Source organism: Spinacia oleracea, chromosome 3 (assembly GCF_020520425.1).
Source record: "Spinacia oleracea cultivar Varoflay chromosome 3, BTI_SOV_V1, whole genome shotgun sequence".
Taxonomy (NCBI): Eukaryota; Viridiplantae; Streptophyta; class Magnoliopsida; order Caryophyllales; family Amaranthaceae; genus Spinacia; species Spinacia oleracea.
Window position 1 is genome coordinate 976,400 of NC_079489.1, and position 236,409 is coordinate 1,212,808.

General features: G+C 35.7%; 23 protein-coding genes and 6 long non-coding RNA genes across 66 annotated transcripts; 15 read left to right on the forward strand and 14 right to left on the reverse strand.

The window, feature by feature from the left end:
* The first annotated feature begins 4,215 nt into the window (after window positions 1–4,215).
* LOC130469237 (uncharacterized) lies at window positions 4,216–5,514 on the forward strand. The gene is made up of 2 exons (XR_008929648.1): window positions 4,216–4,312; window positions 5,333–5,514. It is a non-coding gene; the product is annotated as an uncharacterized lncRNA (long non-coding RNA).
* A 5,330-nt stretch (window positions 5,515–10,844) lies between these two features.
* LOC130469236 (uncharacterized) lies at window positions 10,845–12,143 on the forward strand. The gene is made up of 2 exons (XR_008929647.1): window positions 10,845–10,941; window positions 11,962–12,143. It is a non-coding gene; the product is annotated as an uncharacterized lncRNA (long non-coding RNA).
* A 5,331-nt stretch (window positions 12,144–17,474) lies between these two features.
* LOC130469238 (uncharacterized) lies at window positions 17,475–18,773 on the forward strand. The gene is made up of 2 exons (XR_008929649.1): window positions 17,475–17,571; window positions 18,592–18,773. It is a non-coding gene; the product is annotated as an uncharacterized lncRNA (long non-coding RNA).
* A 685-nt stretch (window positions 18,774–19,458) lies between these two features.
* Window positions 19,459–34,490, reverse strand: LOC110782391 (uncharacterized). Its single transcript, XM_056841220.1, has 10 exons — window positions 30,491–34,490; window positions 23,195–26,897; window positions 22,933–23,007; window positions 22,638–22,805; window positions 22,127–22,529; window positions 21,569–21,632; window positions 21,366–21,472; window positions 20,984–21,233; window positions 19,900–20,067; window positions 19,459–19,804 (listed from the first exon to the last, which is right to left on the reverse strand). The coding sequence occupies exons 1-3, from the start codon at window positions 33,949–33,951 to the stop codon at window positions 22,987–22,989; spliced, it is 7,185 nt and encodes a 2,394-aa protein (XP_056697198.1). The 5' UTR covers window positions 33,952–34,490; the 3' UTR covers window positions 19,459–19,804; window positions 19,900–20,067; window positions 20,984–21,233; window positions 21,366–21,472; window positions 21,569–21,632; window positions 22,127–22,529; window positions 22,638–22,805; window positions 22,933–22,986.
* LOC130469233 (uncharacterized) lies at window positions 28,777–29,911 on the reverse strand. Its single transcript, XR_008929644.1, has 3 exons — window positions 29,758–29,911; window positions 29,393–29,492; window positions 28,777–29,251 (listed from the first exon to the last, which is right to left on the reverse strand). It is a non-coding gene; the product is annotated as an uncharacterized lncRNA (long non-coding RNA).
* Window positions 34,491–36,326: 1,836 nt separating the features above from the next.
* On the reverse strand, window positions 36,327–42,319 carry LOC110782395 (protein TPX2). Of its 3 annotated transcripts, none has more exons than XM_056838257.1 (15): window positions 41,851–42,319; window positions 40,457–40,600; window positions 40,095–40,233; window positions 39,761–39,899; window positions 39,516–39,613; window positions 39,350–39,434; window positions 39,204–39,260; window positions 39,014–39,072; window positions 38,731–38,809; window positions 38,571–38,636; window positions 38,423–38,485; window positions 38,239–38,298; window positions 38,055–38,099; window positions 37,883–37,974; window positions 36,327–36,819 (listed from the first exon to the last, which is right to left on the reverse strand). In XM_056838257.1, exons 1-15 carry the CDS (start codon window positions 42,017–42,019, stop codon window positions 36,801–36,803), a joined length of 1,314 nt encoding a protein of 437 aa, XP_056694235.1. In that variant the 5' UTR covers window positions 42,020–42,319; the 3' UTR covers window positions 36,327–36,800. The 3 variants fall into 3 exon arrangements, with proteins under 3 accessions (XP_056694235.1, XP_021842233.2, XP_056694236.1); XM_021986541.2 differs by having other exon boundaries at window positions 39,350–39,428; window positions 41,851–42,318; XM_056838258.1 differs by lacking the exon at window positions 36,327–36,819 and adding an exon at window positions 36,855–37,158.
* A 1,230-nt stretch (window positions 42,320–43,549) lies between these two features.
* On the reverse strand, window positions 43,550–44,218 carry LOC130469235 (uncharacterized). The gene is made up of 3 exons (XR_008929646.1): window positions 44,138–44,218; window positions 43,972–44,033; window positions 43,550–43,620 (listed from the first exon to the last, which is right to left on the reverse strand). It is a non-coding gene; the product is annotated as an uncharacterized lncRNA (long non-coding RNA).
* Window positions 44,219–49,686: 5,468 nt separating this feature from the next.
* LOC130469234 (uncharacterized) lies at window positions 49,687–52,674 on the reverse strand. Its single transcript, XR_008929645.1, has 4 exons — window positions 52,456–52,674; window positions 51,719–51,840; window positions 51,024–51,171; window positions 49,687–50,396 (listed from the first exon to the last, which is right to left on the reverse strand). It is a non-coding gene; the product is annotated as an uncharacterized lncRNA (long non-coding RNA).
* Window positions 52,675–55,048: 2,374 nt separating this feature from the next.
* LOC110782390 (cleavage and polyadenylation specificity factor subunit 1) lies at window positions 55,049–77,924 on the forward strand. 4 transcript variants are annotated; one of them, XM_021986532.2, is made up of 26 exons: window positions 55,049–55,533; window positions 56,601–56,747; window positions 58,750–58,903; window positions 61,587–61,722; window positions 62,123–62,268; window positions 63,038–63,133; window positions 63,314–63,366; window positions 64,586–64,717; window positions 65,309–65,360; window positions 65,500–65,619; window positions 65,797–65,931; window positions 67,003–67,131; window positions 67,285–67,362; window positions 68,093–68,233; window positions 69,059–69,153; window positions 70,791–70,987; window positions 71,077–71,846; window positions 72,369–72,449; window positions 72,533–72,598; window positions 72,700–72,777; window positions 73,482–73,712; window positions 73,849–73,977; window positions 74,136–74,309; window positions 75,501–75,686; window positions 76,816–77,201; window positions 77,545–77,924. In XM_021986532.2, the coding sequence occupies exons 1-26, from the start codon at window positions 55,220–55,222 to the stop codon at window positions 77,657–77,659; spliced, it is 4,341 nt and encodes a 1,446-aa protein (XP_021842224.2). In that variant the 5' UTR covers window positions 55,049–55,219; the 3' UTR covers window positions 77,660–77,924. The 4 variants fall into 4 exon arrangements, 3 of the variants coding, with proteins under 3 accessions (XP_021842224.2, XP_056694198.1, XP_056694199.1); XM_056838220.1 differs by lacking the exon at window positions 55,049–55,533 and adding an exon at window positions 56,062–56,171; XR_008929638.1 differs by lacking the exons at window positions 76,816–77,201; window positions 77,545–77,924 and adding an exon at window positions 74,699–74,990 and having other exon boundaries at window positions 75,501–75,639.
* A 12,926-nt stretch (window positions 77,925–90,850) lies between these two features.
* LOC110782394 (uncharacterized) lies at window positions 90,851–92,860 on the forward strand. The gene has a single exon (XM_021986539.2). The coding sequence runs from the start codon at window positions 91,145–91,147 to the stop codon at window positions 92,591–92,593; it is 1,449 nt and encodes a 482-aa protein (XP_021842231.2). The 5' UTR covers window positions 90,851–91,144; the 3' UTR covers window positions 92,594–92,860.
* A 1,998-nt stretch (window positions 92,861–94,858) lies between these two features.
* On the reverse strand, window positions 94,859–116,345 carry LOC110782396 (putative disease resistance protein RGA3). Of its 27 annotated transcripts, none has more exons than XR_008929642.1 (9): window positions 115,793–116,345; window positions 111,351–111,386; window positions 110,903–110,991; window positions 110,100–110,173; window positions 108,296–109,522; window positions 102,606–102,649; window positions 99,140–99,212; window positions 97,638–98,705; window positions 94,859–95,877 (listed from the first exon to the last, which is right to left on the reverse strand). XR_008929642.1 is itself a non-coding variant. In XM_056838245.1 (9 exons), exon 1 carries the CDS (start codon window positions 114,747–114,749, stop codon window positions 111,603–111,605), a length of 3,147 nt encoding a protein of 1,048 aa, XP_056694223.1. In that variant the 5' UTR covers window positions 114,750–115,786; the 3' UTR covers window positions 94,859–95,221; window positions 97,638–97,711; window positions 98,164–98,705; window positions 99,140–99,212; window positions 102,606–102,649; window positions 108,296–109,522; window positions 110,100–110,173; window positions 110,903–110,991; window positions 111,351–111,602. The 27 variants fall into 27 exon arrangements, 25 of the variants coding, with proteins under 25 accessions (XP_056694223.1, XP_056694221.1, XP_056694212.1 ...); XM_056838245.1 differs by lacking the exon at window positions 115,793–116,345 and having other exon boundaries at window positions 94,859–95,221; window positions 97,638–97,711; window positions 98,164–98,705; window positions 111,351–115,786; XM_056838243.1 differs by lacking the exon at window positions 115,793–116,345 and having other exon boundaries at window positions 94,859–95,869; window positions 97,638–97,711; window positions 98,164–98,705; window positions 111,351–115,786.
* A 1,089-nt stretch (window positions 116,346–117,434) lies between these two features.
* On the reverse strand, window positions 117,435–117,908 carry LOC110782233 (zinc finger A20 and AN1 domain-containing stress-associated protein 5-like). The gene has a single exon (XM_021986352.2). The coding sequence runs from the start codon at window positions 117,906–117,908 to the stop codon at window positions 117,435–117,437; it is 474 nt and encodes a 157-aa protein (XP_021842044.2).
* Window positions 117,909–119,451: 1,543 nt separating this feature from the next.
* Window positions 119,452–125,810, reverse strand: LOC110782397 (probable aminotransferase ACS12). 2 transcript variants are annotated; one of them, XR_008929643.1, is made up of 7 exons: window positions 125,095–125,810; window positions 124,880–125,008; window positions 123,016–123,173; window positions 121,607–122,835; window positions 120,605–121,095; window positions 120,274–120,334; window positions 119,452–119,751 (listed from the first exon to the last, which is right to left on the reverse strand). XR_008929643.1 is itself a non-coding variant. In XM_021986547.2 (4 exons), exons 1-4 carry the CDS (start codon window positions 125,611–125,613, stop codon window positions 121,983–121,985), a joined length of 1,659 nt encoding a protein of 552 aa, XP_021842239.2. In that variant the 5' UTR covers window positions 125,614–125,810; the 3' UTR covers window positions 121,340–121,982. The 2 variants fall into 2 exon arrangements, 1 of the variants encoding a protein (XP_021842239.2); XM_021986547.2 differs by lacking the exons at window positions 119,452–119,751; window positions 120,274–120,334; window positions 120,605–121,095 and having other exon boundaries at window positions 121,340–122,835.
* Window positions 120,275–121,878, forward strand: LOC110782234 (uncharacterized). Its single transcript, XM_021986353.2, has 2 exons — window positions 120,275–121,167; window positions 121,588–121,878. The coding sequence occupies exons 1-2, from the start codon at window positions 120,340–120,342 to the stop codon at window positions 121,690–121,692; spliced, it is 933 nt and encodes a 310-aa protein (XP_021842045.2). The 5' UTR covers window positions 120,275–120,339; the 3' UTR covers window positions 121,693–121,878.
* Window positions 125,811–127,616: 1,806 nt separating the features above from the next.
* On the forward strand, window positions 127,617–135,204 carry LOC110782398 (probable beta-D-xylosidase 7). Its single transcript, XM_021986549.2, has 6 exons — window positions 127,617–128,193; window positions 129,799–130,098; window positions 130,940–131,109; window positions 131,232–131,329; window positions 132,554–133,276; window positions 134,187–135,204. The coding sequence occupies exons 1-6, from the start codon at window positions 127,699–127,701 to the stop codon at window positions 134,843–134,845; spliced, it is 2,445 nt and encodes an 814-aa protein (XP_021842241.2). The 5' UTR covers window positions 127,617–127,698; the 3' UTR covers window positions 134,846–135,204.
* A 3,576-nt stretch (window positions 135,205–138,780) lies between these two features.
* On the reverse strand, window positions 138,781–143,076 carry LOC110782399 (ATP-dependent Clp protease ATP-binding subunit CLPT1, chloroplastic). The gene is made up of 6 exons (XM_021986550.2): window positions 142,761–143,076; window positions 142,634–142,669; window positions 141,978–142,087; window positions 140,481–140,660; window positions 139,944–140,071; window positions 138,781–139,190 (listed from the first exon to the last, which is right to left on the reverse strand). The coding sequence occupies exons 1-6, from the start codon at window positions 142,982–142,984 to the stop codon at window positions 139,155–139,157; spliced, it is 714 nt and encodes a 237-aa protein (XP_021842242.2). The 5' UTR covers window positions 142,985–143,076; the 3' UTR covers window positions 138,781–139,154.
* A 660-nt stretch (window positions 143,077–143,736) lies between these two features.
* LOC110782274 (pathogenesis-related protein STH-21) lies at window positions 143,737–145,001 on the reverse strand. Its single transcript, XM_021986391.2, has 2 exons — window positions 144,719–145,001; window positions 143,737–144,200 (listed from the first exon to the last, which is right to left on the reverse strand). Exons 1-2 carry the CDS (start codon window positions 144,906–144,908, stop codon window positions 143,905–143,907), a joined length of 486 nt encoding a protein of 161 aa, XP_021842083.2. The 5' UTR covers window positions 144,909–145,001; the 3' UTR covers window positions 143,737–143,904.
* A 2,417-nt stretch (window positions 145,002–147,418) lies between these two features.
* LOC110782275 (major allergen Mal d 1) lies at window positions 147,419–149,478 on the reverse strand. Its single transcript, XM_021986392.2, has 2 exons — window positions 149,174–149,478; window positions 147,419–148,059 (listed from the first exon to the last, which is right to left on the reverse strand). The coding sequence occupies exons 1-2, from the start codon at window positions 149,361–149,363 to the stop codon at window positions 147,764–147,766; spliced, it is 486 nt and encodes a 161-aa protein (XP_021842084.2). The 5' UTR covers window positions 149,364–149,478; the 3' UTR covers window positions 147,419–147,763.
* Window positions 149,479–152,170: 2,692 nt separating this feature from the next.
* Window positions 152,171–156,340, forward strand: LOC110782400 (protein YLS7). The gene is made up of 4 exons (XM_021986551.2): window positions 152,171–152,416; window positions 152,709–153,522; window positions 154,468–154,742; window positions 155,211–156,340. The coding sequence occupies exons 2-4, from the start codon at window positions 152,967–152,969 to the stop codon at window positions 156,024–156,026; spliced, it is 1,647 nt and encodes a 548-aa protein (XP_021842243.2). The 5' UTR covers window positions 152,171–152,416; window positions 152,709–152,966; the 3' UTR covers window positions 156,027–156,340.
* Window positions 156,341–156,485: 145 nt separating this feature from the next.
* LOC110782402 (protein trichome birefringence-like 18) lies at window positions 156,486–159,465 on the forward strand. The gene is made up of 3 exons (XM_021986554.2): window positions 156,486–157,000; window positions 157,888–158,162; window positions 158,493–159,465. Exons 1-3 carry the CDS (start codon window positions 156,628–156,630, stop codon window positions 159,306–159,308), a joined length of 1,464 nt encoding a protein of 487 aa, XP_021842246.2. The 5' UTR covers window positions 156,486–156,627; the 3' UTR covers window positions 159,309–159,465.
* Window positions 159,466–161,476: 2,011 nt separating this feature from the next.
* On the forward strand, window positions 161,477–168,352 carry LOC110782401 (65-kDa microtubule-associated protein 3). 4 transcript variants are annotated; one of them, XM_021986553.2, is made up of 13 exons: window positions 161,477–161,654; window positions 162,963–163,070; window positions 163,183–163,389; window positions 163,930–164,181; window positions 164,316–164,525; window positions 164,616–164,771; window positions 164,852–165,011; window positions 165,098–165,249; window positions 165,333–165,420; window positions 165,902–165,975; window positions 166,085–166,159; window positions 166,396–166,693; window positions 167,437–168,352. In XM_021986553.2, the coding sequence occupies exons 2-13, from the start codon at window positions 162,999–163,001 to the stop codon at window positions 167,889–167,891; spliced, it is 2,199 nt and encodes a 732-aa protein (XP_021842245.2). In that variant the 5' UTR covers window positions 161,477–161,654; window positions 162,963–162,998; the 3' UTR covers window positions 167,892–168,352. The 4 variants fall into 4 exon arrangements, with proteins under 4 accessions (XP_021842245.2, XP_056694238.1, XP_056694237.1 ...); XM_056838260.1 differs by lacking the exon at window positions 161,477–161,654 and adding an exon at window positions 161,858–161,994; XM_056838259.1 differs by lacking the exon at window positions 161,477–161,654 and adding an exon at window positions 162,076–162,440.
* A 1,184-nt stretch (window positions 168,353–169,536) lies between these two features.
* Window positions 169,537–175,162, forward strand: LOC110782403 (AT-hook motif nuclear-localized protein 7). Its single transcript, XM_021986555.2, has 5 exons — window positions 169,537–170,816; window positions 172,508–172,575; window positions 173,546–173,677; window positions 173,791–173,952; window positions 174,486–175,162. The coding sequence occupies exons 1-5, from the start codon at window positions 170,417–170,419 to the stop codon at window positions 174,810–174,812; spliced, it is 1,089 nt and encodes a 362-aa protein (XP_021842247.2). The 5' UTR covers window positions 169,537–170,416; the 3' UTR covers window positions 174,813–175,162.
* Window positions 175,163–175,737: 575 nt separating this feature from the next.
* LOC110782276 (uncharacterized) lies at window positions 175,738–177,070 on the reverse strand. The gene has a single exon (XM_021986394.2). It carries the CDS (start codon window positions 176,525–176,527, stop codon window positions 175,988–175,990), a length of 540 nt encoding a protein of 179 aa, XP_021842086.2. The 5' UTR covers window positions 176,528–177,070; the 3' UTR covers window positions 175,738–175,987.
* A 4,719-nt stretch (window positions 177,071–181,789) lies between these two features.
* LOC110782405 (peptidyl-prolyl cis-trans isomerase FKBP53) lies at window positions 181,790–187,050 on the forward strand. The gene is made up of 10 exons (XM_021986557.2): window positions 181,790–181,940; window positions 182,048–182,121; window positions 182,966–183,198; window positions 183,340–183,476; window positions 184,236–184,572; window positions 184,739–185,003; window positions 186,064–186,148; window positions 186,268–186,309; window positions 186,417–186,465; window positions 186,777–187,050. Exons 1-10 carry the CDS (start codon window positions 181,928–181,930, stop codon window positions 186,856–186,858), a joined length of 1,317 nt encoding a protein of 438 aa, XP_021842249.2. The 5' UTR covers window positions 181,790–181,927; the 3' UTR covers window positions 186,859–187,050.
* Window positions 187,051–188,485: 1,435 nt separating this feature from the next.
* On the forward strand, window positions 188,486–192,585 carry LOC110782406 (hypersensitive-induced response protein 4). The gene is made up of 5 exons (XM_021986558.2): window positions 188,486–188,868; window positions 190,278–190,398; window positions 190,501–190,592; window positions 191,487–191,583; window positions 191,991–192,585. Exons 1-5 carry the CDS (start codon window positions 188,674–188,676, stop codon window positions 192,359–192,361), a joined length of 876 nt encoding a protein of 291 aa, XP_021842250.1. The 5' UTR covers window positions 188,486–188,673; the 3' UTR covers window positions 192,362–192,585.
* A 5,162-nt stretch (window positions 192,586–197,747) lies between these two features.
* On the forward strand, window positions 197,748–198,816 carry LOC110782277 (uncharacterized). Its single transcript, XM_021986395.2, has 2 exons — window positions 197,748–197,917; window positions 198,036–198,816. Exons 1-2 carry the CDS (start codon window positions 197,858–197,860, stop codon window positions 198,654–198,656), a joined length of 681 nt encoding a protein of 226 aa, XP_021842087.2. The 5' UTR covers window positions 197,748–197,857; the 3' UTR covers window positions 198,657–198,816.
* Window positions 198,817–206,732: 7,916 nt separating this feature from the next.
* On the forward strand, window positions 206,733–207,942 carry LOC110782236 (uncharacterized). The gene is made up of 2 exons (XM_021986355.2): window positions 206,733–206,801; window positions 207,271–207,942. The coding sequence occupies exons 1-2, from the start codon at window positions 206,733–206,735 to the stop codon at window positions 207,940–207,942; spliced, it is 741 nt and encodes a 246-aa protein (XP_021842047.2).
* Window positions 207,943–209,991: 2,049 nt separating this feature from the next.
* Window positions 209,992–216,379, reverse strand: LOC110782407 (somatic embryogenesis receptor kinase 2). The gene is made up of 4 exons (XM_021986559.2): window positions 215,553–216,379; window positions 213,401–213,661; window positions 211,699–212,583; window positions 209,992–210,644 (listed from the first exon to the last, which is right to left on the reverse strand). Exons 1-4 carry the CDS (start codon window positions 216,004–216,006, stop codon window positions 210,154–210,156), a joined length of 2,091 nt encoding a protein of 696 aa, XP_021842251.2. The 5' UTR covers window positions 216,007–216,379; the 3' UTR covers window positions 209,992–210,153.
* Window positions 216,380–223,801: 7,422 nt separating this feature from the next.
* Window positions 223,802–225,886, reverse strand: LOC130469240 (ATP-dependent DNA helicase Q-like SIM). 3 transcript variants are annotated; one of them, XM_056838263.1, is made up of 4 exons: window positions 225,077–225,886; window positions 224,358–224,536; window positions 224,030–224,249; window positions 223,802–223,938 (listed from the first exon to the last, which is right to left on the reverse strand). In XM_056838263.1, exons 2-4 carry the CDS (start codon window positions 224,419–224,421, stop codon window positions 223,845–223,847), a joined length of 378 nt encoding a protein of 125 aa, XP_056694241.1. In that variant the 5' UTR covers window positions 224,422–224,536; window positions 225,077–225,886; the 3' UTR covers window positions 223,802–223,844. The 3 variants fall into 3 exon arrangements, with proteins under 3 accessions (XP_056694241.1, XP_056694242.1, XP_056694240.1); XM_056838264.1 differs by having other exon boundaries at window positions 224,358–224,525; window positions 225,077–225,884; XM_056838262.1 differs by having other exon boundaries at window positions 224,358–224,653; window positions 225,077–225,882.
* Between the last annotated feature and the right edge of the window lie 10,523 nt (window positions 225,887–236,409).

Below are 236,409 nucleotides of genomic sequence, written 5' to 3' on the forward strand. Positions count from 1 at the left end.
CACAGCACGTCCGGATCCGCCTTAAGATTGACCAACTAGAATCGCCCTTAAGGTACTAGAAAATTTCGGCACTTTGTGAGCAAGATGTGTTTTAGTTTTCTCTCAAAAAACTCACTTTTGAATACTTTGAAACTTGTGTATAAATTATGACCCCTAGGCCTTTATTTATAGAGTTATGGAAAAGGAATCGTAATCCTAGTAGGATACGAATTAATTGAAATTAGAATCCTACATGAATTCTATTTAATTAATTTATCCAATTAGGAATAGTAATTTAATCATACACTGACTCTTGCAGATTCAGGAATCACGCATGAGCACAAACTCACACACACACGGCAGCCACAAGGGCTGCCCATGCGCGTGCGAGCAGCAGCCCACGCAGCGCGGCCCACGCATCCGTGGCCTTGGCGCGCGCTGGGCCTGCCTTGCGGTAGGCCTGGGCGCTGCCTTGGCTGCGCGCGTGCTTGCTGGGCGATGGCCCTGGCTTCGTGCTGGGCCTTCGTCCGGCAGGCCTCGTCCGATGCTAATTCGTACGATACGCTTCCGATTAAATTTCCAGTTCCGGAATTTATTTCCGATACGAACAATATTTAATATTTCCGATTCCGGAATTAATTTCCGTTTCGAACAAATATTTAATATTTCCGTTTCCGGAATTATTTTCCGATTCCGGTAATATTTCCGATTCTGACAATATTTCCGTTTCCGGCAATATTTCCGATTCTGGTAATATTTCCATTTCCAATAATATTTTCCGATACGTACCATGTTTCCGTTTCCGGCAACATCTACGACTTGGATAATATTCATATTTCCGATACGATCCATATTTCCGTTTCCGGCAATATCATCGTTTCCGGAGTATTCATTTCTTGCCTGTGACGATCTTAGCTCCCACTGAAACCAAGATCCGTCGGTTCCGAATATTCATAGATGGAGTATTTAATGCCATTAAATACTTGATCCGTTTACGTACTATTTGTGTGACCCTACGGGTTCAGTCAAGAGTAAGCTGTGGATTAATATCATTAATTCCACTTGAACTGAAGCGGCCTCTAGCTAGGCATTCAGCTCACTTGATCTCACTGAATTATTAACTTGTTAATTAATACTGAACCGCATTTATTAGACTTAACATAGAATGCATACTTGGACCAAGGGCATTATTTCCTTCACCCCGATTCTGCAGGGGAAATGTTTGAAAGACTTTCTAAGGTCAAGCCACCGTATTTCAAGGGACAAGCAGACCCTACCTTCCTGGAAAACTGGATTAGGGAATTTGAGAAACTATTTGAGGCTGTGAGTTGCCCTGGGAGTATGAGAGTAAGTCAAGCTGTCCTATATCTAAAAGATGAAGCCGATTTGTGGTGGAAAGAAAATGGAAATAGACTAAGTGCTGTTGAGGGATTCAATTGGGATTCATTCATAGTTGCCTTAAGGGGGAAGTTTTATCCTCCTTTTATGAGAAAGCAGAAAGCGCAGGAGTTTATCAACCTTAGGATGGGGAATATGACTATTGCTGAATACTATAGCAAGTTTATAGCTTTATCGAGGTTTGCACCTGAGGTGGTAGCTACTGAGGAATTAAAGGCTCAAAGGTTTGAGCAAGGACTGACTGATGAAATTCAACTGGGATTAGGTGGAGAAACTTTTACTTCCTTAGACATAGTGTATGGGAGAGCTGCTCATATTTATGGTCTGCAGTCTAGAAGGGAAAAGAAAACTGTGGTAATTGGGGAAAAGAGGAAAGATTTTAATGCTGGGGGTAACCAAGAAAACTTTAAAAAGAATAGAAACGGAAATGGGAATGGAAATGGAAATTTCCAAGGAGGAAACAATCAGGGGCACCACAACAACTCGAACCCATCTGAGAGAGTGCATCATTGCAAGATGTGCAGTAACAATCACCCTGGTAAGAACTGCAAAGGAGAATTAGTGACCTGCAACTATTGTCAGAAAAGGGGACATAGGGAGTATGAGTGCTTCACTAAGCACAGAAAGGAACAAAATAGTAATGGAGGTGGAAACCAAGTGAGGTTTAACCAGTCTGGAGGTCAAAATTCAAAGCCTGGAGGGGCACAAAACAATCAAGAGAACTATAATAAGCCTGCAAATGATAACAACAACCCGAATAAGGCTCCAGGAAAGTTGTACATGATGAATCGGAATGAGGATGAACGATCTGCCGATATAGATTCTGGTACTTTTCTATTAACTCCGCGCAAGTTAAGCATTATTTAATTCGTGGTGACTTGTTCTTTTGTTTAGTCATCTGTTGCGAAAAGTCTAAAGTTAGTAGTTTTAGTGAAATAGGAATTTTGAGGATAGAATTCGTCGAAAAAGAATTTTGGTTAGCTATTCCCTGAGGTGAGTTACGAGGGCGTAACTCGTTTTCTTTAAGGGGGGTAGAATGCGATAGAAATTCGCACTTTTTACCTATTTTATGTCATTTTTATGCATTTTCATGCTCATTTTAGCAAATTTTACAAGTTGATGCAAAGCAAATAGATTCTCCGCATAAGAAAAGGTGTTCATGAGTAACACAAACAGCTTTGAATTGGCAAAAGAGTGCACATAGATGGCACAAGTACTTCTCTAGTAAGAATAAGTTAAAAGCTCTTGGGGAAAAGGTGGGAAATTTTGTGTCAAGTTTCGGGACGAAACTTCTTTTAAGAGGGGTAGATTGTAATCCCCCGTAAATTTATAAATTTTATTAATATATTTTAACGTATATTATTTATATTTAAATAGAATTTATGAATTTTAAGTAATAAATATATAATTAACGTATATTTATTTTATTTTAAGTACGTTCTAAATATTTAACGATTTTTGAACTTTATTATATTTATATATCAAATGTATATTTAATTTTATTTAAATATATTCTAAATATTTTAACGGTTTGTGCAATCAAAAATAATGTTTGAATTTTAAGTTGAAAAGAATTCGAATTACGAAAATCGATTGAATTTAGAAAACGATCATATTTCGGTTTTGGATTCGAATCCTAAAATTAAACTCCTAACTCTAGCCCAATTGGTGAAGCCCAAAGTAATAAAACCCAAACTACATACTCCCTTTCTCTTTTCCTAATTCACGTGAAACCAAAGAAGAAAAAAAAAAAAAAAAAAACGTGAAAAGCAAAACCCTCAGACCCTCTTCAAACTTCACGTAAAAACCCAAAAGCCTGTTGTACCAAGCCACCGCCGTTGTCCCAGCCGCCGCAGCCACCCGACCACCGTCGCTCCTCCTCCTCCTGTGCCCGGTAATTCCTCCTCCTCCCTCTCGTCTATAATTTCTTTCTTTCTCCCTTCTTCTTCTTCTTCTTCCCTTAATTAATCATGAGTTCTGTTTTGCTCAACCACCACCAGCGCTCGCAACCACCGCCACCTGGTTGCTGTTTCTGCGTCTACCCCGCGCCGCACCGCCTGCACCGTCGTTGTGGCCCTGCCCGCTCGGCCTGCTCCTCCCTCCTTCCTCCTCCACGCAAGCACACTCCCCTCGCCACCATCACTAGTGTCAGCCACCAGTTGCGTCGCGCCGCCTGTCCGCCGCGCCGTAGACCACCCGCCTGCTGCCGCCACCACTGCCGCCGGCCAGCAACCCATTCCCTCTCTTTTGGTTGTTTCTTAAACCCTAAGTTATTTAAATCTTTTAATTAAGTTTATTAATTTGAATTTATGCTCTTGAATTTAAATTATATGTTTCTATGATTTAACTAGAATTTTCAGATTTACATATTATGTTTAAATAATGAATTTAATAACGTTTTAATAATTTAAATTGCGTTTCTTGAATTTAAATTATAAGATTTATGATTTAATTGTGGATTTCAGAATTTTAGGTTTGCATAATTAAATTATTAATTTTCAGATTAGGTAATTGAAATGAAATAATGATTTTAATTATTAAAGTGTGAAATTTTAAGGTTTTTAATGATTTAAATCATAATCGAATGATTATATATTATTAAAGCTATTATTTTTATGATTTTAAGAACGTTCATTATGTTTTGTGGACGTTTGAAATTATTTTATATTGCTGGAAATTTTAAAAGGAATGTTTTATTGGAGTTTAGAACGTTTTGGGATCATTAGTTTAATAGTTATTATGCTTGGAGGTTATTTAGTTAAGTTTCGATATTGGGATGGTTCAAAATATGTTTAGGGTGTATTTAGAGTACTTTAGTATTGCTGTAAATTGTTGGATATTGATTGGGGAATTTTATTGGTTGTTTTTAGGCGGAGAATTCTCTGTAGGCGACTTTTGAGTTCGTTAAAGTGGCCTATCAGTTTGTTTACACAAGGTACGTACATACCTGTGTGCTTGGAATGTGTGTGATTTGTTGAAACCATATTGAAATGATTTATGAACTTCGTTATGTTGAAACGATTGAGGAACTTGGTTATGTTGAAATTGTTGATGAACTAGGTTATGTTGAAAGTGCATGTTTAATATTGTTGGATGGACATGTTAAGCATATATATTTCGTTATGAGAATTATAGCATGTTGGTATGGATGATTGATGCGAACATGTTGGTTGGGAACATTAGATTATTATATATATTGATTCAGATCGATTGTTCATTGTTCCCTTTTAGCTTTTCACTACTTTATAAGGGCCGAGGACCTTGTTTAGTAAGTTGAAACCTTATACCCATATAGAGGGGTTGTATCAGTATTAAAGGAAAGGTTGAATTAATTGGAATAAGTCTTGTGTGACGTCTCTGTGATCACTTGTTTAATTCAAAGATAGAAGAAGTTGCGTTTACTTGTTGAATATAATATTTATGTTTGATGAGTCATAACCAAGTATTAAAAGTTAAGTCATGTAAAGTGAACATGAGTAGCAATAGCTTTAGACTGTGCACGTCTAAAGTGACGGACAATCAGGAGTTGGGGTCATGGGTCGCCTATGGCTTTTTCTGGGGCCGGATTGATCACCGGTTCTATTTTTATTTAAAAGTCCCTCGATATCGCAGGTCATTGGGGTTTACGGAGTCGCGCCCGTACCTCGTCTTCCTTAGTGAAGAAGAAGAAGTTTCTAGTAGACAACTCAGTCCATTGACTATTTCAATTTAAATAATGTTAATGATACAAAAGTCTAGTTCAGTCAAACATAGTCTTCAAGTCAATATATCTTGATTATCCTTGCTTATGTTTTATTTAGTACCATGTTAGGATTGTTCGTTTAATAGAATCATGTTAGGATTATTATTGATTTAGTATGTAGTACTCAGCCTTGCTGATTACGTGCTTTTGCTTGTGCATGTTGATCATGGCTATGCCTTATTGATCCTGTGATGACCCAATCTTGGTGAGCAGTCTCTAAGGATCAATAAGCATTGTCCATCTGCAGGTTTGAAGATGATGCATCATTGGGGATCGGGATTAGAGAGCTTGTAGTTAGATTTGCTTTATTAAGTGATTTGGTTTGTTAACTTAAATTTGAAATTTGTCGTACTATTCGTATTTCCTTATTTCAGTTAAATGGGTTTTGGACTAAATCTGTAATCGATTATTTATAAACCTAAAGTTAGTTTTATGTTTTCCGCTGCAAAATTCTGAATAAGCCGTTACGTTTTCACACGGGCGATAATGCCTTGATAATTCTCTACGTTTTATATTAAAAGATTATTTTAGAAAAGAGAGAATTGTCGGGGTGTTACAAAGTGGTATCTAGAAGCTAAGGTTTTACTTTAATAAATTTTTAGGCGCCTAACTATCTAGTTATTTAAAATAAATTTCTTAAAAATCGAGATTCTACGTATTATAGTGTTCAAAAATTGGTACTTTTTTTTGGGGGGCCGATTTCCTTTTATCTTGTTTGAAAGTATACGATATTCCTTATTTACGTTCGAAATCAAATTATTTTTCAAAGTTAAAGTGATACTTTCGACATTTTATTTTTCTTATTATTTATTATTCAAACAAATAAACAAAAATAATATGAATACATTTTTTTTTAAAAAGGAGTTCAAATTTTTTTTTTAGTTGTTTCAAAAGTTAGAATTCGTTAGTTAGGAAATATAAAATCTTTTTCGAATTATTAACTTTATTTTCGAATTTATTCGCTACGCATTTCCTTAATTCATTTTACTTTATTTATTTTATATTTTTATTTATGTTATTACTCTACGTTATAATTTTATTATATTTTCGTTCTTTTATTTCGTTATATAAATGATTCTAATGCTTTAGTTTATGAGAGATGGGTAGTATAAGAAGGGCATATAAGATAGAATTATATGTGCATTAGTAGCTAGTCAATGATAAAAAAATTGATTGTTATGTATGTGCATGTGCTAATTGTTTAAGTGTTACATTTACATGTGCATAAAGAATTGTTTGATTCCACCAAACTTATTGATCACTGAACCTTGTTTATGTTTTGGCTGGAAAATCGTTAGTGAGACCTTGAATTTTTTTATTTCAGGGATAAAATGTTTCTTTCCAAGTATACCAATATAGGATCCTTCGAGAAACTTGATATAGAAACCCCAGATATTTATGTGAAGAAAATTGTGTTTGGATGTGAATATTATGCTAAAGTTTAAGGGCAACCTATCTTAATGAGAAAGGATATCATAGCAGCCACTATCATTAATTGCTTACCTAACGAATTTCCATACCTAGAACTCAAGGAAAAGTTTAAAGACATGCATTCTGATAATGGAACTCCAAACTTGACTAAGTATGGGACTTGGGATGGTAGATGGAAATATGATTCAGAAATTCTGACCACCATTATTGAAGCGGCAGAAAGTGGATTTAGAGACGGTAAAATCGTAGGGAGTCATGTTGGGGATTCAGTTACAGAAGAACCTATGGGAATAAGTGTAAATAATGACCTAGAGGAAAATGATGTAGCTGTGGAGAATGAGAATGTAGGTGTTGAGGCAGAGAATCCTAACCTAGTGGCCCATGAGCCAACCATTGAAATTTCTAGTGATTCAGATGTAGAACTCGAAAGTGAACAGACGGCAAATGAGCCTAATCAAGATGAAGATATGGAAGAAGATGAAGACCCTGAGGAAGAATTTGATGACCTTGAGATCTAAATTTCACTCCGCAAGTTTCAGGAGCAATGGGTAGGCAAGAGGCCACAAATATTTTGAAGTCATAAATAGTTAATTAACTCTTTTATGTTTTAAAGAATAAGTAGCAAAGCTACAACAGTTTAAGGTTAAAGTTTATTGAAGTTTGAAATGTTCTTTATTATTTTCAAGGATGTAATAAACCTCTATGGAGTTAGCAATAAAAGTTAAAGTTTTCAAGGAATTGTCCTTTATTCTATTTTGAGGATTCCATAATACTCCAACCTCTAGGTAGTACGTCGTGGATTAATTGTTTGCATACTCAATGTGAATTGTGGATCAATTTAATTGCCACAATAATATTAAATAATTTGAGTACATAAAGGAAGTGAGGACAAATCTAGACCCTCATGACCAATATGATTCAAAATGTTATGCCTTACGTGCAGTGTGAATGTCTTTCGTGAATTATTGAGGATGATTATTTTCCAATGATTATTGCATCTTGTAGACGATCGTTGCACCTTCATAAACGATTTTCGTGCCTTCGTAAATGATGTGTATTAATGTGAACATTGTTGGTTGAGGCGATCTTTATGGTCAATTCAAGTATTAAATTGTATGGGATAATGTATAAGTGGTGTTTCAAACCTGAAATAGAGTATACTAATTGCAGGTCGCGTTCTAGAATGGCCAACATCAATGATCTAGCTGCTGCGATTCGCCTCTTGGCGGAAAAGCTAACCCAGGAGAGAACTGAGCGCCCCGATTCTGCAGGGGAAATGTTTGAAAGACTTTCTAAGGTCAAGCCACCGTATTTCAAGGGACAAGCAGACCCTACCTTCCTGGAAAACTGGATTAGGGAATTTGAGAAACTATTTGAGGCTGTGAGTTGCCCTGGGAGTATGAGAGTAAGTCAAGCTGTCCTATATCTAAAAGATGAAGCCGATTTGTGGTGGAAAGAAAATGGAAATAGACTAAGTGCTGTTGAGGGATTCAATTGGGATTCATTCATAGTTGCCTTAAGGGGGAAGTTTTATCCTCCTTTTATGAGAAAGCAGAAAGCGCAGGAGTTTATCAACCTTAGGATGGGGAATATGACTATTGCTGAATACTATAGCAAGTTTATAGCTTTATCGAGGTTTGCACCTGAGGTGGTAGCTACTGAGGAATTAAAGGCTCAAAGGTTTGAGCAAGGACTGACTGATGAAATTCAACTGGGATTAGGTGGAGAAACTTTTACTTCCTTAGACATAGTGTATGGGAGAGCTGCTCATATTTATGGTCTGCAGTCTAGAAGGGAAAAGAAAACTGTGGTAATTGGGGAAAAGAGGAAAGATTTTAATGCTGGGGGTAACCAAGAAAACTTTAAAAAGAATAGAAACGGAAATGGGAATGGAAATGGAAATTTCCAAGGAGGAAACAATCAGGGGCACCACAACAACTCGAACCCATCTGAGAGAGTGCATCATTGCAAGATGTGCAGTAACAATCACCCTGGTAAGAACTGCAAAGGAGAATTAGTGACCTGCAACTATTGTCAGAAAAGGGGACATAGGGAGTATGAGTGCTTCACTAAGCACAGAAAGGAACAAAATAGTAATGGAGGTGGAAACCAAGTGAGGTTTAACCAGTCTGGAGGTCAAAATTCAAAGCCTGGAGGGGCACAAAACAATCAAGAGAACTATAATAAGCCTGCAAATGATAACAACAACCCGAATAAGGCTCCAGGAAAGTTGTACATGATGAATCGGAATGAGGATGAACGATCTGCCGATATAGATTCTGGTACTTTTCTATTAACTCCGCGCAAGTTAAGCATTATTTAATTCGTGGTGACTTGTTCTTTTGTTTAGTCATCTGTTGCGAAAAGTCTAAAGTTAGTAGTTTTAGTGAAATAGGAATTTTGAGGATAGAATTCGTCGAAAAAGAATTTTGGTTAGCTATTCCCTGAGGTGAGTTACGAGGGCGTAACTCGTTTTCTTTAAGGGGGGTAGAATGCGATAGAAATTCGCACTTTTTACCTATTTTATGTCATTTTTATGCATTTTCATGCTCATTTTAGCAAATTTTACAAGTTGATGCAAAGCAAATAGATTCTCCGCATAAGAAAAGGTGTTCATGAGTAACACAAACAGCTTTGAATTGGCAAAAGAGTGCACATAGATGGCACAAGTACTTCTCTAGTAAGAATAAGTTAAAAGCTCTTGGGGAAAAGGTGGGAAATTTTGTGTCAAGTTTCGGGACGAAACTTCTTTTAAGAGGGGTAGATTGTAATCCCCCGTAAATTTATAAATTTTATTAATATATTTTAACGTATATTATTTATATTTAAATAGAATTTATGAATTTTAAGTAATAAATATATAATTAACGTATATTTATTTTATTTTAAGTACGTTCTAAATATTTAACGATTTTTGAACTTTATTATATTTATATATCAAATGTATATTTAATTTTATTTAAATATATTCTAAATATTTTAACGGTTTGTGCAATCAAAAATAATGTTTGAATTTTAAGTTGAAAAGAATTCGAATTACGAAAATCGATTGAATTTAGAAAACGATCATATTTCGGTTTTGGATTCGAATCCTAAAATTAAACTCCTAACTCTAGCCCAATTGGTGAAGCCCAAAGTAATAAAACCCAAACTACATACTCCCTTTCTCTTTTCCTAATTCACGTGAAACCAAAGAAGAAAAAAAAAAAAAAAAAAACGTGAAAAGCAAAACCCTCAGACCCTCTTCAAACTTCACGTAAAAACCCAAAAGCCTGTTGTACCAAGCCACCGCCGTTGTCCCAGCCGCCGCAGCCACCCGACCACCGTCGCTCCTCCTCCTCCTGTGCCCGGTAATTCCTCCTCCTCCCTCTCGTCTATAATTTCTTTCTTTCTCCCTTCTTCTTCTTCTTCTTCCCTTAATTAATCATGAGTTCTGTTTTGCTCAACCACCACCAGCGCTCGCAACCACCGCCACCTGGTTGCTGTTTCTGCGTCTACCCCGCGCCGCACCGCCTGCACCGTCGTTGTGGCCCTGCCCGCTCGGCCTGCTCCTCCCTCCTTCCTCCTCCACGCAAGCACACTCCCCTCGCCACCATCACTAGTGTCAGCCACCAGTTGCGTCGCGCCGCCTGTCCGCCGCGCCGTAGACCACCCGCCTGCTGCCGCCACCACTGCCGCCGGCCAGCAACCCATTCCCTCTCTTTTGGTTGTTTCTTAAACCCTAAGTTATTTAAATCTTTTAATTAAGTTTATTAATTTGAATTTATGCTCTTGAATTTAAATTATATGTTTCTATGATTTAACTAGAATTTTCAGATTTACATATTATGTTTAAATAATGAATTTAATAACGTTTTAATAATTTAAATTGCGTTTCTTGAATTTAAATTATAAGATTTATGATTTAATTGTGGATTTCAGAATTTTAGGTTTGCATAATTAAATTATTAATTTTCAGATTAGGTAATTGAAATGAAATAATGATTTTAATTATTAAAGTGTGAAATTTTAAGGTTTTTAATGATTTAAATCATAATCGAATGATTATATATTATTAAAGCTATTATTTTTATGATTTTAAGAACGTTCATTATGTTTTGTGGACGTTTGAAATTATTTTATATTGCTGGAAATTTTAAAAGGAATGTTTTATTGGAGTTTAGAACGTTTTGGGATCATTAGTTTAATAGTTATTATGCTTGGAGGTTATTTAGTTAAGTTTCGATATTGGGATGGTTCAAAATATGTTTAGGGTGTATTTAGAGTACTTTAGTATTGCTGTAAATTGTTGGATATTGATTGGGGAATTTTATTGGTTGTTTTTAGGCGGAGAATTCTCTGTAGGCGACTTTTGAGTTCGTTAAAGTGGCCTATCAGTTTGTTTACACAAGGTACGTACATACCTGTGTGCTTGGAATGTGTGTGATTTGTTGAAACCATATTGAAATGATTTATGAACTTCGTTATGTTGAAACGATTGAGGAACTTGGTTATGTTGAAATTGTTGATGAACTAGGTTATGTTGAAAGTGCATGTTTAATATTGTTGGATGGACATGTTAAGCATATATATTTCGTTATGAGAATTATAGCATGTTGGTATGGATGATTGATGCGAACATGTTGGTTGGGAACATTAGATTATTATATATATTGATTCAGATCGATTGTTCATTGTTCCCTTTTAGCTTTTCACTACTTTATAAGGGCCGAGGACCTTGTTTAGTAAGTTGAAACCTTATACCCATATAGAGGGGTTGTATCAGTATTAAAGGAAAGGTTGAATTAATTGGAATAAGTCTTGTGTGACGTCTCTGTGATCACTTGTTTAATTCAAAGATAGAAGAAGTTGCGTTTACTTGTTGAATATAATATTTATGTTTGATGAGTCATAACCAAGTATTAAAAGTTAAGTCATGTAAAGTGAACATGAGTAGCAATAGCTTTAGACTGTGCACGTCTAAAGTGACGGACAATCAGGAGTTGGGGTCATGGGTCGCCTATGGCTTTTTCTGGGGCCGGATTGATCACCGGTTCTATTTTTATTTAAAAGTCCCTCGATATCGCAGGTCATTGGGGTTTACGGAGTCGCGCCCGTACCTCGTCTTCCTTAGTGAAGAAGAAGAAGTTTCTAGTAGACAACTCAGTCCATTGACTATTTCAATTTAAATAATGTTAATGATACAAAAGTCTAGTTCAGTCAAACATAGTCTTCAAGTCAATATATCTTGATTATCCTTGCTTATGTTTTATTTAGTACCATGTTAGGATTGTTCGTTTAATAGAATCATGTTAGGATTATTATTGATTTAGTATGTAGTACTCAGCCTTGCTGATTACGTGCTTTTGCTTGTGCATGTTGATCATGGCTATGCCTTATTGATCCTGTGATGACCCAATCTTGGTGAGCAGTCTCTAAGGATCAATAAGCATTGTCCATCTGCAGGTTTGAAGATGATGCATCATTGGGGATCGGGATTAGAGAGCTTGTAGTTAGATTTGCTTTATTAAGTGATTTGGTTTGTTAACTTAAATTTGAAATTTGTCGTACTATTCGTATTTCCTTATTTCAGTTAAATGGGTTTTGGACTAAATCTGTAATCGATTATTTATAAACCTAAAGTTAGTTTTATGTTTTCCGCTGCAAAATTCTGAATAAGCCGTTACGTTTTCACACGGGCGATAATGCCTTGATAATTCTCTACGTTTTATATTAAAAGATTATTTTAGAAAAGAGAGAATTGTCGGGGTGTTACAAAGTGGTATCTAGAAGCTAAGGTTTTACTTTAATAAATTTTTAGGCGCCTAACTATCTAGTTATTTAAAATAAATTTCTTAAAAATCGAGATTCTACGTATTATAGTGTTCAAAAATTGGTACTTTTTTTTGGGGGGCCGATTTCCTTTTATCTTGTTTGAAAGTATACGATATTCCTTATTTACGTTCGAAATCAAATTATTTTTCAAAGTTAAAGTGATACTTTCGACATTTTATTTTTCTTATTATTTATTATTCAAACAAATAAACAAAAATAATATGAATACATTTTTTTTTAAAAAGGAGTTCAAATTTTTTTTTTAGTTGTTTCAAAAGTTAGAATTCGTTAGTTAGGAAATATAAAATCTTTTTCGAATTATTAACTTTATTTTCGAATTTATTCGCTACGCATTTCCTTAATTCATTTTACTTTATTTATTTTATATTTTTATTTATGTTATTACTCTACGTTATAATTTTATTATATTTTCGTTCTTTTATTTCGTTATATAAATGATTCTAATGCTTTAGTTTATGAGAGATGGGTAGTATAAGAAGGGCATATAAGATAGAATTATATGTGCATTAGTAGCTAGTCAATGATAAAAAAATTGATTGTTATGTATGTGCATGTGCTAATTGTTTAAGTGTTACATTTACATGTGCATAAAGAATTGTTTGATTCCACCAAACTTATTGATCACTGAACCTTGTTTATGTTTTGGCTGGAAAATCGTTAGTGAGACCTTGAATTTTTTTATTTCAGGGATAAAATGTTTCTTTCCAAGTATACCAATATAGGATCCTTCGAGAAACTTGATATAGAAACCCCAGATATTTATGTGAAGAAAATTGTGTTTGGATGTGAATATTATGCTAAAGTTTAAGGGCAACCTATCTTAATGAGAAAGGATATCATAGCAGCCACTATCATTAATTGCTTACCTAACGAATTTCCATACCTAGAACTCAAGGAAAAGTTTAAAGACATGCATTCTGATAATGGAACTCCAAACTTGACTAAGTATGGGACTTGGGATGGTAGATGGAAATATGATTCAGAAATTCTGACCACCATTATTGAAGCGGCAGAAAGTGGATTTAGAGACGGTAAAATCGTAGGGAGTCATGTTGGGGATTCAGTTACAGAAGAACCTATGGGAATAAGTGTAAATAATGACCTAGAGGAAAATGATGTAGCTGTGGAGAATGAGAATGTAGGTGTTGAGGCAGAGAATCCTAACCTAGTGGCCCATGAGCCAACCATTGAAATTTCTAGTGATTCAGATGTAGAACTCGAAAGTGAACAGACGGCAAATGAGCCTAATCAAGATGAAGATATGGAAGAAGATGAAGACCCTGAGGAAGAATTTGATGACCTTGAGATCTAAATTTCACTCCGCAAGTTTCAGGAGCAATGGGTAGGCAAGAGGCCACAAATATTTTGAAGTCATAAATAGTTAATTAACTCTTTTATGTTTTAAAGAATAAGTAGCAAAGCTACAACAGTTTAAGGTTAAAGTTTATTGAAGTTTGAAATGTTCTTTATTATTTTCAAGGATGTAATAAACCTCTATGGAGTTAGCAATAAAAGTTAAAGTTTTCAAGGAATTGTCCTTTATTCTATTTTGAGGATTCCATAATACTCCAACCTCTAGGTAGTACGTCGTGGATTAATTGTTTGCATACTCAATGTGAATTGTGGATCAATTTAATTGCCACAATAATATTAAATAATTTGAGTACATAAAGGAAGTGAGGACAAATCTAGACCCTCATGACCAATATGATTCAAAATGTTATGCCTTACGTGCAGTGTGAATGTCTTTCGTGAATTATTGAGGATGATTATTTTCCAATGATTATTGCATCTTGTAGACGATCGTTGCACCTTCATAAACGATTTTCGTGCCTTCGTAAATGATGTGTATTAATGTGAACATTGTTGGTTGAGGCGATCTTTATGGTCAATTCAAGTATTAAATTGTATGGGATAATGTATAAGTGGTGTTTCAAACCTGAAATAGAGTATACTAATTGCAGGTCGCGTTCTAGAATGGCCAACATCAATGATCTAGCTGCTGCGATTCGCCTCTTGGCGGAAAAGCTAACCCAGGAGAGAACTGAGCGCCCCGATTCTGCAGGGGAAATGTTTGAAAGACTTTCTAAGGTCAAGCCACCGTATTTCAAGGGACAAGCAGACCCTACCTTCCTGGAAAACTGGATTAGGGAATTTGAGAAACTATTTGAGGCTGTGAGTTGCCCTGGGAGTATGAGAGTAAGTCAAGCTGTCCTATATCTAAAAGATGAAGCCGATTTGTGGTGGAAAGAAAATGGAAATAGACTAAGTGCTGTTGAGGGATTCAATTGGGATTCATTCATAGTTGCCTTAAGGGGGAAGTTTTATCCTCCTTTTATGAGAAAGCAGAAAGCGCAGGAGTTTATCAACCTTAGGATGGGGAATATGACTATTGCTGAATACTATAGCAAGTTTATAGCTTTATCGAGGTTTGCACCTGAGGTGGTAGCTACTGAGGAATTAAAGGCTCAAAGGTTTGAGCAAGGACTGACTGATGAAATTCAACTGGGATTAGGTGGAGAAACTTTTACTTCCTTAGACATAGTGTATGGGAGAGCTGCTCATATTTATGGTCTGCAGTCTAGAAGGGAAAAGAAAACTGTGGTAATTGGGGAAAAGAGGAAAGATTTTAATGCTGGGGGTAACCAAGAAAACTTTAAAAAGAATAGAAACGGAAATGGGAATGGAAATGGAAATTTCCAAGGAGGAAACAATCAGGGGCACCACAACAACTCGAACCCATCTGAGAGAGTGCATCATTGCAAGATGTGCAGTAACAATCACCCTGGTAAGAACTGCAAAGGAGAATTAGTGACCTGCAACTATTGTCAGAAAAGGGGACATAGGGAGTATGAGTGCTTCACTAAGCACAGAAAGGAACAAAATAGTAATGGAGGTGGAAACCAAGTGAGGTTTAACCAGTCTGGAGGTCAAAATTCAAAGCCTGGAGGGGCACAAAACAATCAAGAGAACTATAATAAGCCTGCAAATGATAACAACAACCCGAATAAGGCTCCAGGAAAGTTGTACATGATGAATCGGAATGAGGATGAACGATCTGCCGATATAGATTCTGGTACTTTTCTATTAACTCCGCGCAAGTTAAGCATTATTTAATTCGTGGTGACTTGTTCTTTTGTTTAGTCATCTGTTGCGAAAAGTCTAAAGTTAGTAGTTTTAGTGAAATAGGAATTTTGAGGATAGAATTCGTCGAAAAAGAATTTTGGTTAGCTATTCCCTGAGGTGAGTTACGAGGGCGTAACTCGTTTTCTTTAAGGGGGGTAGAATGCGATAGAAATTCGCACTTTTTACCTATTTTATGTCATTTTTATGCATTTTCATGCTCATTTTAGCAAATTTTACAAGTTGATGCAAAGCAAATAGATTCTCCGCATAAGAAAAGGTGTTCATGAGTAACACAAACAGCTTTGAATTGGCAAAAGAGTGCACATAGATGGCACAAGTACTTCTCTAGTAAGAATAAGTTAAAAGCTCTTGGGGAAAAGGTGGGAAATTTTGTGTCAAGTTTCGGGACGAAACTTCTTTTAAGAGGGGTAGATTGTAATCCCCCGTAAATTTATAAATTTTATTAATATATTTTAACGTATATTATTTATATTTAAATAGAATTTATGAATTTTAAGTAATAAATATATAATTAACGTATATTTATTTTATTTTAAGTACGTTCTAAATATTTAACGATTTTTGAACTTTATTATATTTATATATCAAATGTATATTTAATTTTATTTAAATATATTCTAAATATTTTAACGGTTTGTGCAATCAAAAATAATGTTTGAATTTTAAGTTGAAAAGAATTCGAATTACGAAAATCGATTGAATTTAGAAAACGATCATATTTCGGTTTTGGATTCGAATCCTAAAATTAAACTCCTAACTCTAGCCCAATTGGTGAAGCCCAAAGTAATAAAACCCAAACTACATACTCCCTTTCTCTTTTCCTAATTCACGTGAAACCAAAGAAGAAAAAAAAAAAAAAAAAAAACGTGAAAAGCAAAACCCTCAGACCCTCTTCAAACTTCACGTAAAAACCCAAAAGCCTGTTGTACCAAGCCACCGCCGTTGTCCCAGCCGCCGCAGCCACCCGACCACCGTCGCTCCTCCTCCTCCTGTGCCCGGTAATTCCTCCTCCTCCCTCTCGTCTATAATTTCTTTCTTTCTCCCTTCTTCTTCTTCTTCTTCCCTTAATTAATCATGAGTTCTGTTTTGCTCAACCACCACCAGCGCTCGCAACCACCGCCACCTGGTTGCTGTTTCTGCGTCTACCCCGCGCCGCACCGCCTGCACCGTCGTTGTGGCCCTGCCCGCTCGGCCTGCTCCTCCCTCCTTCCTCCTCCACGCAAGCACACTCCCCTCGCCACCATCACTAGTGTCAGCCACCAGTTGCGTCGCGCCGCCTGTCCGCCGCGCCGTAGACCACCCGCCTGCTGCCGCCACCACTGCCGCCGGCCAGCAACCCATTCCCTCTCTTTTGGTTGTTTCTAAAACCCTAAGTTATTTAAATCTTTTAATTAAGTTTATTAATTTGAATTTATGCTCTTGAATTTAAATTATATGTTTCTATGATTTAACTAGAATTTTCAGATTTACATATTATGTTTAAATAATGAATTTAATAACGTTTTAATAATTTAAATTGCGTTTCTTGAATTTAAATTATAAGATTTATGATTTAATTGTGGATTTCAGAATTTTAGGTTTGCATAATTAAATTATTAATTTTCAGATTAGGTAATTGAAATGAAATAATGATTTTAATTATTAAAGTGTGAAATTTTAAGGTTTTTAATGATTTAAATCATAATCGAATGATTATATATTATTAAAGCTATTATTTTTATGATTTTAAGAACGTTCATTATGTTTTGTGGACGTTTGAAATTATTTTATATTGCTGGAAATTTTAAAAGGAATGTTTTATTGGAGTTTAGAACGTTTTGGGATCATTAGTTTAATAGTTATTATGCTTGGAGGTTATTTAGTTAAGTTTCGATATTGGGATGGTTCAAAATATGTTTAGGGTGTATTTAGAGTACTTTAGTATTGCTGTAAATTGTTGGATATTGATTGGGGAATTTTATTGGTTGTTTTTAGGCGGAGAATTCTCTGTAGGCGACTTTTGAGTTCGTTAAAGTGGCCTATCAGTTTGTTTACACAAGGTACGTACATACCTGTGTGCTTGGAATGTGTGTGATTTGTTGAAACCATATTGAAATGATTTATGAACTTCGTTATGTTGAAACGATTGAGGAACTTGGTTATGTTGAAATTGTTGATGAACTAGGTTATGTTGAAAGTGCATGTTTAATATTGTTGGATGGACATGTTAAGCATATATATTTCGTTATGAGAATTATAGCATGTTGGTATGGATGATTGATGCGAACATGTTGGTTGGGAACATTAGATTATTATATATATTGATTCAGATCGATTGTTCATTGTTCCCTTTTAGCTTTTCACTACTTTATAAGGGCCGAGGACCTTGTTTAGTAAGTTGAAACCTTATACCCATATAGAGGGGTTGTATCAGTATTAAAGGAAAGGTTGAATTAATTGGAATAAGTCTTGTGTGACGTCTCTGTGATCACTTGTTTAATTCAAAGATAGAAGAAGTTGCGTTTACTTGTTGAATATAATATTTATGTTTGATGAGTCATAACCAAGTATTAAAAGTTAAGTCATGTAAAGTGAACATGAGTAGCAATAGCTTTAGACTGTGCACGTCTAAAGTGACGGACAATCAGGAGTTGGGGTCATGGGTCGCCTATGGCTTTTTCTGGGGCCGGATTGATCACCGGTTCTATTTTTATTTAAAAGTCCCTCGATATCGCAGGTCATTGGGGTTTACGGAGTCGCGCCCGTACCTCGTCTTCCTTAGTGAAGAAGAAGAAGTTTCTAGTAGACAACTCAGTCCATTGACTATTTCAATTTAAATAATGTTAATGATACAAAAGTCTAGTTCAGTCAAACATAGTCTTCAAGTCAATATATCTTGATTATCCTTGCTTATGTTTTATTTAGTACCATGTTAGGATTGTTCGTTTAATAGAATCATGTTAGGATTATTATTGATTTAGTATGTAGTACTCAGCCTTGCTGATTACGTGCTTTTGCTTGTGCATGTTGATCATGGCTATGCCTTATTGATCCTGTGATGACCCAATCTTGGTGAGCAGTCTCTAAGGATCAATAAGCATTGTCCATCTGCAGGTTTGAAGATGATGCATCATTGGGGATCGGGATTAGAGAGCTTGTAGTTAGATTTGCTTTATTAAGTGATTTGGTTTGTTAACTTAAATTTGAAATTTGTCGTACTATTCGTATTTCCTTATTTCAGTTAAATGGGTTTTGGACTAAATCTGTAATCGATTATTTATAAACCTAAAGTTAGTTTTATGTTTTCCGCTGCAAAATTCTGAATAAGCCGTTACGTTTTCACACGGGCGATAATGCCTTGATAATTCTCTACGTTTTATATTAAAAGATTATTTTAGAAAAGAGAGAATTGTCGGGGTGTTACAGTCAAGGCCGGAGTTTTTTTGTCAACGACCATAATAATCCGGCCAAAGATTACTCGTATTATAAGTATTTTCTCAGTTTCTATATTGTTGCAACACTTACTTTTTCACGTCTTAAAACAAAACAAAAAAATCAAAACCTTCTTATGAGGGTATAAATAAAAGCTTTAATTATTTTATCCGGTGGGTGAGAATTACGAAGTAGGAGTTATTATAGAGAATAAAGTGAGAACGTAAATATAATTGCATATAAAATAATTTTCTATTTATGGTGTGTTATAACTTGTAAGTATTGTGATATTTTCGTTTAGAAAAGTGCTACAAGTAAAAAGAAACGGAGTAAAAAGTTTTATTTTTCTACCAGATACGTAATATAAGATACCCTGTACAAAAATCAAACTTAATAGGCCTAACATCGTGATTATGTACAACGAGGAAGTTGAATCCTTGGAGAATATTGATGTGAATGCCTTAAGCTAATCTAGGATGCATGGTTAGCAAATTAACTCGTAGGACAATGAACACTTGCAGTAAATATGAGAAACAAAAAGAAAGAAGAAAGAACACAAGGGTTTACCATGGTTCGATCAATATGACCTACATCCACCCTACGAGACTTGGAGCATTTTTTTTATTACCCTTCAACTGAGGAACTTTTTACAATGGAAGAAGATCAAGGTATTGTAAAAAGATGAACTAGATAACAAGAAGGATCCTTTTTATGTGTGCCCCAAAAATACAAAAGGGAAAACCCAAAGCTGAAAACCGGAACAAACCGGGTTGAAAAAGGATCGTCAGAACTGGAGTTGTTGAGTAATCCCCCCACCTGAGGCACTAGATTCTTGTTGTTTCCAGCAGGGTAAGCAATATGCTGCACAAATGATCAATCGTAACCTATTTTAGAGCTTAACTAAAACTATATACAGATTAAACAGAGGTAAAGAGGATTAGAGGAACTCAGTCGACCTTGTATAGAGGAATTTGAAAGCTCTGATGATAGGAATAATGTATTTTTAGTGACTCGAATTTTCCATAAAGACCCCGAAGTCTGGAACATTCACAAATATTCCAGGAATTCTGAAGTACCTTCATTTCCAATCCCTGAACAAACCTCCAACTTCTTTGTGGATACAACTGTAACATATGCAGGAAAAAGTTCTTATTTAATGCAAGAAGCAAGCAGTTATTATGCTCCAATTTAGCCTTATACAGTGGCTGGACTACAAAACTATTGTCCGTGATGTATCCATGTCATGACTAACAAACAAAGAAACACAAGTGTTATTCAGTCCTCTTACAGGACTTGGCTCGTAAAACAAGGAAGAACAAAAAACGTTAAAGAGTCATTTTAAGCTACAGATTAGAGAAGCAGGGAACAGACTGATACGGGAACTTTATTTTGGGATACAAGGAGTTTACAATATAATCTACAACAAACAGCTAGAGTTTTTGTGTCACTACATTTTTTCTGTTTAGGAACAGGGCCATTTTTTCTGGAATATTCAGTAGTAAAGTGATTATGATTTAGAATGTATAACAATCAGAAAATATATCCTTCCAAATTGGTGCCAGCATTAAGGTTGAAAAACTTCCTAGAGGTAATACTGATTTCTAAGTGAGTCAATTGCAATGTTATGCTGTGAATACATATCTAGCTGACTGAAAGTTTACTGTGAAAAATGTAACAGATCCAGATCTGTAGTCTCACCATCAATTTACCAGGTGCACAAATACAAGCAAGCATTTGTGTAGTGACATTATGTGCCTGCACGTGTCAGATTCCCTTAGTCCACGAATATTACTGACCAAACACACAAACTTACTCCACTAATATTAAAAATCTAGATGGATCAGAATTTAAGAAGTCAATCACACGCCTAATAAAGAGGCCTATATATTTAGTTTCAATGCCACATTCATCGTCAATATGCGTAGGCGTGTAGCGCCCTGGACATATTTAATCACAGTCTATACAATAAAGCAAACGAAAAGGCCTCAAAGAAACCATGCTCATCAAAAGACAAAATACCAGTTGGAAATACTGTAATACCTCAAAGTGATGATTACTTTGAATCTCATCTTCATGCACTCTTCGAAAAAAGTTGGTCTAACGGAATGAATCATGGAACTGCAACGGAAAATGACAAAAATTTATGCAGTATATGGTCCTTAACTCCTTAAAATTAATCACCCTGAATTGATAGCTCATTACCAACATGGGAAGTTGGGAACACTAGTACACCACCAATTATGACATTCAAGGCAGGAACTCAAAGCAGTGAACTGCTGTTTCCAGTAAACTGCATACAACACAAATGATCCATTTCAGAAAAATGTTCATTGCACATTAATCAGAAGGAATGACTTATTCCGAGGTCATGCAGTAACAAAATTTAATTAAGAATAACTGCAGGTTTCAGAAAGTATCTAACCTTATCTGTAAGAATCTTCTAATGTTTTTCCATATATATAGAAGGTTTCAGACTTCAATATATGCCGTTTCCAGGGTCATAAGACCGTGTTAAGAAATAAGAAGTCACTGCAAACACCAGCGTGAGGAGTCAAATCTCAAACACAAACTCTTGTAACTTGAGCACTAGGCAAAATGATTGAACAGATTGAAGAACATACTTACTCAAACATGTATGGGACTGTAATAAGGAGGTATTGTTTGATGCATATCAACAAGCGCGGAAGACCTGAACATGATAGAAATATATGAGAATCGATTCCAGGTAAACAAGTCATAAAAAATAAAAATAAAAAATCAATTCAGTTGACATCGGGGGTATAATGTGTAGTGTTCTCTACAACCATGTCCTGATTGAGTTGCAAACAAAAAAATATAAGATGCTGTTATCTAGGTCAAATGAAAGATGATTTGAGCAAGAATAATTTTCTGTACATGAACATGACAAAGTTAGAGAAAGAGAAAATGAGGACGTTTTGTTTTAGACTCCGCAAACTATCATAAGTACATGATTATTTTTCTGCAAAAAATCAATGATAATACTTGTACAACTATTACAAAATATAACCTGCCAAAATGGTGCTTGCAACAATTAGGAAATCATGAACCATTATAATCTCAAGCATACTATGAAACATACACTATGAAATTATTTATATATTTAAGAAAGCAAAACACCTAAAAAGAATGCACGAGAACACAGATGCCGTCCAAGTAACTCACATCCTCAGGCACGTGAAACAGCCAACATGCACAGTGTTGCTTTGTTGGTCCCCGGTAAGTGTCCGGGTATGGATTCTAGTGAAAAACCGAAGCTGAAAACCGGAACAAACCGGTTTGAAAAAGGGTCGCGTAACTGAAGTTGCAAAGTGATCCCTCCCACCCTGAGGCACTGCAATTTCGCGTTTTTGCCACTGAGTTTTCAGTTTTCTTCTCATCTTCGTTACATTCAAGAAACACATAACAGTTTTCTATGATCAAAACTCAGAAGCAGCAACATCCATCTCATCGATTACATTGCTAGCACGCTTATTTCTAGCATGAGAACTGATATTAATGACTGTAAAGGCAGGAAGAGGAAGCACAAGATTTTTGTTTCCAGCAGGTTAAGCAATATGCTGCACAACTGTCATAAAAAATGACCTGTTTTAGAACTTAACTAAAACAATATACAGATTATAATTAAGGTACAAGTAAACAAAATTAAACAGAGGCAAAGAGGAACTCAGTCGACCTTGTATAGAGGAACATGAAAGCTCTGATGATAGGAATAATGTATTTTTAGTGACTCAAATCTTCCATAAAGACTCCGAAGTCTGGAGCATTCACAAATATTCCAGGAATTCTGAAACTACCTTCATTTCCAATCCCTGAACAAACCTCCAACTTCTTGTGGATACAACTGTGACATATGCAGGAAAAAGTTCTTATTAAATGCAGGAAGCAAGCAGTTACACAAGTTCATTCACATTAAGTAAAACACAATTTTTATAGGGAAAACTGAACAAAAAGACAAAACGGATTTTAACCTGAAGGTTGGGTGTGTTCAGGATCAAGCTAGTGTTGAGGAGAGTAAATAAAGATTAATATCTCCGACGTAGTTCCTGAGATATAGGGAAAATGAAATTAGTAGTTGCAGGTAGTTTTAAAAAATGGGTTGGAGTTGATTAAAGAAACAAAGAAAGAAAACAAAAACCAAATTCAAGATTGGAAACCTAAGGACGACGGTGTATATCATTCTAAGCATATAATAAAAACAAATTAAAAGAAATACTTTCTGCAGTGACTTACAATATCTTTGCTGGGGATGTGTTGAATTTTGTGATAGTCCTTCCCGTTGGGTTCTTCGCATCTTTTAATTAGGTCTAGACATTCTCTTATCACAAGTCTCTGAAGGGAGGTGAGGTTCTGCATTGCTTCTGGTAGTGATTTCAGGGCTTCACAGTAGGATATGGACAGGGATTGAAGAGATGATAAGTTGCTTATCCATTCTGGAAGGGATTTCAATTTATAACAACGGTGTAGATTGAGGGTTTGGAGGGAGGTTAAGTACTGCATCCCCATGGGAAAACTTGTCATTTTGTGAGAGCCTGTAATATCCAAACTGCGGAGGTTTTGAGGAAAGGATAATTCAAAATTGTCTGCATATCTCAATGTGAGTTCGTACAAGGCACTGAAATGCTTTAATCCTGTTCTTCCAGTTACTCTCTTCAGTTTATTTATTCCTTCTATGTAGAGCCATTGCAGAGAAGATGCGGACTTCTGAAATGCCTCCACAACTTCCAATTCAATCTCCTCATCACCGACTTCTGATTCAATCTCCTCCTCCTCGGAATCTGATTTAAGCTCCTCCTTTATGGAATCTATTACAGTTATTCTGAGGTGAGTAAGACAATTTAGGGCCAGTGATTTGAGATAACCAAGATTGTCTATTTCCACCTTCCGTAATTTGACATTGTCATCATCTTGTGAAGTTCCAGCACCAGCAGTGTTACTTCTTGTTGTTGATTTTACTATTATTTGCAATGCTTCATTGTTGTATTTCAATCCCAACTCTTCAAGGCTTGGACAGGGAGGAAATGACGTTAGACTCGGGCATTTAATGATATTCAATTTCGTGAGGCTTGGACAGGAAGAAAATGACTTTAAGTTTGGGCAATTGTCGATAACCAATTCAGAGAGGCGGGGAAAACTACTTGATCTCCTGTTCCCCAAACCCTTCAACTTTTCCAGACGCCTAAGTTTAAGTTTTTCAAGGGAAGGGAAGAATGTTGGTAATTCTAGTGTTGCTGCTTCTGTGTCATTGCTATTGCTGCTGCTTCTACTCTCCATGTACTCTAAGTTATACAACAAATAAAGTTCTAGTGATTTCAAATGAGGCAGTTTACTCAGCACTGGCATCTCCTGCAAATTCCTACAACACCTAAGCTGGATTTCGACAAGATGTGGGAGGGAGATTGCCCAATTAATCTCTGCTCTTCCCCATACTGGAATTGTTTTACCCCGGTAATGCCACACCTCTAACCTCTTGATATTTGAAGGTGGCTCTAGGGTTGCCAACACAGCTTCAGGGTTAACACATCCACCTTCTTTATCATCAAATCTAATAATAACCCTCGTGAGATGTTTCATGCTCTTCAAATACCCAGCTCCTCCTGTGTCATTCATGCCTTCAACTATTCTATACTTTGAATAGATTCTGATATCAATGGAGCCTTTTATTTCGGTGAGGCCTTTTAGGGCTTTCGGCTCATCATCACTTTGTTCCTTCTTACCCACCACAAAGTATGGTAGTACTCTAAGACTAATTAGCCTATCCATTCCCAATGGCATACCAATCAAAGAAAAACATCCCCTTAAATCCAAGTGTCTCAGTTTGACCAATTTGCAAAAATCTTTTGGCAACTCCTTTAAATCCCAGCAATGTTTTAAAAGAAGTGTCTGCAAATTATGCAGTTTTGTAATGGCATCAGGGAGCATCAACAGATCATTATAAGACAGGTTAAGATACCTTAAGTGCAACAACTTACCTATTGAATTAGGCAAATTTTTAACATCCGAATTTGACAAGTACAACACCCTAAGAAACATCCAATTGTCTAGTCGTGTATCCACCCAATGTTTTTTACAACCACCACTAATATATGAACGAATCTTATAGCTACATTGTGGACCTATATCGACATTACAACGCACATGACGGATTTTATCACACAAGTTATTTGTATTATGATCATTCACTACACATATTTCCTCCCTCCCCACTTCTTGGGCAACATCGTGCATCAAGTCGTGGATTTTAACAGAATAAACATCACCGTATTCATCATTCTCTACATCTTGAAAGAAACATCTCCGTAACAAAATTACAAAATGTTCCTCGGCAGCATCTTCTATACTTTGACCTCCATCCAACGGCATAACATATCCTTGTGCCATCCAAAGGTCAATCAACATCTCCTTCTCTATTTCATGATCCTTAGGAAACATTGCACAATAACTAAAGCAACACTTCAAGGAGTGTGCAAGATTGTGATAACTGAGCTTTAATATTGACATGATCTGATTATCACCATTGCCAATATGGGCTAATCCACTCGCTTCAAATGATCGCCACTTAACTATATCCTGACCAAATAAAAGACTTCCTACCACCTTTATAGCAAGAGGAATGTTGTAACAAATTGCAACGATCTTCTTTCCAATAGCAACTAGTTCGTGATAGTTTTCCTGCTCATGCCCTTTGTGAAAAGCCGACATCTCAAATAAGCGCCATGAACTCTCGTGTGACAAACCTTGCAACTTATAGGCTTGCCTTTCCCCTATGATAATTGCAGTCTTCTCCGAGCGTGTGGTTACCACAATCTTGCTTCCCCCTTGACCCAACATTAAGAACTTTTCCAAATAAAGCCACTTCTCACGGTCCTCATTCCATACATCATCAAGAACAAGGAAGTACTTCTTTCCCCTTAATCTCTCCTGAAATTTGTTTTGCAGCGATTCCATAGTAGAGTTACCATTAGGAACATCGCCAGTAACTAACTCCAGAATCTTACAAAGAATTGCTTTCACATCAAATTGTTCTCCGTCTTGATCGGAAACACAAACCCATAACCTCAAGTCTGAAAACTCACTTTTGACCTTATCTTCATTATACACAAGTTGGGCAAGAGCAGTTTTTCCTAACCCTCCCACTCCCACTATGGTCACGAAACAACAACCATCCTTAGCATTACGATCTAGCAACATATCAATGATAGCATCCTTATCCTTATCCCTCCCGATAATCTCCTTGGCATCTACGTAAGAACATGTTTCCTCCCTTCTCCTAATAATAGGTTTATAATCAACAATAAACCCAAATTTGGTATGCCTATCAACAATTTCACCCAACTGCTTCTTAATTTCCTTAACCTTATGAGACATCTTGTAAGCTTGATCCATCTTCTCCTTATTAGAAGAAAAGAAACGACGTACCTTTTTAGAGAATTTACCACCACCCTTGTTGTTGCCATCAATCTGTTTGAGCTCAGCAAGAGTGAGGAACTCATCAAACAAATCATCAGCATCGTAAACAACATCCTTAAGTTCTGCAATGTAACTCTGTTGTTCACGGGAAAGATCCCGCTTCGCCTCAGCATCCAAGAGCACATCCTTGATCGTCAAGACAGATTTGTTGAGGTCTTCAAGATGAGATTTGTAACCCCACATGTCACAAATCTCTTTAATGATCTTACTGCCCATCACTTCAATAAGTTTTGAACAAACCGAGTATCCGATTTCAGCCATTGGGTTGGGGGTTTTAAGAAAGATGAAGAGATGAATTAAGATGAGAAAACAAGATAAAGCAGAAATGAAAGGTGTTTGAGTTTTCAGAGAGATGAACAGGGAATGAGAAAACAAGATAAAGCAGAAAAGTGTTTGGGTTTTCAGAAAGATGAACAGGGGAGGATGAGAAAAAAAGATCAGCAGAAATGAAGGGTGTTTGGGATTTCACAGGTAATGAGAAAACAAGATGGAGAAAGTATTGAGTGTCTGAGTACTTGAGTGAGTGAGTGAGTGAGTTTAGATCCAGACAGTGTGAACTAAATGAGAGTACAACTCAATTATTACGTTCCATTATTACATTATATGATCAAACCAAGTGGTTACAAATACAGAATGGGCAATAATGGGGTGATATTTCAGTGAAACTATAACTATAAGCCATACGAAAATCCATGGTAGGGTACTAGGATAAGTAGATGACAATCTCCAATAAGTTTCCATGCAATAAATTGGACGTTTGAAAATTGATACTAGCAAAAATATAAACAAGTACTCTTCCAAACCCCAATGGCCCAATGTCCCCAAATGACAGAGACTTTACAAGTCGACATTGTTGACTATTGTTTGAAGGTACAAATTCAAGTGGCCAATACTATTATCTAGATAGGAATTTATTGTACCATGTTCCATTTTTCTGGACTATTTTTTTTGTTAATTGATTTAAAAACTAAGGGGTAGGAAGTTTCTACTCTAGTGTGTTAAGGTCTCAAAAAATTGCACCTTTTTTACCCGAGTTTTAAAACTTAATTTCATTTTGCTTCCCCGCAGTCATGTCTAAATAGGGACGAAAATTCGAACCTAAATATGTCCTTTGTCTTGATCACTAGGTCAATAACTCGGTTTTTTATTTCACTAGGCCAATAACTCGGTTTTTTTTATTTCTCGAGTTAAAAAGTTAAAAAAAACATCTAAACTTGATTAATTAGACACGGCGCAATTTACACTAAAGTTGGTTGATAGTTAATTAATTCATTTAGAGTTCACCAGACTCACAAACACAACTAGCATTTCAAGTAAAAAAATAATGTATACGGAAGTAACACTTTTTGTTGTAATATGTCACCTTAGCTCGGTTTTGGACGTTGATCATAATTTTCCGGCATTGACTTACTGCCCATGTGCCGATCACATGAGACCTTAACTGAAGCCTTCTCCCTCCTCTGCTTCATCTGCTTCCTTCTCTATCAATCATGGTAGTGCATCAAACTCCCACCAAACAAGTAACAATATTCCACACAGACATTTCATCAAACACCTTACATGCATCCCCAATTCACTTACATTTCCCTTAAAAATCGTCCGAGCTCAAACCCACAAACACATCATCATTTTCAATCTTATGTTTAATCAGCAACATGTACATGAAATCCAACCCCAACAATATAAAAACCCCAGAATTCTCAATTCCTTTTCATCTCAATAATCTCAATGAATTAAGCATAGATTATTTTCTGCACTTCATTCTCAACAAGAACAGTATATCCAATTCAGTAACACTGGATATTTTGTTTAGTTGTTGTGATTAATTACAGTAGAGAAAAGAAGGATCGAACATGATTACTTGATTTTGAATGATTTTGGATGAAAGGGGGAGAAAGAAAAGGAAAATAAAAGAGAAAGGAAAAGCTAGGCGCCAACAATAAGGAAGAAAAAATGGGAAAAAAAAAAGTTCATTAAGAGTCACTTAACCGGCACGTGAGGGTCAAGGCCGGAGTTTTTGTCAACGAGCATAGTCCGGCCAAAGATTATAAGTATAAGTAGCTTTTTTACCATATAATACGTTATACTTCGTATCAGATAGTTTCTCAAAAAAGTTAGTGAGTACTAACACATAAATTGTTCCAACGTAAACAAACTAGTCATATACGCACGTGATGTGTACGAGAGTATAAAAAAACTCAAAAATTATGGGTTTATATCTAATTGGAGATGAACATGGTCCGATTTGATGTGGTTTGAGACGAAACCCAAACCAAACCGCAAAAAACCCAATTAGAAATTAACTTGGAGAACATTTTCAGGATTTTCTATAAGCGAAAAGAAAATATAAAAGCGAGCTATGACCCATTCACTACTCGGAAGATCATCTTCCCACAATCTTTACAGAAATTTCTTAGGTTGGATACGGCTATATACGTTATGAGCAAGCTTATTCCAGATACGTTTAACAAATGACCAAAAAACTACATCAAAATAAGAACAAAAAAACAAGAATGTCGTCAATAAACAAGAAAAATTGCTGCTTCCCTCGGATCCAACTTAAAAGAGCTTGTATAACCAGCAAAACAGTCACTCTCAATGATTAGTCGACGCAAGAGTAGTTCCTTCCTCACCTTCAAACCCACCCCCATAGCACGGCTTTGGCCTCCGCAATAGTCAGTCTTCATCGCATACTTGAAAGTACTATCGCATACTCGTCTTCACCTCCTTACTCGTCTAGCAATGCTATCTTAAGTTATCATCAATATAGAGTCATTATCGACTGAAGCATGTATACATTTCTGCCAATCATTTGTAATCCTGAAACAGTTTATATAATGAAAGAAACAGATAAGGTATGTTACTAGAACATCTAGCCTAGACGAAGATACAAATTTGAATACAAACATAATTTGATCAAACAGAAAAATAAAAGTAAACGCATTGACATGAAAACTCTACCTAATGGTGTCTTTCTGTTTTCAAATTTCAACGGCAACCAAGGAATGAAGGCTCTGATGAAGATTTCTGATGACGTGCCATCCTTCTCTCGACTAATGTCCTGATTATAAAGATAATGTGTTTTTAGTAAATAAGAGTGATCTATGTGGAAATATATATCAGCATATTGTCTCCATGTAACAAGTTACTGACTTTCCATTTGAGGGTCTTATTTAGGGGTGGAGCTATTATATTTTGTGTCATTTTCAAGCTGTAGTGTGTTCTTGAACCTGGAATTTGAAACATAGTACGTAGTAATAGATTTAGGATATAAACAGAAAATCTTTCGATTAATAAAATTCAGCAACAGATTAAGGTTAACGAACCTTTGTCTCACTACTCTATGGGCTGTTGCTAAAACTGGTTCTTTTGTCTTTGCATAAGTGGACTTCAGATCAGTGGTTTCAGCCCCTTAACTAAAACAATATACAGCTTATAAGTTACAAGTAAATAAAATTAAACAGAGGCAAAGAGGAACTCAGCAGACCTTGTATAGAGGAATCTCTTAATCAGCTCTTCAAATAGCATGGCCGCCAAAACTTTTCCATTCTCGTATATCATGACAACAGGGTAAGGCCCTGTTCGGCAAAATTAGCAAATTAGCGGTAGCGGTTAGCGGTTGAGTAGCGGGTAGCGGTTAAAGTAGCGAGTAGCGGTGAATAGTAGCGGGTAACGGTTAGCTGTCAAAGTAGCGGTAACTAATATGAGGGTTCGGTAAAAGTAGCGGTTGATATTATAAAAATAAAAATAAAAGCAAGAATATTATTTAAAACTTTATTATAAATTTGTCAAACGCTACCCGCTACCTTAAACGCTACTAATTTTAACGTTTGACAAAAGCTACCCAACCGCTACCTCAACCGCTAACCGCTACCTAAATCGCTAGTTTACCAAACACTTACAAATTTTACAAGTAGCGTCTTAACGCTACCCGCTACCTCAAACGCTACCGCCGAACACGCCCTAAATGAAAATTAGTAGTTGCAGGTAGTTTAAAAAAATGGGCTGGTGCTGACTAAAGAAAAAAAGAAAGAAAACAAAAACCAAATTCAATATTGCAAACCAATGAACGATGGTGTAAATATTATAAAATAATATAAATAAAAGAAATACTTTCTGCAATGACTTACAATTTTGGGGATGTGTTGAATTTTGGGATAGTCCTCCCCATCGGGTTTTTTGCATCTTTTAACTAGGTCTGGACATCCATATGTATGAAGTATCTGAAGGGAGGTGAGGTTCTTCATTGCTTCTGGTAGTGATTTTAGGGCTGAACAGAGGCATATGTCAAGGTATTGAAGAGATGATAAGGTGCTTATCCATTCTGGAAGGGAATTCAATTTATCACAACGTATGAGTTTGAGGGTTTGGAGGGAGGTTAAGTACTGAATCTCCATGGGCAAACTTGTCATTTTGGGAGAGTTTTCAATTCTCAAACTGCTGAGGTTTTGAGGAAATGATACATCACAATCGTCTACTTTATACAATGTGAGTTCGTCCAAGGCACTGAAATGCTCTAATCCTGTTCTTCCAGTTAGTCTCTTCAGTTTATTCATTCCTCTTATGTTGAGGTTTTGCAGAGAAGATGCAGACTTCTGAAATGCCTCCACAACTTCCAATTCAATCTCCTCCTCCTCCTCGGAATCTGATTCAATCTCCTCCTCCACAATTATTTCGAGATGAGTCAGACAATATAGGGTCAGTAATTTGAGATAACCCAGATTGTCTATTTTCACCTTCCGTAATTTGACATTGTCATCATCTTGTGAATTTCCAGCACCAGCATCGTTGTCTTCTTCTTTTTCTTTACCTCTTGTTGTTTTTACTATTATTTTCAACGTTTCATTGCTTTGGAACAAGTCCAACTTTTCAAGGCTTGGACAAGGAGGAAATGACGTTAGATCCGGGCATTTCTTGATTTCCAATTCAGAGAGGCGGGGAAAACTACTCGATCTCCTGTTCCCCAAACCCTTAAACTTTTTCAGACCCCAAAGTATAAGCTTTTCAAGGGAAGGGAAGAATGTTGGTAATTCTGGTGTTTCTGCTTCTGTGTCACTACTACTGTTGCTGCTTGTACTCTCTATGTACTCCAATTTATTCAATTCTTCGAGATGTAGTGATTTTAGATGAGGCAGTTTACTCAGCATTGGCATCTCCTGCAGATTTCCACAACATTCAAGTCGGATGTCGACAAGATGTGAGGGGAAAATTGCCCAATTAATTGTTGTACCATGGTAATATCCTATTAATAACCTCTTGATATTTGAAGGTGGCTCCAGGGTTTCCAATACAACTTCAGGATTAACACATCCACCCTTATGACTAAGAAAATCAATATCAACCTCTCTGAGATGTTTCATGCTCTTCAAATACCCACCTCTTCCTGTGTCATTCAAGCCTACCACTATTCTATAATTTTTACTGATTTGGATTTCAATGCGGCCTTTTATCTTGGTCAGGCCTTTTAGGGCTTTCAGCTCATCATCATCACTTTGTTCCTTCCTACCCACCACAAAGTATGTTAGTTCGCTAAGACTAGTTAGCCTATCCATTCCCAATGGCATACTAATCAAAGCAGCGCAACCCCATAATTTCAAGTGCCTCATTTTGACCAATTTGCAAAAATCTTTTGGCAACTCCATTAAATTACAGCAATCTTCTAAAAGTAGTGTCTGCAAATTATGCAGTCTTGTAATTTCATCAGGGAGTATCTCCATTTCAAAATTACCAGACAGATTAAGATACCTTAAGTGCAGCAACTTACCTATTGATTCAGGCAAATTTCTAACATACGAATATGACAAATCTAACACCCTAAGGCACATCAAGTAGTCTATTCGTGTATCCACCCCAGGTTCTTTACAATGAACACTAATATACGAACGAATCTTATTGCTATACAAAGAGATTATTTGGGGACATATATCGACAATACAACCCACATGACGGATTTTATCACCCAAATTCTTTGTACTTGAAGTCACTACACAGATTTCCTCCCTCCCCACTTCTTGAGCGACATCGTGCATCAAGTCGTGAATTTTAACAGAATATATATCACCCGATTCATCATTCTCTACATCTTGAAAGAAACATCTCCGTAACAAAATTACAAAATGTTCCTCGGCAGCATCTTCTATACTTTGACCTCCATCCAACGGCACAACGTATCCTTGTGCCATCCAAAGGTCAATCAACTTCTCCTTCTGTATTCTATAATCCTTGGGAAACACTGCACAATAACTAAAGCAACTCTTCAATGAGGGTATAAGATTATGGTAACTGAGCTTTAATATTGACATAATCTGATTATCACCATTGCCAATTTGAGACAATCCACTCGCTTCAAATGACCGCCACTTAACTATCTCCTGACCAAATAGAAGACTTCCTACCACCTTTACAGCGAGAGGAATGCTATAACATTTTGCAACAATCTTCTTCCCGATCTCAACGAATTCATTGGGGTTTTCCTGTTCACATCCTTTGTGAAATGCAGAAATCTCAAACAAGCGCCACGAATCCTCCTGGGATAAACCTTGTAATTTATAGTCATGTTTATCCCCTATGATAGTTGCTGTCCTATCAGAACGAGTGGTTACTAAAATCCTACTTCCACTTTGACCCAACATTAAGAACTTCTCCAAAGAAATCCAGTTATCACGGTCCTCATTCCATACATCATCAAGAACAAGGAAGTACTTCTTTCCTCCTAATCTCTTTTGAAATTGGTTTTGCACCATTTGAAGTGAGGAACTATCATTAGGTTTCCACTCAAGAATCTTACCAAGGATTGCTTTTACATCAAATTGATCCCCGTCTTGATCAGAAACACAAACCCATAACCTCAGATCTGGAAACTCAATCTTTATCTTTTCATCATTATACACAAGTTGAGCAAGAGCAGTTTTTCCCAACCCTCCCACTCCCACTATAGTCAGGAAACTACAATCTCCTTTACCCTCATGATTTAACAACATATCAATGACAGCATCCTTATCCTTATCCCTCCCAATAATATCATTGGCATCTACATAAGAACATGTTTCCTCCCTTCTCCTAATAATAGGTTTATAATCAACAATAATAGACGCAAATTTTGTATGCCTTTCAACTATTTCATTCAACTCCTTCTTAATGTCCTTAACCTTACGAGACACTCTATATGCTTCACTTATCTTGTTTTTGCTAGAAGAAAAGAATGTCAGTACCTTTTCAGAAAATCTAGCACCCTTGTTGTTGCGATGAATCTTGTTCAGCTCAGCAAGAGTAAGGAACTCATCGAACAAATCATCAGCATCATAAACAACCTCCTTAAGTTCCGCAATGACACTTTGTTCTTCCTTTGTCAGATCCCGCTTTGCATCTGCAGCAAGGAGCACATTGTTGATCTTCAAGATTGACTTGTTGAGGTCTTCAAGATGAGTTTTGTAACCCCATGTGTCGCAAATCTCTTTGATGATCTTACTGCCAATCACTTCAATGAGTTTTGCAGCAATCGAGATTCCGATTTCGGCCATTGGGTTGTGTTTTCAGAAAGATGAACAAGTGAATGAATGATGAGAAAACAAGAATGAGCAGAAATGAAAGGGTGTTTGGGTTTTCACAGGTAATGAGAAAACAAGATGGAGAAAGTATTTAGTAGTGAGTGAGTGTGGTAATCAATGTAGTAGGATACTAAAATATTGCTAGTCTATACCAATTTGTTTCCCGTTGGTTTCCATCAGAACATGTGAAAATTCAAAGCATATTCCCTCCCCCCAGCACTCAGATGACAGTTTTTTACTCTAAAGGTACAAATAAAAAATGGGCATCACAAACAAAACACAAGGTCTTGTTTGGTGTACGTGCACCAGGGGAAAGGCGCCTAATCGGGACTGCAAGTGTTTAAGGTCTTGTTCTCTTTACTCGGTTTGGTTTTTAAAGTGTAATAAGTCTTGTTTTCTACACTATTCACACTAGACATTTGTTCATTTTTTGTGATTCCTATCTAAGAAAAATTGTAGCCATGTTTCTAATACGAATATGAAGTAAAAATAATACAGAGTATAAGTTCAGCAGTATACCTAGTGATGCTTGTTGTAATACGGTAGCTTTGCCGTATTCTGGCCATTGAGCAAATTTTTCCAAACCTGATCATGTGCTGATCTGATCCATGACCATAATGAAGCCTTTTCCCTCTTTTTTTCTCCATCTTCCTTTCTCTAGACATTTCATCATATTCCCACTATGCACTGATCGAATCCCCACAAATTAAGCATACACGTGAAACAACATTTCTCATAGACATTTCATCAAACACCTTATGTGCATCCCCAATTAACTTACATTGCCCGTAGAATTCATCCGAACTCAAACCCCATAAACTCCATCATCATCTTCAATCTCATATTTGATCAGCAACGAGTACATGAAATCCAACCCCAACAAAAAAGAAAATCCCAGAAATCTCAATTCCTTTTCATCTTCAAACCCATCTGTTTCTAATGAATTAAGCATAAATTATTTTCTGCAAATCGTTCTCAACAAGAAGAGTAATATCCAATTCAATAACATGGACTGCTTCGCTTAGTTGTTGTTGTAATTAATTACTTGATTTTGTATGAAAGGGAGAGAAAATGAAGGAATCTAAAGAAGAAAAGGGGAAACTACGCGCCAAAAAGAAAGGAAAATCGTGGGGAAAAAGGTTGATTAAGATTCGTGAGTGTTGGTAAGCGTTCGTGTAGTAAAGAAGATAATTTCTAAATAGAAAATGATAGAGGGTGAAAATTTGTTGCAATAATACAAGACAAGAATATTGAATAATGTACATGATGCTTGTAACTTTGTAAGGCAAACCAGTTAGTGACTTAGTGGTACGGGTGAATGGGTGATATCGCGGAGTGTTAGTTATAGTTCGATTAAATTTCTTTTACTTATTTCAATTTCACTTATAATTTTTTTTTTTTTTTTTGTGCGAATGAGCCGTAAGGGCAATATAAATTACAAATGGGGGCGGGGGATTCGAATCTGAGACCTATTGTACACAGGCCCTCAGTCTTAACCACTAGGCCAAAACATCATTGGTACTTATAATTTTTTTTTTTGTATATGCAGTTTAATTTGAGAATACTATGAATTTCATTATATATGCAGTTTAAGAATAAAATTGGTTAACCAACAACAGGTAAATTAAATTTTGAGTAACTTACATTATTTTTGTAAAACTTTAGTTTTTGTACTATTTTACTTATAGCTTCGAAATTTTTTAAGTTAAAATTGTATATTGAGTTACAAAGTCGAAATATAGTTTGGAAGAAAAAAAACACATATTTGATTAGCTAAAGGAAAGCGCAATATTATTATTTTTCTATTATTTTCTTGGTATATTTAATAATTTTATGTTTGTTTTAATGAATAAAAATGGAGAAAATAAATTTTTTCATAATAAATTGTTACTCAAATATATAAATTTTGGCATTAAATTTTATACATACATCAGAACGAATTTCTCTTTTATAATTATTTTAGAGTTATATGTTGTATTGTTGGAATAATGGATAAAACTTTGTATTAACATGTGAGAGGTCATAAGTTCGAGGATGCATGACAACATTTCTTTTTTGTGATGAAGTCATGTCACTTGGCAAGTCATCACGACACATGGCAAGATGACATGGATTGCCTTAGAGTTATAATTATATACGAAGTATATATAGATATAGATTAGGTGTTAGCTATGGATGATTTTTATCAAGGATTTAAGGTAGTCTGTTACGTTATTGAACTTTTTCGTGTTCTTAAGTGGGCAGGATTAGTTACCATTGCATTACATAGTTGCATGCTTGCATATATCTACTTAATTGTCGTAGTAGTCTAAGAATCAAGATTTTATTGCAAACTACTCCGTACAAGATAGAAAAATAAGAGCCATGGGTGATTTTATTGCAATGGTCATCTAAGATATGGCCATGTTGAAACTACAAACACCATCCTCGGATTCCTCACAACCTCGATTAAAACCCAAAAATAATAAAAATAAAATAAAAAATAATGGCTAGTTAATAAGTAATTCAGTATCTCTAAGTGGTGTGCCTCAGTTATATTTGACACACCCTTGGTGAAAGTTTAATTATGTACAACATAAATGGAAGATTTGGTTCCTACAAAATTGGTTTCAACTTTCTACTTTCAAGTTAAATGGAGTCCATTTACAACATTTACTGAGAGACCGCCTAAATCAAAGTCATATGATGCTGAGCACATTGGTGGTGAAGCAAGGAACTCGAACGACAGCATAAACAAGCCATCTATAAACAATTACAATGATATTCCTTATTCCAGCAGAACATGATCACAGCATATATAAACAGATTTCTGATATATAACTTCAGTGAATTGCGAAACTCCTGCAGAAATTAGAGCAGGAATGTTGTAAACATGTAATAGCCTGATTACAGTAAAAGAAAAACATGTTTGTAACTTTGTATGGTATAAAGAGTAATGCCAAAGGTTAATCAACTCAATTAATACATAAATATATAAAGTAATACAGTGAATAAACTTAATTGAATACAGACATTAGTTGACTTTTAATGAACAAATCTTAATTTCTTTAGTTGGGTGTCCTATCTGGTGATTGTTTGGTTGACATAGAGTTACTTAGGAGTTTTGAAATTCCTGGGAAGTGATGCTGTTAAGTTGACAATGTAAGAGGGAATTCCCGTCCAGTGGAGGAAGTCGCTTACCTAGGCCCAGAAAACGATACTCTATAAGAATTACAACTTCATTGGAACAGTTTGTTTGAAAACAAAAATGAAGAAACTGGGGGAGTTACTGACAATTCGTTAGGGACATCACGAAACCAGATACTCCCTCCGTCCCATTTTCTTTACGTATTCCATTTCGGGTGTCCCAAAATATTCTTTACATTTCCTTTTATGTTATCACATAAATGCATTAATATTCTATCAGAATTTGTATTAAGGATTATTTTAACCAATTAAATTCATTGGGTTATTTAATCTCTCACACTTTTCTATTGGGACATTAAATCTTTTCCATTTTTCCAATGTCAATTTTTTTTATAAAAGTGAAAACATTATAAATAAACGTAATTTGTTTTGTTTAAATAAAAAAATAGAAGAATCTCAATTGTACATTAATTAGTCGTTAAATCACGTGTAAAATACCCAACGTAAAGAACATTTTGGGACAGAGGGAGTAGATAAGAACATGTATCACAGAGAATCACAGAGACCACTAATGCAAAAACATTTCGGACCCAAGTCTCCGCGACAACCCCCTAGAAAGTGGAGACTTTACCAGCTAAATTAGCATTTACTGTGTTGTTTGGATCATGTTGATTCAATGCAATGAAATGTCAGCAACATTCCCAGTTTTAAAAGACAGTAAAAAAAACTAGAAATGAACTTTTTGCACAGCGTAAATTTTGTTTGTCTTAGTTCTTACCTGGGGTTAGTGAGATGATTTCTAATGTCTGTGATCAGCCTCCTCCCGTTTCCAAAACAACTTGTAGATTTCCCAGTCACTGCATTTGCATTCTGGAATGCCACTTCAGAATGTAAGAAAACGATTACCAGGCAAATATACAATTAACAACATATTGAAAATGCTGGTATACCTTGTTTTCCTTTATGTTGGGTAATGATACATTCTTCTTCAGAACCTTCAAGTAATAAGATAAAAGGGGAATAAATAAGCTAACTCGAGACAATAAAACGAACCACGAGTTGGTAAGGGTGGCCAGCAAGTAGTAGAATAAAATTGAGAAATGAATTCCCCTCTTCAACAACCAGAACAGATACCTTTATCTGGATAGGTTGTTCGTCAAGTGAAGAAGTACGATTTCCAGGAATCAGAGAAAGCTGTCAATATCATAAAATAAAATAAAAAAGCATGAACACAGCTTTAAAAGTTCAGAGTTTCAGACAAATTGAAACATTAGGCAGAAAACATCTGAAGAAGTATCACAGATTTATAGTAATTTACCTTGCTGAATAATTCAGTTGGTGGATTCTGGGAAAGTTTCTTACTGTTGGAAAGTTTGAATTCCTTAAAAAAGTATCACAGAACAGATTAAGAAAAACTAGAAATACGAGAGGCAGAAGAACAAAGAAACAGTTGGCAGCAGAATTACCCTAGGGACAGTGGTCTCCCTCTTACAATTTCGGAAAACACCAATATCGCCTTTACTTGATAAAATCTGTATGCAGACTTGACATTCAGTTATACTGGTAATCTTTGTGGGGGATATATTTTATCAGTGGGAATGAGATAACATCTTTGCAGCATATTACCTTCTTATTCAATGGATGAGCTCTAAAGTTAGAGAGTAGGTCAGCTTTCTCTTGGACCAAAGTTTTGTTGGAGTTTGTCCTGAAAATACATGGAACTATGTCAAGACTCAACATCAATCATGGACAAAAGTTGGAAAGTGAAAGCACAAATTTGGCTGCTTGAAACCCCCCACTGAAACCGGAATTAAAGAGAGTAAACAAAAAAAGTTGATAGAGGAAACCATAATTCAGAAGAAATAGAAAGAAATCTGGGGGGCACAAGAACAGGTCATATATAAACTACCTTTTATAGTCGAGCATTCCACTGCCATTAGCAACCTTCCCACCACGTACATTTTCGTCCTGTACAAAAAAGCTGATTTTTACCATCTTTTAAGATGCTAGTATTTATTCTCTGTAACTAATAGAACATGTTTAAAATGCAGTATTAAGTTATTAACCAAGCAACATTAGATATCCAATGAAAAAGTGACCTGAAACTGTGGCAAAGGTGGCGTGCTTTTATTCTTTGAATATTGAGTTTCCTGAATCTGTTAACCAAGAAATGCAATCAAAGTAAATAAGAGTGACCTATGTGGAAAAATATCAGCATATTGTCTCCATGTAACAAGTTACCGACTTTTCCATGTGAGGACCTTGCTCTAGGGGTGGAGACATTATATTTTGTGTCAGTTTCAAGATGTGGTGTGTTCTTGAACCTGGAACTTAAAACATAGTAATATATTTAGGATATAAACAGAAAGTTCTTCGATTAAAAAGTCAGCAACAGATTAAGGTTAACAAACCTTTGTCTCAGTGCTCTATGGGCTGTTGCCAAGTCTGGTTCTTTCGGAACAGTAACTTTTGTCTTTGCATGAGTGGACTTCAGATCAGTGGTTTCAGCCTTAAAAAGAGCACAGAAAATCATTTTAGCTAATATGAAAAAATAGAATCATATGTTTAAGTAATGTCTTACACTGAAAAGGTGAGATAAATAGAGAATCAGTATCCTCTAAAGCAACAATGTAATCACAAATTTTACATTATTTACCATTTTGGATGACTTGTGTGAAAAACTTGTTTGGTGTTTAAGCTGAGAAGCCTTGCGCAAGTAACCAATCTCTAACTTTTGTCTTTTCGTGGCATCGATATCACCAGGAGACATGGGAGTATTTCCAAGCTTCTGGGGCCTAATAAAAGAGAAATGATGAAAGCAAGAAAAAGGAAAGGATAATATTTCCTTAGGGAAGAGGAAAGCATAGGACCATTTTGATTATAAATTAGTTTGATAGGAACAAAAAGGAAAGGGCGGAAATTAAACTTAATATAGTGCATTAAGAGTAAATCAGAGTTTATGTTGGGAAATGAAACGCAATTGGGTATACCTTCTGGAAACTCTTGTCGAAACATCTATGAATTGATTTTTCTTTGCCAGAAGGCTTGCTGTAGGTTGTAACAGTCTTGAGCTGACTAGAAAGTTTAGCTGGGATGTAGACTTCAATTTCAACTTCAGCACCTGTGACCCTGATTTTACGTTGCATATCAGGGAAAAAGAAAATCAGTCAACTACTTGTCACTTTAGAAATCACCAACAACTAGACAATGTGTGGCTTAATCAATGGCTCATGCATACTGTTAACTTTTGATTCACGTACCTGCTCAGCTTCATAAGTACGTTGTACAATCCTAAAAGCAGAAACTGTACAGAACAAAGCAAAAGAAGTGCATAGAAAAACTATGATCATACCTTTTTTGACCTGACCAATTGAGGAAACTTCAGACACTACACTGTCATTGCCGATAGAATATGCACTGTAAGGTCTAGACCTTGGGGAAGAAGTTACACTGTCCGTGAAGTCATCTGTTTCCGTATCCAACTTGGCTACCAAAGCTGACAATTGGTAACAATTCAGATACTTAAAAAGGATACATGGTGAATAATACCTAAATTTGTGAATGTTCAAGAAGTAGCTATGACTTAAATTCCCCCTTTTCACCAAAAACAAATTAAAGGAACTTCTTTGCACAAATTAGGCCATATACCAGCATAGCATATTCAGACGAAAAATAGTACAAAACATCTAACAAACTGAGACATGATGCATTTTCCTATACATGTATTAATCATGTGTTTCTGTGAGGCCAACAACACCGTTGGTCGTGCAGTTTAATCGGACATGACCAGCTTCATATCCTTAAACTATAAATATTTATCAAGTTATAGTTCATGAGAAATCAACCAAGAATCACTTATGCAGAAGAATGAGCTACTACAATTCAACATGAGGTCACGAGTTTAAGCATAGTTGCAACTCTACCAATTACTACCAAAGAAAATGCACAAACTTTGTCATTAGCCTGAAATCCTCAACAAACTTTGCCTAGAAATTAACTTGGGAGGCGTTATATGAAGTCTAAACTTATTACTCCCGAAACATTTTTTTCGTAGCTGAAAAGAACACGGCCTAAATCTAATCGAGTTATTAACTTTGTCGTTAGGACTTAAGAAACCCACATTTTATTCTTTGATTAGGAATGAAAGTTATACGAACTACTTAATCATCCTTTCGGATGAAGTACACCTAGGAATACCATATGATATTACCTCAAGTTACATTTTAGCTTCCTTCAGGAATAATGTTACTTTTTAGCTAATTTATGAACATTATGAATGACATAAAATTGTACATTACTCCCTCCCCCCCAAACTAATAGTCAACGTGTCTCTTTTACGAATTTCTGCCATTCAAAACATTATGAATGACACAAAATTGTACATTACTCCCTCCATCCGAAATTCCATCCGAAATTCATAGTCACATACTCTTATCTGGTTACGAACTTTTGCAATTTAATACATTATGAATGACCCAAAATTGTACATTACTCCCTCCATCCGAAATTCATAGTCACATACTCTTGTCTGGTTACGAACTTTTGCAATTTAATACATTATGAATGACACAAAATTGTAGTACATTACGCCCTCAATCCGAAATTAATAGTCACTTACAAGTTACAACAACATTTGATATGAAACATTATATGTTAGAAACTTGAAAAATTATGTCACGCAAAATCCATTGATTCACAATTGATTCCAAAAAGAAAAAAATTACGATTGAAAAACAAAAATCTTACGAGAAGGAGGATGGCCTTCGGCTACATTAAACCACAGCTCAGAATCCGCAATCTCCTCGGGCGTTTCCAGCTGCGAAAAATCAAAGAATTTCGCAACATCGAACTCATAATCAAAATCAATTTCAAACGATTCCTCGAAAACGCAACCTTTTTCCTCAACCTCATCCATTCTCAAACAAAAGATCAAATTCAAAATTCTCCTTAATCTTCAAATTGATAGCTTAATCAAATGCGATGCGCGCAAAACTGACGTGACGAATTGGTGAGGATAATAACATTAACACCGCCTTAGAACATCGACGACCTTTTCTCCCTGTGTTCCTCCCTCTCTCTGGATTGGAAACCCTAGGAGAGAGAAAGGAGGTTCAGGGAAAATGGCGAAGATTTCGGTGGAGGAGAGGGAAGAAAAAGGGGACAGAAATGGAGGAGGGAAAACAGGTTTTAAAGAGAGCTTGTGTTGTTTGTTTGTTGATGATGAGGATGGTGTTTAAGTAACGACAGATAATTAACAGTATTTCGTGGAATTTTTTTGAAATTGTGGGTCCCGCACCTTTCTTTTCCCTCAATAACGCTCCTTGGAAAGGGATGGGCTTACTGTACGACAATTTTGGGCTCCTTCAATGGGCCCTAAACGTCGTCGTTTTGTGGGTTGTGACATTGTGAAGTCAAAACTCTATCTAAAAGGACCGAAAGATTCATGCATTGAAAAGATCAAAAGAATGAGCAAGGACAATAAATCAATAATAGGTGATTTTAAATAGTTAGAGCAACATTATTATAGAAGAGGTTGTTGCTTGCAAATACTTCCTCCGTTCTTTTTTGTATGACACAATTATTTAAGCATGTTTGTTAATATACGATTTCGAACACTAATATATTCAATTATAGAAACGAAAAAATTATAAAAAGTTGATATTTACAAAATATTTATTGAAACGAATCTAATAAGACCCCACAAGACTATGTTTTTTCTTAAGTATAAATCACAAAATAAAGTCAAAGGAGCATTTGTGAATAGTGTTCAAAACTCAATTGCGTCATATAAATAAGAATGGAGGAAGTATTACGGAGTAACTATTTAAAGTTTTAAGTTCGGTCAATGTGGAAGAAAGTACTTCATAAATTGTAGTAGCTTTTTAAAGTTACTAGTTGTTGGAACGTGCGCTAGCGCGCACGTTCCCCCAAAATATAAGAAACTATCTCCCGAAACGTTATGCAAATCATAAGCCTAATTACACTATTGAAATAGGTAAAAGCATGAATACAGTACTCCGTAGATGATAAGAAATGTATCTTATTAATTGATATAGGTTACATATATAGAAACCCCTACACAAGTCATAAGTGATCCCAAAGGTCAATGGCGCGCTATATATGTCCTCGGAACATAAAATTTGGTTCCATGTTCCTCTAATAAAAACCCAACACATAAATACTAAAGCCATGCAGCATAAACAATGGTTGCTTGTAAAAGGCGTACGTGGTTCCGGTACTACTTAACTTTCACAAATACATAATATTGATTTTAACATGGATTTTAATAGAGCTTGCACGCATATAAAAGGGAGGCATTTCTGAAAGTGTTTACTCTTCTGCCGCAACCTCCAAAGTCTCCTTGGCATTACCCTCTAACTCCACCTCTTCTAATGCCACTTGTTTAAGATGCCACTTGAGCACGTTGCTTTTGGAGAGGGTTGTCGTTGGTCTCCGCCTAGAAATGCTTAGTACGAAACATCTTCACGGCAACGATTGTTTTGCAAATTTACAGAACTGAAATTAACATAATAAAATGAATTTGTTTGCAAATAGCAACGTTACAATACCTACTAAGGTGGGTTGAACCCAGCTCAAAACAAAACCAAAGTCCCTGCTTCCCTTCTTTTATTTTCATTTTCACCATTGGTTCTTCCTTGGATGGTTTTAGACAAACCCTAGAGTTAGGAATTTCTAATTAGCTCTAATCTAGAGTAGCTTACATGCATTCTGGACACTCTATCGCGACTCCAAAACACAATAATTCTAAAGTATGCAAATTTTCCATTAATTCAAAATTTATAGCCAACATGCATGTAAACAGAGTAAATATAACCAAAAACCCAACCCAAAAGATGGAGGCAATACCTTTAGTACAAATAGATAAGAATCTGAAAGTCCACTGTACTTTCCACCATGGCTATCCTCACCTAATGGGTTGAGAACAAAAAAACAAAAAAAAATAGTGGATAATGATGCTTTAGCTAATACAAGAATATCATATAGATAAGAAAAATTGTCAATACGAACTTACAGGCTCGTACAACAAGCTGCAGAGTTGAGCTCTCCTAGTCCATTAATCTAGTACTGGATTCTTCGCAAAGTTGCATGGAGCCAAACAGAAGTAAGGTGGGATTCGGGTATACTGACAATAAAATGAGAAAATAGGAGATGAAGGTAAAGGACTAACCTGTAGAAGTTGAGCATTTTAATACAGATTCATGAGCCTTTTGACCATGAGGGAAATAAAAGGATATTTGATAGGCTGTCGTACACCCGTCAAAAATAAAATCCTAACGAAACCTCCTAACAATGTAGTAGGGTAAGCAGGGTCGAATCCACAGAGAGATGGCTATTTAAATCTAGCTTTCAAGGTATGGAGAAACTAACAATGTCACGAAATTTAGGATTCAATGTTTAAACTAAAATAAATAGAAAAATAAACTAAAATATCTAGGGCAACGGTTCACCATATTCATAGTTCAGAATCAATCAAAACATCATCAACAACTCAAATATTCAAATTATCTAGAGCACAAGTTAATCCTACGGTCGGGTCTTAACACTCTCAATTCAACATATGCAGTACGATCGCTAACATAATCAGAATTGCTAGTTGTAGGTAAGCCTCTAAAATTCGATCTTTCGATTCTAAATCCTATTAGCATGATTTAATCAAACAATTGATCAGATTGCAAAGATTAACAATATAAACCTAATCAACTAGAAATATCAATGAATAATCAAACCATCAACAATAATAATAAGGATTCATAATATAAACATGGATTCCCAAACCCTAGAAAGCGAACTACTCAATCATGAAACGAACAATGAAAATCAATTCTAAGAATGAAAACATAATTAAAAGCAATAAATAAAATAAAGAGAAAAATCAATTATACCTCAAAGAATTACATTGATGGAGTATGTAGAAAAACTAGGGTTCATGAAGAAGAAAAGAGAGAAAAAGAACGTGCATTCGAAATCTAGGGAATTGAAAACCTAAAGGAAATAAAAGCATAAACGAAATAAAGCAATCCTTTCAAGTATTTATATGCTTCCTAAATTCTAAACAAAATAGGAAAAGATAACAATTACATAAGCTAAGATTTAATTGGACGATCACCAAGACGAAAGCATGAACCCGCGTGTGGAAGTAGTTGGGCGGAGAAACCAGCGGGCCCGCTGGTGGGTCGCTGGTTTTCGCGCCCAAGGGGAAGATTGGGCCATCGTTTTGGGCTTCGGGCGAATCGGATAGTCGAGCCATCTTGTTTATGTCATAACTCTTGTTCTACAATGCCTATAAGGACGTGTGACCTGTCGTTGGAAAGCTCTTGAAGTCTACTTTCTAGCCCAATCAAATTCGTCTCATTCCGACATGTAGAACTTGAGATATCATCAAAAGAGTGAACGCTTGTCCATTTTGATGCTTAGAAAAATAGCGTTTAGCTTCGTTGTTGACTCAAAATTATCCCTAGAGACATGCAATGATCCTCGAGTCAACATTCCATCCGTTCATCATCCAAATCAACTCATAACACTCCGAAAGCATCCAAATGACCGTAAAATCACCTGAAACATTAAGAAAACACAAACGGGGCGTAATAGAGTACGACAACGATAACTTATGCAAATGTGATCCTAAATGCAACTAAAATGATATAAATGCCTATTAATGCAACCTAAATGCGCCTAAAATACCCTATACAAATATGACTCATCAATATTCAAAAGTTCAACATTCGCAATGATTTGATAGAGGTTAAACCAGATTTCCCAATTCAATAACAGAGCAAAACCACCTACTCTAAGAAGTGGAGGAATGTGCCAAATGTTGGGAAAACTGTGAGAGCTTTGCCTTCACATTTTCATCAAGAGGCTGCACAAAAATAATGGATGTTTAAGCTAAAAATCACCAGTGAGAAAAGTGTATATGTGCATGAAAAGAAAAGTGTATACCATCGTACTGCGGCAAGCTAAAATATCTATCGTCAAGCCCTGGCCTCGCACCCCGAACACTGTGTTGGGTTGGCTTTGTCTTCTGTTAAAAGCAAGAATAGGTTTTACATCAGTTACATATACCAGGAACATGTCTAAACCCCAGACTTAAAAATCCAGTTCATACAAACAGAAAGAAAAAAATCCAACAAACTGGTATTTGATTCAATCACCTGCTCCCTGACAACATTTAGTAGCGGTCCTTGAAATTTACAAAACATGTTGAGAAGAGACGTATCAGTATAATTTTCCAACGAAAAATATCCATGTACAAGCGTGCAACAGGTCCTTGAAGACCTACCAAAGCGATAGAAAAATTGTCCAAGAACCTCAACAAACGGCATGGATTCAATGTCCACTACATCATGAAAACACAATATTCAAACCTATTATAAAAGCAACATTCTAGTTCATGACAAACCACGTATATTAGATTACGCACCTATAGTTCGGCCCAATTCGATGACACGGGCATCAGGAGGACCCTCTTGTCCATCTACTGGTGTATGCGCTACGGGTTCTATCCACGATTGAATTTCATCAGTAACATGTGGGACAACCTAACAAGTACAAAGAAAATAATTCAGACTACGAAGTTTTCAGCAGCAGCAGTTGAAAATCTTCAATTAGAAAGGAAAAAGACCTGAACAGTTTTCCCCAAATAATCTCCCCTTCTCTCCTTGTCAATAACAGACTGTCACATACATCAAAAAGGAAGGAAAATATTAATTAACATCAACTTAATATCATAGTCAAGTGGGTTACTCCATCCTTGGGAATGAAGGATTGAGGGACAAGTTAGGTAACAAATAATGCAGTGTCGGTCAATTAGCTTGCCTAATAAATTTCCCAACTTGATTTCTAAGAATCTCTCGTAGTTACCAAGATCTAAGTTCACCTACGAAACATTAAAAAAACAAAATGAACCTCGTTTGTTCAGTACTATGAAATACGAAAGTTGACATATCCTTAACAACTAAGATTAGCTATATCAGCAGATGATTAAGGTTGCAACATGTTCAGAATCAACTCATGAACATTTGATCACAAGTTCAATAAAACATCAATATCTTTCAGCTTAAACTCGAAATAATAGTAGTATAATAAAAACCTCATGAAGGGAACAACTTGCCACTCCGGCCCCACAACAATATATCCACAAGAAAAAGGAAATCATTTTGCTGTTTAAAGAAGAAAAGCAAGCTCGTTTGATTTCACACACTAAAGCTTCTACTTCGTATTTCTTTCCCCTTTATTGACCTCTAGGTAAAGAGAATATATGAGCACCCACATCTTCATTGAAAATTTCATTATGTTATCCAAGTTTTTCAAAGAAAACAACAAAACCCACAAGATAATTTCTCTCAATTATTTGTTTGTTGAATATGTTTGTTTAATTATATATTTCCCTAAATTCATAGATATGTTTGAAGAATTACGGTTAAAGAGTCACTTGAACTGATTCTCTTTAAAAACCTGGTTATTAATTAATAAAAATCATAGGTTTGAACAGTTAACATCATAGGTTATTAATTAATAAAAATCTGAAAGCCATTAGATGAAGTGAGAGCACTTACAGTACTAAGGGTAAAGAGCAATGCTCAAGAGAAGGAGGTATATGAGTATATCCCCTCAATGAATTTCTTTTCTAGTATCAACCCACTAAAAATAAAAACATCAGATAAAAAAAATAACCACCACAAACAAAAACCAAAATCATAAAAAACATAAATTATACTTGAAACGAATGCGCTTGAGATCATTACCACCTTGGGGCATGGAAACAAAATTAATAAGAACACCATGCTCCACCTTAGCAACTCACTAATCCTCCTCCATAAACACCACTTATTCCGACCTCCCATTAATCACCACCGGCGTCCCCTCGCCACTCAAAAGCTCCATCCCCATCCCCTTAACCAAGACTAAGGTGTTCAAGACATCGTAAAGGAGTGTTTTCAGTTGACTGCATCACCAAGATCTCTACACCATCATGATATAACCTATAACCTCTGAATCTACATCAATACAAGCACAATTTTACTTATAACAACAACATAGTTATGGAGACGTAGAGAAATATGTGAAGCACCAAGAAAAATCATACACTCTCAATTAAAAAGTAGCAAAATAGACGAACAAAACCCGTGGTATCAACAAAACCCAAGTAGGTCATGCACTAAGCCTCTATACCAAAAATAACAACTCACTCGTCAAAATGGTTTCTCGTTGCAATTCGGAAACCTCAACCGCAGAATTGATGAAAACAGTCACTCTCAAATTTTGAATTTATGTAGAAAATTAACAAAAGATAATAGTTTTAGGTGCATGATCTTATTTAGCATCAAATCTTGCCGTTGCGAATTATATAAAAGATTTCAAACAAATAGAAAACCCTCGTTAGAAGTCATAACTCGTAACTACAAAAACAAAATGAACTAATATTGACCTATTACTTAAAACAAATTATCAATTTAAATCTCAACATATCCCGAAGAATCAGGTTCACTTATATCACCATAAAAGAAACAAATTTAAAAATAAAAAAACAAAAATAAAGAGATCCAGTTCATCAGAATTCGACTAAAATAAGGGAACACACAAAAATAAAATTAAGAAACCCAAACCGATGCACCGGAAAATTGAGCAGGAGCACAAAAATCATGGTAAAAATATGAACAGCCGCCAGATAAATAGGGTGATTCACCATTGTAACAAAAAGATTAGCACCAACAACAAGAAACTCAAATGTAAAGGTCAAGGTCCTTGATTTCTAACTGATAATGCACCTCCATCTGTTAAGCACATTCCAAATGCATTGCATGCCCGCAAGAAAGTACATTGACTTCGTTTGTTGTAACGAATAGATACTACATATATAGAATAGTAAGAACAATGTTAATGGCATGTAAATCTCCTAACATAGTGACAACAATGCAAATGTCTAGTAACATAATGAGGAAACAAACATAAAAGAATAAATCGGAGGAAGAATTTCACCTCACAACATCTCACCCGAAGATTGGGTATCCCAAGTTTAATAAACAATAATACAACTTGATTTTAATTCTTTTAGACATGAAGATATTAACATTCCAGTCATGGAATGACAACCAAGGTATACAACAACCAATAACCAATAAACAATAAACAATCAACCAGGGACTCAGGGATTATAAATTGATCAAGAGTCCCCACTAAAACTAAAGTGCCAAACCCTAACAAGCATACAATTCAATGATTTCCCCAGCAAAGCCAAATATTAATCCTCAATATTAAACAAATACATAATTCCTTAAGATAACAAACTTCACAAACTACATAAATCAATACGAATTATGAACAAAATTTTCAACCCAACGAATTCATTAACAATTTAAATAAAAAATAAAAAATGGAAATTAAGGATAATAGTAATGATAATAGAAGCTACATATTTCCTTAAAGATCACAAATTTCACAAACTACAGAAATCAATACAAATTATGAATAATATTTTCAACCCAGTAAAATAAAAAACAAGTAAAATCACAAATTAAAAATGGAAATTAAGGAGTAACAATAATAATCAAAGTACCTTTGCATAAATAGGATGGCCACGCCCATCTAAATCACAAGCCAAAAATGAAAATATATCAACTTTAGTAAGATGGGAAAAGAAGATTCTCAAATATTAGTGCACAGAATAGTTAAATTGATAAAACAATTCTAGTATGTAGCAGTGACAGTGGAAGTATTATCAGTCAAATTGGGTTATAGGAAGTTCCAAACTCTTCATTGAGAAAAAGGCACAAGCTCTAACACAACTCTCAAATTCCATTCGAATTCCTATGAAAATCTTGACTCAGCTTTCCTCATAACAGATACTCTGTAATAAGTAAAAGAAGATAAAACCCAAAAGATATAACATCAACAACTTCTTCCAGGCTTCCACTCAAGTAAACAGAATCGATGCTAAATGTTCAGTAAACAGAATCCCCCTACTAAAACTTCCTTTCTCCGAATGTTCTGGCATATCATATAAATAGCTAAGGAAAAATGTGAATAACTAAAACTGAGTGCCAAAATAAAGCCAACAACAAAATATGCATTCAAAAGAGTGACAGCCATCTTAAATCAATTTGAAGCTACTATAAGGTCTATAACCAGAGAATTCTGTACAAGGAACAATGAAGGTACAAAAAAATTTCATTTCTACAAATAAAATTGAGAAATTGTTCACCTTTTCACACACAATCAACTACTCACTCTGAATTCAGTCCGTCTGAATTGCTTCCCGCAACTCCAAAACCCTACAGATCATGAAATGATGATGAAAATTAATCAACAAATGATCACACCTAGAATAGTGACAAATGACATTATTCTTAAGGAAAATGACAAAAAAAATTGGGGGCATATTTACCAATACAAAACACAACCCACCAAATTGTGATTTTGTTTGTCTGTTAGTCTCTTATATCTATTTATTAAAAGGCGATGATCAAAAAGTAATTGTAATAATCTATACTCATTCACTAAGTTGATGACCTCAATAGTTTTTTTAGGGTGGTCGATCCAGACCGTAGAGACAAAAGGCAAGAAGCAGTAAGCCAGTAACAAAAAAACGATATCCGGCAAAGGAACAAGGAGTTACAACTTCAAGGAGTACAAGTCAGGGGAGAATAACAAGTAACCTCACTGTTTTACTTTTGGGGTACATTTGGTTGAAATGTATCTTTGCAAATATGTTTTCTGAAGTACAATTCCCATTAGATACAATTAGAGATAAAGGATGTAACATCTATAAGAAAAGTTTTAATTCTGTTTACACTAATAGGAAAAAGCTAGTAAAGAACTGAAAACTTGCAAGTTGCAACAGGTAGTAGTTTATTTAGCATTAATAACATGATATTTAAGCAATAAGTCGGGCGACATACGATAGTGCTATTATCATTTTCAGATCTTGGGGGAGTTAGAAGAGGAAAGGAGTTACGGCTAAGCCTCGGGACATTGTACAATTCCATAACCTTCTCATAGTTACCCGTCCATCATTATTGGGCATGCCATTTGTTGAACATATATCTGCTAATAAAAGCATACAAACCATCAGAACCCAGATTTCATACTCCGTACTATATAGCCTCAAAAAACGTATACATAAACAAAGACATTGTAAGAATATTCACATATAACTTAGTATGACTTTCTGAAACTGCATCAATATATACCATAGATCTACACCATAAATTTCATGGTACATGTGTAATAGCTTCCAAAAGTAGGACTTAAATTCATACTGCAATACTATTTTTTTGGGAACAGTAATAACACGAGCTTGACACAAAGTTACAAAGCCTATCAATATCTATGATACCCAAACTCTTTATTTCACATTAAGAAAACGTGTCTGGTCCACTACAGTCTACAGTCTTACATGTATCCACACTTGAACACAAGGAAAAAGATTTTGCAGTGAACAGTCATATATATGGGTTTTTCCCATCCCCTGTATAAACTTTATGTGCTTTCTCGGAGGAACTTATGAAATTGATGAGGCGAAGCAAGATAAAAGAAACGGAATATTGATTGATAATTCCACACTTACAATAGTTACAAACTATATACAACTTACCATAGCCTTCTATCCACTATATATGATGCTTCTCGATGTCATATGCTTCCTTTACCATCCTTGTTTTCATACTTGCATCTCGCAAAGTTTTAAGAGAAGCATTATCCTCGTCGCTTTTCTCACTGCAAAGAATAAGAGATAGGATATATGTGAGAGCCTCTACCTCATAATCTACTTTTAAAAAAAATAAAGCTTGGTCTACACGAAGAAAGTCACATTCTCATCATTATTAATAGAATAAATTCTAGATTATATAAGCGTTCTAATGAGCTTATAATCTTGTACTGGACAAAACACCTTACATCTATTTGATCAACATGTTCAGCACTATTTTTTGAACTCGCCCGTATATAATATGCAAAGAAAAAGTTCCTCCCAATGATCAAATCTCAGTCTTCCGTCCTTAAAGTCGAATTGACAATCGACATTAACATAATGGATCAAATTATTTAAACACTTGAAAGATATGACAATTCCTACGTGCTACCAGTTCTACTAAACAATTTAACAACTGGATAATCAAATATTACTAACGAAAATCATAAGCTAATCCAAATATCCAAAACTCAAAGATTGAAGAGGAGAAAATATGCGTTCATTGTGTATAATATATATTCATTTACATAATTCAACTACACAAAATCCAGCTACACGTTATCTTATAAACCCCTATAGTTAAGAAAAAATGAGGCAAAAATTCAACCATAAATCCCAAAAGAAAAGTAATAAACTCTAACCTGACATTGCCAATTAGATTCCCCAATACCTGCACCCAAACAAAAATAAATGAAGTAGGAAAATGTTACAAGCTTAAAATCTCAGAAACCTTAAAATCACAACGCTATAAAACAAAACATTAATGAAATTGAATTAGAAAAGAGATAAAAATAAGAACCCTAAATTCAAAATCACTGGAAATAGACCAAATAAATTATCTTAATTGATGAATTAAAATGTCAAATACGTATACACTAATTAAAAATAAAAACTCAGACTTGAGATTCGAGGGTTCAAACGGTTTTCGCAGCGGAGAATTTGTTTGAGAGAGTATAATCATGAAGAACCTGGGTGCTGATTGTTGAAGAGGCGAATTAAGAATCAACCGATTCGTCACATGAGAGCGGATAGCTAGGGTTGAAAATGAAGGAGGTAGTGAGTTAAACTGACCAAAAATAGCAAAATTAATAACAAAACCATAGAAAACAATCGATTATCACATTCGAATGCATCAATGTCGGACTCCTTCTCAAAATCCTCGAACGTGGCCTTTGATCACCATAAAACAACATCCTCTTGAAGAAAAACGGGGATTGACGATCTGAAAATCCAGGATGATGGAAGGAGATAGGTGAAGGGGGCGATGGAGATTGTGGAGATTGCGGAGATAGAGCTAGGGTTTCTAGAAAATGGAAGGGGAAGAAGATCTCAGTCGAGGAAAGAGAAAGGGAAAACAAAGAGGAGCAAACCAGGCAGATGGCTGATAGAACACGTGGCACCATCCAACGTCATGGAAAAATCCAGTAATTAAGGTTGAAAGGTGGGGGCAAAATCGGCAGCACACTATTGCTGCAATAGTAACTTGAAGTTTGTATGTTTTAAAGTGTTAGGATTTGTTTTTTGTTTATTGTTGCAGATAAACAACAACACTTTTAATAAGATGATATTAAGGGAATATTCGTAATTGTACTACTGCTCTGGATAATAATTATGTGTCTTGTATTGCGGTGTTTCCCGTTCAGCTTGATCGTAGCTAGCAAGCATACCAAGATATATTATCATTTTGTTAGAGAGTGTGTTGCTTGTTGTGAATTAGTTGTACGTTATGTTCCTACCAAGTTACACTTGGCTATGATCTTTACAAAATATTAGTGCATTTGAGCTTTTATGGTCCAATCTACACGTGATTCTCCAACATAAGAGGTATAATAGTGTATGTTAATTATGTATTCGTAATTGTACTATTGTATCAATTATTTATATATGAATTTTAGACCACCACATTAGGATAAGATGTATCATCATATGTACAACTTTATACAATGGTTGCATGTCATACCGTGAAATTCACTTGTTACTCCATATTTTATTGCTTAATTGTCGATGATATATTAGCTCCATTGTATATTTCATTTAACATTTTGTTGTTGGGAATGAAGCTTATGACAAAGCGTTGAAAAGACAAAAGGATGTCAGGCTATAAGATGTTGCGGCTTTCCAATGGAAGAAGTTATAGCTTGAAAATGTTGTATTTTTAGAAATCGGATGTGCAAACAAAGTTACAAACCTTGTAACTTGCCATTTGTAACTTTGTGGTTGCTCGTACTAAAGTCATCTACTACTTCTCCTCACAAGACTTGAAAACATTACTTGCATTACATCGTATCAACACATTTTCCATGCAATCTATGGAACAAATACAAACCAATTAATTCACGGCTTATTTTTCGCCCACCTAGTACCCATTCTTTTGAGATTACTATTACTTCTTAGAAGCTAACCGCGCAGCACATAGGTTAGTTAAGTTTGAAGCTAACTCATAAGTGAAAGTTGTGATTTTTGAGGCGGTCCCAAAAGATGTTCCGGTCGTTGAGGACGTGTGTGTTGTTATTGATCTCGTTTGGTACCAGTTTATATGGGCTAGTTCGAGTTGATGCTTGAGTTAGTAGCACAACTTTAGCTTTCCGTTTGATTTGTTCTTTTGTTTTTATTCTTTACACTTTGTTTTCTTTATTTCTATCTTGCTTATTTGACTTCACTATGCTTGTTCACTACTCTTATCACCAAAGTCAAACCTACGCCTCCATCCACGTTAATTGAAATAGATTCATAGGTGTTTTACGATGTCGGTACGATTTATAGGTATTTTACGAAATCCATAAAATTATAGCCAATTGTCGTCCCATCCTAAAGATGGTCGTGGGCTGGGCCGGGTCGGGCATCAGGCCGAGCCCACGGGCCGTGAGCCTAGCTGAACCGAGCCCAATCTAGGCCCACGTATCGTGCCGGGCCAAAAAGTTCAAAACAAGGCCCAGTCTCGACACGAGCCCACGGGCTTTCGTGCCGGGCCGGGGCGGCCCGTCGTGCCTAAGGCTAATTTTGCAATTTTTTGCGAGCTTTGTCGTGCTGGGTCGAGGCGTGTCGTGCCTTGTCGTGCTTTTCCAAAAATTTAAGGCCCAGGCTCGGTCCACGACTTCGTGCCCGACCGGGATTATTTTGTACTCAGGTCGGACCGGGCTTTTTTCGTGCAGGGTCGGGTTTCGGGGCGCCCGGCCCACAACCATCTTTATCCCAACCTATTGAGAGAAAGTAGAGACATCCCCTAATTCTCAATCGAGTACAGGGAACCGTCCCACTCCCGCCAAGCGTTTGTCGCAGGGTTTTAGCCATTCAGCACTGTTACTCCCGCCTACCCCAAAACCCTAGAAATCCCCATTCTCTCTTTCTCCTTCTTCGTCTTCTTCCCCAATTTCCTCAATCCTCTCTTCCAATTGCAGATCAACAATGAGTTACGCAGCGTACAAGATGATGCACTGGCCAACCGGCATCGAAAACTGCGCTTCCGGATACCTCACTTACTCCATTTCCGACTCCACTCCTCAATTCATCCCGTCCCTCCCATCCGACGACATGGATTCCGATTGGCCCCGTCGGAATCAGGGCATTGGCCCTATCCCTAACCTAGTCGTCTCCGCCGCCAATGTCCTCGAGGTTTATGTTGTTCGTGTGCAGGAATCGACCGCCGCTTCTGACGCTAAGCGCGGTGGCCTCATGGCTGGTGTCTCCGGCGTTTCCTTGGAGCTTGTTTGCCACTACAGGTTTCATTTCTGCTCTCCATTCCGTTCTTCTCTTTGTATTTTTTGTAGTTTTTCAGCTTTAGCGTAGTTTTATTAAGGTGGTAGTGGGAAATGTAGGTTGATTTTGACTACCTGAGTTCTAATTGAAGCTGAATTTTGCGAAAATAGGCGACATATTAGAAGTTTTTTATGTTAAATAGGTTGATTTTGACTACACGTGCTCTCATTGAAGCTGAATTTTGCGAAAATAGGCGATATTGTTTATGATTGTAACCGATAGGGTGAGAGTTACTAGAGGTTTTTTAGGTTAAATGTAGGTTGATTTTGAAGTGTTTTCTTGGAGCTTGTTTTCCACTACAGGTTTCACTGTCTCTCTTTGTAGTTTTCCAGTTTTAGCTTAGTTTATTGAGGTGTTAGTGGGAAATGTAGGTTGATGTTGACTACCTGAGCTTTAATTGAAGCTGAATTTTGCAAAAATAGGTGACATTGTTTATGATTGTAGATAAGGTGAGAGTTACTGGAAGTCTTTAGGTTAAATGGAATAATTGTAATTGGAGTAGTTAGATTTTGGAAAAGGGGGAAATAATTGATGACACCAAGCGCGGTGGCCTCATGGCCGGTGTCTCCGGATTTTCCTTGGAGCTTGTTTGCCACTACAGGTTTCACTTGTCTCTCTTTGTAATTTTTCAGTTTAGGTTAGTTTATTGAAGTGATAGTGGAAAATGTAGGTTGATTTTGACTACCTATGCTTAAATTGAAGCTGAATTTTGGGAAAGTAGGCGACATTGCTTATGTTTGTAACCGATAGTGTAAGAGTTATTTAGAAAGTTTTTAGATTAAATAGGTTGATTTTGACTACCTTGCTCTCATTGAAGCTGGATTTTGCGAAATTAGGCGACATTGCTTATGATTGTAACCGATAGTGTGAGAGTTGTTCGAAGTTTTTAGGTTAAATGGAATACTTGTAAATGGAGTAGTTAGAAAGGGGTAAAGAGTTGATGACTGGACTCATAAGACTCAATTAATGTTGGCTTGCAATATCTACTTGTTTGTTGCGTAATTCTAAATGATCGCTGGGGTTATGACAGGTTGCACGGTAACATTGAATCCATGGCTGTGCTCTCAGTTGGTGGAAGTGACAGTTCAAAAAGGAGAGATTCTATCGTATTAACATTCCGGGATGCGAAAATTTCTGTCTTGGAGTATGATGACTCTACCCATAGTCTTCGTGTGAGGTAACATTGATGAATTTACTATGAAAATTTCAAATTATGTGAGGTTGCACAGTATATGTTTTGCTAGGTAGCTTCCATATCCAAGTTTTTTGACCAATTACTTAAATTATACGAAGTAAGTTTTGTGTTGTATTTGCTACCCTACTTTCAATTGTTCTTTATTTATAATTGATGTCCTCCTCTACTTGCATTAATTTTGATTTTGCGTACTTAAACATGCAAATTTCATGCAGTGTGAGTGTGTGACTTATGACTTAACTCCGGCGTGTAGAATAATATGCTAATAGTTTTTGTGGCTTGACCCTTGAGCAAGTTTTAGGAAGCATAATGTCAGATTCCTAATTTCGAAAAGGCTTCACTAAAGGGGTTCTCTCTCTATATATCTATCTCGTACTATATAGGTTACTTTGAGCTTGTAGAAATATGCGCTGTGCTTACAGTGGCAAGTATCAAAATTATTTGACTTATATTCTAGTGCTTTTTTTGTTTGAAACTTTTTTTTTTTGTATATTTGTCATCTAGCCTAGCTAGCTGTCTTTTCATGTGTTTGTTTCTTATGTAAGAGAATATTTCATCTGTTATGATTTATAATGCCAAGACAGTAATCATAGGAGCACAAAAAGATCTCAAATTTGAAAGGAAAAAATTGTATAAAGCATGTTGCGCAATAAAGGGAATGCTTCCATGGCATGAGACTGGGTGCGGACAAGTTGACTACTTTGTTTCCCTAAGAGACTCTTTAATAATCCTACACCGAGTCACCGAGAAATCCTATCTTCGCCCCCAACATTAACAGTCACGTTAGAGCAACATATAGAATGCCATGTAATTTTATGTTGTTTAACTCATATTTAGATAAGTAACATTTAGTCGTTTAGGTGCGTCCAAACCCTTCCCTTAAAAAATCTTCGCTCTCTAATAGCCTCAAGACTCGAAGAGTTTATGCCAAAAAAATCTAGCTAGCTGACGATTCAAAAATAAATGGTTTGTGGTTTCTACTTGTGAAGATCATACCATTAATTGGCTGAATGCCTGAAAGGGTTCATTGGATCCCGGAACCTTAGTTTATCATACTTGTTGATCCAAAAGTGTTTTTTTTGGAAAAAATCCTTGTCAAATTTCAAGAACTTCGCTTCCCAAATCTATTTAGAATGGGGAATGATTGTGTATCAGTGAGAGTAAGTGTTTATCTCTTCGTTTTCCAAAAAAGAGAAGGGACATCCCGCACACATACTCTTCGATCCTGAGGCATCCCATTTAGATGATACAAGGATTCTTAACAAAAGTGAAGTTTTTTAAGCTCCTAATCACAAGGTTTGTCCAGGTATATGAGGTTTCAGTAGGCCAAATTACCATTCTTTTTTTTTTGACGGCCAAATTACCATTCTTAACCAATAGGGGTGTGAGTTGGAAGAGCAAGATGATAGGCAGCAGTAAAGATACGTAAAAAGGGTGTTCCATGGCCCAAGCTTCTTCCCGAATGTAAGGGTGCTTCCCTTAATTCCTTTCCAAAATCCTGTAGTATTTCTCATTTTCTACCCAATAATTGATTTGTACTAAGATTCAGGGGATTCCGTTTGATATAAATATTTTGGGAATAGTTGTGCGTGTTGATCTCCATATATTACTATTATGTATATTTCTTTCGTAAAGGAAAGCTAAGACCAAATTTCAATGGTTAGTCTATTTTTTCCTAGTACTCTAGTACACCCAGACTCTTTTCTGTTAAGGAAAACAAGTGAAACAAATGCTGTTTGTGTGATTCTGTAATAAGACTCCCTCTTCATGATTTTATGTACTCTAATCATGAGTCAAAGATATTAAGCTACCACGGTTAGTTAGTCTTTGAGTGCCCTCACCTTATTTGTTGCTTTTGATGGTTTCAGAGTATTATATGCTCATGGCGTATCTTAAGAACATCTTAAAATATTCCCATCTTTTTATCAACTCTCGGGTCCCTCTTCCTATGTATAATTTCTGATATTGTGCAATTTATCTTCAGCTCATTGCATTGTTTTGAGGGTCCAGATTGGTTTCATCTGAAGAGGGGAAGAGAATCCTTTGCGAGAGGCCCATTGGTAAAGGTTGATCCTCAAGGCAGGTGCGGCGGAGTTCTTGTTTATGATCTGCAAATGATAATTCTTAAGACTGTTCAGGTCCTTTTTTATCTGTTGCCATCCTTGGTTGATTTGCACCTTTTTTGAATGAAATAGCTTTTTATTTTCAACATACAATTTTTCTTTCCCCTGTTTGAAAATTCAGTCTTCTAACTACATAAAACGAAGAAGCTGCTATTCTCGAGGTGGTCCCTGGCAGAAGCTGAGGCTTTTGTTTTCGTTGGTATCCAAATGTATAATTGCACAATGTTGGACTTCTAGCTGGCGTTTTTCTTCCACTTATGATGAATTTTTGAATTACATGTGGGCAAATATGGTATCATTTGGACTTAGCCTTCTCATGGTTCTTTTCTTCACTCTCTTTTTAACCCACAAATTCTGGGATTTGAACCTATAATTTTTACATATATTATTGAGGAATGTTGTCAGTTCTGGAGTTTTCATCATATTTTCTGAGGCGAAAGAGGCAGGATAGCATTAATGTTAGTCAAAGAATGATTGACAAACTAAAGATCAACTGTTAAGTTTCGATTATTGAGTTAATAGGCGTTTTGACCAAAAAAAAGAAGTTAATAGGCGTGAGTAAGAAGTAACATGTAGGCATGTAGCAGAGAATACATGTGTTGAAGCTGAGGCATTGCACATTGCTTTGGTTGGTCATGATAGCTTTATGAGCTGCATGAATTAAGTTTCAAGCCCTGCTGATATGTTTTGTGTGAATTGTTTTACTGGTGGCTGATGGCCTTAGTTTATTTAGGCATGAGTATGTTTTTGCGGGATGTGGCAAATAAGAATGAGAAGCAGTATTTTAGATACAATTAGTGCTTTTACAGGCTGGAAAATTTGAGGTCAGATCATAGATAGAAAAAACGTCCATTATGTCGCCATGCGGCTGACGTGTAACAGAATTTCAAGTCACCGAAAAATACTGGCTTTTCTTCTAAGGTTTGTCTCATTTGTAATGAGATTGGAGAGAGTAAAATCCATTTGTTTGTGTTTAGCTTTTCTGGTTGAGGTGAAAGGGGGAAGTAAATTTGTCCTGTAGGTGAAAGGCCAGGGATGAAACTTTCACATCAAATGTTTTAAATGGGAAATATTTGATACAAATTCTGCTTGTCTCTCTTTCTGCGTGTTGTGTGTTTTATGTTGCTTATTAACAGAAATACATTATTTATTGAATGAGAAGTTTTTATGTCATTAGATCAGTTGACAAGACAAGGTTGATCCTTTTTCTTTTAACATATTTTTTAAAAGGTTGATCCAGTTAGTTAAACAGTGATTATGTCTTTAATATTCAAAATTGGTTCAATGTTTGTTCTTGGAAGTTTGGTTTGTCATTCTTGGTCAACATCCCTGTCACCTGTGTACTGTTATCTTCTCTCGTTGTAGTATTTATGAACTTCCTCAAGTTAAATCTGGAAGCATGTTCAGATACGGCTTAGAAGCTGTTATAATAGCACACTGATTTCATTTCAAGCATGAGGTGTATGTTTATAGATTGAAACTCCTGGGTCTTCTCACGAGCTTTTGTCTTCTGGTTTATCATGGGATAAGTAGTGTCGGCGGTGGCGTTATGGGCTAAGGCGGCTAGGGATTTAAAGAGTTACCCTGTTGTTAAAAAATGGGTTAATAGTTTATGTTTTCGGTTCAGAGGACACCCTGCCCTTGTTGTTTATAATCCTATTTTCAGCTGTAAATATAATTCCTATTTCTTTTCCCCATAAGAAAAGGCTTTGGCTTTTGATTATGTTGTTTTACCAAATTGTTTTGATTTCTTTTGAGGCCCTGAGACCATTCCAAAAAATTACCTCATTAACTAATTTTCTGAAGGATCTGTATGGGAGTAAGTCATATTAGAGATATTTGTCTAACATTCTTCATCCCCTCTCCACACCAAATTTGGCTCTTATGGACCAGCACTAGGCTTTTCAGATTCTCGTAGATCCTTTAAATAGACATCAAGCTAAGAGTGTGAGATGTTTTAGGAAAGAGGACGCCAGATTCTTTCTTCATAGAAGATGTAGGCTCATGCGTGTCTGTTGGTAGGATGCGGGGACCGATTACATGCTCTCCACACATAACAGAAATTGGTTTTGTTTACGGAATATACTTCCTTCGTTCCGTAAATATCGCACCATTTTGTTTTTTACACTACTCACACTACGACTTTTGCTATTTTTTGCGATTCATACGTAAGAAAATTGTAGTCATGTGGGGTCATGTTATTCGATATATATTTTCTAAATATCATTTTTTTATAATTTTTACTTACACACGATTTGATATATTAAGAGTCAAAGTAATGTGTTAGAGGGGTAAAAGTCAACCATGGTGCGACATTTAAGGAACGGAGGAAGCATATAAAATGATGGATAACAAGGATTTGGTTCTCAGAATAGAATGTAGAAAGCAATATCTGAATGTATATATTTCCAAATTTTGGTTTCTACTGGACCTTGATACCTTCAAATATTAAGGATGCCAACTCCCCCATTTGGAACGATCATTATTGATCCAACTACCAACGAGAATAGCAAGGTCTTCCGTTAACATGACTGCAACATCACATAAAATGGCATTATCTTAAAGCAGTTTCCTGTCCAGAGGCACTAAGAAGATTAAATTATTTGATGGGGGTTTGCTGTTTTCTTGAACGTAAAGATGTTTCTCATTCTTTTTGCTGGTATATTGCATAATTGTATAATTTTCCTATGTGGTTCAGGCTGGTACAGGCTTAGTTGGGGATGATGAGAGTTCTAGTCTTGGAGGGGCAGCTTCTGCTCGTGTTGAATCATCCTACATAATTAATTTAAGAGACTTGGATATCAAGCATGTTAAGGATTTTGTATTTGTTCATGGTGAGGTTTGCACACTTTATTCAGCAAAAGTTATGTTCTATGGATTTTGCATTTATTCATGAAGCAGCCATTATCTATTTTGGATGGTAGAATTAAATAATTTATTGGAATTACATTTATAATTTTATACGTTTGCATTATCCCACTCTTATTGTGTGAACAAATAATTTTATGCCACTGTAATTTAAGATGTTTAACTAATGTGTACATTTTACATTCATCTTGGGGCAGTGATAAGGTTAAGCATGTATGGAATTGTGAATATTTTAATATAGGCTAATCTGCACTACTATTTGTGTGTGTGTGTTTGCAACTTTGCATGTGTATGTCGTACTTGTATATTGTCCATGTAGCTTTACTTCTGGTGTAGCGTTCTAAAACGCACATGGATGAATTTCAGGATATATTGAGCCTGTGTTGGTAATACTTCATGAAAGGGAGCTTACTTGGGCCGGAAGAACCTCATGGAAACACCACACTTGCATGCTTTCAGCCCTTAGTATCAATACAACAATGAAGCAACATCCCCTTATATGGTCAGCTATGGTAAGTTTTCAGTTGGATGGATTTATTTTGTAGGGTCAAGCTGGCTAAGCGGCTAATGTTAAAAATAGTTAAACAGGAAACGCGGTTGAAGGTACTTATCTAAAAGTTGAAGGCTTTAGGATTACAGATGGTCTGTCAAAAGAAAAAAAGGGTTACAGTTTATCAATAGCAGACCGTGCCCACATATCTTATCCACCTAGTAGCTGCAGCATCTAACCAAAGATTAATTGTATCTAAAGAATGCAATCATAAGCGCGCGAGTTGCATTCTCACCTGTTGTCTCAAATAGTAATATTATGTTCTGTAATAAATAAGGTATCACCTCCTACTCTCCTAGTATTTGCAAAATAAAATCAAGGGGTTTGGGATTCTGCAACATGAAAAGGAGGGTGAATAGAGAAGAAAAAAAATGGTTGCCATGTTCCTTTCCTCTTACATGGTATAATATTTATATAGTTGAACTTGTGGTTCATTTTTCACTTCTCCGTTCATTATGATTGATGTGTGCTCGTAAGGGTTGCTAGAATCAGCTCATTGGTAATGGATTATCAGATTGACCTGAAGTATCGGCTATGACAATGTGCATTGTCACTCTGCTTTTTGTTTGGATTTGGAAGAGGTCTTCAAATTTTGTTTATTGCTAAACATTTCAGAAAATACACGATGATGCATCTGAGTAGAATACTGTATTATATATTCATATTTTGTCTAGCTAGCCTATTGTTTTGGCATATTCAGATAATTTTTTATTTTATATATCTGGTAACAGAACCTGCCACATGATGCATACAAGCTGCTTGCAGTTCCTTCTCCAATTGGTGGTGTTCTTGTAATCTCCACTAATGCTGTTTATTATCACAGCCAGGTATTGCATCTTGCTTATAGGCATTTATTTTAGTGCTGTTTCATAGTAAAGGTGTATGTTTCATTTGTTAGATTACAGCAATCTTTTCACTGAACTAAACTCTGCTCTTTTATTAGCCATTACAAATGATGTATGCAGAACATGGTTTATTAATGGTCGTGAATCCTCTTTGTTTGGCAGTCTATGTCATGTGCTTTGGCTGTGAACACTTTTGCAGTTTCAGCTGATGGCAGGTAATTTTTATTCTCGTCTCCCATTTTACTTGATCTCCATTACTAATGCTCGAATGTGGAACGTGTACTAATACCCCCACAAGTACCACTGTTAGCTACTTAGCACCTGTTGTAGCACACAAGTATGCTGTGCATCATTTCTTTAATGTGTTTGGTAGCAGTTTTTCCTAATCCTTTTTCTACGTGGTTTTTCTTTGGATATTCATAATAATATACTTCTCCACTCCTTAAATATTGCACCATGTTGACTTTTATGCTCCCAAGCACATGACTTTGACTCTTCATATCTCAAATTATGCATAAGTAAAAATAAAAATAAAAATTTATTTTAGAAAGTATATAATCGCTACAAATCTAACAAGATCCCACATGATTATATTTTTCGTATGTATAAATTACAAAAGATAGTCATAACTCATAGTGTGAATAGTGTAAAAGTCAAAATGATGCGATATTTTAGGAACTTTGGAGAATTGTAATTTGAAGGATTTTCTGGGTTTAAAATTGTAGAATTGAAATTATATGTTGTAGTGTAAAATGAAAATGTGTACTGAAGTAGTGCTACCTGTTACCCTTAGATGTCAAACAGTATGACTTAAAACATTCATGGCTGTTGAAAATGGAGATAATTTATACCCAATTATCTTCGAGATTGAAGAACCAACATCTAATTGTCTTTATATGTGTCTTTTATATCCTTTAAAATGACAATTTGATTGGAGGAGGAGACAAGGTGTTTTTTGAACAGGGTTAGGTTAGGATCTTCTACAAGACTAAATATTGTGACTATGTGATCTTGCTTGTTCGGGAACTTCCTTGTTTCCATTTTTTAGCATCAGACTTATACCGTATTTACAGACAAAGTTGTTTTCTTTGATTCTGCCTATAAACATGTTTTTGGGAGATTCATAATATGTTTTTGTCGAACAATCACTTCTTATGATTAACTTTGTATCATCACCTGTTAATCTGTTATTCAGTGTGAGTTAGCTTTTTGGTTGAGTGATATGATATTGATATCCCAGAGGGTTCTGTTGAAATGAATTTGTTTGTAAAATTAGATCAGTGATTTTTTTTGGGTACACTGAGCATCTTTGAATTTTCCTTGCATGGCTATGAGTTATAGAGATTCAGTTTTTTTCCTGTTGTTTTTGCAATATGGAGTGTTTTCTTACTGTTGTGCATTTTTGGTGTATGTCCTTCACATCTTTCCTGTCAGCCAAGAGATGCCAAGATCAAATTTTATTGTGGAGCTTGATACTGCCCATGCAACTTGGTTGGCTAATGATGTAGCCATGCTGTCAACTAAAACTGGTGAACTACTTCTGTTGACACTTGTTTATGATGGAAGGTTGGTGTACTTATCTCTTCGTCTATACTGTAGTGCTTGGTAGTTCTTTTCAAAAAGCTGGAGAGAATAGTACTTTACTGTTTGATCTGATTCTCATTCATTTTGGCGGTATGCATATAAGGTGATATGGCATTTTTGTTTCTCCTTAAGTTGCTGAGTTGGCTATTCGACATTCCTATAAGTGAAGGCAGTTAGGCACACTTGGTTAATTCGATTTAGCAAAGAACCATGCAAAATGTTTTGAAAATTTCCAAGCTTTAGACATGGTCAACAACTCAACACACACTTTATGCTCACAACATTCACATGGATACTGCATAGCTAGCATATTCCTCCCAGATAATTTAAAGAGAAATACTCTTTTTTGATTTTCTTATTCTTTTTTCCCCCTCCTATGTCTATGACGATTTTCCTTAGCTTTGGTTGGATGAGTTAGGTGTAACCTCATGCTGCCAGGAAATTGCTGTTGTGTAGGTTAGGAGATTTGTGGAAATCTGTTTGCTCTGTGATCATTTTTCTAGTGTAAATATCTGTAAGCTATTCATGATTGGGATATTTTTTTTTCCTGATATTCCTGTTCTTGATATGTAGGATTGTGCAGAGGCTTGACCTTGTGAAGTCCAGGGCTTCTGTTCTCACATCGGTTAGTTGCATACATCAACATGTTTCTCTTACACTTTTATTTATGTGCTAAATTGGTTTTGCCAGTACATATTTTAATCTATGTTTTTTCCCATAGCACTTCCTTAAAGTTTTATAGAATGGATTTGGCTATCTTATAGGATATTACAACGATTGGAAACTCTTTGTTCTTTCTGGGTAGCCGCCTGGGAGACAGCCTGCTTGTGCAATATACTTCTGGAACTGCTCCTACATCCTCGGCATCTTCTGTGAAGGAAGAGGTGCTTCATGAACTCTAATATTTCCCTATTCACATAACTTCTGCTGCTTCTTGAACTTCTTTTTTCTTATCCTCTCTTTCTCCCCTTCTAGTTTTTTGGAGTTATGTGTATGCTTCTGTTAGTTCTTAGACCCAGTTGAATGCTTCTTTCCTGTTTATGGCACGTTTTGTTGAACAGGTTGGGGATATTGAAGGCGATGCCCCATCAATGAAACGCCTACGACGCTCATCGTCAGATGCTCTGCAAGATATGGTTGGTGGTGAGGAACTTTCTTTATATGGCGCAACTCCCAATAAAGCAGACTCTGCACAGGTCTGTCTTCATAATTGTATCGTTAATGAGTAATGTATTGTGGATTACTGTTCTTAGAAAACATGTTCTGTGCCCTTGCTATGAATTAACATAGCTTAAGCATCAATAACGGAAGAAATTAGGGAGAAGAAAATGATTGTATTAATAAGATGGAATTTCAGCAAAATGTAAAGGTTTTCAAGCTTTCGATATGCTTGATTCTCTCCCAAGCGAACTCTTAAATGTTCAACGCAAAACTTATCAATATTCAACATATCTTTCCCTTTCTCTAAGTGCTCTATATATAACACTTCTTCCTTAACTAGCCCCCTAACTTATTCCCTAAACTATCCATAACAAACTTGATACTCCTTAAAAACCCCTCTCCCTAGTATTGATTCCTAGCAGGCCTGCACATCCCCTTCTTTGTATTTTCTCTTTTAACGCACTTTTTGGTTTAAAACATGTGCGAAGCATGGTTATTTACTAGTATACGACAGAGTAACAAATGCTTGTTTGATTGTTTCTAAAGATATAAAATTAACAAATGATAAAGATATAGGTCAGAATTTAGAGCTGTAAATCTCTCTTTTTCCCAAGTTTGTCTCCATCTGGCTGCTAAGAATCAACTTAGCCTGGACACCATTAATGGTAGAATACTAGGAAAAAGTTGGCTATTGTGATTACGGAAAATAAAGGATATTAAGCTTTCGATAGGCTTGATTAGATCAATAGCAATCTAAAAGCTAAACAAAACTCTCATCAACATTCAACATCCTCTCTCTCTTTCTCTCTAGTTATAATTTATAAAGCTTCTACCCTAACTAACTAACTCTCTTCTTCCTCAAGTTACTAACAACTTGATTATAACTGTACTCCCTAAAATTCCCCTAGGCCTCAAGTTGATGCCTTGCACAATTCAAGTCCTTGGATCGGGCACTATGGTTTGTGTATTCTAGAATTTGAAACGGAGGGGATACTTAAATATGGGTTCTTTGAAGGGTTAAATGTAGCATGAATTGTAAGTATAGCATCAAATAAAGCATTGGTTTGATCTCTTAGTAATTTTGCTTTACATGATTTTTTTCGCAGAAATCTTTCGCATTTGCAGTGAGGGATTCATTGATAAATATTGGTCCTCTGAAGGATTTTTCATATGGTTTAAGGATCAATGCAAACCCGAATGCCACTGGAATGGCTAAGCAGAGTAATTATGAACTGGTCAGTTTAGCTTTCTTTGACTAATTTGAGATAGGCTGGGAAAATCTTTGTCCTTGTGTTCAGTGTTTTGGCCTTTTGGGGTTAGGGTGTTTACGATCTAATGTTGTCAATTGTCAATTGCGTCTTGCTAGGTTAGTAATGCTTTTTTTGCAGGTTTGTTGTTCTGGACATGGGAAAAACGGTGCGCTTTGCGTTATTCAGCGTTCAATTCGCCCAGAAATGATCACTGAGGTATTTTTTGGACTTATGGTAGATTTATAGGTTGTGCACATCTTATTTTGGTTCCCTTTCCCCCCCCCCTGTTTTCATGTTCACTTTTCATTACAGATATTTTAAATTCTTTGTTTTTTCTTCGCCTCTGTCATCATACCATAGTTCTTGTGTCTAAATTCAACAAAAGGATATCACAAGTTATTTCTTCCTTTTTATTAAGATTTTTTTTAACATATAAACTGCACTTTACTGGGATGTGGTAGTGGTTTGAGGGGGTAGCTTCATGCATTGGTTGAAAGCGATTTTTTTTTTTCTAGACAATCTGTAAATTGTTTATGCCTTGCCATCCAAGATACCATTTTCACCATAATGGCCTTTCTGTTACTTTCTTCATGTGCACTTTTATAAGATACTTTTATTACACTTTTGTTAATCATGTTTTAATTACTTGTCATATTCTCATAACCAATACCCCTTTGTAGCTTCTCTTTTCCCGCCAGGGGGGTTGTCCTTTCAATTTCACCACCTTTCTGACCGCTTTATCATTAATACGATCCACTATTTGGCTGCATAGTTTTGGTTATATTGTCTAACGATTATTCAGATTACATAACCACAATGCCTGTGCCACACTGTTGCCTTCATGGGATGTTTCTTTAAAAAAATCTTAACATAGTCATTATGCAGCTCACTTGGTAGATGATGTGAGTAATCAGTTTTTCTACCTTTTTTTTTGAACAATAATAAGGTTGAACTACCTGGAGTTAAAGGGATTTGGACTGTCTATCACAAGAGTTCTCGCAGTCATAATTCTGATGCGTCCAAGATATCACCTGAGGAGGATGAATATCATGCATATTTGATCATAAGCTTAGAGGCACGAACAATGGTAAGGAGTTTTCTATTTTTTGCTGATCAAAATTGCTGAAGTAGTTTACATTATCCTTGCTCTCTTGCGTGACCTGTGTCCATTTTCCTGGCTTGTGAATTAGGAGCATATGCTCTCCGATTGGTTATATGGTTTTAGGCTTTTAGCTGTTGTAAAAATAATGCATACTGCAACACTTTTGATAAAGCATCTGAATTTTTCTTGGTTATAACATTATGCTCGGTATGCTTCAGTTTTCTTACCGTGAAAGTGTGAACACGAGATTCCCTCTCTTGTAGTTTTTGCATTACTGTTCTTGTTTAAAGAAATAGATACAACGTTCCCATGTTTAATTTTCTACTTTAGTAGCTCTGATATTTTATTTCGACTTTTGGTTTGTGTTAAGTTGAACAATTTGGCACCTTTAGCAGCACTTCTTTCGACTTTGCTCATGATTAAACAAGCATGTTGTGTATGTATAGTATTGGGATCGAAAATGTAAATAACTTTTATCCCATTTAACTCTGCTTCAGCTGTCCTTTGATCAATCCATGACAGCGGATATGATTTTTCTTACTGAACTTGTGGATGCTAGTTGTGAAGTAGAGTATACTTTATATTCCCATCTTATTGGTGTTTGTTTCTTGGGTTCATATAACTGAGCTGCTTCAAGTCTGAACTTCCTACTTTCAGAATTATTTTTTATTACTTCACAACATCCAATTCAAATTGAAAGTTTTCTTTGACTTGTTCTTGTGAAGTGTCTCAACTTCTCAAGCCTTTTTCTTATTCTGCAATAATTTTCTGTATATTTTTATTTTCATCACATGTTTTTCTGTCTTTCAGGTTCTTGAAACAGCTGATCTTCTCGGGGAAGTTACTGAAAGTGTTGACTATTATGTTCAAGGGCGTACAATTGCTGCAGGAAATTTATTTGGAAGGTGTGTGCATTTGGTTGTATGTCTTGTATTATCTTGATCATTGGCTAGGCCTAGATAAGAGGTTTTCCTCACCTTGGAATTTGTAGTATGTCTTTGGAATATGTTGCTGCTCCGAGCATTCCTACTGCGACTTGCCATTCAGTGCCTCCAAGTCCATGATTTTTTTGATAACAAATTATTCCTTGCAAGAATCCTTTTGGTTGTTTAACCATGTAAAGTGTAAGCCTTCTGATTTACGATGATAATGAATGAGGACATGAGAATCTTTCTTGAAGATTCACACTGAATATATAAGTTATTAGAATATACGAAGTATGAGTTATTACTTATTAGTAACAAGGAACATGTAGTATTCTAAGACATGTTGGAGAACTTAGAGGTGTCCTGTATTTATTTCAGGGGCAGGGGGTTGACGAGGATGCTATTACCCTTGATAGCTTCTTTTTTGGCAGGTTGTAGGATAAGGAGTTTCTCTCTTAGAGTTCCTTTAGGGTATAACTCTAGAAGTACGTCTAAGTTTCCAGCATTTCCGGTAGCAAAATTCATTTGGAAGGCGAAGGTACCCCTTAAGGTGAGGGCGTTTGTGTGGACTGGGGCATTAAGTAGGATTAACACGAATGACATGCTCCAAAAGCGTAGGCCAGGACTGGCTTCTTCACCGTTATGTTCTTGCTTTGCCGTGCAAGTAGTGAGTCATGTTCACATGTTTTCTTACATTGTAAGATGGCGAATTACCTTTGGAGGAGATTGTTTGCGCTTCATGAGAAAATTTGCGTTAAGGGTTTTGGTAGGGGTAAGGAGAACAACTTTTATGGCGTAATGTTTTCATGGAAATTATGTCGTGTGTGTGTTTGGGGAGAAACTGGAGGGTCTTTTCAAGAGTTTTGGTTCCTTTGGAGTTGTTGTGGGACAAGGTCACATATTTAGCATCTTTATGGGCTAAGGCTGGTGGCGCTTTCAAGAATTACTCGGTTGGGGAAGTACAAAGGAACTTGGGCAATTTGTAATTTTGTTTTCAGATGAGAGGACCACTTGTCCTCGTTGTTTCCTCTCGTTTTTCTTACTGTTAATATAATTATTATTTTTGTGAATAGAAAATTCTAGAAGTACGTCATGGAAACCAAATCCAGTGGTGAGAGAGACGGAGAGTTATGGGTGGAAATAGTTTCCCCCCCCACCCCCCCCATAAAGGCATCTCTTCATATTCCTCGTCCCTCTTTAAATATTATTGTTTGTGTGGCCTACAAGGTAAAGGGACTTATGTGACTTTTTCTTTGGTCAAAAAGAGGAGAGGACATATATTGCTGTTGGTGGTGTTACTTTAAAGATAGAGCTGAGTTTTTCTTTGGTCAAAAGTTCAAAACTCAAAAGGGTAGGAGAGGAGGGACTATATTCTTTAGTGGGTTGGACTTTTACTCTAGTCCATGGGTTTTTTTTGTTTTCTTCAGTTTATCATCTCTTCAGTCCCTTGTTCAAATAATCAAATTTACACTCTAGTCCATGGGATGCTTATTGACTCTAGTCAGTTTCTCAGATGGACTGTTCTTTCAACCAACTCTGGTGAGTGGTGATAATTGGATAATCTGTAGTGATGTAGTTTCTTGTGCTTTTTGGCTTTCGTTTCTTCTATTTTTCAGGCGTCGTGTTATCCAGGTCTATGCTCGTGGTGCCCGAATCCTAGATGGTTCATACATGACCCAAGAACTAACTTTTGGAACTAGCAGCACTGAACCAGGTACTGGATCTGACAGTGTAACTGTTTCAGCAGTGTCGATCGCTGATCCGTTTGTACTGCTAAAGATGAGTGATGGTAGTATACAGCTTCTTGTTGGAGGTATGGTTATTATATCATTGCCGTGTATTTAGATGTAGCTGTTTGACCAGACTATCTCATATGGGCTTGTTGCACGTTGTGATATGCAGATCCTTCCAATTGTACTGTAGCCATAAATGTTCCTTCAGTGTTTGAAGGTTCAAAGAAATCAATCTCTGCTTGCACACTTTATAACGATAGGGGTCCCGAGCAATGGCTTCGGAAGGCCAGTACGGATGCTTGGCTTTCAACTGGTGTTGGTGAGGCTATCGATGGGTCAGATGGGTTGCCACATGATGGGGATATCTACTGTATCACTTGCTATGATAATGGCACCCTTGAAATACTTGACGTGCCAGGTTTTAAATGCATTTTTTCTGTGGAAAAATTCATGTCTGGAAAGGCCTATCTTACGGATTCCTATGGCAAAGAGTTGCTCCTAAAACCTGACAAGATAACCGAGGATACGACAGGTCAGGCCAGAAAAGAAAATGTGCAGAACATTAAAGTTTCTGAGTTGGCAATGCACAGATGGTCTGGACAGCACAGCCGCCCTTTTCTGTTTGGAATACTGACAGATGGAACTATTCTTTGTTACCATGCGTATTTATTCGAGGCTCAGGAAAATGCTAAAAATGAAGATGGAAAAGGAGGAAATGATAGGATTACTCTTGATAGTACAAGTTCTTCAAGGCTGCGAAATTTGAGGTTTCTCCGCATTCCCTTGGATATGCACACACGAGAGGAGGTGTCAGAAGAAGGTTCTCTGCCACGCATTTCAATATTCAACAATATTGGTGGACATCAGGGATTTTTTCTTTCCGGGTTGAGACCAGCTTGGTTTATGGTCTTCAGGGAGCGCCTGCGTGTTCATCCACAGGTAATACATACCGGATCGACTATTCCGTTTCACCCCTACACGAGAAATGTTGCCGTTTGTGGTAATATGTACTCCTTCCATCCACAACTAATCTTCTTGTATTCCCTTTCAGGATGTCCACAAAAAATCTTCGTGTTACTTTAAAATGAAAAATTCACCCACTCAACCCAAGTGATCGGTCCCCTTTACGAACACTTTTCTCACTCTTACTCCATATTCTGTCATGTGGGTCCTTTTACCACAAGTCCACAACTATATTTTGATCAGCATATATATTCTTTATTTCCCCACTCTCTACCAAATATTATACCTCACCCTACTATATTTCTTATTATGTGTGTCCAAATCTAACAGGAAGATTATTTGTGGGCGGAAGGAGTATTTCACAATCATTTTTGACTTTTGAAGCCCCTCCCGCTTTTCTGTTTAGTTTGTTAGTCTCTTACATGTCATTCTTGCGCATGCTGTTACTTGTATTTGTAGGTCTTACGTTGTTAACAGATGTCATTTCTTTTGATACAGCTATGTGATGGATCCATTGTCGCCTTTACAGTTCTTCACAATGTGAATTGCAATCATGGTTTTATATACGTAACCTCACAGGTTATATCCTCACCTTTGGTGCTGTGTCCACAATTCTAACTCATGGCACTAGACTAATATTACTTTGCATTTCAATGTGACAGGGTTTTCTTAAAATTTGCCAGCTTCCTTCTGGACCGAGTTACGACAATTACTGGCCTGTGCAGAAAGTCGGGTTTTCCTTTCTTATTTCAGATATTGCATGTCATTTTATGCACTGATCAAAATTTATTATGTATATACTCACTCGAGATATATTTTTGTTTGTTAGATGCCACTGAAGGGCACTCCCCATCAAGTCACCTACTTTGCCGAGAAGAATTTATACCCAATAATTGTTTCGTTTCCTGTGAGTTCCTACAACCTTGGTTCATTCATGAGTAGAAAAGCTTTTTGCCTGTTTGAACTTTGATGTTAGAGGAGTTAATTAGCTTAAGTTTGTCATATTGCACTCGTTTTTGAATTTAGTATAGGTGGGTCTTTTTAGCTGGTACCTCGGTTGCACATGCTTTACCTCCCCAGCTTGACTATAAGTCTATAACTGCTAGCTGTAAAGCGAGCTAGAGTTTCTTGCTAAGCTGAAAACAAAATAGTCCCTTCTATTCAAGGATGCATGTGCAACTTTTTTTGAAATGCGGAGTAGTTGGGGGAACAAGCAGAAAAAAGGTTGCTGTTTTTCTATACATCCTCCCTGACCGTAATTGTCACATCTGCGGAATTACAGCCTGGCTGGAACTCGGGCGCGCCCACATATAAATTGGCAAATGAGAGAAAGCCATAGACACATGGCCTCCTAGTCTCCTTTTTGGTTGTTTGATCCTCTGAGCTTGCTGATTTTTTCTTGTCATGAGCATTTGGTTTTAGGTGGCATCGCCTTGGTACTTCGATACTGCCTTGTGCTTGACAAACATTCTTCCTGTTTGCTACCTTTTTCTTTTTAATGTTCTTGAGTTTGATGTGTGTGCGTGTGTGTGTTTCTATCTGAATGGTGCTGCTAATAAATCACCCAACATGGTTCTTTACTGCTAAACAAAATGATGTCTTCCCTTGCAGGTTATAAAGCCATTAAATCAGATTCTGTCATCTCTGGTTGATCAAGAAACTGGCCATCAGATTGAGCATGACAATCTTAGTTCCGATGAGCTACAGAGAACTTACACTATAGATGCATTTGAAGTTCGGATCTTGGAGCCAGAAAAATCTGGTGGAATCTGGCAAACAAAAGCTACCATTTCTATGCAAAGTTCAGAAAATGCTCTCACTGCACGAATGGTTACCCTGCTAGTAAGTTCATTATTCAGTTATAATACTTTTTGACTAATGTTTCTATGCCGTCTCTTGCCTGCGACTTTGATGATTGTTCTTACTCTTTAGTCAACTATCTCTCTGTCACCTTCATACGTGATTATACCTTGTGCAGAACACAACCAGCAAAGAGAATGAAACACTTTTAGCTATTGGAACAGCATATGTGCAAGGGGAGGATGTGGCTGCAAGAGGACGTGTGCTCTTATATGCCCTTGGAAGATCAGATAATCCTCAAAATTTGGTATCCTGCTTAATCTTGAAGTTCAAACAGTTATTACTTTATGTTTATGTTACTTTGATGTATATTTGTTGTCTTTTATAGAATGGACTTGAACAAAAACTTTTCTTGTTAAACTCTTATTTGTATGTTTATTTTATTCCCTGTATATTTCATCTTAGGTTTCCGAAGTGTATGCCAAGGAGTTGAAGGGTGCTATATCTGCTGTAGCTTCGCTTCAAGGTCATTTGCTGATAGCTGCTGGTACCAAAATTATCTTGCACAAATGGACTGGTACAGAGTTGAATGGCGTGGCATTCTTTGATGCTCCCCTGCATGTTGTGAGCTTAAATATTGTATGTAATGCCTTTTGGCACTGGTTTCTACTCTTTTCCCTTTTTGGTCTATATATGAGTACTGCTTTTGAGGTTTCCATTATAAATGCCGTTCAAAGGGCTGTCGTAGATATGGTTTATCCGACTGATTGCAGCCAGCTACTTTGTGATCTGACATCTGTGCAATGTGCATCAATTTGTTTTGCATCTTACATTTTGGGATCACAAAACTTTCATAGAGAGGTTGAATATTACATAGTGGATCTTCTAGTATAAATTAAAGTTTGCTAATTCATTTTAAAAACTTGCTAGCTTATGTTTATATTTCATGTTAATTCTAGAAAAAATAAGATGGCCATAGCTCATTTAGTATGTCAGGAAAAACATAATCGGTGTCCTTTATCTCACAGGTGTAATCACTTTCCGTTTGCCAATGGGGATCAGTTGTGGGAGGATCCATCGGGCAGGGTGCAACCTTTTAGTATCCTTTCTCAACCGGTCTATATATAATCTAACAATCGTCATTCTATTTCCTCCAATTTGATGCGTTGTGGGGCCAAATTGTTAGTTCCTTTTAGATTTTTCACTTTAAGAGGAATCCTCAAGAGTGGGAGTTACAAATGGCTTACAAATTTATTGAGCATCCATGAGTGGATTTATGTGGATCCAACTATACAAGAACTTAGATGGCTAACTCCTTGGGTATCTTTACTATGACATCTTGCAATCTCTATTTATTTCCACCTTTATAAGGTTTAAAGCGGGTGAACGCATTTATTTATGTTGCTAGATTGGAGAAGATCAATGCGTGTGAGAATTTGAAGGTTTTCTGACAAGTGATGTCTCCTGTTGTGTATCTGTGTCTTTTATGGTGATAAAAGATGAGATACCAGTAATACCACTGGGTCTTGCATTGGATTCATAATTAGAGATAAAAGGCTGACTATCAATGGATTTTCATGCACCAACGTGGATGTTTGATGATAAAAATTATCTTGTCAGTATCAATGAATGGTTTAATGATTCCTTGATTATCCACGTAGTTTCTACTCTTTAAACGCATTTTGTCAAATGCGATAGTATGCTAAGTCGCGTTTATGAATTCTTAAGCTTTCACCTTTTTTGTAGCTTTTGAGCACCTTTGAAATACATAACTGAGATGTAATGAAGAATGTTTCTTAACTTTCTCAGTATTCTTAACGACTGTTGCAGGTTAAAAATTTTATTCTCCTTGGGGACATTCACAAGAGCATATATTTTCTTAACTGGAAGGAACAAGGTTCTCAGCTTAGCTTGTTGGCAAAGGATTTTGGGTCACTTGATTGTTTTTCAACTGAGTTTCTGATCGATGGGAGTACACTCAGCCTTGTGGTTTCAGATGAACTGAAAAACGTCCAGGTCAGCACTCTTTCTATGCTTTTGGAAATTTATGTAGCAGCTTGAACAGAAATAGAGATGGAAGTGTCAGACTATAAGTCGAAGGGACTAATAATGAGTGGCTAACCTGTAGATGGTTCTAAAATCAAATTTCTGTATAATTTGGTGTAAATTTACTGAAAAATAGAATGTCATTCCGTGGTAGGTTGAGGTAAGATATATGGAATAAGGCAGTCCTTCCTGGCCTTCTATGTAATTAATCATGACAAACAAATTTATCGGAACTTAAACTTTTGTTTTTCGACGCTGTATTTTTTTTGTTCAAAACAACTGATAGATGGATGCTGGAAGAGTTTAGAAATAATGTTCTGGCCTTCTGGGGAGATAATGTGCTGCATGATGATAACTGGGGTTTCAATTTCTGTCTGGCACTGTCAATGTCAGTCATTAGCTGTCATTTACAACTTCCTTTTTAGGCACAGATGAGCTCATTTATAGAGCTCGGCCTGCTTTCATATCACCAACTTGGATGCACTCCCCGTTGGCTAGGGGATATCCAGCTTCATTTATCTCAAAATCGAAGTGTTTTTGCCATCAATGTATAGATACATATCAGATCTGGGGATGGTTGAGAGCCTGGGACACAAGTCATTATTAAACTCATTCTGATGTTAGATAGCTTCCCACCTCTTATCTACGGGTTTTGAACACAAAGCTATTTTATATAAAAGGATAACATGTGTTTGGGCTGCACGTTCAAGTTAGAATTGCTGAAGGGGTGGGCATGATAGCTAGAATTATTATATCTTGTTCATTTGACACGAGTATTTTTATAGCTCTTTTCTGATTCTAGGTGACTGTAGTTAATATTTTGTTGAAATGGAGTAGAATAAACCAGAACAGTACTTGTTTTGATTCTTAATCATGATCCCTGTGCTGAAGCATTTGTTTATTTCTTTTATTTGGTAACATTCAAAGCAATTGTTTATATGCTGGAGCAAATGTTTACACGAGTAATTTCTGCTTGATCAGTGAATTGCTTTTTACCTGCTTCATTGCCTTTCTTATTTTGTCATGCAACTTATACAAGATCTTCTTCATCTAATTAAGGCAACTGTTTCCCTCATTTGTTAATATTTTCCACCAATAGGTTTTTTACTATGCGCCAAAGCTGTCTGAGAGTTGGAAAGGACAGAAGCTTCTTTCAAGAGCTGAATTTCATATCGGTGCACATGTGACGAAATTCCTGCGATTGCAAATGCTTCCTGCTTCATCTGATAAACCCAATTCTACTCCAATCCCTGATAAAACTAATAGATACGCTCTATTATTCGGTACTCTTGATGGAAGCATTGGCTGTATTGCACCACTTGACGAGTTATCATTTCGGAGGCTTCAATCGCTGCAGAAAAAGCTTGTTGATGCTGCTCCTCATGTTGCTGGGCTAAATCCAAAATCCTTTCGCCAGTTCCAGTCAAGTGGTAGGGCACATCGCCCTGGACCTGACAACATAGTTGACTGTGAGCTGCTTTGCCAGTGAGTATCTGTTTATTTTTCTCTTCTCCTTCTTTTGTTCTTTTTTAAATGACAATTATTTAGGCACGTTTGTCAATGCACAATTTCAAACATTAATATCTCCAATTATGGATAAGAAAATATTATAAAAAGTTGATATTTAAAAAATATTATTGAGACGAATCTAATAAAACCCCACACGACTATGTTTTTTCTGAAATATAAACCACGAAAGGAAGTCATAGGAGCTTGTGTGAATAGTATTAAAACCCAATTGTGTCATGTAAATAAGAATGGAGGAATTATTTTACTGTTGCTGCTTTTCAGTTTAGTTTACAGTACTAACTAATACTCTCTGCTGCAGTTATGAGATGTTACCACTGGAAGAACAACTAGAAATTGCCAACCAGATTGGAACTACTAGGTCACAAATTTTATCCAACTTTAACGACCTTTCTCTAGGAACGAGCTTTCTGTAAGAGTATGCTCTTCCAATCATTTGGTTGCCGATAGAACAAGGCCAACAAGGCAACAATTAGAAGAGCTGGTTCTGTGGCCGACTGCTCGAAAGGTACTGTAAACTTATTATTTTCCTGTCTTATTTTCCCCCCCTTCACTTCCAATCATAACTGGGTCACAACTCACAAGTCACAATAGTTAATTTCATTGTAAATGGCTGTGAATCTGTGATCATCTGTTTGTATTGTACATGTTTAGTTTAGTAAAATATAATTCTCTGTAAAATGTTTCTTGTTCTTGTTTTCTATGTATCTTTGCCTTTTTCCTTTGGTTAACTTATCATTAAAATTTTGTTGTCAAAAAAATATCTAATTGTTGGACTTGTAGAATATCATTTTTCTTTATTTCTCGGTAAGATGTGAGAAAACATTACACATTTATACCATGTACTACCTCGGTATCTTTCTATGCTAGTTTAATTCACACTATTAACGTGACTACTACTTGATAAAGAAGAGGTGATTTAGTTTCTTTAATTGTTAATTTTTTTTTTCTTTAATCAGTTTCTATTGATACATGTGAGATTAATGTGCATTACCCCCTGTTTTAAAGATAATTTTCTTTTAATGTTGTTACGAGTACCTTGTAATGTCTCGCAATAAATTAGTGCGAGACAGTTTCAACCAAGACTTGTTTGTTACAAAGTCGTCGGCGTTTTTGGTCTCACAAGCAAGTAGGTAATATGATATGGCAGCAAAGAAACTGGGCCAGTATCCAGTGAGCTCAGCAGAAACCCTGATTGTGTAGTTATTGGCTTTGAATTCAATACATTATCTTGATGGATTTATTCATTTAGAAGTATGTAAATGTGCTCAAAGCTGGAACATTATGATAGCTTTAAATTTTGCTTTTTTGGATCAGAAATTGGGGGGTTTTGTGTAGGGCCAGATTTACGGCGTTAAGTCAAAGAATTTTGACACACAAATGATGGTTGTTAACCACACAGGAAAGTCTTGTAGTGTGATATGAATGGCTTATGGCTGGATGCTGTTATCATTAGTGTCGTTAAGCAATGATTAAGGGGCACCTAGATATTAGTTAGATTCCCCCCTGTGCACTGTAAACAAGTACTACGTGCACTAATGAGGTCTTGGCCTAGTAGTTAAAATCATTGTTACTTGATTCGCTAGTATGAAACTGGGTACGGGTATGCAATTTGCTACCTAATTAGCTAAATTAGATCAAAATTGTACAATTTTCATGTTATAATTCGCCTTTTGGGTTCGTCGTTCGTGGGGTAATTAGAGAATGGCATGTGTCCGAGACCACGAGTTTAAATCTCCCTTCTCCTGTTTGTAATTTGCATTGTCGTTGTGGCTAATTTGCAACCAAAAAAACAGGTCATATATGCATAAGTGAATTACTGATTCCACTTCCCAAATATTTTAATTTGTTTGTTGTCTCATATATATTCATGTTATGTAGTATCACTTTACAAGATCGAGAATCAATTGACCTCATCCAAAAGAGTCAAGTTTGGCTTTATATCCTTCCTCCAATATTCTTGAAATAAACAATGAGTCGAGTCGAATTCAGGTTAAGTTATTAAGCTCAACATAACTTAAAGCTCGTTGTTATTTGAGTTGTCCTTTTTTATGTTCATTATAGTTATTTTAAGTTGTAGTATAAATGTATAATGTAACATGAAGCCTTACATGGATTTCTTGAGCTTGTTGAACTCAATATGAACTTATTTAACCTTACTTTAACTCAATTATATTCATCGAGAATTAATACGGATAATTGATACTGTGTAACATGGACATGTGTGCATAATGAATAATGAGAACGAATGTACTAAGAATGATGATGTTGGCACACGTGAGCATTGCCCCATCTAAAGCATACTCAACTAAGTGAAGAAAGTGAAGAAAACTAAGTGAAGAAAGTTGGAGAATAATTCAAAGCTAACAACATTAGATTTGGACTAAATTTGATTAATAAAAATGCCCAAATAGTATATAATCGTCAAAAAAGGAAAAAGAGGAAAAAATAAAGGAGGAAGGGATTAGCACAATTAAGAAGAGTGGCGTTGTTTGTTGGGGGATGTTGGGACCCTTCATCTTTAAGTGTATGCCCACTAAAAGGTAACAATACCTTCCATAACTTCTATTCAATTCCAAAATTTAGCCTTTTCATAATTTAATTCAATTTTTAGCTTACCAAAAATATGCTTTTGTATCCTCTTAATTTCGAAAAGCCTCCTATATCAATAATAATTTCAAAAAGCCAACCTCTAGACACTTCTATATTCTTTTGCAAAAACTACAAAAATTCTGCTTGAACTAAATTTACTGGACATTATTAATACTTCCTCCGTTAATAATACTCGTAACGTTTGTTACTTTCACGCATGCCAATGCACAATTTAGATCGCCAATATCTTAAATTCTCTCCAGGCAAAAATTATAAAAGTTGATATCTTGAAAATACGTATTGAGATGAATTTAACAAGATCCCACATGACTATGTTTTATTTGACATATAAATCACCAACAATTGTTAAAGTGGAATACGTGAATAGTGTAAAAATATCAAACATTGCGCGTATTTATAAACAGAGGAAGTAATAGAATTTATTAAATCTTATTAAACCTGAATATAAGAGAATAATTTTGAGAGAGTAACTTAATGGATATGATTGACTTATTGGACCTAATTGAGATGTTTAGAGCTTATATGAACCTATTAGATTTGAGTTTTTTTTTTTTTTGTTTTTTAAAGGGGAATATAAAGTTCCTTTAATGAGATGATGGAGTAAGTAATTGGAAAATAAAGATGAGAGGGTATAGAATAATGAAGTCAAAATCAAGAAGTTCAATTACACATGTTATAACATGTGTAAACATCATCTTGATTTGACTTTCATTGTTATTGGTACATATCTCATTTTACTTATTAATATTGGCTAGATTGCATGTATATAGCCACATAAATATGCCAATAATAATACAATATGGTGCTTAATGAAATAGACATACCAAAAACCATGAGCTACTTTTGCTAAATTGCCACATAATATAAGCTCTTAATTCAACATAAAATCATCATAACTTTTAAGAAAGAATTAAGAACAATTGATTGTTGACACGACATCAATTCCATTAAGTCACAATTTTCACCTATAAACAGTCAAGAAGATAAGTGCCAAATTTAAGTCAAAAAGGAGATGGTATGTGTTTGGTTAAATAATTGAAATAATTTGTATGGTGAAGAAAATTTTCGAATTAAAGTTGCCTTTATATTGTTGTGGCCTAGTACTAAATACTACTATACCAACTATATCTATAAATTATAATTGAGCCCACATTTGATACTTATCACTTATCTATTCATAAATCAATCGCGTAACAAATCATGTTACAGTATTAGATGATTAAATCCAGACCCATCGAAATACTATATAAATAGTAAATTTACTTATTATATGAAGTATATCTTTGGATATGTAAAAGTATAATATTAAGAGAAAACAATTGAGCCCACATACTAGAACTATGAATCAATTTATAAAACATTCATCTTTATTCGCCTATAATATACGAAAAAATGGACAAATTTTGGAAACCCCCTAAACCTAATTACTGAAGGTATACATTGTTTTATCAAATTTGGAAGTTGTGGGACCCGGTTTCGCAATATCCTAAAATTTTGGAAAATGTTTCCCATGGTCATATATATAAGTAATTTTGGTGTCAAAAAAACTCATTCGTTGGCCACTTAAATCTCTGAAATGATCTCAATTGGACAACATGCGTTTTTTTAAAAAATCGATTAAAATGTCATTTAATAGGCTTTGAAGATGGTTCTACGCTCCCAATATGACCCACGAGGACCCATAGAATATATGGGAAACTTCCAAACCTCTTACGTTTCTGGTTTCCAAAAATGTCCAAGTTTGCCAAATCGGAGGCTATTATCCATGTTTCCCCAAATTTGGAGGTTTCGAGATCCGATCTTATAAACTCTTTAAAATTTGGGGAAAGTTTCTACGGTCATATAAGAAAGTTAGGAATCATAAATACCGATTGGTTTGTCCCTTAAAGCCTCAAAGTAGCCTTGATTTGACAACATACGTTTTTTTTAAAAATCGGCTAAATTTTTTATAGTCGCAGGTGATATTCACATGTGGTGTTTCATGATCAGATCTTTTAACACAATTCTACAACTGTAGTATTATAAGGTTTGACTTTAAAAAGAGACAAGAGGCAGACACATAGCTAGTGGATATAACACAAAATAATGTTTGACCCGAAAATGTAGCTAGCTGCAACCTCCACTTTCCTTTGAATTGGAGAAATGGATGTTACTATCTATACTTGTTGTGAAAGCATAAGATTTTAAGACTTTGCATTAATGTGCATGTGACCTGCATTCTCTATCTACAAAACTACATTATTCCGCATCTACTCGTATTTACGAGCAGTGGCAGATCTTGAACTGTTAATAAGGGATCCAGTAGAAAAAATTAAACAATATAATACGGAAAATGAGAATTACACAAATTATACTCAAATTTAAAAGGGACATAATTAAATATACATTACAAAATTTTCCGTCGGGCCCCTTGAGGCCACAACAAAGATACACCATTGTCTACGAGTTTATATTTGGAATTGATTTTGGTACTCAAAAAATTTAGTTTGACACTCTCATCCACGAATTTAAAATTAGAATTGATTTTGATATTGCCATTATAAGAGCACGTCTAATTGTGTTTCTTTTCCTTTTCTAAAAACTTATTGTTACAAAATTGTAGTCATTTGATCCATACATAAGATATTGCAAAACAATATTGCATGCCTACTACGTACGGAGTATTAGAGTTAAATATTGTGCACGGTGTGTGCTTGAAATTTTATAAAAAGTTATACACAGTCCAACAACCCTTTTAAAAATTAACATATGAAACTTCTCGATCAAAAGTTGATTTATATAATAGAGATAATCGTATTGACCTGATTTCTATTTGGAAATTTGAAGCGGGTGATTGCTTAGGGTTATGATTTTGAAGTCAAATTTTGGCATGTAAACAATTATCTTTTAGGAAGAAAATGTTACTTTATGCTTTATTTATATATGTACTATTACTCCTACTATTTATCAAAGAAAATTTTCCCATAGTTTAATAGTATAAAGGTTCTATCAACAAAGATAACCGACTTTTCATAAACTTTTTTTTTCTTTAATAAGGCCGGAGTATACCTATATTGTCCCAAAGTGTCCTTGATTATTGATCATACTAGATGTGTAAACATATGTTCGAATGTTCCATTAGCTTCCTATGTTCATCAATTGTCTTATAATATATCAATTCAATAGAAGGTAAACAAAAATGACGGTACAAAATTGTGTGACAGGGGATTCTGATTCGCCTTTTACACACAATCAATTGTGTGACAGGAGATTTTGATTGGCATTTTACACTCTAGAGTTCAAGACCACGAGAACCACGTGACTAAGCTAGTGCAAACCTAGCTAGTATGAACTATATATGAAGGTAAAACCACTCCTGTTTCTTGGTGTAGAGAGTTCGAGAGCTACAGAGAGCAATGATGTAGACGAGATTCAATCTCAATTCTTGAGTACTTTCCCTCGGTACTTTACCAACTAACCTGGTTAACATGTACAAGAAAGCTACTCTTTTAGTTGGTTTGTAAGTCGAGAGAATTCCTAAGTTTATTATAGGGTTCAACAAAATATAATTTGATGATCATCTCAAACATTGATAAAGGTTTGATGTTGTGATTGTTGTCAATCATCACAAATTTAAAAGCCTCTTGAGGATTACCAATAAACAATTGAAGTATACGTACAAAGATGTACCACCACAAGTTGTAAAGTAGACACCTTCAATATATACAACCAAAATTGAATTATTTTGTTGCTCTCCAAGATAAAAAATTTCATTAGCTAGTGGACAAAACTATTGTTTTGTTTTCTACAAACATTGAGAACTATAAAAGGTATCGGACGTGGCAGATCTTGAACCAGATTAAAGGGGATCAAAAGTTTAATCAATCCAGTTTATATTTAAAGACTGAATGTCGTCCAATCCAAAGTTAAAACTTATTTTATGCATATTTTAGACACCATATCTATTTTAACTCGTGATAAATACCTGGTCAAACTAGCCTACGACCGAGCCTGGTCAAACTTGGTTAAACTCAACCAAATACCCATTTTCGAAAAAAATAAATATATAGGAAAAACACTCAGAACTACTAGCTAATTCCGGACAGCCGAACCTGTGAATCACCCGGTTTAACCCGACACATAACCCCCAACAAACCACGACCCAACCCAAGTTGGGTCAACTCAGCCCGTGCAAAACCCATCCTGAATCGGCCCGTGTCTTCTGATCGCTTTGGAGTTTAGGTAAATAGACATAAGATCGCCCTAAGGACTCGAAACATGTACTAGTATAGTACGGTGTACGGAGTACATACCATGCTTCCTGGTTCATGCAGGATATGATAGAAATAGATTGCTTAATACTAGTCAATGAATTCTATGATTTTTTTTCCAACCAAACAAGATTCTGAATCTTTCTTGAATTGATGATAATGCAGATCACCAGAATCAAAGTAGTTAAATGTTGTTATTCTAAGATTATAAGTTAATTTCAATGTGACCCAATTAATCACGTTAATTAGTTCTTTGTACTTGGATGAAAAACACAATAATTTTTGTATTGACCGTCTTAATTAATCTATATGAAGTTTATACTATAGTACATAGTATTTTTATTTTTTTTATTAGGTAAGGAGAATGACGCTATTGAACCAACAACTATTTCATGTTAGCCTATTTGGCCAGCTAGCCACCGTATAGGTGAACGTTTCAGCCATTCCCAAGCATAACGGCATAACTGATGGCCCGGGCTAGACCTTGTTACCTCAAAGTTACAAGGCGAGTCCTCCACAAATTCCACCAACTTGTGTTACGTAATACTTCTTCCGTTCATTTTTACTCGCAACATTTGTCACTTTCTCGCAAGCCAATGCACAACTTTGATCATTATCTTTAATTTCCCTTAAGGAAAAAATATAAAAAATTAATAATTTGAAAATACACATTAAGGTGAATCTAACAAGATCTCACATGACTATGTTTTATCTTACATATAAATCACCAACAATTGTCAAATTATAATATGTAAATAGTGTAGAAATCACAAACACTGCAATTATTGAAATTCGGAGAAAGTATTATACTATCTTATCAAACGGAAATGATAAAGGTCGCAACATGCGACCTTTAAGCCGTGCCACAGTGGTGACATGTCACGCCTATGTGTCATAAATGTATTTGGAAACTAAAATATTTAGATTATATAACTTTTATACATGTCATAAAAAAGGTAGGAAAATCTTAATATTTTAATTTACAAATTGAATAATGTAATTTTTTATTTCAGAAAAATAATTCTAATTTGTATAGGAAATTAGAAAAAAAAAATACTTTTAATTATTTATATGATATAGGAAATTAAAGTAAAAAATATATTTACTAATTTATACTTAGAAAATAAAAAATACAGATATTAGAAAATAAAAAAAAATAGGACCTTTCTCAAACATTTTTTAAGTTTTCAGTGTTAATTACATAAACAATGCATCGAAAACATTATAATTTTTAAAATTTAGCTAGGGTGCGTGTCTTGAGAGGTACGTACAATTTGATTTATTAGTATATATATATAATCAAATATTTTAATTAGTTGATACAATGTTAACCAATATCAACTCGACAAGTGCATAAAATCACAAAATTATAAATTATAAATATGTTTTTAAAAATTGGAGGGCTTCTTTTTCCAATAATTATTCGACTCTCGTCAAAGAAAAATATACAATGTCGAGTATATGTTTTCAAGAACAAAAGAAGCATTGCATTTGGATTGATGAAACTATCCATTTGCATATCCCGTTGTCTCCGCCTTAATAAGAATTTTATTATTGATATTTCAACAAATTAAATTAGTCTACGTACACATAGCCTTTGTGGTTAATTTGTTAGCAAGATATAGTTCCGTACCAAGTTATTAAACTTAAACTCATACGGTAGTATTCATAAGACTGATCATAGAAAAATTTAATTCAAATACTGCTTTGTTCTGTTCACCTTATTTTCACTTATTTCAGAAAAAATAAGTTCAGATAACTTCAGATAGGATAAGTTCAGGAAAAATAGGGGTTGACCAAGTATAATTTACAACTAAAATAAGTATAAGTTCAGATAAGATAAGTTCAGGAAAAATAAGTGAAAACCAGGTGAATAGAACGCACCCTGTACATAGGGATAAACGGGTTCAGACTTTACGCTATAATGATCTTGAAAAAGACTACTCAAACGACCAAGTCGATTAGGTCTTTTGCCTAAAGATGGTTGCGAGTGGGGCCAGGTTTTGGGCTGAGCCCTGTGCCTTGGACCTAAGGGGGCCAGGCTCATGTCAAGCCCACTTGTTACGTGTCAGGCAGATCCAGACCTAAAATTTTGAAAAAGCGGCTCAGAATTGCCTCAATCCACATCTAAGCCTAATTTCATTTTATTTAACGTACGTGTTTTATCACGATGGGTCGTAATGTGTTGTGCCTTGTGGATTTGTTCCAAAATAAAGTTGTTTGGGTCCAACCCACGGCCCACGATTTCTTGCTCAAGCTGTGCCGTGCTTTTTTAATGCTGGGTCATGTCGTGTCTTGGACCGACCCAACCCAGTGCCATCTTTACCCCCTCAATATATGTCGATAAATTGGATTAAGGATAAGACATTTTCAAACCTCTATTCACCAAATAAGGCCAAGGTAGATTTTTTTATGTTGGATACATTGAACAGTAAAATAGAAGTATAAAATTTGTGAATAGATATCGAAGTGAAGCACAAGTAGTGATGCCAAGATATATAAAATAGAGAATGAATGTCATTCCTTGATCCGACAAGTGGACAATATCACTGCTTTACTGCCTTTCCATTGTTAGGCAAAAGGTTAATCTCACTAACAAGTATCGTCCCTTTTCTTGCCTTTTTAGGGGGGGTTTTCTTTGTTAATGTTGTTTTAACAGCTGTTAATTAACTTGTAGTAATATCTTTTTAAATTTTCCCTTAAAGAAATTAGTGTATTCCCCATCTGGCCATCTATCCGTCAGTGTAACACTTATTTAACTGTCAGAGCATGTTCATATTGCTATGAATAGGCAGTATGAATGCCTTTGTGGTATGTTGATGGTTTTCTACAAGGATTTGTAAGTAAAAATATAGGTGACCATCAAGCAGTCAATTAGGGTTGGGATTGGTTCGGTACGTACATGCCCTCGTATCGGGCCTGCGTGCCTAGAAGCTAGAACGAGCGGAGGAAAAGTAGTGTACGTCAAGCTAGTCATGCTCGTGTCTATCTTCCATAAACAAAGTCAATGTACAACCGGACTCAAATTGGGTTGGATTTGGTTGGGGCATCTTGACCTAGAACAACCCCGAATTAATTTGGCATTGATCGTGTAATATTAGTTCCGACCCTCCTAAACTTTGAGTATAATTATATATATCCTATACTACATTGCTTAAATATTTTATGGGCCCTCTATATAGACGGTTCAAGATCTGCCATTGTGCATGAGTCAAAAGTCGATTATCTCTAGTATAAGCTAACTCCTGAGCACTTTAGAGTTCACGTAAAAGATCAATAATACCCTTAATGCTTAATTGTTAAAAAAGTATATAAATCGTTGAAACAATACTTGAATTTAAAGCCAAAATTTTGAAAATGTTTGCAAGCATCACATGCGCCAGATACCAGTAAAATTATATGCAATCCTAAAAACCGTACATATAATTTTTTCCATAAACCAACATTTGGTTGATACCTTTTATCTAATGTACGTTTCTTTAGGGCGAATGAAGCACAAAAACAATACCTGATATATCGTATAAACACACCCAATCTTAAACATTAGGCCAAAACCTGACAGGTCTGATGTACTGTTAAGTACGTAGTGTTGGTAAATAATAATGCCAATTTGCACATGCGCAGGGCGATATGATACTGATTGCCAGATAATTCCAAAAGAAAAGAGGTCACACCCTTTAATCATTACTTATCTTCCTTAATTAAATAATTAATTACTCCTTAATTACTATATTAATGCAAATGGGTGGTTAGATTACTTGATTGTTTGACCATACACACACAAAACAGAGAGAATAGAAGAGAGAACCATGCATGATGGCAAAGAAAGAGATGAACATGGGAATAACGCATGAGGAGACATATCATAGACATTACAATTTTGGACCACTCTTGTAAAATTTTATTTTAATTATTTGAATATTATATTACTTTTATAAAAATTAAATTAAAATAAAAGGCATGCCTTGTGTCCAATTTTATGATTTTATCATGACATATAATTTTATTTTAATTTAAATATTAGTTTTTATAAAAATAAAATAAAATAAAAAGCATGCCTTGTGTCCAATTTTATGATATTATCATGACATATTATAAAGTTTTGTAGCCTACATAGGAGCATATGTTATCATTTATATCATGCAATTCAATGACAACAATAATAATAGTTATTATTATTATTACAACTTCCTATAGTTTCCCAATTTGATCATCATAAGTTCATGCGGTTTGAACTCTCTTTTCTCAACATTAATCTTTTGCATGAGAAATTTGTTTGTTAATTTGGCAATCTAGCAAGTGTTGAAAGTACATGTTTGTCTTCTTGATCTAGAGAGTGTACGGGAAATAGATATGTAATTGAATATATTAGTATCAAATTTAGCTAGGTATATATGTAAGGTATGAGACTTGAATCTCAAGTCACACAGAAATAAAACCCCTACAACTGTTGTGAATGTCAAGTGGTACAACGCATGCTTCTAAACCAATAGAAAAAATAACTTAAATTATATATTCTTTTAATAAATTCCTAAATTAATGCTCCTCTATTTGTTCCGGTATGTGAGAGGGTTGTAAATCTATGGGGTCTACTATTGTATAAGAAAACTTTCGTTAGTCATATGGGAGGCTGATCGAAAATGGACTATCTATCCCTTGAGCTAGCTAGTTTTTAAGGATGGTTCTCCTGTTATCCTGTATTAATAGTCGAATGATCTTTCATAATGAGATTGGAATCAATACTTAATAACCGCCATTGTATTAATTAATAGCCACATTATTGTATTGTTTGGTATAGTAAAGTCTTCAATTGGCTTAAGATTGTGTAAAAAAGGAATAATTGATGAGTTACCAAACAAGTAATACCATGAATAAGTTAGATTGAAAGTAGTTCACTTTGGTTTGTAGGTACTAGGTTGTTTAATTTGATGATCCATATCATGTTTGAATATGACAAGGCTAGCTAGCTAGCTAGCTAATTAAGTGAAATGCATGAACCAATTGAGAAGACACTCGAAAGTCTGGTTAAATGCATCTTATGTGCATCATTCAATGGTTTTTCAATCATTTCTTAGCTCTAATTTCAGATTTTTCAATAAGTTTTTTTTGGTGAATATATAATAATTGATCGATCTTTTGTGTTTGATTGACCATACATGAAACTTAGCTTCTTGTTTACACTCTCCTCCATCAATTCTTGATTATTCATCACTCAATTTGAAGTTTTGAACTACTTGATTTGTTTTTATTGGTAATCTATCACATTTATGTCGACTACTGGTATAAAGAGATAGAGTCACAACAGACAAGTCGTCCCAGGTTTTGAATACCATCCTTTAAGACATCATGTCAGACTATAACTTTGAGATATAAGCTATTAAGTATATACTATGATGTACATAATTAAATTGCAATTTAATTTAGTTTATGGTGTTATGTCATAACCTTTTACGAGGTAAGTGATTATTTTAATTAATTAATTTATTTGATTATTAAAATACGCAAAAAAGAAAGAAAAAAAATTGTATGAAATGGCTTTTCAAATGGCTCAAAAGCTAGTTTCAATTCATAACCAAAATGAAAATGTTGACTACTGGTATAGCTAGAATGTTTCTTTTTATCATTAACTTTTGGTTCTTTTGCTTGGAAATTTACTAATCCTTGTTTTGTATACGCAATAAGAATCGAAATCGACTACCATTTCATTACATTCGAACAGTTGAGCGGCCACCAGCTAGCAACTTTCAATCAATATTCAACAAGTGATCTAACTAATTATACATTCTTTCACAAAAAATTATACATACGTATTTAAAAACAAGTTAAGTGAACCAGCCAACAACAATTATACCGGCAATTAAATAATATCTTAAAGTCTTAATCACCTAACTCAATGGGAGTATCTAATTCTTCATGTGAGTACAACATTGGGTCATGCAATTAGTGCAAAACGGTAGTGTCTTAAACACCCAAATTAAAAAGAACCCCTTTAGGCTAAACATATAATATCATGGCCAATGTTTATGGTTTTGATATTTTTGAAACAAAATCAAAAGACATAAACATGATTAACCAAACTCCACGCTCTCCTCTTAAAGTTATTGATTACACCTCCAAAACACATCTTTCCAAATTTAATACCCCAACTAATTTTCCTTTTTATATTAAATAAATAAATAAATAAAACCCTGAATTTTGTAGCTTTTGTTTTTATATTTTAAAAATTTGCAAGTTCAAAATCCAAAACCCCACAAAAAGACAAAGCAATCCCCATCCATTTGCCCCTCCTCACTTAGTGCATGTGTATGTACATGGAGTCATGGAGTACGGATTTTCTGTTCCACAATTTGTGTACCATTTTTATGTCACTTTTTCCTACTGATTGATACTCTAAAATGTAAAACTCTCGCCTTCAAGGTCAATCGTCTGACCACTCGAGCATCGTGAAGGAGATAAGTCCCATCATTTGCCTTAATTGATCAGTTTATAAGGAATTGTGTTTCTCCACAGAACACGCCATACATTTCCAAACTTGACCCCTTACTCTTTACCAACTGAGTTATGCGCTGTATTATTGTAATTTCAGACATAAGAACAAGAACAGTAGACCAAGTACGAATATCAACCAACAACACAAACCAACATACACCGTTACAAACGATACACAAAATTGTGGGACAGAAGATTTAGTACTGATATACATCACCCTCTCCCTTTATATTCATTGATTCAATTCATTCATATGGATTCTAGTTTTTGTTACTTTCTCTCTCCTCAAAATTTCTTTTACTACTACTATTTGTAGTGCTCTCACTACATCCCACGAGCTTCCACTTGCTTCATTCCATTCTTCACTCCAATCAATCATCCTTTTTAATTTCTTTCTTTCTTTTCTTATCTCATCACCTTCTTCTATAAGCCCCCCACAACTCATTTCTTCAATCATACATTACATTACATTCCATCTTCTTCCCTAACCTCTGAACTTTCTCTCTCCATCTCTAAAAAAAACTTCATCATTCTCTCTCTAGCCTTCTAATGGCGAGAGAAACAATAACATGGTTAAGCAGACTAAAATCCCAAATCTCACACAAACTAATTCACCCAACAACAAAGATAACAACTCGATCAAAATCCAAGAATGTTGGAGTTTTATCTTTTGAGATCGCCGGTCTCTTATCGAAGCTACTAGCACTCCACCATTGTTTATCAGATAAGAACATTGTTCGTCTCAAGAACGAAGCGATCTCACTCGAAGGAGTGAGGAAGATCGTATCGAACGACGAGAATTTTCTTCTGGGGTTAGCTTGTTCTGAGATGGTTCAGAGTATTCATGTTATTTGTAAGACCGTCGCACGGTTGAGTGACCGTGCGACGGACCTTACATTGAGGTCTTTTTATGAGTCGGTTGAGGATTTCGCCAGCACAGGGCGGGACCAGCATGGGTGGGCCGCCCTGTGCGGGAAAGATTTTGAAGGGTTGGTTAGGAGGATTGACAGATACATCGCAGCGACTGCTGCGCTGTATAGGGAGATTGAGGAACTAAACACGCTTCAGAATAGTCTGAGGAAAACGCCCCCGGATAGTCCGGGGGCGTTGGACGTGCAGCAGAAAGTGGTGTGGCAAAAACAGGAGATTAAGTACGTTAAAGAGAAATCCCTTTGGAATAGGAGTTATGATTCGGCTGTCCTTTTGTTGGTTCGGTTAATATTTACTGTTCTAGCAAGGGTTAAATTCGTGTTCGGGATCGGACAGAGTTACTACCCTCTCCCAAGCACGCTTCCGAGGAGTCTGTCTGCTTCGGCGACCGTTTTTCCTCATTCAGATCTCAACAATAATATGAACAGCCTTAATTCTTACGTGTCGGGTCCGTTGACGTCCACCCCCCTCCGCCTCAACAAGAGGGGGGTCGGAAATGGTTCCAGAACCGGAACCAGACTTGGGTTCTTCGAGTCTAAAGCCAAGGACCTGACACCGCCCTCAACTACATTGGGGGCGGCGGCCTTGGCTTTACACTACTCCAACTTGATCATCGTCCTAGAAAAAATGATCAAGTCACCCCACTTGGTGGGGCTAGACGCGAGGGAGGATGTTTATTCTATGCTCCCGCATAGTATAAGATCTTCCCTTCGCGCGCGGCTAAAAGGGGTCGGTTTCTCAGCGACCGACCCCGTTTTAGCCGCAGAGTGGAGGGACGCCCTCGGGCGAATCCTCGCCTGGTTGGGCCCGTTAGCCCACAACATGATCAAGTGGCAAAGTGAAAGGAGTTTCGAGCAACAACATCTAATGCCCAAATCAACCAACGTTTTGTTACTACAAACGTTACATTTTGCCAACAAAGATAAAACAGAAGCTGCAATTACAGAATTACTAGTTGGGTTAAATTATATATGGCGATTCGAGCGCGAAATGAATGCTAAAGCCTTGCTCGAATGCTCAAACTTCTTCTTCAACAACAAAAATAGTTCACCAATCAATCTACAATGATATTATTAGTATAGCAATCAACTTGTAATTTTTTTAAAATTTTTTGGGGGTTGCTTTGATTGATTTTTAGTTGTTATTTTTAATTAATTAGAATTCAATCAACTCATAAAATGGGTGGATTTTAATTTTGAGATCTCATTGATTATTGATGAGAGATTAAAAGGGTCTTTTAAGGCAAATTTGACCCTAGAAATTGTATAGTTTGTAGTACTTAATCCTAATACTTAATTACTTTTATTAGTACAAATAAAGGTTTGTTTGGTTGTACATGAATATGATGGTTGAGTGACATTTAAGAAAAATAATAACAAGCTCATGAATTTGTGTTATATTTGACTATATTTGTTTATTTATTTTGATTAAGAAAGAAAACCTTGGTTGGCAACCTCAAACATTTTTCGTGATGAAGTACAATGACTTCAAAAAAAAGAGAAAATAATAAATAATACTACGTACATAGAAATTGCACTAGCCTCGAACTATCTCAGTCCCACTTTCTGGTGAGTAGACTACAAAGATGAACGATTAACCGAGCAGTAAATGATAGACCCTTCAGTCTCCCAACGAAAGCATACTCGAAGCTATATTTGACCATATGATTGATTTATTTTAATTTATTAATTTTTTTTAAATGATGCTATTATGCTATATGATTTCTTACCATGTGAAATTGTTCTTCTTTGCAATAAAATACAATACAATAAAATTATAGCAACCTGCAATAATCAAGGAATGTGCCATCAAATCAAATTTGTTTGATCTTTCTTATCTTAGCTCCTACGATACCAAAATAGAATGATTTAAAATAGGAAATCATTGTATTTTCCCACTCTTCCAAACATGCCTATATAACATGCATGGAGTTTTTTTCATTAAGAAATAAAGTTTTTGAACCAAAATTTTAAATTATATATATTACGTACGAAGTATATTATGTTACATAATCGATCTTTTATTTCAACTATGAAGGAGTAAATTCTTTTACGGAGTATATATGGTGTACAACTTTAATCATATAAATCAATTTGAATAGTTGAACACGAGTCAGTTTTCTCATGTTTAAATGACTAACTTAAATTACAACTCCGTAAATTTAGGGATTCAGCGAGGGGATAGCTAGGAGCCTAGGATGGATTAATCTACGAGGGAATATATTTAAAAAATTATTGTTTAAGATCTTGATTCTATTGAGTAGCAAAATGGAGAGACTTTTTTGGTGTAAAATAGTCAACATAAATGAAAGTGTAAGGTCCTATAAATAAAAGCAATAAAAAGGGAATGGAAAAAGAATTAATTAAATAAATCAAGGATCTCCATTATTGAAGTAATGAATTAATTGGAATCTATAAATGATTAGCGCTCTCTAAAAGTCAAAAGCCTAAGGTTATCACTAGAGTATATCTAGCTAATTAATATTGGTACATAAAAACTATAGGTTATAAATTACTTTATTTTTATTTATAAATTACATATATAGGCCTTAGCAAGCTTATAGAACAGTACTTTCGGCTACAGAAAACAGTTAGTTCAAGTTTAGTTATAGGGTCAACCGGTCAAGAATCTCTATTCTTTTAGGTTGATATTTTTTATTTTTAATAATCAAACGAATAAAGGTTATATAATAATATTGTACTAATGAGATCTTGATCTAGTGGTCAGACTAAGAATATGTGTACAATACGTCTTAGATTCTAGTAGAGTTAGTCAACATGGATTGGGCCCGCTGACCGGCCCGACTAGGTCCGAAAATTACCAGGTTTGGGGCAGAATATTTCCGCCCGATTTTCGGGCCCAGTCAGGCCCGCCCTAAACGTTTTAAAAAATAAGCCGGGCTTTGGGCAACGTAAAATGGCCCGGCCCGAAAGTGGCCCGAAAAGCCCGTTAATCTTTTGCCCGAAAAGCCCGTTATTTTTGGCCCAAAATATCAGGTATTGGGCACACAAGTTTGGCACAAAGCATGGCTCGGATCAGCCCAACATATGGATAGATGTTTATGACCTCAGCTCGGCCCGAACTCAACTCACCTTTTGATCAGGTCTAGATTCTAGTTCCACACTTCAGTCAATCAAAAATTTGACTCCCTCCGTTCTTTAATGTTAGTCCCTTCTAAAATCTAGAACAATTCAATATATATATACTTGTTACATGAATATAACTCATGCAGATAGGAGAGATAAATAATAAAGGGGTTTAATGGGATAATGATTTATTTGAGAGTAAATAAGTAGATATTTGTGAGGGAATAATGGGGATAAATGTTTGATAAATAAGGAAAATTTTTAAAAAAGACTTAAGAAAAACACCAATACAGAGTGAGAACTGACATTCAAGAACGTAAGGAGTATTGCTTTTACGGCCCATTCATACAGAATATGGAGTAATATTTGTATGGAAACTAGAAATAACAAAACAGGTTCCTTCACAAAATCGTAATAAAACAGGTTACACAGTACAAGCCCCATGAGCCCCTATCCATTAAACAACCTTGCAATATCTGATCCATAGGCCCATATAAAATCACACATCCGTTGCTTGTTCCAGGCCCAAACAGTCTGCTCACAGCCCACAACATTATCACTTAAGCTGTTGCCTGTTGAAAGCCTGAAATTCCTTGCTGGCCCAGAAAAGCTGCCCAATATCAATTATCAAATACTGTTCCTGTATTCTGAACTCTGAAGAAGAAATCTTGCAGAAAAATTAGATTGCTTCACATTGTCACGAACTCCCTCCTTTAAAAGATTGCCCCGTATTCCTTTTCAGGGTGTCCTTTAATGTTTTTCCCATACCTTTAATGGGACAATCTTTTAGGGATAGAGGGAGTATTTACAAATAACATTTACATTGATATAAGCAAGACTTAATTGCCACGAAACCGGTCTATAGATGGCGAAATTCTGAAATCTGAGTACAAAGTGCCTTATTGCTGTTCTTTGATACTGTATGTTATATTTTCTGTTCTTGAGTTTATGCTGCACAATCTGTTAGACAAGGACTTACAACAATCTAGACTGTACACTAATGTGATTATTATAATCAGACTGGTTAAGATATTTCCTTAAAATTCCTGCAGAGTTTCTTCAATTTTGTTCTGTAGACTATTTACAGCTCCTAAAAGAACCTGACGCGGCCATTTCAGGAGGCTTAGGCAGGCTCATCTCAGGTTCCAACCATGTTCTTCTTGCTAATGTTTTCTTTGATAATGATGTTGATCTGAAGATTTCTCAAGGACCTTTGAATGGCTTTGGCAAAGCCGAAATGTCAATAATTCACTGCATCCTGCAATTCTGATATGATAAACTATCAGCTAGGTTTTATGTACTAAGACTCTATACAAATCATACAGGTGCATAACAAAATTTCATCGGTTTTTTCATGAAATACCCATGAGTATTGGCGTAATTCACCAAATGTCCCTCGACTTTCAATAATACATAAAGTACCCCTAAAACAAAACTTAATACCCCAAATACCCCTAAATGACATCACCAACCCCATAATCAACCAATTAACGTCTAATTGGCCTACCTAATCCCTAATCGACCCACCCATTAGCAAAACTAATTAACCCATCCATTAACCCACCCATTTCTTTTCTTTTCTCTCTCCCCTTCCTGCTTCCATTAACCCACCACTGCCCTGCAACCACCGCTTTACAGCCACCGCCCTCACCGTCGCCGAACCACCCCTCCCTGCGCTCAACCTCTCTTTTGTACTTTTTGCAGTTGGTCGATTCTTACATAACTGATGAACGTTTCCAGGAGTGGAGCTCTATCTGTGTCCCCAGCGCATAAAAACAATTGGTATGATAATCAATCATCTATCTAAGAGCTACACTGAGAAACTTGGAATGGTTGTATGGAGAAAAGTGCAAATAACAGCACCTGATTTTGCCCAACTCCTTGTCTCATCAGAAACAAATGAACAAAAACCACACTGGGGACCAAAACGCTGTAAATGATGATGATAGGAACAGGAAACCACAAGCTTCGCACACAGCCCCAGCACCCCAACCTATCGGGTTGATTGCAGAGAAAATTTTGGACAAAAAAAGGGTTAATCAAACAAATGACGAGGAGTAACCCCACCATTATCCTCCTCTGAATTAATCAAACAATTGACAAGAGTAACCCCACCATTTTCCTCCTCTGAATTCGAACAGTTGACGAGTAACCCCTCTGAATTCGAACAATAAAATTAGTAACCACCATTTTCCCCCTCTGAATTCGAATAATTGATGAGTAACCCCATATATTTCTTCATCTCCACTGAAATTAATTGAAGTTTCCAGTTTCTGGGTACTTTCATTATCGTACGTTGCTGCTGCTACTTCTTGAGTAGTGGGAAGGGAGGAGAGAGAATGGGTTAATTAATGTTGGGTGGTGGTCGGATTTTGGTCGGACGATGTTGGAGGTGGCTTCCATGGAAAGCCATGAAGGAAATGGAAGAAGCAAAGAGGAAAGGTCAGGGAAGAAGGAAGGGGGAGAGGAGAAAGAAAAAAAATGGGTTAATGGGTGGGTTAATTAGGGGGTTAGTGGGTTAATTAGACGTTAATTGAGTCAATTAGGGTTGATGACGTCATCCAGAGGTATATGGGGTATTAAGTTTTGTTTTAGGGGCATTTTTTGTATTATTTAAAGTCGAAGGCCATTTGGTGAATTATGCCAAAACTCGGGAGTATTTCATGAAAAAACCAAAATTTCATTATTATGCAACACTATGTTAGTCCATGCTTCTTGTAATGATGATTAATATAGAGCGAATCTTGGAGGTTACAGTTCATAGGATGTCACTTTGTTGCTTTATTCTGTTTTTTTATCATCAAAACTGTTAAGGTTGATTCCATTTGACAGTAATACTTTCAGGTAACTCCATTTCCTGATCCTAAGTTCATGAGAATCTAGGACAACTATCTCCAAAACATTTGAAGATTCACCTAATGTATACTTCTTCGACATGGTTATAACAGAAACGGAAAGTACGAAGATTTTCCCAGTTGAGCATAATATAATAGGAGTGTACAATTTGTGCTTGGTGTAATGGTTACCTGTAGTCACGGTGATGTCGCTCCAAACAGATTTCCGAACGCAAAACTTGAAATATTTTGACATCGTTGAGTACCTAAAAAAAATTAACATCAATGCAGGAGAAAATAACTTTCATCAGTATCCAAACTAAGGAAGAATCGAAGTATATGAGATGTAATCTATTGTGTCAGAAATTACATGGAAAATGCGGCAAATCAGGTATTAATAAGTGTGTTTTATACCAAGTAGGAATCTTCTTCTCAATCATACACTATATATGCAAGTGTTTATCAAGAATAACATCTTTTCATTCAAATAGAAATGAAAAGATATACGGAGTATACAAGATGACAAAATATGTAGAATTTGCATGAATCTAAATATTACATTGAGCTCTCAGTCTGACTTCTGCTGTCAAAACTCAAATCAAAGTTTTCTCTAACTGGCGTATCATAGTACTTACTTCTGCGCGCTTCTCATGAGGGCGACGGCCAGCAGTATGAGCACAAGGGGGTTTAAGAGAACTAGAAGAAGGTATTGAATTACCTGCATCAAGCTCTGCAATCCGGATCCCTTCACAATGCTCTCTGAAGTCTGAATATTGCAATCTGGGAACCAGAATCAGTTTTTAAAGTATCTAATTTTCTTTAAAAGAAACATTCAATCAGAATACTGGAAGACAGAAATTCTAAAATCTGAGTACAAAGTGCCTTATGCTGTTTTTTGCTACTGTATGACTGTATGTTATATTTGCTGTTATTGAGTTTATACTGCACAATCTGTTAGACAAGGACTTACAATCATCTATCCTGTACACTAATGTGACTATTATTATCAGACTGCTTCAAAATCCTGAGAGTTTCTTCTATTTTGTTCTGTAGACTATTTATAGGTCCTAAAAGAACCTGACGCGGGCCACGGGGCCATTTCAGGAGGCTAAGGCAGGCTCTTCTCAGGTTACAGCCATGAAAGCAACAGTTGGTATTTGTCCAACCATGTTCTTGCTAATGTCCCAGTGCCATGAGTGTCCCGTCAGAGCAAGTCCGGAGCAAAGCCGAAATGTCAATAATTCACTGCATCCTGCAATTCTGATATGAAAAACTATCAGCTGTGTTTTATGTACTAAGAGTCTAAGACTCCATACAAATCATACAGGTGCATAACAAAATATCATTATTATGCAACATTATGTTAATCCATGCTTCTTGTGTCTAAATGATGATAAATATGGAGCAAATCTTGGAGTTTACAGTTCACAGGATGTCACTTTGTTCCTTTATTCTGTTTTTTGATCTATAAAAACTGTCAAGGTTGATTCCATTTGACAATAATACTTTCAGGTAACTCCATTTCCTGATCCTAAATTCATGAGAATCTAAGACAACTATCTCCAAAACATTTGAAGATTCACATAATGTATACTTCTGCAACTTGGTTATAACAGAAACAGAAAGTAGGAAGATTTTCCCAGTTGAGCATAACATAATAGGAGTGTAAAATTTGTGCTTGGTTTAATGGTTACCTGTAGTCACGGTGATGTGTCTCCAACAGATTTCCGAAAGCAAAACTTGAAATGTTTTGACATCTTTGAGTACCTAAATAAAATTACCATCAACGCAGGAGAAAACAATGTTCATCAGTATCCAAAACTAAGGGAGAATCGAAGTATACACAACAAGGAATCTTCTTCTGAATCATACACAATATATGCAAGTGTTTATCAAGAATAACATCTTTTCGTTCAAATAGAAATGAAAAGATATACGGAGTATACAAGATGAGAAAAAATGTAGAATTTGCATGAATCTGAATAATACACTGAGTTCTCAGAGCATGTTTTGTATAGCACTTTTCAAGTGTTGGAAATGGAATCAATTAACTGATTCCATTATCTATTGTTTGGTATGAAAGATGGGTAACACACTCCATTTTCAAAGGGTAACCATTACTAGTTACCACCAACTTGTTACCTCTCCTAACCTTGCGGTAACAAAGTGTTATCCTCCTCTTTCCCTAATTTGATACAAGGGATTGTTTTCCTTAGGTACACTTTGTTAAATGATTCCAACCCATTTCCTTTCCTATATTCTTACCAAACATGCACTCAGTGTGACTTATGCTGTCAAAACTCAAATCAAAGTTTTCTCTAACTCGTGTATCATAGTACTGACTTCAGCGCGCTTCTCATGAGGGTGATGGCCAGCAGTATGAGCACAGGGGGGTTTAAGAGAACTAGAAGAAGGTTCTGAATTACCAGCATCGAGCTCCGCAATCCGGAACCCCTCACAATGCTCTCTGAAGTCTGACTATTGCAAGTTTGGAACCAGAATCAGTTTTAGCATCTAATTTTCTTTAAAAGAAACATTCAATTAGAATACTGGAAGACAGAAACGCAGCATTTGTTGCAGCAACTAACAAGCTTTCGTAAAGGCTTTTTCAATGCAATTGCAGTGAGGCACATGAGATAAGGAACTCAAATACTCATCAAATTACATGATTCAGAGAATAGCAAAACAACAACAACAACAACAAAGCCTTAGTTCCAAAATGATTTGGGGTCGGCTAACATGAATCGTCGTAGGAGATCGTCATTGTCACTAATCAAACCAGAAAGGAGCAGGAAGTAAAAAGAAAAAACAAGGAAGAGAAAGTGAAATTAATGAAAGTAGGATAAGAGAAAAATGTATATATATATATATATATATATTATAGAAGAAATATTGTAAGAGATAATAAAAATAAGTAAAATTTAAAATAAAGGAAAATTAAATTTTAATAATTCAACCTTTTCCCGGTAATCCATTAACAGTCCCACTTATGAGGTATTCCTAGCTGATCCAACATTTGATACCCATTTTCTTTTAATGGACCTCATTAAATTGTGACCTGCAAAAACAAGTAACTTATCCTACGTGGCAGTGATAGTTGGGTTTTAATCAGTTTTTACTTCTTCTTTTTTTTTTCCGGATTTCCCATTAAAAAAGGTTCCCCCCTTCTCTCTCTTTGTTCTTCATCTGTTAAAAAAAAACGCCATTAACACCAAAGAGGGAGCTTTGTCCCTCTTTCTCTTCCTCCACCACCACCAAAACCACCACAAATAGCGCCATCCACTCACCCCCAACTACCCCTAAACAACAACACTTTCCTCACCGACGCCTACGAACCTTCAACCTTCAATACCCACCATGAATGGCACTCCTCCAACCTCGATTCTCTCTCTTTTAACTATGACCCTCTCTCTTTCTATGAATCGTTGTCTTCTTCACCTTCTCTTCTGTATTCATACTCCTCTGCTTACTCTGGTTTCACCGCCACGCTTACCGCCGCCGATGTAATTGTGGGAGTTATTGACACCGGGATCTGGCCGGAGTCGAAATCGTTCGACGATTCGGGCATGCCGCCGGTGCCAACTCGGTGGAAGGGCGAGTGCGAGTCAGGCCCCGAGTTCCCTCTCTCCTCCTGCAATAAGAAACTCAGCGGCGCACGAAGCTACACCGATGACATCGTTTCACCTAGGGACACCGACGACATCGTTTCACCTAGGGACACCGCCAATGTATAAAAAGGCTCAAGGCGCAACAAGGCGATTTGGAGTTCCCAGCGCCTTAGGCGCGCCTCGGTGCGCCTCATTGAAGTGAGACGCCCTAATAAAAAGTGAAAAAAAAAGTGAAAAAATGGTATGTCTCTTGGTAGGTGCGCCTTTTTTGCGCTTTTTTGCGCCTCAAAGTGCGCCTTTGTGCGCCTTTTTGCGCCTTGGTGCGCCTTAGGTGCGCCTCATTGAAGTCGCCTCGCCTAGACAATAAAAGGCGCTGGCTCCAATCGCCTTGCGCCTCAGAGCCTAGGCGCGCCTTAGGCGCGCCTTTTTATACACTGGACACCGCCGGTGATGGGACCCACACAGTGAGTACCGCCGCTGGGGGACACGTGTCGAACACTAGTTTGTTGGGGGTAGGCTAGTGGGACCGCGAGGGGGATGGCCGTCGAATTCTTCGTCGTTGCCGAAAGTCATTGTTGATAATTTCACCTTGGTCCAACATTAGACCATGGTGGTTTAGAGTAGTGTAGGCGATGGTGGTTTGGAGTAGTATATTAGACACACAGAGATATTGAGATAACATAGGAGAGAGAGGGAAAAACTAAAAAAAGAACAAAAAATAAAATTGTAAATGAAGACTTGTCCAAATCAGCAAAAAGATTTTAAAAAAATTATTCAAAAACTCCAAATCAGCAAAATAAAGTCAATTCGCAAATTGTTCTCTTTTTTTTTCTGGTTACCGGTCATGAGGTCCATTAAAAGAAAATGGGTATCAAAGGTTGGATCAGCTAGGAATACCTCATAGGTGGGACCGTTAATGGATTATCGGGCAAAGGTTGGATTATTAAAATTTAATTTTCCTAAAATAAATGAATAAGTAAAATAAGTACATTTCAAAATAGCATGTGAAATTAAAAAATTTGAAAGAATTTTTTTCAAAAAATAAAAGTAAAGAGAGAATCAGAAACATTGAAGTTGTAAGTCAAATGAAGTCATCAATGTGTATTCTCTCCCTCCACTTTGTCCAATCCAACGCTATATTCTCCTCAATCCCAAGAAAGCTCATATCGTGCTCAATCACCTGTGAGTGTCGCTTATGCGGCATTTACTTGTGAGTGTCGCGTATATTCACTGCCGTTCCCAAGCCCGGATAAAGGAGAAGGGTTGCGGTAGATTGGTGGCGGCCAGCGTAAAACTAAGTCACATATCATGACATGAATCGACAGAGAATAGCAAAAAAAGAAGAAAATGAAGTGAAGTAGCATAAAATCAATTTTCAGAATGCCAAAATCTCGCAATTGAATCTTATTTAGTATGTTAACAAAAAATGTGGTAAATATATTGCATCAGGAAGTAGTCATACAGCAACAAGGAAGGAAACAAGTTACAGATGTATTTTTATCTAGAGTTAGAGTTGAAAACTACGCCAGTTCGCCAGCAAACTACTGCTTACCCTATTTTTGTGACAACAACAATGGCAAGAGAAGAGCAGAGCAGCTGCAGAAAATTCCAATAAAGAAACAAAATATGTTAAAACAATCGCGAGTTTTCACAAATATTTCTCATGTTCTAAATTTCTAATTGATCACACAAAACAATGTATGCATACAAGTATAGTAGTTGGCCAGCAAGTCAATTCTTCAACTACTCTTTATTTATCATGCTGTGGTATTAGCAAGAGCGCATCTAGGAATTTATAAATGGGGGTCCAAAAAATTTATGATTTGCTTAATTATTTCTCGTATTAGCTCCTTTTAGGGAGTTAAAGTTAAAAGGTGAGTAGTTAAAATATTATAAACACTATAATAAAATATGAAGAAGATTTAGGAACTTTAATCTTTGGGTTTCATAACAATAAAAATCAATACCTAATCCAAATTATAGGGTTAACTTGGCGCGATTTAAAATAAAATGGGGAAAAATATGAGTATACGACAAGTTTTCATACTTTGAAGGAGATTTTTTTATTACAATTGTCGCTGAACAAATTGCACACAACGACACTAATAACAAAATAGGAAAATCATTTTCAATATACGGGGCATTATGCAATTATATAATTAGGCCTCTTAAAAGTTCAAAGAAACATGCAACTATAAATCTATAAAAATGGAGTATAAAATACATTACTTATATATCTTATGGAAATTACAAAATAATTTTGAAGAAAACAAATAATGCTACTAATATTTTGTATATTTGTAAAAGCAAAATCATGAACCATTATAGAAACAACAAAATAATAAATAAATACAAGTGATAGAAGAAAAAATCGACCAACAAAGGGGAAAAAACATGAAGAATTTAGAGGATCGATAAAGTACAAGTAAAAGGCAAAGGCAAAAATATGAATTAGCAACCACTAAGCTACAAGTCCGTTTCATTGGTTACATTATAAGTAAATTACTAATACATTAAATATTCAAGTTCAATTAATTACCTGAATATCAGTTTAACAGTTATTTTCTTTTTAAATAATGGGGGTCCCTTTGGAACCTTCCAGGACCATATAGGTCCGCCCCTGGGTATTAGGCAACTCTCCAAAGATTAAAAACTCCTCCAACCTTGATAACTTCACATAATACACCAATTAATCTTCAACATAGTCAAAAGAAGCGGTGCGGAATGTGTTGAATGTAGGGCCAGTACTCCTCCCCGGGTGGATCTTTATGACATCTTCTCCACAAGCTTTCTGAACACCCATAAATTTTAAGAGTCCTGAGAGAGGTGAGTTTGGGCATCCAATTTGGAATTGCTTTAAGTCCTCTGCATCCTTTAATTTCAAGGGTTTGGAGGGCAGGCAAGAACTGCATCCAGTTGGGAAGATCCACCAACTCATAATCCTCCTTTAGTGTTAGGTGATCAAGACACTGAAATGACTCAATGGGCAGCGAATCCAGCCATGCCACATTGTCTACTTCAACCTCCCTTAATTTGGGAACTGAAATAATGCGACTTGTTGAAGACGAGGATTTCTCATCCCTTTCTGTGGATATTATTCTGAGCCTTTCATTGAATTTAATTAATTCCAGGACTTCCACATTGGGACACAGCGGAATACATGACAGTTCTGGGCTGAAAATTACGGCCAACGATTTCAATTGAGAAAGACATGGTAATTGTGGGTTACTGCTACTGCTGCTATCATCCATTCCTCTCCTCCATCCTTTCAACTTCGGCAGAGAACATAACTCAAGTTGTTCAAGGGAGAGAAAGAATGATAAGTCTTCAGGCGAAGACATCGTGGAACAAGAATTTTCTGCTTCTATGTACTCCAACTTTTTCAAACAACTAAGTTTGAGAACCTTCAGATGACACAAGTTTCTCAGGGATGGCAAGCAATCCAATTCCTTGCAACAATAAAGCCTAAGTTCTGCAAGACTTTGGAGAAAGCCTACCCAACTAGGCATATTCAAACCATTGTATCCACTCACAGTTAAGAACTTGATATTAGAATGTGGCTCCAGATCTTCCATCAAACTTAATGCTCCTTCATCATCCACTCTTCTATCACCCTCCTCATCATGATTAAAAAGAACCTCAATTTCGTTGACATGTTCCTTATTCCTCAGGTATAATCCTTCTCCCCTACTGCCTTCCTTGATAACATCCGTAGCATTCTCGGGCCAATTGATCCTGATTTCAAGACGACCTTTGAGGTTGTTAAGGGACTTTATCTCTTTCAGCCCATAAAACCATTGATTCCAACTTGAACACCTCCCTTCACCACCCACTTTAAATACACCTTTTAGTTTATGAAGGCAACTCAACTTATCCATGTCTCTAGGCATATAAGTCAGACTACGGCAACTCGATATGTTCAAAACACTAAGGTTAACCAGTCTACTCAAATCTTTCGGCAACTCTTTCAAACTCCGGCATCCACCTATGTCTAAGGTTTGTAGATTATATAGATTTGTAATTGACTTAGGCAACACTTCCAGATAACCATTACCTGAGATATCTAAAAACCTTAAATGCAACAATTCACCTATGGAGTCTGGCAAACTTTTAATAGATAACTCACTCAGGTCCAATGCCCTTAGACACCTACAATTTGCAACTAACGCCTTCACCGGCAACTGGGTTTGAGGAACAATATTTAGATGCGAACGGATATGTGTCTTACCCAGAGAATATTTGTCATTATCTCCCATCCAGCCAGCAAGTGACAGATGACGAACTTTTTTATCTAGAGAGCCACTAATGGAATTCATTACATAGATTTCCTTCCCTGAGACACGTTGAGCAATATCATGCATGAGATCATGTACCTTAAACGACTCAATCTCACCGGATTCATCTTTCATGATGTCTTGGAAGAAACATCTCCTCAACAAAATCGTAAAATGTTCCTCACCGGCATCTTCAATGCTTTGACCTTTATCTAACGGAACAACATAGCCCTGTGCTATCCAGAGTCTTATCAACCTCTCCTTGTCTATCACAACATCCTTTGGAAACAATGCACAATAACTAAAGCAGCTCTTTAATGAAGAATCAAGGTGATAGAAACTAAGCTTCAATATTGGCATAATGTTGTCTTCGCTCTCTCTGGTGCTCGCTAATCCGATCTCCCGAACTAACTGCCACTTACTTTTGTCTTGACCATACAAAAGACTTCCAGCAACTCTTATAGCGAGGGGAACTCGGGCACAACCATCAACAATCTCTCGCCCAATCTTGACCAACTCGTCAGGGGGTTTTGAGTGATCTGATGCAAACGCCGCTCTTTCAAACAAGCGCCATGAGTTTTCCTCTGATAAGCCTTGCAGCTCATAAATTGAACCTCCTACAATTGTTGCAGTCTTGTGTGAACGTGTAGTCACAAGGATGCAACTTCCACTTTCACCTCCAGCAAAGTAGTTTGCCAAATCACACCACTGATGACGCTTTTCAGTCCATACATCATCTAAAACAAGCAAGTATTTCTCGCCTGATAATTTTTCTTTTAGTTGGCTTTGCACCTTATTCATGGTGGAGTTCGCATTATTCTCCTCTAGAATCTTGCAAAGAATTTCTTTCACATCCATATCTTTCTGATCTTGATCAGAGACACAAGTCCATGATCTCAACGGAAACGCACTTGTGATCCTTGGATTGTTATACACAAGTTGGGCAAGAGCAGTTTTTCCCAACCCTCCAACTCCCACAATAGTAAGCACAGAAACATCCCTTTCAACAATAGGATTGAGCAGCATACCTACAATCTTGTCCAAGTCAGCCTCTCTGCCAATGATTTCAACTGCATTCACGTAAAAGCAGGACTCGGGCCTTCTCTTCTTGATAGGCTCGGGATCATGCTTGAAGTTGTTAAACTGAGTATTGTAAGCAATTGCATCTAACCTCTTCTTGATATCCTTAATCCCACGAGACATCCTATGAGCAAAGCTGATCGGGTTTTTGGAACGAGAGAAGAAGTGGCTCGCTTTCTTGGATAGACTACCATCAGCCTTCAGGAGTTGCTTCTGCTTAGCGAGAGTGACAAACTCGTCAAACAGATCATCTGCTTCAAAGACAGCATCCTTGAGCTCCTCGATAAGATGCTGCATTTGATGGGAGAGCTCTTGCTTGGCCTCGGCATCACGGAGCACAGCATTGATGGTCTTTACAGTGCATTGAAGGTCATCAAGTTGAGATTTGAAGCCAAAGATTGAGAGGGCCTCTTTGAGCTGCGAACACTGTAGTGCAGCAAACAGAGTTTGTGCAGCAGATAGTACTGTTCCGGCATCCATTTTTTTTTTTGGTTTCAAAGGCAGATAAAGAACAGTGTTTGTTTTGTTCAGCAATAGCAATACTCGCTTTGTTCAGCAATCGTATATTACTGTTTCAGCAAATAGAAATACTCCGCTAATTGTGGCTTACAAGTACTGAGTATTATTTATTTAAATCAAGTTGCTTGGTTGAAACAATGTTCTTTTCTGTGTTACCCTACTTTTTAAGTTTAAAAGTGGCATAAAATAAGAAAATAATTGTACTAAACAATTAAAATAAAGTTAGGTTGAAAGTTAAATTTAGTATCACATACAGTTTTTGTCAGTTTGGCCATACTTGTGTGTGCTTTTCATGGTAACTTAAACTTTTGTAAGTTTTAATAATTATTTTTCTCATTGGATGTTGAGCTGTTCAACCAGTCAAGCAAAGATAATACGGAGTACTAGGTAATCTGATCAATCAGCCAAGCAAAGATAATATTTTATAAGGAATACTAGTTTTTTTTACAACTTTTTATATTTTTACAGAGGAAGAACTGTTTTTTTTTGTGGGGAGTGTGAATGTAAATTACAAATGTTGGCAGGAGATTCGAACCTAAGACCTATCATGCATAGGTTTTCCGTTCTAACCACTAGGCCAAGACCTCATTGGTACAGAGGAAGAACCGTGTTTGTTTTGTTAAGCAATATCAATATTCTCTTTGTTCCGCAATGGTACATTATTGTTTACTACTATCCGCTTTGTCCCAAATCACAACAAATTAATAATGTAGCTTAATAACTTGTAAAGATTATTTATGTACCAGTACCACTCCGCTAATCGTGGCTTATTAGAGAGTGTTACTTATTTAAACTAAATGAGAGAATCCTCTTATCAATACTTTTTTTACCAAACACCAAATTTTAAAATGGTTCAAACATCTAAAAACACCCAAAACTCTCTTTACCAAACATGGCCTTACTCATTTGACAAAAATAATTTATTTTACTTAGCCCAAAAAACACATTATTGAGAACTTTGAGTAATTGAGACCTCAACAACAGAACAAGAGCAGCAAGAATAAATCAAGTAAACAATTTTCTTACTACATCAGATTAAGCAATTGATCAATTTCCTAGGGTTCCAATTATGCAATCAACCAAAAACCCATGTCACTCACCGAAATCAAACTAGCAAAAACCCTAAAATTGAAGGTAAATTCCAGAAATTAAACACGAAATCACCCAATTCAATCAGTAATTCAACAAAACCTAAATGCAGGGATGGAATTTAACACCCAATTTAATTCAAAATCACCGAATTCATCAACAACTCAACAAACCCATAAAGTAGGGGACGAAATCAACCAAAAATTAAAGATCAAAACCAATTATCCATAAGAAAAACCAAAATTACTTGATAAAAAAAAAGGAAAGATTAAGAACATACATGGAGGAGTGAGGAGTATATAGAACAAGAACCTGATCTTCTTCCTCGGTTCTGAAATTGGGTACATTCCAATTTTACAATTGTTCGAATAAACTAATCAAATCTCTGCTGCTCCACCTTCTTCTATGGATTAATTTATCGAAGTGTTCGTGGTATGCCTGTGGGAGTTCGGGGATTTTATCGAAGTGTTAGGATTTCAAGCTTTTGAAAATAATACTTACGAAGTATTTAAGTTGGAAAAAACAAGAAAAATGCTTGATTGTACCCTTTACTCTTATAAATGATATTTGTAATCGTACCCAACCCCTGAACTTTCGATCAGATACCCGAATCGATAACCAGTTTAAGTACCCACTTTTTTTGATCGGGATTCAAATTGTCTGTTTTTCAGATAAATTTACTCAGTCCTACCGACGATGATGATGTCATAGCGATTATCCAATGTCCTAGAGATTCGTAATATTTAATATCCATCTTGAAAGGGTAAATTTTTTTAGGAAATATAAATTGATTTACAAATTTAGTCGTGTATGGATAACTTTGTCAGGTCTACCATCAAATTTAGAGATTCGTCAACGGAATAGCTAGGAGCCTAAAATTGGTTACACTATGAGGGATTATTGTTCTTGCATTCTGAAGAAATGTTGCAGAAAACTTGGACTACTTCATATCGTCAGGTACTCCCTTCGTCCCTAAAAGATTGTCTCATATTCCTTTTCAGGGTGTCCTTAATATTTTCCCCATACCTTCAGTGGAGCAAACTTCTAGGGACGGAGGGAGTATTTGGACAACATTGCCATTGATACAAGACTTAATTACCACGAAACCGGTCTATAAATGGTGAAATTCTGAAATCTGAGTACAAAGTGCCTTATGCTATTGTTTGATACAATGATACTGTATGTTATATTTGCTGTTGTTGAGTTTATACTGCACAATCTATTACACAAGGACTTACAATCATATATCCTGTACACTAATGTGACTATTATTATCAGACTGCTTCAAAATCCTGTAGAGTTTCTTCTATTTTGTTCTGTAGAATATATTTACAGGTCCTACACAGAACCTGACGCGGCCATTTCAGGAGGCTAATGCAGGCTCTTCTCCCAGTGCCATGAGTGTCCCGTCAGAGCAACTCCGGCCACCAGACCAGAAGATTTCTCAAGGACCTTCGGACGGCTTTGGCAAAGCCGAAATGTCAATAATTCACTGCATCCTGCAATTCTGATATGAAAAACTATCAGCCGGGTTTTATGTATTAGACTTTTTTCTCTTCACCTTATCCTTCTTATCCTTAAGATGTATTGTTCTTAAAATCAAACAAGATAAGAAAAATTCAGACCACACCAGACCAGAAAACTTCAGACTAAATCAGACCAGACAAGGTTCAGAGAACAAAGCATTGAGTCCATACAATTTCGTTATCATGCAACATTCTGTAAGTTCATGCTTCTTGTGTCTCAATGATTAGTAATATATATGCTCTCATTAACTCAGGAGAGCAAATCTTGGAGTTTACAGTTCATAGGATGTCACTTTGTTGCTTTATTCTGTTTTTTTATCCATCAAAATTGTTGAAGGTTGATTCCATTTGACAGTAATACTTTCAGGTAACCCCATTTCCTAATCCTAAAAGTTTTAAGTTTATGAGAATCTAGGACAACTATCTCCAAAACCTTTGAAGATTCACATAATGTATGCTTCTGCTACTTGGTTATAACAGAAACGGAAAGTAAGAAGATTTTCCCAGTTGAGCATAACATAATAGGAGTGTAAAATTTGTGCTTGGTTTAATGGTTACCTGTAGTCGCGGTGATGTTGCTCCAAACAGATTTCCGATAGCAAAACTTGAAATGTTTTGACATCGCTGAGTACCTACCATCAATGCAGGAGAAAATAATGTTCACCAGTATCCAAAACTAAGGGAGAATCGAAGTATATGAGATGTAATCTATTGTGTCAGAAATTACATGGAAAATGCGGCAAATCAGGTACTAATAATTGTCCTTTATACACAAGTAGGAATCTTCTTCTCAATCATACAATATATATGCAAGTGTTTATCAAGAATAAGATCTTTTCATTCAAATAGAAATGAAAAGATATGTAGAATTTGCATGAATCTAAATAATACATTGAGATCTCAGAGCATGTTTGGTATACCACTTTTCAAGTGTTGGAAATGGAATCAATTAACTAATTCCACTATCTATTGTTTGGTATGAGAGATGGGTAACACACTCCATTTTCAAAGGGTAACCATTACCACCAATTCGTTACCTCTCATAACCTTGTGGTAACAAAATGTTATCCTCCTCATTCCCTAATTTGATACAAGGGATTGCTTTCCTAAGGTATACCAAACAACAAATAATGATAACACTTAACATTACCGTTTCTCCTTGTTAAATGTTTCCAATCCATTTCCTTTCCTAGATTCATACCAAACATGCACTCAGTGCGACTTATGCTGTCAAAATTCAAATCAAAGTTTTCTCTAACTCGCGTATCATAGTACTGACATCTGCGCGCTTCTCATGAGGGAAAAGGCCTGCAGTATGAGCACAGGAGGTTTAAGAGACCTAGAAGAAGGTTTTGAATTACCTGCATCAAGCTCCACAATCAGGATCCCTTCACAATGCTCCCTGAAGTCTGACTATTGCAAGCTTGGAGCCAGAATCAGTTCCCATTCTCTTAAAAAAGAAACATTCAATCAGACTTGAAGAAAATGGCTACAAAAATGTTGCATTTGATGCAGAAACAAGTTTTCATAAAGGCTTTTTCAATGCAATTGCAGTGAGGTGGATGAGATAAGGAACTTAAATACTCATCAGATTACAAGACAGAGAATAGCAAAAAGGAAGAACATGAAGTGATATAGCATAAAGTCACTTTTCAGAATGCCACAATCTCGCAATTGAATCATATTTAGCACATTAACAAAAATGTAGTTAATAAATTGCATCAGAAAGTAGTCATACAGCAACAAGGAAGGAAACAAGTTTTATAACAGATGTCTTTTTATCCGTTCGCCAGCAAAACTACTGCTTACCCTGTTTTTATGACAACAATTGCAAGAGAGGAGCAGCTGCAGAAAATTCATTGATTAGAGAAACAAAATATGTTAAAATAATCGAGAGTTTTCACAATATTTCACAATGTTCTAAATGATCACACAAAACAATGTATGCATACAAGTATAAGGCTTGGGCAACAAGTCCAAGTCTCCAACTATTATTAATTTCTCATGCCATGATATTAGGTAACTCTCCTAAGATTAAAATCTCCTCCAACCTTGATAACTTCACATAATACGCGAATTAATTTGTGGAATGTGTTGAATGTAGGGCCAGTCCTCCCCGGGTGGATCTTTTTTACATCTTCTCCACAAGCTTCTTGAACACCCTTCAATGTTAAGATTCCTGAGAGAGGTGAGTTTCGGCATCCAAATTGGCATTGCTTTCAGTCTTTCGCATCGATGAATTTCAAGGGATTGGAGGGCAGGCAAGAACTGCATCCAATTGGGAAGATCCACCAACTCAACATCACCGCGTAGTGTGAGGTGATCAAGAAACTGAAATGACTCAATGGGCAGCGAATCCAGCCATGCCACATTGTCTATTACAACCTCCCTTAATTTGGGAACTGAAATAATACGACTCGTTGAAGATAAGGATTTCTCATCTCTTTCTGTGGATATTATACGGAGTCTTTCATTGAAGTCAAATAATTTCAGGACTTCCACATTGGGACACAGCGGAATACATGACAGTTCTGGGCTGAACCCTACGGTCAACGACTTCAATTGAGAAAGACATGGCAATTGTGTGTTACTGCTACTGCTGCTATCATCCACTCCTCTCCTCCATCCTTTCAACTTCGGCAGTGAACTTAACTCAAGTTGTTCAAGGGATGGAAAGAACGATAAGTCTTCAGGCAAAGTCATCGTGGAACTAGAATTATCTGCTTCTATGTACTCCAACTTCCCCAGAGAACTAAGTTTGAGAACCTTCAGATGACACAAGTTTCCCAGGGATGGCAAGCAATCCAACTCGTTGCAAAACCAAAGATGAAGTTTTACAAGATTCAGGAGAAAGGCTACCCATCTAGGCATTTTCAAACCATTGTATCCACTTACCGTTAATGACTTTAGATTAGAAGGTGGCTCCAAATCTTCCATCAAACTTAATATTCCTTCATCATCTTTTCTTCTATCACCCTCCATATGACGGAAACGAACCTCAATTTCATTGAGATGTTCCTTATTCCTCAGGTATAATCCTTCTCTCCTACAGCCTTCTTTGACAACATCCTTGGCAGTCTTGGGCAACTTGATCGTGATTTCAAGACGACCTTTGAGGTTGTTAAGAGACTTTATCTCTTCCAGCCCATAAAACCATTGATTCCAACTTGAACAGCTCCCTTCACCGCCCACTATAAATTCCCCTTCTAGTGTATGAAGGCAACTCAACTTACCCATGTCTCTAGGCATATAAGTCAGACTACCGCAATGCTGTATGTTCAAAACACTAAGGTTAACTAGTCTACTCAAATCTTTCGGCAACTCTTTCAAGTTCGAGCATCGATGTAAGAATAAGGTTTGTAGATTATATAAATTTGTAATCGACTTTGGCAACACTTCCAGAGACGTATTATATGTGATATCTAAAAACCTTAAATGCAACAAATCACCTATGGTGCCCGGCAAACATTTAATAGATATACAACTCAGGTCCAATGCCCTTAGACACCTACCATTTGCTACTATCGCCTTCATCCAAAACTGGGTACTGTCAGCAACAGTCCAAACCGGTAAAGTAAAAATATGTGAACGGATACGTGTCTTACCCAGAGAGTATTTGCCATTATCTCTCATCCTGCCAGCAAATGACAGATGACGAACTTTTTTATCTAGAGAGCCACTAATGGAATTCATTACATAGATTTCCTTCCCTGAGACACGTTGAGCGATATCATGCATGAGATCGTGTACCTTAAACGACTGGATCTCACCGGATTCATCTTTCTTGATGTCTTGGAAAAAGCATCTCCTCAGCAAAATCGTAAAATGTTCCTCACCGGCATCTTCAATGCTTTGACCTTTATCTAACGGAACAACATAGCCCTGTGATATCCAGAGTCTTATCAACCTCTCTTTCTTTATCACAAAATCTTTTGGAAACAATGCACAATAACTAAAGCAGCTCTTTAATGAAAAATCCAGGTGATAGAAACTAAGCTTCAATATTGGCATTATGCTGTCTTCTCTCTCTCTAGTGCTTGCTAATCCTATCTCCAGAACTGACTGCCACTTACTTTTGTCTTGACCATACAAAAGACTTCCTGCAACTCTTATAGCGAGGGGAACTCGGGCACATCCATCAACAATCTCTCGGCCAATCCTGACCAACTCGTCGGGGGGGTTTGAGTGATCTGATGCAAATGCCGCTCTTTCAAACAAGTGCCATGAGTTTTCCTCTGATAAGCCTTGCAGCTCATAAGTTGAACCTCCTACAATTGTTGCAGTCTTGTGTGAACGTGTAGTCACCAGAATCCAACTTCCACTTTCACCTCCAACAAAGTATTTTGCCAAATCACACCACTGAAGACGGTTTTCAGTCCATACATCATCGAAAACAAGCAAGTATTTCTTGCCTGCTAATTTTTCTTTTAGTTGACTTTGCACCTTATTCATGGAGGAGTTCTCATGATTATTGTCTAGAATCTTGCACAGAATTTCTTTCACATCCAGCTCCTTCTGATCTTGATCAGAGACACAAGTCCATAATCTCAACGGAAACGCACTTATGATCCTTGGATTGTTATACACAAGTTGTGCGAGAGCAGTTTTGCCCAACCCTCCAACCCCCACAATAGTAAGCACAGTAACATCCCTTTGAACAATAGGATTGAGCAGCATACCAATGATCCTCTCCAAGTCAGCCTCTCTGCCAATGATATCAACTGCATTCACGTAAAAGCAGGTCTCGGGCCTTCTCTTTTTGATAGGCTCAGGATCATGCTTGAAGTTAAACTGAGTGTTGTAAGCGATACCATCTAACCTTTTCTTGATATCCTTAATCCCTCGAGACATCCTGTAAGCAACGCTGATCGGGTTTTTGGAACGAGAAAAGAAGTGACTCACTTTCCTGGAGAGACTACCATCGGCCTTCAGGAGTTTCTTCTGCTTAACGAGTGTGACAAACTCGTCAAACAGATCATCTGCTTCAAAGACAGCATCCTTGAGCTCCTCAATAAGATGCTGCATTTGATGGGAAAGCTCTTGCTTGGCCTCGGCATCACGGAGCACAGCACTAATGGTTTCGACGGTGCATTTAAGGTCAATAAGTTGAGTTTCGTAGCCAAAGATTGAGAGGGCCTCTTTGAGCTGCGAACACTGAAGTGCAGCAAGCAGAGTTTGTGCAGCAGATAGTACAGTTCCCGCATCCATTTCTCTTCTTTTAGTTTCAAAGGCAGAGGAGGTACTGTGTTTTTTTTGTTCAGCAATGGGAAATGGCAATACGCGCTTTGTCCCAAATCATATTAAATTAAATAATGTAGCTTTGTAAAGATTATTAATGTACCACTCAGCTAATTGTGGCTTATTAGTACATAGTGTTACTTATTTAAATCAAGTTGTTTGGTTGAAACAATTTGCTTTTCTGTGTTACCATCATTTTTAATATTAAAGAGGGGGTTGTTACTTGTTAGGCATAAAATAAGGAAATAATTGTACTAAACAGTTAAAATAACGTTAGGTGACGTTAATTTTGGCATTGTATACCGTGTCTGTCAGTTTATCTTTTACAATTATGCAATACAGAGTTACAATTGTGTAAGCAAAAAGTTGGTGAAATAAGCTTTTTCAAAATGAGAGGTTTGAGTTCAATCCTCTTTCCAATACTCTTTTTTACCAAACACCCCTTTCAGACTTTAGAGGTTTTGACTAATCAAACCTCTAAAATTGGTATAATTTATTGAGATCTTTGAGTAATTGAGAACTCAACAACAGAATAAAGCAGAGCAGCAAGAATAAATAACAAGAACAAGACAACAGCAGTAGACTTAAACAATTTCCCACATAGCCCAGATTAAGCAGTTGAAGTTTCTTAGTGGTTGTCGATTTTGGTGGTGGCGAAAAGTGGCGGTGAATGTGGTGTTGATCGGTTGTCAGAGATCCGAAATAGGGATCCAGTTATGCAATCAATCAAAAACCCATGTCACTCGTCGAAATTAAACTAGCAAAAACCCTAAATTTGAAGGTAAATTCCAGAAATTAAACAAAAAATAACCGAATTCAATCAGTAATTCGACAAAACCTAAATGCAGGGATGGAATTTAACACCTATTTTTATCCAAAATTTCCCAATTCAATCAACAATTCAACAAACCCAGAAAGTAGGGGACGAAATCAACCAAACATTAAGATCAAACCCAATTAACCATGAGAAATAGCAAAATTACTTGATAAAAAAGGAAAGATAAATAACATACATTGAGGAGTCAGGAGTGTAGTATAATGGATGTTAAGAACAAGAACTTCATCTTCTTCCTGGGTTCTGAAATTGGGTAGATACCAATTTTTCAATTGTTCAAATAAACTAATCAAATCGGTGCTGCTCCACCTTCACTGGATTTTTTCACCAGTTTTTATTTAACGTTCACAATCAAATCGGTGAACGAAATCGTAAGTCTCAGCCCGTTCCCAGCTTGATTTTTCCGATGATATCAATGCCACGGAGCCTGTGAGAGTTTGGGGGATTTCATTTGGTTCGGATGAAAAACGAAATTAAAGAATACTCCCTTCGTCCTTTAATATTCGCACCGTTTTGACTTTTTACAAAATCCAGAATTCACCGTCTATATTATTTACGTTTTGATTTGTTGTTGCATTTGATTTAATGTTATCGAAAAAAATAAATAGAGACTTATAATTTTGAGCTCCAACCGTGGTATAGGCTTATGCATTTCTAGCTTGCACCATGGTACAAGCTTAAAATTCATAAGCCTATACCATGGTGCAAGCTTGAAATTCACAAGCCTCCGAAGTGAAACTGTTTGAATCGAAACGAACAGATGACACAACATTCCCAACCACAGAAAAGAGCTGTACCATGGTGCAAGCTAGAAATTCATAAGCTTTACCATGGTGCAAACTAGAAATTCATAAGTTCCTAAAAAAAATTCCGAACAAAAAAAAAAAAATTACCTCTTGCGATGAATCGGCCATTGATGATGGCGGGTTGGCAGGCAGTGGCCAGAGTAATTTTCCGACGGTGACAGCCGACAGTGGTTCCCGGCGGTGGTTTCCGACGACGGTGATATCCGGTGGTGGTGGTCAAGATTGGGGTGGGAAAATAAAAGGTAAATGAGGATGGTAATTGTTGAAAAGGGGGGTAAATATAGGAGGGTATATGGGTAAATAAATGGGACGACTTTGAGTAATATGGGGCGGTAAATAGTAAGCCCCTTAAGCATTAAAATTTTAGGCACAATAAGTCGATATTGGGCTTAATGTGGGCCAAAACTAAATAGGCCCAAGCCAAGTAAACAATTAAACAACCTTCTTTGTGTAATCTGATTCATAGGCCCATAACACATCACACATTGTTTGCTTGTTCCAGGCCTAAAACTTTTATATAAGGTGGTCTTACGTAAAAGACCACCTTGGTGTCATATAAGTTAAGCACTGTAATTAATTAGTTAAGCAATAAAACTAATTAGTTAATCACTAAACTAATTAGTTAAGCATTGAAACCAATTAGTTAAAAAATGGAACTAATTAGTACGCTAAGCACTATAACTAATTAGTTAAGCAATAGAATTTAAGCAATCTAGAGGGTCTTTCCAGTAAGGCGGTCTTATACAAAAGTTACCGTTTTCTAAATATCTAATTTTTATAACTTTTACTTGTTGATAATTAAAGATATTAATTATTAAAGTTATATATTGACAATCGTGAAAATCAAAGTATTGCAACTAAACAAAACGGAGGAAGTAGATTGTAGCGCCATACATTAACTAATTAAGAACAATTAACATCATTAATTAAGCTAAATAAAATCAACATACTAAAGTAATTAAGTTGCTAAATCAACATACTAGACTAATACTACAAAGTATAAATCCTGCTAATTCAAAGCATGTAATCAAGTTTAGAAGTCTTGCAATCAGCAGCTTCAGCATACAACGTCTTGGAGAGAGCTTCACGTCCAATTTCCTTATGATCAATGCTACAAGAGTGCTCCTCCGGGTGGCGGTGGGACCCACAATAGACCCCGCCACACCGGCACTCAAATCCGGTTAATCCGACCCGTTTCTTACAAGCACCGCACCGATTGACAGTCTTCTTAACACTAGTCGTAGTACAAGTATTATTACTACTTGCAGCAATGTCATCATGAGAAGAACCAGCTGTTGTTGGCTTGTTGTTGACATCTATATGGGAAGACGATGGTTTGATTTCGGCTTCTATAGCGGATTTCTTGAGGAAATCGCGGTAACACATTGAACACATGTTTCGGGTTGCCGGGTTTCCGTAGAATCCACACCCGTTTGCGCATTTTTGTGCTTGGTCTTGAACGTTATTCATGGCCGTGTTGTTGTTCATCGTCTTTTTAATTCGATCTCGAATCAATATTTAGGTACAAAGTCTAGTATTAGAGCCTAAAGTTGATGGCTTTGTAATATGGATGTGAAGGTGAAGGTGAAGGTGAAGGTGAAGGTGAAGGTGAATGTGAAGGGTGGATTTACCCCTATATTTATATAGGAGTGAAACCTTTTCCAAATCTAAAAAATATTCACCAAATAACATAAGATAAAATTGCTGGTTACCTAATGTTTTTATGTAACTTTTTGAACAAGGAAAGTTTAATAATTGGTTTTTACCATATGTTTTATTATATTCCTTAATGTGGATGGATATAATGTTATTTCCGACAAGGAATAAGTTAAGTTGCCAAAGTTACTAATGAATTCTCTAAACCTACGAAACATACGAGCATACGACTACCTTAATAGATTAGGGCACACTATAGAAATATCTAGAATTGAAGAAAATTATTTTAAATTAAAACTCTTTTAAAATAATGAAGATATTTTCTTTTAGGATTCACCTTATTAGAATCTGTTTACATAAAGTTTTCCTTTATTTGAATCCTCGTAAAATAACTCTTGACGTAGAGTTCTTTCTGCCACAATCATCAATGTAAGACGACACAAAAATAAGGAAAAAATAATAGTAGAATAAAAAGTAAGAGTCCGAAGTATAAACAAATATATATGGGTCAGAATTCGTCCCGAGTTCGCATGTCTTGGGCCTAAATATGACTGGTTAATGTCAAGCCCACTAGTTTTTTTCTCGTGTTGTGAATTTTTTTAAAAGGGCGGGAAAGCCCGGCCCAAGCCCACATGCCTAAGCCTTACTTTACTCAATTTAAAGTGTTTTATTGTGTATTGCCATATCTTAAACACTACCCACGATTTCGTGCTTGGGCTACCAAATACCGTGTAAACGTTTACCATTGGGCATTGGTTCTTTTGGTTAGGTTTCTGTAGGAGTGTAGGGAAATCCCATGAGATCACTGCCTCACTAAACCACTAATTTACTGCAATTACGTGTTCTAAAACATCTCAACCACTCCAAGTTTGAGGAGTTGACCAAAGCCTTTACTCTTTTCCTATGTGATGACATCAAATTTCAAAAGTCAACCACTGAAATTCTACTACAATCCACTGAAAAAGCTAATTTAATTAATTGAAATTAATTTGGTTAAGTTACAATAAAATCCCTCTTACAAGGGACCTAATACAATACACCCTGCCCCTCAAATTAAGAGCCCGACACGAAAAAGCACAGCGCGGCACGAGCACAAAGTTGTTGGTTAGGCTTGCCGCATTTGTTTAGAAAAGCACGACAAGATCCGCTAGATTCAATAAAATTAGGCTTAGACATAACAACAAGGCCCAGCCCGGCCCAACATCAGGCCTATGCCGTAATTTTGAAAACTTCAGCACGGCATGTCACATTTCACAAGTGGGTAGGGCGCATAGGCCCAGCCCAAGCCCATCCCAGCCTATAGCCATCGTAAATGTTACTACGTATTATACTCGTATTATGAAAGGTGACAACTTTTTCCAGACATCCTATGACGTTTAACTAATACTCCGTACTCCGTAATCTATTAGTGCAACACGGACAGAGTCCTTCATAATATGTGTAAACAAAACATGTGTTGACCTATTATTAGCAAAGATACCCAACATTTGGCAGTAATGCACTCTTTAATACGAAAATATAACGGCTGAGTTTCATACCAAATTTTCTTTGACAAAGGGAGTTTCGTATTGATCTGTAACTTATACTTTGCGCTGTCAAAAGATTATTAACAGCAACATGATGAAAAACTGGAAGTGCACCAACCTTTTCGAGTTTCTCCATGTGTCAAAGACTTCTGAAATAGAAGATTCAGGAAGTAAGATAGCATTAACAAAGTGGTGAGAGGATAGAAATTCAGTAGACCAAATCCAATTTGGCAGAATCCCAACCAATTAAGTAGACAGGATCAAAAGGCGGGACGGGTTCGGGACGGGCCGACATAAAAAAACACCCTGTATGTCGGGCCATGCCAAGATTCAGGTCGTTTTTTATGTGCCCAACCCCGTTATTTCAGGCCTAAAATGTCGGGATTCAGACCAAAATTATAACTGAATGTGTAGTTTTACATTGCCCAAAGCCCGTTAAAATTTTAAATTTTGGGTCGGGCCGGGGCTGAAAACCGAGCCTAAAATTCTGCCCAAACCTGCCAGATTTTGGGCCGGGCTCATGTTGATCAGGTCACCAATTAAGCAGAAAAAAAAAAAAAAAAACTAAGTTGGTAATGCTGTTATCATAAGATTATTAGCTTTAATCTCCCCACTAATTCTAATCCACTAAACTATATTTCAACTTCAGTATAAAAGGAAACTTGACATACCCCAAAACATAAGGCACAAGAATCATCATCATCCATTCATCTTCTTGTTTTTCCGCTTCCCCTACAATGGAAGAAGACAAGGAAACCCATGAGAAAAACGAGTGTGGAAAGAAAATCAAGCAACAAATAACAATACCCTTTCTATGGGAAGAAAAACCAGGTGCACCCAAAAAGGATTGGAGGCCAAAGCGCGAGCCCTTTACCCCTTTACCCCTCCCGGAGAAGTATATTGCTTCCATACCCTTCAAATGGGAGGAGAAACCCGGGACTCCACTCCCGAGTTTTGCTCAGAAACTGACTCAAGAAACGGTGCTGGAAAATAGGAGCTTACCTTTACCTCCTGCATACTTTACAAAGTATGATGATGAATGTGAGATTGATGAAGGAGATAGCTTGTATGGTGATGATTATGATGATGATGAACAAGATTGGATGACTGAGTTGGATTTTGAGGCAATGAGTGTCCATTCAGAAGATTCCTTTTGCTCTGCTCCTTCTCTTCTAGCAAATCGCCTCACACCTCTGCGAAATCCGTATATAGAACATCAGAGTAACGGGTGTATGGAGACGGCTCCATTTTCACCAGAAAGTAACACCGGTACAAATAGTTATGTAACTAGTAATACAAGCTTGAGGGGTTCGGCTTTCTTGGCACACATGTTTCCGTTGTATCCACCCAAGTCACGGTTTCTTGAAATAGGAAAGAATCCCGAGGAAACAAGGCTTCCTGAAAAGAAACCTTCTATTTTGGAAGAGCATAAGAAACTCGTGGGTGATGGCAGACGGAGTGGCGTGATCAGAAGGCCATGTACCCTGGGAGAGCTGATAATGCAGAGTCGCAGAAGAAGTTACCGCCGAAAGGCAGTTAATATGAAGAAACAATATCAGCAAAAGGTAAATCTGGTGATTATGAAATCCCATATACAAACTTTTATATAAAGCGGTCTTACACAAAAGACCACCTTGGTGTCATATAAGTTAAGCACTGAAACAATTAGTTAAGCAATGAAACTAATTAGTTAAGCAATGGAACCGGTCTTTTCGGTAAGGCGATTTTACACAAAAGTAGCCAAATCCCATATCTTATTGAATTGTGCATGTCAGAAACAGTATGGTTACAATCTACCAAAGGGAAAACCTTCTAGATTGATATGTTCACAAATGGTTATTAACTACCTCATAAAGAAAATTCCTTAGTTATATACTTCCTCATATACTACAAGATGGACAAAATTGGTTGAATGGTCTTTAAGTTCCTTCATATACACATTAAAAACTCACTACTAATTTACTTGCCTGATTGGAAAATGGCAGGAATTCGCAAAGAACAAACCTCAAGGATGCTTCAACATTGTAGCCAGTGGCGGAGGACTAGTGAAAATGCTGAGGGAGGACTTTTTGACATTAAAAATCTCTTAGAAAGAGCACTTCATGGGTATCAATTTGTGTAGAATACCGTTTTCTCATCATTTGTAGGAGTGAATTATTCAATGTCTTGATATGTGAATTATTCAATGTCTCGATATCTTCACCAATAAAATATCAGAGATCTTTCTGAGTGTATGTATGTTTGGCAAAAGAATATAAATCTGTACATTTTCTCCATTGATCTCCTTTCTTCAACGAGCTTTCCACTACGTGATGCTTATTGACATTGCTGCTAGACGGTTATTTCATATGAAGTCTAAACTACTGAAACTCACGGCACATTATCTGGGTGATTTGCAGCTTGCACAAATTTTCCCAATCCGTGCCATAATCATAGGAATGTCTTTCTCAGCTAATGCAGTGAAACAACACCTAAACCACCCAGGTTCAATGCAATGAAAGGCTGAACCAGGGGTTAAATTCACTTTGCCAACAGTCAGCAACTTATCCCATAAATCAAGCTCTCCTTTTTCATTGTAAGGCTTAACCAATCCACTAAAGTCAGCCCAACAGTATAATCCCCCATCACTCTTCGCGCAAGGTATTCCAAGTTGATCTAAACCAGCAACAAAGGAGTCGTGCACCCTTTTTAGCCTCTTTCTGTTTGTTTCCATGTATTCTTCAATGAACCTTTTATCTGACAGCATTGACACTACCAGACGCTGCGTAGGAGCAGAAATTGAAGAAAACCTAGCTAACTTTTTAGCAGCAGCTAACACATTCTCATTAGAGGTATAGATGGCCCCAACTCTAAACCCTGGAAGTGAAAGATCTTTGGATAGTCCATAAATGATATGAACCCTATTTTTGTCAAGCTCTTCTGATTCGACAATTTCTGCCATGCTCACAAATTCTATATCACCATAGGTTGACCCCGCAAATATTTCATCAGAAATTATGTGAATATTTTTTTCCCTTGCAAAGTCCAAAAGGGTGTATAACGTATCCTTTGAGAGTAAATTGCCTACAGGGTTAGAAGGGTTTGAGAAGAGTATCCCACGAACTTTTAGACCCCGTTTTCTAGCATTATTATACGCTTGATCGAGGGCAGTACTGCTTAATGTGAAGTTGTCAGAGCTGCGACAATGTACGGGTATCAGCTCCACACCTGTACGCACCAAGTCCCTGTCAAAACTGTAGGTTTCCATGTTAGTCTATGAACAAATGTTCTGCTGTCTTTTCGTATTATTGGTGGTGCAATTTTTTATTTTTTTTTATCGTTTAAGTAAAAGGACAAGGATAAGTAAAACTGGTTTTACAAGTGTAGGAAAATTGATTTTCTTTGACACGTCACAAACAAGAAAAGAAACGTACCCAGCATAATATGGTGCTGGAATCAGAAAGGCATTTCCATGGTCTGCCAGGCAGAAGCATAGCATTTCCACTGCAGGAGTAGCACCAGATGTCAATACTAATTGTGACGGATCAAAGGAGACACCCCCCATTACCTTAGACATGAAATCGGCCATTGCCTACAATAGAAAAAGATAATAATCACCATTCAATAATTTCCAAGAGAATAGAATTATATGTGTGAATACAATGACATGGAAGTAACCATATGACTATATGAGAGCCACAAGTCTTTTCAACAGAACCATTTTGGGGAAGGGGTGATGCAAAGATCACTACATTAATTCACTAATTATCCGTTTTCCATGGCTAATATTCAGTAATGCGTGCACCTTAAGTTTGAGAAGGTAAGAAGGAAATACTGAGTTGAATATCTACTGTAAAAGCAGAACCCATCCCACCAATATACACAACATATAAGGGTTTATCAGAAAGCCTAAAACTCCTGCACCTGCAAATAATTAGAAACACAACACGCCTACTTTTCGTGATTCAACTTTCTCTAGTATAACACTAGTGTTCAGGCACAATTTAGATGAAAAAATGGGACAATCTTTTACCAATCATTTAATCCTGTTTCCAGACTCCCTGGAATTGTACCAAAGCTAAACAAATATGTTTTAAGAGCACGTACCACTGTACCAGCTATTCTAGCATAAAACCACACAACTCCGAAGAAGGATTAATACGATAGTACTGATACCAACAACCTCCCATGCCCAATGGTGTAGCACCTCCACCAAACATGTTTTCTTTTGGTTTAGACAACTACAAACAGAAAGTTTCCAAAAAAACTGAATTGTCTAGTGACTCCATAATACCTCTATTCACTTACAAAGATAAATCCTCACCACACTTGATCCTGATTTGGTTCACTTGCTAAACATTGAGGCTGAACGATTACATAATGAGGAATTGCGGAGAGGGTGTGAATTACCTGTGTTAAGTAGATTTACCATAACAAAAATGAATATTATACGGTACCTAGTGGCTAATCCATCAAAATTTAAGAATCCAATAATTAATTTAGCAAATTAAATGTCACATTCCGACTTCGACTCTAAATACTGAACATGTTGCATCCTAGACAACTAGGTTAGAAATGAATATTACCAGTTAAAGAGCCAATAAATATCCAGAATTGAGGAATTGGTTCTTTTGCTCAAGTAACCCATCTTGGCAAGTACAGCTATGTCTCAAGCTCTGCAAAAAAAGACTCTTCATTCAATATCACTTCCTGGTGTCAATATAAGGTAGCTCGGGTCATTTTCCTAAAATTTACTCGGTAAGTTTTCTAATCATAACTTCATGAAGCACACTAGTTTAAGAAAAAAATCTCAAGTGCTTGTTGTGTCGATCCAACAACGGATAAGATTATATCATCTTGTTTAAGTAATCACTCAATCTCCAATGTCACACACTCACAAGTCACACCTATCTTTTTCAGCTTTGACAAGTTCAACTATCCCAAAATGCAATCACTCTTACACCCAAGAAACGTACGGTACACGAATCCGAAACCAACCAACGTGCTAACTTTTACCTAGAAACAATCTATTCCAAACTACTCAGCATGGAAAGGTCTCAAACAAAAGCCACTACATGTCTACATCCAAATTTTCCATTTCTAGTGTAATAATAGATGCATCATTTCATTCAATTAAAACTCGAAAAGGTTATCCTACATTGCAAAAGCACCAACAATAACTGGGGTTTTCTAACACCTAATCATCATCAAAAGCAGCAAATAAATAGTATTACAACATTCTACTTTAACCAGAAAAATAAATAAATAAAATCATTGCTCCAAAATTTTAAAAATTACCATTTTCAATTCCATCAACCCATCAAATGGCTGGTAAGTAGCAATCCCATTGATGCCCAATTCACCACCATTTATCATCGAACCATCCCAATTCTCTGTTACCCATTTCTCGATCAAATCCAATGACAACTAAAACCCCACCAAAAACAAAAACAATTAGCATCCAATTAGAAAATTAAATTCAATCTTTATCCCAAAAAAACGGAAAAACTCACCAAATTCTCAGCCAAACCAAGCTGAATAATTCCATTGGGATTATCAACTTCATGATAAGCATCTTCCCGAGCCCTATCAAGGCCCAGATAGTAAGGAGAATCATTGGGTTTCGCAAGCGCAGAAGCCCGAGAAGAAATGCGGGCGGGCCCAAGAGAGCAGCGAGAAGAAGACAAACTGGGTCGAGAAGAAGACCGATGAAGCTCGACATTGGAGGTGGTAGGAGAGAGAATTGGAGGAGATGAAGGAGGAGGGAGATTGTTGTTGTTGTTGTTGTTGCGATTCTTCTTGAGGTAAAGCTGGAAGAAGTAGAAGAGGGCACAAGGTATAATTGACCCTAGAATAAGGCCACCCCTACCTTGAACAACCCCTTGTAAGGGGACAATTAGCCTCATTGCAGGGGGTTTAGGGGCACCTGAGAAAGCTGTGTCCTTAATTTTGTGGGGTTTGTTGTTGAAGATGAAGGTGGTGTTCTTGGGTTGAGGGGAAATGGAGGAGAGAGAGTGGAGTGATGAGGTCATGTAAAACCAGAGATGGGAGATTGGATTTTGAGATTTGTGAGGTGGGAGAAGGAGAATAACTTGTGAAGGGAAGAGATTTTGATTTTTGATTTTTGATTTTGGGGAAATTTTGAGTTATTTTAGGTGGAATCTTTTTTGTTTTTGTAAGTTTTTGTTTTATGTGCTTTTTCATGTTATGACTTCATGAAGGGTGGAGCTTTTAACTTCTAGAAGTATATTTTTGAATTTTAGGGTGGATTTTGTTGGTGTGAGTTAGACCTGATTAAAAGGCGGGACGGGATGAGACATAACAAATCAGTCCGTATGTTGGGTCGGGCTAAGATCTGGGTCGGTTTTTTGTGCTCATATCCGCTATTTTGGGCCTAAAATGTCGGGCTTTTCCGGCCATATAACTAAAAGTGTAGTTTTACGTTGTGAAGAGGTAGGGCCCGAAATCGGGCCTAAATTTTTTGCCAAAACCCGCCAAATTCTGGGCCGGCGGGTCGGACTCATGTTGATCATGTCTATTGTGAGTTTAAACTAGCAAGGGCGATAATTCAGGTTAATGGGCTGGTTTTAAGGTTGATTTTGGATTGTGCCTAAAAATATTAGAAATATTGTAAAACTTAATATTATGGAGTATTTCAAAATGTGATAAGAGGGTGAACTAGGGTTGAATTCATGTTGTTTAAGTTCGGTTCGGTTCAGGTTCGAATTTCTCTTATTAATTTCAAACTCCAGGTCAAGTTTGGGTCGGGATGATAGATCGTGTCGGATCAGATATTGTCTGTCCTAGTTTAAAGTAATTAGGGTGCTAAACCTTTAAGTTGAGCCAGAATAATGGGGAGGCTCAACTAGCTAGTTATCATAAGCTCAAGCTCGAACCCGAAAGTTCGCTAAGAAAATGAATTTACAACATAAAATGATATACAGGGTAGTTTGTTTACAACATGTTTTATGTAATAATTCTCACAGAAACCTAATTTCATAATATAGTACTTTCTCATAAGTTTTCCTTTATTAAATACTTCAATGATCATTTCCGAACAAGTAAACAACCTTATTAATATCATAAAATAAATGTGTATATTAACATATTATCATAGTCATGCTCGTAAAATATTAAACCATACATCATGCTATAACCACACAAGTCATATTATATTTTATTTTTATTTTTATTTTATATGGAGAGAAAACTAGGTTAGGCCCTCGAAGTAGGCCAACTTAAGACATCCTTTCGGATGATGAGGGAAAGGGGAGGAGCAAAGGAAGAGAATCAATAACGGAGATCTGGAGTAGTATGCCCCTGATTCGCCATAAAGTCCGCCGCTTTACAAGACATATTATATAGTTTATAACTAAAATAAATTTTGATAAGTTCAGATAAGTTCATTTCCGATAAATTCGAGAAAAATAAGTGAAAGTCAGTTGAATAGAACACAATAAATTGTATCCAAATGTCAATAAATTGATAATCCACTATAGTCTTGCTTGGTTGATTGTTCTATAAAAAAGCATTTCAAATTTTCACGGTCTCCACTTGTTTACTTATTAAAATGACATGGTCTCCACTTGTTTACTTATTAAAATATTTACCCAACCCCACTTGCTTTATTATTTTATTTCATTTAATTCTTCTTCTTAATATCCGTGTCCGACCAAATATATCTCTTAAACAAATATGGAGGGAGTATCTCCTATCCATTTATACTTCCTATATTGGGCATGCAAGTGGATACGAAGCGGGCGGAAAAACTTCCATATTTGCACTTCCATACCCACTACTAGAGATGGTTGTGGGCCGGGCCGACCCGAAGCCCGACCCGGCACGAAAAAAGCACGGCTCGGCACAGGGCACGAAGTCAGTTGGAAAAAGGTTAATCAAGTAGTATAGTTTATAACTAAAATAAATTTTGATAAGTTCAGATAAGTTCATTTCCGATAAATTCGAGAAAAATAAGTGAAAGTCAGTTGAATAGAACACAATAAATTGTATCCAAATGTCAATAAATTGATAATCCACTATAGTCTTGCTTGGTTGATTGTTCTATAAAAAAGCATTTCAAATTTTCACTACTCTCTAGTTAGCACTTAGCACCAAGCATGGGTGCCCAAAAATGTGAAAGAGCTACTCATCTCCCCACCACCATCATCATATGCCTTATCTTTACAACAATCCTTCAACTCGGCCTAGTCAACTCAGTCATCCCACCACCACCACCACCACCACAACCACCACTCTTCGCCTGTGACTCAGCAAACCCACACACAAAATCTTACCCATTTTGTAACCCCCAATTGCCCATCAATAAACGGGTCAAGGACCTTGTGAGTCGGCTCACCTTAGACGAGAAGATATCTCAACTCACCAACTCGGCCCCACCGATTCCACGACTCGGTGTCCCCGCTTACGAGTGGTGGTCGGAGTCGCTTCATGGGGTGTCGAGACACGGCCGTGGGTACCGGTTCAATGGAACTTTTGCTAAAGATGGGTCGGTTTTGAATGGAACCGCAACGGTTAAGGCTGCAACCATGTTTCCTCAGATTATTCTTACTGCTTCTTCGTTTGATTCGCAGCTTTGGTACCGCATTGCTAAGGTGAGTCACTGAGTCATCACTCACTAACTCGGGTCTAGCTTGTGGGGGTGGGTGGGTGCTGCATTGTTCTGTTATGGATAGTGATGTTATCATTATTGTTTGACAAGATTTTTTCATTATTTTATTTATTACTCCCTCTGTTCCCGGAATCATCGTAACGTTTTGACCGGACACGATTGCCAATGCACAACTTTAACCATAAATATCTTTAATCAATTTTATATTTTAAAAACTTATAAAATTTTAAAAATATATATTAAGATTGTAAATAATATATTATACGGAGTATGCTGACAATTGTTTTCATATACTGTAATAAAATAGGGTCAAATTAAATTATGTGAATAGTGTAAAAGTCAATCAGTTGTGAGTATTTCGGGATAGAGCTTGAGTATATGAAAAAGAGGAAATGTTTTATAATTTTGGAGTATGGAATCATTCGAAACAGCTCAAACTGAATGACCCGACCCGAAACAGCCGGATACGGAAATAGTTACTCGGACTTGGGTATTAGTGATTTAGTGCCGGACAGAGGTACGTGTCTAGGAGCCCGACTCGGTTAAATTGTGAAATTAAATTTTTCATGATTTTAGTTCAAAATAAAGTGTCGGAGTGTCCATATCTAATCCAAGTCCTAGAATAAGGAAGGACACGAGTAATCGAGGTAAAAGGAAGAGTATGAGTAAAAATGGCAACGGGTCGGGCCGCCCTAGGGTACAGCATGACCCAGCACGAAAAATGCACTGCCCGAGCACGAAATCGTGGGTCGTGAGCTGGGCTTGGACCATGGTTTTTTGGAAAAAATATGACAAGGCACGACATGACACGGTCCGTTCCAGGCACGACCCAAGCCCACGTGCCGAGCTAGACCAAGTTCCTTATGCATCAAAAAAAGATGTACTATTGCGTTACTCTTGATACCATTTTTGTTCAAATTTAGTTGTCACATTACTAGTTCAAATTACACTATCAACGTGACTATTAATTCTGGATGGAAGGAATATATAAGTGGGTCTATTTGTCAATAACTAGACTTTTCACTTATTCACTACAAGAGACTGAGAGAGGCTTCTCAAAAGTCAAAACCATTCATCATGTCATAGATTCAAGTATAGAACTTATTCAACTAAATGCTAGGTGATGTAGAACATCTTGGTTGTATGTTCATCATCATTCTTTGGAAAATGTATGTGATTTTTTGGGACAAATGAAGGCAATTGCAACTGAAGCAAGGGCAATGTACAATGTATGAGCAAAGACTTTACATTTTAGGCACCAAACATAAACATATTGTGTTACTCTTGATAGAACTTTTGTTCCGATTTAGTTGTCACATTACTAGTTCAAATTACATTATCAACGTGACTATTAATTCCGGACAGAAGGAATATATAAGTGAGACTATTTGTCAATAACTAGAGTTTTCACTTATTCCCTACAAGAAAAGCTTCTCAAAACCATACATCATGTGATAGATTCAACTCAAGTATACAACTTATTCAACAAAATGTTAGGTGATGTAAAACATCTTGGTTATATGATCATCAATTCAATCATTCTCTGAAAAAATGCAAGTGATTTTTTATTTATTTTTTTTGAATGAAGGCAATTGCAACTGAAGCAAGGGCAATGTACAATGTAGGACAAGGCAAAGGCTTAACATTTTGGGCACCGAACATAAACATATTTAGAGATCCAAGGTGGGGAAGAGGGCAGGAAACCCCTGGTGAAGACCCATTGCTGACTTCTACTTATGGAGTGTCCTATGTCAGAGGACTTCAAGGGTATACCTTCCATGGGGATAAGATATCAGACCGTCTTCAAGCTTCCGCCTGCTGTAAACACTTCACAGCTCATGACTTGGATAATTGGCACGGGATAACTCGTTTTACTTTCGATGCTGAAGTAAGAAACATGTTCAGTTATTGATTCTTTGTTTCTTTTCTGGGTTTTCCTGTTTTTTTTTCTGGTTTTTCCTGGTTTTTCTGGTTTTTTTCCTGGTTTGTCTTGCTTTTTTGTTGCATTGAGGTTGGTTCTTAGGCTCATGACTTAGATAATTGGCACGGGATCACTCGTTATTGCTGAAGTAAGAAACATATTCACTCATCTACTCTTTTTTTTTTTTTTTTTTTTTTTTCTGGTTTTTCCTGGTTTTTTGTTGCATTGAGGTTGCCTTGGCATGGGATCACTCGTTATACTTTCGATGCTGAAGTAAACATATTCACTCATTGACTCTTTGTTCTAGACCCGATCATCATGAGCCCTGCCCGAAAAATAGCCGGTTTTGGGCAGAATTTTTAGGCCCGATTTATTTATTTTTTTTGGTGGGTTTTGGGCAATTCAAAATTGCTATTTAGTTATAAATTTGCCCCGCCCCGAAATGGCGGGTTTTGGACAGAATTTTCGGCTCGAAGTTTGGTCAGGCCCGTCATAGTGTGCAGAAATTTTTAGTCATGGCCTGGCCGGAACCCGGCCCGGCCCACAATTTGATCAGGTCTACTTTGTTCTGATTTTCCTGTTTTTTTTGTTGCATTGAGGTTGGTTCTTAAGCTTGATAGCCCAACATGTTTTTTGAGTTCTCTGGCTGTGATCCATGGTCCATTCTAGATGGTTTGTGGCGCCAGTTAACTCTTAGTTGTAAATGGGTGTTTGGATTTCAATAAAATTCTTACTTGCTTACCCAAAAAACAAAAAAATATCTGCATCTCATTCTTTCAATCTGTTTTTGTGGTGTGTTTTTTGTAAGGTGTCTAAGCAAGATTTGGCAGACACATTCCAACCCCCGTTCCAGAGTTGTGTAGAACAAGGTCATGCCAGCTCGATAATGTGTGCGTATAATCGTGTGAATGGAATCCCTAGTTGTGCACATCAAGATTTCCTAACAGATACAGCAAGAGGAAAATGGCATTTTGATGGGTAGATACATGTATATCAGTATTTTTTTCCCTTTTCGCAATAGAAATTGTTGTTTTTTTGTTACTATTCTAAATGGTGGCTCCATTTTTGACAGTTTTCGAAATTTCTTTTTTTTATCTTAGGTACATAGTCTCAGACTGTAATGCAGTTCCTATAATTTATGAACCACAGAAATATGCTAAAACACCAGAAGATGCAGTTGCTGCTGTTCTTAGTGCAGGTAAACCTAAAGCTAATGACTCTTCATTTTCTCCGTCTTTTTAGGAATTTTATCATCTTATTTAAATAAGTTTCGTGAAGGTAAGTTCCAATATGTTCAGATAAGGGATACCCTAGCTACATAGTATCAGAAAGTTCAGATAAATGTTCTTCTAGTGATAAAACATATGGTCTTAAGGTAACGTTTGGTTGACTGTAGGAAGTAAAAGTTCTAAGGAGTAAGATTTTCCCATGTATTCAGATTTCCTAGGAAGTAAGAAATATTGTTTGGTTGGTTGAATATGAGAATTAACTTCCCATTGGAAGTTTCACTTACCTAGGGGGAATTAGGTAAGCAACTTTCTCCATTTTGTGGGAAATGGAAGTTCCTAAGAAGTGTAACTTTCCACATTTTTGCAAACCAAACAACACCACAACCTTCAACTCCCTAGGAAGTTGCACTTCTTATGGTGTCTTTCATGTCAACCAAAGAACACCTAAAAAAAATGCAGTCCAATATTTCATCCTGTTTTGCTGTCATTGAGATCCTTCGTTTTTCCACTGCAATATGTGTTGAATATGGATAATCCCTACACGGCGACACTTGCCTGTAATTGAGGTTTGAAAGAAAATGGGGGAAACTGATTTAGGCACACTATTGATTTTGGCACATCCCTTGTGAGTAGAGTACGGAAAACTATGTTTCACATTGGTGTGCCAAAATCATTTCCTGAAAATGGGAGGTAACTGAGTATAATAACCTGAAATGCTTACCATCTGTGTTACTTCGACACTCCTCTTTTGGGCTCATACCCGTGTCGACCCGACACGACACTGATCCGGGTATGGAATCCGTACCGGATCCTTGTCCAGTCAGTCAGACATGGCTGGTCAGCCCCTGCTTTAAGAAAATTTTCAATCTAGTTTTAATTAACGCTAGATCTGTTAATTAGGAATAATATTCACTTTGTTTTTTGTTTAAAGCATGGGGCTGCATTCAGAAAACTTATTCAATTCTTTTTTCAAAAGAAATTAATTCTTATTTTCTTTTTCTTTAATTTATTATTTTTTCTAGTAACTTTTTTCCATATCCCCATACCCGTGTCTAAAATTATGACAGGGTCCCCGTGTCTTGAAATTTTAACTTCACCGGGTCCGACACTCGGATCCATACCCGTGTCCGACACCCGTACCCGAGTCCGAGTAACATAGCTTACCATTTTCTGTGGTGTTGGTGTGATAACAGGGATGGATTTGGAATGTGGACCTTACACACAAACGTATACCAAATCAGCAATTAATCAGAAAAAAGTTACAGAAAAACAAATAGACCGAGCACTAAAAAACTCGTTCTCTGTTCGAATGAGGTTAGGACTTTTCGATGGTGATCCAAGGATAAACGGGTCATTTGGAAAGATAGGTCCAGAACAAGTCTGTTCAGAAGAGCATCAGAATCTTGCACTTGAAGCTGCCCAAAACAGCATTGTACTTCTTAAAAACAATAACAATCTCCTTCCACTATCAAAATCCAAAACCAATTCAACACTTGCTGTAATAGGCCCAAATGCTGATTCCCTTGAAGTTCTTCTTGGTAACTATGAAGGTTTTCCCTGCAAAAGTACAACAATTCTCCAAGCATTGCAAAGTTATGTTGAAATGGGTACAATAAAGTATCATTCAGGGTGCAATGCAGTTGAATGTTCATCTGTTGAAGTTGAACAAGTGGTGGAAATTGCTAAAGAGGTTGATTATGTTGTTATGGTGATGGGTTTGGATCAAACTCAGGAACGAGAGAAGCTTGATCGTGTTGATCTTGTTCTTCCTGGTATGCAGCAAAGTCTTATAGCAAGTGTTGCAGAAGCTGCAAAGAAGCCGATTGTGTTAGTTCTTCTTTGTGGTGGCCCTGTTGATGTCTCTCTCAGTAGGGATGACAACAAAGTTGGAAGCATTTTGTGGGCTGGTTATCCAGGTGAAGTTTTCGTTGAACTTTCTTTACATATTTTTTTATTTTTTTCCCTTAAAGCTTTTTCTATCCTTTTCATTAGTTTCCCCCACAAAATCTTTTTTTCCCTCTCCGTCTTTTCTTGGCTCCCTTGTATATGATACTAGATTATATCCCGTGCAAGCATTGATATTCTAAACTTATTATTTGACCGTATTTTTAGTAAATTATTTAATAATTTATTCCCTAAAGCTAATACATAATTACTAAATCTTGAACATAGTAATTTAATCATCTAATATGAAAATTTCGTCCTACTACGTACGAAGTATTACATACTTCGTATTTTATATACAACAACAAAGCCTTAGTCCCAATTGTAAGGTGATTAAAATATTGAGTAAATATTTTACATTATTGATATACCGATTTGGCTAAAGTATTTCAAAAACAATTTTGATCAAATTATTATTACGTGGTATCTATTATTGTCATATTCTGTAATTCAAATATTTTTTTCCATACATAAACCATTTATTAGAACATAATAAAAAAATAAAAAATAAAAATAAAATAAATATATTTTTTAGTGGGAAAAAATTGCATCAGGAAGTGACATGTGTGTATGTTTTAGTATAATGTAATTTTCAAATGTACTTATTTTATTTATCTGTCCTTATTATTTTTTTTCGTTTTTAACTTTACTTACTTTTTTTTTCTTATCCCTTATATTATTTTTCTTTAATTTTTATTTAATTTTTGTTTTCCCCTTGTTTTACTTTCATTAATTTCACTTTATCCCTCTTCCTTGTTTATTCTTTTAACTTCCCGCTTCTTTCACAATGACGATCTCCTATGTCGATTCATGTTAGCCCACCCCAAATCATTCTGGGACTAAGGATTTGTTGTTGTTGTTGTTGTTGTTGTTGTTATCCAGGTGAAGCCGGGGGACTTGCCCTTGCAAAAATCATCTTTGGTGATCATAACCCAGGTGGAAAACTTCCTATAACATGGTACCCTCAAGATTTTACTGAAGTACCAATGACAGATATGAGAATGAGACCAAACAAATCATCTGGCTATCCTGGACGAACATACCGGTTTTACCAGGGCAAGAAGGTTTATGAATTCGGCTATGGTTTAAGCTACTCGAACTATTCTTACAAGTTTACTTCAGTTACTAGAGATAAATTCAGCTTGAATCAGGAGTTTACTTCAGTTTCTAGAGATAAAATCAGCTTGAATCAGGAATCAGATGTAAACCAGTTTCTGGTTTCACAGTTGGGTACACAATTCTGTGACAAACAGAAGTTTTCAGCAGTTGTCAGAGTGAAAAATACTGGTAAAATTGCAGGAAAACATCCTGTTTTACTTTTTGTGAGGACTGATTTGCAGAATGATGAAACTCCCATGAAACAGTTGATTGGGTTTGAGAGTGTGAACTTGAATGCAGAACAGGAAAGTGAAGTAGAGTTTTCTGTGAGTCCGTGTGAGCACCTAAGTAAGGCTAACAAAGACGGGGAAATGGTGATCGACAATGGCGTGTATTTCCTGGTTGTAGGAGAAGAAGCTTACCAGATCAATGTCGCGGCATAATTAAGCTTAGTAAAACACGGTTGCTGCTGCATAATTGCATATTTATCAGTGCTTTATTCTTAGTAAAACACGGTTGCTGCTGCATAACTCGCCCGACCCGCCTTTTAATCAGGTCTACCCAAAGCCGGTACATTTGGTACGGTCTTTTCGAGCCAAAACAAGTTTTTTGGCTGGGGTTGGTCGAAGTTGCCCAAATACGCATTTTTTGCTGTTGCATAATTGCATATTTATCAGTGCTTTTTTTTTGTGTTAGTTTTTAACTGTTCATCTGTTAGTTCAGACTTCAGAGTGTAATAATACTACAGATACCAGAGCAATAAGATTTGTCTAGAGAACTAATGTCAATATTTTAGGCATCATATGTAATATGTGTCTAATCTTGTGTACCTATACTCCATGGGACTCTTCTGTATATAGTTTGCTCGGAAAAAATTCACTAGATCAGCCGGAAAAGATGCATTTACCTTCTTGTAAGTAAATGAATATCGAGTCGGCTGAGACGGGGCGGGACGGGCCGGTTTGGGTTTCATGACGATATTTAAACGAGTTAGCTCATGCCAAACCACTTGTTTAGTGTCGGGCTAGGAAATAAATTTCGAAACGACAGCCCAAGCACGGGACAAACTCACATGCCCTCTCGTGGTTTAACCTAATTTCACTCAATTTAATGTGTTTTTTCGTGTCAGGTGGTGTCGTACTTTCCATAAAAAATATGACTCAAGCCCAACACAAGGCTTCGTGTCTGGCCGTGCCCGTGCCGCGTCGTGCTTTAATATACTTCACCCCTCACTTCACCTGAGCTCATACAACGAATTTGATTTGATTGAGAGTTGCCCTCGATTTTAACTATTAGGCCAACGAGACTTCATTCGTTATTGTGCGTATCAATTTCTCTTATATACTGTTAATATCACCAATTGAAGTTGACATGAGTGGTTAAAGGCCTCTTGCTCCTTAACCAAGGTCTCGGATTCGAACCAAAAAATCTCAACTGGGAGGGATATTGTCCATTGAGGTAAACTCCCGCGGGAGATTAGTCCACTACTCCACTCACCAAAGGCGGTGGAAACTCCTCATAGTAGAACAAAAAAAAACATATTGTTAATATCGAAAAGTCAGATACGGGTACATTGTACGCGGGCGGCCACACCTAATATACCTTGGCATTTGATGCAAGGGTGATGTATAATAACTAGTATTCCATCCGTTTCGAAATAATTTGGACAATTTACCTTTTTACGTTTGTCAATGTAAATATTTGGATATTAACATCTCTAAATTTATATTCATAAAAATTATAAAAAGTTTATATTCAGGGAGTACATATCGAGACGAATCAAACAAGACCACACACGACCATATATTGTTTACCTATAAATCACAAATGGTAGTCAAATTGAAATTTGTGAATAGTGTCAAAGTCAAAGTGCCTATATATTATCAAAACCGATGTACTATATATGTCAAAATTGTGAAAGGGTTGGAAAAGAAAACAAAAAATAAAACAACACCCGTTAACTTAAAACAACCAACTCGAATGTCATACAATATCTTTCAAGTAAAGATGAAAAAATTCTCCTATCTACCAAAAAATTCTTTTTTTTAACGCAAAATACGGAAAATATATTTAATAAAAAATAAAAGCTAAAAAGAAGACCAAAACCTATCAAAACGTATGAAAACATCTAACTATTGTGGTAACAGAAAATAACTTGACATTAATATCAAGTTTATTCTTTACCTTATTACATCAATATCTCATCTCTTCCTATATTAAAAAGAAAAGAAAAGAAAAAAGTCATATCTACGCTGTCTTTAGAGTGATTTACTATCAAATCACCCTCGCCATATAATAAACCCATTCTAGCTAATTGTAACGGCATCCCGCAAGCTTTCCAACTATGCACTATCTTTTTCTCGACGCTTTTACACCATGCAATCTCAATTTTGTTAAAGACAATTCATTACACCATGCAACTTCCGTTATCTTAAAAGACAATTCATTACACCATCATTATAAAGATTTCAAACTGCATTGTCTAATGCATTCAACACAAAATCCTTCTTTTAAATCTCCCGTATCTAGTGACAAATCTAAAATAATATATTAGTAAACGCAAAACACATTTTCTTCATTTGAATTGTACAAATGGCTAAAATTTACATACTATAAATTTTATAATTTTTTTAAAAAAATAACAAAATTCTACATTGAAGCGGTCAGATAACCTCACAATCAGGAACATATTTAACACCCAAAATGTATTATATTAGGATAATACAAGAGGGATTATATTAGGATAATATCACAATCCAAAAGGGGTTTATATTAGGATAACACAAGAGGGATTATATTAGAATTATATTGTCATGGCATTTTTCTTGTATAGGGTATTGTGTCCAATTGATCAAAACCCTCTATTTATAATAGGAGAATATGGCTTTTGTCTTAGTGAATGTTGGAGATGCTTCTAGTATTATTACTCTAAACTTGAGTTATATCCACATTTAATCAAGTTCTAGAAGAGCACATTAGTATGAAGACTTATCTAGAACCTTCTACAGTGACAAGTGAATTAGGCAACAAGTTGTTGAACTCACCGACTATAGCAATAGATCATAATTAAATGAGGTTCGTGCAATCGTGCTCATCCCACATACTCCATCCATCCCTTTATACTCGCACCGGTTTGACCGATACGGAGTTTAAAATGCTTGAATTGACTTATTAATTTAATTGGTGGTAATTAATAGCTGATTATTTTTTTTAATACAGTTAGTGAAAAATGAGTAAGGGGTGGGGAGTGGTGAGTGGGGGTGTGAATTTTTAAATGATTTTTTGTAAGGAATTGGAGTGCAAGTGGGTTTAACTTAGTATGTAAGTGTGAGAAACAATATAATATTGGTAAAAAATTTCATTTATAGAAGCGGTGCAAATATTAAGAGACGACCCGAAAAAGAAAGCGGTGCGAGTATTAAAGGGGCGGAAGGAGTAGTATTTTTACAAACCTTGGATCATAAAATTTGATCGGACCCGGTATTAACACAAAGAACTCATTGCACAACCCCATAATTTTGGTATGGGCTTTTCGGGCTAAAACAACTTTTTTTGGGCTGAGCTCGAGCTTGAGTTAAAAATGCATATTTGAAGCTGTCCAAACTCACACTTTTTGGGCCGGGATATAGTTAATCATGCCTAGATAAACCCATGCAATAGGTTGATACGTGATATCCACTATCATTCAACTCATTTTAAACAAAACAAAAGAAGCTGAAAATTAATACTCCGTACAAGTAGTTCGTATGTTTTGCATACACGGCAAAGATAAACCGGTTACTCTTTGAATGACACAACTATTTAGACTAATTTTCAAATGCACACGATTTTAAACGTTAATTTCTCCAATTATGGATAAGAAAAAATTATAAAAAATTGATATTTAAAAAATATTTATTCAAACGTATCTAATAAAATTCCACACGATTATGTTTATTCTTGTGTGAATAGGAAGTCAAATGAGCTTGTGCGAATAGTGTCCAAAATCCAACAGTGTCATGTAAATAAGAACGGAGTAAGTATTTCGTATGTTTTGCATATGTGGGTCCCATTATCATTCAGCTGGTAATCTACTAATCTAGTACTTCCTCCGTTTCAGAAAGTTCTTTACGGTTTGGAATACGTGTCCAAAATATAAAAACTTTGACCGTAAATTCTCACTATTATACATGTAAGATCTTGTTAGATTGGTCTCGGTATGTATTTTCAGAATATCAACTTTTTATAATTTTTTCACATACAACATTGGATATATTAGTAGTTAAATATTGCATTGGAGTCCGTGCAAATAGTAACTGTAAAGAACTTTCTGAAACGTACTACGTAAGTAGGTGAATAAGAATGAGAAGGTGTGAGAAAATCAATTTGAAGCAAGTCCTTTTCGTACCAAACCCAATCTTACTTGATTGAATCAATAAAATACAATGATTCCACCATAAAATGCGCATCATCAAAACCTCTATTCCCCAAAATAAATCTATCTTGATGAAATGGGAATACAGGAAAAAGGAAAATATAATTATAAATGCAGATGTAAGAAGAGAAGGAATTGAAATAACATGTGATGATTAGCACCTCTCCATAGGGAACTCTTCTGTATACAGTTTGCTCGGGAAAATTCGACTAGATCAGCTGGAAAAGATGCATTTACCTTCAGAACTCCTCTTCAACACGAAGCCACGCACTTCCAGAAAGTTCTGCCAGGAGTTTACATGGTAGAAGTAGATAGGTGATCTCGATTTCTGAAACACCCTACTTATGATGTGCTAGAACAATGTCTTTATCCATCTGTTTAGAGCAAAAAATTGTAAGAAAACATAAATTTGGGAACTAAGGGCAATAGCAATATAAGAGATTTTTCATGAGGTTTGTTTCATGATTTTGAGGTTTGTATACAAGCCTTACTATTACTAGTCCAAATAATTTTAAGAGAGGTTACTAAAAACAAACCTATTTGTATCTCATAAAGTAAAGAAAGTAAAATAAGAACAATAGCAATAGAAGAAACTTCAATGAGGTTTATTCCTATGCCACATCATCATTTTACAAGCCTTGATTATAATGAACCTTCCACCAACAATAGATAAACCTATACAAAGGTTTATATGTGCGCATCTCATTTAAAACAAACCAAAAAAAAAAGTAAAAATTAATATGTTTTGCTTACATGGCAAATACAAACCACTTATTCTTTAGTAACCTTAGGTTTTGTAACTTTTCCTAACAATAGGGAGGTTTGTCTACATACCAAATGCAATACAAACCTCTTGACAAACCTCTTACTGCTATTGCCCTTACGGAGTATTTAATTTGTTACTCCGTATGTGAGTTGGGTGATATGCTGTGGGTCCCTACATAAACCTTTTTAATAGGTTTGTCTATTGTAACTTGAAAGCATAAGGTTATTTTTGGGAATGAGGTTTATCAAATGATGATGTGATATAGAAATAAACATTGTGAAGGTTTGCTCTATTGCTATTGCACTGAGAGGTAAATGAAAAAAAAGAATGATCTTTCAGTAAAATTCTGCAAGAAACTTACAAATTCCGAAAGCTCTTTTGCTTTCTCGTCACTGAAACCAAGAGCTGTCATTATCTGGTGAGCAGCAGACTCCTTTTGTTCCCAGATTCCGAGAAGCAAATAAGTTACAGTTACTTCTCCATCTTCACCTGCATTGCCAATGAAGAGTTTAGAAACTTTTCTCAGATTGCTAATGCTAATTTGGCTGCTTATCCCTGTTAGATATAATTACAGAAGAAATTGCTGTCGGCACACATTTTCATTGACACAAATAATAATTACAATCACTAAAAGAAATGCACGAATTTGCATAAATAGTGCAACATCAAGCAGCATATTTATAGATTCGGGAAGCTATGACTAGTTTTTGTCCATGGAATTGAAGTTAGATGTATACATTACTGATTAAGTTAGATGTTATGTAGGGGTAACTTGCCATATACGGAATTCAAATTCTGAAGTCTTGAAGCAGTAAAGATCCAGTGAATTATGGTCTAAAATACATTCATTTGGCGTATAATATTGAATCCTCTTGATAAATGAAAGAGAAGTTACCACCTGACTTCAATTTCTGATCAATAGCCCAATCGAGAGCCTTCTGAGCTGGTTCGGTCAATGGAGGATGCTCCGGACTGAAGAAGTACATGTCAGATTTTCCAAGCAAGTTGATGGTTTCATCTCGCACCTTAAAAAGGGTGACGCCACTAGCCCTTAAAACTTTTGCAGCCTGACTTGTTCCTAGACATAGAAAGCAACATATTACTTCAGCTGGTGAATTAATACATACAAAGTAGTAATTAACCAACAGATCAGCTTTGAAGAAAAAAGAAAAAGAAGGTCGGGGATCCAAGTAACAGAGAGCAAGAGTCTTAAAAGTTCTTTAGTGAACATTGTAGAAGTATTAGAGATTTTGCAAGATTAAAAGTTCAAAACTATGCTCAAATCAGAGTTTCATCAATACTCTAGGTGAAACTACATCTATGCCACGGATGGGGGGGCATACGAGGATATCCAATCACGACTTATGTCACAAATAGACCAATCCATCTAGCTCACTTCCTTAATATTTTTCAACGTGGGATACGCTCGGGACTGGACCTAATTATTGCAACCCCTGTCTGATGTAATATAAACATTTAACATCACACTTCCTTAATATTTTTCAACATGGGGTACAACTCTCACATCTCTCATCACCCTCCCTGTTTTAAAAATCTCCAGCAGGGCATTGGTTGTTCTTTATTCTCTTCTAATGGTTACTTTCTCATACAAGATACAACTATCATCCATACCACCAGACCATATCCATTATATACTTCTGTTTTACCTCTTTTTTGTATAAATCAGATTCCTGATTGAAAAGTACTCCTATATAGCTTTACCTTATCAACAAGAACAACCACGCATCTCATAACAAAATGAAAAAATTCCTAGTAACTCCACAATGACAAGAATCATGCAAAACTTCCTCATCCTTCTTCTCTAAGACCACTGAACTCAATAAGGTCCAAGATGAATGATTAAGTTAAACAGTTCTTCTCCAAGTTGACTCAATAAACAGACACACGTACACTAGGAATTACCAAATTATTCACTTAAGTTGCTAATTCCTCTCAACAAAGACCAAAATGATTGACTTAGCTTAATGTAGCCATGCTCGTGTCCGTGTACACTAAATGGCCTCCTGAGCTAGTGGTTTCACTTCCACCTAATAACCCCCCACCACACACACACAAGTGACACAACCCACACTATTAACTTCAGTGCCACAAACTACCAATACGATCAGATATTTTACTGAACATGGATATAGTCATTTGTTTTGTGCAAATTTAGTTGATTGGTTAGCTAAGGATAATAAAATCATTTTAGTATAGAGCAAATCACAAGCATTCTTATAAAGGATTGACCACTCTGTATAGAACCCCGCAGCTCAACAAAATATTGTTTAAAATTCTACCAAGTATAAAAATCATGTGAAGGGTAAACAATCTTAAAAACTGAACTGCAAAACACTGAAGAGCAAACTTTCTCAACCATGACTGAGTTACAAACCCTCAACCAAGATCCCCATCAGAAGCGCCTCAGTCCCTGTGTTCGGATACTTTAGTTTTCTTGCTTCGAGCTCACCCATGGCGAACGATTTTATAGCCCTTGCAGACCATCTGTTTCAAGCTTGGAAACAAAACAATAATTAAGCAAACATCATTCAGATACTATCGACAAAGGAAAAACATTAATGACATACTATCAGGCAAGAAAACACCTCTTTTCTGAATGTCATATGAAGAAAAAGAAACTAATTCAAGATGCCACCCATATACACCAAGCGGAAGGCGCATATCAACAGACAAAGATTCATGTATTTCTAGTGACAATTTTCAAATTTCTTGTGAAGCCGAAGACCTAAGAACTCTTCAATCTATTAACTTAAATAGGTCAAGCAAAATTTGATGATGCTCATACTATTATTAACAACTATTAGTAAGGGCATATCACAAGCAATACTACTAGGTTTAGTCCACATCAACCGTAGAAAACAAGCGCAATCCCAAATCAATCCACCACGAATGAAGTTCTAGCTAGCTCATAACTAAGCACACATTTGCATAATTGCACATTTTAGGATAATTTACACATTTAATTAAAAAACAAAATCATGTCTCAACACAAAATCAAACCAATTAACACAGAAAGTTAAGGAACCTTACTTTGGCATTTTATCTGCAGAAACTCCCTCCGGCTTACTGCAATAACAAAAATCAAAAATCAAAATTCAGAAAACATAAATCAATTCGTAAAATTGGACAAAAATACAATTGAATTACAGAAACTAGCCTTGCTGGTAAGCTGAAAGTAACGGTCATAATCGTCGATTGCCGCCTCAAGACGACAAAATTAGGGTTAGGTTGCCGAATTGCGAGCTGATTTCCGACAAACGAGCTGACTAAACTCCTTGATTTAGCAGATGGAAGAAACGAATTAGAGGAATCGAATTTGCGAAGCTCCGATGAAGAAGCGATTGAAGAGAGAGAATGTGAGGTGAGAGAATGAGCAGCCATTTTTGTTTCAGCGGCGTGTTTTGGGAAGAAATTGCTTCCTCTGTAACGTTTCTGGTACTGGTGTTGAAGTGTTTTGGAGGAAGGATGGGAAAGAGTAAAAAGGACGCACTTTATCTCGTATGACAATATTTGGCTATAAGACCGTCGTACAATCTTGCACGGTGATAAGACTGGTTTACTGGACCAAAGATGACTGGAGGGCCGGGCTGAGGCACGACACGGCGCATCACGACACGAAAAAAATGCGGCCCAATACGGGCATACAAAATAAAACAGACCCGGCCGAGCACGAGGTGTTGTCCCTGGCCGCATTTTTTTGAAAAATCACAGTATGATTCAACACGACAAAGCACGATAAATTGAGCAAAATTGAGCTTAGACATGCTCGATCCATCAAGCTCCGGCACTAGGGCATGTGGGCTTGAGTCGTGCCGAAAGTTTCATAAGTGCGGTAGAGGCATGACCAGACACAAAACAAGTGGGCTTGACGTGAGTCGGCATATGCAGGCCCAAGGCACGTGAGGTCAGCATGGCCCAACCTGGCCCACAACCATCTTTACAATTTCTCGATCGATATTTGCTTCATTCGTCGTTTAAAAGGTAAACTTTTACGTATTTTGCTCAAGTTAATTGAGCTCGAAATTAAGCATATATCACCCGTAGTTTTAGATTGTAATGAAGGCTACTTCCTTGTCAACCAAACAAGCTCATAGTCGCATGTAAATTTTCTCAAATAAAAGAATGCAACACCCTTAACTCAACTCACACAATCGTGTTTTTATTATACCATATCACGGAAAAACAAACCATTTGTACATAATTGAACTTATTAGAAGAAATGCGAAGATAAAATACAACACACTCTTAGAAAATGTAATTCAACTCATACAGTCGTGTTTTTAAATATGTATCTCTAACTCTTAAGCATAAACTTGAGGGTTGTTGCAAAGGTATTCCTCAATAGCCTTGTAGGACATTAGCATGCCTTGAATTCCCATCTTAGTATCCGAGTCTGTACAAACAATATCTCCCCTAGTGTGGAAATAACCCATCATTTTATAGTGACTACCTGAACCAGTTGATTCGATGTTCGATTCGTAAACAATACACTCTAATTCATTACCAAGAACATCGCCCTCGAAATTCGTGTACTTGACATAGTACTTATCCACATCAAGTTCATCCACCCTAGTTTTCATGTACTTGTGTGGACTCCCTGAAAAAAATCACCACGTCGCAAAATTAGCATTTGTATTGTACTAAAAAGTTCAAACGTAGCGATAGATCACTATAATTGAATAATATGCAATTGATTATATCATGCAAATTATCACAAAATAGAGTTCGTTAATAGATTGGTTTTACTCATTTATAAGTAAGTAATATGTGACCAATTAGGTTTTTACCTTTACCAACTCTAATCAATTCCTTTGTAGTTATACACTTTGATTTTGAGCTATTCACATAAGTTATTTTAATATAATTTTTTAATTTTCAATTTATATTTTTCAAACATCAACTTTTAATAATAAAAAAATCCTTATTGATAATTGAAGATATAAATGATTATAATCATGCATTGGCAAACGTGCCTAAGAAAAAAGGTGTCAATTAACTAATGTGAAATTGACAAAGTATGTGTTTAGCTTATACATGGTGTGACGAATAAAAATTAAATACATCAGACCGTCTTTTACAAAAATTTGCGACCATTTAATTATTAAACAAACGTACCTTCGGCAAAGTTAAATTGTTTGACGCATCCAACAGTAGTAGAATCACCTTCTACAAAGTCTATGCTCTTAATAACATGAGGTACCACCTTAGGGAATACATTGTGGTTGTCAAGGCATAGAGCCTTATACAAGCGGGACGCGGCGACCGGGCTAGTTTCGTCGATGATCGTAAAGGTGTACACGCCCATTTTCGATCGTACTTATGATAATTTAATCAAGATTATGAAGAAGTTAATTAAAGTACATAAATAATTCATTAATGTTCTGAATTTGGATGCAAAATGATGAATGTTTTGGTTGGTATTTATTGAGTTAGATCGAACTTAAGGGTGTGAAAGCAACATTGTAATTTATTTTTGTTGGTCTAATTTTGTTGATGATAATTTAATCTATGGTTTGAATGACTTCATTGGCAAAAAAAATTATAAAATTGGGGGTGGGGTGGAGGAATGGTTTTATATTATTGTGATGGTACATCATCATTTTGAATTATGTTTGAGAATCGGAACATCCACCATATATTATATTTAGAAGGGCACTAGAGCAGCATATTGGATAACTAATGTAGGACAACTTGTTTAAGACTAATTTGATCCTTGTAATAGTCTGCTCCTCTCGATTTGGTATAGCGACAAATTAGGTCGTTTATCCCTCGAAATGAAGACCTCCTGTCGTATTATTTTTCTTATTATATATAGGGTGATGATAAAGGTCGCAAGTTGCGATGACATTTAGTTGTCGCAATCTTACGTGTCACTGTTTAATTGGTACATATAGGCGCCACGTAGGCTATGCATCATTAGAATATTTTTACTATCAATGCATTATTTTTACTATGAAATTATGTAAATAAGGTAGTCGATATAAAGAAGGAAACAAATTAGAATATTAAGATTTTTTTACCTTTTTTTGAAAAATGTATAATAGTTATATAAGTTAAATATTTTAGTTTCCAATTTAAATCATGACACACAAGTATGCCATGTCATCATTGTGACACGGCTTAAAGGTCGCATGTTGCGACCTTTATCATTTTCGTTATATAAATAAAAAGTAGAAAAAAAAAAGAAAAAAAAAAGAACATTATACTTTTTCATAGGGGCGTTTTATTCGTCGGATAAAACCTTAACTTATCTGAACTTATTGAAACTGATTAGACTTGATCAAACACTTATTGAAACATGATTGGAAGTTTGGAACATATTAGACCAGATCAGGACCGATTACAAGAGATTAAATTTACGAGAGTCAACTCATAGGAGATAATTGGAACTTATAGAACATAATTGAAACTTTTGATTGATAAAACCAGATTAATTGTAACTTATTTGAAATTATGTGAAATCATGAATTTATAGATTGTATTACAAAAATGTCACTTGATTATCGAGATCAATTGACAATTTATCCGGATTTTGAATTGCTTTCCCTTGAGTTTATGACATCAGCAATTCTTAATTAATAGCTCACCTAGCTAATATATTCCAACAAATCTTCCATTGACTTCAAGGTCAATTGTTCCAATCCAATTAATAATGTAAGATTCAAGCCAATATTGACTATGACTCTATGAGTGTAGTCTTAGAAATTAGGATAGTCGTTTTTATTTTTTTATACTCTCATTGATAGGATAATACAATTCGGATTGCGGATGATTTTTTTTATTATTTTACAACTATGACAAGACATCATTAACATATTACGAATTTTATAACAATAAATAAGTAAATACGAGAGTATGTGGTTAATTTGAAGCTTCAAAAAGGCTTAGGAAAATTTGGTAATATTAATCCAACCTTTGGCCGGTTTTCTTTTATTAATCCCACCTACGACATATTTTTTAATAATCCCACCTTTACTACCCAACGACTTTTATTGGGCTTAAGTGACCGATAACTGGTGAAAAAATCATCGAGATGGTGATGAATTGATGATGATGACTGAATACATCTAGAGAGAGTACTTCCACGTAGGGATATATTACTGGCGACAATAGGTTTATGACATGTTGGGCCCAATAAAAGACGTTGGGTGGTAAAGGTGGGATTATTAAAAAATATGTCGTAGGTGGGCTTAATAAAAGAAAATCGGCAAAAGGTTGGATTAATATTACCAAATTTTCCGAAGGCTTACTATTATGGATTTATGGGCATTGTCAAATATCCGAATTGAAGTTTGTTTTTCCGAATAATGGAAATCGACAAGAACGAAAGTTCATTTAAAGGTGGCAAAAGTTGATGCGACTTCTAAGCCTGACCTAAATCGGACATCAAATTAAGGTTTGAGTTCCGAGTTTTTTACGGTTTAAGTAATTGGGTTGACCCGGCATTACCGGACACAAAATCAACAAGACCGCGCCCAGTTATTTAGATCTAAGTTGATCATTTGACTATTTCCGTATAAATATTTATCGTATATTCGTGTTTTGACTCGATTTGTTTTACGAGCTAGTATCATTAAGCTATTAAGTAGTACGGATATCAATTTGAGTTTTTTTTTTAATTCACCAACTAATCTAGTTGATATTCACATTCAATGTTATCACGTACTCCGTACATTATTATACGGATAAAAAGGGAGAAAACATACTTTGAATTTGTCGAAATCACATACGTAGTATGAATTTACTAAGTAATTTTTTTTAGACGAAGTAGTATACTCTCAATTTAATCATATAACAATTTTCAACTCAAACAAGTAAACAACTGTGATTTTATTACATCATTCAATCCAATAGTAAAAAAAAAAAAAAAGATCTTGCGTGTACCCCCGGTTTACAATAAATATATTTATTGTACATCAGGTTAACTTACAGCGATAAAAAACTTTATTTTTAACGGCCAAGAAGGTAAAAGTACAATAAAAATTACAAATTTCATTCACCTAGCTCACCACTCTCAAGCATAAATCCATCAAAGGGAAGCCATTATTCAAACAGAAAGCACACACTTGTAAGAAAAATGACCTTACAAAATCAACATTTATCTCAGATAGCCAGCCCAACTATGCGGGATAAATCGCACATTCAATTGGAGATAACATTTCAAGCATAAATTTCAGGGTTGTTGGAAAGATATTCTTCAACAGCCTTGTAGGAAACTTGCATGCTTTGAAGCCCCATCTTAGCATCCTCTAGTGTATAAACGACATCACCCTTAGTGTGGAAATGACCTACCAATTTATAGTGACTTCCTGAACCAGTTGATTCAATGCTTGACTCGTAAACAACACATTCTAGTACATTGTCAAGGACATCTCCCTCGAAATTTGTATACTTGGCATAGTATTTATCCACATCAAGCTCATTTATCTTGGTTTTCATGTACTTGTATGGACCGCCTGCACGAAGATATCATCACATGAATAGTTCGCAAAACGCAAACATTTCAAAAAAAAAATTAGGCACTAAAATCCTCTTCTTTTCGATTTTATTTCAGTTTCATTCAGATTAGTTTAATTTAGCTCATTTGTTCAGTTCATTTCAGCTTCATTCAGTTCATTAGAGTGAGAAAAACTTCGTCAGAGCCACGGAGAAGAAATTTGACTTTATTAGTTCATTAGGGTGATCAACTTCAATAATCTTTTAGGGTAACTTTTGAGAATAATGATGACTTTTACAAATATAAGGTAATTTATTAAGTTATGCCTAATAAACCCTCGCTGTAAAATAATACTTTCTATATATTTACAATGGAACGCATAAGGTTAGACTTTTAGTGTCCTCTACGTGAATTACGTATCTACATTGTCCATCAACATCGATAATATTTGCTCATCTATTTAGATGGGCACCAGATTTTCTTTGGTATCCCTTTAGGGGTACTCTTTCTTATCTTAACCCCCCAAAAAAAAAAACATCGATAATATTTATTAATGTATAAGAAGTACCAAATATTCTTTTGGAATATTTAATGTTGATCATATAGTTAATAACATAAATTTATAGTAGTAGGAAAAAATTATTCCAGTAATCCTACCCTTGACCGGTTTTCTTTTATTAATCTCACATATGGGTTTTTTTTAAATAATTTAATCTTTTAAACCTATCCTCTTTTAATGGTCCTAACAGGTAACCAATCCGCTGTAGCAAATTACTTTGTCACCTGTCACTCTCTTACTGGTCTATTTTTTATTAAAAGTTTTTTTTTTCCTTCAAGCCGACAAACCCTTTCCCTTAATGATCCGACGACTAGGCCGGTGAGGCATAATTGTTCGTGAGCGATCTTGTGGGGGTGAAGGAGTAATTAAAATAAAATCGGTTCTTCAGGTAGACGATCATAAGGGACCATTAAAAGAGAATAGGTTTAAAAGATTGGTCATTACAAATATGTCGTATATAGAATTAATAAAAGAGAAATGCCCAAAGATTAAATTATTAAAATCAATTATTCTTTTATAATATTCATATAAAATGTCACGCAGAATACAAAAACTTAAGTTCAAAGAAACTAACCATCGGCAAAGTTCATTTGTTTGACACATCCAACCGAAGTGGTGTCACCTTCTACAAAATCAACACTCTTGACAATAAATGGCACCACCTTAGGGAAAACATTGTGGTTGTCTAGGCACAAAGCCTCGAACAACCTAGCCGGGGCGACCGAGCTAGCTTCGTCGATGACGGTGAAGGTGTAGACACCCATTATTATCAACCTAGTGATGTAATTAACAAGATTATGAGGAAGTAATTAAGGGTGACTTAATTGGCTAATTAAGAGAAAATGAGATGAGATATTATGGTTAATTTTGGATGCAAAAAGATGGATGTTTTAGTTGGTATTTATTGAGCTAGAGAGTAGAGAGATTAGGGGTGTGAAAACAAACATTTTGGTGTACATTTCTTGGTCTAATCTTGATGATGATCTAAGCTTTGAATATTTTTCTTCTTCCTCAATAAACGAACATAAAAAATTAAAATTTAAAATAAAACAATTTGTACGTTATTTATTTCTTAGTCTACTCTTGTCCGTTCGGTGTTATTATCAGTTTTTATTTTTGTTTTTATATATGATTTTCAAAGTTATATATATACATGTTGATTTTGAAGAATAACAGCAGAAATTTGGCTATTATATTTTTTTTTTTGTAGTTTCCATATTTTCGGTTTTAGTTTTCTAAGAAATGAAAACAAAAAAAAATATACGATGCTTAACGGACCCTATATTTTTCCACTCTTTTTTTGTGTCATAATCCTCCGTATAAATTCGCTTCATCCCTGAATAAGCACGAACAAATACGCCGTGATTATATCTTATATCGTCCCAACATAACCCGCCACTTTTTATAAAATAAATAAATAATACCATGTACTAAATATTTTATGTTTAGTGTCTTAATTAGCTAGTTTAACTTAAAATTCTACCGTATTATATACGTAGTACGTAGTATATGATACGGGGTACTTTTAACAAAAAAGATGAATTATACGACTTACGAGTATAAAAGAAAGGTTATATTGATAGACGGAAAAGGAAAGGATACGTATAAATTTAAGTTAATTATTTGATTTATCCGTACTACGGATAAAGCTAGTTTGTTCACCAGTTAAATGTGACTTATTATTTTGAGCGTGACTTAGTGTAAGAAAGAAACAAAATTAAAATAAGAAGCCGAGAAATTAGAAAAAATAAAATAAAATACTACTACTACGTAATGCTAGTAGTACTAATGAAAGTCTATCTTGTATTTTGTCGATTTTGGGTCTTCTTTTCTTCGAGTACTAGTTTGTCTTTCAAGTCAAATTTGGCTTGCATTTAATTAATTAATAATAATACTTTGTACACCGTACATATTATCAATACACATTGTTGACTCTCACAAATGGATCGTAATACTATGTGAAACTTAATTTTAATTTAATCGGTAAAAATAAAATGAGCTCGGCGAGACGGCATGCTGTGATGTGTGAGCAAACGTGTTACAACGTCATTTCGATAGAAACATGTAACACTTCTTTAAAAAGAGTACTATTTTATTAAAAAAAAAGTACAATTTCGTTAAACAGATAACCATTTCGATAAAAATATATACCATTTCGTTAAAAGAGTATCATTTCATTAAACACAGAGTACCATTTCGATTAAAACATTAACCATTTCATTGAATTTTTTTGTTGTTATATTTTTTACTGTGATTTTTTATTTCTTCAAAAAGTCAAAATAAAATACTTGTAATAATCGAATCTCATATATACGTCAAAATTTTATTACTTCGTACTACGTATGATTTTGTTGTGATATTTCCAAGTTATTTCCAACTTCCAACTTCCAACTTCCTAGCATGAGTGTGGGTCGGGCCCTAAAAAGTTGGCCCATTTCCAATAACGGTAAACATGGAGCAATGGAATATACGTTATGTACCTAATTTTCCAATGACCCAATACCATTATTATCGCTTTGATCGTGTCAAGTGGGACCTCCCATCACTCCATACTTTGCATATGTTTTTTTTTTTTGGTTTTTTTTAATTGTTAATAAGCTCGAAGTCATATAAATTACAAATGGGAAAGCTGTGATTCGAACCTAGACATATCATGTATAAACACTAAATCTTGATCATTAGGTCGAAATATCAACCCTACTAAATCAGTACCTATCTACCTGTAGGTTAGTCGGCTCAGTTACGCAAGTCTACGCTTGAGTCACTCTGAAGCATCTAGCACATAATAGAGCTCGACCTTGTGACCTCCAAGCTACAAAGTGAGTTATCAACCAATTTGTGTCTGTTAACTACCTTCAATTTAGTAATATAGGCAAATGATATGTGTAATTCTTAGACGTATGTAATACATATTTTAGAATGATGATCCTCATCGTACGATTTGTATATTGCAAGGTACAAGTGGTTCACCCAAGATTATTTTAATGCTTATGTGTTCACAATGTACAAGTGCACGAGTAAAGAAATAGCCTTTGTTGTATCATGCACAAATACAACCAACTGTATAACCTATAACGGTTAGAGAATTTCCGGGTACTTGTGCTTTAAAATTGAGTTTAAACTGTATCTTGCCGAGCCATCCTCATGCTAGCAATGGAAAAAAGTTCATGTAAACTCGATGACCTTCCATTACTAATCAAAATCCCGATCTTTATTCGTGTATCGTTCTTATTAATTTATCCTTTTACAAAATAAAATTAAGAAAACGAGTAACCGTTGTTCATTTTGCATTCTCCCATCTATTTCATCTCTTCATACGGAATTCTTTCTCTCCCTTTTATTTTCTTCGTTTTCTCTTCTTTGATTTCACTGGATAATGTAATACGAAATACTCTGTACTCCGTATTACAAATCACACAACTCATGAAGGATTTGTATTAATGAAATAATTACGGTTGGTCATAAGTTCGAATCCTGGTTCTAATTATTACCATTTGTAATTTATTTGTCCTGGTAGCTCATTCGATAATTAAAAAAAAAAACAATAAAAAAAGTCAAAACCGTGTGTCCGAAAGCTGGAAAAGTACTGGTTCGAAATTCTTTAGAGGAGAAAACACACTACGCTTCACGTTTGTCTGGAATCTGAGATCACTTGCTCAAATCAAAGAAAACCCCTCATTTTTAATTGATTTTAGATCTCGTTCCTGCTACTACTACTGAATTCATACTCCTCTGTCTCTAATTTATAATATTTCTGGGCTTGTTTTCTCTGCTTTCACGGCTCACATTGCATCTGGGGTTTTGATTTCAGTTACAGGTTTGTTCTTCTCTTCCATCATTTTGTTGGATTTAATTCTTTGCGATTTTGGTTGGAAATGCAATTTGATTTGTTTTGAATACGTTTTTTTGCTGATTTATAAGTTTGTGGCGTGAAATTTGCAATTATTGGAAAAGTTGACGTTAATTATGGTTGAATTAAGTGATTTTTCAGTAATTATGATGGATAATCATGGTGGGTCTTTACTGTTTGGAAATGATTATGTTAAAATTGTTGATATTTAGGTTTTCATGTTCATGGATTGAATATTGAGTTCTCTTATAATTTGCAGGGATTTTTTTGATTTGAAGTTCTTCCCAAGTGATTGAAGGTGGTTATCTGCTATTATTGGGTATATAATTTGAAATTGGTGGTTAATTGTGACATCCTATCTAGAGTTTCTTTTTAATTTATATTCTAGATTAGGTTATTATTGCTAAAATTGGCAGTTACAATCATTATTAGAAAACATCATTTTTGGAGCAAAAACAAGGAAGGTTGGGATCTATTGATGGTTGATTTAGTGTAGAGAAGATACTAGATTGTAGAAATGGCTTCATCCGGGCCCACATCGAATTACCCACGAGGGCTGTCGTCCATAGTAATCAGAGTTGGGGTACTGGTTGTTTTCTTTATTTTGCCTTCTTGGATCTTGTTGTCATACCCAGTTGGGACTGTTGTTCGGAGCTACTTTTATGGGATCGATCAGACGAGTGGTCTGGATTTGTCAGTGTCATTGGGAATTGTTAATGGGAGTGAATTTCGCGATGAGGATAAGGCAAATGTTAGTGGTATAGATATGCCGAAGTATGATAATACAACTGGAAATGATCAAAATGAAAATGGTCAAAATGAAAATGCTGAAAGTAGCCAAAATGAAAGTGTTGAAGGAGGGAAAAGTGGAAATGGTGAAGGTGGCCAGAAACAGGAGCCTTCCGTGTCTTCTGGTAGTGATACAATGCCGAGGGAACAAGCCACGAAGAACCCTATACCAATGGATGAAGGAGATTTGACTAAAGATGAATTGAACAATGCTGCCTCAGCTGAATTGTCTGCATCAGAGACTACACTTGGCAACACTCACAGCAAAGCTTCGGTTGATTCAGGTAGCTGTTGTGCCCCTAGTCTCTGTCAATGTCTTTCAGCTTTCCACTGTGTTTCTTCATGCTGCTTGTCATACTTATTTTGTTCATGGTTTATTTTTAACTTCTGAGTCAAATTCTTCCAATGCTTAATGCTATTATGATGTCCGCTAATACTTTTTGATGCTTTTCAACATCTGCTTGAGAGGCTGACAAATAAAGAATGCTGTGTTTGTCGGTGATGTTTGACAAGAAAAGCGAACTGTAAACGTGAAGGGAGAGAAGAATTGAGTAAGAAATGTTAATTGAAGGAATTTAAAACATCTTATGTTAAAAAAATACAAGAATAACTAAAACCTGTTATCCTGTTGAAGTATTTTACGGAGTAGTAGATAACCTATACAGTAAACTAAAAAAATGGCTGTGTGATTTGTTTTTCCTAGATAACATACTTTCTTGGTAAGCCATACCCACCCTTTAGGTCTTCTGTGTGAGTAGGGTGAGTTGTGATACGTCTTTAGTACATCAAATCTTTGACTCCTGAAGTAGTGAAGTCACTATCCAAATATACAATGCCCGTTAAGAGAATATGTTTGAGTTTCTGTTGTCTCTTTGTATGATGCATTGAATGAACTAGGCACCTTTGGTTGGTCAGACGCTGTTGTAGGATTTGGAATGCAGCAGATTCTGACATGTGCAAAATAAATTTATACTAAGTAGTTTTTAATTAAATAAATGATTTGTTGAGTTGTGTGCTCCGAAGCGTATAGAAACTAGCCTTTTTCGAGTGGTCACTGGGCAGTGTGCAAATGCAGATTGTAAATATTGATTATTGTAATCTGAAATAATCTGTAATGCTGGTAAATATGCCAGCCTTATAATGCTCTTGAATATACTGTTTTGACTAGCTTTCAGATGCTCTTGAAATTGGTTGGTCTTAATGTGCATTCATGTTGATTTTTTTTTCAGAGTGTGATTTGTATCATGGCGAATGGTTCTATGATTCCGCTGGACCATTGTACACAAACAATTCATGCCCTGTTATCACTCAATTGCAAAATTGTCAAGGCAATGGGAGGGCTGACAAGGAATATGAGAGCTGGAGATGGAAGCCAGCTCAGTGTGAACTTCCAAGGTTTAACGCAACCAAATTTCTGGAGTTGATGAGCGGAAAGACTCTGGCTTTTGTTGGCGATTCAGTTGCAAGAAACCAGATGGAATCTCTTATGTGCTTATTGTGGCAGGTAAACTGCATATGTTCTTGTAGTTTTTCTTCTTCTTTTATGATCCCTACTGTCCTTTTTTTCTTCCCGTGTTAATTAGCATTCTCTTCACATGGATTTCCTTCTCCGTGTTAGAGCTGATCATGATCTCAGCTGCCGCAAAAGCAGCTGGCCCATTATGGACTGGGCTGAGCCAGATTTTCCGGCCTCTGCCAAAACCCGGTAAAATACGATCTGGTCTAGTGCAAAAGGGCCTAATTAACTGAACTGGGTTGTATGACTTGTATCAACCAGTTTTGACCAGCTTTAAATTAGTGTGAAATAGACCTGTTTTCTTTAAGATAACTGTGAGCCTCTATTTGTGTGTGTGTGTGTGCACCATTTTGTGGTATTCAATTTGTGGCACCAGCCAGATTGTGTTGTAAACTTGTAATATGTTAGTAATTGTGATTCTGTTTTGCTAAGTTCTTCATTTCATCATTGTTATAGGTTGAAGCTCCCAAAAACCGAGGGAACAAACATATGCATCGCTGGTTTTTCAAATCAAAGTCGGTTATGATAGTTCGGATTTGGTCCTCATGGCTTGTCCATCAAACATCAGAACCTTTTGGCGAGGTTCCAGAGGGAGTTGTCAAGCTGCACCTTGATGTCCCAGATGAAGTTTTCATGCAAGACATCCCGAAATTTGATGTCGTTGTCCTTTCTTCTGGTCATTGGTTCGCGAAGCAATCGGTCTACATGCTAAATAATCAGATAGTAGGAACCCAGTTGTGGTCCCCACCAAAAAAGCAGCAGCAGCCAATGAAGATAACTAACGTTGAAGCATTCGGAATTTCTGTTGAGACAAGCTTGACTGCCATGGCTACACACCCTAAATTTACCGGACTTACCATTCTCCGGGCTTATTCGCCTGATCATTACGAGGGTGGTGCATGGAATACTGGTGGATCATGTACTGGAAAAGAGAGACCTATTTTGCCTGGTCAGTTGTTGAAAAATGAGTTTACTAATACCATGCATGAGAAACAGGTGACTGGTTTTTACCAGGCTGTTAAAAAGCAGACAAACGGTTCGAAAATGAAGTTTTTGGACATCACCGAGCCTTTTTCATATCGACACGATGGTCATCCGGGTCCATACCGGAACCCTGACCCGAATAAAATCACGAAGCGAGGCCTTGATGGGAAGCCACCACCACAAGATTGCCTCCATTGGTGTATGCCAGGACCAGTTGATACATGGAATGAGCTTATGCTTGAGGTTATAAGGCGAGAGTTCGAGGGTAACCAAAACTCTTCCGTTTAACTGACAGCGGTATATGCTTCAATAGCTAGGTAGCCTCTGATACTTTGCACTTTCTCATTATCACAACAAATACTTGTAAAGTATTATTCAATTACTGTTATAGGAGAAAAGGCAGGGTTTGTTCTTTACCTTTTTAGGTCATTTGGCATATTTACATTGTAGAGGAAATGTGTCTTGTTTGAGAAGGGTGAATTTTAACGCGAAATAGCAGATAACTTGTTGAGTTTGTAACTTGGTTATATGGATGTTGAACTCCAGAAAGCTTCTTGTAGGTTATCCAGTTCTACACGATATATTAAAAAAATAATTTCTTATTTTATGTCCTTATTCTATTATTGAATTTCCTTCATGTCATTAGGCTGCTGCTTAATATAATAATTATTTAATCCAAGCTGTTGCATATCTCTATCAGTTTGCATTGATTTTTCTTTGTCTAGTTGCATTAATTTAGCTGTCTGATTAGAGCAAGCCGTCGGCACCTCGGCATGATTAGATGGAAGCATAATTTCCATGTGCTGCTTAGGAAGGCATGGTGCATACTCTAGCTGAAGAAATAAAGTATTAATGGTTGGTTTAATTCAGAAAACACAAGTTTGCAGCCATGGTTTCAGCTAAGTCCAGAGACTATTCTATCTCCTCAAACTATCGAAGGGTAGCCTCTTCTATTGCAATTTTGGTCGTGTTACTTACAGTATGCGTAACCTGGAATTCTTGTATTATATTGTCACGACCTGATTATCGCTTGGTTACTCCAAAGTCTTTTTTTGAGGCTACTCTTGCAGAAGATTCAAATTCAGTTGAATCCCATGAAGGTGGCCATGTAATTAAATTGGTCCATGATGAGGTGTCAGAAGCGGAGGTGGAGGCGGAGGAGGCGGCGTCTACAGAAGTAACTGAACTTGTTCCAAGTCAAACAGAAAGCAGTGAAAGTTCTGATAGTCAAACTGCAAGCAGTGAAAGTTCTGATGATTCAGGTTAGTATTATTGCCTTAAATTATTTTACCAGTTTACCTTCTTGTGTATATTTCTGCTTATGTTTGGTCGTGTTTTCTTTAAATTTGGTTCAAGGGTCACCAACCTTTAACTAGTAATGCATTTGTAAAGTATGCTTGCTTACATGTTCTTTAGATTTGCCAGTTGACTAAAAGTTGGTTGTTAAAAAGAAACAGATGCTTAATTACAGCATTTGGGGTTTCGGAATTAGTACAGTGTGTGGTATTTGTATTAAGTACTGTCCAACAAATTGTTTTTACGGATGACAGGACAAACACGAGTTTTCTACTTAGATTATCACGAATTACATTATGATCAAATTACTACAGTAGTTTACCATAATGTGATATTAAAGACATGTTCGAGTCATATTCCAAGTTTTCCAACACTAGCAGTGTAGCAGCCGGATTTCATAATTGACACAATTTGGACTCTTTTCGAAGGAGCTTGTGTGCAGCATTAGCCAATCTGTATTGACTTTTCAAACTGATTTTCTCCATCCTTCCTATCTTTCCTCTTGGGTCTGATCATGGGTCAGTCCGAGCTAATAAAAGTTCTCCCATTTTGGCCTAAGCATTAAACCGAAAAGTTCACCCATTTTGGAAAATGACGGTCTAAACCAGCCTGAATCTGTTCGGGTCAGATTAGGCTGGTTATGAACTTAAGAACAGCTCTATATTGTAATTCTTGATTGCACTTTTTTGCGATGTGTGAATTGTGATCGCCTGATTATTTGTAGTTCTCTGTGCAGTACTGCACTTAATCATGGTATCTTTGGTTGTTTCTAAGTGTAAATTGTTGAAGTCAGGATGTGATCAAATAATTTCAGTTCGAATTTTAATTTCTATTTTCGCTGTTAAACTTGTAGATTGGGATCTGTATGACGGGCAATGGTACTATGATTCTGTGGGGCCTTTGTACACAAACAACACGTGCCCTATCCTTAGTCAGAACCAAAATTGCCAAGGAAATGGCAGGCCGGACAAAGAGTACGAGAACTGGAGATGGAAACCATCGCATTGTGAACTCCCAAGATTTAACGCCACCAAATTTTTGGAGTTGATGAGTGGGAAAACTATCACTTTTGTTGGTGATTCTGTTGCTCGAAACCAGATGGAGTCTCTTTTGTGCATACTATGGCAGGTAAACTCAGTCTTTTCTTTATCGCTGCTTTCTTTTCGACTGGAAGATTGCTTGGCTGGTAATCCCTGATCCAACCCGATAACCAGACTCGAACCCGACCTGAAGTTACTGATAGAAACCCGAACCTGACTTGAACCGAACCCTGAAATCGAACTGATTTGACCATTCATATTTTGTAATAATATTAAGTTTTACAATATTTCTGATATTTTTTTACACAACCCGAAATCCACCCGAAACCAAACCCAAACCTGACCCATTGACCGGAATTGCCACCCCTAAGATTATTGTGCGTACTTTTCTCATAAGTTTTATCTTCATGGTTGTTAGGTTGAAGTTCCAGAGAATCATGGAAGCCGCCTCATGCAACGCTGGATTTTCAAATCAAAGTCGGTAACAATACTCCGTTTCTGGTCTGCATGGCTTGTACATCACACTACAGAACCTTTCAGCTACGTTCCTGACGGAATTACCAAGATCCACCTAGACGTTCCAGATGAAACCTTCATGCAACTCGCACCAAAATCAGACGTGGTCATCTTCTCCAACGGCCATTGGTTTCCCAAACGTTCAGTCTATCTGTTGAACAACGAGATCGTTGGAACACAGTTGTGGACCCCACCACCAGAAAATGATCAGCCAATGAAAATAACCACCACTGAAGCATTTGAACTATCTACTGAGACTAGCTTAACTGCTTTGGCTACTCATTCCAACTACACAGGGTTAACCATAGTAACATCTTATTCACCTGATCACTACGAGAATGGTGCGTGGAACACCGGTGGATCATGCACGGGGAAGGATAGTCCGTTAATGCCGGGTCAAGTCGTGGAGCACGAGTACACGAATATCATGCATGATAAACAAACTACGGGCTTCTACCGGGCTGTTAAGAACCGGACAAATAAATCAAAATTGAAGTTGATGGATATTACAGAAGCTTTTAAGTACCGTCATGATGGTCATCCGGGTCCATACCGGAACCTTGACCCGAACAAGATCACGAAGAGGAGCCCGAAAGGGCATCCACCTCCACAAGATTGCTTGCATTGGTGTATGCCGGGGCCTGTTGATACATGGAATGAGTTTATGCTTGAACTTATCAGAAGAGAGTTTGAAGGTAACCAAAACTCTGCCTTTTAGGGTCCGTAAGTCCGTTTGGTATCGTTTTTTGTTTCCATTTTTTTTAAAACTAAAAATCAAAATATGAAAACCACAAAAAGTGGTTTCACGTTTTTTGTTGTCAGTTTTCAAAATCAACATAATTATTATATGTATGACTATTTTTTTTATGATTCAATCTAAATTGTATGACTTTGAAAACCCAAAAACTAAAAACTGGAAACTTTTAGTGATACCTAATGAGCCCTAAAGTTTCTGAAGTCTGGTAATGATCTTGTATTCTTGAATGAGACATTCTCATTCATCTGTTGAGTTGATAGTAAGTTCGTGATTCTCGTTCTGAAAATCCTTTGTAAAGTACACCGTGTAATTGAAATTTTCGTATATAAATGGATATGATTGGATAATGATTTTCGATCCAAGCTCAGCTGTACAAATATTCTCCATGGATCTGACAGTGTAGCAGTGATGCAGCATTTGGATAGAGGAATAATCTGCATGTGCTTCTTAAGAACAATTACTTGGTTAATTAGTTGTTTAAATTTGGATTAATGCACATTATATTTAAGACTTTAGTTTACTAATTGGTGGTCTTGACTTATCCAGAAATATTTTGTCTGATCATTGCTGTATCTGAGGGAAGTTTCTTCCTTGGTGATAAACCAGATGTTTGTGCCATCTGAAGTAATCTGCACTACCAGTAACTAAATAACTAACTATCCATTGTACGGCGTGTTCAGACGTTGTATTTCGTACTGTGATGCTTATTTACGATGTTTCTCGTGGTTGCTTTGATTCGCCGCATTCCTAAACATTGTTGCAGTAATAGGAGGATGAGAAATGACTGGGTAGAAATGAAGAGCTAGAATGCCAGGAAAATGGTTGGAGAATGGAGAGGTTGACTGAGAGAGGCAAAAGTAACTTTTTGTTGGGAGAAAGGGTAGTTTTGGTATTTCCATGTGTGTATAAAGAAAAAATCATCTGCATTTAGAAACTATGATTTTATTGGACAAAGAAAATAAGAAAAAACACGTGCTTACCAATGACTATTCCACTTTTAAAAATACAAAGATTTTTGTCTAGGGAAAAATAAACTTTCTCGTCCTACTTTTTGAATTCTAAAACCAGGTCAGAAATCAAAGAATAAAAGGATGTTAAATTCCTGAAATGGCGAGCAAGAGTAAATTGAAGATCGGTTGAGCTCTTTTCTAGACGCCCTTCTAATTGAAATGCTCTCTCTAGTCCCTCAACTCCAGTTATGTATCTTGTAGATGGTCGTTGACTACGACCAGTTCTAAGATTCCCCTACCGTCGACCACCTCCTCTCTCAACTCACCTCGCCTTTCATCCGCTTCCAACATGGATGTTGATACTTCTGTTGCTTTGCCTTCACTTGTTTCTGATTCTTCGCATCGCGTGCATAAACACTAGTTCGACGGAATCTTCTTCTTAAGTCTACACAAGAGATCAGGGTGGCCTTCTAGGGTCCCAACAGGTGTCACGATCAAGGGTAGTTTCCTGTATCTCCACTTCTTCGCCGAAAATTTCAATTTCTAAATCCTCTCATTTTCCATTTCCAGGTGGTGAATTAATATTAAAATAGACAGCTAGTCTACTATAAAACCATCTGATATAACTTCACGCACTTAACTGTCATACCATATTTATTACGAGTAGTACAATATTGGGGTATGAAATGGGTGACTAAGCATGATCTCTCGCAATCTATCTTTTACAAGAATGTGTATAAATTATCCAAATAAAAGACCCCTCCCATTTAAAGATGTCACTTAGCTAGGCAAGCCCAGGACAAGACTCGACACAGGCGCGAAAAAAGCACAGTCTGGCATGAGTATGAAGTCTTAGCCAGTGGGCTGAGCCCGATCCACAATTTATTTTAAAAGAAGCACGAAAAATCACGACACGAGACGACAAATCACGTTAAGTTGAGTAAAGTTAAGCTTAGGCACAACGACCTGACCCGACACGAGGGAACGTGGACTTAAGTCGTATCTGAGCCACATTTTTTTAATTTTGGCATGGCCCGACACATAACAAGTGAATTTAGCATTTTTTAAGCCCATACAGACACGTGAACTCGGCTTGAAGTCCGGCCCGGCCCGACCCGACCCATAAGGCCATAAACATCTTTAATCCCATCTCCTAATTCAATAATCCAAATCCAACGCTCCCCCCTTTTCCTCCTCTGTAACGGTCGAATTTCTCAAAAAAACAGTGTTTCCCTCTCTCAATCTCCCATACCTAGTATTACCTTCTCATCAGTCATCATCTCCCCAACCACATTTTTCTCTCTCCTACTCTGCAAATTTCGCCGACATTTTTCCTCAATTTGATTTTCCGTACAAGGTTAGTGTTTCAATTAACCTCTTAATCCTCCTCCCCCGATTTTTTCGCTTTCTGTCGGTATATATTTTCTTCCTAAAATTACTATTTTTAGCTTGTTTTTCTACCAAACTTGCAATTAGCTAAATATTATTTCAATCGAGCTAAATTAGAGCTCCCGAAACCCTAACTTTCTTTAATTCTACCCGTTGTTTGCCATTATTTAGGTTTTTTTTTGTTAATTTTTGTTCATAATCTGGGAAATGTAGTACGGAATTCGAATGTTTATGCATTTGTGTCAAGAAGATCTGATCTGAATTGGAAATGTTGCCTAATCTGCATTTTCTCATCTTCCGCAATTAGGGTTTGCTTATTATTATTATTATTATTATTATTATTATTATTATTATTATTATTATTATTATTATTATTATTATTATTATTATTATTATTATTATTATTATTATTATTATTATTATTATTATTATTATTATTTTAATTATTTTTCTGTTAATATGAAACTGTTGCTTTGCATTTTTCACTATAATGTTGCCTTTTTGTTGCGGTTACTGATTTTAAATTTTTATTTGTGATGCGTAATAATGTGTTTTTATGATGATTAAAGTGATTCGGCGCAATTATAGGGTGCTAGATTACAATAGTAGCTCATAGATTTTGTCATAAGTGCCTTTGGTTTAGCAGCTTCTTGAATACATCAACTGGATTTTATTCCAGGTAGGAAATCGAGCTTATATTATCGTAACTTAGTGCGGGCTCGTACCTCTTTAGGCCAAATTAGTGATAGCAGTGGTAATTTGAGCTTATTGAGTCAAATTTTGAGCTCTTCTGAGTAGTTTCTGTTGTAGGAATTTGGGTACTTATTATGGGGTTTGATTGAATTAAAGTGATTCCGTGCAAATATGCAATTGTAGGGTGCTAGATTTACAATAGTAGCTCATAGATTTTGTCATAAATGCCTTTGGTTTAGCAGCTTCTTGAATACATCAACTGGATTTTATTCCATGTAGGAAATCGAGTTTATATTTCGTAACTTAGTGCGGTCTCGTGCAAATTAGTGACAATAGTGGTAATTTAAGCTTATTGAGTCAAAATTTCAGCTCTTCTGGGTAGTTTCTGTTGTAGGAATTTAGGTACTTCTTATTGGGTTTGGTTGAATTGTATAGTTGTCGTGCTCTTGTGGTACTTGCGCATTGTGCACCCGAGTGCAACCATATTAGAGTTCAATATTGGTTCAATTTTCAAATGCAGTTCTTTTACTTTCCTAATTTGTTAATTTCTCTTTGCTTATATCTCTCAATGTTCCTGCTGCAGGTCAATACGTTTGGTGGTTAAAGAGAGCTCTTTACGATGGGTGGTATACAGAATGATGCTCTTTCACAAGCGGAAACCACTTGTGGTTCTCTTTTGTATGAACTTCAGGTATGGTATAATACTATAAGCTATTGCTATTAGCGATTAGCGATTCAAGGATAGTTGTTCGGATTACTGTGATTTTCATGGGATTGACTTTGTTCCATGTGTTTATATTTAGATAATTTGGAATGAGGTGGGCGAGTCTGAAACAGCCAGGGATAAGATGTTACTTGAGCTTGAACAAGAATGCCTAGATGTATACAGGAGAAAAGTAGATGTGGCTAACCGCTCGAGAGCTCAGCTACGACAAGCTATAGCTGATTCAGAGGCAGAACTTGCAGCCATTTGTTCTGCAATCGGAGAGCTTCCTGTACATATCAGACAAGTAAGAGTTGATATAATTAAGGATTAGTCACCTTTAGTTCTTTTATAATGCTTGAGTATGATTTCTTGTTTCAAAGAGCTTCATCTAATTCCTCCAAGATGTGATGTATATAAGCTACATTTTCATTTCCAAAAGAGTTGCATGCTACTCTTGTCAGTTGTCATTTACCATTATCAAAGCAATTCTATTTAACGCCCTTGATGAATCTTTTTAGATTCAAAGACTTGATTAAGAAGATGCATTTAGATTTTAGAATTAAATATTTGATCAGTTCTAATTAAATCAGGGAGGGGAACATTTCTTCCGTACAGTATCTGTTAATGACAATGCATGAGGGATGAATTAATTGAGTTATGCAATTCAGACTGACCCTTGATGAATCTTTCTAGATTCAAAAACTTGATTAAGAAGATGCATTTAGATTTTAGAATTAAATCTTTGATCAGTTCTAATAAAATCAGGGAGGGGAACATTTTCTTTCGTACAGTATCTGTTAATGACAATGCATAAGGGATTTATTAATTGAGTTATGCAATTCAGACTGAGCAAAAGGCTGGAAGCTTAAAAGAGGAACTCAACTCCATTCTTTCTGGACTAGAAGAGATGCGGAAAAGAAAAGCAGACAGGAAGAATCAATTTCTCGAGGTCATTAGACAGATTCAGCTGGTGTCCACCGCAATTTATGGGTCGACTGGATATGATTGCTCAAAGGCAGTTGCGGATGACAACGATTTAACTCTAAGAAGGCTTGAAGAATTGCAAAAACAGCTGCATTCCTTGCAAAAGGAGAAGGTACATTTGTTTTTTTTAATTAATTATGCTTCTTTCTCTTCAATTTAAAGGTTCAGGCTGTGTTGATTTATCTAGAAGTAAAACCTATAGTCTATAACATTTTTTCGTGATCTTACTCGTTCATCAACTTGCAGAGTGATCGCATGAAACAAGTCCTGGAGTACCATACTGAAGTGAGCTCATTGTGCTCTGTCCTTGGATTGGACATTAAGGAAACTGTTAAAGAACTTCATCCTAGTTTAGCTGATTCTGAAGAAAACTACAGTATAAGTACTCAAACACTTCAACAACTGGAGTCTTCCATAAAGAGTTTGAGGGAGCTTAAGCTTCAGAGAAGACAGAGGGTATATAAACTTAATATTTTGGATTATTTTTCTTGTAAGTGAATGTCTTATTGGCTAATCTGTTCTGTTTCGTTAATTTAACTTGTGCAGCTCCAAGATCTTGCTACTATGTTGCTGGAGCTCTGGAATCTGATGGATACACCAGTTGATGAACAACAAGCTTTTCAACATGTTACATGCAATATTGCTGCTTCAGAGGACGAGATAACTGACCCCAACATGCTTTCAGCAGATTTTATTAAATATGTGAGTTACAAACCCCTCTTATCTTCAGATGGTTTAGGAATGGTTGATCTCACCTAAAATAAATTTATGTACTTGTGCAGGTTGAGGCTGAAGTTTCCAGGTTAGAAGCGCTGAAATCTAGTAAGTTGAAAGAGCTTGTCTTGAAGAAGAGGACAGAGCTAGGTGAAATTTGCCGGAAGACACATATAATTCCTGTATTAGATGGCGAAACAGAGAATCTCATTGAGGCAATAGAATCAGGTAACTTGCTGTTGGGCTTTTTAATGTTTATTTTACTATTTTGTGCTGATTTGTTTTCCCACAATGTTTAACCCTCTTTTGTATAGGAGCTTTGGACCCTACTTCTGTCCTCGAACAAATGGAACTAGACGTTTCTAAGGTCAAAGAAGAAGCATTTAGCCGCAAAGAAATTTTGGAAAGAGTTGAGAAGTGGTTATCTGCCTGTGAGGAGGAGGAATGGCTTGAACAATATAATATGGTAGTTTTCTTGGTTTTCCCATAACTTGCTTCTTCTGTTATTATGTTTTTAAAGTGTTGACCAGTGCTTCATTTCTATTTCAGGATGAAAATCGATACAATACAGGAAGAGGTTCTCATCTTATTCTCAAACGTGCAGAGAAAGCTCGAACTTTAGTTACTAAGCTTCCAGGTATTAAATTATGCTGTATTGTTTTCAATGCATGATTCACTAGAATGAAACGTAATAAAGGTTAGAGGGCTGAAAGGAGTCCCCAATTTTAATGGTGGGACTATGAAATCATTTTGCAATATCACTAGTATGTACATTTTAAGAAGAATATTTATAAATGTACTAAAAGTAAATGAACCAGATAGGCTGACAGATATGAGATAACCAGCTTAAACTCTGGTTGGCAACGTGATAATTAGGAATGTACGTAGTAGTTGAGATATGATATGAGGTTAGCCAGTTCAATTTCTGGTTGATCAACATGATAATTAGGGATGTAGTTGATATATGATTCTGTAGCTGTTCAAAAGTTCCAAGTTTAAGGTTTTCAACTGTTAACGGTGTGTAGTGTTTGCAAATATCTGTTTCAACTGACTGATCTGTTGCTGGCTGGTTTAACAACCAATTTCATATGATTTACATTATGCTTGATTCCATGTAGGGATGGTGGAGGCTCTGGCTGCAAAAACTCAAAATTGGGAGGAAGAAAGAGGTCTCGAGTTCCTATATGATGGTGTAAGTATATATACCTTTGCAAAGGAAGTCTTAATTGTAAATTTGTTATATTTGTCCTTTTCAACCTGATTATTAATTTCAATGTAACACTTGTTGATGTATCGATCAGACTCATCTTCTTTCTATGCTCGAGGAGTACATTATATTACGACAGGACAAGGAACAAGACAAGAAACGACAGCGGGTATGAAGAGCATTAAATTCTTTCTTTTCCTTCTTAATTCTGATACATAGTCTTTACCTTGTCTTACTACTCCCTCCTTCCTCAAAAGTTGTCCAGTTTGCTTGGTCATTTACGTGTAAGAACAAAGATTATCGTGTATCTTGTTAGATTCGTTTCAATTTGTATTTTTGGAGACTGAAAAATCAAATGTCAAAAGAAAGTTTATATAACCATGCATTTATCATATCTGATTTTAGGAACAAAAGAAACTTCAAGGGCAACTGATTGCGGAACAAGAGGTACTTTTTGGCTCTAAACCCAGCCCGATGAAGTCTGCAAAGAAAAGTTCTAGAATTTCTACGGGAGCAGGAAATGGTAGAAGGGTTTCTGTTGGAGGAAATAATTTGCTTCAAACACCTAGGCCTAACTCATCTCAATCAGCTAGAGGAACACCTATTGGAGGAAATGTACATCAAACACCTAGGCCCGATTCATCTCATTCAGGCAGAGGAACACCAAATTTCCGGCCTTCTAGAAAAGATGACAACATAGCTGGTAAGTCTTTTTTTGGATACTCCCATATTTCTGATGCAAATTTGTGGCCCCTGCATCTGATGGTGTGATTTTTCTAATCCTGTGGTGTACCATATATAAAGATGGCCGTGGGACGGGTTGGGCTTCGGGCCGGGCCCATCCCAAGCCATCTCTACATCTTGTCGGGCTGGGTCGGGCCGAAAATTTCAAAACAGGGCCCAGGCTGTCGTGCCTAAGCCTAGTTTTACTACATTTAGCGTGCTTTGTCGAGTTGTGCCGTGCCTTGTTGTGCTTTTCCAAAAAAAATGCGGCCCAGTCCTGGCCCATGACTTTGTGCTCGTGCCGGGATGGGCTTTTTGTGCCGGATGGGGTCGGCCCCCACAGCCATCTTTAACCATATATACACTTTTGTCATGATGCATACAATTTCTTAACTGGAGTATTAAGAAAAAATGCATTGGGCGAAAATATAGTACAGAGAAGACTCCTCTGGTAATGGTAATTTTTCATTGAGAAAATTTGATGTTGGATTAACAATTTTGGTAACACATCAGTTTTTACTGTCGAGCCAGTAACTTCTTGGTTGAGATCATGTCCCATTTTTGCTTCTCAACTTGTTCCCACCTCCTGCTAATTATGGCATGTCATCAACTTAATCAATTATTTGATGTTATTGGTAAATGCAAATGTGGGTCAACTAGAGATTATGAGACATAGAATGGGATAGAGGATTCCTTTATGATATTGTTTTACTGCTTTTGCAGTTCAAAGAGTTTTGGACAGAAACTTCACCTTCAACGGTCGTGAAACAGAACCAGCAGCAATTCGAAGACCTTTCTCTCCCATTTCTTCCACGGCATCAAAACGAGCACACGACGACTTCTATGATGACGACAATGCCATTCAACAGAAAACAACAGCCTACCAAAAAGAAACATCTCAGCAAATATTTACAACACCCTCAAAAATTTCTACTGCAACAGGTGAAGAAAACTGTACTCCAAAAGTAATGCATATTCCTGAACCTGCAACACCTTCAACAGTTTCAGCTCCAATGCACACATCAATGACACCTGCGCCTCTTCGACAACCTGATTTTCATGATGGTGATAATAATTCTGTGGAAGAAACTGATGAAGAGATTGAATACTCATTTGAGGAAATAAGAGCTGGATTTGTGCTGCCTAACACACATCTAAAAAGAACAGTACAAGTGTAAAGGTATAGAAAATCTTAGAACTTAGAATCTTAGATGAGATTCCTTCTATGAGATTACTATTCGTTGTCACATTGTTCAAATTACACTATGAACGTAACTATTGATTCTGGATGGAGTTCATAGAAGGAAAGAGTTATATAGTTACTCAAATTGATGGAGATAAGTCAAACTATATCTGTTGTCACATTGTTCAAATTACACTATGAACGTGACTATTGATTTTGGATGGAGTCCGTGGAAGGAAAGAGTTATATAGTTACTTCAAAATTGATGGAGATAAGTCAAACTATATCTATTGGCTTCTTCATCTTTCATGCAGTTGTAAATTACACTACTATGCTGCATTCTTCATCTCTTTTTGTTGCTTTAATTTTTGTCATTTCTAAAGTTGTAAAATACTTTCTATTTTGACAGTTCATAATCGGCAAATGTGGCGAATTAGCCCCACAATTTATGTGTCATGTGATGTGCATAATCTTTGGCTTTTTTTTTTCTTTTTTCTCTTTTTATATTTTGGTAATTAGAGATTTATTGTTTGAAATATTGGAAGAGTTAATTGGAGACTCCACCTAGGTAGGTGGTCATCACATGACTTGTATTTTATTGGGAAATTTTCACTATCTGCTTTGTTTGGAGTACACTTCACTCCAAAAATAATGATGTCACCCAAGAGAAAATGTAGAAAAATTAGTGATTATTTGAAATTTTCTAAGTAATGAATACTAATTAATGATTATGACACTCCTTTTAAAGGCAGATTAAACAAATATTATGAGAAAGATATTGGTTGATTGAGTGCCGTAAATTTTGGTTTTGGGAAATTTCTTAGAATCTTTTAACATGAGTAGATTTTTGTTTTTACTTTTCGTACATGATTATTTTCTTTATTTTGAATTTTTGTCTCAATTTTCTTACAATATTTCCCCCTTGGCATATAACCCGAATAATCTTCATCTCCCCTAAATGGCGGGATTCAATTTTTCAGGGATTGTAGTTTTGACACTTCAGCTTGGATATCTCATATCTCATACCGAGTGGAGTATATCAGACCCGAATAATAAAATACCTAATAAAAAACATATCCGAAAGTCGCAAACATAACTCCCTAAAGTTGTGCAATCACATACAAACTTTTACAAAGTGAAAATTCTTGTCATTAAAGTCACAAACAAGATAAATGCTGAAACTCTCTTTATACTATGTTGGGGTTGGGTGGGATGATCAAGATAGATCCTTAAAACAAGTCCAAAGGTACACTACAACTGTACCAGAAATCCCTAGCCGCAAAGATTGAACTTCAAGATTCAATTGAATATTTCATGTTTTCCATAGTGGCAAATTATGGTAAATTATCACTAATTACAAGGTTAAAATTATGATTAACAACCTTTGATTATTATTTTTAATTTTATTTTAATCCTCCCAAAAGACAAAGGAAGAGTAGTTTGGAAAATTGGCAATTTGGCATGCCTTCTTACCTTAACTTTACAGCAAATATAATTTATTATTTTGCACACTTTTTTTAAAGAAAAAAAGAAGATGAAAAAACAGAAAAAGAAATTAATTTTATTATATTTCCCAATATTTTTTATTTTTTGTTTATTATATTTGAATTTTTATTTTTAACTTTTTTGAATACTCATACCTGCTTTATTAAATTCCCTAGACGGACTTGAACCATTTTCTTAACCATAATTAAATCTTCGTTTTTTGTAATTTAGATGGGTCTAATATTTAATTAAAGTTCCAAATTTTTTATTATCTTCTGAATTTGTTAATATTTTAATTTTTCAATTTATGGAATTTTCTAATTTTTGCTTTCCTTTTTCTTCTCTTTTTCTGCAAACCCAGAAAATTAAACTAGTTGGGGGGTAGTTTTTCAGACACTCAAAAAACTAGGTTCAGCAGTATGTTGAAATCTTTTTTCCTTCTAAGTTAAGCTACACAAATTTTCCTATTTTTGTTATTATTTTTCTTAATTTTGTTCAAATGGTAACCATATTTTAGAAAAAAAATTCTGATTTTGTTGATTTCTAGGTTTAAAGGGAAAGATCTTTGAGTTTTTGATTTTTTTTTCTAAAAATTTCTGGGTTTTTTCAGAAATTTTCAGGTTTTCAGACAAGGGAGTTTTTGCCTAATTTGTAGCAGTAACTGAGTTGGGTTTTCTGGGTTTGTTTTGTTGTTATTGATTGACCTTTTCTGGGCTAAGGGATTCTGGGTTTTGGGGCAATTGATCATCTTCCATATTTTAGTACTGTAAATGCTGCTTTTCAGCTCAATACATGATCTTCTTCCTGTGTTCTTCAAATCTTTCAAGGTAGTGTAGCAAATTTTTCTGGGTTTACCGTAATTTGTAATTAGGGTTTTAGGTTTTGTGTTGAAAGATTGAAACTTTAATTAGGGTTTTAGGTTTCTGAGAAAAGGGGTTTATTGTTTGTATTGAAAGATTGAGACTTTAATTAGGGTTTTAGGTTTCTGAGAAAAGGGGCTTATTGTTTTGTATTGAAAGATTAAAACTTTAATGCATGGAGGCTTGTAAAGAGGAAATAAGTAGTTCAGGGGTAACTGTGAAAGGTAATGAAGGAACTCAAGGTTTCTGTGTAACAGCTAGGGGTGAAAATAACCCTATGAGCCAATTAGGAGCTCCAACAATGGCAACTGCTACTCCACCAGTTAGTAATAGTATGGCAGGTGTAGGAGAAAGAGTACCCACTTTTACTTCTTCTGATAAGAAGAAAAGAGGTAGGCCTAGGAAGTATGGGCCTGATGGTGCTGCTGCTGCTGCGGCCGCATTGTCGCCTATGCCGATTTCGGCTTCAATTCCTCTTAGTGGAGACTTTTCAGGTTGGAAACAGCCTAGGGCAAGGCCTTTCCAGAATATAAAGAAGGCACATAAAGTGGAATCTGTCCAGACTGAGAGTTTAGGTACTTTTTGCATCACTATTTAAATCAATTAGTAGTTATTGGTGTTTTTTTTATACTGCAATTTGTTTTAGTTTTGCTGCTATGTTTTTAAGTTTACTGCAGTTTGTTTTAGTTTTGCTGCAATGTTTTTAGTTTTACTGCAGTTTGTTTTAGTTTTGCTGCAATGTTTTTAGTTTTACTGCAATTTGTTTTAGTTTTGCTGCAATGTTTTTAGTTTTACTGCAGTTTGTTTTTGTTGTTCTTTCTGTGTATTTCAGTTAATGTTTAGTGAAATGGAGGTTAGATTCCTGAAACAGGATATTCCTTTTTTCGCTCTGTCTCCCCCCGTCCCCCTAAAGGATCATTTCTAAATTATAACTTAAATTGTTTCACATTCGTTGAATCGACAATTTACCAAATTCGTGTACTGGTTAATTTTCAAGACATGTGAGTGTGGTATGAAATTGTCCGACTACGGAGGTTAAAGAGGAGTGTTCAATTTGGTTATGTTCATATATGGAATCAAGGTGCTAATCTTTTTGTCCAGGATCATCTGGTATTAGATAGTAGAATGAAATCTAGCATCGAATTTGATTTAAGTTAAAATTAACACTAATCAAGCTTCATTAGAGATACATATGTGTCTATCATCTTAGCAAATTCCATCAAGGATGATATATGTTACTTCATAGCTATCAACTTGTAAGGAAACTACAGTATATGAATTTGAACCTAAGTCACATCTATAAATCTGAAGATCCAACCTTTTGTGAACTCTATTATGGAATCAGCTGTGGCTAATTTTGGTTTGACAGAAGTAATGATCCGATATATGCTACTAATGGTGGAGCTATGTGGTGTTATTTTGGCAATTGCTTCCCTGTTGTGTTGTGTTCGTTTAATCCTTAGTCTGTTAACTCTGTTTATTTTTAATGATCTCAACTGTCAAACCAATTTCTGGTCAAATTTCAATATGGTTCACATGTTGGAGAGATACGAGGGGATTTGGCTAAACTAATAGATTAGCATCATGTGTGGATACAGGATTACGGGAGGTCTAGACGTATGCATTGTTTATTTCTAACCAGTTAAGACTTAAGACTTATGGACAGGCTGCTAAATTCATTTTCACTTCATTAATAATTTGGATTCAATAATTCATCCAATCTAATCTAATTGGATTTGATCCAACCCTCACCCATCCGCCTCTCTCAGTTTTCAAAGTGCTTCTTAATACTCGTAGATATCCACAATATTGAGGACCTTGTTTGCGCATATCTCATATAGATGATACATCATACATCGTACATCATACGCCATACATCATACATCATACGCCATACATCATACATCATACATATGGCTTGCAATGATGTCAAAGTTCTACAAACTGTTTATCTTCCATCTGTGCTCTTTGTATCTGTTGTTTGTAACTTTGTATGTGGTCGATAAAAGACATTAGTATCCTTAGTATTCCTAAATTGTTGACTCTGTCTATGAACGATTGACTACCCCTTGCTGAGATGTCAATAGAGGAAATCCACTTGAGAATTCTAGGAATATACGTCAGATATGTGTCCTAAAATCCACGTGCGTCTCCTTTTGTACCTGTTATCCAATCTTCCCACAGTTTTATACTCTAGTTAATACCTGTGAAGAACTTTAAATTTGGTATTTTGGTTGAAGAATACTAATATATGAAGCTAATTCAGGTGATCGACTTGCATATTTCGTCGGTGCTAATTTCACGCCCCATGTGATCACTGTAAATGCCGGGGAGGTATGTTTAATTTTCTTGTTAATTAATATTTCCTCAGTCCACGGATAGCTGCTGTTCGTCATAAAATCTTCAGCTGTTTCAGTATACTGATCATTGACTACAGCCCAAGCTAAAGAAAGTTGTGTAGGCTATCTAGTTCTAAACACAATGATTAACCTGAAGTTTACATTGTTACAAATCTTACAACAAAAAACATTCATCTTTACACCTGTGTTACTTGGACTCTTCATTTTACCTCAAGTACCCGTGTCGGATCCTCGACACTCGGACATGGGTACGGACGCTGGACATGTACCCGTGTCCGACATGGGTACCCGAGTCTGAGTAACTAAGCTTTACACTTCTGAAATGCGTTTTTATTGTCTAGAAGTGCCCGGGAATGGTTGGTGTACACTTGCACGTCTACACCATTCTTCATCAGATAATTGCAAATGCAATAGAGTGACCAAAAGAGTGTTCTTTCTGAGAAGATAATGTGACTAAAATCCCCTAGTTCCTTAAACCTCTGAATTTTACACCTTGTTTTTTACCCTAGTAAGTTTTCCGAATATGTGTTCTGTGTTGATTGAGCTCTTGTCGTTTAGAATAATTGCTTGCTAATATGTCGGTGGATTCGTATGTTTTCTAATGCAAGAAATTCTTGGCACGACCCGATAACCCGACTCGAACCCGACCTGAAGTTACCGAGAGAAACTCGAACCCGACCTGAAGTTACTGAGAGAAACTCGAACCCGACCTGAACCGAACCCGAATGACCTGAAATCGACCCATTTATCATATTTTGTAGGAATATTTAGTTTTACAATATTTCTGATATTTTTTTGACACAACTGAATCAACCCAAAACCAAACCCGAACCTGACCCGAACTTCTACCCCTATCTATATGCTATGTGCATATCTAGGCCTACTCTTTTAAACAAACAATTATCTCTGATCATGTACTAATTTTTTTTTCTTCTCATGATCAGGATATTGCGATGAAGGTTCTATCATTTTCACAGCAAGAATCCCGTGCTATATGTGTTCTCTCTGCAAGTGGTTCAATCTCTAATGTCACCCTCCGCCAGCCTAATTGTTCCGGTGGCACTCTAACATATGAAGTACGCCTTCTTTTCCTTATCTATGATGAAGTGAAGTTGCATTTCTTTTATGGTGCATAAACTGTGTATGATGATTTTACATATTTTTATGAAGCGTTTTATTTATCCTGTAGGGTCGTTTTGAGATACTTTCATTGTCTGGATCATTTATGCCTACTGATAACGCGATAATGAAGAGCAGATCCGGAGGCATGAGTGTCTCACTAGCAGGTCCTGACGGTCGTGTATTAGGTGGAGGACTTGCTGGTCTACTCGTTGCTGCTAGCCCCGTTCAGGTAAATTTATCAGGGTGACACGTGTCACTTCCTGGTGTAAAATTTTCCTGCCAAAAATAATTTCCTAAAAAATCTATGTTTTTTTTTGTTCTTTTATTTCTATCTTTTTTTTATTAATTGTTTATGTATAGAAAAAATGTTTGTTTATAGATAATGAAAATAATATATGCCAGTAATAATAATTTGCTTAAAATGATTTTTATCAATATTTTAATCAAATCGTTATATTAATAAATGGAAAATGTATTACTCAATAGTTTGGTCAAATCAGCATATTAGTATATCGAATATTTTGTTAAAATTAGTGTTTCAATCATATTATTGTTTCAATCGAAATTGCATACTCCGTAATACGTATTATTATTAAAGGTGTATGTTCAAGATTTATTAATTATGCAGTAACTTTAGGGAGAAATATATTCCAGTCACACATATATATGACATAGTATTAAAAAAATTGATCAAAATAATTTTAAAATATCCATGCATGCACTGCACGGGACTTAATCTAGTACTGCTCTATTTCCCATCAGGTGGTGCTGGGGAGTTTCTTACCGGGCCACCATCAAGAGCAGAAACCCAAGAAGCAGCGGGTCGTCGAACCCGTAACCCCCGCTATGCCACCACCCATCGTTAACAACCACCAAGTACCAGACGGCGGAGGTGGTTATGGAGGAGTACACAACAAGGTAAACTTCACATCTCCACCACCCCCTTCATTCCATACCGAAAACTTGCCTTCGATGAACTCTATCCATCTCGATCCAATGGACCTCGAAGCTGACCATAATAACGTATCAACCCCGGAAGGTGATTCTGATGATTTTGATGATGATGATGATGATAGCCTTCAAATCTAGAGATTTCTGGCTGAAAAAAAATCTGACCTTTAGTTTTTTTTCTTTTCACTCACATCTGTATTTGTATTTTCAATTTAATGATCCACAGATTTACACCTAGGTTTGTTACAAGTAGGTTTTTAGCTTCACATTAGCTTTGGATTACTGGTTTATTATTAGGACTAATCAGGATTTGTAGTTTAGTTTTAGTACAGCTGATGGTTGCTGTTAATTAATTATCTGAGTGTTTTTAGTTGTCTCTTGTTCTAGGTTTGTTTAGAAACTACAGTTGTATGTCGTGTATTCCGATTTTCGGCCTAATTCTTCGGTCCAACTTTTGTGGAATTAAAATCATGTTTTCATAGCCAAAACTGAAGTTATGCTGAGATTTGGATTTGAGATGCATGAATCTGTTTCAGCCTTCCAAACTGGTTGAATCTGTCAGAAAAGCTTCCCTTTCGTCCGTTTCTTTTATCGAAAATGCATCATTGTTGGTTCATTTTGAGGTACAGAGTTTTATTAATTAATGCAGACGAGATTCAATCCAATCCAGTGCAGAACCTCTCCTATATCCGGTAATTTTATTAATTATTTACTCAAATTTGTAGCTCAGTTTAAAGTTTAAAGATGGTTGTGGGGTGGGTCAGGTTTGGCTTCAGGACAAGCTTGTGGGTCATGGGCCTTAACGGGCCCGGTCCATGCCAAACCCACTCTGTTTTGTGTCGGGTCGGGTTGAGAAGTTCACAATAGTGTCAAGGCCCACGGGTCGTCATGCCTAATCCCAATTTTACTAAATTTAGCGTGCCTACTCGTCCTTTTTACAAAAAGAAAATGTAGGTCAGGCCTGGCCCTCGACTTTGTGCTCGGGCCGAGCCTCAGACTGGCCCGGTCCACCTCCATCTTTAGCTCAATTGGTGGAATTTTCAATTTGCAGACTGTAACATCTATATGTCCTTTCCGACTTCAAGGATTCAAGCAAGATTAGCAACTTTTTTAATATTATGTAGCAAGATTAGCAACTTTTTTAATATTATGTAGCAAGATTAGCAACTTCTAATTACATACTATTTATATCTAATGCATTGCTCCACTAAAAAGCTAATCTTCTTCTACATAGAGACCTTATCCACATTCCTTAAAAATCGATTAAAATTCCCTGAAAAAGCCTCTGTTTTTGCTCAGAAAAGTTTCAACTCTCATAGAGAACTTTGTTGCTTGCTCAATCTCAGTCTTTCTGTATACCATTCTCTGTGAATCTTGTTAATGAACTCCTCGATTCGAGCATTTAGCTCCTCTTCTTCTTCTTCCTCATCATCTTCTTCTTCCTCATCATCTTCTTCTTCTTCATCATCCTCTGTTACTGCATCATAATTCTCTTCTTCTTCTTCTTCTTCTTCCTCCTTTTTTTCTGGAATGTCTTCTTCTTCTTGATTGTCATCTTTGTTCTGTTTTACTGTATCTGTTGTTTGTACTTCTGACAATGTTCCTTTTGTAACTCCACAATCTTCTACTACTTCAACATAATTCTCATTGTAATCATTACTTACAACATTCGTTTTCAAAACAATCTGGAATTCATCAATACTACTCAGAGTAGTACTATGATTATCATTCATGTCGTTTTTTGAGCTATCAATGAGAAGAAAAACGATGATAATGTTGCAAAAACAGAAAACAAAATGGAAGTTTGCAATTGAAGTTGCTTGACCTATCAACTCCACTGTAAAATCCAACATTTTTACACGAAGCTGAAAAACTACTACTCACTCCGTCCCAAAATTATACTCTTGTTTGACTAAAAACACGGATTTTAAGAAAAGTGGAATATAGTGCGTGGAAAATTGGAATACACGGAGTAGTATAAGCCGAAAACAGAGAGTGTGAGTGTGAGTGTGAGTGTGAGAGTGAGAGTGAGTGAGGATGAGAGAGAAAGGTGTTGTGTTTTGTTGAAGAAAAATGGAGAGTAAAAATGAAGCTGAAAACTACTGCTATCTCCGTCCCAAAATTATACGGAGTAGTCTTATTTGACTACAAACACGGATTTTTAAAAAAGTGGAAATAGTGCGTGAAAAATTGAAATATACTGAGTAGTACAAATCGAAAACAGAGAGTGTTTTGAGTTAGAGTGAGAGTGAGTGAGAGTGAGAGTGAGAGTGAGAGAGAAAGGTGTTGTGTTTTGTTGGAGAAAAATAGAGAGCAAAAATGAGGGTTTTATATGTAATGGGTGTTCTTGAAAAAGAAGAAGTGTGTTGAAGAAGCTCTTTGTTCTGAAAGTTTTAGGAGAGAGAAAGGAGAATGCAGTGTGGTGTGAAAGCTACATTATTTATTTTTAATTGTTTAATGATTTTGAGTATATATTTTTGGTGACGTGGCTGAATTGTCCTTGTCACCTTTTGTTCTTTGGAAGCAAATACAAGAAGTTCCATAGTCAACGAGTCAACGAGTATTGCACAGTCAACAAGTCAACGGGTCACTTGCACAAGGAGTCAAGGAGTCATGTTTTTCCATGGTCAAACGAGTACTGTGGTGGTCAGGGGTGTGCAAAATTTGGTCCGGACCGGCACGACCCAGACCGGATCGGATCGGACCGGAATCGGTCCGGTCTTCGGGTCGAGAAATATCAAACTTCGGTCTTCGGTCCGGTCCGGTCTGGTCCGAGACCGGTATTTTCTTAATAAAATATAATATAAACTTTTAAAAAAAATTAATTTTCTCCTTTATTATGTTGTAAATATTATTATATTGTCATATATTTTATTTTATCTTACAAAAAAGCCCTTAAACAATTGGTTTTATATATATGTTTTCTTTTTTAACATAATTTGTAGAAAAAAAAAATATGGAAATAGGTTTACAATCGGTTCAAACCGGTCCGGACAGGGTTTTGGACCGATTTGTTCGGTCCGGTCCGGGTTCGGTCCAAGCATAATCGGTCCGGTCTTCGGGTCTTGAATATCAAAATTTCGGTCTTCGGTCCAGTCCGGTCCGGGTTTGGACCGATGAACACCCCTAGTGGTGATCAAGTGTTTACTTGTTACTCCATACATCCTCTGTTCGTAGATTGTCGTACTGTAATTTTTTGGTCAAACTTTGAAATTTTTGATCATGAATCTCATCAGCGTATAAAAAATAATGTAATCTTCTAAGATTTTGTTAGATTCGTTTCAATATATATTTTTTGACTAATAACTTTTTATAGTTTTTACGCGTATAAAATTAAAGATATTTACGTTTTAAGTCGTGTTTTGGAGACCGTAAAAAGTCAAATGGAACAATAATATTAGGAACGGAGGAGTATCAAACTTTGTGGTTTGGGTAAAAAGATGTTGTGGGTTGGGTCAGGTTGGGCTTCGACCCTATGTTAAGCCCATTTATTATGTGTCGTGTTGGGTCGAAAAGTTTAAAAAGGCGGCCCAGGCAATCAGGCATGGCTCAAGCACACATGCGTTTGTGTCGGATCGAACGTGCCTTCTTTCTTGAAACCTTAACTTATCATATTTTGGTGTGCCATGCCTTATCGTGTTTTTTCCAAAAAGTTGCAGCCCTAGCCCATTTTATGGCCAACGACTTAGTGCTCATGTCGGATTGTACTTTTTTGTGTTCTTGTCAGATTGTGCTTTTTTCATGATGGGTTATGTCGTGTCTCAGCCCGGCTCGACGCAGTGCCATTTATTGAGCTCCATGTTCATATAACACATGCATCAAGTTTCGAAAATTATAAAACCTAAAAGAAAAGAAAAGAAGAAAACAAAAAACTATTCACGTTGGCTTTCATCAATGAGAAAATGGACTCATACAAGTCCAAGTCGTTAAACAAAGGTTAAACAATAAGGGTTCAATAATTTCCCTAGTCACCTAACTTTCCCTGTTTGCCAAATAAATATAGAAGTGGCACTACCAACCATTCAATCATTGTTGAATTTCATTTGCCTATATTTCATTGGCAAAACCATCCACGTATTTGCGTAAGGACCAGGTTAATTTTCTTTGTATCGTTCTAATTTTACTAAAATGCCTATGAAAATCGAGCGTGGATGCTTTTAATTTTCATATATGAACAAAGAATTACAAAATTTGCAAAATATAGTTTATAAGTTTGCCTTATTTCTATTAATAAATAGGTAATTAAGGTTGAAAACAACTACATATATTAGGTTGAAGACTTGAAGTCGATTAGTCCTATCACTTTTCTTTTACCAAATTTGCTCCACTACACCAAATGTGCAAAAAAAAAAAAAGCAAATCATGAATGTAAGTTTAAACCACCATGTTCAATAGACTTATAAGGCAAACAATGAAACTTTATGTAGACCTCTTGATCAAGATATCGCTTTATGTACCGTAGAAGGTTTAAAAGGTCACTTACACGTGACACATTTAACGTGGAAGGTCTTTTTAGCTTATTGGTCATCCTATATCACTTTTTTATATTTTAATTCTTTAATAGGTTTCCTTGGTTATTTCTCGTAATTCAGGTTTAAATCTAGTTATCTTTAAGGGACAGAAGGGGTAGTGATCTTATTTGGTTTATTTAAAAGATAGATCAGAGTTGAAAATTGTGAACATTGTTCCTGACTATTTATCTTATAAAGAAGTTCTTAATTTGGTACATAGAAACTTTATTCTTAACTAGGGAATTGCCCATAATTCACCATAATCATAATCATAATCATAATCACAAAATCATATTCATAATCATAGGAAATCATAGAGTTAATCTAATGAACTCTGCCTCAAAACTTTCTAAATATAGAACTCATACAACCTTACCACATAGGAGAGTTCCATACTTAATCATGTACATAGATTTAACTCCACATTAAACCATAATTACCCCAAAAAAATAGGGACTAATTAATTTCCCAAAAAAAAACTTGTCCTAATCTTCTTAATTAACTCTCCATACTTAGTTGACCTTTCATCTTTTTAATAAACTCTTCAACCTTTCTTCTTAGTTCATCCTCATCTTGTTGATCTTCATCTTCCTTACTCATTTCAACTTCATTGAACGTGTCGTCTTCTTCTACTACTGCTACTTCTTCTTCTTCCTTGGAATCTTTCTTGTTATAATCAGTATCCTTTACTAATGTAGTTGTGTATTCATCGAGTTCTCGGGTGCTCGATTTCGAGCTCCCGAAAACAAGGCAAATGATAATGGCATTGCAAAAACAGAAGAGGATGTGGTGGTTTGATGAAGCTTGTGCTATTAACTCCACGGTTGAATACAAGTCATACAACATCCTTTTTTTCCTTAGGGCCGAGGGTATAACCGTAAAAACACTCGCAAGAATCGGACTTTTTCAGGGTATTTAAGATTTTTCCGAACTTATGAAAGGATAGTTTCGGAATAAAAAATAAATATATTTTGAATTGGATGAAACTAAGACAAAATAAAGAAAGGAAATAGACAATGTAAAGGTTTGTTTTGGTAAAGTGGGAGGTTTGATGCTATATATATATAGAGAGAGTGGGTGCAAATTATAAATTGAGAAAGAAAGAAATAGACAAAGTAAAGTTTTGTTTGGCAAAGTGGGGAGTTTGAGGCTTATATAGAGAGTGAGTGCAAATGATTAATTTTAAAATGGAGAAGAAAGTGGGAACTGATTTTGACACATTAAAAATTGTTTTTGACGCACTTACTATGAGAGCACAGTTTTATGCACTAGCTCTATTTACATATAGGTGTACTGAATCAAATAAAACAGTGTGCTAATATCAGTTTTTCGAAAAAATATGATCGTGCGCTCTTATTTTCTTACAGTAGGTGTGTTAAAATCAGTTTCCGACCAGGTTGTAATGTGGAATCTTTAGTTGGGTATAACGATTAGATAATGATGAAGTGTGATGTGAAAGCTACTTAGTCTTTGCAACTTCCAACTGACACCTTTGAATTATTCAATTGTTAAACTTGTTTGTTAAAGTTTGTAGAAGTTGCTTTCTGTCTAAGGGTGTGTTGTTAATTGCTGCATAATTTCAGAGCAAATTCTATGAAATTTCACATGCCAACTTCACCCATTTCACCATTTGTTTTTACTTTGTGTGACATAAAGGTTGGATGACTAGGTCAATGTTCAAATAATGAAAAATAATTCGTATATAGACTTGGTCATGTAGACTTGGTCAAAGTAAAATTGACCTTGCTAGGAGTCAAACTATATTGGACCGGAAACTAGATAATTTGAATATAACACGGAATTAAAACGGAGTTGAACTCTTGAACTCACCTAGAACAAAAATGAATGTTATTTTTCTCATAATAAATAAGTATACCATTTAAAAATATAATTGCACTATAAAGTATTAAGAAGTGCGCATGATCAACATATTACAAGGTAACGTGTTTCTCCAATGCCGTGGATATGTTATGTGTATGATTCAAATCACTACGTTCCTATATATTACGTATTTTGTTTAGTCCATTAATGCACCTGATACACAAAGCTCTCACTTAAGGTGTATGCATCAACGGTATCGAGTATTGGATTATGGTTAGGCAGTTTATCCATCCAGATCCAACTCGAGATCAAGCCACTTCCGATTTTTTTTATCAGGTTGGTCTAGATCGATCGGATCATTTTTTGACAATTCTATGATATACTTCTGCATAAAGATGACACTGAGCCGGGCCGTAGCTAGGCCGGGTTGAGGAACGCTACGAAAAAGCATGACCCAACACAAGCTGAAGTCGTGGGTCTGGACTCGAGCCGTATTTTAGGGAAAAAACACGACAAGACACAGTACGATACGACCCAACCTTACACGACAAAGCACATTAGACAGGGTGAAATAAAGCTTAAGCACGAACACTTTACCCTCCCTAAGGACACATGGGCTTGATACGAAACACGACCCAACCTAGCACACGACCCAACCCAACCTAGCACACGACCCAACCCAAAGACACGTGGGCTCTATAACTCTATTCAAACTCCAATGGGCTGATTGGGAAGGCCTCATGGCCCGTATATTTGTGAAAAAGACTAAAATGCCCTGATTATTCTAGAATATTAACATCACCAAACATTACAATTGTGAAATGTTAAGCAAGAGGTTCAACTAGGGTTTTAGCATTGCGCTTCCAAACAGTGCCTCTCTTCTTCCCTCTTCTTCGTCTTCCTCAGTGAATTTCACAGAAAATGACTTTCTGGGGTTTGTAATTCTCAACCTTCCTTCCGCTTCGTAATGGGAAATTTTCATAAGTCTTGTTTTGGTCTGTGTTTAGTTTCTTACATTTTTCTGAGTTCTTTGAATTTCAGGGGTTGAAGTGAAACCAGGAAAACCCTATACCCTTTTTGCCGAGGAATTGAATGGAACTTTGTGTTTAACTCAGGTAGTTTCCTCAATTTCATGCTCCATGTATCTATTGATTTTGTCATTTGGGTATGTTATTTTTCAAATTGTATGCGATAATTTTAATTGGTTGGTTATGAAACTTTTGTATGATTTTGATTTTCTCTCTGGGTTATAGTAATTGAGGCTAGAATAAGGAAATGGAGAAAATAATGAGAGATGAAGGTTATTTAATAAAAAATTTGTGGTTTCCTAAAATTTGTTAAGTGGGTGTGAATGTGTGATCACACTAAGTTGAGCTTCTTTATCGATTTGGTGCTATGTTGGACCTGTTGGTAGCATATACACACGTTTTAGAAGGATTTAGAAGCTGGTATTACAGTAACAACTGTAGTTATGGTGGCAGAGTTATGGAAACTACATTAGTTCAGTGTTAAGCTGCCTCTCGCGGCATCCATACCACAAATTGACAAATGAGAAAAATTGTGCTTCATCATCGTTGTTACGTTAGGGATTTTATCAGCTTATGTATGCATGCCTGCTAGATTATACTTCAAAATGTCTGCGTAGATAAGCTGTTCTAACCATCTATAGTGAGTTAGTAACTAAGTTATGACTCTAAAGTTGTATAGTTTCTAAATTTCAACAGTTTGGAACTTGTAACAGCTCGAAAAACCAATTATAATGATGTAGCAACCTTTATGTAGTTTAATGGCTGGCATAGTGTCGTTTCAAGGCATTAGAAACTACGTTGATTGTTATGTTAGATCTTTCATGGATGATATACACTTAGTGGCATCGGAATGGACACAAGTTGCTTGAACTTTTTGTGTATGTTATGCAATTGTTACGTATGACTTATAAGTGCTATAAATGTCAATCAGGCCACTTTGGGAACTGGTTCAGCAGTGAAGAAGAGCACCCTTCAGGTCAATGTAGGAGAGAACGATCCAGTTTTTCTCTGCACTTTGTTGCCTGACAAGACAGAATCTTGCTCGTTGAATCTTGAATTCGATGATGATGATGATGTGAAATTCTCTGTTGTTGGCCCCACTAGTATCCACCTGGCTGGCTATATTGCGACTTATCAAGAAGAACATGGAGATGATTGTGATTCGTATCCTTCAACTATTTCTAGATAATGTTATTTTGTACTTAATGTTATTGGATATATTAGAACAGAATTGTTTGACATCCTGCATATATTTTCTTTCTCCAAATGATAAGTTTAGTGCTTCCTTGATCAAGGACCCTTTAGTGATTGTGATTCAGATGGGGAAGATATTGCCGAGGGAGAGAGCAGTGACTATGAATCTGAAGATTACGAGGATGAGTTTATTGATGATGATGGAGATAATACCATGTTACCACCTTCACCTGTCCGAAACAGTGGAGGTATAAATTTGATTCTGAGATCTGTTTGTTTATCAAATGATGCGCACACATTTCCGTGCTTCAATCCCCCCCCCCCTCCCTCCTTTAATCTCCCATTTCTGTCTTATGTATTCTGAGGAGTTCGGTGCTTTCTTTACTTTTATCAGCCGGTTGTTTTAGACAAGCTAGTATATAAGGCATTATCTATTATTACTTCACAGTTTTATTAGGAGTTGTAGGTTTTGCTAGGATACTTGAAAATTAGGAGTAGCTGTTTGTTTGAAAAAAATCATCCTTGGCTTGCTTTGAGGTGCTAGCCTTGGTCAGTCGCAAATGAACAGTGAATAGATATTTGAAATTAGGCTTTGGACACCAAAAATATATTTGTATGATTTGCATGTAATTAGTTAAATCATGAAAAATGTCATCGTCTAACATTTGGTTTAGATCTATGGGTGTGAATTTGATTCAGGATTGCGCTGAATTTTGTGCTACATCACAAATGTGTCATGGAGCTAACACAGGAAATAGGTTTTTTCAATGAAATTTCTGTCGGGATGGAGTTTGTTCGTCTTCACTTGCTGAAATGTTGTGATTTTTTTGTTTGTTTTGACGCATCTTTTTTTTTTAATTGCTAAATTTAGTTGTTGAATCATTTGCCAATTTCCCAGAAGCATACCTCATTCTGCATTAGTAGTCCTTCTCCCCTCTATTTGTGGCGGTGGTGAGGAGTGGATAGACATTGTTCTGATCATTTGATATGCCCTTTGGTAATTGTAGTTGTTATTGAGGAGCTAGAGGATGATGAAAAGGCTGCAAGTGAAAATGGTGTATCAAAAAAATCAAAGAAGAAAAAACAGTTGGCTAACAATGACAAAAAAGCTGAAAAACAAATTGTCAAGGGAGATACTGGTGCCCCAGTATTGGAGAGTGAAGATGAAGATGGCTTTCCAGTTTCTTCATCACGTAAAAGCGAAAATCCTGAAGCAAACACATCAGGAATAGCTGTGGAAGGGAAGAACAAGAAAAGGAAGAAGGGTGAAGGAAAAGATGATGTTGAATCTGCAAAAAGTTTAAAAGAGGAAGTTGACGCTATTACTGGTGATGAACAGAAAAGGTACACCTGTGTAGTATTATTGTTTGTAGTGTTATATTCAATGTTTGATCTCTTGTAGTTAATGTTTAAACTGGGTAAGCTGCTTGTACATGCAATCTCCATTTGCTATTCTTTGTTAATTATCAAAATTTATTTTGATCTAAATGTGATTTGTTGAACCTTCCAGTGATGCTAATGAAGCTACTAATGGAGATTCCTCTGAGAACAAGAAAAAGAAGCAGAAGAAGAAGAACAAGAAAGCCAAGATAGAGAAGGCTGAAGAGGTTTCAAATATAACGCCAAATGCAAACACAGAAGATAAGCAGATTAGCAAAACTGATAAAGTAGCCAAGCAATCTAAATCAAGAGTTAAGACCTTTCCTAATGGTTTGGTCATAGAAGATGTAGCTATGGGAAAACCTGATGGTAAAAGAGCTTCTCGTGGAACTAAGGTAAGTGGTGTATTTCCAGCTTACTGTTTTCTGCTTTGCCCAAAGGCAAAAAAGTTGTTTTTATTTGTTTCTTTCGATTTGTTGCTTTCCTATAAAATGGTTTGATTATTGTTAGTGGATTCATTTGTTGGTATTCACGGTTGTAGTGACTCTGTACATTTATGCATTTGAAGAATGAAAAAGTAGAAACAATGACAAAGCAGCATGATTGACAACTTGGTTTAACTTTTGCTGCTAGATCTCTTTTTTCTTTCTTGTATCCTCTTTTAACTTCCATCCAAAAAGAATTTTGTGGTTTAGGAGTTGTAGTGGTGGGGTTCAGAGTGAGGGTATGAAGAGGAAACCATATTATTGAATTGACATAGAAAGTTGATTCTGTACTTGTCAAGTTGCTTTCTACTCTAGCGAGTATGTATAGAACTGGTGTTTAATATACCAGAAAGAGCCCGAGCACACGCTGTGTATGTGCGTGCATCTTGGGACTCTCTACTAAAAAGTAGAGTATTTTCATTCTGGCCAAATCAAATGACATTAAGAAACAGTATTTTGATATTGTGAGTGATATTGACTCGGCATTAATAGTGACTACAATCTATATTTGTTACTTATTTTATTTTCTGTATTAAGTATTAGCTGATTGACACTAAGGTTGTTCATATGTTCTCATAATCCCATCCCCATTCTCATCATCTCACTGCTCATCGGTCGGACCACCCTTGAGCAAAAAAACATGGTTAGTGGGTTACTCTTTGATCGGTGTTGTTAGTTGCGCATCTGGGTGACTATTTCACCAAAACTTTTCCCAGTTCATCTTGTTTGTCCTGCGGGTCGGGGGGTTAGGTAATATGTTTGACTTTGAAGTGAATTAGAACAAATGAGTTGATCATAAAAGAACCCACCATCTGAGATAAATGATTCAAAGTTTAAACTTCAAAGCTGTAATGATGAAAACTTTGTCGATTTGATTGTTATAATCTATTTTTCTTGTACTTTTTGGTTGATAAAGAAATGTAAACAACATCCTCTATCCAGAAGTTTCTCAGTTGTCTTAAAATTGCAGGTTAGTGTTCGCTATGTTGGGAAGTTGCAGAAGAATGGCAAACAATTTGACGCTACAGGCAGTAAACCCTTCAAGTTCCGTCTAGGTAACTACCAACATTCTGTATTAATGAAGTTTTATTTTTTATTTTTGAGTAAGTATCAATGGTTATTTGTGTTGTGGCCTTGTGTGATTGTAAACTTACTCAATTTCTTCATGCAACAGGTATTGGATCAGTCATCAAGGGGTGGGATGTTGGTGTTGAAGGTACAAATAAAGTTCAAGCACATAATAATCTTTTTGCTTTTTTACCTTGTGCTTGTTTAGAGTCTAAATTAGTACTAATAATGATGGTGTGATATTTTGATGATTAGGCATGCGTATTGGAGACAAGAGAAAGCTTACAATTCCACCTTCAATGGGGTAAGGATCTTATCCATAAGGCTTGCATGTAAATCGAACTGACGATAAATACAAAAACATGAAATTTAAAAAGTGGTAAATATGAAAAAACCCTATAAATTTCATCTCCAAAATTTCTGAAAGCAGTGCGGATCTTTTTCATTTTACCTCAAATAGCCCTTAATTCGACCATAACCCTATCTTCATGTCTTTTGTACAGAAAAAATGTTGACAGTAAATTTTTCTTTGTACAGAATAAATGTTGACAGTAAAGTAGTGCTGCACTGGTGTTTTAGAATCTGTTGACAGTAAATTTTTATTTGATTGTGCAGTTATGGTTCTTCTGGCGCTCCGCCTCAGATTCCACCCAATGCATGGCTAGTCTTCGACGTTGAATTGGTCGATGTCGCTTGATAGAGCTCACTTTCATCGGAAGTTACTTTTCTGGTAGAAGTTTTGAGGCAGTGTTAATTTCAGTATGCATGGAAAAGCAAATTTTGTTTCTTGTACCTAAAGAATGATGTGTTTTGTGAGAGAAATTTAAAGCTCTGAGAAATTTTGATTGACATTATTTGAGGCTTAATGATATCGATTTATATTGCACAAGTTTGACTCATCTTTTCTACATTTTTTTTAATTCAACATGCTTAATTATCTTCTATTTATTGGTTTATATCGTCTGGACTTATCTTCGACTTTTATCATTTAGTTATGACTCGATTTCAGCTCGGGAATGAGAATGAATTTAAGTGTAACTTGGTAAGGAAAGTAACATCATGATGTCTAGCAACAATAAGCATTGATAATTATTTGATACATGACTTTTCTCATAAAATTACTACATAAATTATGCTCATCGATTATTATTTGATACATGACTTTTGTCATAAATTATGCTCATCATCACTATTTATTTAGGTCGAGTATTGAAATCGACTTCTTGTTTGTAAAGGCTAGTAGTAGATCATGGCAAAATTAGCGGATAGTTGTTAAAATAACGGCTAGGGGTGAATAGCGGGTGGTGTTTAATTGTTAAAGTAGCGAGGTAACTGGATTGAATGCTCGATAAAAGGAGCGAGGTAACTAGAATGAGTGTTCGATAAAAAGTAGCGGTCAAGAATGGTTAAAGTTTACACTTTGTACGTAGTATAAATTTATCATTTATCAAACGCTATCCTACGTTGTTTAGTAAAGAATTATTTCAACATTTGAGTAATCCAATCCAACCGCTACTGAGTAGTATTTTGAATTGGTCAAGACGTTACCACCAGGGGCGGTGCTAGTAAGGGTTCAGTGGGTTCAACTGAACCCTTACTAGCTACGGAGTAAACAAAAGTCTAGCATGTTTACAAAACAAAATAAGGTCAAGTATTAGTAATCGCAATATATTACATAAACAATTGAGTCGATGCAGTGGTATTTGCTCTACTCACCAAACTAAAGGTTAGAAGATCGAATCTCTTTCCGCTCTTTTTTCGGCTTTTCCTGCTTTCTTTTATTTGGTTTTCTAAAACAGTGAATAATTTTTATACTAATTTCTCCTTTTTTCGGCTTTTTCTGCTCTTTTTTGTTTGGTTCTCTAAAACAGTATATATTTTTTATACTAATTCCTATATAAAGTTACTTTTAAAATATGAAAATTTGCTAAATGCAACCATAGCATATTTTGTTCCCATTTATTTGCGTTCTAAATGGAGTTTTGACTATAAATCGTGTTGCTAAAATTTCAATGTATCTTATATACGGTATCAAAAGTATTGTTCAATATTTTGTATAAAAAGATGACTTGAGTTTAAATTTCGAACCCGTAGTACGATTTTTCTGGCACCGCCACTGGTTACCACTTATCTAAACGCTGGAGCCATACACGCATATTCGTTTCTTACAAACATTTATATAACAAAAGACCTTTTTGATGTAAATTAGTTAAACAATAAACCAATTAAATAATCAAAACGATTTCTTCGATGAGGGGTCTTACATAAAAGTTGTCGTTCATTTCTTCGCCCCATAAACAAAGGAGTGGATTGAGTTTAAGTTACGTGATCATATTGTTAGCTTAACGGCTTACCCGCGTTCTTCCAAATCCCACGTCGACGCCCATTCCAAAGGACTTGTTATTTGTTACTCTCTGGGACTATTTTTTTCATAAAAATCTTCTGATCACAATTCACAAAACATCAATTTCTAAATCTGATAAATCAAAATCAAAAATCTGAATCTGAAAAAATGGGGAATACATATTGTATACTTGGTGGGTGTATTGATCAAGCAAGTGTTGGAGTAATTGAGAAATGGGGTCGATTCGAGAAACTTGCAGAACCTGGGCTTCATTGCTTCAACCCCTTAGCTGGTCAATTTCTTGCTGGGATTCTTTCTACTCGTATCAATTCCCTTGACGTCAAAATCGAGACCAAAACTAAGGTGAATTTGATTCATTCTTGTGATTCCGAATGTTTTCTTTGTGGGTATTTGATTTTAGTTGATTTTAAGTTCATTTCCATGTTTTGTCTTTGATTTTAGTTGTTAATTTTAAGTAATTCTCTAAACTCGGGTCAGTTTGATTAATTTCTTTATGATTCTGAATGTTTTCTTTTTGGGTATTTTAATTAAGTTGATTTTGAGTGGTTTCTCATGTCCTGTCTTCGATTTTGGTTGTTAATTTTGAGTAATTCTTAAAATTCTTGGTGATTTGTTTTGTGGGTTGTTGTTTTTTTTGCTGAATTCTCGAGTAAAAGTACTATTAGGGTTTAGGAGGGTTTTATTTTTCGTATTTGATCATTGGGATTGTGCGTTTGTGCTTGTGATGAGATGATATGACTCTATTGTTAAACAATTTTGATTTTGGGTTAGGTTTCTGTTGAATTGAAGGTGGTGATGTTTTTAGTTTGAGCTGGTAAGCTTGATGGATGATGTTGTGATGATCCAAATTTGGAGAAAATAACTTTGAATTTCTTTTGTTGAGTATTTGCTGCAATGAAGTCTCAGTGATTCTAGGAGCAGAGGACCTACTTGCCCTTATGTAGATAGTTTTAGGCTTTTAGCCATGGGTGGCACATAATTTAGCTATAACTAACGATCGTTCCTCGGCGATGGTCAATCGAGTGAGGAACTTTGATGGTGGTTGTCCAAATGACTATGATTTTTTACTAGTTGTGGTTTTGTTCATAGGAATTTGGCTAGTTGCATTTTTCAAGGGTGGTATGATAGAAGGTTTTGTGTTGAGGTGGGGGTGTTATTGCTTATAACAAGACCTGATTTGTGGTTTTGTGTGGCTCTTTTATCTTGTGATTATGATTTTAGAAAGAAAAAATGCATGCGAGGAAGGTAGACAGCAAGCACGGCAGTTCATCAGATATACTCCCTTAAAAGAGCTTAACAATTATGGAAAATCCATTGACTACAAAAGAAAATACCCAGCCTTGTTAGGCTTACATTTCAAGGGGATTCTTCATGAGTAGAGGAGTACCTAATGTAGTCTTATAGCGTTGATCAGGAAGGATTAACGGTCCTGTAACCTTGAGGCGATGTAAGCAAGACTTTATAATGGCTTCATTATTTTGTACTAATTGATACGTTGGTGAAGTGTTGTGCCAAAAACTTCCAATAGATGCATCAACTAGTACCTTTATCATGGTTCATTGGCTCTTTTTTGTAGCGTGTTTTTGTTTCAGTTGCTTATAACTGTTATAAGATCACAAGAGCTAACTAGTGCAACGAACTTTATGGTGTCAAGTTGTCAACGTATGGATGATACCTTCTTACAAAAGCTTCATTATTTAGTACTGCATCCTTAATTCCTTATCATGCATCTAAACGATGCTATTTTACAGGATAATGTCTTTGTGCAAATGTTATGCTCAATTCAATACCGTGTGGTCAAACAAAATGCTGATGATGCATTTTATGAACTAGAAAATCCTAGAGAGCAGATTCAGTCTTACGTTTTCGATGGTAATGTTCCCACTAATTCAATTGCTTCTGCTTCCATTATGTACAAACCTATTAATGGTCATTTTCCCCCTCTTCCCTTTACTAATACTTGTGATATTGTAGTTGTTCGTGCTGTTGTCCCAAAGATGAACTTAGATGAGCTGTTTGAACAAAAAGGCGAGGTTGCTAAACATGTACTGGAGGAACTTGCAAAGGTAATTATTTATAATGAAGTATATTTCTCTGTCGGAGTTTCTTCAATTTAGATCTTTTTCTTCCAAATATAAGCAACAATTACTTGATGACGTAAGTTCAGCCGGTGCTTACATCGTTTCGCTATCACCCTCGAAATATGTTCACTAACTTATTTCTATAACTTGTATCTTAATGTTGCTAGACAAAGAATGAAGGGGGAGGTCCCATTAAATCCTTAATTCAATTATTCAAACAGAAACATATTTATGGATATAATGAAAAAAGACTCCCATTCAATGTTTTTGGAGAAGTCATTTGGTCATTCATTCCTTGATAATGTTTATAGGTTTCTTCATAAATTGTTAGCCCACCAATCCTCATTTACCAACCTCTCATTGTCTACACAAAACTGACAAATTCAATTCTCTTTGGATCATGTTTCAAAAATTCTGATTCACTGCATGCACATGGTTTATTCTCTGATAATGAAGAGATTTCGGTGGAATCGTGACATGAGCTGAATTTATTTTATTTTTCCCTGACAGCAACCAAACTCGACTTTTTTGGCAAACTCAAACTCGACTTTGGTGTATTTTATTCTTTAAACTTGTAGCTTTCTGCTATGCATACCAAACTTAGGGCCTTCATCATAGACGTCCTCTTTCAATTGCTCCTTGGACATTAGCCCCTTAACGTTAAAAGATCTCATAGTTGTAGACATTAGACGTTCTTAGAAATAATGTACTTAGTTTATTGTTAACTAATAATATTGATCACTGAGGATGGAACGTTCATTGTGACAGTAAACAAAATTTACTGAACGGACTTGGTTCTTACTTCTTGGTATATTGCTCAGTTTATCTGTGTTTCCTGTTTGAACTTTTAGAATGATGATGAACTGAAACCTTGAACAGGTAATGGGAGAATATGGATACAGCATCGAACACATTCTGATGGTTGATATCATACCCGATCCAGCAGTTCGCAAGGCAATGAATGAGATCAATGCAGGTATATATCTCATCCCATTTGATTTTACAGAAAATGTAGATTTTTTTGTTGTTTTTCCTTTAGGCTCGATTTGGTAGGGTGTAAAACGTTTTCATGGAAAACGATTACGTTGTTTGGTTTGGCAAGGGATGAAAAACAATTTTCCACAACTATTTCAAAAGTAGAAAAACCTTTTTCATTTGAAAGGGAGGGAAACCACTTTCCCCCTTAACGTCCCTCTTCCTCATCTTCTCCCATTTTCTTTTAAGGAACGAAACAACAGAAAACTACTTTGGAATTATATTTTCCCTTGGAAAATGTTTTCCATGGAAATCATTTTGCACTGAAATCGTTTTACACTAAACCAAACAAAGCCTTAATGTTTAATTTTTACCGCCTCAATTGTATTTATCTACCTCGTTGTACAGCACAAAGGCTTCAGCTAGCTAGCGTCTACAAAGGAGAAGCGGAAAAAATTCTACTAGTGAAAAGGGCCGAGGCCGAAGCAGAATCCAAGTATCTAGGTGGTGTTGGTGTAGCAAGACAAAGGCAGGCAATCACAGACGGGTTAAGAGAGAATATACTCAACTTCTCAAGCAAAGTAGAAGGAACATCTTCAAAAGAAATCATGGATCTTATTATGGTCACTCAATATTTTGACACGATTAGGGATCTCGGTAACTCATCGAAGAACACCACTGTGTTCATACCTCATGGACCTGGTCATGTCAAAGACATCAGTAATCAGTTACGCGATGGACTCATGCACGCGAAAAGTGCAAATTTAGACGGTAATTAACTAATTACTAATTAGCGTCTTCGTTATCAGATACAGAGTACAATGCTGCTGTTAATACTAATCCTTTTTTCGTGTTTTGTTATGAGTTTATGACTTTTGTTTTACACTGTTATTTTTTAGATATGGTAAAGAAATGACAATGTGTGGGGAAAAAGGATGATGTGCAGTCTGTATATGAGTTTTAACTTTGAATGAATGAATTATATTGGCCTTGTTTGAATTCATCAATTGGTATATTTCTCTTAGAACTGATCAAAAGGCGGCCCGGGTTCGGGTTGATCGGGTCGGGCCTCGGTAAAAAATCAGCCCATCCCTTTGGGCTGTGCCAAACTCTGGGCAGCTTTTTTGTGTCTAAAACCTGCTATGTTAGGCCAAAAATATTCACTTTGAATGAATTATATTGGCCTTATTTGAATTCATCACTTGGTATGTTTCTCTTATACCTGATCAAAAGGTGTGTCGGGTTCGGTTTGGGCCTTGGCCAAAAAATTCAGCCCTGCATGTTGGGCTGATATGGGCCAAATTTTGGGCGGATTCATTTTATCCAAAGCCCTCTATTATGGGCCCAAAACACCGGGCTTTTGGTCGGGCTGTTGTATAATTAAAATTTCAATTTCGAGTTGTCTAAAATCCGTCCAAAATATTTTTAAAATCACTGGGTTGGCCGGCCCAAAACGGGACTAAAAATGGTTAGTTGTGTGGGCAATCTAGCCATGAAATATTGAAATGTACTTCAGTTGGAAACTAGTGATCGCGAATTTTTAACTATTGAGGGAGCATATTACAAATCCGAATTCATCTAAAGTGCAGTAATATGACTCAAACTGTTGCGATTATTTAGAAACAGATGAAGTAATGATCATGTCTCAAAGTTAATGATTATTTAGAAACACATTAATTATCGATAAAACATATTGCAAATCCCTACACGACCCCTCCGGGAATAGTTACATGTTGCAAATTGTTAACTTATGTGGAACAGAATTTTCAAGCCCTATAGAAATAGAATTTTTAAGGTGTCTAATTATTTTCCTATTGTACGGATGAGGCATAACCTCAGAACATGATTGGGACAATAACAAAATTAAGACCTTGTTTATGTTTTTTACAACATTGATGAGAAATTCAATCAACTCAATGTAGCCTTTGTTTCCTAATTGTCTAGGAATCAATTAAATAATTTACAACTAATCCTTAAAAAATTTTGATCTTCATTTCATTTTATTCCCTAGACTAGAAGTTTCTTACTAAGTTTTAATTTCATTGATTCATTGGGCCAACACGCGGGTTGTTTTGGGTAGAGTCGCGGTTGTAAAAGGAGGATGGTCAAGGCACGACCCACTTGGGGAGGGTTTAAGAGGGTGGTCGAGGCACGACCTACTCGAGGGTCCAAGAGGTGAAGAGGGTGGTCAAGGCATACCCTACTGGGGGGGGGGGGGCGAGGGTGATCAAGGCACGGCCTACTCTAGGGTATGGTTGAGGCATGGCCAACTCGGGGGTCCACGAGGTGGTCTAGGGACTAGGGACTAGGGTGATCGAGGCATGGCCTACTCGGGGGTCCAAGAGGATGGTTGAGGCTTGGGCCTACTCGAGGGTCCAAGAGGGTGATTGAGGCCCTGGCCTACTCGAGGGTCCAAGAGGGTGATTGAGGCATGGCCTACTCATGGGTCCAAGAGGTGGTCTAGGGTTTAAGAGGGTGATCGAGCCATGGCCTACTCGGTGGTCCAATAGGTGGTCTAGGGTCCAAGAGGGTGGTCGAGGGACGGCCTACTCGGGGGTCCTTGTGGCGGGCCGGGTATGGTGTGGGCTAAAATGCCACGTGACCCATGCTAATATGTTTCCTTTGTATTGAAGGCCAACTTATTGCGAAGGTCCCTTAGATTAGACCCACAACTTCTGTCTTTGGTTTTGTTGGCCCTAACCTTAAATTTCTGTTTCAATTGGGATAATAATAACTGAAAAGATTAAGATTTTGTGGACATTTCATGATTGGACAATAATCAAGTTTGTAGTTAATCATTAGTTTTATTTTATTTTTATTTTGGTATAGAGAGTGTTTCAAAGAGTTGATGATGTAAATATGATCTAATCTTACCTTAGGGTTGAACACCCCTAATGACAAAAATAACATAAATAAGTTTCAGTTCAGTTAAGTTTTAGATAATTTAAGATAAGATAAATTCATAAAAAATAAGTGAAATTGGGTGAATAAAACGGATAATGATTTCATAACCCTTAGGATTGAACACCATAACGACAAAATAGAGAGAAATGACATAAACACGGTAGATTGTAAGATATTTTCACTCTGTAAATTACAACATAATTAGTCTTGTAAGACTCAGTTACTTTTAACAAAATCGGTAAAATATTAATTACTCTGGCGTATATGTGGGACAGAGGGGGTACAACCTAATAATTAATCTAGTGACCAAATTGTACTTGTTTGCTTCAATCGATTAAAAGGATAGATTAAAATCAATAATACATGCTAAGATTCCTTCCTTTGATTTCCAAACAGCTGGTACTATTATAGTACCTTGTATTCATATTTTTAATTTCATTTTCGAGTCAATAATCCCTTGTACAATTGTACTACATACTAAGGAATTGAAAATTTGGTGTGCACGAAAAATATCTATACTATCTTTTTTTAAATTTAAATCGTAAAAGAATATTAATGTGCTAGAAATATAGCTTTTTATTTTTGGATAATTTGAATTTTCTCGGAACCTATATAGTTGATTAGAGGTCCAAATGCTTCTCATGTATTTCATATATCATATATGAGTCGCAGACTCGCAGGGAGACATGTTGGGTATTTAAAAGTTAAAACCATCTATTTTAAATGACATTTTAGCCGAATTTCTTGCAAAATGCTTATGAATCAAGGTTTGCCTTTTAAGTGAACAACCAGTGGATTTTTATACAAAAACTTCCTTATATGACCAATAGAATCAATTCCCCAAAATATTAGGATAACTTGTGTTGACAATTGGACTTTAAGAAAATATACTGTATAAAAAAATTATAATGCACATGAATGTATTGTCCTTTTGCTTGGTCTTCTACTCTTCTACTAGTGAATTAAATGATTTGTCTTTTAATCAATATTTAAATTAAATAAATAAATAATTGTCTTGCAAACTATATTTAAATAAATAAAATAAATGATTTGTCGATCCATTTGGCATTTGAATCTTATGAATGCTCCCCAATAAAAAGACATTACAACTCATTATTTGTTTTTTATTTTGTAAGATTATTTTGATATTAATAGAAGGATCCAGGAAGCTAATCTTTAGAAGAATTATTAATGACAAGATTATGTTTTAAAATTTTCGATAGTTTTGTTTAATTGCACTCGTTATTGACAAATAAATAAAGTGTTCATATTTGCTTAATTATTATTGTACACGTCCCCAAAGTTTCGATATATGCATCAGTATGCATACATCTTTCTCGTATAAGCGCATCACGTGCAATAGGTTATGGACCACGACCCATCAACAAATGTGGTGCATTGCACTTGCAATCTTGCAAAGTGCACATGCTCAACGTCCCAAAACTATGTATAGTCACTTTGATTATGAATAGTCACTTCGATCCATAATACAAATGCATATATATAGTTTAGGTACAATTCATCTAGCTTAGCGTAAAAGACAAAAAAAGAAAATTGAAGGTTTGTGCCAAATGCCTTAATTATAACTTATCCAGATCCACGGACTTTACACTTCTTTAAAGAATATCGCAAATTTTTAAGTAGGGATTGTTCACTAAACTTTGACACTTATGTCTTAAATATTATGCATCTTTTTGTTTAATTTTTACATATAGTCATTAATTAATGAAGTTAATTTATTAAGGTTTTGTTCTTATCACATGATAAATGACGCGATTTCTGTCACATTGCAACTATTTTTACTTGACGAATTAATTTTTTACTGATTCCAAATTCTTTTGTCTAAGGAAGCGAGAATTAAATTGATTATACAACTAGGTACATTAGTTTGCAAAAAAATAATAAACCAAATCTAAACATTTGATTAAAATTAGGGATTATTAATTTTAATTAGTAGAAAATCCATGAAGCTTAAGGTGTTAATTGGCCCTAGCATATCTAGAACTATGTCCATACGGACCACACCTATTATTAGACTTAACTATAAAGTTCGTGGTTACATTATTTTGTAATAAGTAACATTAATTGTTTTTGGTACATAAAGTTCGTAGTACTAAATCCACATGCAATGGGTCCTATGGACCCATTATAAAGAGTTATGCACTCCATTATTAGCAAATCCACAAGATCAACGTCCAAAAAAACATAGCATAGCCTATTTCTTTTGTCAATTTTATGAAAAATGTTACATTCCTTAACACATGCTTATGTTAATTAGGTACAGATTTTTTTAATAAATTGAATTAGGTGCGGCGTTTTATAGCTAATTTAAACTTATCTAAACTTGTAAGTTGTATTTGGATAAACCTTATGAACTCTTATCTGAACTTATCAACGTTTTTCTGAACTTATTTCTAATTAAATAAAGTGAAATGTACGGGGTCAGTCTAAATGTATTAAAAAAAACCCTTATTTAGTAAAGAACATATATAATTCAAGGTATATGATCGAGTTACTTTTATGGTTTAGAATTAAATTCATCTTTTACATAGTATAATTCTTCCCAAATTGAGTAGATTTACCAAATTGTATGAACTTTTAAAATTTAATTCAGTCATACAATTAATCACACAACACTTACAATTTTGATTAAAAATGATCGATAAATTGTATGGCACATTCAGAATTTGATCGCATCATACAATCATACAACACTTAAAATTCAGATTAAAAGTGATAGTTGCTTTATCAAATTATATGAACATACCTATGTCAAAAAAAAAAAAAAAAACAAATTATATGAACATTCAAAATTTGAACACGTCATACACACCACTTATTATAATTCAGATTAAAAATGATCAAGTAACTTTATCAGATTGTATGAACTAACTATCGATGAATAATGTACTTTTATAAAAGAAAAAATAATAATAGTATAACACATGACATAATTTCGTGGTACAAATGATCACTCAAGTCCCAAATTTTAATTGTTTGGTAGGATCTGCTCAAAAGTACAAGAGATTTTATAAATCTTAGTTAGGCTAAAAAATCTACACTTTCCCATTTTAAAACCAATTTTTTTCTCTTTAAAAAATCAGCAATTTTAGGGTTATTTTATAAAAAAAATAAAAAATTATTAAAAATAAAAAAACCAAAAAAAACAGACAAGCCAGCTGTAATGACTAAAGTTTGTCCCACAAACAATTCTTTAAGTCCTCTATATGGACTATATATATAAATAGTTGCAATAAGACCATACCATCAACAAACTCAAAACTCATCAAATCAAATTCAAACCAATTTCTCTCTTTATTTTTCAACAACCAAAAAAAACTCAAGAAAAAAAGAAAAAAGAAAAAATCAAAATGGCTTGTAATTGGTCACCTGAAAATGCTACCAAGGCATACATTAGAACTCTTAAAATGGTAAGCATTTTTACTAGTCTTTCACGTCATTTTTTTAAAAAAACTTTTTTCGTGAAATATAAGCTCGAATTAAAATTTTCGATCAGTATCTAATATATTTAATTTTTTTTGCTAACAGGAAACAAAAGAAACCGAACCGAACGCGGCCGAGTTCATTTCCGCTCTAGCGGCCGGTAACAACGCACAAGTGATGGTCGCGGCGTGTGCCCAAAAAATGGTAACACCAAATTTATTAGCCCTAGTGTCCGCGGCCCACCAAACCGGAGGTCACGTGACATGCATTGTCCCGGGACGTGAAGAGTTACAGTCCTCGAAACGTGCACTTAAGTCTGATTCAAAATACGTCAACTTTGTAATTGGTGACGCGGGTCAATTGTTACTTAATGAGTACAAAGACGCGGACTTTTTCCTAGTGGATTGTAACCTTAAGAACTACGAGGGTATTATGAGAGGGATGCACGCGATGAGGAGAGAGAAAAACGGTGTTATATTAGGGTGTAACGCGTTTTGTAAGGGATCTACGTGGCAATGGAGCGGTCTAAGGACACATTTGTTACCTATTGGTGATGGTTTATTGGTGACCCGATTTGGTGGTGAAAATGGTAGGGATGTTCGGGCCGGGTCAAAAGGCGTGATTAAGAAGAGTAATTGGATTGTTAAGGTTGATAAATGTACTGGTGAAGAACATGTTTTTAGAGTTAGATCACCAAGGAAATTAGAGATTGCTGCTGGATTATAGTCTTGTTTTAATTAATATTATTAATTAGGATGAAAGTTTTGATCAATTTTTAAAGTGGTTGATGAATTCCACTTCAAATATTCTATAGTGTAAATATATGTAATGTAAGTAATCTTTTCAATCCAAGATCTAAAACAATTGGAGTACTCAATTTTGTTCATTTGATCGATTTAATTCAAGTCATATTCAAGTGATGAGCCATCCGAATGATTCAGTTTCAAGTCCGTGTTTGGGTCATATTCAAATCTATAACACAGAGTACTTTTTTGTGAATCAATCATATTAATTAATTTTTTGGGCCGGTCGATCTGACAAGTTTGAGATGTATAAGTTTTTCTAGGGATCAATTTCGTATCAAATGAGCGGTTTAATTTCAAGTCGTGTAATCAAATAAAAGTCTGATTTTGTCAAATCTATCAAAATCATAAACAAATATCAAGAGATGATGAACATATAACAAGTTGTTAATGTATGAAGTCCGTGTATGGGTCATATTCAAATCTATACTGCATAGTACCTTTTTCGTGAATTAATCCTATTAAATTTTTGGAACGGATAAGTTTGGGTGTATCAGTTTCACTAGGGATCAATATCGAGTCAGATAATTTCATGTACGATTTAATTAAATTCCAGTCGTATAATCAGATACAAGTCAATTTTGTGGAATCTATCAAGATCATAAACAAATATCAAGAGGGAAAAACAGGTGGTGTTGATGAAAATATCACAAGTTGTTCATATGATTATATGAATGATTGAACATGGTAGCTAAGACATGTTACTTTCCTGATTTGAGCATCATTCGTTGTACTTTCCTAAGCCTAATTAATTAACCTTCGAATGTATTTCTTAATTAATTAATTAGCTTAATTGTACTTTGTTCATTCTAAAAGGAAGTAAAGTCTAAAGTTTAAAATGTCTTTTGGCTTTTTGTTCCAATGTACAGCTAACTTACCTTTTCACTTTAAGTCCTTTTAAATGGTGTTTAAGATCTAGCAAAGGTTAAGATCTTAACTAAAAAGAGTAATTAATTAATACAATAATACTCCTTTTGATCTATGTAAGATCGAGTTTCATTTTGACTTGACACGTGAATTGACTGAATTCTAATACAATAAAAGACTTGATTTGTTTTGCAAATTCTATGTTTATTTCAGGTGCGGATGAGAATTACAAAAAGGGAAAGGGAATTCGAACCTGCGACGACCAGGCTAAGACAACAGTCTCAACCACTAGGCCAAGACCTTATTTTAATCGCAAATTCTATGTAACAATGTGATTATAAGTTGTGCTTGGTGATTAGAAGAAGATGAAACTAGATTTACCATTTTTATAAGTTTAGATGTTAAGAGTTAATTTCTTCATTTCTTTCCTATAATTTCCTAGTAAATGGTTAAACTTAGGAAAATGAAGTTTAAAAGTTAGTAAGTGTTGGAAAAAAAAACTTTTATACAAGTATATAGTAAAAAAGAATATTTTAGTTCAAAAAATACTTAGTTGCTTTGTTTGTTTGTTTGGTTCGTAGCTTTCTAGTTTCTTTTCTGTTATTTTTGTTTCTAGCTTTAGCTTTTATTTCTTTATAATCGTGGAGTTAGGCTCCCTCTTTTGCACCAAAAAAAAAATATAGTAAAAAAGAAGATTTTAGTTCAAAATGTTATCCTCCAAACCAAACCAAACCAAACCAAACACGTAGCATATATAAACTTTGTCATCCAATTAACATCTGTATGTGCGTTAAACTGTCTAGCCTATTATCCTCGTTAACAAATGTACTACGGAGTATAACAACAAGTACATGCACGTCGCATAAACTTTCGCATCCAACATCTCTAGGTGCGTACAGTTTCCCGCCTATATATTATCAGCTACATAATGTAGCATAACAAGTACATGCATGCACGACGCATAAACTTTGGCATCTAACATCTCTTTGTGTGTACACTATCTAACCTATTATCCCCTACAGAATGTAGCATAACAACAAGTACATGCATGCACGACACAAACTTTGGCATCCAACATTTCTACGTGCGTATATACACTGTTCGACCCGTTATCCGGATGTAGTATAACAACAAGTACATGCACGACGCATAAACTTTGGCATCCAACATTTGTATATGCGTACACTGTCCGACCCACTATCCGTTACATAACGTAGTATAACATCAAGTACATGCACGACGCTTAAACTTTGGCATCCAAGATCTTTATGTGCGTACAGTACACTATCCGACCTATTATCCGTTACATAATGTAGTAAAACAATCACTCAACAAGTACATGCACGGCGCATAAACTTTGGCATATTACATCTGTATATGTACTTGTACACTGTCCATCCTATTATCGTTACAAAATGTAGTATAACAACAACTCAACAAGTACATGCACACACGGCGCATAAACTTTGGCATATTACATCTGTATATGTACATACACTGTCCATCCTATTATCCGTTACAGAATGTAGCATAACAACACATACATGCACACACGCACACACGCACGCTCATTAAACACACTATCATAGACAGTACATATGACAGTACCATAACAGAACACCAAACATGTAAAGAAAGCAACATGTAAATGGTGTCCATACTCTCTATCTCTAGATAGATCAATTGCCAACTTGTAATAGACAATCTACATGTTGTTGCATACTTACATACTGATGGATGCTCTGACATACTTCAGAGTTTCGAGATCTGACAACTGACTTCAATTTTCTATACTTAAAACTATGTTAATCTCCATTCTAATTGCTCTGTTTTGCTTAATCAAATAACCCAAAAGGCAGAAAATACATTCTGTGTTCATACTTTCATGTGATTACTGACTAATTTACAACAACATTGACAGTATAGAATATAAATGAATATATCCCTCAAACTTTTAATAATTTTTTTGTATATCGAAGTATAGATGATCATGTGCTGGTTGGCTGGCCAACTGCAAGAAATAACACCAAATAATCGTACTGATAAGACAGTGTTAGAATATGTCTTGAATCGGTCAAGCCCCTTATTGCAACTCCCCAACACGGTTATCTGTTTTGGGTCTATTTTCTGGATTTTTCCGCATCTGTCTAGAAAATACTATATAAGCTCTCTAGGTCGTAACCTAGTTGTATTCTGTAATCGGTAGTCTTCAACATCAATAAACTTTTCTCTCATCTGCCTGTAGACGTAGCTAACACATCGTTAGTGAACCATGTTAAATCTTTACGTTATTTACAATATTTCTTGCCTCTGTTAACAAAATGATATAGTCCCTCAAACTGTTAATAATTTGTATAATCGAAGTACAAGAAAGTACACCAAATAATCAAGACATGGTCAACTATAGCTCGACCCGCTGGCCCGACCCAGCACATCCCGAAAAAGTATGGGCCTGGACAACCTCAAATACGCACTTTTAGACCAAAGTCCAAACACGGCCCTAAAAAGCCTGAAAAACGTGTTTCAGTCCAAAATCCCTCACCAAATTTATGGATTTGGACATGAATTTTTGTGTGTAGAACCCGGCCCGAATTTTGATCACCCCTAAAATAATCATAATGATAAGAAAGATTATTAGTTCAGATTTCAGAAGAGAATCTAAAATACAGGAAGATTGCACGAGTGCATACGCGTAGGACCACATAATTTGTTGTTCAAAATGAATAATAGGTTATTAAGTTAAGTTGCTGCAAGAACAAAATGGTCCTTGCAAATCTTATCTGTATAAATAATTAAATTTCATGCACAATTTTATTTTTATTATAGCAAACAGACAATATTAAAATCCTTTGCATCTCATCAAGGAGCACGAATTCACTAAAAAGGGGTGAAGAATCTCAAGAAAATGTAACTGCTAAGAAATCGGTCTATGACATTTTAAGTTATACAATGTTATAACGAACGGAAGCAAGAAATATTAAATAACTTAAATAAAAAACATAAAGACTTAACGTGGTTCACTAACAATATGTTATACATTACTTTCTACACAGATGCGAAAAAACTCAGAAAATAGGTCATAAAACAGATAATCCTAATCCAGAATAACAGATACCCCGTGCTGGAGCGTTACAGTAAGGGGTTTGGCCGATTCAATGCATATTCTAACATGGTCACATAGATTTAATGTGGTTCATTAACAATATGTTATACATTACTTTCTACACAGATGCGAAAAAACTCAGAAAATAGGTCACAAAACAGATAATCCTAATCCAAAATAACAGATACCCCGTGCTGGAATTGACCGATTCACTGCATATTCTAACGTGCAAAAAAAAATGGATCTGTTAAGAGACCACAAGACCAGCAATTAACTAATATGTTAAGGAGATTAGGGAACAGTCCTAGCAAGAAACAGATCTGGTGTGTTCTGTTTGGGAGGCAGTATTCTGATTTCTGAACAAGGGAACCCTTTTTTTTAGGTGTGTAGATAAAAATTAAAAACAGTTGTTGGAAATAAGGAAATTTCCAAAAAAAAAAAAGTTTGATGGATTTTGAGTATTATTTTGACATTATCTGCAGGGTTGCATTTGCAGATAATATTTCTGTCAGAAATCTGGAGTTATTATTAGGGAAGGGGGGGAGGTAACTAGAAGAAGAAGAAGGAGATGCATTGAAAGATAATAAAGGAACAAAAAACACAAAGTATGGGATAATTTTGATAATGTATGGGAGGTAGCAAAATCTATCACAATCTGATAATAAATTACTCATTTTTGCCTTAACATGGAGGGATTGCAGGGGAGTTATATCAGTAAAGATGTCGATGTCGATGTCGATGTTCTGGATGATCGAATGAAATCTATGGGTTGCTCGTGGAGTTGATTATTGGATTGATTGAACAAATACACACAAAAAAGAAGAAGAAAAAAACTTATCTAGAGATTTTAATTTTCTGACATGGTGAATTGAAGGTTCCAAACTTACACAGCAGGCTAAAAGCTGTGTTTTTATCTGATGTACTGATGTAGTTATATCAATCAGAAGGGTTTTACCAGTTTTTTGGAGAATGATTGCAGAAAAGTTTAAAACAACATTATGTTATGTGAAACTAGTAAACTACCTTTGGATATCCTTGTTACATTTCTTTTGCTATAACCCATACTTTTACTATTTCCTCTGTTCATTTTAGTTGACACGTTTTGACTTTTGATATTGTTCACATATTCAGCCAAATGTAATGTATTATGGCCTCCTAGTTGGGATCGGCTAATTTTGTTTATCTTAGCACTACAAGCCACTACAAGCCTCATATTATTACAACTAGTTTTTACCCCGTGCGATGCACGAGTTTCTTAATTTAAAAATTTCGATACATCATTTATGTAATATAAAAAGTAGGATACGCAAATTTTCAAATAATAAAATGTGAAGTATTTGGAGTATAATGAAATTAAATTTAGAATGTGAAATAAATAAAAGTATTTTTAAAATAAAATTAATATCTAATTAATTAAGGAGGAGAATTGAAAAGGAGTAATATAAATGATGATTTAACAAAAAATAAAATAATATAAAAAGAGATGACACTTGGCACCATTTCATACAAACATTGTGTTTTAAAATATTACTCCCTCCGTATTTTTTTAAGAGATACACTTGGTTGGGCACGGGTCTTAAGAAGAATAAAAGAAGTGGGGTTGGGGTAGATATTTTAATAAATAAGTACATTGGGGACCATGTCCTTTTGAACAAGTGGAGGTGGGGGTGGGGTGGGTGTAGTTGTAAAATTATTTATTAATTAGATGGTGGGTCATAAATTGTAGTAGATATATTATTTAATTAGGTGGTGGGGTTGATAAGTTACCAAAAATGGCAAGTGTATCTCTTAAAAAAATACGGCCGGAAAAGGCAAGTGTATCTCTTAAAAAAATACGGAGGGAGTAGAATAGATTTCCTCCGTTCTTCTTTAGTTGACACGTTTTGACTTTTGACACTGTTCACATCTTCAGTCAAATGTAATGTATTGAGCCCTCCTAGTTTGGATCGGCTAATTTTGTTACGTTTATCTTAGGGACTTGGCCACTACAAGCCCCATAATATTACTGCTTTCTCCGTTTTTCTTTAGTTGACAAGTTTTGACTTTTCACAATATTTACATATCATCCAAATGTAATGTATTGAGGCCTCATAGTTGGGAATTTGGGATCGGCTAATTTTGTTTATCTTAGCAACTACAAGCCACTACAAGAGTACAAGCCCCATACTATTACTACTTTCTCTGTTCTTCTTTAATTGACACGTTCTGACTTTTGACATTGTTCACATATTCAGCCAAATGTATTGAGGCCTCCTAGTTGGGATAAGCTAATTTTGGTTATCTTTGCCACTACTAGCCCCCTTAAGAAGCACCGAAAAGTGTAAAGTACCACCACAACCATTCAAGATACAGATACAAGATATGAATATTATGTTATGGTGACACTACCTTTAGATATCCTTGTTACAATCTTCTGCTATGTTCCATACGATTATTACTTCCTCCGTTCATTTTTAATTGACACGTGTTGACTTTTAACACTATTCACCTATTCAACCAACTCTAATGTAATGTATTGAGGCCTCCAAGCTGACATCGGCAAATTTTGTTTATCCTAGCCACCACAAGCCCCTTAAGAAGTACCACCACAAGTCCATAACCATTCAAGGTACTAAATATCAACATTAAGTTATGTGAAACTACAACCTTTGGATATCCTTGTTACAATCTTCTGCTACATCCCATACTATCACTACTACTTACTCGTTCTTTTTCAGTTGACACGTTTTGACTTTTTACACTATTCAACAACTGTAATGTACTGAGATCTCGCCAAACTAATTAGCTTATTAACTATTGAGTACAAATCACACAATGATACCATGTCGAATTCCTTTAACCCAAAACAAACCGTACAAATGAGTACATATACATAGAATTTAGTACACTTTTTCATAACCTAATTAATACTAAACATCCAACATTATTAAGATTTGATAAACAAATTGGCCTAATTGCAACAAGGGTTTTTGAATGATTTAAACTCTGGCCGCACCCTTACAATTGTACGTCTGTCTCCCCCCAAGTCGATCGTACGACCAATAAGAAGCTCGTTCGAGATGATACTATATTCAACTACTAGTATTACTGCTTCTTCTGAGTTCTGATAAGAAATGTTGTTTTATATTTTCAAGATTGTCTAACAATTGAACAACATTACAGCTAATTAATATTGCTTAATTAAACGTTGGAAAATGTTTGGAAAGTCAGAATCAGAAATCATCGTGCATATATATAAGATAGGAATCAAATCCAGTTGTTCATATATTGTTTAAGCTTATATAACATTATAACATAATCCTAATCTTATTATATCTATAATAGTACTTCATTAATTTGTATTGGAGAATGTTAAGCTCGAAGGCAAACAATAATCCTAATCCTAATCCATAGCTAAACCCAGTTTGCCCCCATAATCCTAATTCCTGTTTCAGACAACTTAAACAAGAGCATCTGAGCCCGGCCCGGCCCAAAAATAATGGGTATGGGGTAGAATTTTTGGGCCTGGAGCCCGATTATAAGAAATTTAGGTGGGTTTTAGGCAACTCAAAACTAGAATTTTAGTTATAAAAATCGACAAACCCGAAAGCCTACGGTTTGTTGCTCGAATTAGAGGGTTTTGTGCACAAAAGATCGACCCGAGGTTTGGCCCGGCCTTTGATCATGTCTAAGATAACCTCATAAGTGACTTCAGAAAATAACATCAGTTTAATGAGCTTTTTAGGGCAGTATAAATTACAAACAGGAAGATCACATTCGAACATGTGATCTATTATACACAAGCGAGTTGGTGGTTGTATTGTTAGTTTTTTCTTTTTTTGGTTAAAGTTGTATTGTTTGTTTGGTTACATAAAAACTCAATGAACAAAAAAAGACAGTTGTCATGTCAGTTGTTCTTCTAGCAACAACTAGCCTTAAATTTTTCTTGTTCTGCCTCCTGTATATATATACTTACCAACTTCTGTAGGAAAACTTAGGTTAGGCAATTGCACGTAACAAAGGAAGCAAAACAACAATCTACCTACAAAAATGGATGCAAAATTCACTAACTGGTCAGCCGAAAATGCAACCAACGCATTCCTCGAAACCTTAACCTTGGTAAGTAATTAATAGTACAACTAACATAAACCCTATTGGTAATTACAAGACCAACTTATGTTGGTCGAGTTGATGGTGAAATCACCTCGTGACTTTGAGATCACAGGGTCGAACACATCAGCTGCAACAATGCTCGGAAGTGGCTCAAGCTTGACCTGTGTAGATGGGTTAGCTAGTGGCTCAAGCTTGACCTACATAGTTGGGTTAGCTAGTGGCTCAAGCTTGACCTGCATGATTGGGTTAGCTGGTGGGCCAGTGGCTCAAGCTTAACCAGCGTAGCTGAGTTAGTTAGTGGCTCAAGCTTGACCTACACAGCTGAGTTAGCTAGTAGCTCAAGCTTGACCTGCCTAGCTGAGTTAGCTAGTGGCTCAAGCTTGACCTGCAAGCTTAGTTATATAACGTGTGATAGATGCTGGTTAAGTAGGATCTTTCTTCTTACCTAATCTAATAATTTTTGTACGTAATGCAGGGGATTAAGAGGCCTAATGACGAGCCAGACGTATCAGAGTTCATCTCAGCAATCTCAGCAGGAAACGATGCACAACTCATGGTCGTCACGTGTGGCGAGGACACGAGCCCTACGACACTACTAGCCCTAGTAGCCGCGGCTCACCAAACCGGTGGCCGTGTTGTTTGCATCTTTCGCGACGTTGACGGATTAACATCAACCATGCAAACCCTTTACCAATTCCCAACAACAACAACAACAACAACAACAACAACAACAACAAACCCTATTGAGTTTGTTGTTGGAGATGCAGAGAGGCTAATATTAGAAGATTATAAAGATGCGGACTTTGTGTTAAACGATTGTAAACTTAAAGACCACGAAACAATTCTACGTGCAATGCAACTTAATAGTGGGAGGAATAATAATAATTGTAAAGGTGCTATAGTTTTGGGTTGTAATGCATTTTGTTCAACCTCGTGGGAATGGGCCGGGGTTAGGACCCAATTGTTGCCCATTGGAGACGGGTTATTGGTGACTAGGATCGCGGGTTCTAATGAGAGGAGAGAACGAGGGAGGGACGGGATTTCTCGTCGTGGTAGTTTTGGGAGGAAGAGTAAATGGGTTGTTAAGGTTGATCAACATACAGGAGAAGAGCACGTGTTTAGAGTTACATGCCCTAATGAGAACTAATGGGACGGAGATGGTTGATTAAGTACGCGATTAGGGTTTTTTTAATGGCGTGATAAGAGTAAATGGGTTGTTAAGGTAGATCAACATACAAGAGAAGAGCATGTGTTTAAGGTTACATGCCCTAATATGGTTGATTAAGTACGCAATTAGGGCTTGTTTAATGACGCGATAAGATTAAATGGGTTGTTAAGGTAGATCAACATACAGAAGAGGAGATGTGTTCAGAGTTACATGCCCTAATGGGAAGGATATGGTTGATTAAGTACGTGATTAGGATTTGTTTAATGACGCGATTAAGAACCGAAATGTATTGTTTTAATTGCATTGGTTCATGGTATTATAAGTATAAATCTATGGTATGTAGTTGAATTAGATTCTTTGAATTGTAGATAAATTATGGATAAATTATACGAAGTAGTATGGTGTAAGAGTTAGTAGTATGCAATATTGTAATGTACGGAGTAATATAATGGATGCATGCCTTATTGCACTTTGCAATGTAATATTGTAATACTTCTTTGAGGCTTTCTCTTTCTTTAATTTTAGTATTTTAAAATGCGAGCAACCAGGACAACGCACGGGTTAAACAACTAGTGCAAGTATAAACCTGAAAATATTGGACTCAAAACTGTCTTCTTTTGGCTTTACTTAAATAATGATTTAGGCCCAAGTAAATAAAAGGCCCAAACTATGGATTTAGGCCCAAGTACATAAAAAGCCAGATAATTGTGGAGACTCATAGTCATGGGCTTTTTCTCTTAAACCTTAGACTTGGCCCATATGGCCTAATGATGGATAATAATTTCAAAATTAATTCCATTGTTCAAAACTTGAGGAAAAGGATATTGTGGAAAATCTTGATAGTTACCGGAAGCATTGTGGGCATTAAAGACGGGCTTAGGCCGTGCCGGAAAGCGGGATTCTTGAACCCAGCACAAAATTGGCTCAACATGATACGATCCCGTTGCAAGCCTGACATGGCACACCGATGAGTTATGGGTCGTGTATGAATATCATTTTAGAAATTTGGCACTAACACGATGGGCCAGCCCGCTTATTTTTAACTAATTCACAAAAAAAAAGGCGGTACCCAGGCTTGACTCGACAAATGGGATGTGTCGCGCATGGCCCTCTTTATAAAATAAAGGCACAAATCCAACATGACACAATTTTTCCTTGGCCCGTTTATTGCCCCAACCTGTTAGGCCATTCGGCCTTAATACGCGGGCAACCACGTCACGACATGGGTTTTTCTTTGGCTCGTCCTTGACACGACCCATTGGGGCATGCAGGCTAGTACGTGGGCCGTGCGGCCCGTGCAGCACGAAAACGATATAGTGTGTAAAATACTAAAATATGTTAAACAGTATTTGCCATTGCCAAACAAAAGAGGTTAAGAAGATGAAAGACAAAAGGTAGTACAAGTACAACCAAAATTAAGAAATTTGTTAATGTGATTTTGTCACATGATTTTCCTATGACATGTTTTACTGTGCTACTATGACTCTACAAGTAGTTTGCTAAGCTATATATGTTTGTCTTATTTCTTTGTGTTTTTTCTATCTTTCTTTATGCCATTTTTTTGCATAAAACAACGTGCCTACTTAAAAGTATGCAAAAATTTAACTCCTAATATATGTCCATTTCCACAACTCAAAAGAACTGTACATTTCTTTGGAATCTTTTTGAACAGAAGAGTACTAAGTAATTAGTAATTACTACTTCCGTCATTAGTAGTAAACAGCATTATTATAGAGTACTAATTAAGTAACCGATTTAGTATTGATTATATGAAATTAGAGGTGATTAAAATTCGGGTTGGGTTGGACTTTAATGCAAAACTCATGCCCATACTCATAAAATCGGCGGGCTTTCGGGCCGAATGGGTTTTGTCGGGACTGGTTCGGACTTTGGTTTAAAAATGCATATTTCGGTTGCTCAAAATACTTACTTTTCGGGCCGCGCTGGGTCGGGCCAGTGGACAGGGCTATAAATGATCGGGTCTACATGAAATATACAGGCAATTACTACTACTACTACTACTACTACTACTAGGAACAAGAGATTTCATTGCATAACCCCCAGAAACACTTCAGTTAATACAAGTTACCTTACTACAGCCTACAAATTAAATCACAGTTTTTACTTCAGAAAACTCGAAACAGAAAACGACCCTTAATTAGCACTAATTACTCAAATTAGTCCTGAAAATCATGGAGACCTATAACAATTAGTACAACTACCTAGCTCAAGAATAACACTATCCATCAAAGGCCTTTCATTAGGCAATTCATGAGTACAGCTTAACGCGATCTTACCTAGTTTAGCAGCCTCTAACTCGGAGAATTTCCCATGAAGATTGAAGTCTACATATTCTTGTGATCTAAGTAATTCAGCACCAACACGAATAGTGTTAGTTATTCTCTTCTTTCCTGACAAGATTTGGAACACGAGCATTCCAAATGCATAGACATCGCTTTTCTCAGTGAACTTTCCTGTTGTGGTGTATTCGGGTGCTAAGTAACCCATTGCTGCACTTGATTTGAGTGATGAGAAGACGGTGTCGTTTGTGAGGAGTTTGTATAGGCCGGAATCTGCGAGTAATGGGTTGAATCGTTGGTCGATTAGAACCTTTTCGGCTGAGAGGTTTTGGTGGATTAGTGCTGGTTTGTTCACTTTGGGTGTGTGGAGGTATTGTATTCCTGTGTTTAAGGAAGTTGTCATAAAATGTGTTAGTTTTTGGTGTAGAACTGAATGTAATGCAGAGAAATTAGTCTGAAGTGCAAGAAATTTCAAAACTTTTTGATGCAGAACTGAATGTAATGCAGAGAAACTAGTCTGAAGTGCAACAAATTTCAAAACTTTGAGAGAAAGTATGTTAATTTGATGCAGAACTGAATGTAATGCAGAGAAACTAGTCCAAACTGCAACAAATTTTAAAACTTTGCCAGAAAGTATGTTTTGGTGCAGAACTGAATGTAATGCAGAGAAACTAGTCTGAAGTGCAACAAATTTCAAAACTTTTGCCAGAAAATATGTTAATTTGATGCAGAACTGAATCAAGTAGACCTGATCGACTATAGCCCGGCCCTCTGGCCCGACCCGGACTAAAAAGTATGGGTTTGGGCATCCTCAAATATGCATTTTTAGACCAAAACTTGAGCCTGGCCCGAAAGCCCGCTTTGGTCCGAAAAGCATGTACCAATTTATTGGTTTGTGCATGAATTTTTGTGTTAAAACGCAACCCGACCCGGATTTTGATCACCTTGGACTGAATGTAATGCAGAAAAATAAGTCCAAATAGCAACAAATTTCAAACTTCAACAGAAAATATGTTAATTTGGTGCAGAAAACTGAATGTAATGCAAGAGAACTTAGTCCAAACTGAAACAAATTTAAAAACTTGGCCAGAAAATATGTTCATTTGATGCAGAACTGAATATAATGCAGATAAATTAGTCGGACCAAACTGCAACAAATTTGAAAACTTAACCAGAAAATATGTTAATTTGGTGCAGAACTGAATGTAACTCAGAGAAACTAGTCCAAACTGCAACAAATTTCAAAACTTTGCCAGAAAATTTGGTGCAGAACTGAATGTAATGCAGAGAAACTAGTCCAAACTGCAACAAATTTCAAAACTTTGCCAGAAAATTTGGTGCAGAACTGAATGTAATGCAGAGAAACTAGTCCAAAACTGCAACAAATTTCAAAACTTAACGAACAAGACAGCAAGCCGTAAAAAAGGGAACTAACCTTTGGCAATACCATAGATGATCCAAACACGAGCAGACCAATCGAGAACATTCGCATCACCATCTTTCAAATCAAGATACTTCAACAAAACCCCATTAAAAACAAAGTCATACACCAAAAAACACTCTCCTCTTCCCCTAGAACAGCAAAACCCTCTCAATCTAACCAAATTCTCATGCCTCAAAGAAGTCAACACATTCAAACCCTTCAAAAACTCGGCCTCTTCACTCTTACAACTCCCTTTACTAATCTTCTTAACAGCAACAACCGAACCATCTCTTAAAACGCCTCTATAAACAGCTGATAAACCACTCTTACCCAACAAGTTAGAAGGTGAGAAATGCTGAGTAGCACATTCAACTTCCTCTAAGTTAAACCGGAATCCTTGAATCACGTCGTTTGAGAATCCGTTGAAGCTCCGAACATCTGATAACGGGTCCCACCCGTTTGGGTACTCAACACTGATTAAGGGTGACCCGTTTTTCCTAGGTGGATGATCATCAGTAGTACTAAGACGACTGTCAGAAAGCTCGAATGAGGTTCCTAGTTTCTGTTTTGTACGGCGATATTTGGTGAAGATGAAAACACTAACAAGTGACAATCCAAGGGTTAAAACCACAACTACAACAGCTATTGAAGCATGGGATTTTTTTTGAGGGGATTTAGAATTTGGAAGGTTAACATTAGCTGTTTCTGGGATTTCTTTTCTTGGAAGTCCATTTGTTGTTGTTGTTGTTGTTGTTGTTGTTGTTCTTCCTCCATATGGTTCGGGTCTGATTTGACCAAGGTGGTCAGAATTAGGACAAAGTTTTAGTGTAAGGAAGCCAATTCCACATAATCCTGGATTGTTTGAATACTGAAACCCTTCATTTAATCTGAGTAAAGCTGTGAAAAAAATCAAGATTGTTGATATTAGCATAAGAATGTTGAATTGGGTAAGAAATTATGAATCATCTTATTCAAATTTCAGACTAAGCTCAGAGTTACAAATCTAGTACTACTTTGTTTCCGACCTGATCATCACGAGCCTGGCCCAACTCGGCCCGAAGAATAGCGGGGTTTGGGCATAACTTTTAGGCCCGACCTAAATTGTTTAATATTTTGGGTGGGTTTAGACAACTCAAACTTGCATTTTTAGTTATAAATTTGGCCCGGCCCGAAGTGTCCTGAAAAGCCCGATATTTTAAGCCGAAATAGCGGGTTTGGGCAGGAATTTTCGACCCGAATTTTGGCCCAGCCCGACATAGTGGGCAGAATTTAAGACGTGGCCTGGCCCGATTTTTTAATTTTTTTGGCTAGGTTTTGGTCTTTTGGACAACTCAAACTTGCATTTTTGGTTATAAATTTGGCCCCGCCCGAATATATCCTCAAAGCCCGCTATTTTTGGCCCGAAATAGCGGGTTTCGGGGCAGAAATTTTCGGCCCAGCCCTACATAACGGACGGAAGTTTTAAGTCGTGACCCGAACCGAACCCGCCGTGGCCCGCAATGTGATCAGGTCTACTTTGTTTCTGAAAGTGAATTCAGTTGGTATATATAGTAGTATGATACAGTCTTTTTAACCGGTTTAAACCGATTAGGAGTAAGGTTGCGTACATCTAAACTCTGATTAGGGACCGGTTTAAATTATGTCCAAATGTTATGTAATTAAGCTCAAACATGAACCAAAAAAGGTGAAATTTGAGGGAAAAGATTAGGCTCACCAGGGGAAACATTCCCAGAAAGGGTGTTGTTTCGAATGTCGAGAGATTCGAGCAATGGAGCTTCAGCAATTGGTGTTGGGATTGAACCAAAGAGATGATTGAAGCTTAAATCAAGCCTAATTAGGGTTTCAATGCTTCCTAAACTTGCAGGAATTGCACCTGAGAGGTGATTTGACTGTAATGCAAGAACATTAAGCTTTTTCATTGAACCCAGTTGTGTTGGTATGCTTCCTGTTAGCTGGTTGTAACATAATTGCAGAACTACAAAAACAAAAATTAAAATAATTAGAAAAATTAAAAAATAATACTTCCTCACTCTCTGTTTGTTCTTTACTTTTGGTATTTTTATGCGTTTTAACGATTAATTAATGTGCGTTGAGATCCTCTATTTTTTTATTTAAACAAGACAAATTACGTTTATTTAAGACATTTATAGGATAATATAAAAGGAAATGTAAATAACATTTTGAAACACCCAACAAGGAAAACGTAAAGAACAGAAAGAGACGGAGGGAGTAATTATTATAATTATAATAATTGAAATGAAATGTAAGCAAAAGAGATCATACATTCTGCATTTTGAAAATTTGAATTGTTTTAGAAATTAATGCTCTATACCTAACACCATTTTGCTAACTAAAAAGAGCTTTTTGCCTAAAATCAAAACATAAAAAGCTCACATAATTAGCTGTTTTTATAGTACCTCTTGTAATAAACATGCAACTATACAAAGAGACATGAGTAGAGTTTAGATAGGGACTAGGTATTAATCCTATTAATTCAAATATGCCTATGTTAATATCCGATATTGATCAATCTCGCACACATAAGAAAAAATAAATGAGGTAAGCAAAAGAGATCATACATTCTGCATTTTGAAAAGTACAAGAAAAACAAGTTTGAATTTTTTAGAAATTAGTTAATGATCTATACCTAACACCATTTTGCTAACTAAAAAGAGCTTTTTTGCTTAAATTCAAAACATAAAAAGCTCACATAATTAGCTGTTTTTATTGTACCTCCTATAATAAACATGCAACTACACAAGGATACATGAGTAGTGTTTAGAAAGAGACTAGGCATTAATCTTAAGTCGATAAAGTCTTTGTTAATATCAAATATTGATCAATCATTCAATATCCGATATTTTAGAAATTAATTAATCTTAAGAAAAACAAGTTTGGATTTTTTAGAACTTAATTAATGATCTATACCTAACACCCTTTTGCTATCTAAATAGAGCTTTTTGCCTAAAATCAAGACATAAAAAGCTCACATAATTAGCTGTTTTTATTGTACCTCTTGTAATAAACATGCAGCTATACAAGGAGACATGACATGAGTAGAGTTTAGACTTTAGAAAGGGACTAGGCATTAATCCTATTAATTCGAAAACATCTATGTTAATTAATATCCAATATTGATCAATCTCGCACACATAAGAAAAAAATAAATGAGTTAAGCAAAAGAGATCATACAATCTGCATTTTTGAAAAGTACAAGAAAAACAAGAGAAACAAGTTTGAATTTTTGTAGAAATTAATTAATGTTCTATAACTAACACCAATTTGCTAACTTAAAAGAGCTTTTTGCCTAAAGTCAAAACATAAAAAGCTCACATAATTAGCTGTTTTGTTGTACCTCTTGTGATAACATGCAACTATATTTAGAAAAAGACTAGTCAGTAATCCTATTATTTGGAAAATGTCTATGTTAATATCCGATATTGATCAATTTCACACATATGCATTAATCATTAATCATTTAAAAAAGGAAAAAGAAATAAAGAGACTATGCATTAATAATTTAATCCTATTAATTCGAAAATGTCTATGTTAATATCCGATATAGATCAATCTAGCACACATGAGAAAAAGGGAAAAAAGAAATATATTTCCCAAAGTTCACATCTTTGTACTAAAAACTAGAGTAAAAAAAACTACCCATTTTTTATCTATTTAAAAAAAAAGCAAGAACAAGAAGAATCTTTTCTGCAAAAACAAAAACAGTTCCAAGAAAATAAAGAAAACACCCTCAAAAACCACAAAAATCTCTCCAAGTTCAAATCTTTTGCATCAAAACATACTATTTTTAAAAGAAATTCAAGAACATGAAATTAAAATATATATTAAAAAAAAAAAAAAAAACTGACCTTGAAGCTTTTCCAAGTGAGCAATCTGAGGAGGAATAACCCCAGAAAGATTATTAACATCAAGATAAAGATCAACCAACTTAGACAAAGAACCAATCTCCTTGGGAATCTCACCAACAAGTGAGTTATAATGCAAGTAAATTCCAGTCAAATGTTTAAGCCCAGAAATTGCAGGTGAAAGTTGACCCTTTAACCCTTTTCCCTGTAATGAAATGTTAGCCACTTGACCCTTTTCATTGCAACCCACACCATCAAAGGTCCCACCACATGGGTCACCATTTTCGGACCATGATGAAAGGTGTAAGCTTGATGGGTCTAGTGATGATTTGAGCTTCAGAAGTGATTCAAGTTCTGGGTTTGTTGAAGAAACAGAGGAACTAAAACAGAGGAGGTTGAAGATGAAGATGAAGAAGATGAAGAAGATTGTGTGGAGATTAGGGGACATTATTAACATGATTAAATCTTGGTGGGTTTTTTTTTTGTGGGATTTAAGGTTGTGATTTGATTTATCTCTCGATAATCACTATGTTTTTTTATGTTGTTGCCATTGTTGTGCTCTGTTTTTTGTTTTTGGGGTTTTTGAGGTTTTTGGTTTGTGGATTTAATTGGTTTTGTTTGAAGAATCTAGCCAATAAAAAGAATTGATTTGAATTAAATAAAAATAAATTTAAAAAAGGGGTTTTGGTTTGAGTGGAGTGTCCAGTCCACTGTGTGGATTTTCTCTCTCTAACAGTTTTCTCTCTCTAGAAGTTACTGTGTTGAGTGTTTGAGGTGGAGAAACAGAGAGATGGTGAGAGAGAGAGAGAGAGAGAAGAGACAGAAGATGAGTCCCATAAATAAGAAGGATGTTTGGTACTTAATGAGGAAGGACAATGGATGTGGATTTTACCACTTGTTTTTTATTTTAATTTTTTTTAAAGTAAGTTCATGGTGTTGTTTCGGATTTTTAATTATCAAAATTTCGGTCTTTGTAACAGTTTAGTTTGATTCCGTTCGAATTAATGAACAATTTGAAAGCAGAAAGTCGGGAAAAGATCCTCAAAATGATTAATATAGAAACGAATTGAATGCTGAAAGTGTTATTTTATACGAAGTGTTTTTTAGTTGTTAGTTGTTTGTTACTCATAAAAGAAAAGGTACATATGAATACGTTAAGGGTATATAAGGGAAAATTAAACACCATTGATCATTCCAAACTTTAACCAATAACGGTTTGGCTTGGTCCCGTCTGATTCAGAACTAATGTCTAATGAACTACCTGTAAGTCAAAGCCAAAAAAGATTTTCAGAGTAATCGGTACAGAAATGGATAGTATGTTAATTTTTAGAAAGATAGAAACGTAACTAGTACGAACTATATGTAATTTATAGTTGGATTTACTTCAATATATGTATGATCAATAGGTTTTTTTTCCATCATATACCCGTAATATGTACATTTGTACCTTTCCTTTTACGAGTAACAAGTTTTATTCCTTCTTTCTTTGTTACCCTCATGGTCAATCCCTTTTTAACATAGGACAATCATAACTCACAAGTTATTTACCTTCTTCCAAAGGTGATGACACCAAGATCTTGAGCAGGTGCATGCAAAGATTGGGAAAACAAGATTTTATAAAGCTTGCTCAAAAAAAAAAAAAAAAAAAAAAAAAACCTTAAATGGTAATCCAAGTAATTGTAAGTTTAGAGCATTTAATTACGGTAGGACAAATTGTCTTACTCAAAGAATAACTCACAAAGTTGTAATTAATTTGGGAGCTCATTTACCTTATGCATAGTTTACTAATCATCATTATAAAAAAACAATTATAATTAATAATCATGAAGACCTGAAAAGGTGGGTCGGGTCGGATTGGGGTCAGGCTGAAGCTTAAAAATCAGCTCGTATGTCGGGCTGGGCCAAAATTTCGGGCCAGTTTTTTTCATGCCCAATTAAACCCACTATTTCAGGCCTATCACATGAGGATTTTCGGATTATTTCGGGTCAGACCAAATTTATAACTAAAAATGTTGGTTTTACGTTTCCCAAACCCATCAAAAATTTTAACTTTTCGGGCCAGGTCGGGCCTTAAAATTCTGTCCAAAGCCGCAAAATTTCGGGCCGGCCTTGCCTTGATAAGGTCTATAATCATGTACGTAGTATTAATTGCAATGAATTAACAAGTGAACCACATAATTAATCTCTCATTCTCTCAAGTTGCATCTAAGAATTCAAACTACCAGTTTACAACAAAATCGGTATTGCAAATTGCCAAAAAAAACACATAAAATAATTATTCTCTTGGAATGTTTAGTTGTTTACTCTTTTGTGATAGAAGAGTTGTTCGTTGGCAAATTGAATGTCATTCGTCAGTCCAAGAGCGTTTTTATCCTGACACTTGAAACAAAAACAATAATGCATGCTAGAATTATTTGAAACCAAAGATTTTACCCAAGTAAAATAAAATATTAAATGTATTAAATATTTTCTTCGTCTTTTTTCGTTCTTTTTAGATGCAAATCAAATCAGGAGGAACAAAAAAGAGTAAAAAAGAATACAGAGTACGTCGCATTTAGCGCATGCGTTTAGAGTCCGGCACTTTTAAGGTCGCATAATAAGGCCCACGTGCTAAGCCCTCATGCTTTGTGCCTTAACACTTCGTGCATGAAAAGGGAAGTCGTGCTCGTGTTTCTTCCATAATAAGGCCATGCATGACCCGACCCACGTGTCGTGTTGGGTCATATCGGGCATGCAAGACCCTTTACTAATCTGTCGGAGTATTCTTTGTTAATTTGTTAAAAATAAGCATGCATACGTGTTCACTTGCCCATCATACTCGTGTTAGGCTCGTGTCAAGTTTCTAAAACCATGTTCATAAACAGGCTTACCACATAATTATATCGTGTCAGATTAATTTCGTGTCGTGGCAGTCTAGCTATGCATAGCTCTACAAGCGTTTAATGAATTAATGGTGACAAGTAGTTCAAACTTCAATGTGGTTTAGTTACAATAAATTCTTCCATAAATTCCCAATAAAACCAGAAATTCAAAATTCAAACAAAAGACAACAAAAAGTAGTTGATTTCTTTACCAAATGTTACTCCAAATGTTAATGGCATGAAATATATTTGCAGAGAGGATAGAATATTTAGATCCGCCCTAAATTAAGAATTTCAATAAGAAGATTTTCTTCTGCTAATATAATTTTTGCAAAATATATTTTGAGTTGACTGGAAATTAGAGTTTGAATGTAATGTGGTTGTTCATTGATGATGATGAGTGGCAGGCCGGGGACGATGACTGACAAAAGATATCATGACGGCTGGCCCCTGTCAGCCTACTTCCCGACTTTGACACTTCTGGCCTCACTTTCTCTCTCCTCTATTTATTTCTCTTTTTCAAATATTTCATATTTTCTAGGGGTTTTTTTTTCTGGTCCTATAAGTTCTGATAAATCCAGATAAGTTCAGATCTGTAAGTTAAATACTCCTTAAGATCTTATGAGATTTATAAGTTCAGATAAATCCAGATAAGTTCAGGTCTTATAAGTTGAAAACACACATTTGGTGAAAAATAATCCAAACTATTGTTAATATGTGAAGATATGTGTCACGTGATCAGCATGTGCGGGAAGGTTTGAAGTTGTCGGAAAAATGATAAAATGTTGTTTCTCACAAAAACCGACATATATAAAAGATCTATTTTGATAAGTTAAAACGGTTTTTGAGTTTGATGGAGAAAGCTTTATTGGACATGGTCAACATAGGGTTAGCAACTTAGCATAGCCCACTCACAATTGACACGTCATTGTCCTCACCAGCCCCTATCTAACTTTGGCCCAACCAATTATAACCTTCGTTTACTAGGTGTTCTTTCTATGATCCTGCCTACTTTTAACCCACTTCAACAGTAACTCGACTCGATTAATAACTAGGTCGAGTTTTTAAACATGACATGTAGACATGTAGTATATATATTAGAGTTGAGCATGGGTTACACCAGCACACATGTTACCTGAGTCTGACAAGATTAAATTGGCTTGGTACGATACAAGAGGCGTAGTGTTGGATCATTGTCTCATTGGTCATGGATGAACATCATTTTAGAATTTTGACACGACTCCGACACAACACGACTTTTCCTTAACTCATTTTAAGCACGACCCGTCATAACACAAGACACGTGAGCTTACATGGCCCACCACGTGCCCGACACTAATATACACTAACAAATTTGAGGTGATTATTAGATGATACATCTCTAAAATCATTGGACTCAGCCTTTTATAAATACACAAATGATTATTGAAAGACCCCACATAACAAATATACTTAAACATAAACACATTGCTAACTTAGATGCATGGATCAAATGTAACAAGCTCGATTAATTAATTGAAGCAAAACTAATATCCTTTTGGACCCCGTTCTAACACCTAACCATTGATTAGACTGTTAATTAGAGGCCTAAAACTAGTATTATTAATTAATCTTGCTCTTAGATTAGCCATCAAGCCTAGTAATCGCGCTTATTACGTGAGCCCGTGAATGGAAGATACTTCACCCTCTCTTATAAATAAAGAATTTATCAAAGGGTGAAGGTCCGTGTTGTTACAACGGAAGCAAGAAAGATTAAATAACGTAAATAAATAACACAGAGATTTAAGTTTTATTAATCTTGAGTACGTATTACAGAATTCAACTAGTTTATGACCTAGAGAGTTTATACCGTACTCTCCAGACAGATGCGGAAAAACCCAGAAAATAAGTCCAAAATCTTGTTGTTGGGGTGTTGCAGTAAGTGGGCATGACCGATTCAAGGCATATTCTAACACGTGTATATTCCATAACATACAACATACATAATGCAACCAGTTATGTTATAGACGAGCTTATCTGCTATACAGTACGAGTACACCGTACATGATACAACCGGTTATACCGTAGACGATCGAGCTCGTCTGCTCTATGTTCTTGACCAACTCGCACATTTGATAGATTTAAGGGAAATATATAGTACAATTAACTTGTAACCCAACTCCCAAAACTTTAATACAAAGAAAAACAAAGTGGATAATTTGCTATATTAATACGAGTATTATTTATCACTTTTACTATTCTCAATTTCAAAAAATGATGTTACCAAAAAAATACAGTTTGTGGCTTTTAAAGCATGGATAATAGTAACCGCAACAGGCCAAACAGTAAAAGTAGTGAAAGAACAAGCTTATAGCAAGCGTTTTTTACACATGATTTCATGGTGATCTTGTGCTTAGTGCATCATCTAATTAAGCAAAACTATTATGGAGTTGTTATCTATGTATTGTTATGTGTATCAATGATATCTTAATTAATCTTTTACTCCGTAATTAACAAGAAGTTTAAACAAACAAAGTTTAAATAATTAACCGTAAGGGTTTGTTTTCTTCACGTTAAAAAAGAAGAAGTAATTAGTTTTAGGTTTAATAAATTCAGATAAGTTGCAATCAGGTCTTATCATGTCAATAAGTTTTAATCAGGTCTGATAAGTTTCAACAAAGTTCTTTAAGTTTACTTTATAGCTAGAAATCAAGGCTAAGCAGGTCCTAACATGTTAATCAGGTCGTCTAATCATTTCCAATAAGATCATATATATAAGTTTAGGTTTCATCCGCTGTAAAGAGCGCATCCTAAAAGTTAATCGAAGTAAACAAAACCATAATTTAATAATAATGATATGTTTGTGAGTTTGTAGTGTATATATACCAATTGATGATTTAATTAAAGATCTATGGGTCATAATTAGTCTTTTTAAGCTATGGTGATTATAATTAAGTATTGCTTATGTTATTGAACACTAATGACGATTTGATGCTTTTGAAGAAAGTTCACATTCAACGTTACTCTATCTAGTTACAAAATCCTTTGTTGTTTAATTACAAGCATTACTCTTAGTTTGTGTGATTGTAGTCTTTTGATAAACCCTTTTCTCCCTTCCTAGAAAAGATTTTGTGTTATGGAATTATTCAAGAATCATGCTTATGTGCTTAGTCAATGTTAGCCAAATACCATTTTATATTATTATTTCAAAACTTTTATATACTACCACTACAAAATTATGCATCAATTTGAGATGGATTTGAGACGGATACAATAACGTCTCAAATTTGAGACGGATTACTAAAATTTCGTCTCTAAATTAAAATTGAGATGGAATAGTATATGGAGTTTCAAAAATTTCGTCTCAAATTTATAATGGATTTGCAAGAATTCCGTCTCGAATTTTTTTGAGACGCCCTCTATAGAGACGTCCTACTTTCGTCTCAAATCCGTCTCTAAACATCATTTTGAGACGGAGTTGGACCATATAGAGACGAAATTTCTCGTCTCTATAAAACAATTATTTTGTAGTGTACGTACTTGAGTATCTGAAGAAAGTTTTTGATTTAATTTGAGTTTTATTCTTATTTGAAGAAACTTTGGTTTATTTTTTATTTAATTTGAGTTTTATTCTTATTTGAAGAAACTTTGGTTTAGTTTTGATTGCTTACAAGTGAAATGTTTGTTCCAATATGGTTTACATATCGATTTAAAGTAGGATCACACTATTTTTCCGATGATAAGAACTATGAAATTACGAACGCATATCATATACGTAGTATGTTTCAATATGGTTATTTGTCATAAGGTTAATCAATTACTAGTAGTCTAGTACTTTTTAGTGTCAACGTATCGATCTCTAAATTTTCGTGTCCGTTTCAAGTGTGTCAATAAAAAATAAATGGAGGAAATATTGTGGTTTAGTGTAAGGCAGAATACCGGTCAAAGCCATGAATATAGGGCAAAAGCCTATACTAGTAGGAGTCATGAGGAGCCAACACAAATTGGTAGAAAACTGACTTTGAGGTTACAACTTATAAGGTCGAGTTCCACCAGTCACGATATGTTTGAAAGTGGTTCAAATGTTGACATGCTTAACTGGCTAGCTAACCAGATATATGTGTTGGTTCAAGTAGGAGCCATGAGTAACCAACACAAATTGGTAGAAAATTGTCTTTGAGGTTACAACTTTCAAGGTCAAGTCACTAGTGGAAAAAGGGTCATTTGCATCGCACTTTTAAGCACATTTGCGTCGCACATCGTGCGTGGCAAAAGCTCTCGACGCAAATGACTAAAAGTCATTTGCGTCGCACATTTATGCGACGCAAATGAACCTTATTTGCGTCGCACAATTAGCTAATGTGCGACGCAAATAACTTTTCAGGCATGGTGCTGAAAAGTCATTTGCAACGCACATTAGCTAAATGTGCGACGCAAATGACTTTTCAATATGTTAAAAAAAATGTCATTTGCAACGCACATTAGCTAAATGTGCGACGCAAATGACTTTTCAATATGTTAAAAAAAATGTCATTTGCAACGCACATTAGCTAAATGTGCGACGCAAATGACTTTTCAATATGTTAAAAAAAATGTCATTTGCGTCGCAGATTAGCTAAAGTGCGACGCAAATGACTTTTGGATATTCTAAAAAAAATGAGCTGCTGATTTTATTTAATCCATAGATTAAATAAAATAAGCAGCTTTCAGTACTAGTATATTCAGAGCATAAAAATAAAAGTAAACTAGGTGAAAATTTTGACAATATTTCCTTTGTAATTTGACCCTCCCCAATACCGGGAATGTTATAATACATTAATATATACCTGTCAAAACAGTTTACAACCCAATAAAAGGCAAATTCACCATAGATCAACCAACATGTTGATAACCTAACTACACTTTAAACATAAAAGTTTAAGTAAATATTACAATAAACTAGCTAAATATCGACATTGCTCATAATGTAATCAGCCCAAAGAAAACAAACAAAAATAGCAGAACAATCACATTCTTAGCAACAAAGGCAATACATATTCACCCTTATTAAGAAAAGAAAAACATTAGAGTTGCATAACCCCAAACCTACTCTCAACAGGAGGTATAATAGTCTGCTAGTCTTGCTACCATTTGCAGTTTGAATTGCATTCAGAACAATTATATTCATATAAGGAAACAATAATTAAACCTCAATTATATGGGAACATTTCAGAAAAAGTAATAAACGCTAGCAAGAATTGGGGAATCAACCACAGAACATTAAAATTTGAACTTAGACCTCACAATAATCAAACACACGAGCTGTTATTTATTGTATGCACAAAATGGCAATGTGAAAAACATGTATCATTGGATAAGCAACTGAACATTTCAAACATAAGACATCCAAGGTGAGCAAGGGTGAAACCTGTAATCAGGTCTAAAGTCATGTCCCCATTTTGAAACACAATGTACTTCATCGATGGCAAATAAAGCTATTCCACGGTTCTCCGCAAGCCTCTGAAGTGGACTTATTAGTATGCATTATACACCTCATCAGACAGTGAAAGCTGACATCATACAGTCCCAAGTGACAACATCAGGGCATTTAGAAACAATTCAAACTACAAGCAATACCAGATGATGTACAAATGTGTTCACCTAAGCAGTGTTTCGAGGCAAACGTATACAACGGAATACATGCCGTTCATTGCTTTCTTCTCAACGGTGTTATCTGGTTGTCCTGATCCAAGGAAACATGCAGAGATGCCATGTTTTGATAGCTTTAAGCACTGGTCATGCATCAAGCTTATCAATGGAGAAATCACGACCACGACCTTCCTTGTCAAAAGCGCAGGTAGCTGAAAGCACAGAGATTTCCCTGTAGAAACATTAAAGCCTCAAAAACATTGACACAGTATATACATTGTACAAAGGATTCAAGAAGAAATGCACAGAAAAGGGAGAATAAGAATCAGAAAATAAATACCAGACCATGTTGCTGCAAGAACAAGACAGTCTTGCTGAGAAAACCAAGCACCAAGAGCTTCCATTTGAAAACTTTTCAACCCGGAGTACCCAAAATGTTTACGCAGCAGGCTGTTGGCTTTCTGGTCCCAGTCTGGTCCAAGTTCTACATCCTCTACTGTTCTATGGGCTGAGTTCAGACTGTAAGATGTCAGCGAAGATTTCTTCAAGGTTCCAAAAGACTAAATTAGTTGTTTTTTCTGTCATATATGTGGCATATGTGTGTCTATTAAGTTCTTGCTTCTACTGCAGGGTTGCCTAGCAATCATGGTAGACAAAGAAAAAAATCCAAAGGTAAATCTTACTGAATTTTTTCAACTGGATGGACTATATGTTTCATGATATTGTCTTAGCTAGTTAATGAATCTCTTTTAAGAGTTCGACATAATCAAAATCCTAAAATCAAAATCAAAATCTAGGGTTCAAACAATCAAAATTTAGATTCATCTGAAATCAAAATCCTAAAATCAAAATCAAAATCCTAAACAGATTCGACATAATCAATAACAAACTACAACATCTGAAATCAAAATCCTAAAATGAAGAGTTCAAACAATCGTAAAATAAATACTCAAAATCACCAACTAACTAACATAATTAAGCCCTAGATTCATCAAAACAATATGAAAAAGTTGCAAAATTAATTAAACATGGAAATCACGGTAGGGAGAGAGAAAATACCTTTAGATCGAAACAAGGTATTCAAGGTCGGTGGCGATAAAAACCGAAACTCCAGCACCAACACTTCGGCGTTGTTATGGCGGTGTAACTCGGGACCAACTCGGTCTGAGTCGACTCAACAGATTCCCCAAAAACTCAGCCCCACTTCCACCGCACCCAGATGAGTCGCCGCCGAGTCATCCACCTCAGAGCTGGAGTTTGCAGAGAATGCGGCTTGAAATCCGGCTGAAGACGTCATCGCTTTCAGATCTGGGTTTGCCTCCTTCGTATTCGCTAAGCTTGAATTTTAAAACAAATTTGAGATATTGGGATGATTTGGTGAGAGGAGACTTTGAAGGGAAAGCTCGATACTGATTCTGAAGGAGAGACAGAGAAGCTTTGGAATTTCAACAATGGAGATCTGGAAATTATGAGAGAGAAAGAGTTTGGGGAGGCAGGAAATGTATGAGGGAGAAAGGGAATGGGAGCAGGGCGTCGCACCAAATTAAAAAAGAAAAGGAAAAGGTAATAATTAAATTTTAATTAGAAACCGAAAATTTTTTACCTCCTTTGCGTCGCCGATTAGTAAATCTGCGACGCAGATGACTCTAAGAGTCATCTGCGTCGCAGATTAGTAATTCTGCGACGCAAAGGAGGTAATATTTTGCGTCGCATTATTATTAATCTGCGACGCAAATGACTTTAAGAACATCTTAGAGTCATCTGCGTCGCAGATTAGTAATTCTGCGACGCAAATGACTAATTTTAATGCTTAAAACTGTCAATTGCGTCACATGTTTAAATGTGCGAGGCAAATATGGTGATGCAAATGATTGTTTTTCCACTAGTGAGTTCTACCAGTCACGATATGCTTGAAAGTGGTTCAATTGTTAACCTGCGTAAATGAACTGGCTAACCAAAAATATGTGTTAGTTCATTATGTAGGAGCCATGAGGAAGTAGTTTTGGTGGTCAAGGACTCGAGAATAGACCTAATCAAATTGCAGGCTGGGCCAGATTTGGGTCGGGTCGAGGCATAAAAAATCAGGCCATTATGTCGGACCGAGTTGGGCCGAGCCAAGATTCGGGCCAAAAATTTGTACCAATATCACTATTTCGGGTCTAAAATACCGGGCTTTTCGAGTTATTTTCGGGCCGGGTCAAATTTATAACTAAAAAGTGTAGTTTTGTGTTTTCCAAGCCCGCAAAAAAATTAAACTTTCGAGCCAGCTGGGGCCGGAAACTACTGTCCAAACCCGCAAAAAAAATCAGGTCGAGTCGGTGAATCGAGCTCATGTTGATCAGGTCTACTCGAGAAGGCTAGGGCTTAAGTAAGCTAGCCCTCTTAATGGGAGAATGGTGGGGTTGTCAGCAGAGATCATGAGCATGCATTGTGTCAAGTTATAAAAATAGTGACTTTGTATAAGGGCATCTTTCTTGATAAAGGGATTTCATGAAAACAGCATCAAATTATTAAAGTTACCAATACCAAAGTAAGCATCCCAATTCACAACCACAACCCTAGCTAGTTGCTTGCTAGCTGCCCATGTTTACCATGGAAAAGCATTGCAAATTACGTACGGTCATACCGAGTGATCGTGTGTTCGAATACTCGTACAATCATATACAGTAATACAGGAGTTTGGTTATGAGAGGTTTGAGGTGAATTAGAGGTTTGACCATGTTAAAAAATTAACACGGGTACGTGTTTGGTTAGGAGAACCATGGGAGAGAGTTTTTGAGATAAGCTAAATTTGAAAAAGCTCATATAAGTAGCTTTTTCAATTAGAGGTTTGAAGAATTAGATGTAAATGAGAAATTTATTATGTTATTGTAAAAGGTTACAACTCTTACCTACTTGCATCATTTTATGTTAATATCCTGATTTAATGGCCATTACACATCAAACAACTGACAACTATTCCCTCCGTTCCAAAATGTTTGTTACGTTTGGACTTTTGCACGTTTATTAACGTATAATAAAGATTCTTTTGGTGTTTTATTAAAAAAATAAACCAAGTAAAACCTCAATCCACTAATAATTACAACAACCAATAAGATTGTTTTATTTATCAAAATGAACCAATAATGGAAAAACACAAAGATTGCTAACTTAACATACTTGGGAAATTGTAAAGAAATTTAATGAGTTGAAAAAATTGGACCAATTAAAATTAAAAGTTGGCACAAAAAATAATATTATAATAAGTTTATAAAAGGAAATATTCCCCCATGTAACAAACATTTTGAAACAACCTAAAAGGAATATGTAACAAACATTTTGGAACGGAGGGAGTAATAATTTATTTAATTACCAAATACTTTAACTACACAATCAGGTAATTCAACCAGCTAGTCAAACCAGCTACTACAATCAACTAACCCATCCTATCAGAGTACTAGTTAGTCAAACTAGCTAAGAACTCGGTTTATCGAAGCTAATGGAGTTTATCTAAGCTTTTCATTTCCATATGTGAGACTATACCAAACTAACACTTTAAACGATTAATAAAACTTGATTGAAATAATTGCATATGATCTTAGATGTTTGTCCATTATTATGGGGTTGAATATGGTGTTTCTTGATTATTGTGAATATAATCACAATCTAAGAAATAATAATCATACCATTCATAAAGCTAAAGATGACAAGATGTCTACAAAAATTAATTAAGGAAACTAATTATTTAACATCATGAAAAAAAAGCTACAAGAATCTACAAAAAGAAGCAAAATAAGATGATGCATATCATGCATGCTTGATGCTTCTCCCACCAAATTAGATTAAAGTGATCGACTTTGATGTGAAGTATATGAATATCTTTTACACTCACTTCCATGTAAACTTTTCAAAATAAAAATAAAAGGGGAGGTTAAGTTAATTAAAAAGTTTTTGTCAGTACTATTTTCATTAGTCTATCTTTAGTAACTTTATTTACTTTCTATAGTTTTTTAATTTTATAAATTCTTGGAAAATTTGCCAAATACAACCTAAAAAAGTTTTCTATTTGTCAATTACAACCTCAAATTTTTATTTTTGTCAATTACAACCTTAAATTTATACATCCATTTTAAATTACAACCCGAAATTATATTCCGGCAAAAATCACCAGAAGATGATGTCATAATGTTATTAAAATAAATAGTTACATATTTTCTATAAAAAAAAAAAATCGATAAATAAGAATTAAAACAAAAAATAAAATAATCGAAAAAATAATTTTTTTTGCAGATATTATGTGCTTCGTGATTTTTTTTAATAACGTCATGCCATCATTTTCCGGTGATTTTTACCGGAAAATGGTTTCGGGTTGTAATTTAAAGTAGATGTACAAGTTTAAGGTTGTAATTGACAAAATTAGAAATTTGAGGTTTTAATTGGCAAATAGAGAACTTTATTAAGTTGTATTTGATAAATTTTTGTCACATGTTGTCTCGCCATATACCTTTAAACAACTGATTTGACAATTAAATAAAGGTAAGACGGTGATAAAAACTACTCTCTTTCATGAAAACTTTTTCAATAAAAAGGTTAAATAAATAAAAAGTTTTTGTCGTAGATACTTACTATTTTTCATTAGCCTATCTTTAGTAACTTTATTTACTTTATATAGATTTTTTTTTTTTTTTAAATCTTTTTTCCTACATGAGATTTCTGGTCCAACCGATTGAAAGGTAAAAGGAAAAGAATATCATGAAAACAATCGTTTATTTTTAGTGTGCTAAATTGTCCCAACAGGTTTGGGCCGATCAAAATGTGAATTGGACCCGATTTGATTCGTGGAGCATCCGATTCTTTAAATCATCAACCAAAAGTTAATGATGAGAATCCATAAAAAAAATACTCTTGTCTAGGGATAGTTGATCGAAAGATAAATGACTTTTTCCCTTATATGATTATTGCAAGCTTTACTTCCATTTAAGATAATTACAAGGGTAATGATATATGCGATTCTTATGGTTGACGGGTTGTAGTAAACATTTAGTATATTGATATTTTACAGTTTAAGTTAATACGGAGTATGTTTGACCAAGGTTTATAAGTTGTTTTCGGATACTTTAAAGATGTTATGCTCAACTCATTCTCACTTATTTGTTAGGAAAAGTAAATTCAGACAAATATATTCAGAAAAAATAGGTTCAGGAACGTAAAGACTGCCACGTATAATTTACAAAAAAAATAGTCCATCTAAATGGTTTTTGCTCAAATAAGAAAGGAAATTAGATAAATAGAACATACACTCCACCCGAATGATATTTAATCATTTTTTCATACTCCCTCCATTTATGAATAGATGCATCACTTTATTTGTCAGATACACAATGTTGGCCACTAATTCTCTAATTGTCTATTCCATACTAACATTTAATTTTGTAATATTAGGAAAAAGATCAAGACAAAGTTAGTATCTCTATTATATAAGTGAAGACCTGAGGTTATTTTAGTAAATTCACTTTTGGTGTCCCTTTGGATTACTAAAATACCCTCAACACTTATAAAATAGAGAATATAATGACAACCTACCAAATAAATTCTTACCATTTTAATCAATATGTTTATATGCGTTCTGCTCTATCTAACTTATCTGTTTCTTATATTCGCACGCACCACATTTATATTATATTTTATACTCCGTACATATTATTTCAGATTTAAATGTAATAACACAGATTTGTTTATTATATTCGCACGCATCGCGTGCATATAAAACTAATATGTCTATATGAAAGCACCTAAGTCCAGGTGATATATTTATTCAGAAACGGAAGGAGTATTATTTTCGGTTGAGGTAATAGTTTCCAAAAGTGTGTCAACTCAAAATCATTGAGAAGCAAACAGGAGACTTTACTGATAGGACTTAGTCCAATGGGCTTCGCGAAAATAATTAAAGCCCAAAAAGTTTCTCTTTACGATGGTTTTTTGATGGATTTTGCTAAAGGAAAATGAACTATGTTTGTTTGAGGGTAAAAAATAAAAGTTTCATTTGCTTTGACACAAGCACTTGTGTTCTGCATGATGTTTACTGTGCATCATTGTCTATTATCTAAGTTATTCTCTATATTAATGCCAAATATTATTAACCATTTACTTTTACATAATTATAACTCACAAGTCATTGATGACACAAAAGATGACTAGGAGTACAAAATTAAATTTAAAAAGGAAAGAAATTAAACTAATAAGGTATAAAATCATATGAGATACACAAAACTTAATACGTTCAAGTATTTACACCAACTAAAATATTTATTTCTCAATTTGTGTTTCACTATCTCCGATCACGTTTCATGTAACTTATTTAATTCGATTTTTCAATGAACACACTTTAAAAATCAAACCTTAAGAGATTTTCTACTTCATATATACTCATATCTATTCACATTTTAAACATATATCCTTTGAAAAATATTATTATTTCTCACAACAATTTTTTTTTTTTTTTTTCAAAAAAAATGGCTTTCTCTTTCTCTTCCCCCTCCCCTTCCCCTTCATGGTCTTTCTTCCAAAATCAAAGGATAGTGGATAGGGATGAAACTATCACCCAAGAAGAATTTTTTGCCTTTCACAACATTGATCGAAAACTCTTTGCTAGATTAGTTTTCAACATGAGTATTGAGCCTAAAGAAGCCATGCATGTCTCCGCCTTTTGGTTGTGGCTTGAGCAACTTGAGAAGGCTCAATATGTAGCCACCATTGTTACACTTCCCGATAATATTTTCAAAACCATTCTCGGGGAGACTTTGTTATGTCTTAGAGTTATAGAGTGTGATAATTTTGTTCATTCTAATAATCTCCCAATGATGCAAACCATCATGGGGAAGGATAACATAAATCTTAGGTTTTTTCATGAAAATCGTGTTAGTATATTCCTAAGGATTGGTAATTTTGTTAAAGAAATTTGTCTAAGGGCATTTAAGGACCTTTTTCAACTCGCTATGGAAAATAGGCATCAGAGCACAATTACTAATATACCCTTAGTATCCTCTATTAAGATTAACCACCATGATGTTGGTATCATTGGTGGTGGTAGGAGTCGTGGAATAGGGAGTTTAAGACCGGCCACGCAACCCCCTTTACCGGCCATTTATGAAGAAATGGTTACTGAAGTCCTTGAGGATAATAGGGAAGTTTTGATTAATTACCCTAATCTTAGGGTTGGGGATTTTAGTGTGCCCTTAAGAAATGATCATTTTGATGTGTTTAGTCATAATACCTTTCTAGAGGGTGGTGCTAGTTCTTCAAATTATGTCCCTATGCTTCCAACTAATAGTGTGATTAACAACACTAATTATACTTTAGAGACTCAACCACAAGTCCGACAAGGAGATCTTGTCGATCAAATGCTTACAAGGTTGCAATTGAATGAAATTTCTCGACTTCAAATGATCGGAGAGATGCCAAATGTTCTTCCAATAAGTGAAAGGACTATCTTCTTAACATTTTCCAAAGGCTATCCTATTTATGAAAATGAATTGCATGAATTTTTCAATAGGTAATTTTCCATGCTTCATCAATTGATGTAATTACATTCCCCTTTTTACCCCACAATAATTACAATTTTCCACTCACTTTCTCTTACTTTATTCATTTTATTTATTAATTCACCCACTTTTTTACACATTTCTCTTACGTTATCCATATTTTATTATATTCAACCAACTTTCCTACTCCCTCCGTATTTATTCAAGGGATACACTTGTCTTTTCCGGCCGTATTTATTTAAGAGATACGTTTGCCATTTTTAGTAACTTATCAACCCCACTATCTAATTAAATAATACATCTAATATACACTATCACCCACCATCCTATTAAACAAATAATTTCATAAACCCACCCCACCTCCCACCCTCCAAAATGACATGGTCCCCCACTTGATTAATTATTAAAATATCTATCCAACCTCACTTGCTTTATTATTTTATTTCATTCAATTCTTCTTCTTAATACCCGTGTCCGGCCAAGTGTATCTCTTAAATAAATACGGAGGGAGTAATATTTGTGCAAATAGTAACTGTAAAAATCTTTATGAAACAGAGGTAATATGTGTTATTTGTTGCGCGCGCTTCTTTACTTGATGTTTTTATTTTTATTTTTTGGTGCGAATGAGCCAGAAGGGCAATATAAATTACAAATGGGGGCGGGGGGATTTGAACCTGAGACCTATTGTACACAGGCCCTCAGTCTTAACCACTAGGCCAAGACATCATTGGTTTACTTGATGTTTTATCATTATGGCATGATTAACATATTTGATTACCTTTGCAGTTCTTTCGGGGATATAGTTGAGACACTGCAGATGCAAGAAGTTGAGGCGAATGAACAACCATTATATGCAAGGCTTGTGGTGCGTGATGGAAGGGCAATGGAAATAGTTCTTAGTGATCAAGGAAAATCAAAATTTTCTATCAATGGAAAGCATGTTTGGGCAAGGAAATATGTGCGCAAGAATCCTCGTTCACCGCCATCATCACCAACTAACAAAGCTAAATAGCTTTCAACCGAAAAAATAATTATCTATAGTAATGAAAATCATGGATTTTGTAAATCTTTAACTCATGTTGTTGTTGTTGTTGTTGTTTTTCCATCTATCTCAATCAGTATCAAAGATTTTCTTTGTGTTGTTGTTCATTGGATTTTTTTGAAAAAAAAGCATACATATATATATATAGTGATGTTATTAGAGGTTACTCTAGAAAAATCTAGCACAAATTCTTATTTACAATGGGTGTACAATAAATATTGTACACCGGAGTAAAAGTTAACTCAAAATGCTTAAAAGTTAAGCTTATATAGGTAAAAGTTATGTATTTTTTAGTGATAAATTTTTTAATTTTAGTAAAACTTATTTCTTTAAAATGACAAATAATGTATAAAATTAATTATTTAACCCTTTAAAAAGTTTATCTATCAACTTTTTTTATTATTAATATAAAAGTTAATCAAAACTAGGTTAAAGTTACAAAAAATTGGGGAAAAGTTATATTGGTGTACAATAAATTTATTGTACACCTAGTGCGCGCAAGACCTTTTGAAAATCTAGATGTGTAATGAAAAGTCAAGTGATGATGTATGTAGAAATATCTTAGACATACGATGTGAAAATATTTAATATTAGGCAAGTGCATAGAAATCTAGAAACTAAGGTACAACAACTATAAATATGTTGTATGTGCATAAGTTAGAGAAGTGGGCTAATCAAGATAGTGAAACAACGGTTCTACCAAAGAGATAAGTGAGAGATATGAAATCTCGCGAATACAGTTGTACTATTGTTATCAATATAATTTAGTTAAACTCAAATAAGAATGTTTATGCATGATCTTTTTTCTCACAACTAATATATACAATACATTAAAATTTTAAGAATTTATAACAGGCATGAATATGACGTGAATATAAAGAAAAAAGCTATGAAGAAAACAATTAATGAAAGGGACAAACGAAAAGTAATCTTGTTATTATATTGTAGTATTATTCATTGAAGTAGTTTAAAGAAGTATATATTTAATGGAAACTAGAGATTATAAGAAAAAAAATATGTTTTTATTCCTCTATTACCAGGTGTGTTGATGATTAATTTATCACAAGTTAATCAATAGAGGATCACAAATTCTTGTCTACAAGGGTTGTACAATAAATATTGTACACCAGAGTAAAAGTTAACTCAAAATGTTTAAAAGTTAAGCTTATATATGTAAAAGTTATCCATTTTTTAGTGATAAGTTTTTTCATTTTAATAAAACTTATTTCTTCAAAATCATTAATAATGTATAAAATTAATCATTTAACTATTTAAAATGTTTATCTATCAACGTGTTTTCTTATGAATATAAAAGTTAATCCAAACTATGTTAAAGTTACAAAAAAATGGGTAAAAGTTATTTTGGTGTACAATAAATTTATTGTGCACCTAGTGCGCGCAAGACCTTTTGATAGAGGATCTACTAGAGCTGGCAATGGGTTGGGTTGGGTCGAAATCAGGTCGACCCATTTATAAACGGGTTGAGATTTTCCCAACCCAACCCGACCTGTTTAATTAAACGGGTTGAGATTTTCAACCCAACCCAACCCAACTATAAACGGGTTGACCTGAAGTTGACCCGCTTAATTTTTTTTCCCACTTTTAAGTGTAAATTGATTTGACTATAGAATTGCGAGGTGATTTTGTTATGGCATATCTCATAGCAAAAAGTAATACTCCAATATGTATTTGACATGAATCAAAACGTCAAATAATTATTCAATGTTGAAGAGAAAATGAGAAATAAAATCTTTCAAATCACATTCTACAGATCTATATTACATACTTGCTTGAACTTAAACGGGTTAGGCGGGTTGTTTTCGGGTTGAAAATTTCAACCTGACCCAACCCATTTAATTAAACGGGTTGGGTTGGGTTGACCCATTTAATTAAACGGGTTGAAAATCTTAACCCAACCTTTTATTATTGGGTTGGGTTCGGGTTGGGTTGGTGGGTTGGGTCAATTTTTGCCAGCTCTAGGATCTACATGTCTTTTTTGCAACTTATTTTTTAAACCAAGATGCGCGGGTAATTATCAGTTTTTGCGATCCAACATAAATTGTCGCGTTATCTAATTTAGTTGATAGATCTGTATATGAATATGATTACATCGTGTTTATCTAATTAATCACTATATATTTCCTTTGATGTTTTCTTTTTAAACATCGCATTTGCGCGGTACTCCATATATATAGTACATATTTTTGCGCGCTTTATTTAGTGATCATGAAAAATCAATTTCTAGGGTTAACTGAAAGAATGTTTGGACAAGGAAATATGTGCGCAAGAATCCTCACTCGTTGTCCTCTTCACCAACTAACATTGTTAAAACATATTTCAACTAGAAAATAATTACTATAATAAATAAAATTAATGGATTTTGCAAATCTTAACTCGTATTGCTGTTGTTGTTGTTTGTTTCTTTCTTATGTCAATTAATATCAAAGATTTTGTTTGTGTTTTTGTTAAGTGAACAAAATATAAAAAATTGTACTTCCTCCATTTTTTTTTATTATTGCACCATATTTCTTTTTTGGAAGTTGCATATTAATTGCACCATTTCCTTTTTTAGTAAGTTTACCTACATGAAATGACATTTTTATCCTTGTATGGGTGGTGGGGACCAAACCCCACTTGTTCTTTACCTACAACTTGTACTTAATCACATGGGTATTTTTGTCAATCTCTCACATTTTACCACCTTTCTTAATTCTTGTGCCCAATGTAGATGGTGCAATAATAAAAAAATGGAAGAAGTACATATTTTGAAGAATTTTTTTATGTATGTCCTTTGTTCCTCCCGGTTGACATGCATATTAACAATTTTAATTTTAATAACAGGACAACGAGTACATCGTGGAAGAAAAAGAAAAAAACCAATAAAGAAAACAACGAATGAGAGGAAAGGCAAACGATAAATAATCTTGGTTATTAACTGTAGTATTTATTGAAGTATTTTAAAGAAGTACTACCTCCGTTTCAAAAAGATCTTTACAGTTACTATTTACATGGACTCCAATGCAATATTTAATTACTAATATATCCAATTTCGTATGTGAAAAAATTATAAAAATTTGATATTCTGAAAATACATCCCGATACGACCAATCTAACAAGATAATGTTTTGATGTATATAATGGTGAGAACTTACAGTCAAAGTTTTTATACTCTGGACACATTTTCCAAAGCTTAAAAAACTTTCTGAAACGGAGGTAGTATATTGTTTAACGGAAGAGATATGCGTGATAAAATAATGTTTTGTTGGATAAAAACAGTGTATGTACGTAAAATCAAACACAAGACATTTATCTATAAATCTATTCATAAATTTCTTTTAGAGAGAAACTAGATTATATCACGTGCCTGCACGAATATTTTAAAATTATTATTTGACCATATTTTTTTATAAATATTTCTCCTCATAAAGCTAATGTATAATTAATAAATCTTGAACATATTCATTTAATTATCTAATATGAAACTTTTGTCCTATTACGTATTACATATTTTATATGCATCATATGCTAATTTGATCAATATATCGACTACATATATTTTCTATTACTGATATATCAATTTGACAAAAATATTTCAGTATAACTTCGAGCAAGTTATTATGTGGTATTTATTATTGTCATATTTAGTAAGCCAATATTTTGTTTCCACACATAATCCATTTATAAAAAATGATAAAAACTAAATAAATAAATAAAATAAACATGTTTTAGGAAATAGGCTTTTGACGGGGAAAAATTGCACCAGGAAGTGACATGTGTCATTCCTGATTTCTATTTTAGTATAAAAGAGTAATAGATAAGTCGGTTAGTAA

Excerpts from the sequence above, each read along its gene's own strand:
- LOC110782403 (XM_021986555.2), top strand. The coding sequence starts at position 170,417 with ATGGAGGCTTGTAAAGAGGAAATAAGTAGTTCAGGGGTAACTGTGAAA. Across the intron at positions 170,817-172,507 it reads TGTCCAGACTGAGAGTTTAG|GTGATCGACTTGCATATTTC; the intron begins GTACTTTTTGCA and ends AAGCTAATTCAG. Across the intron at positions 173,678-173,790 it reads GTGGCACTCTAACATATGAA|GGTCGTTTTGAGATACTTTC; the intron begins GTACGCCTTCTT and ends TTTATCCTGTAG.
- LOC110782236 (XM_021986355.2), top strand. The coding sequence starts at position 206,733 with ATGGATGCAAAATTCACTAACTGGTCAGCCGAAAATGCAACCAACGCA. Across the intron at positions 206,802-207,270 it reads TCCTCGAAACCTTAACCTTG|GGGATTAAGAGGCCTAATGA; the intron begins GTAAGTAATTAA and ends TACGTAATGCAG.
- LOC110782277 (XM_021986395.2), top strand. The coding sequence starts at position 197,858 with ATGGCTTGTAATTGGTCACCTGAAAATGCTACCAAGGCATACATTAGA. Across the intron at positions 197,918-198,035 it reads ACATTAGAACTCTTAAAATG|GAAACAAAAGAAACCGAACC; the intron begins GTAAGCATTTTT and ends TTTTGCTAACAG.
- LOC110782405 (XM_021986557.2), top strand. Across the intron at positions 184,573-184,738 it reads ACTGGTGATGAACAGAAAAG|TGATGCTAATGAAGCTACTA; the intron begins GTACACCTGTGT and ends TGAACCTTCCAG. Across the intron at positions 185,004-186,063 it reads GAGCTTCTCGTGGAACTAAG|GTTAGTGTTCGCTATGTTGG; the intron begins GTAAGTGGTGTA and ends TTAAAATTGCAG.
- LOC130469240 (XM_056838263.1), bottom strand. The coding sequence starts at position 224,421 with ATGGAAGCTCTTGGTGCTTGGTTTTCTCAGCAAGACTGTCTTGTTCTT. Across the intron at positions 224,250-224,357 it reads TCTTGCAGCAACATGGTCTG|GGAAATCTCTGTGCTTTCAG; the intron begins GTATTTATTTTC and ends ATGTTTCTACAG. Across the intron at positions 223,939-224,029 it reads TGCCTCGAAACACTGCTTAG|CTTTCACTGTCTGATGAGGT; the intron begins GTGAACACATTT and ends GTATGATGTCAG.
- LOC110782398 (XM_021986549.2), top strand. The coding sequence starts at position 127,699 with ATGGGTGCCCAAAAATGTGAAAGAGCTACTCATCTCCCCACCACCATC. Across the intron at positions 128,194-129,798 it reads TTTGGTACCGCATTGCTAAG|GCAATTGCAACTGAAGCAAG; the intron begins GTGAGTCACTGA and ends TTTTGAATGAAG. Across the intron at positions 131,330-132,553 it reads TGCTGCTGTTCTTAGTGCAG|GGATGGATTTGGAATGTGGA; the intron begins GTAAACCTAAAG and ends GTGTGATAACAG.
- LOC110782274 (XM_021986391.2), bottom strand. The coding sequence starts at position 144,908 with ATGGGCGTGTACACCTTTACGATCATCGACGAAACTAGCCCGGTCGCC. Across the intron at positions 144,201-144,718 it reads ACAATTTAACTTTGCCGAAG|GGAGTCCACACAAGTACATG; the intron begins GTACGTTTGTTT and ends GATTTTTTTCAG.
- LOC110782401 (XM_021986553.2), top strand. The coding sequence starts at position 162,999 with ATGGGTGGTATACAGAATGATGCTCTTTCACAAGCGGAAACCACTTGT. Across the intron at positions 164,182-164,315 it reads ATTCCTTGCAAAAGGAGAAG|AGTGATCGCATGAAACAAGT; the intron begins GTACATTTGTTT and ends ATCAACTTGCAG. Across the intron at positions 165,250-165,332 it reads GGCTTGAACAATATAATATG|GATGAAAATCGATACAATAC; the intron begins GTAGTTTTCTTG and ends TTTCTATTTCAG.
- LOC110782406 (XM_021986558.2), top strand. The coding sequence starts at position 188,674 with ATGGGGAATACATATTGTATACTTGGTGGGTGTATTGATCAAGCAAGT. Across the intron at positions 190,593-191,486 it reads TACTGGAGGAACTTGCAAAG|GTAATGGGAGAATATGGATA; the intron begins GTAATTATTTAT and ends AACCTTGAACAG. Across the intron at positions 191,584-191,990 it reads AATGAATGAGATCAATGCAG|CACAAAGGCTTCAGCTAGCT; the intron begins GTATATATCTCA and ends CTCGTTGTACAG.
- LOC110782395 (XM_056838257.1), bottom strand. The coding sequence starts at position 42,019 with ATGGATGAGGTTGAGGAAAAAGGTTGCGTTTTCGAGGAATCGTTTGAA. Across the intron at positions 40,234-40,456 it reads AATTGGTCAGGTCAAAAAAG|GGTCACAGGTGCTGAAGTTG; the intron begins GTATGATCATAG and ends ACGTAAAATCAG. Across the intron at positions 38,637-38,730 it reads CTCATCCATTGAATAAGAAG|ATTTTATCAAGTAAAGGCGA; the intron begins GTAATATGCTGC and ends GTCTGCATACAG.
- LOC110782234 (XM_021986353.2), top strand. The coding sequence starts at position 120,340 with ATGGAAGAAGACAAGGAAACCCATGAGAAAAACGAGTGTGGAAAGAAA. Across the intron at positions 121,168-121,587 it reads AGAAACAATATCAGCAAAAG|GAATTCGCAAAGAACAAACC; the intron begins GTAAATCTGGTG and ends GGAAAATGGCAG.
- LOC110782397 (XM_021986547.2), bottom strand. The coding sequence starts at position 125,613 with ATGACCTCATCACTCCACTCTCTCTCCTCCATTTCCCCTCAACCCAAG. Across the intron at positions 125,009-125,094 it reads TTGGTTTGGCTGAGAATTTG|TTGTCATTGGATTTGATCGA; the intron begins GTGAGTTTTTCC and ends GTGGGGTTTTAG. Across the intron at positions 122,836-123,015 it reads CCAGCACCATATTATGCTGG|TTTTGACAGGGACTTGGTGC; the intron begins GTACGTTTCTTT and ends GGAAACCTACAG.
- LOC110782400 (XM_021986551.2), top strand. The coding sequence starts at position 152,967 with ATGGCTTCATCCGGGCCCACATCGAATTACCCACGAGGGCTGTCGTCC. Across the intron at positions 153,523-154,467 it reads CAAAGCTTCGGTTGATTCAG|AGTGTGATTTGTATCATGGC; the intron begins GTAGCTGTTGTG and ends TTTTTTTTTCAG. Across the intron at positions 154,743-155,210 it reads TTATGTGCTTATTGTGGCAG|GTTGAAGCTCCCAAAAACCG; the intron begins GTAAACTGCATA and ends TCATTGTTATAG.
- LOC110782233 (XM_021986352.2), bottom strand. The coding sequence starts at position 117,908 with ATGAACAACAACACGGCCATGAATAACGTTCAAGACCAAGCACAAAAA.
- LOC110782391 (XM_056841220.1), bottom strand. The coding sequence starts at position 33,951 with ATGGCCGAAATCGGAATCTCGATTGCTGCAAAACTCATTGAAGTGATT. Across the intron at positions 26,898-30,490 it reads ACACCATCGTTCATTGGTTT|AAATCCCAAACACCCTTCAT; the intron begins GCAATATTGAAT and ends TCATTACCTGTG. Across the intron at positions 23,008-23,194 it reads ACATCCCCAGCAAAGATATT|GAACTACGTCGGAGATATTA; the intron begins GTAAGTCACTGC and ends CCTATATCTCAG.
- LOC110782402 (XM_021986554.2), top strand. The coding sequence starts at position 156,628 with ATGGTTTCAGCTAAGTCCAGAGACTATTCTATCTCCTCAAACTATCGA. Across the intron at positions 157,001-157,887 it reads TGAAAGTTCTGATGATTCAG|ATTGGGATCTGTATGACGGG; the intron begins GTTAGTATTATT and ends TTAAACTTGTAG. Across the intron at positions 158,163-158,492 it reads TTTTGTGCATACTATGGCAG|GTTGAAGTTCCAGAGAATCA; the intron begins GTAAACTCAGTC and ends CATGGTTGTTAG.
- LOC110782275 (XM_021986392.2), bottom strand. The coding sequence starts at position 149,363 with ATGGGTGTCTACACCTTCACCGTCATCGACGAAGCTAGCTCGGTCGCC. Across the intron at positions 148,060-149,173 it reads ACAAATGAACTTTGCCGATG|GCGGTCCATACAAGTACATG; the intron begins GTTAGTTTCTTT and ends ATCTTCGTGCAG.
- LOC110782399 (XM_021986550.2), bottom strand. The coding sequence starts at position 142,984 with ATGGCTGCTCATTCTCTCACCTCACATTCTCTCTCTTCAATCGCTTCT. Across the intron at positions 140,661-141,977 it reads GATGGGGATCTTGGTTGAGG|GAACAAGTCAGGCTGCAAAA; the intron begins GTTTGTAACTCA and ends TTCTATGTCTAG. Across the intron at positions 139,191-139,943 it reads CAAAAGAGCTTTCGGAATTT|ATGGATAAAGACATTGTTCT; the intron begins GTAAGTTTCTTG and ends TGCTCTAAACAG.
- LOC110782390 (XM_021986532.2), top strand. The coding sequence starts at position 55,220 with ATGAGTTACGCAGCGTACAAGATGATGCACTGGCCAACCGGCATCGAA. Across the intron at positions 65,620-65,796 it reads CATCTTCTGTGAAGGAAGAG|GTTGGGGATATTGAAGGCGA; the intron begins GTGCTTCATGAA and ends TTTGTTGAACAG. Across the intron at positions 73,978-74,135 it reads CAGATAATCCTCAAAATTTG|GTTTCCGAAGTGTATGCCAA; the intron begins GTATCCTGCTTA and ends ATTTCATCTTAG.
- LOC110782276 (XM_021986394.2), bottom strand. The coding sequence starts at position 176,527 with ATGTTGGATTTTACAGTGGAGTTGATAGGTCAAGCAACTTCAATTGCA.
- LOC110782396 (XM_056838235.1), bottom strand. The coding sequence starts at position 114,749 with ATGGATGCGGGAACTGTACTATCTGCTGCACAAACTCTGCTTGCTGCA.
- LOC110782407 (XM_021986559.2), bottom strand. The coding sequence starts at position 216,006 with ATGTTAATAATGTCCCCTAATCTCCACACAATCTTCTTCATCTTCTTC. Across the intron at positions 212,584-213,400 it reads TTCTGGGAATGTTTCCCCTG|CTTTACTCAGATTAAATGAA; the intron begins GTGAGCCTAATC and ends TTTTTTTCACAG. Across the intron at positions 210,645-211,698 it reads CATCTATGGTATTGCCAAAG|GAATACAATACCTCCACACA; the intron begins GTTAGTTCCCTT and ends CCTTAAACACAG.
- LOC110782394 (XM_021986539.2), top strand. The coding sequence starts at position 91,145 with ATGGCGAGAGAAACAATAACATGGTTAAGCAGACTAAAATCCCAAATC.